The following is a 288,358-nucleotide window of genomic DNA, read 5'->3' as shown; positions in this document are numbered from 1 at the left end:
TGCCTCTCCCTGGAACAACCTCATCTTGAATAAATTCAAGATCTGAATGTAAGGAAGCCAAGTATAGTGGAAAAAAGAAAAACACCAGAGCTGCATTGATCATAAAGGTGTTAGTCCCAAGCAATTACACTTTGAATTGTGTGGAGAGAAGATCCTCAAATACCAAGAAATACAATCCAAGACCAAAAAATAAGGCTAACACCCTAATTTTGAGTGCACAGGCCTGAATAAAAGGAATTTCCAAGCACACCTGGATAGGTTGCATATGCATGCCACATCTTATGAACTCCAGAAGGAAGCTCTCTGTGGCAGAGTGTAAATACTATGGGACATGATTGAAATATTCAAGGTACTGAAGGGACTAGACTTAGTAGATAAGGACAGGTTGTTCACCCTCTCCAAGGTAGGGAGAACGAGAGGGCACTCTCTAAAACTGAAAGGCGATAGATTCCGTATGAACATAAGGAAGTTCTTCTTCACCCAGAAAACTGGACCGGAGTCTGTCGTAGGGAGAACACCCTCCAGGTATTCAAGACAGTTCCTGCTGAACCAGAGCGTATGCAGGTGGGGGCTAGTCTCAGTTAGGGTGCTGGTATTCTGCATTAATTATTTGGTCCCTTGGAAGATACAGTGTGGCCATGACCTTTCCTGCTGACTTGTGGGTCTTGAATTTCTTTCACCTTGAGAGAACCCGAGTGCTGCCAGGGGCAAGAATGGAGATGCCTGTGGAGCCCGCCTCTGCAGTTTCCGCCACCACCACCAGGCCTGCCGAAAAGGTTTCAGAAGATGAAATCGGAAATCCACCCCCGGGGAAGACCGTGGATGCAAATGCAACAAAGAGACGAAGGAATGAGGAGCACACCATGCAGCGATCCATCCCGGGAGAGAGTACCTATAATGTCCCGATGCCCTCATGGACAAAGCGCATCAAGGAAGCAACATTGTATAGGCAAATATCAGGCAGATTCAGTCAGCCCTGCCTGATGTCCAAGGAAAGGATAGCAAAGCTGATTCGAGCCATTTTGTTACGCCACAGAAAAGAAAGAAGAAGAAACCGAAAGGCTTGGGCATCTTTGTTCAGGATCCAAAGTGGGATCGTTTGAAGCGGATATAAAAGTTTCGGCAAGAGAATCATTTTGAATAACGCCGCTCTACCCCATAGAGAAAGCGGCAAATCTTTCCACTTCTCACAAAGTTGACGGATAGCCTCAATGTGATGGAGAACATTATACTTATAGAGGAGATGAGATTGGGTGCTCAAACTAGACTCCGAGATAACGCATGGGTTTTCGGACCGGGGGGATGGGAAGAGCATCATGCCACAGCTCATGCCTATGAAAAGCCAGGGGCAAGAGTTCCGATTTAGCACAATTAACCCGAAGGCCCGATATGGTCCCAAAGTCTCTGACAAGAGAGAGAGCCACCGGTAAGCGTAGAGGTGCTTTTTCCAAGTATAACAGAATATCGTCTGCAAATAGATTAATGCGGCTCACTTTGGCTTCAACTTTAATACCAAGAATGAGAGAGTCGGAGCAAATCTTAACCGCCAAAGGTTCGATAGCCAGAAGGAAAAGAAGCGGGGACAAGGGGGCACCTCTGCCTAGTACCTCGTTCAAGCGGAAATGGCGAAGTGAGGTGTCCATTAACAAGAAGCCTAGCCTGGGGCATAAAATAAACACTGCGCACCCATTCCAGAAATGCGCCCTCCAATCCAAATTGACCCATAACCCAAAAAAGATAGGACCAAGAGATGTTATCGAACGCCTTCTCCATGTCGAAGCCCACAATAGCCACCTGATTGTCGTCCCCCCCCCCCCCTACGAGAATAGATAGCCATCAGAGCCCTCGTAAGATTCATGGAGGCATATCTTCCAGGTACAAATCCCACCTGATCTTCATGAATAAGAAGGTGGAGATAGGCGTTCAGACACCTAGTGAGCAATACTGCGAGCAATTTTGCATCTTGATTGAGAAACGATATGGGTCTGTAAGAACCCACCTGAGACGGGTCCTTGCCCGGCTTGGGCAACAAAACAACGTGCGCCAGATTATAGCGGTCCACACCCTTCTGGGAATGCAAGGAGTTAAAAGCATCCGCCAAAGAGGGGGAGATGACGTCGGACAAAATCTTATAATATTCTGGCCCATAACCATCGGGCCCTGGAGATTTAGTTAATTTAAGCGCCTTAACACCCATTTCCACCTCAAGGCAATCAATGGGAGCATTCAGGGCTTGAATCTGGGACGGTTGAAGCTTTGGGAGAAGGACATCCCTAAAAAAGTCGTCCCGATCTGCGTCCATGGATGACCGACAAGCATACAGATCCTTATAATACGTCACAAATTGATGATGGATGTGTGCTTCTGTCGTATAAGTGTGACCCTGTGGATCGGTAATAGCCATGATGACTTGACGCTTGCGATAGAGACGGACTAAGCGGGCTAGCAAATGGCCAGCTCTCCCCCCCACCGATGTAAGTTATAGCGACAAAAATACAAGTCTCTCTCCGCTCGCTGGGTGAGAATCGCATCTATCTGTTGTCTAAGAGCACATATGCGGATACGATCAGCATCCTGCAAGGTCCCCAGGTGGCGCCTCCGTAACTGCTGCAGCTCGCCCGATAACAGCAACAAGTCCGCATCCAATTTCTTTTTCTTTCCAGCGACATATGCGATAATGAAACCACGCAGTACCGCCTTGGAAGCCTCCCAGAAGAGACTCGGATCAAGGTTAGAAGCATAGTTGGTACTATAATAATCCAGCCACTTTTCCCGCAGGTATCTACGAAAAGCAAGATCTTTAAATAGGTATCCTGGGAAACGCCAAGTCCGATCAGAAGAATCAGCAGTGATTTGAAGGGAGAGGACCACAGGAGAGTGGTCAGAGAGTGGAACTTCCACGATATCTACAGCATTGACGAGGGGCATCAGCGAGGGAGAGAGCAAGAAATAGTCAAGACGGGTATAAAGACTATGGGGATTGGAGTAAAACGTATAAGTGCGTTCCGTAGGGTGGAATAAGCGCCAGATATCCAGAAGCCCAAGCTGCGTGGTCATAAAATTAACTCCTTTGCCCATGTAGTCCATAGGGATGCGCTTGGCGGGAGCGCAGTCCTGAGTGGGGTCCGCCGTGATGTTAAAGTCACCGCCCAGAATGACGTGGTATCCCAGGTACTGTGCCAACCGCGACAACATCCCTGAAAAGAAACAGTGATTATAGATATTAGGGGCATATACATTACAAAGTAGGTAATGCTGTCCCCAAAGCTCGCCCAACACTAGGACATATTGGCCCTCTTTATCTTGGATAACCTTATGCAATTGAAACGGGAGTTGTTTGTGGACCAAAATAGTTACCCCCCCTTTGACGAGCGCTATAAGAGGAATAGTATACTTCACCCACCCAGTCTCTCTTGAGTTTCTCATGTTCTACCGGCGTGAGTCTCTTGTAGGAAAGCAATGTCAATACATTCCCTACAAAACCAAGAAAGTATTTTCTTCCGTTTGATTGGGGAGTGGGTCCCATTCACATTGAGGGTGGATAATTTCAAATTAACCATTGTCTACCCCTCTCGGAACAGCAGAAGCAGAAAGGGCAGTCAAATAATAGAGGTAAGAAGGCCCCCCAGCTAGGCCCTCCTCCCACATACCCCCATGGGAGTCACCCACCAACAAAATAGAAGAAGCCCGTGCTCTCGAGACTCCAGACATACTTCCCCATGCATACCCCACCCTACACACTCTCCCCCGCCCCCTCCCATCCCAACCCCCCCCTGAAACGATCCATCCACCCATTATACAGCCCACCCTGAAAACTAAGACGTAACAAATACCCCCCCCCCTCCCACAGGAAACAAAGTTCAGCGAGATATCCATGTAGTCAGCACAGGTGCAACAGGACAAACAGACTTTCTCAAGCAGTAGTGGACAGAGGAAGAATGCCCAGTAGGGATTCCGCATAAGGCGACAGGGCAAGAGAGTCAGACCCCCTGCAGGCCAGACACAGACCCGTGCCCCGCATTAAGGTCTCAGCAGAGGCAGGTAACAAGAAAGCAGCCATGGGCATGTAAATACTCAAGAGTAGGAGGCAATATCCCCCGAGGGCTACCACCTCCCAGGCAGAGTCACCAAGATGGGAAGCAAATGCAAGAAGGTCCCCCAACATGGGAAACATAGAGAAATCCGGCTACAGGCCAGGGTCGCAGGGCAGAAACCCAACCAAGAGCACCACAATCTCAGCCCCTCATTTGGCTGGCAACCCTTCCAGATAGGAACGAAGCTCCGCCGGGGTATCCATGGTGACCATACTGTTGTTATGAGTAATGCGGACTTTAGCTGGATACTGGAGGGAGAATTTAACTCCCCTGGCCTGGAGCTGGGTACAATAGGGCGCCAGAGCCCGCCGGCGCTCCGATAGCTTGATGGAGAAATCCTGGAAGAGCAAGAGCTTGGTGCCATGATAGTCCAAGGAGCGGGCATGTCGGTAAGCCTCTAGTATGCGAGCTTTAGTTGCATAATTAAGAAAATGGGCTATGACCAGGCGCGGTCGCGCTCCTTCAGCACGCGGGGCCCCAATGCGATGAACCCTCTCCACATGCACTGGGCCCAAGGAAGATGGAAGTCCCAGGGCTTGGGGCAGCCATGTGGCCACCAAATATCCCAGCTCAGAGTCACGGACAGCCTCCGGCACCCTAATTAGCCGTAAATTTTTGCGACGGCTGCGATTTTCCGCCTCTTCTGCCCTTTCCTCCAGCTGTTTGACTTGTCCCTCCAGGGCGCTAATACGGGTGACTGCCGCCACCGCCCAATCCTAGTGTGCTGAAGCCGTGCAGCATGACCCGCTATAGTGTCCTTTACCTCCTCCATAACGGTGTGTAACTTGGACAGCTTCTCATCCAGTAGCTTGGAAAGGTGGCAGACTGAGACCTGCATGTCTGCATCATGCGGGGGCGGCATGGGAGAGATCGGGCTAGAGGCGGCCATGTTTGGAGGTTTAACAGATTTTTCCTTGCCGGGCCTTGTGATCTTGATCGGCATCCCTGCTGAACGGAGCCAAGCTGCACTCCACCGGAGCTCCCGATGCGATGCTGCAGCGATCCCGACCAGGTAGGAGCAAAATCGCCGGGGGGAACTCGCTGACTACTAGCAGTTTATGGGGAATTAGATAGAGGGAGAGCGGAGCTCGAGCCAAAGACGTCTGGTCAGCTCGCTACCATCACGTGACCCCCCGTTGTGTGTCCTCTTATAATTTTGTTAACTAAGTATCTGCACCAAAGGATCATTCACAAACTTTAAAGTTCTCTTTAAAACATGGCTCTTTGAGTGAGCCTACTCTTTCTAAGCTGCCTCTGGGCTGTCACTTGATGCTCACCCATCCCCCTGCTAGTCTGACTTCTTGTAATCTTGGTATGAAAATGGTTTCTGTCCTATACTTATGTTGGAGTTCCTTTCTCTACTTAATTTTGGTTTGTAAACTGCTTATCTCTGCATGTCAGTTTTTAGTGGTATAGTAAATGCCAAATAAATGAAATTAAAGCTTTGCATCACTGGATTTTCTTTGCTCTTTTTCTCTGTGTTTTGGTTTGGTCTGAATATTTTCTTTTATCATTTCTTCATGCTGAATATTAGAGGTTGTCATAAAACTCAGTGAAAGAAACTCCTACTTTAATATACAAAATGCACAACAATATTCAGAATTTCACAAGATAGTATAAGTCAGAAGGATATTAATAGGTAATGTCCATGGGGGAAAAATGAAGTTTTAAGGGTAACCAAAAAACTTGATTGTGCCTGAAAGACATGTAGAAAGTATTCAAATGACAACTCTGTTGTTGTTATTTTTTTAACTTTCTATTTAATGCATTTTAAATTTGCATGAATGATAAACATCTTCAGATATGGAAAGCTGGAGTCAAAGAAGGCAAATAAGCAAAAATAAAAAGTTAAAAATATTAAATAAAACAACTTAACTTATCTTTTTAAGACCACAATTAACATCTCCCCCCTTCACCCAGCAATGGAAATCCTTTTTTTAAATATGAGTGTCAAGCCGCTTAAGAAATCAGCACTGCCCTTTAAAAATAAAAAAATAGTAGCTTGAAGTATGACAAGAATTTAAAATCTGAGGCAGATGTAGAAAATTACTTACCGTATGTTATAATTTTTATACAGAATGAGAGACAAATTGTGGTGAGAAGAAAACAAAACATTTACAAACATTCAAAAAATGATTTTATGAGTGTTTAAAAGGCTTCCATGGATGAATCAGTCTAGAGTAGCAGTGCTAGCAACCTGAGCTGGAATTATTTTTGCCTGATACGGACACAAATATTTATTCACTTTATTAGCTCTGGGAACATATAAATCCAGAGAAGCCAAGTTTTCCAGTTCCAGGCTGGAGGTTTTGGCATAGTCCTGGATTTCTGACCACCTTATGCTGGTGCATTATGGAACTTGCAGCACTGGTTTCAATGGACAAAATCAGGCACTATAAATCCCACATTGCTTTGGGGTATACGTCGAAAGCCAGGACTGACCATTTAATCTCTAGCCTGGAACTAACTTGGCATTGCTGTAAATCATGCAGAGTTAAGGTTACCATATGGCTCCAGAAAAAAAAAAGGACGAATTGAGACATCCAGTTTTCTCAATCCATCTTCCTTTTTTTTTTTTGGAGCCATAGGGTAAACCTATGCAGAGTTATTTTTTTTTTTTTTTTTTTTTTCAAATCTATTTTATTAAGCAAGTACAACAGCAGTAGAAAACATGGTATACAAGTTCACCCAACAACTGCAGAGGACTGGACTCTGATGTCCTCTACAATCAAAGCAACACCCCCACCCCACAGAGAGAAACCCCCACCCACCCAGAGAAACATACAACTCTCAAACAGGGAAAATCAATGGCAAATAGATGCACTGAATCAAAGGTGGAGTCTGTTCAGGATACGGTTACGACTCTCGGGGGACAAAATGTTCAAGTATGGAGTCCAAGTGTTAACAAAGTCTCTGCTCCGGCGACGAGAAGAACAGGCCAAACGGGCCTCCCAGCCCATAAGTTCGTGAAGTCGATTTCTCCAATGCCAAAAGGAGGGGGGTTCAGGAGAGAGCCAGCAACATAAGATACATTTCTTAATGCAGGTCCAAAAATGGAGTAGAAGACATTTGTGGAGTGACTACAGTGCTCTTCTGCCCCAAGCAGTAGAAAACATTTTCTCTCTCCTTTTTCTACAGACGACATTCAGTAAAACCCTGAATGTCTGCTACTTTTCACTCTCTGAATGCCAAACCTATTTACCATTTTCAAATGTGTTGGAGAAGAAAATGGCTCCCAAAAACATAGTGCTAGCCCTTTAAACAAGTAACCCTAAAGGGACTGCTATGCAGCAAACGACCTGAACCACCATACGTTCCTGTGAATGTCCTGGAGAACAAAGCCTCTTTAGAAATAACAAGTGAGAAAGATAGGAAGGAATTTGTCCAACAATCATTTTTCCACCTTTTCCGCTCTCCAGTCTTCTCTGTTCAGTCAGCTTGGGAAATCGCGTGGGTGTTGCAAGCTGCTGCAAGGTTGCCAAAGAGAATGTTGTATCAATGGCCACTGAACTCTGCTATTAAAATAATGGTTGACCATTTAAATGTGCTCATTCAATCTAGTGTGACATTAATAGGTTTAGCAAGTAAAATTGCACTCCCAGCATCTGTTTATATTGCAGGGCTCCACCTTATGATGTGCTCAGAGCAATGGGCTGGGAACCAGAGGAAGAAAATCATGGGCAAATCGCTTTACACAATTAGATTGCAAACTTCTTTAGCATGGATCTGTTGAACCTGAATTCCCCCTTAAATATTGTTTGGAAAGATAGGATATAAAAAAGTTTTCATGCTTTTCCCATTATGATTTCATTTATGTTATATTTGCATATTTATGTTATATTTGCATATTTAGTTCTTGTAGGAGTAGGATGCATAATCTGCTCTATAGAAATATTATTAATATACAAGTACAGATATACCAAAAAGGTATCCCAAGTGACCAGATAACCACTAGAGAGACAACGTAAAGAGCCCCACATACTCCCCCAGTGATCACTGACCCCTCCCCCCCCAAACCACCATAAAAATTGGGATAAAATTGTACATAATTGCCTCCAGAACATCAGCACCTGGCATTGGGAAGCCTAGTAGAGCTGCACAGAGGTTGGCTAGTGAACCATAGAGAGGAGACCTAGGCCCATAAGCCACTCTAACCACTACATTTAATGGTGAAAAATATGAGTCCACCAAAACCCTAGTGTACTGCCATATAGGTGCCACCTGCAGTCATCCAGAAATCCTGAAAATTGTTGTATACCGTTTAGGTATTTCTGGATAAATGGTATATCAAATAACGAATAAACTTGGTCTTAAGGGCTACTGTAGACAGGTGGACATAGTGGGTTTTGGGGGTGTTTTGTAGGGTCTCACCATGACCTGCAAGGGAGTTGTGGTGAGATGTTTATGTGGCACCCTTTTTGTGAAGTTCACAGTAGTGCCCTGTAAGGTGCCCCACTACTCTGTTGCTATGTCTGGGTGGCCAGAGCATCACTTTGCTGGCCCCTCCCATGTCCAATAGGTCTGATTCTAGGCGTTTGGGACTTGTACAATTTTTTTGTATGAGAAACTAGTATAAAGATAGACATACTAGCAGTCTAGACCACAGTTCTTCAACCGCCGGTCCGCGGACCGGTGCCGGTCCGCAAACAAAATCTTGCCGGTCCGTGAAGGATTTGGTCCCCGCCGCAACGAAAGGCCGGCGTCAGCTGACTTGCAACTTCCTGTTGCAGTCACTGTGCCGGGACTCCTGCCTTCCACCGCGTTTGCCTCCTGCCTTATCTCCGGCACCTCCAGACCAGCAGCGGCAGCTCTGTATGCTTTTAACTTCGGCACAGAGCTGCCCCTAATCAATAGTTTAGCGCGGTTTCATAAGGCAGCCTCGGGGCCTTTGCTAGGCCGGCCCACATTGCATCATTGAAGCGGGCCGGCTATCAAAGGCCCCGAGGCTGCCTCATGAAACCGCGCTAAACTATTGATTAGGGGCAGCTCTGTGCCGAAGATAGAAGTACACAGAGCTGCCGCTGTTGGTCTGGACTCTTGGGCCGCTGAAGGAGGGCAAAGAGCAGCTGTCCTGGAGGTTTCCCTTCCTCTCGCCTTTGCAGGTCCCTTTTTCCCACCTTTTTTTTTTTCCTTCAAACGGCAATGGGCCCCAGCATCGACATCAATCAAGTAAGTTCCACTGTTCCTTGCAAGTGGTTCTGCTCAGCCAAAGCTTCCCCTCTGACATGAGCCACCCTCAGGGGAAAGAAAGTGACCCACAAAGGTGAGGGGAAGGGGGGCAGATGATTGAAGTTGGGGGAGAGAGAGAGAAGGGGCAGATGATGGAATGGAGGAGATGAGAGAGAGAGAGAAGGGGACAGATGATAGAAGTGAGAAGAAGGGAGAGAGAGCAGAAGGCAGATGGATATCAGTTGAGAGGGGAGAGGAAGTGGGGAAAGAACACATACTGGATGGAAGGAGGAGATAAATAAAGGGGGAAGAAAATAGTAAGATAATGGAGGGGTGAGGGAAAGGGGCGACAAGCTGTGCATAGACACAGTGAAAAGAGGGAAACGGGACTAAATAGTAAGAAAGAATTTAATTTAGATGGAGGCAGAAAAGAGAGAAGGAAGACCAGAGAAGAAAAGGGAAGAGAGAGCAGAGAATGATATCAGATCTGAGTGGAGGAAATCAGAAGAGAGATATGCTAAAAACCACAGGGGGGAGGGAAGGATAGAGATGCCAGACCATGAGGGGAACAGAAGGAAGATGATGGATGCCAGACCAAATTGGGAGGGGGGGGGGCAGGAGGAGAGATGGCAGGGAAAGACAGACAGTGAATGGAAGGGGCAGATGCTGGACTGAAGAGACAGAGAAGGTTATCATGCTGCTGTACCGGGCCATGGTACGCCCTCACGTGGAGTACTGCATCCAGCACTGGTCACCGTACATGAAGAAGGACATGGTACTACTCGAAAGGGTCCAGAGAAGAGCGACTAAAATGGTTAAGGGGCTGGAGGAGTTGCCATACAGCGAAAGATTAGAGAAACTGGGCCTCTTCTCCCTTGAGCAAAGGAGATTGAGAGGGGACATGATAGAAACATTCAAGGTACTGAAGGGAATAGACTTAGTAGCTAAGGACAGGTTGTTCACCCTCTGCAAGGCAGGGAGAACGAGAGGGCACTCTCTAAAGTTGAAAGAGGATAGATTCCGTACAAACGTAAGGAAGTTCTGTGATAGAAAGCTGGAACACTCTTCCAGAGCCTGTTATAGAGGAAAACACCCTCCAAGAATTCAAGACAAAGTTAGACAAGTTCCTGCTGAACAAGAACGTGCGCTGGTAGGGCTAGTCTCCGTTAGGGTGCTGGTCTTAGACCAGAGGGCTGCCATGTGAGCGGACTGCTGGTCATGATGGACCTCTGGTCTGACCCAGCAGTGGCAATTCTTATGTTCTTAGGGCAGACACTGGCTGGAAGAGAGTGAAAAGGCAATGAAAGCAGAAACCAGAGACGACAAAAGGTAGAAAAAAATAATTTTATTTCTATCTTGTGATTCAAATATATCAGATTTGAAATATGTATCTTGCTAGACATAATTGGGGAGTGCAAAGCCCAGGCAGTGCTTCTTTAGCTTCCAGCTGGCTTAGGGCTCTCTCTGACCAGGGGGCAGTTGCCCTAGTTCCACTCCCCTAACACCATTCCTGTCATGTGTGACTGTGGTATTCTGTTACTTGATATTTGTGTAGCATTCTGTAATAATTTGGCTTATTCAGTTTTCTTGATAGTAGATGGGATATATGTGAAGGGGAGGGGAGACAGGGGTTTTGTTGATCTTTGCCCTGTATTATTTGTATTTATAAAATGACAATTGTATAGAATATTGTTTCTTTTTATACTTTAATAAAATATGTTCAATATAAAATTATAACTATTTGAGGCTTGTGCAGATGGGATCAGATGGTTTGTGGGACCGACCTCGCGGGAACGGGGCAGCGATGGTTTTTTAAAAAAAATTTCAGTCTTAGTAGTTTGCCGGTCCACGAAATAATTATTTTATTTCCGCCGGTCCATAGGTGTAAAAAGGTTGAAGAACACTGGTCTAGACGATCAAACGGCTGGATGTAGAAAAAGACAATTTAAAAAAAAAATGGGGGGACATATTTTTCAAGAATAGACTTTGGACACTGCCGACTTTGAGCAACTAGCGCCTTAGGCCTAAAACAGACTTAGACATTTGTTTTGATTATGCCCCTCGATGTCTATGAATGTTAAGAGATTACATATATTGGGTGATTTTTAATATACCTTTCAAGCCTAATATCTTTTTATAGCAGCTACTTCATTCTTGTATACAAGACAAACCCCAATCTACTATGCAGAACTGTCTTTCCACTCTGATAAGATTTGTTGCATCATCAAACCTATAAGTACATCAGTCTAGCCCTGTGTTGTTTGCAACAAATGAGGCAAAGCCGCTGACCTTAAAATAATTTTATAAACCAATCTCTAGTAAATCTTCAAATTAATACACTAAAACGTATGATAACCCACATGTCCAACATAAGCAAGTATCATTATCAGACAACCTATAAAATTTAAGGGATCCACAGTGCTTGATGTATTGCTTAAAAAAGAGATTGAGTTCTAAAAGCAGATAAGGTATGCCTGCAAACTCTAACCCAAAAGACTTTCCACAGCTCCTCAACAATACCCTCCCCTAAATCCTGTTTCCATGCCTTTTCTAGAGCAACATACAAGTTCACTCTCTTGAATTTAACCTTTCAATAAACCAATGAAGCTTTTTTTGATTGCTCTTTCAGCTCAAACCAAAAATTACATAATCCTGAATCACCAACCTTCACTCACACTATACATCATGAGCCCAACTGAAACTCCCTACTCAATTCCTGAAAGGTTTTAAAACTGTTTCCCCGAAATAACTGACTAACATACCACATTCCCTTATCCTGCCAACCTGAGCATCTAATGACCCATATCCTTGACCTTAATCTCCACATTACACCATAGTGAGACACAATCAGAAACCAGCCAAGGCAACCTCAATCTCTGAACAACAAAATTCAACTCCTCAGGCTGTAAACAAACTACACAGAGGAAACAGTGCCGCAAGTTCCCTCTACTGTATAAAAGCAACCACCTGGACACTGCTATGTTTTCTTTTAAAAGCAGGGGTGTCAAAGTCCCTCCTCTAGGGCCGCAATCTAGTCGGGTTTTCAGGATTTCCCCAATGAATATGAATTGAAAGCAGTGCATGCAAATAGATCTCATGCATATTCATTGGAGAAATCCTGAAAACCCGACTGGATTGCGGCCCTCGAGGAGGGACTTTGACACCCCTGCTCTAAAGAAAGCCAGACCACTGCCACTGCAACCAAAAAATGTATAATGGTACAATTTTAAAATCCAGGAAATTCATACCACCAAACTTCTTGAGCAATCTGAGCTTCTTCAGCAATCCTAGGAGACTTTCTTCTCCAAAGAAAATGTGAAAGACTTATAAAATTTATCTAAAATTGAAATTGGCACCATGCTCAATATATAATTAACCAAAGGCACCAGCACCATTTTTATAATCTCCAGTCTACCCTACCAAGTTAAAGTTAAAGGAGGACAATTAGTAAAAAGCTCATCTACCAGTTTAAGTCAAGTGTACTTTCCACTAAAGTCCCAAACTAAACTTTCAAATATTTTAACCTAGTGGGATTCTACTCCAATGGCTAACTAGACAAGTATTGCTTATGAACATGCACCTGCAGGGGCTCTACCCCCACCTACCTAATGATCGACTTATCTGAAACAATATAGCCAGGCTAAGAACTCAGACTCCATTCACTCACCCCCCAATCAAAGACATAAAGTGACAATTTGCGTTCAACCACTTTACAACATAACCCCCTCCCCCAATATCTCTATTCATCCTAACTGCAATAGCCTGATGTTCCAAAACCAGATTAAACAACAAGGGGGATAATGGACACCCTGTTTCGTACCTCTAAATAATGGGAAAACTTCTGACAGAACTCCATTCACTAACCCCTGAGCATATGGTAAATACTGTAATACAACAGGCCAACAGTGCATCTAACCCGAACCATTCCAATACTTTAAGCATAAAAGTCCACTCTATACTATCAAAAGTTTTTTCTACATCCAGTGACAACACCATCAGTGAATTCTGCAAACCAAGGGCAAAAGAAAGAATATTCCAAAAGATGTGAGTTATCCGTCGGATACCTCCCCCGAAGAAACCCACTCTGATCCCCATGCACCAAATGTGTCAATATATCCATACAAACAAAAAGATGGCCAGGTGTTCCACAGTCCGAAACAAAAGCAGCAGAGACTGTGGAATCCAATGATCATGACGCTGTGTTTATTGAACATACAATAAAATAAAAGCAATCTCCACTTCACAGAGTGACTGACATGTAGAGGGATACGGACCCAACAAGGTATGTGTTTCGGCTAGCTATAGCCTTCTTCAGGGATTCAAGTCAGTGTATACTCGATGGTATAGGACAGGGGTGGACAACTCTGGTCCTTGAGGGCTGGAAACGGTCAGGTTTCAGGATTTCCCCAATGAATATGCATGAGATCTATTTGCATGCACTGCTTTCAATTCATATTCATTGGGGAAATCCTGAAAACCCGACTGGATTCCGGCCCTCAAGGGCCAGAGTTGCCCACCCCTGGTATAGGAGGTGGATGCAATTATAAAATAGATTCCTTGCTCGTAGCGAGACAGGAGTTGAAAAAAAATGCATCTGCAGTGCAGGAGCTAGGGGGGAGGGGGTAAAATTTGTATGCAACCCAAATTGTTTTAATTAGCTTAAATGGTGTGGCAATTGACCTTGAAGCGCCTAGCAACGTCTAAGCCCAGGCGCCCTCTGATGCCTAAAGCTGCCTACCTGAAAAGTAGGTGTGATTAAGGATGGAGAATAGGCATGGTTGACTTAGGTATCGCTAGGCATCCCAGTTAGGCATCTAATACACTGGCGCCTACCTCTAGAATGCCTAGCGATGCCTAAATCCGCTTATGTGACCTTAGGCGTGATTCTGTAAGCAGCGCCTAGTAGCAGTGTATCTGGCCCTATGTATCTACAGGAGAAAGACCATCAAACAGACCGGCAGTTTGGATATGAAGCAATGAAGGGTGAACTGTCTTGCCAAGAGTCACAGGATGGCGAAGGGAGAAGCAGGACTTAAGAGTCTGGCTTCTCTGATTCTCAGCCCACTGCTCTAACCATAAGGGCTACTTTTCTACCCTCCTGCGCTATGCCTGAAAATGAAGGAATGACAAGAATGGCATATGTAGAGAAAATAAATTTCTCTTCATGTAGATGGTGGTTTTCCTTCATTGCCTGATAAATGCTGAAATATTTATTGTGATATTTTCCAGGAAAAACTTTATAAATAGAAGAGACTATGTTTAGAATAACAGTTTTTGAAAGTATTTACATCCTTAGACTACCCACTATAGGTGGGATACATCCAAATTCCTTTGGGCTTTTCAAGGGCAGAAAGCTATTTTTTATTTCTTATTTACGTATTTAAAAATTTATTCCCCACACTGATAAAATTATCAGATGTCTGAAGAAGTTCAGCAAAAGAAGGAAATAATAATTTCCCTATTATAAATAATAGTCGGCACAAGAGAAGTAGCCACCATAAGGTATTCATTAACAACCTTAGCCCACAAACTGATCAACACATATCCATTTACTCAAATACAATCTAGGCATCCTCGGACCCACATATATTTATTCTGCTTGGAAATGGTGTCATTCTGTTTCACACTGTTGCTGCATCTGGGTAACATTCTCCTTCCTTGTTTTTATGGTAGTGCCTTTGCCATGTTTCTAAATATTTGCAATAAAAGAAGAGAACACCTAGCTAGATTCAACCATCTTCTTTTACTCTCAATTAGACAAGTTTCATAAACCTTCCATCATTTTGCAGCACAGTTTAACATTTCCAAATATCCAATGCTGCTGCTCTTATTTTTGGCCTAACTTACCTAATATCTAATGTAAGGGCTATGCCAGCCAGAGAAATTCCCTGCTGAGCTGCCCCCTTCTTCCTCATGCTGCTGCAGTAATCCAGTAGTCGATGGGGTGCCTCCAGCCGCTGAAGCCCAGACTAATAATGCATGTTCAGTTCACACAAGAACTGAGCATGCTTGGGCAGTTCCACAGTCACTGGCTGGAGACATCCTGCCAGCTTACAGGTTACTACAGCAGCATGAGGAAGAGGGGAGCAGCTCAGCAGAGAATTTATTTGGCTGCTGGGGCATCAACATCCCTGCCAGAAAGGTATTCATTTTAATGCATGAGATGGGATGGGAATATGTTGCCCCCTCTGTCCAACTTTGGGCCCCCTCCCCCCTAAATCAGATGGCTGACAATACCTATCTTCTACCAGTATCTCCTCTGGTAGTCCAGCTACTGGATGGAACTTCTTTCTGTTTGTCTCTTTGGCTAAAGTAGAGGGAGGCTAAACCCAGCAAAAAAACATGGTATCTTATTAACACATCTGCTGCTGCCCATGGAAACGGAGAAGAAAGAGCAAGAGTGGGCATATGAATGAGGGTGTTTTGTTTTTTTGTTTTTTTCATATGCCCCCAGCTATGTCTAACACCAGCTCTGACCGATATACATTTAAAAAGCTGAAACAGATAATTGCAACAGAGTGGCAGGACATAGCAGAACAAATCCCCCACACGGCAGCCAGAGACAGGCTGTGTGGAGGGCTTCCACCACTAGTAATCTAATGTAAACTGGAGGGCCAAGGGAGAGGCAGAGAGGGTCTCTGGAGTGTGGCATTCCTCTCCTTTTAGCTGTTCTGCTTTCCTATTTAAAAAGATACAGCCACACCCCCCATATCTCCAGGTATAGAAGTTTCCCTAGCAGCTCTACTACTCCCTCCCTGGTGACTAAAGGGAAACGCTCTAGGGAGACGTGTGCTGTGGAATGCAGGCAATCCTGTGCTCTTACTCCCTCTAGAGGTTTGAACCGGAACAACCTCACACTGAACAAAATGTGGTTTGAACTGAGATGTGGCATGCACTGCTTTGGGGACACAGCTAGCAGGCATGGGCTGCCTATCACAGTATTCAGCCATGAAAACTTGATGATGTTCATCAAGTCACTAGGTCTCAAACGCGAGTTGATGGCACCTAACAGCAGTAACATAGTGCTGAAAGGCATATGTAGCACTGTACCTAAATTTAAGTGTGGATGCCCTTATTCTATAATTATGTGCATAACCTAAACGATTGCCCCTGATCCGCCTGTGACCATTCATGATCCACCCATTTCTGCACCCTCCCTTTTTTGACTCATGTATAATTTAGGTGTGGATCCTGTGCCTAAATTTACATGCATAAGTTGTAATTGATTCTAATTAGCACCAATAATTGCTAAATGCCAATCGGCACTAATTAGCTTATTATTTGATTAAATTGCATGTGCAATTTGGGTAAGTGACCAAAATTGTATGCACAATTTTTAGCACTTTTTATACAATTAGGGGGATGATGCTTTGTTTAGGCATTTGTATAAAAAAGGCTTTTTGGCCCCGATTCTATAAAGTCTGCCTAAATTTAGGCACCAATGTCGGCACCAATTCTATAAAAATTTAGGTGCTCATTATAGAATCACACTTAGCGTTGCCTAAGCGTGTTAAGGTGTCCTAACATTTAGTATATCATATTTATGCCAGAGTTTACTTTGCCTAAAGTTAGGCGCTGATATCAGAGCACAGTGGCACCTAATTGACAAAGAGATTCCTAACTCAAAAACATGCCCATGATCTGCCCCCTAACCACACCCATGTTTATTGTAGGCATTTTGGATAGGCGCTCACTTTTTACATTAATTTTCATTAAGTTTGATTAGAGCCACTTGTGAGGTGTTGAGTGCCAGTATCGGCACCGATTAGGCCTATTGATCAATTACCGTAAGTTAGAAATTGATATCAGCAACAGACGTTATACACCTTTGAACCAAACAAAAACCCCCATGTTTTTGTCTCATCTTCCACAGAACTTGGCTGATTCTTGTGAAATTTAGTGCCTCATGCCCTGAATGAAGTTAATGTGAAATGTTGTAAATATATCACAATTCATTTTCACAAGGTAGTGTTGTGGTAGTGAGTGATCATGTAAGCTATAAGGATGTATTAAATCAGCTAAAGGATGTATTAGCTAAAACTAGCTAAAGGATGTATTAAATCAGACACATGTGATGGTGCTTCTCCATATAGTCATTATATACAGCTTAAATTGGACTCTGCCCTTTCTTAGGAGCTAGTGCAATTTGAGAAAAACAGGAGTACAGGATCAAATCTGTGAAGAAAGTATATCGGCCAAGCTGCCACATTCTGAATTATTTGAAGCTGTCTAATCAAAAACTTGGTACAACCTCAGAAGACAATATTACAATAGCCCACGCTTGATGAAGTCAACGTTTGTACAAAAGCTAATAAGTCAAAACATTTTCTGATGCTTCTGCATTTTCTAAGTACCATATATACTCGAATATAAACCAAGATTTTTTGACTAAAATGTGGCCCAAAAATGGGGATCTTTGTTTATATTAGAGTCTATTACCTAAATTTTTTTAAAAAATAACCACAAATTTAAGCCTACTAGGCTGTGGGGAATGGAGTCGCGGGCCAGGGTTAGGCTCGATATAGGAGGTAGGCAGCTGACTCCTTTCGGCAGCGTCCACAAAATAGTGAAAGGAATCGACAAAATAGAGCAGGAAAAAAAAAATTATTTACAATGTCCAATTTGACACGGACAAGAGGACACAGAATGAAGCTAAAGGGGGACAAGTGCAGGACAAATATCAGGAAGTTCTGCTTCACGCAAAGAGTGGTTGACCCCTGGAATGCTCTCCCAGAAGAGGTTATAGCGGAATCGACCGTCCTAGGATTTAAAAGCAAACTAGATGCACATCTCCTTACGAGAGGCATAGAGGGATATGGGTGACTAAAAATTATGCCAGGTGTACACCTGGCTGGGCCTCCGCTTGTGCGGATCGCCGGACTTGATAGACCGAAGGTCTGATCCAGAGATGGCGCTTCTTATGTTCTCATGTTATGTTCTTTGCCGGCCTCCGGGAGGGGGGAATGAAAAATCTGTTTCGAATCCAAAGTTGTGAGTAGCCCTGCCTTTGGTCCCATCTCGGTACTGCTAAACTGGCTGGCAATAACCTTTTACCCTTTGCTTCTTCCAACAGAGTCACGGGTCAGGGGCAGAACCTGACATGCAAGGAAGGCAGCTGATTCCTCTTGGCGGTGGCCACAACAGTCCTTCTGCAAGAAGCTGTGGGAACCTTCCCTCTTCTCAAATCACTATAGGCTCTGCTGGTGTTGATCCCGCCCCCCTCTGAGGGGTGGGATCAACACTGGCAAAGCCTATAGCGATTTGACAAGAGAGAAGGCCCCTGCGGCATCTACCTTCATTATTGCCAGCTGGTTTAGCAGGACCAGAATAGGGTCAAAGGCAGAGCTGCTCACAATTTTGGATTTGCCGCTGACTTTTCACCCCCCTCCTCCTCCCGGCATCCGGCAAACAGCAGGTAGGACCGTTGTGGCTGATTCCAAGAGGAATCAGTTACCTGCCTCGCATGTGAGGTCCTGCCTCTGACCCACAAATCCTTTGGAAGAAGAAAAGGGTAAAAGTTGATGGGGAGATATCTTGGATGTAGGTGGAGGGAGAGCGAGTGAGTGAGAGAGAGAGAGAGATGAGGTAGAATAAAAAGGGGAGAGAATATGCTGGATGGAGGGGGCAAGAGAGGAGATACTGGTTAGAAGAGTGAAAATAAATGGGGAAAGAGAGAGAAAAAAAAGATGTTGGAAGAGGGGGAAAGAGGGAAGAGTTGAAATAGAAACAGATAGAGTTGCAGAAAAATAAATGGAGGAAAACTGAAAGGAAAAGGTTTAAGTCAGAGAAGGAAGTAGGAGAGGAAGTGATGACAGGAAGGAGAGAAGAGGCAGATAGACTGTAGATCCTGGAAAGAAAATTAAGAAAAGACAAAAGAAAGCAGAAACTGGGATTAACATGAATAAAATGACCAGACATCAAAGGTAGAAAAAAATAATTTTATTTTTAATTTCATGAACAGAAAATGCAGTTTTACTGTAAATTTGAATTGCTTTCTTTTTATATTCCAAAGTGCAGAGTGTTTCTCTTTCTCTGGTGTTGAACTGCATATGGCTTCTTGAGATTTGTTTGATTTTTGTCTACATTTATTTTAGATTGTGGTTGCTTGTAGTTGTGTGTTCATGTGTAGGGGCCTTGTTGTGATATAGGCATCACAGATATTTGTATTATGTTTAGTGACTTACGAGATAGCTGATAGGGAGGGTGAACAGTCTTTATAGATTGGCTCACCACGATAACCCAAATTTTTAACCTCGGTTTATATTCGAGTCAACCTTTTCCCCCTTTTTGGAGGGAAAAAAGGATACCTTGGTTTATATTTGGATCGGTTTATATTTGAGTATATATGGTAAATAGAAAGATTTATTTACAACTAAGTCCACTTGGCTCTTTATAGTAAAAGATCTATCAACCTTGAGACATCAAAGGAGACTTGATCTTTTCAAATAACAAAACTTTGGCATCTCAATGGATTGTTGCTGGAGCCTAACTATAAAAATTTAGCTTTGTCTCTATTCAATTTTAGTTTATAAGAAATCCAACTTTCTATCAAACACACACAATTTTGAATGCTAGTCTTTTGAAACTAGATATGGTACAATAATATTCTCTGCATTAAGCTTTTCCAGATCTACTCCAAGAGACTGCATCAAAAGATTGAACAATGTGGAACACCAAAAGAGGCCTGCTAAGAATCAGACAGGACACCATTCCATTTCACTCTTATCATTTGGATAAGAAATCTTGAAACCAAATCAATGCTACACCCCAGTTTCCAAAACTACTAAGAATTGTTAGCATAAGAGCATGATCCACCAAATCAAACATACTAGATAGGTTGAGCTAAATGATTGACCTTGGATTATTAAAGATTTTCCATATGCGATAAGAGAGCCTACTACAGTTTTGGTGCTAAAATTTTTCCAAAATCCTGATTGGCAAGAGGGTAAAATTGTTCAGTAACAAGACCTTCCACCATATTTGTGAATAATGGAATGGAAGACACTTTCTGTATACTGCATTTAGGATTCTTAAGGATGGGGAGTAGAATAATATCTCCTCCCATAACAGTTCACAAAACTCAAAAAGAAGTCCCTATTTTTAGGATCAGAATCATTTCCAGGTGCAAATTTATATTTCCAGTTAATAAGCAATAATCTTAATATCTACTCTTCCTCTAGTTCTGATTTCTACCATCTACCCATCTACCAGTATGACACTGGACCAAAATACTTCCCTCTTGTGAAAAATTTAGTGAGTGAAGCCTCCTCACATTGTAACAATGTCGATCATAGGCAACAGAAAAGAAGAATATGGCTTTAGCCATCTAAGGTAATATAATGTTTTACAAGCAAAACACGTGTAGTATTTGCTATAGTTTCTGCTTTTTAGTAAATCAAAGGCTAATTTGCATGGTATGTAGCACCCCCTTAGAAATGCCCCTGGGTTTGGGGCCAGACCTGGCAGGAGCCTCTTGTCCAATTCTGTCAGTCCCTTATATGTATGGGGTCTGGTGCTTCTACTTGAATTAAAAGGGTTTAAACAGGTAAAATTTCCTTCCTTTTTCATCAGGAAACAATATTAAAAAATAATTTTTCTTTAACTTATATGTATGTGAAATACGTTTGTGAGGTAGCATCAAATTCAATTCACCCAGTAAAAGTGCCACATAATAGCATAGCTTATTATACTTGGGAAAACATCCAAAATCCTTAAAGATTTTTTTTTTTAATGTAAAGAGATTTGAAAAACAGATTCCATAGAAACCACATCTAAGACTTAGGGCTCCTTTTGCTAAGGTGTGCTAGCGGTTTTAGCATGCGCTAAGCACACGCTACAATGGCGCATGCTAAACGCTGACGCCTCCATAGAGCTTGCGTTAGGGATCCTTTTACTAAGGTGCGCTAACGGTTTTAACGTGCGCTTAGCATGCGCTAAACACCAACGCCTTCATAGAGCTTGCGTTAGTATTTTTCATTTAGCACATGGTTTGCGCGTGCTAATATTTTGTACGCGCTAAAAACACTAGCTCACCTTAGTAAAAGGAGCCCTTAAAGTGGCCATGCCTCTGTCTAATAGAAGGTCATTATATATAGAGCAGTTATATTTTTTTCTGCCATATGAAAGACATACATAGCCCATACATGGCTGTACATATCGTTCAAATATGTGGCTTTCAGTAAGACAATGTACACATACATCATACTGTACCGCTTAATAAAAAAGGAAACATTATCAGAACCAAACCTCAGAGCACTTCCTGTAATGAAAACTATCCAACATGATACTTCTTGGTTTGATAATTTATTATCGTGGAACAGAAACCATGTAAACAATGGGAAAAAGGATAAGACTTTGGAACACTGATGCGTGCCTATTGATTTATTATGAAAAACTACATTCATAAAATACCGTTCATAACAATATTTTCTAGTCATATGGGAAGCAGAAATTAAGACGATATGGTCATATATTTTTGCTTTTTATGAGTGAAAAAGACAGGGCATTCATGCTCTGCTTTTCCCTAGACTGCTGAACTGGCCAAGACTGACAGATGCAACCAAGATTAACTCCTTAATATTTTGAGCAGCGATATATATATATATTTTAATGTTTATACTTATGCAGGTCGAGATTATAAGGTTTCGGCCTATGCAGATGATATTTTGCTTCATTTGAAGAATCCTGAATCTACCATCCTGCATTTACTGGAATTGATTGATTTGGCAAATTTTCTAGTTACAAAATAAATTGGAGCAAATCAGAGATTTTTCCATTAAATGTGCATTGTGTAAAAGGATTATTTGATTCATTCCCATTCCTTTGGAAGGAAGAGGGAATAAAATATTTGGGTATCATGATTCAAAGAACTTTGGAAGACACAATGACAGTAAATGAAAAATCTGTATTGCTGAAGGTCAAAGAAATGTGTGAGCATTGGAACCCACTACATCTTTCTTGGTGGGAGAGAGTCCAAACCGTCAAAATGATGATTTTACCTGTGGTTTGTTACCAAAGGCTCATTTTATCAAGGCGCGCTACAGGGGTTAGCGCGTCGGACATTTCATCATGCGCTAACCCCCGCGGCAAGCCTAAAAACTAACACATCGTCAACGGAGGCGTTAGCGACTAACGTGGCAGGCGGTTGAACACGTGGTATTCCGCGCGTTAACTGCCTACCGCACCTTGATAAAAGGAACCCCAAATGTTTATGTTACCGGTTTATTTTCAAAGTTCATTTTATAAGAAACTAAATGGGATTCTTACAAAATTTATTTGGCTGGGTAAAACTGCTAGAATAGCCGTAGTATCTTTGCAAAAACCAATTTCGGTGGGTGGGGTAAATTTTTCCAAATTTTTATAGGTATCATCAAGCCTTCATTCTGCATCAGGGTATATATTGGATCCTTCCTGAACTCATGGAGCATCTTCCGGACTGGCTAATATTAGAAAGTCAATTCATGTCCCCATTACGATTGTGCCATATTATGAGTATCAAGTTGACTAGGATTTATAAGGAAAATAGAATTTTATTTTCCACCTGGAATACATTAAAATTTATTAATAATTTAACACCTATTCTGATTCATCAATCCACGTGTCAATCTCTATGGTTAAACTCCATGATTTAAATCGGAGAGTCTAAAATCCTCTGGAAACATTGGCTGCAGGCAGGAATTCATACTTTAGATGATGTGATCTCTAATGGGAAAATGCTAAATTTATTACAACTGCAACAATCGTTTGGCATCTCAAAGTCTCAAGCTTATAAATGTTTGCAGTTGAAGCAGGCCATTCAGAAGAGGTTCCCTGATTGGCGAAATTTTAAAAATCAGTATAGCTTGCCAGGCCTATGTATCCAGACAGATTTGCAAGTGGTACAAATTAATATCTGAATATTTGAACAAAAACCCCAAAACAAGCTTAAAAGATATTTGGAGCATTGAGACAAAGCAGCAAATTTCTGCTACTCAATGACCATGGATTTGGACTTGGAGGATGAGATGTACAGCGTCAGCATCTATGAGACAAACCTGGTTCTTTTTGTTACATAGAATTTTTTTGGACCCCAATTCGTTATGAAAAGTTAGATAGTTCAAAGTCTAATAGATGCTGGCATTGTCATCTTGAAGTAGGGACACTGGATCACCTGTTGTTCTATTGTCCCTTGATACTCAACTTCTGGAAGTCTATTTGGGGGAAATTTAATAGGATACTGGAAATCTCTATCCCATTGTCATATGACATTGTTTTATTCAGGATCTTATTACAAAGTAAGAGTCCAATTAGTGCAAGTCAGAACAGATTACTTCTCGTTATGACAGGGATTGAGATGCAATTAATTACAAAAAATTGGAAAAACTGGGATAGGCTGAATTTTAATTTCTGGTGGAAAACCCTATGCCAAGTTTATAGATTTGAGTGAATGAATTCGGAACAGATGGGACACTATAAAAAAAATGTAAAGAGACTTGGGGGCCATTGGCGACATTTGTAAAAAATGATCACTAGTATAAGCTTTTAATTTCTAAAAGGAAGTTCACACACGTCCCGGGAGGGCGGGAGGGGTGAAGGGGGGGGGGAGGAATATACTTATATCATCTTTGTGAGATACAGTGCTGTTCTATTGTATCATTTGTTTATATATTATATTGCACTTTGTATTTATTTCAAAATTAATAAAGAATTACCAAAAAAAAAAGTTTATACTCCTCTTCAGTGTGCATGTTTGGAAGGATTTCATTTACAATATAACCTTGTAACTCTCTTGCTCCTGGAGGACAGGGATTATTCCTAATGGCCTTTCTGGAGGTGGGGCAGAGGGATTATTCTTGCAGCCTCTAGGAAGGAGATATAAGGATTATTAATATCATGAGTTTAGAGTAGAAACGTCTCAGTCTGGACAGTTTTTCCTTGATCATTACCCAAAGATGATCAAGCTTAAAACAAATTAAACACCCCCTCCCCCTTTTTTTTTTGTTAAGCCATGGTAGAGGTTTCTACCATGGCCCGGAGTGCTAAATTCTCTGATCGTGCTCCAACGCTCATACGAGTTCTATGAACATCAGAGCATGTAGCACTCTGGGCAGTGGTAGAAACCTCTACCGCATCATAGTAAAAGGGGGGGTTATATGAGATGCTGCCTTACAATTCCACATTTTTGGGCAGTACATCAAACCAATAAGATTAACCCCCTCTTTTACAAAGGTGAACTAAGCGTCTTAGCGCGCGCCCGCTAACTGATTTCAGTTCTATGTTCATTATAGATCTCATGCTTTCACTTAAAAGCTTGCTGAAATAACAAGACTTAAGTAACTTCCAGGAATACAAATAATTCTTTATACTGCATAGGTCCCAAGGAAGCAAGATCTACAACTGGGCACCCTCTGCATTTATTGGTAACATTTAGTATTTTGCAATTTGACAGACCATCATGGCAATTTACAAGATCCAGTATGTAATGGTCATTTTTAACAAAGCACTTTTACATAAAAACTTGCTAAAACAATAAGGTCTAGAAACTGCAAAATTTAGCACAGTTAAGCAAAATATAATTTCAAAGGAGAAACTCTCTTGCTCCAAACCTAAGCCTCAGCCACATCCCCTTTTCCCCTGCTTACAAAACATGCTTAATCGCTCATGCCTCTCCTTTTGTCACTCTACCCTGTCAAATATCTGTATGCTCCAGAGGGAAATATATTTCCTAGTAACATCCACTTCTGAACAGGGTCATGTTCTGGTTTCACACTCCCTAAAGCACTCTGCAGTACAGCTGCTTACATCTTACTGTATATAGGTACTTTGGGATTTGAAGCCAAAATTCCAGGAAGTGGAGAAAGGTCTCCTACTTACTTCAGTTCTTTTGCAGCTTTGGCTCCTTCTCCAGCCATGATTAACCAGACAGCTGGTAAAGAGTGTTCAGCGAAATGTCGAGGCTTCAGACCCACTGTGACTACTTTGCGTGTTGTGAGCCTTTTTTGGGTAGGACTAGGAAAGCACCACAATAAGGACATGCAACAGTGATTACCAAATGGAAAGAAATGTCAAAGTCTTAAAAAATAAGGATGCCCTAAGTTAGACCTGTTTCAGTCATGTCTAGGGTATAAACAGGTGGTCTGATTGAGCAGCTAACCCATGGAGAGATTAAGACATGGCACATCTTTAATTCCCAATGGGAATTAATTCTCCCTCCCTCTTCCATGAAAGGGGATACCGTACTTTATGACAACGTCAGGTATTATATGTATTCTTAACAAAGAAACAAGCAAGACTGAGGAGTAGCCTCGTGGTTAAGAATGGTGGACTGTAAACCAAGGGAGCCAGTGTTCCCTCTAGAAACACTGTGAGAAAACAGGGGTCACAATTGCATTGCTTCCAAAAAGGCAGAACAGATAGTTCTCTGAGGGTCAGATTCTCAAAACTTACCATGCCTTTATCATGCCGTGCAATTATCAGAACGGCTCACCGTAGTCTTTTCCGAGCTTCCTAGCAGCCTCCAACTCTGCCATGCAAATGTATTACAATGAGGTCATAAATATTAAAATGGTAGCAAAATGGACTTGTTACCATTTAAATGATCATTCCTAGCAATTTTCCTTCATCGCTAGGTGATTCTCCAAGTGTGACACTGACTTTTAACGACCAAAAATTACCGGTTAGTCTGGAGGTACTTGTACTGTGAAAAGTGCATCTCAGGCATGTGTTTCTGGCTGTGCCTCATTAAAAAAATTTTTAAAAATAAATAAATACACCATTCACACAAATTATAGTAGTATTGTTATAATAGTTTCAGGGGAAAAAATTATCAAAAGCACTTGTCTCGGGCATATGTACTAAAGGCGTGTCTTATGCATGCTTGTTGTGTGCTTGTTGAAAGCCAACACTCCCCCACTCTTCCTTTTCCCTCCATCCAATAGCACTGGTACACCTTTGATTGATACAACAGCCACATGTGATGCGCGTCTACGCTGCGTGCATATATTGTGCTCTAATAAGGCATGCCTAAGATTTGTGTGCCTTCAGCATAGCTTTTTCCCGACACATGTGCACATTTATGCCTCTTTCCGTGAACTATTCTGTGCATGTGCCGATGGCTAACACCAGCGACTCGTCTCATGTAAATTTGGCGACCCTCCGTGAGCCTCATTTGCATGCGCGGTTCTTCAAGAATGACTCGTCGTCTTGAAATTGTTACATGTACGGCCGTGACAGTGGCCCATTGGATTTTAACGGCGATATTAGAGAATCTGGCCCTGAGTGAGGGCTACATATGAAAATAACCCCTGTTCCCACAGTCCTATACTTTACCATCTTTTTTTCATTTCTAATTTTGCCCAAAGCATAAATCTGTTCCTCTTAGACTAGTCCATTTTACACCAAGGAACTGTTGTTTACCTTTTGAAAGGCAAAGCTGTAGGACAGCCATATTTTTACACTGTGGGGATAATTCTATAAAGCATGCTACAGATAAAGTGCCAAAAATCTGTGTGCTAAGATATGTAGTGTTTTATAATGGCATCTGGGTGTCCAGATTCCATTCCAGCGAAAAGCATAAGTCATTATTTGTGCACCAGCATTTAGGTGCTATCACTTATGCCATGTAAAAGTCAAGTGTAAATGTTAGCATCTAAATGTTGGAATTTTTGCATACAACAGGGCCGGATTTTCCTATAGGCTAACTAGGCTTCAGCCTAGGGCCTCAAGATCCGTGTCACATTTTTTATAAAGGTTACTACCAATAACAACATGTTTCATTTAACATATTGATATATATCACAGTAATAATGTATTTTATTATCTCTCATGTAATTTACAAACTTAAAAATGGGAGGTGAAAGGGCCTCATAAGTGGAATAGCCTAGGGCCTCTTTTCATCTAAATCCAGCCCTGCCTACAGTATTCTATAAGTTTTGAATGAGTGAGTGTGCAACCTCCCTATCTCCTCCCTCCCTCCCCCCCCTGCAGTTATGCTTATAGACTAGAACCTAAGTGCAGTTATGTGTGCAATTGCTGTCTAGTCCCATTTTGATGCTTAACTGGTAGTTGGGGGGGGTCTAACATTTTGTACCAAATTGAGAGAATAGTTAAGCTCTGGGACGCATTGCCAGAGGTTGTAGTAAGAGCGGATAGCGTAGCTGGTTTTAAGAAAGATTTGGACAAGTTCCTGGAGGAAAAGTCCATAGTCTGTGGTTGAGAAAGACACAGGGGAAGCTACTGCTTGCCCTGGATCGGTAGCATAGAATATTGCTACTCCTTGGGTTTTGGCCAGGTACTAGTGACCTGGATTGGCCACCGTGAGAACGGGCTACTGGGCTTGATGGACCATTGGTCTGAGCCAGTAGGCTATTCTTATGTTTTTAATACCAAGACGCAATAGTTATGTGTGGGCTATGCAAGTAAGTAAGTCAACCTAAATGTATTCCACAAGCAGGAGTCAAAGGAGAAGGAAAGCCAGTAAAGGGATGCAGGCTGAGCATCAGCAGACTCTTAAGGGGAGAGTGTGGTGCACTGGTCAAAGCTACAGCCTCAGTACCCTGAGGTGGTGGGTTCAAACCCACGCTGCTCCTTGTGACCCTGGGCAAGTCGCTTAATCCCCCCCACACACACACACATTACCTCAGGTACGTTAGATAGATTGTGAGCTCGCCGGGACAGAAAGTGAAAACTGCTTGAGTACCTGAGTAAATACATGTAAACCGTTCTGAGCTCCCCTGGGAGAATGGTATAGAAAATTAAATAAATAAAGCCAATCACTAAACAGCAAATGGAAGAGAATGCCTGATCAGAGAGACCAGAAAAGCACCAAGGACAGTGGCCTGGCAGTGACTACAAGGAAGGGTTGTGAGGCTTCTCTGCTGAACCTGAGAAGGACTAGGCCCTTGGCTCGCAGCAAACCTGTGTCTATGTTGGCATGTGATACTACGGTATATGAAACTGGATACGTAATTACAGCCTGATTCCAAGAAGGTGTTTAAACAAGGCCTTGTATAGTCGTTAGACCTACAGCCTTAGCATCCTGAGGTTATGGGTTCATATCCCAAACTGCTCCTTGTGACCTTGGTCAAGTAACACAATCCTCCATTGCTCCAGGTATGTTAGATTGATTGTGAGCCCACCAGGACAGGTAGGGAAAATGCTTGAGTACCTGATTGTAAACCGCTTAGATAACTTTGATAGGCGGAATATAAATGCCTAAAATAAAAAATAAAAATACCGTATTTGCCGGCGTATAAGATGACTTTTCAGTACCTTAAAATCCTCCCCAAAGTCGGGGGTCGTCTTATACGCCGGGTACTGTTTACGTGCCGGTCCGCAGAAAATTCCTGCCGGTCCGCACAGGACCGGCGAGATGGACCCGTTAAATTTTCTGCCCCGATGGTGTTTGCAGAAATCTTCTGTTCCTCCCAGCCTCGGGCGATCAAGACAGGCGGTCATTCCCTCTGTGAGTCTCGCCTATGCGGAAACAGGAAGTTGAAACAAAATAGGCGGGACTCAGAGAGGGAAGGTCCCGACGTTTGCAGCCTGTCTTGATCGCTGCCCCTGCTGAGTCGCCGAAGAGGGCCGCGGGGAAAGTGCAGGCAGAGAGAAGATGGTCAGCGTGTGCGGGGAGGTCAGCGTGTCGATTGGGGCCATCAGCAGCGTTTGTGGTGAGTCTGCCCACGTGCAGGATGCGGCGGGTAGGGGCCTCCGACTCGTCTTGGGTGGCTGGGCCTGCGGTGCAAAGCTGTTTTTGCCGGCTTGGGGGGGGGGTCGCGAATCGGAAGAAGGGGTAGTCTTATACTGCGAGTATATAACAAACTCTATATTTTAACTGTAAAAGTTGGGGGGTCGTCTTATACGCCCAGTCGTCATATACGCTGGCAAATACGGTAATTGTCTTTTTGAAATGTGCTCTAGGTGGTCAAAGGAAAAAAAATAGAGTGAGCAGAACGTAGGAAGCCAAAGATTGTAAGAAAAAGTTTGGATGGGAAAGAGAGGAAGAAGGAAGCTGAATCTATAGCTATGGGGGTTCATCCAACAGTAATTCTTCCTCTGATAGCAAGCAAGATAGCACAATCATGAATGAGGGAGCAGTCTATAATAGTTATCTTACAATGCGCAGGGCCAGAGTGGCTGATTAATGAGAGATGGAAGTAAGAAATTGCTCCACTGGTGTTCATGCAATAGGAAAGATAAACAGGAAGGTCTGTAAGGACAAATAGATTGATGTGTTTTCACTGCTCTTGAGAAATCGTGATAAAGCCTGGAAAAGGGGACAGGGTGATACGGTAAGAAGGGTGAGGCAGCAACAGAGACAGCATATAGCAAAACCCATTTATAAAAGGATTCTAAGATTTGATCTGTTAGCAACAATAAGTGCTGTTGGCAAGAAAAAGCATGAGCTGTTTATGAGCAAGTTGAATATTCTGATGTAATAATGTGTGTGCAGAAGATAAAGGGGGGGGGGAGGGGGTTGATCACCAAATTATAATGAAAAGTTCAGAAAAAAATAAGTAAGTGAGGCATTTCTAGGTTGGTGATTTAAAGACATAGGTCTATGGTTAAACGAGATGTCCTCAGGGCCCGAAATGGTCACGGGGGCCCGATGAAGGAGGGCATAAACATTGTTTTTTCCAAACGGCGATGGGCCCCTCCAGCATCGATCGGCAAAGCGGGCCCCACCCCAATCGGCAACGCAGCCCCCCCCCATCTACGGAAAGTAAGACAAGCAAGCAACGTGGGTAAGAAAGGCAACGGGAACTGTAATTATGCAAGCAGTGCTGCTTGCCCAAAGCTTCCCTCTGACACAGCTTCCTGTTTCCACCTGGGCACATGGTGGGGTGGGGCAGGGGGGCCCAGTGTACTTGTGTGCCTAGGGGCCTTCAACGAATTAATCCTGCCCTGGATGTCCTTTGACAGTTCCGCACTCCTTCCTAGTTGAAATGAGCCAAAGCAAGCTCAGTCGTGATATGCTGACAGTTTAGTGGCAGCAAACACATAGATTTAACCAGAAAAGTGCCAGGTATAGGGATGGAATTTCAGCTTACCTGCTTCAGCTTGGAGTAAGTGACCACATTAATGCAACCAGCATCTCTTTTATAAAATCCACTTCTCCAATATCATTTCAGACTCTAAGCATGTGGCTTAGCAGGAATCAAACTCAGGATAACTAGAACTATGAGAAGGGCAGTTTGGGGTTCAATATGGTTTATTGCAGTGTTCTTCAACCTTTTTACACCCGTGGACCGGCAGAAATAAAAGAATTATTTTGTGGAACGGCAAAATACTAGGACTAAAATTTAAAAACCCCGTTTACGCCCCATCTCCGCGAGCTCGGTCCCCGCAAACCATCTGATCCCATCTGCACAAGCCGCAATTATGATTTTATATTGAACGTATTTTATTAAAGTATAAAAAGAAACAATATTCTGAACAATTGTGATTTTATAAATACAAATATACAAAGCACGGACCAACAAAACCCCTGTCTCCCCTCCCCTTAACATATATCCCCTCTACTATCAAGAAAACTGAACAAGCCAAGTTATTATAGAATGCTACATAGAAATATCATGCTAACAGAATACTGCAGTCCCCAGTTATGTCTCTAGCAGGATATATAATTCAAATCTGATATATTCTAATGACAAAATAGAAATAAAATTATTTTTTTCTACCTTTTGTTGTCTCTGGTTTCTGCTTTCATCTTCTTTTCACTCTTTTCCTTCCAGCATCTGCCCGTTCCATCCAATGTCTGCCCTCTCCCCCTTTCATATGTATCTGACTTCTTTCTATGCCCCTCTTCCTTGTCCATCCTCCTCTCTCCTTTTTACATCATTCATTCCAGCTTCACTGCCTTCTTCATTTTTATCTCTCCTACACCAGATCTAGCATCTTTATCCCTCTCTCATTTCTCTGCTGACCCCCTTTCCAGCATCAATGTCTCTCTACTTTCTCATTCCTCTCTCTCCCCTTTCTCTCATCTGATCTCTCCATTCCACCCTGACCCCCTTCCCCTCCTGTAATCTCCCTGTCAGCTGTTTCCTTCCTTTTTTCTTTCTCCCTACCCTCCTTCCTTTTTTTCCTTCTCCCTTCCCTCCTCCCTCTATCCAACATTAACTCTCTTCCCATCCCTTTCCCTCCTCCCTCCCAGCAGCATCTCTCCTTCTTCTCCCTTCCCTCCTCCCTCTATCCAACAAAAACTATCTTCCCATCCCTTTCCCTCCTCCCTCCCAGCAGCATCTCTCCTTCTTCTCCCTTCCCTCCTCCCTCTATCCAACATTAACTCTCTTCCCATCCCTTTCCCTCCTCCCCTCCCAGCAGCATCTCTCCTTCTCCCTTCCCTCCTCCCTCTATCCAACAGTAACTCTCTTCCCATCCCTTTCCCTCCTCCCCTCCCAGCAGCATCTCTCCTTCTTCTCCCTTCCCTCCTCCCTCTATCCAACAGTAACTCTCTTCCCATCCCTTTCCCTCCTCCCCTCCCAGCAGCATCTCTCCTTCTAACTCCCTTCAAGTCAAGTAACAGCTCTCCTTTTTCCAGACCTTCCCAGCCTCCTACAGTGGCTTCCTCCCCTTCCAGCAGCTCTCGGTACTTGCCTGCAGGAAGTTGCCGGTAAATCACTGCCCTGGCAAATTGGAGAGCTGGTGGGAGGGGAGACAGCCACTGTGAAGGCTCCCCAGGATTTTGTTTGCACACGCTGACCATCTCCCTCCACCTGCACCTGAATCTGCAGCTCTCTCTGGTCTAATCGCAACTTCCCCGCGGCCCTCTTCAGCAACTCGGCAGGGGCGGCGATCAAGACACGCTGCCGACGTCGGGACCTTCAATCTCTGAGTCCCGCCTATTTTGTTTCCGAACAGGCGAGACTCACAGAGGGAAGGCCCCGACGTTGGCAGCCTATCTTGATCGCCTGAGGCTGGGAGGAACATTAATCAGCAGGAACCGCAGTCGGCAGGAAATTTAACTGCCGACTTGATCTCGCCGACCCTGCGCAGACCGGCAGAAATTTTCTGCGGACCGGCACCGGTCCGCGGACCGGCGGTTGAAGAACTGTGATTTATTGGACCTGACATATCACTTTCCCTCCACCCATTAAAGCAGAGGTTCTCAATGCAGTCCACATGATGCTTCCGGTCGGGTTTTCAGAATATCCACAATGCATACAATGGAGGCAGGGCATGCAAATTTTGCTAATGCATATTCATTGTAGATATCCTGAAAAATCTGACTGGCTAAGTGTGCCTCAAAACTGGGCTGAGAACACCTATCTTAAAGCGGTTTATAATGCAGTAAAATAAGAACATAAGCATTTCCTTACTGGGACGGACTGGAGGCCCATCAAGCCCAGTAACCTGGTCACAAGTACATGGCAGGATCCCAAAAGCGTGAAATAGATTCCATGCTGTTTATCACAGTATAAGCAGAAGATTTTCCCCAAGTCCATCTTAAAAGTGATTTATGGACTTTTAGGTACTTATCCAAAACATTTTTTTAACCCTTTTACCACATTCTCTGGTAACAAATTCCAGAGTTTAATTATACATTGACCTCCAAATTATATATATGGTGCCTAAAGCTATGCGCAAACATCAACACATTTTAGTTAATGAAAGCACATGACTTAATTAAATAATAGGCGTAATTTGTGCTAATTGTCAATTAAAACACCTCATAATTGATGTTAATATGAGTTAATTGAAAATTGTGCTCACAACTTGGTGGGCATGTAGCACCTTCATCAAAGCAAGTAGCTAAAAGTGGACATAATTAAGAGGTAGATCATGTATATTTTTTTGAGTTATGCATGCATTTTTCACATATGCGCTGATATATGTAGAACTTAGGGCTCCTTTTACTAAGGTGCACTAGCATTTTAGCGCACAATAACTACATGCTAAATGAAAAATACTAACGCAAGCTCTATGGAGGTGTTAGCGTTGAGCACATGCGGTATTGTAGCGTGCATGAAACCGCTAGCGCACCTTAGTAAAAGGAGCCCTTAGGTGCAGGCATTTAGGCCAAGAAAAAGTTGTTGTAAAAAGGGTTCATCTAATCATTGGGATGCACAGCGACCCTTAGGCAGCACTAAGTGTGATTCTATGCAATGCACATAACTTTTTATTTTTTTTTTTTGCAATTCTTTATTGATTTTCAATTTGAGCACAAAGTGCAAAAAATTTTACAAACAAGTAATATATTAAACAGCACTTAGATCCAATCAAATAATAATACAAAATATTTTGCCCCCCCCCTCCCTAGATATGTGTGAATATCAAATAGGAATTAAGGGCTTATACAATTAATCAGATTTAACAAATTCCGTTAATAGACCCCATGTTGCTTTAAATATTTTATTATGTCCCAATATTTCCAAATTGATTTTTTCATATCTATAGCACAAAGTTTCCCACCAAAAGGAAAAATTTAGCCTTTCCCAGTTTTTTCAATTCCTGGTGATCATTTGCACGGCAATCCCTGTCATAATTAGAAGAAGTCTGCTTTTATACCTGTCTAATGGATTTTTAGCTTTCAACACTGTCCCACTTATGACCACATCTTAGGAGAATGGAATCGATGTTTCCAGTATCATTTTAATTTCTCCCCATATTGATTTCCAAAATTTGAGTATCAAGGAACAATAAAACATCAAATGATCAAGTGTCCCTACTTCAAGATGACAATGCCAGCATCTATTAGACTTTGAACTGTCCAATTTTTGCAAATGAACTGGGGGTCCAAAAAATTATATGTAACAAAAAGAACCAAGTTTGTCTCATAGATGCTGATGCTGTACATCTCATCCTCCAAGTCCAAATCCGTGACCATTGAGTAGCAGAAATTTGCTGCTTTATCTCAATGCTCCAAATGTCTTTTAGGTTTTTTATTCAAATATTCGGATATTAATTTATACCACTTGGCGGCCCGATGCCCTTGTAAATTTGTCTGGAAACATAGGCCTGGCAAGCTATACTGATTTTTTTAAGTGCCAATCAGGGAACCCTTTCTGAATGGCCTGTTTCAACTGCAACCATTTATACCCTTGAGATTTTAAAATGCCAAATGATTGCAGCAGCTGTAATAAATTAACCATTTTCCCATTCTGAAACACATCATCTAAAGTTCGTATGCTTGCCTGCAACCAATGTTTCCTGAGGATTTTAGACTTGCCGATTTGTGACACAGACCATGCAAGCTTGCCCAGTACAGCTTCACAGCTGGAGTCAACATCGAAGCACCACTCAATGCATCAAACACAGATATAATCATTTAAGTTTTGTTTTTTATATCTTTCATTTCCTAAATGGAGATCCTCTGTGTTCATCACCTGCCTTTTTGAATTCCATCATTGTTTTCATCTCCACCACCTCCCTAGGACAGTCCAGGCATCAACTATTCTCTCCATGAAAAATAATTTCCTGTGTGCGTTAAAAACGCTAGCGCACCTTAGTAAAAGGAGCCCAGAGTGATGACGTGATGTTTATGGGTAAACCCTGCAATGCGCTCTTGGGGGCACAATAACTGTGAACAAAGCCAGGTGAACTCTGATAAGAGGTTTCTGTGAACTGATAAATCACCCTTAGTTAATTATTAATAATTTTCACCAAACTTAAAATTGGACACCGGGGGCTCCTTTTACTAAGATGTGCTAGCAGTTTTAGCACGCATGCTAGACGCTAATGCCAGCATTGAGCTAGTGTTAGTTCTTGGTGCACAGCGTGGGATTAGCATGTACAGCAAGGCCCAAGGCCTTGTGTGCAAATTAGAGAACTAGGAGTTGGTCTTTTAGATTGGAGTATTTGGTATTGACATAACATAACATAATATCGTACTTCTTGACTGCGTAACCATAAGTTCTATGCAGTTTACAAAAGATTATAAACTAAAGACAATTTTGACAATGACAAAAAAATTATTTGACTAAGCATTTTGAGAAAAGATGAGCTTCCAATTGGGTTCTGAAATATTTATAAGAACAGGCTCCAAGCAATATTAATCGAAATTCTGATGGCTTTATATATTCTTGGATTTCTATGAAATTCTAGCAATGTATTTCATATACAGTATGATATATTTTCAAATAACATTGAAAATTTTAAAATTTAAATATTTTTAAAAAATTAAACATTCTAAGAAATTTTATAACAGAAAATGCTGCCATCCTAATGAGAAACAAAATTGTTATACCAACCAGAATTTTTTGGGCAGTGCTCACATGTGAAGTGAGGTGCCCAAGGTTTGTCTTGATCCCCAACAGGCATGCCAAAATATGTCTTGTAAATTCTGCAATAACACAATCTAATTGTTCCACAAGGGTCCTCAGTCAAAATTATATCTCAAATGGCAGTGTATCTTTTCCACCATTAGAATACCCTTATGCATACAAAGACTTTGAGTCAATTTAAAGGATCCTCAGCGGCACCACTTGGAGCTCAATAACATTTCATTGCTCCAAGCTTTATGTGTCTACTCGTCATCGGGTCCTGTTTTTCTATCTAATTTAATCATACTATTGTACACTCTTGCATTTTATCAAAACGTTTTTAGAATTTTTAGAATTAAGATATTTTTTAATCAATGTTTAAAAGCTGTCACTTAGCTTTTTTGTGTGGTCTCTGGCAAGGGGAATGTCATACCGACATGTTTCGCTGTAAGTAGCTTTTTCAAGGAATATCCCCCCAATAGTAAACCGCCAGCACGTATAACCACTCAGTCCTTAGAGATCCTTAGAGATCTCTAAGGACTGAGTGGTTATACGTGCTGGCGGTTTAACTTAGAAAAAATGGATCTTGAAAAATGTTAAAATCTGAAAAGGTGAATAAAAAGTCTTACTGCATTATCCCCCCCCCCCTTTCCGTTTTGCTAAAATGTGGTTAAAATGTGGTAGAGGTTTCTACCGTGGCCCAGAGTGCTAAATAATAAAATGCTGCTTTGACGCTCATAGAATTCCTATGAGTGTCAGAGCAATGTTGGAGCATTTAGCGCTCCAGGCCACGGTAGAAATCTCTACCGCAGCTTGGTAAGAGTGTCTATGTTGCTATCAAGGCCGGGCAATGCCAAGCAGCATAGCTAGTTATCATCTAATTCCCCTCTCCCCTTTTTACAAAACCGTGCTAATGGCTGCCGCTTGGCAACGACTGCAAAGCCCTTTAAATTCCTATTGGATTCAGGGCAGTTACCACAGCGGCCCACCCTACATGGCTTTATAAAAGAGGCCTTAAATCCCATTGTGTAACGTGGGACTTTGGTAAAAAAATCATGTACATTAATGGCCTTAATACTCGTTAATACTATAGCTATCTCGATTCATTTTTTAACTGTAGATGCACCAAATTTGTGAATCTCTCTATTTAGTCTAGTTCCTAAGAAAAAAGTAGGATGATTCATAATCTGGCTTATCTGGTAAGGGAGGAATGAACAAGTTCTTAAAATGTTCCAGTTTTGTGCAATACGTGTCATTCAGCTGATTCATTTTATAAGGAGTTGCGGGAAGGGAGTTTTAACGGTAAAGCAGAACACAAAATTGACCTTCAGACGGCTTCCAAATAATCCTGATTTATTGGAAAAATTACATTTTTCATTTCCAGAGAAATTCTATTTTGATAAATGTTGAGCACTGTTACATGTTTATCTGAAAACATGTGATTCTTTTGTGAACTGGATCGTAGCCTAGAAGAAGAGATCTAAAAAATACCTAACTCATTATATGGAGGATTTGTACTTTGGTAATGTCTAGTCCAGAACTTAGACATTATGGAATGAGGGTTCTGGGTGGGTGTGAAAGAGGACAGACTCGGGAATAATCCAAGGAAATGTTTTATTTTCGAAATGGGCAATGGTCGCATGGAGCAGCCTCCCAATGGAAGTGGTGGAGGCAAGAATAGTTCAAGAAAGCACATGTAATGTTATCATGCTAATTGACACTTGGATGTGAATCTAAAGAGCACCGGCACTGAATGTTTAATAGGATGATCACTGAATTGTCGTAAAACAGAATGGGAAATGTAAATGGGCTTGGTGGATACTTGGAATCGGGCCGGATTAACCAATAGGCCAAGAAGGCACGTGCCTAGGGCCTGAAGTTGTCAGAGGAGCCCGATGAAACAGAGGACTCGGTTTGTTTGTTTTTTCCCTTGGCAACGCGGGCCCCCTGGGAAAGATCGGCAGCACTGGGCTCCCCTCCCCCCCCCCCCCCCCCCCGGCATCACCATCAACCAATCTGAATGAGTGGATCAGCAGATGCAAAGAGTTGCTGCAAGGTCCCGTGATGACTTCGTCTGCCGGCTCTGTTAGCGTTGACTAGCCTTGTTTGGCGAAATGCATCATGCATAGTTCTTGGGAGCAGTGGCGTACCAAGGGGAGGCAGGGGAGGTGGTGCGCCCTGGGTGCAAGCCCTGAGGGGGTGCTCCTGGCCTTGAAGCCATTGGCATCCGGTTCCCCCCCTCCGACGTCCGTTTCTCCCCCCTAGCGTCTAGCTTCCGGATTCCCCTCCCTGCCCCCCCCCCCGCACCATTTGCAGTGGAGAAGCAGCCTGCAGCGGGATCGCGATGCCAGCAATCCCTGCGCTGCTTTGGCACTGCTTCCTCTGCCACAGGGACCACGGTGGAGGAAGCAGCGCCGAAGCAGCGAAGGGATCGCTGGCATCGCAATCTTGCTGCGGTCTGCTTCTCTACCGTAGGTGGTGCGGGGAGGCCAGGGGGATGAGCGGTCCTTCTGGGTGGGGGGGGGGGGCGAACGGTCCTTTGGGGTGGGGCGGGGCATCAGGTCTTCAGGGTGGAGACGGGCTTTCATGGGAGGACAGGTCTTCAAGGGGGGGGACAGGCCTTCAAGGGGGGACAGGCAGGCAGGCCTTCAAGGGAGGGACAGGCCTTCAAGGGGGGAACAGGCCTTCAAGGGGGACAGGCAGGCAGGCCTTCAAGGAGGGGGGACAGGCCTTCAAAGGGGGGAAAGGCCTTCAAGGGGGGAACAGGCCTTCAAGGGGGACAGACAGGCAGGCCTTCAAGGGGGGGGACAGGTCTTCAAGAGGGACAGGCAGGCAGGCCTTCAAGGAGGGGGGACAGGCCTTCAAGAGGGCAGGCAGGCCTTCAAGGGAGGGATAGGCCTTCAAGGGGGAGGACAGGCCTTCGGTGGGGTGCAGGCCTTCAAGGGGGGGACAGGCCTTCAGGGGTGGGATGCAGACCTTTAACTGGGGGGGACAGGCCTTCATTAGAGGGGGGCCCTGGTTTATAAGTACATGGAAAAAAGGGGGGATTCAAAGAAACGTGCATATGCCGGACTTTGGGTGGGAAGAAATAATGGGTCTGAAAATAGAGGAGAGGGAGAGAGATGATGGATTATGGGTTTTAAGGAGGGAAGGAACAGAAAGGGAGAGAAGTTGGACACAAGGGATGGTGTGGAGGGGGGATAGAGATACTGGATAAGAGGGTAGTTGGGAAAAAAAAGGGAGAGATGGTGGACCCTGGGGTGGTGGGGAAGGAGGGAGAGATGCTGGATGAAAGGGTAGTTAAGAAAAGATGGATCTGTGGAGGGAAACAAAAAAAGGAAAAATGCCTGACCTCCTGGGGAGGGAAGGGAAACGGAAGGGGAGGACAGAGATGGCATGGTTAGCATGCAGAAAGAAGAAAAAAGGAGACCCTGGCAAGCAAGTTATCAGAAGACAACCAGAGCCTTGGACCAACAAGATTTGAAAAATAACCAGACAACAAAAGGTAGAAAAACTAATTTTATTTTCTGTTTTGTGATTACAATATGTCAGATTTGAAATGTGTATCCTGCCAGAGCTAGTGTTAGACTGCAAACATGAGCTAGGATTTAACAGAGAGAGGAAAAGTCCTTTTTGTTTCTTTATTTTATTTACACCACAGCGCCAGTGTGGTTAGGAGAAGCCAAAGGGGGGTGAAAAAAGCTATAAAATAAACCCACCAGGATATTTGAAAAAAAAAATAAAAATAAAAAACTACCCAATTGGGCAGGAAAATCAAATCGAAAAACCAATTCAATAGGCTGAATCGAATCAAATTTTTTTTTTCCCCTGAATCGGGCAGCACTATTTTGCGCTACTGTCTTAGATTTTAGGACCTGGGATTGGGGAGAGATGGCATCCTCAGTACTTTATAATGCAAGTGAAACGAGGATTTGGTCAGACTTTTGAAGGATCTGCAGAAGAAAAATATATATGCCGGGGACATGAGACAGCAGGAAATGGGAACTTTTCTTTCTTCTATTTTTGTGAATGGAAAGGCTGAGGATGTCAGAGAGTTCAGTTAAAATATGTGCTTTATAAGAAAATATAATAATGTGTTTTATAAAGTTTATAAGTATTGCTGGCCTATCCGGTGAGGTGTTCCTAGTGGTGGTGGTGGTGGCAGCGTGTCAATGTGTTGAGAGGAAGAGGTGGTCTGGGAAATTCTGCTGAGCAAACTCCGGGCCCATTTCCATTCCCCAGTTAGTCCACTCCACTCAACTGGTTCACACACTGAGTGGGTCTTTGGGTGTTGTGCCTGGGTAGTTGTTTTGGGATCTCTTCCAGTGGTTTGTATCTCCTTGTGGTCCAAGGAAAGAAACTTTGTTAACCTTAGCATTGACCTTCAGAATATGTTTGTAATAACGCTGCTTCTGTGGCATTAGGCTATGTAGTGATCGAAAGAAAAAAACAGTCCTTTGCACATTTTTGCACTATATGGTGGGTGTAAGAGGAGATTCACATTTCCTGCACAGCTAAGTCCTTGTGAAGTTACCTTGTTCTTTCTGTATTTGACATCTAGCAAGGTCTCTGTTTGGAAGGAAAGATCTAAGCTTAAAAATGAAATGGCCAGAAATTATGGTAAAAGCAGATAGCGTTGCTGGTTTTAAGAAAGGTTCGGACAAATTCCTGGAGGAAAAGTCCATAGTCTGTTATTAAGTCATGGGGGAAGTGTCTGCTTACCCTGGATCGGTAGCATGGAATGTTGCTATTCTTTGGGTTTTGACCAGGTACTAGTGACCTGGAGTGGCTACCATGAGAATGGGCTACTGGGCATGATGGACCATTGGCCTGACCCATTTAGGCTATTCTTATGTTATGTTCTCATTTGTAGGGGCCTTTATTTTCAGTTCTTATTTTAATGTATTTTTTTTCTGGGAACTTATCAGTGTTTTTTATAATGGGAACAAAAATGGAAGAGAATTAATGTGTGTGGAATGGGGGAGGGGGGTAACTAATTTCTTCAGCTAAATAATTCAATCCACCTCAACCAGACATAGGAGAACTCACGCACCATTCACACACCCTCCAACCAGAAACGTCAAAAGAAAAAAATGTTTGGCAACCTTCTAGCCATTCGAGCTGCAACACTCGACCCCTAACTCTACAACCTATTGACATCGACCGCAGACTACAAAACCTTCAAAAAAGAAATAAAAACCCTTCTATTCAAAAATCACATAAAACTGAACTAACACAATCAGAACTGTCCCAAGCATCACATGCAACTGCTCCATATGTACTTCTGATGTCATGACAATTCAGACATAATTTATGTTATGTTTGGATTAATGGTTAAATATATGAGGTTCAATAAAAGAAAATTTTCACTGCCTGTTTCTATTCTGACCATTTATTCCATTTCATGGTTATTACAAAAAATTTTTTTTACATTGGGGGGGTGTCAAAAAATGATGGGCCCTGGGTGCCACATACCCTAGGTATGCCACTGCTTGGAAGCACCTGGAATTAACCTGATTTGAATCTCCTTATTTTCTGCCAATCTTCTTTTGTTTCATGTTGGATTCTTTGGTGGACTGCTTGCCTTGTTGTTTCGTTGCAAATTAACATACATGGAGTAGAACGTACTAGAGGAGTTACAGATTTGGTTGTTTATACATACATATGGGTTATAGTTGGTTGATGTAGAGTGAGACAGTTGAGAGGCGTTGTAAACTTGGTTATTAATATAGACTTATATTTCGGATAGTATTACTGCTTTACAAATATTTGAACACTTTCATATATGCATGGAAAGGGTTCAGAGTTAAAGTCCTGGGTAAGTAGGTGGGAAGGAAAGGAAGGGGGATTTGTTCAGAGATATTTGGGGGTTGCAAAGAAGAAAAACTGTGCACTGGTATACTAATCTTTGTTTTGAATTTTAAAAAAAAGAAAAGAAATGCAAGTGGAAATAAAGAAGTAAAGAAGAAAACAGATAAATGGGGGCAGAACATGGGTGGGGTAGGGGCAGGGCAGGGCCAGGGGGGCCCAGTGTACTTGTGTGCCTAGGGGCCCTCGAAGAATTAATCCTGCCCTGCTTAGAATAATCTTTATCTGCTATCGTGGTCTTTGCTTTCTATATTTTTAAGTTTAGCTGACCTTAGGCTTTTAGAACTGAAACACCCCAGCCAGTTTTTTAAAAAAATCTCAGTGTAAACAGACCAAAGCAGGACCACATATTACTTATTACTCTAAGGGCTCCTTTTACTAAGGTAGGCTAGCGTTTTTAGTGCACGCACAAGATTAGCACACGCTAGCTGAAAAATTACCGCCTGCTTAAAAGGAGGCGGTAGCGGCTAGCGTGCATGGCATTTTAGCGCACATGCTAAAACCACTAGCACACCTTTGTAAAAGGAGCCCTAAGTCATTTAAAACTATTAGTATGATATATAAAAGCAAAAAAAAAAAAAAGAGAGATTTAAGCTCAAAATACATCTTTTCTTTATCACACAGTTCTTATTGTGAGTCACACTGGACAAACACCTAACCCTGGAGAAACACACCGACACAACAGTTAGGAAAAGCATCTCGGTGCTCTGGAAATTACGCTCCATAAAAAAATATTTCGACGACTCGTCATTCCGCCTCCTAGTGCAATCCTCCGTCCTCAGCATACTGGACTATTGTAATATCATTTACCTGAGCTCCACGAAGAAAAACACCAGAAGACTCAGAATGATCCAAAACACCGCTGTTCGCCTAATATTTGGCTTGAAAAAATGGGACCATGTCACCCCTTTCTACCACAAACTTCACTGGCTACCATTTGAATCCAGAGTCCTATTTAAATTCGCCTGTTTTTGCTACAAAACAGTTTTCGGCCTAGCCCCATACTACATTAACCCACACTTCATCCTGAATCACAGAAATAAGAACTCCCGCAGAATCCAGTTATTTGCTTTCCCCTCCCTAAAACTCTGCCATTCCAATAAATTCTTCGACAAAACCCTCGCCTTCCAGGCCACCAAGCTAAACCCATGGATAACCCAATTAATCCTCGAGGCTCCAACCTACCTCAGCTTTAGAAAACTACTCAAAACACACCTCTTCCAACGCCACGACACTTAAAGGCCCCCTCCCTAAAGAATCCCCACTACCCCCCTTCCTCTTTCTCCTCACCTTACCCCCTCCCCCCCGACCCACCTTATCCTTCTCCCCAATGTCATCTTCTCCGCTGCCTGCATCCCTGCTCATACTAACACCCAACTCTATGCAATTCTGTTCAATTATTACTTAACTGCACATAACTATGTTTAATTAATGTAACGACGTATGTAATTATATTCAATCAATGTAAATCTGTTCAACCAATTCTTAACCGCATGTAATCCTTGTTTAACTAATGTGAACCGCCTAGAACTCACTGGGTATGGCGGTATACAAGAATAAAGTTATTATTATTATTATTATTATTACTCTCAGCTTCGCTCTTGGCTTGCTTGTCTTATCCCAGCGTTTTCCCTTTCCTTTAGATCTGTCTGCTCTTCTTGTCTCTATGTTCCTACTCTATAGCTCTCTTTTTTTGTCTCTACAGCAGGTACTGCTGGCTGTGTGCAGGAGCACCTTGGACATTGCAGAGGAGGTGCAGCAGCTCTTCAATTTAGTAGCTTGTGGGTCCTGGGCTCCTTGGAGGTCTCCTTTTTACGTTCCCTTTGAGCACTGTGAGGTCATATGAAGTACAGAACACTGAGCAGACCAACTCCTCTGATGAGGTGCGAAACATGAACCATGTCGGTAGCTGGACCTGTCTATTAAGCTCAATGTTCTGCATTATTATTACTGCACTTTAAAAATGTTTTTGGACTTTTCTATTTGAGAGCTGAAGTGTAAAAATCTTATAATAATGTACGTATAGTGAAAAGTTCAGACTGATATTGTTTATGCTCACTTGATATATGTCATCTCTGATGGGCCCCCTCTCAAATATTTTTTTCAAAGAAAATCCCTTTAAAATAATCTCAATAACCTCAAACATGGCTGAGAATGTGGCTGGTATAAGCACTTATACATGATAAATGACTTAAGATTATTTGTATTGCTGGGCGCACTTAGACATGTTTTAAAAAGGTACTGGCATTGAGATGGGGTATTTTTAGTGGGTATAACTAATGAGCAGACTGGATGGACCTTTCAGGACTTTATCTGCCATCATTTACTATGTTATTATGTTGTTTATTGGTGATATTCAGCCAAATATCTAACCCCCTCTTTTACAAAAGCCGGAAGCAGCGCAGTAAATGTTCTGATGCCCATAGGAACTGAATGGGCTTTGGAGCATTTGTCGTGCGGCACTCGCTACATGGCTCTGTAAAAGGGGGCCTAACTGTCACAGTTGCTGGTTATTTATAATAGAGAATGACACGGGAAAAAGTCTGTCCCCGTCACTGCCCCGTCACCGTACCACCGTCCCCTTCACCGCCCCATCCCCGCAGCATCCACCCTTCCTTCTCACCACCTCACTGCCGTTCAGCAGCCCAAGAATCTCCCTCACCTCCCCCTTACCTTTGCGGCGTAAAGAAACCTAAGGAAGGAAGGGAAGGCGCATGGCCCCCTTCCCTCCCTCTCTACCTCTGGCCAAATCTATCTCCCTCCCTCCCTCCCCCTTACCTTCGCGGCGCTTTAAAAAAGAAACTAATGCCGGCGAAGCCTGCCTGTGCCACCCTGCAGTCGCGTGTATGTGAGCAGCTGAAAGCTAAAGAAGCACAGCCTGGACTTTACGGTCCCCAGTTATGTCTAATATCAGCTCTAGAAGGATACATATTTCAAATCTGAAATATTCTAATCACAAAATATAAATTTTTTTTTTTTTTGTTGTCTGGTAATTTTATTCTTCAAATCACATTGGTCTCAGGCTTTGGTTTTAGGTTCCTTCTGTCTTCATCGTGGCATGGCTGGCTCCTGAAGGTAAAATAGGCGCAAGAGGAGCTTGGGAGAAGATACCGAGTCTGACAAGGGCAGAACTTTTTTTACCAGAGGAGTAAGACTTTTCACCGCTCCCACGGGGCAGTGAAAGATCTTGTCCCCATTCCTGTGGATTTACTGCAGTGACCTGTGATTTACTGCAGTAAACAGTCCCCGTGTCATTGTCTAATTTATAACTTAACTTAATATTGTATTAGTATGTTTTATGTTATTGTATTCAAATTTATATTGTGAATGCTTTTTTATTTTTTTACTGCAAACCACTTAGAATTTGCAGATTTGTGATCTACAAATGCTGATATTAATAAATAAATGTAACTATAAATTTTAGACTTCTGTCACATTTACCTATATAGGGAGAGCTAGGGTTACCAGATTTTTACTTCCCAAAAAAGAGGACACATGGCCCTGCCCTGTTCAGCCCCCAGCCCGGCCACATTCCACCCCCAGCCCTGCCCCATTCTTCTCCCAACCTTGGCCCCACACAAATCTCATCTCTTCGGGACCACGTCTGGAGGGCATTCGCGCACGTGATGCGAAGACGTCTCACGCATGCGTGCATGCTTGTGGTATCATCGCATTCAGGGCCGCCATCAGGGCAGTACTACCAGTCCTGCATTCAGGGGCCCGGAGCTGACAGGGGGCCCGGGCTCCCCCAGGGTCCTAGGCCACAGTCTAGGGAGGGGGCGGGCTGCCCCAGGTGCATAGGAGAGAACTGGACGGTGAACCTGCAGAGTTCAATACATCTCGAGCCGTGAGGCTCGTCTTCTGTTCCTACCAGCCCTGCCGCTAACATATAGCCGATCGGAAGTGTTCCCCGATGTCAGAGCTGACGTCGGAGGGAGGGCTTAAGCAAACATCGGAGAATACTTCCGGTCGGCTATTTGTGCACGGCAGAGCAGGCAGGAAACAGGAGACAAGCTCTCGGCTCGAGCTCCGTTTTGCTGAGAAAGTTGCAAAGATGTGCTGGGAGGCAAACGTGGAACACAAAAGGGGGAGGGAGTGCGTTTTGGACACAGAAGGCATGGACTTGGGAGAGAGGAAGGGAGGGAAAGAGATGCTGAGGTGGGGGAGGGAATGGATTTTTGGACACAGAAGGCATGGACTAGGGAGAGAGGAAGGGAGGGAAAGAGATGCTGAGGTGGGGGAGGGAATGTGTTTTTGGACACAGAAGGCATGGACTTGGGAGAGAGGAAGGGAGGGAAAGAGATGCAGAGGTGGGGGAGGGAATGTGTTTTTGGACACAGAAGGCATGGACTTGGGAGAGAGGAAGGGAGGGAAAGAGATGCTGAGGTGGGGGAGGGAATGGGTTTTTGGACACAGAAGGCATAGACTTGGGAGAGAGGAAGGGAGGGAAAGAGATGCTGAGGTGGGGGAGGGAAAAGGATTTTGGACACAGAAGGCATGGACTTGGGAGAGAGGAAGGGAGGAAAAGAGATGCTGAGGTGGGGGATGGAATGGGTTTTTGGACATAGAAGGTATGGACTTGGGAGAGAGGAAGGGAGGGAAAGAGATGCTGAGGTGGTGGAGGGAATGGGTTTTTGGACACAGAAGGCATGGACTTGGGAGAGAGGAAGGGAGGGAAAGAGATGCTGAGGTGGGGGAGGGAATGGGTTTTTGGCACAGAAGGCATCGACTTGGGAGAGAGGAAGGGAGGGAAAGAGATGGTAGTGTACACTGGGAATAGAAGAAAGGAGAATTTTTGGTCATAGGGAGGGAGTGAGGTACAGACAGTGGCATACCAAGGTGGGGGAGGGGGGGCGATCCACCCCTCCCCCCCGGGTTTATGTCCCAAGGGGGTGCACAGCTGGCCACCCTCCAGTGTTCTCCCTAGGCCGGCAAACTGCGGTTCTTTAGCCACTTGAGTGCCACCGCTGCCATTGGGAACAGGCCGGCGCCGAGTTCTTCCTGCTTTTCCCTGTGGGGCCGATCAACTCTCGCCACTCGCGTCAATTCTGACATCAGAGAGGACGTTATGGGCCAGCCAATCGCTGCCTGGATGGCCTAGAACGTCCTCTCCGATGTTAGAATTGACGTCGGGTGGCGAGAGTTGGTCGACCCCGCGGGGAAGAGAAGCAGGACAAACTCGGCGCCAGCCTATTCCCGATGGCGGCAGAGGCAGCCTATTCCCCAGTGGCGGTGGCAGCATTTTCCCAATGGTGGTGGCATAGGGGAGGGCAGGGAGAAAGAAAGAAAGGGAGGGGGGACAGGAAGCCAGAAAGAAAGAAAGGGGGCAGGGTGAAACAAAGAAAAATGGGGCACGGAGAGAGAGAAAAAGACAGACATACAGAATGAAAGAGGGTGTGGAGAGAGAAAGAAAGAAGGGGGTAGGGTGAGAGAGAGAGAGAAAAACAGACATACAGAAAGAAAGGGGGTGTGGAGAGAGAAAGAAAGAAGGGGCAGGGTGAAACAAAGAAAAAGTTTGGGGAGGGAATGAAGTCTGGAGGAGAGGAAGCATACAGGAGGCTGAAAGAAGGGAAGAAATATTGGATGCACAGTCAGAAGAATAAAGTGCAACCAGAGACTGATGAAATTACCAAAGGTAGGAAAAATGATTTTATTTTCAATTTAGTGATGAAAATGTGTCTGCTTTGAGAATTTATATATGTTGTCTATATTTTGCACTATGGCCCCCTTTTACTAAACCGCAATAGCGTTTTTTAGCGCAGGGAGCCTATGAGCATTGAGAGCACATGGGGCATTCAGCGCAGCTCCCTGCGCTAAAAACTGCTATCGCGTTTTAGTAAAAAGGGAGGGGGAAAATTTGCCTGTTTTTGCATAGTTGTTACTGAGGTGACATTGCATAAAGTCATCTGCCTTGACCTCTTTGAAAACCCGCGGAATATAAATGATAATTAACATTTTCTCTGCGTACAGCGTGCTTTGTGTTTTTTAAATTTTATTGTTGGTAGATCATTTTGACTTGGCCACAAAGGTAAGGGGGAGGGAGGGGTGCTGCTGAAAGACATCTAGTAATCCTTGCAGGCTTGACTGTGCAGGGAAATATTTTTGTAAAATCATGTTTTGTTATGTGACTGGCATTATTTAGACTTTAATTTCTATGAATGAATAGAATGAAAATGATATAAATTACTTGCTTGTTTTTATGTGCGTGCGCTTAAGGAAAGTGGAGAGAGATTGGGCTGAGGACGCTGAAGGGAAATGGGGAAGAGAGAGTGGGGAGAAGACGCTGATTTATAAATTGACAATTGTACAGAATATTGTTTCTTTTTTATATTCATCCATAGCTGCATGTTAATGATGTGCTCATATGTACTTATTTATCATCATAACATATACATCATCATTAACATGCAGCTGTGGATGTGTAAGGACAGGCTGAGGAGGATGGATGGAAAGGAAGGAAGGTGCACATATCAACATATCATACATTTTTAACATGCATGATGCAGCTACAGGCAAGCTGAGGAGGATGGGATCATACTAATGTGTATGTTCAGATATACGCTCAGATGTGTAGTTTTTTCTGATATATTTATTAAGCTTACAGTATTTATAAAAACACATTTAATACTTGTTACAAAAAATATTGTGCAATTGTGATCTACTTCTGGCCTACAAAGGTCAAAAGAAATCCTTAACTGAGATTTTACATTCAAAAGTGAATTATAGCTACTAGCACTATTATTTATTAGTTATTTATTATGCAGATGTTTGTTAGTTTGTTATTAGTTCAGTATTAGACATATATTAGTTTAGAATAGATAGGTATAGATTAGTTTAGTTTAGGTTAGGTTAGGGCCCTGCTGAAAGAGTCTACCTTGACATGGTTGCAGGCTTACAAATCTTTTGGTCAAAGAGTGCGGCGACAGAGAAAAGTATGTGTGTTTTCGGCCCATGGAAGAAGGGGGGGGGGTCGGAGGGGGAAGGGGTGCGTGGGGGGCCCAATAGGATTGCTCAGTAAGGGGCCCAGAAATTTCTTATGGCGGCCTCCAGATGTAGGGTTACCAGATTTTGCATCTGGTAAAGAAGGACATGTGGCCCTGCCCTCGGGCCCACCCCGTTTTGCCCCTAGATCCATCCAATTGCACCCCCCGTCCCACCCTGTTCCGCCACCCAACCCCAGCCCCCCGCAAACCTTGCCTCTTCTGGCCAGGTCTGGAATACATCTGCGCAGATGTGACGTGATGATGTCGCACGCATGCACACGTGTGTGTGTGGCATCACCGCATCCCATCCGCACGTGCACAGATGCACGCCAAACTCAGCCTCGATCTTACCTGCTTTTCAAAATCCGGACAAAGTGCCGGGTTTTGAAAAGCCTCTGAAAAGAGGACATGTCCGGGTAAATCCAGCCATCTGATAACTCTATCCAGACGCAGCCCTGAGATCAACAATTATCTGGTAACCCTAGGGAGAGTTATTGAGCAAGCAGGCATGGCCCAGCCATAGAGATTATTTGGATGCAAATTGGCTGTTCGTCCTTATTAACTGGAATTTCTAAGTAGTCATAATGCTGAGGCTGTTTTAGTCTCTTTATTAGACTAGTGAAGATTTAAATTAGTTTCTCTAATCTCTCATTGTACAGCAACTCCTCCAGCCCCTTAATCATTTTAGTCGCTCTTCTCTGGACCCTTCTTCATGTACGGTCACCAGTGCTGGATGCAGTATTCTAGTTGAGGGCGTACCATGGCCCGGTACAGCGGCATGATAACCTTCTCCAATCTATTCGTGATCCCCTTCTTAATCATTCCTAGCATTCTGTAGGTCCTTTTTGCTGCCACTGCACGTTGCGCAGACGGCTTCATTGACTTGTCGCCAAGTACTCCCAAGCCCCTTTCCTGGGGGATCTCTCCAAGTACTGCACCGGACATCATGTATTTGTGTATAAGATTTTTGTTACCAACATGCATCACCTTACGCTTATCCACGTTAAACCTCATTTGCTATGTCACGACCCATTTCCCGAGCGTGTTTGTCACATTGCAGGTCTTCACAATCCTCCTGTGTCTTCACTATTCTGAATAATTTCATATCGTCTGCAAATTTAATCACCTCACTCATCGTACCAATTTCCAGGTCGTTAATAAATATGTTGAAGAGCACGGATCCAAGCATCAAACCCTGCGGCACTCCACTCGTGACGCTTTTCCAGTCCAAGTACTGTCCATTTACCCCACTCTCTGTTTCCTATCCGCCAGCCAGTTTTTAATCCACATGAGTATTTCACCCTTGATCCATGTCTCGCAGTTTTTCGAAGTAGTAGTTCTTGTGGAATCTTGTCGAATGCCTTCTGAAAATCCAGATAAATGATGTTGACCGGGTCACCCTTTTCTATCTGCCTGTTTACTCCTTCGAAGAAGTGCAGCAAGTTCGTCAAGCAAGATCTTCCTTTGCTGAAGCCATGCTGGCTGGTCCTCATCAGATTGTGTCCGTCAAGGTGATTAATGATACGGTCCTTTATCAGTGCCTCTATCACTTTTCCCGGTACCGAGGTCAGACTCACCGGTCTGTAGTTTCCCAGATTTCCCCTCAAACCTTTCTTAAAGATTGGCGTAACATTTGCCACTTTCCAGTCTTCCGGAATCCTTCCTGATTTGATCAACAGATCGGCTATTAGTTGAAGTAATTCAGTTATAGCCTCTTTCAGTTCCTTGATTACCCTCGGATGAATGCCATCCGGTCCAGGGGATTTATCGTATCTGTCTGCATATCTCTTCCAGTATATTGTGTATATCCTCTTCGGTAAATACAGCTGCAAAAAATGTGTTCAGTTTGTCGGCGATGGCTTTGTCCTCCTTTAGCACTCCATTTATTCCATGGTCATCTAATGGCCTCACCACTTCCTTTGCGGTTTGTTTCCCCTTAATATATCGAAAGAACGGCTTCAAGTTTTTTTCACTTCTTTGGCTATTTTTTCCTCATAGTTTCTTTTGGCCCCTCTTACCACCTTATGGCACCTGCTTTGTTTGTTGTTTGTGCTTTTTCCAGTTTTCATCCGTTTTTGACCTTTTCCATTCCTTAAACAAAGTCTTCTTGTCTCTGATCGCTTCCTTCACCGCTACAGTGAGCCAGGCCGGTTCCTTGTTCTTTTTCCTCTTGGATCCCTTCTAGATACACGGTATATATAGATTTTGTGCCTCAGTGATTGTGTCCTTAAAAAGGGACCATGCTTGCTCTAGCATTTTTAAAGTGCTTATCTTCTTCTTAATCTTCTTCCCCACCATGAGTCTCATCCCTTCATAATTCCCTTATTGGAAGTTCAGTGTCATGGCCATCATTCTGGATCGATGTTTTGCCCCTGTGTCCAGGTTGAAGTGGATCATATTGTGATCACTGCTTCCCAGCATCCCTTCTACTTCTACACTTTGCGTCGGTCCTCATAGTCCATTTAGAATTAAGTCCAGAATTGCATTTCCTCTCATATTTTTCTTGACAAGTTGTTCCAGGAAGCAATCGCCTACAACATCCAGGAACTTGGTCTCCCTATTGCATCCGGAGGTACCTAGGTTCCAGTCTATCCCCGGATAATTGAAGTCACGCATGATAACTGCGTTGCCTCCCTTGCAATTGGGTTTTAATCTTGCCCATCATTTCTCCATCAATTTCTTCGGACTGCACTGGGGGTCAGTAGTAGATGCCAATCTTCATTTCTGATCCATTTGTTCCTGGATTTTTGACCCATAGAGACTCTACCTTATTTTTCTTTTCCGGCGTGTTCTCTCCGGTAGACTCAATTCCCTCTTTGACGTATAGGGCAATATCCCCACCTTTTTGACCTACTCTGTCTCTGCGGTATAGCTTGTATCCTGGTAGCACAGTGTCCCAGATGTTTTCCTCATTCCACCATGTTTCCGTGATGCCGATGATGCCAAGGTTATCTTTTTGTGCCATAGCTTCCAATTCCCCCATCTTATTCCTTAGGCTCCTTGCGTTCGTGTACATACACTTGAATTTGCGGCCTGTTACTTTCTTGCATTTCCTTCCCTCTTGTGTCTTTTTCAATCTATCAGGATTTCTGTCTTGCCTATGATCCGGTGAGTCTTCCCCTTTATCTTCCTGCACGGTATCCTCTGGGTATACCAGTTCCCAAACCATCGACTCTTGGTCTACTGTCGGCTTTCCCCTTCTTCCTAGTTTAAAAACTTCTAAATTTCTCTCTTGATGTTGCTTGCAAGTAGCCTCGTTCCGTCTCCACTGAGGTGGAGTCCATCCTTCCTGAATAGCTTGCTCTTCCCCCAGAATGTCGTCCAGTTGCGCACAAAGTAAACTCATGGAAACACTAATTAAGCACAAGCTAGATACGATCCTGGACGAGGAAAATCTACAGGATCCCCGCCAACATGGATTTACCAAGGGAAGGTCCTGCCAATCCAACCTAATTAGCTTCTTCAACTGGGTAACAAGAAACCTGGATGTGGGGGAGTCCCTAGATATCGTGTACTTGGACTTTAGTAAAGCTTTTGATAGTGTCCCACACCGCCGGTTATTGAGCAAGATGAAATAGATGGGTTTGGGAGAAACATTAACTGCATGGGTCAATGATTGGCTAAACGGTAGACTTCAGAGAGTGATGGTAAATGGCACCCTTTCAAAAACGTCGGAGGTGACCAGTGGAGTGGCGCAGGGCTCGGTCTTGGGCCCGATCCTTTTCAACATATTCTTAGGAGACCTAACTCAGGGGCTTCAAGGTAAAATCACATTATTCGCTGATGACGCTAAACTATGCAACATAGTAAGTAAAGGCACCGTGTCCGACAGTATGACGCAGGACCTACTTCGATTGGAATATTGGACCTCGACTTGGCAGCTAAGCTTCAATGCTAAAAAATGTAAGGTCATGCACCTAGGCAGCAAAAATCCGTGCATAACTAGGGCAGAACTAGGGCAGAACGTGACTTGGGGGTGATCATTAGCGAAAACATGAAAACAGCCAATCAAGTGGAGAAGGCTTCATCAAAGGCAAGACAAATGATGGGTTGTATCCGTAGGAGTTTCATCAGCCGGAAGCCCGAAGTCATAATGCCGTTGTACAGATCCATGGTGAGACCTCATCTGGAATATTGTGTACAATTCTGGAGACCACATTACCAAAAAGATGTACTGAGAGTTGAGTCGGTTCAACGGATGGCCACCAGGATGGTCTCGGGGCTTAAAGATCTGCCGTATGAGGAACGGCTATAAGAATTACAGCTATACTCACTCGAGGAACGTAGAGAGAGAAGAGACATGATTGAAACGTTTAAATATATCACGGGCCATATCGAGGTAGAAGAGGATATCTTCTTTCTTAAAGGTCCCTCGGCCACAAGGCCACTGAAAATCAGGGGTGGGAAATTTCATGGCGACACCAGGAAGTATTTCTTCACTGAAAAGGTGGTTGATCATTGGAATGAACTTCCACTTCGGGTGATTGAGGCCAGCAGCGTGCCAGACTTTAAAAGGAAATGGGATATACATATGGGAAGTCTAGGGGGGTAATGTCATGGGGGGGTGGGTCATTAGAGTGGGCAGACTTGATGGGCCATGGCCCTTTTCTGCCATTATCTTCTATGTTTCTATGAAGTGAAATCCTTCTTCCTCACACCAGCGCCTCATCCATGTGTTGACTGCTTGCAGCTCCGTCTGCCTCTTCTCATCAGCCCTGGGTACCAGCAAGATCTCCGAGAACGCTACCCTAAGCATTATGGTCTTCAGCTTCCCTAGTACTTCCCTGCTGTAGTTCCTGTTGCTCACTTTTGTTGAGAGGGACCACATCCGCCCTTCTCCAGTCCTCTGGTACCACTCCCGACTCTAGAGACTAATTGAAAAGGTGAGGCAGCGGAGCTACCAGAACTTCTCCTAAGGTCCTTCAGTACCCTTGGATGTACACCATCCGGCCCCTTCGCTTTGTCTATCTTTATTTTAGCTAGCTCCTCACGAACCCAACACTCTGAAAATCGATCAGGGTTTATTACTCCTCCATCCCTATTCATGCTTGTCTTCTGCGGTCCCGCTCCCAATGCTTCAGCTGTGAACACAGAACAGAAATATTTGTTAAGCAATTTGGCCTTTTCTTTATCAGCTTCTACATATTCCTCCCCTTCACCTTTGAGTCTCACAATGCCACTTTTGCACTTCTTCCTATCACCAATATACGCATCTAAAAAATGTCTTATCTTCCCGTTTTACGTCAGCCATTTTTCTTACTTTTGCATCTTTGCTTTCCTGACTGCACGACCAGCCTCTCTTAACTTTTCCAGATATTTTTGCCTGTCTTCCTCTTTCTGCAATCTTTTGTAGTTTATGAAAGCTAACCTCTTATTTCTTACCTTCTCAGCTACTACTTTTGAGAACCAAAGCGTCCTTCTTTTCTTCTTACTTACTTGCCTCAAAAAAAGGTTTGTCGTCCTTACAATTGCTCCTTTCAGTTTTGCCCACCGCATTCCTGCCAGATGTTCCCACCCTTCCAGATGTAAACGCCCATCCGAACAAAGTTAGTTTTTTTAAAAGTCTAGAATCTTTGCTTTTAAATGAGCCCTCTCTATACTTATCTTAATATTAAAATGTACATGCAGTGATCACTGGATGCCAGATGATCACAAACTGTAACATCAGAAACACTTTTCCTGTTTGTATGCACTAAATCCAGTATGACCCCATTCCGTGTGGGTTCCATTACCAACTTCTGGAACAGTTCTCCTTGTAGAGAATCCAGGATCTCCCTACTTCTAGAAGACCCCGCAATAGGGATACCTCAGTCAACATCTGGCATGTTAAAATCGCCCATTAGCAAGACTTCCCCTTTTTTAGATATATTCTGAATGTCTACTATTATGTCTACTATTAAATCTCTATCTACTTCTTCCATCTGTGAAGGAGGCCTGTATATCACACCAATGTAAATATATCCACCATTCCCTCTTTCCAAATTGATCCACTGTGCTCTTCCTTGCCCTGCAGATCCTGAAATTGTGTGGCTTTAATATGATATTTAACATATAACGCTACTCCCCCTCCTTTTCTTCCTAACCTGTCTTTCCTGAGCAGATTATAACCCAGTATAACTACACCCCAGTCATGGTTCTCCGTGAACCAAGTCTCGCTGATCACCATTATATCCAACTGCTTTTATTCCATCACAGCTTCTAGATCCATAATCTTGTTTCCCATACTTTGAGCATTAGTATACTGTATATTGCTTTCCAGACATTGCCCCCTTTTCCCATCCATGTAGAGGTATTCAGTGATTTACTTACCTGAGGGCTTATACTCACCCGGGAGCTTTGATCACCCTGTCCCAATCAGTCCTAGTTTGCCTGCAGGCTGGCTAATCTACTGCTGGCAGGCAAAGACACTTCTTCCCTTCTTTGACAGGTGCACACCATCCCTGCTCAGCAGCCCTTGGAAAATCATCCCATGGTCCAGGAAGCCAAAACGCTCTTGACAACACCATCCATATAGCCAAGCATTCATCTCCAGGATGCCAATGACCTTCAGATCACCACAGATGTCCCACTGATGTGTTTTATAACTGATTGCATCTAATAAATTCTTCATATTCTCATAAGACTCCTTTAGATGAGCAGAATGGGCAAGTGGTATACTTGGTTTGGAATTTCCATTGTGCAGTAACACTGCCTTCAAGTTTCTCTGTGAAGAATCAATGAAGAGATGCCATTCATCAGGACAATGCACTTGTGACAAACTGTTGAATAGCCCGTTAATGTCATGAGAAAAGCACAATGAGCCATTTATAGTGAAGAATGTTGTCAAGTTATGATTCCTTCTTCTGTAATGAGTTATATTAGCATCTTTTGCAAGCAAGTGTTTTGCTTAAGTCTTGAAACAAGAAGTTCTGCTTTTTCTTTTAAAAGATTTAGATCACAAATAAGATAATTAAGCTCAGCTTGGGTAAAGGTCTCTGGTTCTGAATCTTCATCATTCACATCATCAGAATCAGATAATTCTGGATTGTGACCAGCTGCTGCATCATCATCACATTCCACATCATGTTCCAAAGAAGCAAATCCATCTTGTGGAGGTACAGGGACAGGCAGTGAGTCATCATGAGGAACAGGCCTAATAGCAGAATCCAGAGTAGGATATATAATTTTGAGCTTAGTTTTAGCTGAGAATCCACTTGTGTTCACAAGGCAAAAGTAGTGGTTCCCTCCATATCATTGGGATTGCAAATGACATCGCTGCCTTTCGTCGATTGAGCCAGTCACGAAGTCCATTGGAACAACTAGTACAGATGATATGTAGAGAGCAAGACTTATACTGGTCACCCAGTGGATAGCCAAAGTGAAATTTGCATACCTTCTTCAGATCTACGGTAACTGGGTGACGTTCTTTCGGAGTGAATGAACCACAGACGTAACAGAAACTATCTGGATGATTAGTACAATGTCTTGGCATGATAAAGACTGATATTAATCACTGTCTGTAGCATAAAAAAACAAAGACAACTGTTGTTAACCCTCCTTATACGTTTATCTTATAAATGCATGATATATCGCCCAATTAACGTTTATAATTATATATAACTAGTTGTTAAGCCCGTTACATTAACGGGTGCTAGAATATATTGTGTCTGTCTGTCTGTGTTTCTTTATCTCTCTCTCCTTGGCCGCTGTCTGTGTCCTTCTGTCTCCCCCCCCCCCCCCCCCCGAGCAAAGCTGGCTGCCTCCAGCACACCCCTCCCCCAAAGCAGCCCCCTTTCCCTCTCCCTAACTGTCTCTCCATGACCCTCTTCTGTCTTCCCCCCCCAGAGCAAAGCTGTTTGCCCTAAGTACACCCCTACCCCCAAAAGCAGCCCCCTTTCCTTCTCCCTAACTGTCTATCCATGGCCCCTTCTGTCTTCCCCCAGTGCAAAACTGTCTGTCCCCAGCACACCCCTCCCCCAAAGTATCCCCCTTTCCCTCTCCTTATCTCTCCATGGCCCCTTCTGTCTCCCCCAGCACACTCCTCCCCCAAAGCAGCCCCCTCTCCCTCTGGCCCCCTGTATTGATTCCCCTGCTTACCCTCCCTGCATCCTGGCATCTTCTGGCCTGCTCCAGGCCGCGATCGTGGTGGCCGGCCCCAGCGAACCTCACAGGCCGCTCCCCAACCCGGAAGCACGCTCCCTCCCGACGCGATCCTGTGCATCAGAGGGAACATGCCACCGAGGCCGGAAAGCGGCCCGCGAGGCCTGCCAAAGCCGGCCATGATCGCAGGCTGCCCCGAAGATAAGGATCAGTGGCAGCGGCGGCAGCAGCAGCGGTGAGCGAGGGCGGGAGGTCAGGTGCTTGCTTCCGGTTGGTGAGGAGCTTGCTTCGGATTGGTGAGTGAGGAGGGGAGTGGCCAGAGTGATCCCTGGCCGCGTTCTAAAATGGAACGCGGCCACGGATCAGAAAACACGGTGCCAGGGATCACGATTTTTCAAGAGCGCATGCGCGCTCTAGAGTTTTATTATATAGGATGAGCCTCATTACAACAATGTGATGTGCTAATGAAAAACTAAACACAGATTTGAAATCAGCACAAAAATTACTACAAAACCCACCCAACACTAACTCTGATGAAAACGATGTGTTATTAGAGCAACTGCCGATGAAAAAGAGAATCCAGTTCAAGATAGCCTGCATGGTTCACAAAGCGATCTATGGAGAAAATTCAGAGGGTCTAACTTCTAATATTAAAGTCCCACACTCTTTGTTCAATTCATACACTTCGCAATGTTACAAACTATCCTTCCCATCATCTCAACAAGTACGGCAGAAGAAGATATTTGAGGCTACCTTTGAATACCATGGACCTCTCATTTGAAATGAACTGCCAACAAACCTAAGACAACCCACCACCTACTTTGAATTCCAGAAGAAACTAAGGGCTTCTTTTACAAAGCTGTGCTAGCGGGTTTAATGCGCGTGACTTTTCATCAAGCGCTAACACCCCCCCCCCCCCTGCTGGCCTAACAACTACCGCCTGCTCAAGAGGAGGCGGTAGCGGCTAGCAATTTAGCGCACAGTATTACGCACGTTAAACCACTACCGCGCCTTCGTATAAGGAGCCCTAAAACCTTCCTTCTTAAAACCAGCTCTCCTTCTAACAATATGAAGCATAAACTTGATTTAAATCTTATTGTAAATCGCATAGATTCTGTGCAGAAATTGCAGTATATAAGACACTATATTGTATCTCTAATCAGAAAATAAGGATATACAGTGGTGCCTCACACAACGAACTTAATTGGTTCCAGGAGCAAGTTTGTTATGCGAAAAGTTCGTTATGTGAAACGCGTTTTCCCATAACAATACATGTTAAAAAAAATAATTCATTCTGTAGCATAAAATATGCTAAGATGACATAAAAAAAGATAAATTTTTTGTTATTATTTTTATTTAGATACATCTAAAAACATAATTGTTTTTTAAAACAACACACATTTTTTAAATTTAAAGACAGACTAAGTAGAGTCTAATTTTACAGTGAGAGAGGGCAGAGTCTCAGCGGCAAAAACTGGGACTTAACTGTTCATTTTTTTTTTCTTGGCTTATTTTTGGTTGGCCCGGTGGTTTTCATGTTCTGTGGTGTTAGTATTTTCTCTTTTTCGGTGCAGTAACATGGCAGCAGAGGTGGTTAAAAGTTGTTTCCGGTGTGGGAAGCGGCAAACACCATCGGGGTTATGCGCTGCAGGGTATGTGGACGCTTCGGGGGAAGATGTAGTAATGGCGCCGGTTGAGTTGGCATTTTCCCGCCCGAATGATGTGCATTCAGTTTCGCTGGCTCTCTCAGTGGATGCAGCCGCATCGGCGGTGCAGGACCCACAGCTGCTTGATACCGTGCTTCTTTCCCTGCCAACATCACTTTCTCTTCTCGGCGGGGTGTCGGCTGTAGCGCCAGTGCTTGTTTCAGCGATAAAGGCCGGTCAGAGGCGCGGAAGGATGCAGCTCGGGCGACTTCGTTGTGTGAAACGAAGTTCGTTGTGGGAAGCAAGACCTGAAGTTCGTTGTGCGCAGCATTCGCTGTGCGAGGCGTCCGTTATGCGAGGCACCACTGTATATTGAAGAACTAAGGCCAGTACTGAGCCAGCTTCTACGGTCTATGTCCTGTATGTGGCCATTCAGCGGAGGATGGGCTGGGGAGGGCTTTGATGGCTGGAGTGAGCTTTGACAGAGACTCCAGTAGCTGGAACCTAAGCACAGTAACATATCATACATATTTTTCTTCTATACCGCAAATTTTAGCTGGGATTCAATGCGGTTTACAACAAGATTAAGAACTGAGGACAATTTAATTTAAATCATGAATTTATAGAGTGTATATGGATGGCAAACTGGATTGGCCATTCAGGTCGTTCTCTGCCATCATTTATTATATATGTATTGTATTATGTACATAAAAGATCTTTTCTAGAGTTACCTCATGGGGAATATGTGTAAAATTATCTGCAGCAATGACACTGTATGACTATATGACCCACTGCGAGGATATGATGGGATATAAGATTACATATAACATAACATATAATCCCCTCCCCCACCTTTTTTAACTTAGCTGTGATAGAGGTTTCTACTGCGTCCCAGAATGCTACATGCTTGGATACTGCTCCAACCCTCATAGAATTCCTATGAGCATCAAAGCATTTAGTACTCTGGACAGTGGTAGAAACTTCTACTGCAGCTTAGTAAAAAAAGGACCAATATATATAAAGGCGTCTTTTCCCTTGTGCCCAGCACCAGATATCTCTTTGGCAAAACTATATATATATATATCTTTATTTAACCCCCTCCCCCTTTTACAAAACCATAGTACAGTTTTTAGCACCGGCCGTGGCAGTAACTGCTCCGATGCACATAGGAATTCTATAAGTGTCGATGCTGTTACGACTGTGGCCAGTGCTAAAAGGGGGGGGGGGGGATTTATTTGGTTTTATATCCTTCCTCTCAGAATGGGTTACATACTGTAGAGTATATACTGTATATATATATATATATATTCGAAAATGTTTTTTAAAAACTAGTTTTTTTTCATAGACCTAATTTTTTTTTTTTGGGGGGGGGTTTGCCCTAGGAGGTCACCATCATATACCCCATGTGCAGTAAAGGCAGGCAGAGTTTTGTAGCATATTCCATTTCATCACTGCGCTTTGTAGCAAAGGATAGGATTTCGAGAGATGATTGGCAGGAAGTGGGTGAGGTTTTCTTAAAAGAAAAAAAAAAAAGAAGTCAGAAAGAACTGAGGGAGCAAGAGAGAAAGGTCCTGCCCAGCTGTTTGTAAAGTAGAAGATTTCCTGTTTCGCCCGTAGTGCCGAAGTTAACTTTGAGTGAGTCACACAGAGCTTAGTCGGCCCCCCCGGCCCCATCGGAATGCAAAGCTACTAAGACTCTCTCTCTCTCTTTTCTCTTTATCCAGAGAGGGAGAGAGAAAGAAAAAAAAAGATTTACAAAATCTGGTTTCTGTAGAAAGCTCCTAGTCCCTCGCCCTCCGTCTGTCTTTCTTACGTGCAGCAGCCCTTTACGCTTTCATGAGAACGAGGACATACAATGAGCCCTGAGCTAAGCAAGTGCCTCTGGCTGCTTTTTTACTGCTGGAGTTTGACAGCCGCCACTCTCTCCGCTTTGCATCTTCAGTCCTTGGCGGGTAAGTTCCAGGTGCCTTCTTGGCTTTTTGCATTTTCTGGCTTGTGCCCTCTTCCTATTGAACGGGGGGAGAGAGGGGGGGGGGTGCTCAAAGTTAACTGAGCAACTTGACAGTTATTCTTGGGAGGAAACCAGAGAGGGGGGCGCTGCAGTCAGGCACTGCCTCAGATCTGCTATGGAAAGTCCTGTGACCTTCTAAAGCTAGAAAAGACTTGCGGGTTAAGCCTGGCTTTACTCTGTTTTTAGCTGGTTCCCAATATGCCTGGTTGCATCATATTAATTCTACAGGGGAAAAAAAGTTACATTTCTGCAGTCAGTTAAAAGCCGAAACCTGATTTTATGCTGCAAGCTATTCAGGATATTTTGAATTGTGATTAAGATGATTTAATGTAGCATAGTTTGCTAATATATTGCTTCCTCAAGTTTTTGATGGATACTACTAATATGTGATTGTGCTGTAATTGAAGATGTTTTTTATGTACTTTGTCCGGAACTACTGTGAATGTTTGATTGTTAACCGCTTAGGGATAGGCGGTTTGTACATTTTAGAAATAAATATATACATTGTAAAATCTTTACAGACGTCACCTTGGTTGATGTTTACCAGGGTACCAAGCTTGAACCCAACAGGCATTCAAAACCAACCCGGTTTTACAGAAAGAGAAATTGACTATAGTCGTCGTCCTAAATATTTCTGTATGTTTACGAGGTTCTTCCCCTTTATGCATCACAGCATTTGCGGATAAGTGCTAATGTGATTAGAAAAGTATTTGGGCTTAGATGACTTAAAGGGATATATGGTGATCACTTAGAAGTAAACAAAAACCAACTGCAGATGTGTACAAGATGCAGGCAGAATTTATTGTGACAAATATAAATTTATAAAAGCCTTTTTACCAAACAAGGGACCCGACACGGTCCGTGTTTCGGACAAACCTTCGTCAGGGGTCCAATATGCAAAAAGGTTTGAAAAATATGCCACAAAAAATATAGAATAAAGAATCATAAACCAAAAGGTCCAATACGCCGAGAATCGCCAACTTCTGTAAAGCGTCTCACAAAGTAAAAATTTATATTTGTCACAATAAATTCTGCCTGCATCTTGTACACATCTGCAGTTGGTTTTTGTTTGTTCCTGGTTGGTTTTTTCTGCAGACAAGGTTGGTTGGACACATCCTTCCTTTTTTGTTGCTCTGATCACTTAGAAGTGACTGTGTAGTGCAATCTTACAGTGTTTCTTTTCATGGGGTTCAAAGGGAGCAAAAAGGAAGGATGCTGGTATTTCAGGACGGATGTAGCATGCGGTCCTCCAGTGCAACAGATACTATTTTTTTTCCCTAGGGGCAGCCTCTCTAAATGGATTAGTTTTGTGCGTACCAAGACTTCATGCTTCATTTTACTTCAGCTTGTGCAATGCAAAACAATACTGAAGGCTAGAATGAAATGAAACCTGCCTTGATCGTGTGAAAGTTGTAAACAGGATAGCTCCGTCTTGGGTTTTCTCAGGAAATGCTCGCTGTGGGTGTACAGTGCTCCGGAAACTGCATGTGGTGCCTTGTGCCCAGGGATAGAAAGTTTTTTTTTTTTGTTTGTTTGTTTCCTTCTTTTGAAAGTAATACATCAAACATCCTTCTTGTTCATTGTTAAGCTTTTGTGATTTCCGCCTTGGTGGCATGATGTACATGAAATGTTGATGGCATTCTCCCTGCTGGACTCCACTTCTGTATGGGTGACAGGCCGGCTTTGTCAGAGCTGCAGGGCAGTGGCTCACACTTGCAAAAAGATGAAAAGGGAGAGAGCAAGTTAGGCTGTTTGTTTTTGGAAGCCAGCTGCAGTTGCCAATCACAATATTCTAGCGGATTTTTTAAGCATCTGCTAAAGGCCTCTGAAATTCAGGCTCCCTTATTAAAGTGGCAGCTACAGTAAATCCTATGGTGTTTAAGTGAACTGTGAAAGATCCTTAACAACAATTGACGTATGAGATAGTTATATGTGGAACGTTATTGCAAATTAAGCCCCCTCCCCCCCATGGACCGCTATAAATGCAGGCTTTTTCTAATTATGGCCGGGATAGCCATGCAAATGATTACTCGCAATTGGAAGAATTGGGATCACCTTTTTGGTGGGCGAGCTTATGTTTAACTTATAAGTATGAGAAAATGAATGCTGAAATGCTGGGGCATAATAAGATATTCAAATTAGTTTGAGATCCATTGACATCTTTTGAAGACTTGCTATAATTGTCCTTTATCTTTGTTTTTCGTTGTTTTTCACCCACACATCCAGGAGGGGTGGGAGCGGGAGGGGGGATATATCTTTTCTTTTGGTATTATTCCTGATGGTAATGATGGATGAGGAAGGGAATTTTTATCTTTTGTATAGATACTGATTGATTATAAGTGTTTGGTTGATTATCATTAGTTGTATATAAATTGCATTGCACTTTTTGTTGGCATTAAAAACTAAAGTTAAAAAAACCCCAACGATTGGTAAAATTAAAATATCATTTTAATATATTGAAACAAAGAAACACTCATTTACTGACCATAGGTTTTACTTGAGTCGAGGAATATCAGGGGGATGTTGGGGTGTCGGGGTGGAGTGTTTGGTGGGGTTTGGTGGGGCCAGCAGCAGGAGGAAGTGGGCATCCCTCCTGCCGGGGGATTGCCTCAGGGGTCACTCCCCTTTTGGTCACTCCTCCTTCTGCGGACAGTTGGGGAGCATCCCTCCTTCCAGCCAACTTTGCAGGGGGGGTGATAGGCTTCCTGTTGCGGCCACTAAACTGATCGCGGCAGGGGGATTCCCTTGCCGTGATTAGCTCAGCGGCAATGTGATTCTGTAACCAACGCCTGTGACAAGGACGCCGGTTAGACAATTGGGATGGTTATAAGGGGTTAGGTATCTGTCCATGAGGATAGACGCGATTCTATAAAGGACGCCCATGTGTGATTCTCAAAAGCCGCTTAGGCTGCTGCTGAGATCGGGGGTCCTATACATAACCAAGCCCAAAGGGTCTGATTTTGTAAGTGGCACCTAGCCGAATGGTGTGTGGAGTCCAAAATTTTTAATTGGCTTAATGGGTGAGATATGATCATGCCAGTTTTTAGCCAACTAAAAAAACAAGTTTTAATGACCAATTAAGAGCTCCGCATGGAACTCAACGTGGCCTACTGGTACCTACCCACACCTGCCTGAAAAGTAGGTGTGATTAGGGGCGAGACTAGGCGTGGTATGACTTAGGTGCTGGTAGGTACCTGTGTTAGGCACTGGTAAAGTAGGCCAGGAAATCCTGGCCTCTATTACCAGCACCTAAATCATTAGGTGCCTGTACGATTCTATAAGCAGTGCCAAGTGGTTGATTGACAAGCGCTCCTTGTGGTGCCTGAAGATTAAGCACTGTTTATAGAATTGACCCAAACTGCACATATTGTATTTTCTGAAAATGAGACACACAAAATGGGTTGGATTAGCACATTTGAAGCTACACATCTTTCATTTGCAGTCTGCAGTTAACTTAAAAAATCTGTTGTATCTGGGAAAGCATATCCCATGTTAACTTATGATCTTTGTCTTGTATATGGCGAGACAGTCAGGATGGGCTGGAGTTAGCTTTGCCAGCAACTCGAGCAGTGGGGCAGCATAGCCGATGCTGGATGGACTTCTACAGTCTGTGCCCATATGGATTAGGAGCAGCTTTGCATATTTTATACCACATTATAATAGTACCAGTTACCACTGGAATCAACTGCCCCCCCCCCACCCCCACCCCGCAGATAAGATCCCTTGAAGGACTCCTCAACTTTATGAAAGCAATAATATCTGTTCACCTAACTCCCGCAGCCAAAAGATTACAAAGGAATATGTGGGGGAGTGTGTGGTGCAGTGGTTAGAGCCACAGCCTCAGCACCTTGAGATTGTGGGTTCAGATCCCACACTGCTCATTGTTACCCTGGGCAACTCAATCCCCCCTTGCCCCAGGTACATTAGATAGAGTGTGAGCCCACCAGGACAGACAGGGAAAAATACCCGAGTATCTGAATGTCAACCACTTAGTCTATAAGTGGTATATAAATAAATAAATGGATATTGATACAAGATCCTCAGTATGTGTCACATTAGGATAAAAACTTGTACTGTAACTGTGACAAATATAGCCTGTAAACTGTATATTACAGATATTGGTATTAGATCCCTAGTATGTGTCGAGTTAGGAGAAAATCTTGTACCAGAAAAAAAACCTGTACTGTAAATGTAACCTGTTAACTGTATGTTATGTATGTTAACCTGTAACCCGTCCTGAGCTCGTTGGGGAGGACGGGATAGAAAACAAATTAAATAATAAAACTCAAAATAATAAACTTCTCTTTATAATGACAGGGGTTGCCATTCAACTCATTTTGAAGAATTGGAAGAACCTGAGATAGGTTAAATTACACTTTCTGGTGGGAATCTCTCTGTTATACGTTTAAAATGGAACGTTCGATGGCCGTCCAACAGGGACAGTATAATAAATTTATGGATGTTTGGGAACCATTGACTAAGGAGGGGCTCCTTTTGCGAAGGTGCGCTAGCGTTTTTAGCGCACGCACCGGATTAGCGCGTGCTAGCCGAAAAACTACCACCTGCTCAAGAGGAGGCGGTAGCGGCTAGTGCGTGTGGCATTTTAGTGCGCGCTATTCCGCGTGTTAAGGCCCTAGCGCGCCTTCGTAAAAGGAGCCCTAAGTTCTGTAAGGAATGATAACTGATTTTATTTTATTGATCCTTAAGCATACACAACCAGGGTGGGTGGGAGGGGGAAGGGCTTTGCACTGGAATTTCATTCGGGGAATATATGGATGGTTTCCTGTAGGTATGTACTTTTTATGATTATTTGCATTAATGTCTATAAGTTTAATGTGCATTTCGTGTAATATTATGTATGTTGAAATTGTTTGTTTGCACAATGGTAGTTTGGAAATTTAATAAAGATTAAAAATAAATAAATAAATTTGCTCAAAATTAGGTGAGTTATTGCAAATTTACTATGTTAATTTACTATACCGTGGCTCCCCTGGTTGTTGCTAATTAATTATCATCAGTAGATAGTTTTTAGGATGTGAGAATAGCAATGCACACTGCAAAGAATTCCAAGAATATTTGCAAAGGCCCTTAACAGCTGAGGGGGTTGGAATGTGTGCACTGCCCACTCTCTGAGCCCAAGCTGTTTTCAACGGGAGGAATAAGTGAGAGCTGACATTCTACAGGCTAAATAATAGTCATTTAGTAAACCTTTAAAGGGGTGACTTTAGAGGAGGCATATAATTATATATATATATATATATATTATTCTTTTGGTTAGATTAATGCTTTAAGCACATGGCTCACAGTTCTAGACTGCACTTGTATTCATTCCAGCTCAAGATCCAAGCTGAAAGTCATAAGCTGCTTGAAATGCAGTGGCTTTCCGAGGCTAGGCATGATCTACTTTCAGGGGTTTTTGTGTCCAGCTGAGAGCATTTGTAGGACATTTTGTAAAGTTTTTGCTGCATATAAACAAAGTCCTGTGAATATACTCACTTAAAAGTACCGGTGTGTACGCTTTCCCCGAGATGCAGGTTGGATAGGGCAAGAGCAGAGCTGCAGTGCACATGCATATTTTAATAAATGGGTGTGTACATGCATGGAGTATAAATAAAGTAGTGCAAAAAAACTCCACTTAAAGGTAGCTGAGAGTCTGCTTAAATCATCTAAGGGCTGGATTCTGTTTAGGACGCCCAGGCTTCTAAGGCCCCTCCTATGGACAATCAGGCCCTAGGCTCCTGTGGGTTGGGCAGAGGAGGAACGGGCCCGCCTCATTTGGACGGAGGTGGGCCTGCTTGCCGGCCAGTACAAAGCCCCATCCATCCGGCCAACTTGCTAGTAAGCCTGAAGGGGTTCTGGGGTGAGGGATTTCATTGGGGGGGGGGTCCAGGAAGGGGGTTGGGGCATTTTTGGGGGGGTCCTAAAGGAAGGGTTGAGCACCTTCCTGCCAGCAATCGTCGTGGGTGGGTGGGGGGTCTTTCGACAGGAGGGGTTGGTCACCCTCCTGCTGCAATCGTCGGAGGGGGCCTACCAGCAGGAAGGGTTGAGCATCTTCCTGCCAGCGATCATCGGGAGCAGTGGGGGTCTTTCGGCTGGAAGGATTGGGTATCCCTCCTGCCTCGTTTGTTTGAGGGGTGGGGGAGGGGGAAACTGGCAGCCATAGCCGCGCCCGCTATACTAATCACGGCAGGGAGATCCCTTGCTGTGATTAAGTATAGTGTTTGTGTCTACCTACAACTTACATTTTGCTGGCCTACATTGTAAGTTCCTCCCGCTCTACTAGGGAGATGCGTAGGGCCGTCTAGGTTTACCTAAGGCTACCACCTAGCCTTAGGATGGCTTGTGGGCCTCCTGAGGCTCCCGGAGGTGCCTTCAATATAGGCGGTCTGGGGAACATTTTTGAAGAAAACGTGCCTCCTGATTGGCTGATTGGACAGCTGTAGGACGCCTACAGCTGCCCACAATTGGGACGCAGTTTACAGAATCCGGGCCTAAATGTGCATGCAAAATTAAATAAAAAGTAGGACACTTAGAAATCATACCTTGCTATCATTGCATCCTTCCAAATGTTGCATTTATGGGTATCACTTTAAATGAATCCAGCCAAACAATTAAAATAACACTTATCTCTGCACTAACCCCCCCCCCATACACACACACACTTTTACAAAACCATAGTGCGGTTTTTAGCGTTGGCTGCGGCAGTAACAGCTCCAACGTTCATATGAAATCTATGAGCATTGGAACTGTTACCGCTGTGGCCGGCGCTAAAAACCGCTCTATGGTTTTGTGAAAAGGGGGGTTAGAGTCATGGTTTCTCATTATTTCTTTATTTATTGGGATTTATTAACAGCCTTCAAGACAAGATTCACCCAAGGTTCATCTTAACATAAGACCTTACAATTTTGTTAACAGCATAGCAGTAATAAAATGTCCAAAGGGTTTATTTTCAAAAAAGAAAAATGTCCAAAATGTGGCATAAAGGAGCAGATAAATGTTTTTCTCACCAAACCTTCCAAATTGCTATTTTTTAAACCAGGTTTGTAGATGGATTTCTATACTGTTTGTCTGCAATGTTTTTAAATCTCAAGGGAAAGTATTGCAAATGTGTTTTGGGCAGGACTTGGATGGGCTTATGATTTGGGCTTTTTTTCTGCAATAATGGGACATTGTAGAATACGTCCAGGGCACAATTTGAACGAATGAGGCAAAATCCTGTTTTAATCATGAATAATTGATTTCTATGTTTCCCTGTTATTTTAACTATGTTTCACCGCTTTGAAGCCTGTGTTCCCTCTAAGCGGGCGGGTGTTGTGAGCAAACTTTTTTCACTGTGAGCTAAAAATATCGGGCGCCAGCAAGTTATGAGCCAAATAAATATGTTGCTTTCTACCACAGAACTTCCTTACGTTTGTATGGAATCTATCCCCTTTCAACTTTAGAGAGTGCCCTCTCGTTCTCCCTGCCTTAGCTACTAAGTCTATTCCCTTCAGTACCTTGAATGTTTCTATCATGTCCCCTCTCAATCTCCTCTGCTCAAGGGAGAAGAGGCCCAGTTTCTCTAATCTTTCGCTGTACGGCAACTCCTCCAGCCCCTTAACCATTTTAGTTGCTCTTCTCTGGATCCTTTCGAGTAGTACCGTGTCCTTCTTAAAGTACCAGTGCTGGACGCAGTACTCCAGGTGAGGGCGTACCATGGCCCGGTACAGCAGCATGATAACCTTCTCTGTCTCTTCAGTCCAGCATCTGCCCCTTCCATTCACTGTCTGTCTTTCCCTGCCATCTCTCCTCCTGCCCCCCCCCCACCCCCCAATTTGGTCTAGCATCCATCATCTTCCTTCTGTTCCCCTCATGGTCTGGCATCTCTATCCTTCCCTCCCCCCTGTGGTTTTTAGCATATCTCTCTTCTCATTTCCTCCACTCAGATCTGATCATTCTCTGCTCTCTCTTCCCTTTTCTTCTCTGGTCTTCCTTCTCTATTTTCTGCCTCCATCTAAATTAAATTCTTTCTTACTATTTAGTCCCGTTTCCCTCTTTTCACTGTGTCTACACACAGCTTGTCACCCCTTTCCCTCACCCCTCCATTATCTTACTATTTTCTTCCCCCTTTATTTATCTCCTCCTTCCATCCAGTATGTGTTCTTTCCCCACTTCCATTCAGCATCTGCTCTCCCTTCTCAACTGACATCCATCTGCCTTCTGCTCTCTCTCCCTTCTTCTCACTTCCATCATCTGTCCCCTTCTCTCTCTCTCTCATCTCCTCCATTCCATCATCTGCCCCTTCTCTCTCTCTCTCCCCCCCCCCAACTTCCATCATCTGCCCCCCTTCCCCTCACCTTTGTGGGTCACTTTCTTTCCCCTGAGGGTGGCTCATGTCACAGGGGACGCTTTGGCCGAGCAGAACCGCTTGATTGACAGTGGAACTTACTTGATTGATGTCGATGCTGGGGCCCGTTGCCGTTTGAAGGAAAAAAAAAAAGGTGGAAAAAAGGAACCTGTAAAGGCGAGAGGAAGGGAAACCTCCAGGACAGCTGCTTTTTGCCCTCCTTCAGCGGCCCAAGAGTTCAGACCAGCAGCGGCAGCTCTGTATGCTTTTAACTTCGGCACAGAGCTGCCCCTAATCAATAGTTTAGCGCGGTTTCATGAGGCAGCCTCGGGGCCTTTGATAGCCGGCCCGCTTCGATGATGCGATGTGGGCCGGCCTAGCAAAGGCCCCGAGGCTGCCTTATGAAACCGCGCTAAACTATTGATTAGGGGCAGCTCTGTGCCGAAGTTAAAAGCATACACAGCTGCCACTGCTGGTCTGGAGGTGCGGAGACAAGGCAGGAGGCAAACGCGGTGGAAGGCAGGAGTCCCGGCGAAGGCAGGAGTCCCGGCACAGCGACTGCAACAGGAAGTTGCAAGTCAGCTGACGCCGGCCTTTCGTTGCGGCGGGGACCGAATCCTTCGCGGACCGGCAAGATTTTGTTTGCGGACCGGCGGTTGAAGAACTGTGCTCTACACTGTGTGCGCTGTGACGAGAAACTTGTGCGCTGCGAGGTAATATTTTGAGCGCCAGCGCACCCCAGCGCAGCTTAGCGGGAACACTGAAATTTTAAGTGCCAAGTGCCAATTTTTAAGTGAATAAGTGCCAAAAAGTTGCCCAGACTGACCAGATGTTCACTGAAGGGATAAAGACATGGCCCCGCCTTATTCCCTTTCCCGCCTTCCAAATTATTATGTAGCGTAAATGCCCATGATTTGAGTCTTTTTCATCTGGAATGAGAGGGGATAGGATGAAATTAAGAGGTGATAGACTCAGGAGTAAATACTTTTTTATACAGAAAGGATGGTAGTTGCATGGAACAGTTTTCCGGAAGAAATGGTAGAGACAGAGACTGTGTCTGAATTCAAGAAAGCCTGGGTTAGGCACGTGGGATTTCTTAGAGCAGGGGTGTCCAACCTTTTGGCTTCCCTGGGCCTCATTATCAAAAAAAATGTTTCTGGGGCCGCGCAAACGCTGCAGCAAGACAGAGGAGGGAGCCGGCAAGATGGTAAACAGCCTGGGGCAGCAGAGGAAAACACTGCATCGCCCTCGACTGGGGGCCGTACAAAATACTTCACTGGGCCGCATGCAGCCCTCGGGCCGCAGGTTGGACACCCCTGTCTTAGAGAAAAGAAGAGATAATGGTAGCTGCGGATGGGTAGACTGGATGGACCATTTGGCCTTTATCTGCCACATTTCTATGAGAATGAAACTGTGCATACCAGCCTGTATGGCAGCTTCAGATGTTATGGCCAGTCCTATTAGAGAAGCAAGACCTTGGTGGACGGTGTAGTGAACTGTAGAGATGGATACGGAGGCCCATATCCTACCCCAACTACTATTACACTAATGGTGGAATATGTGAGCCTTCCAAACCCCTGCCTAATACCATTGTACCTCCATATAGGTGACACCTGCAGAAATAAGGGCTATTGTGGTGGTGTACAGTCTTATATAGTAGGGTGTTTTTTTGTGGGGTTTTTTTGAGGGTATGGGGTTGGGTTGGAGGGCTCACCATACAATATAAAGGGGGTTATGGTGAGATGTGTACCTGGGGTACTTTATGCGAAATTCATTGCAGTGCTCCCTAAGGTGCCCAACCGCTCTGCTGGGATGTCTCTGTGGCTCCCCCTTCCCTACGTTCCAATAGCTGATATTTGTGTGTTTTTCATTTGGATGTTGTTTGGTTTTTGTTTTTCAAAAATGGTGGAACTCGGTTTGCTTGGTGGCCAAATTTGAATGCATTGCTGCGGAGAGGTTGCACTCAGTGCGGAAATTTGAACAGCTCTGGGCCCCTCTTCTGGACTTTGCCACTTCACCTTACCAATCTTTTCTTTACCTATGAATGGGTTGACTGAATGACTTTCAAACTGTTAGCATCATATTATTGCACCGCTTTGACATTGTTTTCCCAAGACCTTTACGGTTGACATCCAGGTATTACTGCTTATTTTCTATATGATAATGTATTTCTGTCTTTTGTCTTATGTTAGTTTTTCATTTCATGTTTCTTCCTTTGCTTTTCGTACTGCCCGTTGCATTGTGGCGTTACTTCTACTGTGTACATTGAACATATGTATGTGCTGGTTTACGCCCTATGTTTTGTTTATTGTGATTTTGTAAAACTCAGTAATAACTTTTTTGAACTTAAAAAAATGGTTCAAAAAGATAGACACACTGAGGAAAAAGGAATTGACCATGTTTTTAAGTATAATTGAGGTAATACGATGTTTGTAAGGAAGAGGAGAGAGGGAAATGTTTTTCTTGTTATGAGTCTGTATGTAGTGGATTATGTCTGTTTTAATGTAGGGCTCCTTTTACTAACACCAAGCTACGTGGCTAGAACTAACACCAGCTCAATGCTGGCATTAGCGTCTAGCGCACACGGTATTGTAGCGCCCGCTATTCTGCGCGTTAAAGCCCTAACGCAGCTTAGTAAAAGGAGCCCTGAGTCTTTTAAGCGGAATAGAAATTTTTAAAATAAAATTTTAAAAAATATTAAAAACAAAAAGACATTTTCCTGTTCTGAAAATGGACGTTTTTCCCCAAATGCCCCAAATTGGATTTAGACGGCATATTAAAATATAAATACAATCAATGAGGTGCACCTGGAGATGGCAAATTGAATCCTAGCGATAGGACTAACATGAAACTGTATCAGAAATCTACACATTTAGCGGCACTGCAGAATGGAGCGCTGCAAGTTTGTCTGTCTTACAGTTGTTTTAATGTTCTGCTACTACTCTTTTTCCCTTTCCTGGCCTCCTGGCCAAATGTCACTATGGGGTCCTTTTACGTAATAGCCGTTTTAGCACTTGCTAAATATTAGCGAGCACTAAATGCTAACCCGTCCATAGACTATAATGGATATGTTAGCGTTTAGCACGCGCTAAAATGTTTAGCGTTCCTTAGTAAAAGGACCCCTATTTGTTGTATGGTCTTATACAGTACTAGTCTTTAAGCCCGTTACATTAACGGGTGCTAGAATATATGTCTGTCTGTCTATCTACCTGCCCCTGTCTCTTTCTTCCTTTCTTTCTGTCTCTCTCCCTCCTGCTGTCTGTCTGTCTTTCTTTCTGTCTGTCTCTCTCCCTGTCCCTCTTTGTCTGTCTCTCTTCATGCCCCTGTGTCTTTCTTCCTTTCTTTCTGTCTGTCTCCCTCCCGCTGTCTATCTTTCTTTCTCTCTCTCTCCCTCCCACTGTCTGTCTTTCTGTCTCTCTCCCTACTCCCTGTGCAGCAGCAGCAGTGGTATTTCCCACCCCACTTCCTTTTTTTTCCCCTCCTCAATAGTTCTCTGTCCTATTACCTGCCTCCTCCGTCTCCAGCTGTCCTTTACCATTGCTTCCCCTCCCCAATTTTCCAATTAATACTCTGCAGCCGCTGACAGCCGCCGCAGCCGACATCCACCTTGGGGGATTCTCGCGCATACACACTCCTACCTGCAGTGCCCTACAGTGCACGGAAAACGAGAGCACGCAAGTGGGAGTGCGCATGCGCGCTTAGGGCTTTATTATATTAGATGTTCTGTTTTCCTTACCGTTTTGTTCACTGCTGTGAAAGAAACAAGACGGCAATATGCCATATTTTCTTAATATGGTAACATGACAGCAGATAAAGACCTGAATGGTCCAACCAGTCTGCCCAATAAATAAATAAAATAAAAATAAATATATCATACATATGGTAAATGTCAACAGAACATGAATGATACCATAATAGGCAGCATGATAAGATATAATACTCAAGTATCATTCAAATGAAACACCTTAATAGGCCCACGTTAGGGCATTTAGATAGCATAGATATGATGCTAACGCTGTTAATATAATATCCTATATAATAAAACCCTAGAGCGCGCATGCGCTCTTGAAATTTCGTGATCCCTGCCGCTGTGATTTCTGATCCGTGGCCGCGTTCCATTTTAGAACGCGGAGGCAGGGATCACTCTAGCCACTTCCCTCCTCCCGCCCTCACTTACCAACCGCTGGAGGAAGCGCAGGCAAATTTGGTCCCGATTGGTGCTGGCGGTGGCTGCCGGGAGGAGGGCTTCGTGGAGCGCCACCATACGCCAACACCTCACAGTCTCCTGAGCCGCGTCCTCGCCACCCCGATTGCCGGCGTTCAGTCTTCACGCTTCTGCAATGCAGGGTAAGGGAGCCGAGTCAGTGGGGGTTGGGCTGGGAGGGAAGAGAAGCGGTCTGCCTCAGGTTTTTCAAGGCCTGGCTTCTTCGGGCAGCAGCAGCGTTTACAATTTGCTGCTGTTGCCAGCTTCAGGCCTTCCTCTCTGGCGGGTCCTGCCTACTTTCTGTTTCAGGAAGACGACCCGACAGAGAGGAAGACCTGAAGCTGGCAACAGCAATGAATTGTGAATGCTGCTGCTGCTGTCCGATGAAGTTCAAGGAGGAAAGGGAGCAGAGGGGGAGAGAATGGCTTGGAGGGAAGAAGAGATGGCAGGGTATGGAGGGAAAGAGGAATGTATGCCAGACCAAGGGAAAAGGAAGGGGGAAAGGAAGGAGGAGATGCCATTTGGAACAGAGAGAGAGAGAGGGCGGACACTGAATGGAAAGAGAAGAGAGGGTAGTGAAAGGAAAGGGGCAAGACAGAGGGTGAACAGTAGATAGAAGGGATAGAGAGAGGGAGACAGACACTAAATGGAAGTCTGAGGGACAGGGGGAGCAGACGTTAGAAGGAAGTGGGGAAGAGAAAGAAAAAAGGGCACATGCAGGATTGAGAGAAGAGGATAGAGTTAGAAATAAAGATAGACAGGGGGCCAGGGAGAGACAGACAGAAAGAATGACAGACAGACAGCATCCAAGGAGAGAGAGACAAATAAAAAAAAAACAGACAGACATGTACTCTAGCACCCGTTAATGTAACGGGCTTAAACACTAGTAGTACAATAAAACATTTCCCCCCCCTTTCATCAAGCTGAGCTAGAGGTTTTTAGCATAGGCCGGCAAGGTAAGTACTCCAACGCTCGTAGGAATTCTATAAGCTTTGGAGCATTTACTGAGCCGGCCCGCACTAAAAAACCTCTAGCGCAGTTTGATAAAAGCTAGACTTTATGATGTAGCTGAGGGGGAAAAGTGCTATTCAAATACATTGGCTGGACAAGATGGATAGTAGAAAGCCTTCAGGGTAAACAGATGCGTGGCTAAACTAATGTATGCACAAGTGCCCCGATCTGTGTTTTCCTTTACGTTTAATCCTCATTTGGTTCCTTTATAAAATAGACATGAGAAACATCTTTTGTTTTGGAATTTTCCCAGAATACCCTATTATAAAATTAGCTCCTAAATGAAGGATATGGTGATACTCGAGAGGGTCCAGAGAAGAGCAACAAAAATGATAAAGGGCATGGAGAACCTTCCATATGCTGAGATGCTGGAGCAGCTAGGGCTCTTTTCCTGGAAAAGCGGAGACTTAGAGGGGATATGATAGAAACTTACAAGATTATGAAGGGTAGAGAGAAGGTAGAGAGGGACAGATTCTTCAGACTGGTGGGGGCAACAAAAACTAGAGGGCACTCAAAAAAATTGAAGGGAGACAGATTCAGAACAAATGCTAGGAAGTTCTTCACTCAGAGGGTGGTGGACACCTGGAACTCGCTGGAAAGGTGGTAGAGCAGAGTACGATTCTGGGTTTCAAAATGGGATTGGACGAGTTCTTGAAGGAAAAGGGGATTGAAGGATATAATTAGAGGGATACTATACAGGCAAAATGTCTTAAATAATAGATAACTTACAGGTCATTGACCTGGGGGGCCGCCGCGGGAGCGGACTGCTGGGCATGATGGACCTGTGGTCTGACTCGGCAGAGGCGATGCTTATGTTTTTAAGACAACCAAGAATATAGACACCTTTTTTTTGGACAGAGTAAGACTAAAGTTGCCTTAAAATCCAGGCTGCTAGCAAACATGACAGCGCATAAACTGTCACTGCGTTTGCTTCTGTAATTTTAGTGCTATGTAAGCAATTGTCTGTCAGTAGCAACATTTGTAATTGTCAATAGTTACTAGTGGATATGTGGTTTAGGAAAGGGATTGTGAGAGTTTCATTGATCAGCTAAAGAGGCACGGGAAACAAAAATGGTCGATAGCACCTACTTTATGCTTTGGATATCTATTCCGACTGACCTCTAGCAGAAAAAAAATGCTGCAGGTTGATTATCGAGGGGTTTACTCTGCTGCCAGTTACCCACAGGGAACTTTTAGCAGCCCTGCTCCATCAGACAAAATGGTTTGTTCCTATAAACCAATTTAACAAAGAGTTCCCAGGAGCCCCTGGTAGTTTCATCAAGCTGATCCCTGCACATTAAACCCCTCTATTTAGAGGGGAATTTATCAAGTGTCATGGCTTTAACGTGCATTATGGGAATTAGCAGATTCTAAGGCCCTGATTCTGTAAACCGCATCTGACTCCTAGGCCTCGTTCAGCACCCCTAGTGCTACCTAAGCATTCTTAGGTGGTGTCAGGCGTTAAAATCCTTAGGCACACTCCATTTAGGATGGGGGGTTGCCTTAAATGACACCTAACTTACCCCCCTTCCCCTTTTTACTAAACTGTGATAGCGGTTAATAGCGCAGGGAGCCACGCTGAATGCTCCGCGCTGCTCCCTACTCTCATAGAATTCCTAAGAGCGGCAGGAGCGGCGCAGAGCATTCAGCACGGCGCTCTGCACTAACAACTGCTATCGCGGTGTAGTAAAAGGGGGGGAGTTAATCTGCACCTGAACTCCCCCCCAATCCAACCCTAATCATACCTACTTACCATAGTAGGCGCCAGTAGTTGCCTCAGTGTAGATGCCTACCAGAAAAATTAATTTTATTTAAATTGGTTTTTAATGGCGCTTTTAATTATCGGAGCTGATGAAGCCAATTAAAAAAATCGTTAGGCGCCTATATTGGCTAGGTATGTCGATCTAGCATCAAGATCTAAATGCTAACAGAGGTCAGAATGACTTATTTTAAATTGTTCTTGGAAAGATGTGGTTTTATCTGACATAGTAGATGGAGACTGTATAAGGCTAACACTGAAGCCTCCATAGTTAAAGCTAAATAATTTATGATGCCCAGAATCATTAAAGATTTAACAAAAGAGATATGGGTGTCTCAGAGATATGGCCAAATGGTGGATGGTACTTTATCAAATACAAACAACCATAACCAGTTTTAATTTTTCTGGACTGATCTTTAGTTCATGAATCATAGGGCGTTCACAACTGGTAACTGTGAGCCATTCTAACAGCTGAAGCTCCCTTCCCCCACTAAACACTCTTCCCTTCCCCTATACTAGGGGTAGGCAATTCCGGTCCTTGAAAGCCGGAGCCAGGTCAGGTTTTCAGGATAGCCACCATGAATATGTACGAGATGGATTTGCATGCACTGCCTCCTTGAGATGCAAATCTGTCTCGTGCATATTTATTGTGGATATCCTGAAAACCTGACCTGGCTCTGGCTCTGGTTCTGGCTCTTGAGGACCGGAATTGCCTACCCCTGCCCTATACCAATCAGTCTCAATTAGAGAATAACATGGAGGGTTAATTTTTCCCTTTTCCCACAGGAACTCAATTTCCTCATCCTGTCCCCGCAAGTTTTGTCCCTGTCCCATTCCTATAAGCTCTACCTTAACCGCAGAAGCCTTGAACACTTACGATATTAAAGTGTTTGAGGCTTGTGCAGATGAGGACAGAGCTTGCAGGAATGGGGCAGGGACAGGAAAAGAATACGCTGGGACGGGAAATGAGTTCCCGTGGAGACGGGGAAAAATTTGTCCCCATGTTATTCTCTAGTCTCAATCTCATCATCCTCTTGTCCCAGTCAGTTGCTATATTACACTCCCCGATCCTTCAAGCTGGGTCTTCCACCCCCAACTAGGTTTCTTAATGTTCCCCAACCTTTCCCAGAATCTTGCTGCAGGTATTACCTTTCTCTGGCTATCTTGTTTTCTTACAGCTTCATTGTGGCTCTTGGTAAGCTTGATCTATGTTCATATCCAAACTTCTTCACAGTTTGCACAGTCTCAGAACAGTGTGGGAGTCTGAATGCTGAACAGCTCAAACTCGCTGAGAAACCACACTGTCATGAAAGAAAGCAGAGTAGTTGTTCGGAAGCTAATGCCAGCAGCAAGCCTCTGGGGGGGGGGGGGAATTTATAGTATATAAATTTATAGAGAAGAGAGTTAAGATGCCACAGCTGGGTCAGTGAAGGCCACCTCTAGCCTATGAGCTCTGCAATACCTTTTACTAAGGTGCACTAATGGATTTAGTGTATGCCAGGGGTAGGCAATTCCGATCCTCGAGAGCTGGAGCCAGGTCAGGTTTTCAGGATAGCCACAATAAATATGCATGAGATATATTTGCATCTCAAGGAGGCAGTACATGCAAATCCATCTCGTACATATTCATGGTGGATATCCTGAAAACCTGACCTGGCTCCGGCTCTCGAGGACCGGAATTGACTACCCCTGATGTATGCTAATGATTAGTGTATGCTAAATGCCATTATATTCCTATGGGCTGCACAGCGTACATACATTTATTTACTTTTTAGACCATTTATAGCCTGAGTGTTTTATATTCAGATACTCAAGTATTTCTCCCTGTCTGTCTCGGTGGGCTCACAATCTAAGGTAACTTGACTTAAAAACTTTTTTTTTCAGATGCTTATTTTAATGAATATTTTTTTTTTTGGGGGGGGGGATTGCATTTGAGAGCTTTCTGCCAGACACAAGAATTTTTAACCTAGTGCGTTTATCCTTCCATCTATTCTATAGTCAATTGTAGTTCTTCTTTTAACCTTACATGTACTGTATGTTGTATTATGATTTTATGTTATTACCAGTGTTTAAGCCCGTTACATTAACGGGTGCTAGAATAGATTAGTTTGATCCAGTATGGCTATTTGTCTTATGTCTTACCCCCCCCATATTCAGGCTCCCATTTCCCCTTTTACCTTCCCTATGTCCACCTTTTTTCACCAACTTTAACATTAACTATTTTTTCTGCAGCCCTCACAGTTAAAGTTTAACATCTTTCCTTTCTCAAAACTGACACATTTCAATCACTGTATTGAAAATAAAATCATTTTCCCTACCTTTGTTGTCGGTTGACTTTATTTTTCTGTGTTTTTAACTGTTTCCAGGGCTTCCTGCATGCTTCTCCTCTGGTCCTCCTTCCCTCCCTCCCTCCATGAGTCCAACTTTTCACTCTCTGCCTTCTCCCCCTTCTCCAGTGTAACATTTCTCCTTCCCTCCTTTCTGCCCTCCCCATCCATCTCACCCTTTCCACGTCCAACACTTTCTGCATCCTGCACACTTTCTCTCTCTGTCATTGCCTCTTCCCTCAGTGGCATCCCTCTTTCCCACCCCCCAACCCAACATGCTCTCTCCCCATGCACCATCTCACCCTCACCTCCAGTGTGTAGCACCTTTCCTTTCCCTCCCTTTCTGCCAGGTCCAGCAGCACCTCTTCTCCCTTCCTTTTACCTCCTCCCTATCCAGCACTACCCCTTCCCTACTCCCCCTGTCCAGCAGTACCCCTTCTCCCATCCAACAGCACCCCTTCTCCCTTCCTTTTACCTCCCCCCTGTCCAGCAGTACCCCTTCCCTGCTCCCCCTGTCCAGCATCCACCAGCTTTAGTTTAGCTTTAGCCGTGGTTTCATCAGACAGCCTTGGGGCTTTTGCTAGGCCAGCCCGCCTCGCATCATCGAAGTGGTATGGCCTAGCAAAGGCCCCACGGCTGCTTGATGAAACCGCGGCTAAAGCTAGCAGCAGCTGTGTGACTAAGTTAAAATCACACTGAGCTGCCGCTGCTGGTCCGGGAGTGAGAAGAAGAGGAGTCCCGGCAGCGTATAGCCGGTAGAAGGCAGGAAGTTGTTGGCGATCGGGGCAGAAGGCAGTTTCTATCAATTTCACCTTCACTGGGCCGGTCTTGTTCGCCTCTGCTCCTGGATGGTTCAGACCCCTCTGTCACTCCCAAACGGAAGCAGTCTGTTCCCTCAGAACATGACCGTCTCTCTTTACCGGTTCTCCTTCCAGACGATCATGCCCACCTTCTAACCACGGCCGTCTCTTCCTTCCTTCACCCTCGCCCTTCTCTCTCAGAAGGCACGGCGGTCTACTGCGCATGTGGAGGCACGGAAGCACACAGGCACGGAGTTTCAAGTGCGCATGCGCACTAAGGGTTTTATTATTATTGATTTTTTTTTTTTTTAGTACATCTGATTTTAGATTGTAAGTTGCCCAGAAGACTTTTACCCTTGGCACGGGATAGTAAGATATGAATAAATATGATATCTGGGGCAATTGCCCAGGATCACAAGGAGCAGTTCTGTGCTTGAACCTGCAACCTCAGGCTGCTGAGGCTGCAGCCTTAACTACTAAGCTACGCCTCCACTTAGTAAAAGGGCCCCATAGAGAGTTATAACAGTGGTTCCCAACCCTTTCCTGGAGGACCCCTAGGCCAGTCGGGTTTTCAGGATAGCCCTAATGAATATGCATAAGAGAGATCTGCATATAATGGAGGTGCCAGATATGCAAATCTGCTCCATATATATTCATTAGGGCTATCCTGAAAACCCGACTGGCCTGGGGGTTCTCCAGGACAGGGTTGAGAACCACTGAGTTATAACCTTATAGCAGGGACACATTACACTGTGTGGTTTCTTCTTTTTTTTTTTAACATGTTTATTATAAGTGGAAAGGGCCACAAAGGGCACAATACAAGGCAAAGGTGAAAACACAAAAACAATCATGTACAGCAAAGGCAAAAGCCAGGAAAAACGCCCAAAGTGGCATCCAGTTACTCCCTGAATTCCTTGGTTAGGAAAACAATCTCTACAGGTTTTATACTCCACATACAGGTAAACTAATGAGTAACAGCTTATGCTGGCATTAGCTGAGCAGAAGTATAATGCGAGCTTTATCTTGGTAAACTGCACCCGGCTGACAAAAACAAGTGACTAGCAGGCAAGGAACTAATCCGGACACACCTTGTTGAAAAGATCATATCCTCTACTTGAAAAAAATATATATACAATCCTCATTTACCTTCTGCTTTTGCAATTCCCTGAGGCAAGGGAAATTGTTTTACCTACGGAATCTGTTTCCTGGATCAAATATTTAGTTACCCTTTTGGCTGTTTTAAATAAAAGCAAACTGAAGCTACGGTATTTCCAGTTATCAGTATACATTGTGTTCCTGGATTGCTGAGTTAACTATTAAGACATGCTTTGAGGTAGAAATAGAGAGCCGTTAAGCTTTTCCAGCATTAAAAAATGAAGTGAGCTGAAACGTTATAATTTCGGATCTCTTGCACAAGTCCATACTGAGTAAATAAGCAACTGAGTCATTTTGCCCTGAAGTTTGGGCTTCAGTTTGGTGAACAGCAACCAAAAATTGGGTTTGCTCAATTATTTGCTGTCATAAAAGAAGTTATTCATCTGCTGTCTGTGTGTTTTCGTTTCGATGAGCACCAAAAGATATTTGAAAATGACAGGAGAGACAACCAGCCAATATTTTCTCTTATGAATATGTAGTCTGCCCCCACCTCCAAAAGGTTTATATATCTACCTACTTATATGAATTTTATTCACTTTTGGGTCCTTGGGATAATGTTCAAAATAAAGTTATACATTAATCGGTGGCTGGTAAATGTGTAACTTTGCTATCCAAGTTGTTCAAAAACCAATGTATATGTGATACCATAAGTGAGGGTGGGCTTGGGGCCCAGATAAAAGTATACCATGCAGCAGACTAAGGTAAACAAAATTAACATTTATTAAAGCTGATAGGAAGTGGGGTTCTGTTCGGTTCACAGGGGAGGAGAAATCAAATGCAAAACTAGACCTTGAATATAGGAATGTCATCTGTGGCCTGCTCTTGCGGGACCACTGCAAGCACCATAGACTCTTGATCAGGCAATACCTTTTCTTGGTCTGGCTTCACCACTTCACAGCCAGCCTACCTTAGGCTGGATCTACATAATATGCAAAACTACAAGGTCCCACTTAAACTGAGCCTATCTAATTGTTGCAGTTATGCTTTACCAGTATATGGAAGGCATACACATTATGCCTTTGCTCTTTTTCCCTGGGCCTCCTTAGCCTAGCTGTGCACTGAGCTTTAATACTTCCTAGTTACTATCTTCCTAGCTCCATCCCTCCTGTGTTATTTCCCCACTGGGAGGACCTATGGCCTATGGATCTTAAGGTGCCTCTGACACTGTGAAGAGGTATCCTGGAGGGAAGTAGTGTTGTCCAAAAGACTCTTTCACAGTATAGTATATTGGGTTGAAAGTTGAACTGAACAGCCCAATAATATTTGTATAATTTGAGACCAGGTTCAAACAGATTGAGGTGGGCCCAAAAATGATCTAACTAGCAGCAATATTTAGCCATTGTTCAGACTAAATGCATGTAACTTATGCATTTAGTTTAGGCCTGCCTAGTAGCCTAACTAAATATGCATTATTGGAAAGGTTAGTGACCACACTCTGGGGGCAATTCAATAATTAGTCACCTCCATTTAGGCACCCTGAGGGTGTGTAGTAGGAGCTTGTTCTATAACAGAACCCAAGTGCCTAAGGCCCTCTTTTACTAAGGTGCGCTAATCGATCAGCGCGTGCTAATTGAATTAGCACGTGCTAAATGCTAACACGTGCATGTTAGTCTATGGACGCGTTAGCGTTTAGCACACGCTAATTCAATTAGCGCACCTTAGTAAAAGAGGGGGCTAAGTTCCATTATAGAATCCTAGGACAAGTGAGTATATCAACCATAAACCAACATATACACTCACCTGAATGCAAAAAGAGATGTGCGTAATGCACAGAATTCTGTAAGTTCTGCACACAAGTAGAAATCCCATTTAAGTCCCACCCATGCTCCAGCCCTGTATATACCCTCCTCCCTTGCAAACTGGCAGCATACTAGCATATATATGTGTAAGTGTGCAAATATATGCATATGCCAGTATTCTAAAAGTTTATGTGTACAGTGGTTTATAGAACTTCCCTTTGTACCATTTAAATATCTATACAGTCATAAAGATTTTAATTTTAATAAAGTACTATTCTTGAAAAGTGGCTTTGATGGTTCCTGCCTCCCTAGAAAGGATCCGTCATATACTCATCAGTCATACCTGTGTTTGCTCTCGCCTTGTATTCCTGCATTATCCTCACATACACTCTGCACACGTCCTATCACTGGCACCACGACATGCATTGAAGAGAGAATATAGGTGCCACAGTGACAACAGCAAACTATACAGAGACAGAAATCTCATGAAAGGTCATGCAGACAAGGTAACTTTCTGCACAGTGTAGAGATATACTGCATGTGGAAATACTCACAGACTAGACCTGCAACTAGTCAGCTGCCTCTGCCTCTTGGAATCCATAAAGCAGGGAGCATCACGCTAACCCCTAGACCAGGTGCAAGGTGATAATAGGAACCAGTTAGCCTGAAAAGCACCAGAAAAAGAGACATTCAATAGATGACTCAGTCTAACAATAGGAAAACAAAGTATTAGTCTAGAACAGTGATTCTCAAATGTGTCCCGGAGGAGCCCCAACCACTCAGATTCCAGAATATCTGCAGTGAATCTACATGAGATAAATTTGTATCATTCAAATCTTTTGTATATACACGGATATTTATTGTGGCTCTCCTGTAACACCCATAAACTGGGGGATTGACAGACATGTTTGGGAACCACTGTTCTATAAAAGAGAACTAATTTTGACTCTTGCAGCACATTTTGACTCCTCATTGAAAAATGCAAGCAAATGCTGGGAGGGAGGGGGGTAGCATTTGCCATCCAAATATCACTTTTAAAGCCTGTTTCCTGATCTCAGATTAATGAATTAACCACATTGCCTTTGTCACAAGCATTTTCAAATGAATAACATTTTAACCAGGGTGGATTTGATTTAAATCAAATTGATTTTGTATATCACCAGTCAGAAAGACTTGATTTAAGTCATGCCTGTGACATTATGGATGGATTAATGGAATTCATTTACCAAAAACATTAAACATTGCAGAACTTCCATTATAGGATTTATGCTTAGTGTGCATCATCCTAACGTCTAAATTGTATCACTCTTTCTTGAACCTACCCCAAAATGATAGCACAGAAGAATCATCTGTTTAAAACTTTAAATAGGGACTCTGGTCTCCTGTGATTCTGTTGAAAGGGCCACATAAGTTGTCCCGTGCCATTAAGTCCCCATTCCTCTGGGGACACCAGGAGATGGGTAGCAGTGGCAATGTCTCTTACAGTGGCAACCCTTGTATATTTCCTTAACAACAATTTACAGACAATTATTAAGTTGTCCACGCTACTGCCCTTATTCTGTAACATGCATGTGCAAATTTGTGGGTGAGATATAGAATCTGTGGGTTAGAGTATGATCTTAAGAGAACGTGTTAAAGATTTATGATACGATAATTATCATAATGCACTGTAGCTTTGTATAATGGATCTTATGCACTAGTATCTGACTTGTCTTCCTTTGCGGTTGCAGTAGGTTTGAAACAAATCTTGAAATAAAACAGTCTTTTTTGTTTTTGTTGAGGGAATTCTCATTTCCTGTTCAACAAGATCTGCCATTAAGTGTTCAATGCTCTTTCTATAGAAATAGGAAACCATGAGGTTAACATACTGAAATTATAGCAACAGAGCAACTGGGGTATAAGCTGAGACACATGTTCATGGAAATGGCCTTCAGAATGGGACTTATAAGGTCCTGAATTATTAAAGGTTTTTCTTCTATTTTATGCTTATGGAAAAATCTTGTGATAAATGTGTTTTGGCCTCCGCTTTCTCCACTGGGAGGCTGTTCTGCATAGCCATTAATCTTTCTGTAAAGAAATATTTCCTTGTGCTATGCCTGTGCTAACTCCTTTGAGCAACAAATCATGATTCTTTGTTCTAGAACTCTTACCACCAAAAAAATAAAATACAGTTAAAATAAAAATATTCATCAATGGATGAATAACCTAGTAGTAAGGACAGCAGTCTGAGAACCAGGAAAACCAGGGTTCAAATTTACCCAACCACCTTGATAACCTTGGGCAAGTCCCTTGAACTTTCATTTGGATAAAAAACAAACAATAAAATCAAAATTATATTTGAAGTATTTTGAATGCCTTTCTCTTTTTTATGATACATACAGTAAATTCAGTTTCATAAATCATATTTCATAGAGCTTATACTGAAGGCGTCTTGGGTAGCTCTTCTCTGCAGCACTTATAATCTGTCTATATTTTTTTAGAGATGTAGACGGGCATTTTCGATATGACGTTGAGTTTGGATGTTTTGTGAAGTACATCTAAAAATCAGGTAGAGAAAATGGTCATGTCTGAAACCATGAAACGTCTTTTTTATTTTCTTCAAAAAACACGTTTCTAAACATGTTCACCCTTGGTGTGTCTATCTTTTTGACCATTTTATAAAAAAGAAATTTCCAAATGAAAACCACACAAAACTAGTCATTGGGACGTAGGAGAGGCCAGCATTTCTATTAGTCTGGCCACACAGACATAGAAATATAGAAACATGATGGCAGATAAAGACCAAATGGCCCATCTAGTCTGCCCATCCACAGTAACCATTATCTCTTCCTCTCTCTAACAGATCCCACATACTTATCCCACATTTCCTTGAATTCAGACACAGTCTTTGTCTCCACCAACTCTTCTGGGAGACTGTTCCATGCATCTACCACCCTTTCTGTAAAAAATGATTTTCTTAGATTACTCCTGAGCCTATCACATCTTAATATCATCATATGCCCTCTCATTTCAGGGTTTCCTTTCAAATGAAAGAGACTCGACTCATGCACATTTATGCCACGTAGGTATTTAAATGCCTCTATCATATCTCGCCTCTCCTGCCTTTCCTCCAAAGTATACATATTGAGATCTTTAAATCTGTCTCCATATGCCTTATGACAAACACCATGCAAGATTTTAGCAGCCTTCCTCTGGACCGACTTCATCCTTTTTATACCTTTTTGAAGGTGCGGTCTCTAGAATTGCACACAATATTCTAAATGAGGTCTTACCAGAGTCTTTCACAGGGGCACCAATACCTCCTTTTACCTAATGGCCATATCTCTCCCTATGCACCCTAGCATCCTTCTTGCTTTCACCATCACTTTTTCAACCTTCTTGGTCACCCTAAGTTCATCACATACAATCACACCCAAGTCCCGCTCTTCTGTCCTGCACATAAATTATTCACTCCATAAACTGTACCGTTCCCTCGGGCTTTTGCAGACCAAATGCATGGCCTTGCATTTCTTAGTATTATATTTTAGCTGCCAAATTTCAGTTCTTCAATCTTTGCTAGGTCTTTCTTCATCTTATACATACCATCCAGGGTGTCTACTCTATTGCAGATTTTTAGTATCACCCTCAAAGAAGTAAATCTTCCCCAACAGCCCTTCAGCAATGTTGCTTATAAATATGTTAAAAAGAACAGGCCCAAGAACAGAACCTTGAGGCACACTACTGGTAACATTCCTTTCCTCAAGCAATCTCCATTGATTACTACCCTCTGTTGATTTCCACTAAACCAGTTCCTGACCCAAGGACACTCAGTTTATTTATTAGACACCTGTGTGGAACACTGTCAAAGACTTTGCTTAAATCTAAATATACCACATCTAGTGCATTCCCTCTATCCAATTTTCTGGACACCCAGTCAAAGAAATTAATCAGATTTGTCTGACAAGACCTACTCTAGTGAATCCATGCTGCCTCCGATCCTGTAATCCACCAGATTTCAGAAACTTCACCATTCTTTGTTTTAAAAGTGTTTCCATTAATTTCCTTACCACAGAAGTCAGACTTACCAGCCTGTAATTCCCTACGTCTTTATTATTTCCACTTTTGTGGAGAGGGACCACATCCACCCTTTTCCAGTCCTCCAGTACCACTCCTGATTCTAGAGAAGCATAGAAAAGATCAGTCAGTGGAGCTACCAGAACTTCCCTAAGTTTATTCAGCACCCTCGGATATATACCATCCGGCCCCATCACTTTGCCTACCTTTAATTTAGCTAGCTCCTCATGAACACAACTCTCTGAAAATCGATCATGGTCTACCACTCCTCCATCCCTATTCTGCGGTCCTGCTCCAGGCGCTTCAGCCATGAAGACAGAACAGAAATATTTGTTAAGCAATTCAACCTTTTCTTTATCAGCTTCTACATATTTCTCCCCTTTACCTTTGAGTCTCACAATGCCACATATGCACTTCTTCCTATCACTGATATATCTAAAAAATGTCTTGTTTCCCCGTTTTATCATGTCAGCTATTTTTTTTCTTCCATTTACATCTTTGCTTTCCTGACTACTCAACTGTCCTATCTTAACTTTTCCAGATATTTTTGCTATTCTTCCTCTTTCTTCGATCTTTTGTAGTTTATGTGCACAACAGAAGAGCGGGGCTTGGGTGTGATTGTATGTAATGATCTTAAGGTGGCCAAACAGGTTGGAAAGGTGACGGCAAAAGTTAGAAGGATGCTAGGTTGCATAGGGAGAGGTATGCCCAGTAGGAAAAAGTAATATACATAGTAACATAGTAGATGACGGCAGATAAAGACCCGAATGGTCCATCCAGTCTGCCCAACCTGATTCAATATAAATTTTTCAATTTTTTCTTCTTAGCTATTTCTGGGCAAGAATCCAAAGCTCTATCCAGTACTGTGCTTGGGTTCCTTCTGCCGAAATGTCCGTTAAAACCTACTCCAGCCTACCTACACCCTCCCAGCCATTGAAACCCTCCCCAGCCCATCCTCCACCAAACGGCCATATACAGACACAGACCATGCAAGTCTGCCCAGTACTGGCCTTAGTTCAATTTTTAATATTATTTTCTGATTCTAGATCTTCTGTGTTCATCCCACGCTTCTTTGAACTCAGTCACAGTTTTACTCTCCACCACCTCTCTCGGGAGCGCATTCCAGGCATCCACCCCCCTCTCCATAAAGTAGAATTTCCTAACATTGCCTTTGAATCTACCACCCCTCAACCTCAAATTATGTCCTCTGGTTTTACCATTTTCCTTCCTCTGGAAAAGATTTTGTTCTACGTTAATACCCTTCAAGTATTTGAACGTCTGAATCATATCTCCCTTGTCTATCCTTCCCTCTGGGGCAGGAGTGTCCAAAGTCCCTCCTCGAGGGCCGAATCCAGTCCGGTTTTCGGGATTTCCCCCAATGAATATGCATGAGATCTATGTGCATGTACTGCTTTCAATGCATATTCATTGGGGAAATCCCAAAAACCTGACTGGATTCGGCCCTCGAGGAGGGACTTTGGACACCTCTGCTCTAGGGTATGCATATTCAGGGCTTCCAGTCTCTCATCATACGTTTTCTGGCGCAAGCCTCCTATCATTTTCGTCGCCCTCCTCTGGATCACTTCAAGTCTTCTTACGTCCTTCGCCAGATACGGTCTCCAAAACTGAACACAATACTCCAAGTGGGGCCTCCCCAAAGACCTGTACAGGGGCATCAACACCTCCTTCCTTCTACTGGCTACGCCTCTCTTTATACAGCCCAGCATCCTTCTGGCAGCAGCCACTGCCTTGTCAACACTGTTTTTTTGCCTTTAGATCTTTCGGACACTATCACCCCAAGGTCCCTCTCCCTGTCCGTGCATATCAGCTTCTCTCTTCCCAGCATATATGGTTCCTTAAAGAAGGTATTGATGTCTCTGTATAAGACTTTATTGAGACCTCATTTAGAATATTGTGTACCATTCTGGAGGCCGCACCTTCAAAAAGATATAAATAGGATGGAGTTGGTCCAGAGGAAGGCTACTAAAATATTATGTGGTCTTCATCATAAGGCATATGGGGACAGACTTAAAGATATCAATCTGTATACTTTGGAGTAAAGGCAGGAGAGGGGAGAATATGAAAGAGACGTTTAAATACCTATGTAATGTAAATGCGCATGAGTCGAGTCTCTTTCATTTGAAAGGAAACTGCAATGAGGGCATAGGATGAAGTTAAGAGGTGATAGGCTCCAGAGAAATCTAAGGAACTACTTTTTTACAGAAGGGTGGTAGATGCATGGATCAGTCTCACAGAAGATGTGTTGGAGACAGAGACTGTGTCTAAATTCAAAAGGGCCTGGGATAGGCAAGTGGGATCTCTTGGAGAGAGAAACAGATAATGGTTACTGCGGATAGGCAGACTAGATGGGCCATTTGGCATTTATCTGCCCTCATGTTTCTATGTTTCTAGTATATCGCTAGCAAATATGGAAGGATCACTAGGGATTGATAATGATGTTTACCTTCTCAGCTTCTACTTTTGAGAACCAAAGTGGCCTTCTTTTTCTCATACTTGCCTCACACAAAAAAGACTGTTGCCCTTACTATAATTCCTTTAAGTTTTGTCCACTGCATTTCTATTCCTGCCAGACATTCCCATCCAGACAACAATTCCTTGACGTAATCCCCCATCCAAATGTTAGTTTTTTTAAAGTCTAGAACCTTTACTTTTGAATGAGTCCTTTCTGTACCCATCTTAATATTAAAGCGTACCATGCAGTGATCACTGGATGGCAGATGATCACCCAGTGTAATATCAGAAATACTACCCGTTTGGAAGCACTAAGTCCAGTATGACCCCATCCCGTGTGGGTTTCATTACCAACTGCTGGATCAGTTCTCCTTGTAGAGAATACAGGATCCTCCTACTTCTAGAAGACCCTGCAATAGGGATACCCCAATCAACATCCATCATGTTAAAATCACTTATTAGCAAAACTGCCCCTTTTTTAGATATATTCTGAGGTCCGGATTCTGTAAACTGCATCCCGATTGTAGGCAGCTGTAGGCATCCTACAGCTGTCTAATCAGCCAATTGGGAAACATGTTTTTAAAAACAATGCTCCCCAGGCAGGCTGCCTATATTGAAGGAGGGGTCTTAGGCACCTGGGCCAATGAGGCTCTAAGCACCTGTGGGTTGGGAAGGGGAGGGGCAGGCCCGCCTCATTTGGATGGAGGCAGGCCTGCCGGCCAGCTGGTGCAAGGACCCAGCCAGCCAACTTGCTCGGTGAGTCCTGGGGGGAGGTTTCTGGGGAGGGGTGTTTTGTGGGGGGATCTGCAGAGGGGGTTTGGGCATTTTGTTGGAGGGGTTCAGGGATGGGGGTTGTTGGAGGGGTCTGGCAGGAGGGATTCGGCACCCTCCTGCTGACAATCTTCGGGAAAGAGTGGGCGGTCATCGGGCATGAGGGGTTGGTTTCCCTCCTGCCGTGATTTACGTGGAAGTGGATCGGCGGTCATCGGGCAGGAGGGATTGGGCTCCCTCCTGTCGCAATTGTACATGGGAGTGGGTGGGTGGTTATCGGGCAGGAGGAGTTGGGCTCCCCCCTACCGCGATCATATGGGAGTGGGGGAACTGGCAGCTGCGGCTGCTATACTTATCGCAGCAGAGAGATCCCTTGCTGTAATAAGTATAGCGGCTGCGTCTACAGTAACCCGGTTCTGTAACCGGCGTCTGTAACATGGACATCGGTTACAGAATCGGGTTTATTTTGGGTGGGCCTAGGCCTGATTCTGTATAGGATGCCCTTCCCGGGCGTCCTATAAAGAATCAGGGCCTGAATGTCTACTATTAAATCCCTGTCCACTTCCTCTGTGTGTGAAGGAGGTCTGTATATCACACAAATGTAAATATATTACCATTCTCTCTTTTTCCAAATTGGTCCACGGTTCCTCTTCCTTGCCCAACAGATCTGGCAAGTGTATGGCTTTAATATGATCTTTAACTTATAACGCTACTCCCCCTCCCTTTCTTCCTACTCTATCCTTCCTGTACAGATTATAACCCAGTATAATTTGTGATTAACCCTAGTCTATTTCTGGTTTTGTACCAAAGATAGGAAGGAAATTCACTAATCCCCGATGCAGGATAGCTGATCAAGTTGAAACTCAGACTACAGAATTATCTGACTACTATTTAGACAGAGAGATTGCATCAGGTGAGGAATGGCAGGAAAAGGACAGGCAGGAAAGCTTTACCCAGTTAAACCTGTCCCTGACACTGCCAGGAGATTACTAGCTTCCAAGCAGCCTGACCCTGTAAGAGCCAGGGCTAGAAAGAAACTTGTATGTAGTCAAACGGACCAAGCTAGTGTGTGGAGAGCCCTCTCCCCACCCAGGCTCAGGGGGAGTGTCTCTCCACAGCTTAAAATGAGGCAGTCCAGAGTAGGAAGGGGGGAGAGGCAAACAGGACAGAGGTAAGCTGCAGCTGACGAGAGCCAGGAAGAGAGTGAGATTCTCTCTCCCCAGACAGAGAAGGCTGGTGAAACGGATTGGCATATGGCAGAGGCAGAGATGTTTTCTCCCTCTGAAACTTGTGAGCAGGAACAAGGAGAAGCAATGGACATTCAGGAGAGTCTGGTAGGAACTGAAACTTTTCCTGTGGACATGGAAGTGTAGTGAAACGTATGTGGTTTTGTTTTCTGTCTGCAGACTTTGAACTACAAGATAAGCTGTGTTTTTCTTTGAGGAAAGTTTAGGTTCCTCTCCTAGAATTTTGAACTATGAATTTTGCCCTAAAACATTGTTTTTGATTCAAACAAACGTTTCTATGTTTTTCCCTGCTAGCAGCCAGGCTAAGCAATCACATTCCTCTCTCGCAGCTGTGGGTAGTTGCTACAGCAACGTTTCAGGAGGGAACATCCTTAGAAGCTCTGCACTAAACCAGAACAGTGGCTCTGAATTAAACTTCTCTACATGCTGGGCTGTTATAAGGTTTCCCTTACAGTACCTGCGTTTCTGAGCACTAGTTCTGCTTATAGAGAAACAGCTTATTTAAAGAAAGGTTATGCTGAAGTGAAGCCATATGATATTCTTGCCTGCTTCGCTACCCAGTTTCCTTGGAGGTTTTTTTTTTCTGTTCATTATCTGGCCAAGTACAGGCAGTGCTCCTTTTGAATAAACAGCTGAGTGAATATTGCAAGCCTGAAATATATAAATTAACTGTTCTGGTGAAGAGGACTGTGTTATATTCTACTGTTAAAGCCCAGAAGCAGGGGATTGTGTTTAAACCATTACTGACAAACTTGGACACTTTGATTTTGGTGCTTTGTTTCTGTGTGAGAAGTATATGATTTCAAGGAATGAGTGTTTGTTGAAACTGCAAGGCTGAAGCCAGTATTTTGGTTTATTTGGCCAGTGGCTGAAATAAAGCTGTTGTTTTTTTGCCATTTCTGACTAAGACTCATTACTTGCATGACCCTGCTAGGCTATTACCTAGCCAGATAAAGTCCTGAAGGGTCCCTTGGTTGTAAGGGACACGCCGGGCCAGAAGTTTTATCACGATCCCGTGGGCTCGCTGCGCATAACAGGGGCGCAGGTGTAACAAGCTACATCCCAGTCATGGGTCTCTGTGAACCACTTCTCCGTGATCACCACTATATCCAACTTCAGCTTCTAGATCCAGAATCTTGTTTCCCATACTTCGAGCATTAGTATATACTGCTTTCCAGGCATTGCCCCCTTTTCCCATCCATGCAGAGGTATTCATGTGATTTACTTACCTGAGGGCTTATGCTCACCCAGGGATTTGATCACCATGCCCCATCATTTCTAGTTGAAAGCCCTCTTCAGTAGATTAGTCAGCCTTCCGCCGAAGATACTTCTTCCCTTCTTTAATAGATGCATACCATCCCTGCTCAGCAGACTTTGGAAAATCATCCCATGGTCCAGGAAGCCAAAATGCTTTTGACAACACCATCCATGTAGCCACACATTCATCTCCAGGATGTAAGCTTCTCTGCCCTAGTCTTTACCCTCGACAGGGAGGATGAATGAGAATACCACCTGCACACCTGACTGCTTCACCTTCTCTCCCAGAGCCATAAAGTCAGTTTGATACGCGTGCAGGGGTACCTGGTAGTATAATTAGTGCCAACATGGATGAGCAACATCGGATAATAGCCATCAGGCTTGATAAGTCTCGGCAATCTCTCCGTAACATCTTGGATTTTAGCATCAGGTAGATAGCATACCTCCCGGGACATCATGTCTGGTCTACAGATGGACGCTTCTGTACCCCTCAGAAAGGAATCGCCAACCACCACTACCTTATGCCTCCTAGTGGTCATGGATACAGCAATTTGGAGGATTTCAAGCTTTGGTCCTTGCTCTCCCTGAGATGCTCTCATCTCCTCCACTTCCAGGGCAGCATACCGGTTCTTCAGTTCAAGGACGGGTGGAGCCACAGTACCAATCTTGCAGGGTTCCATAATCTGAGTCCAGCTGTCTTTCCTCAGCATAGCCTCTTCTTCCCCCTGCTAAAAGTCTTTGATTAACGTGACCATTTTTTTTTTCATCAAAATGGGACATCTATTAATATTCAGTCCCGACCCCAATCCTGCCCTAGCCCCACCCCCAATTTCTTCCATTCATTTTTCATGTACACACAATATCTTATTATTTCATAATAATAACCATAAAATAAAAAAAACAAAACACAAAAAAACCCACCTATTCCTGAAATACCTAGGCAACGAACCGGAACATCAACCCCCCCCGTAACATCATCACATACCTGATCATACCTGATCATGCGAACTGTCAGACCCAACCCCTAACCACTAACTATGAACACTCTACTCAATTTACGGAACATTTCTACTTCTGTGCAAATAGCTGGGCACTTCCTAGCCTTGCAACACACAAACTGCCATAAAAGTTACCTGTCCCCATAAAAAGCAGCAATTACTTCAGAAAGTTTTGATTTTTTTAAAGCCTTAGTTTATTTAAACCAACAATAAAATACAATCTTTTTTTTAATACCCCCTCCTCTGTATAAAAATATATTTTTAATAATAATCCATGAGTCACAAAGCAAGGGTGCACATAGGAAAAGGGAGCATCATAAACACTGCAGTGAGCATTAGAACATTAATATACCCATTGTTAAACTGAAGCCAGATTAATACAGATTGATCCTGCACAGTCAACGCTAAAAGAAAACAGTCCTTCTCATACATACAGAACACAACCTCCCTACCCCTCTTACTGGCCCACTTGCTTCCTTGTCACCATCACCACATTCTCCCTACCCCTGATCCCGTCACCATCATTTCTGTACCCCCTTTTGCTTGTTCCTGTCACCAGATTCTCTCCCTTCCCCTTCACCCCATCCAGCCTGCCACTTTACTCTCCCTACATCTCTCTCTGCTCAAGGTGGAAGGCTATCACCTTGGCTGGCCTGTCTGCCACCTTATTATTTAGCCACCTGTCATCCCATGCTCCATGTCACCATTGCCTCATTCGCTCTACCTCTCATGATGGTCGTCATCTGTCCCTTTTGCTAGTTCTCATATTAGCTATACTGTCTGCTTACTTGTTTCTGCTATCTTGTGCCCCCCCTCTCCCTGTCACCTCACTCTCTCCCTTCATGCTAGCTCTCACTCTTTCTTCTCATTACCCTGGCCTGCCTGTCACTTCCCTCTCCCTAGCTGTCTCCCCACAATCCCAAGCCCACCCCTGCTTAACCTGTGGATCAAATTGACTCTCCTCTCTTTCCTCCCCCACCTGTCACATGCAGGCCAAGTCCCAGCACTCACCATTACTTTCCCCCTCTCCCACCCCCACCCCCACTAACCTGACCTCAGCAGCACCAGCCAGCTCCTGTCAAGTGGTTTGGCAAGGGGAATAGGCCCTCTCCCAGCCAGCCCACCCCAGTGCCCAGGAGCTGCAGCCATCTTCACTACGGCAGCGGGGAGCCATGGAGGGGGAGGTGCAGGATTCTGGCCTGACCCGCCCCACCCCCAGAGGTCCTTCCCTTCTCCAGACCCAGTGCCCACACTTACCCCGTGCAACTTTGGCCAGCTCAGGTGGGGGCAGGGCAGAATGCAGCTGGGAGCCAGAGAGCCATCCTGCTCATCATTGGGCGGCTGCACAAAGGCAACGAAAAGTGAAACACCGCAGCTCCCCAGAAACAGCAACTTGGCCGTCGGCTCTCCCTCTTCTGGAGCTCATCACGTAGGCAGTAAGCTCAACACAGGCACACATTGGTTCAGCTGCAGCACAATGGGCCAATCATAAATGACCTTAGAACTCTGAGGTTGTTTGTGATTGTCAGCTCTACCTCTCATGCTCTACCAGCTCTACCAGCGCGCGCCGGATTAAGACTCAATTTCAAAGCACTCCAAGGGGGGGGAACCACCGCACTTAACTTAGTAGTGTTGGCGCTGCCCTTCGAACGGGGTATGGGGGAAACCCCCCTTCCCTACATTACAGAGGAAATGGAACTTTTTCTATAAAAAATAGGGAAAAAGCCTGTTTCCTCTATAATGGGGGGGTCCCCCCTATGCAACCCCCCCCAACGGCAGCGCCAACACTACTAAATTAAGTGTGGTGGTTCCCCCCCCTCCTTGGAGCACTTTCAAATTGAGTTTAAATGCAGCACACGCCGGCACGCTGATGTCCTTTATGCGATTGTCCTTTATGCGATTGTCCTTTATCCTTTATGCGATTGTCAGCCCAGCTATGTGTCTCGTGCGGTTTTGACTATGAATCTGTACAAAATATATTAAAAAACAAGAAACAAAAAGAACGCCATAAAAAAATAGGAAAGCAAGGAAAAGACTAAAGAAAAAAACAAAAAAGTAAAATTAATCAAAATCAATTAAATCTGTACAAAGCAAGAAATCTTAGTGTTGTCAACTGTTCTTGCTATATATTAAAATCAATAAAATCTTTGAACTAAAAAAAAAAATCAATTAAATCTAAATAATCTACAATAAAATAATCTTGTTTAAATAGTTGCCAAAAAATAGGATCCCATTTCACCAATCTTCTGATAAAAACGCTAAACCAAAAAGATGCGTCTTAACCATTGACCTGAATTTTACATAGGATAACTCAGAACGAATCGTAACTGGGAGAGAATTCCACAGACGAGGAACCGTTGCAAAAAAAGCAGACTTTGGCGTAGACGCCAAACATACCAAATGAAAAGGGCATGCTAAAGACGAAATGAAGAACACCATAAATAGAAAAAGGGAAACGGATCTAAAATCGAAATAAAACAAAGCAAAATAAATATTTTCTGCCTTATACATCTCCTGGTGCATCTCCTGGTGTAGTTTCCTGCTGGAAGGAAGGATCCCACGGAACCCTGTCATAGCAGATTGGGTTAGGTTAAGCTGAATCTGAGTGATGATTCTTCTTGGCTTTATGTGGCGTCTGTGTGCTGCTTCTCCCTTTAAGATGTGTTACCTAATCTTTTCTTTTGATTTTCATTCCATTTATCAGACATACACACTGGATGTGCTCTTTGCTGTGCTTTGATGCTCTAATACTTTCAAGGATAACTAGCTGGCACAGAAACCAATAGCTGCTTGCTGAAAGGAGCCAGACTGCAGTACTTAAGACACTGCAGAACACAGAAGGAAAGGCTCGGAGTTAAAGGTTATATTACAAGGATCAAAACAGAAGTCCTTTTCATCTTGATTCTACTTATCTTTTGGATTTCTTCATGACACTAGACATGCACGTATACTTTCTTCTCTACCCTAGCATTTGTGAGCTATGTTTCAAAAGAATAGAGTTTTTGTACATTAAAGGCAGTTATGCTCAGCTTGTTGTTGGGTTTGTTTGTTTTTTACTTAACTCAGTTTCTAAAGAAATCAAAGGAATCAATATTCAGCTAGTGGCCCTCAATGTTTTGCTGATAACTGCTGGCATTATGGCTGGAAATTCAATGCGGAGCCATGTCTGAGCTTTGGAATTGAATTTCTGAGTTTGCATAAATGGCTAAAGCATAGCAGGTTAAGTTCAATATGAAGCACTTAACTAGCTATGGGGTAACACATAAAGGTAGGACGGACTTTTAGGCGGTCCTATTTATGTGGTTACTTTGACTGGTTAAGTGCTGACTCTGCCCTTAGAACACCCCTAAAATAGCCAGTTTTGAGTTTGCCACTAACCAGATAACTGTTAAGTGTTGTGGGAAATGACTGGTTAGCCCCAAACAAGCTGTTTAACTGATTAGGAGCTATTTTTGGCTAATTAAATCATTTTGAATATTGACCTGAAAGCAGGGTGGATTTGATTTAAATTGCAATTTAAATCACTAGTCAGAAAGACTTGATTTAAATCATGGTTTTTTCATTGTATTCACTGCTACTCTGTACTACCCAAACAAAGGAATATTTGCTTGTTTCAACTCTTTTTTTCTTCATAACAAGTGAATCAAAATGACAGTAACATGCAATAATAATTAACATATATTTTTGCTCAAATATGACAATTTCTCATGGCAGTCTTTAGGAAATATGAAATATATATATATATATATTTTTTACCAACCTGAAGATCCTGCCTATACAAATTCTTCATTAAAGCACTTTTCATGCTGTTGTTTCATTCGGACCACCAAGTCTTGCATTTCTTTGTTGTAGTATTTGCATTTTGTAAACATAACATAACATTAAAACTTATTTCTATACTGCAGCACTATAAAATTCTATGCAGTTTGCAAAAGAAATTCAAGTTACAATTTAATGCCTTACCCATAGGTAGAAGAACTTCATTAAAATATTATAGCCTTTCTCCTCCAAAGACAGAATAATATGATAAACCTCAGGTTATACACATGATATACAAGAACAGATGCAGAGAAGGGCAGCCAGAATTAAGGAATGCAACAACTCTCATAGGCTAGAAAGGCATTTAAAACCCTGTGTGAAATGTTTTATCTAATTTGTTTCCTAGATATATGTGGGTGTGCACTGCTTCTGGGCATATAATTTTGGCCATGAGCAGAGCCCCTCCCTGATTTCCCTCTATTGTTTTGCCAAGGGATTGTGGAAACCTGTATCCTCTCTTCCTGGGTATCTTAAAATTTTAGTACATGCAAAATTGATTCTAAGCACATAAACCTTTAACTTAAGAAGCATATTATGAATGTGCATGCCTTCAGAAGTTCTAAGTGCACAAAAATCTTTCTTTCAAATGAAAAATAAAAAATATGTGGAACAATCTTAACACAAACCAAAAATATATAGCCAACTACCAGTTACATAATTCTTACCACTTGTATATTTCCTTTGCCTTTAGCAGAAATTAGAATGCTAGACCCTTTCATCCATTAGAATAGTGCCTGACCAAAGCCAGAAAAGACAAGGGGGATGTCTTTACAACCAAAACAAGGCTTTATTTGAAACAGTAGGTCTCAACAAGGATCCCAGTTTCGACATATAGAAGACACCTCCTTCAGGTAACACTATGGGAAGAGTTGTAACATATAGAAATAAATTAAAAACAAGTCATAAAGTATAGTACACAATGCAAATATATATATAAAACATTAAAAATATATAAAAACAAATACATAAAACAATGCATATAGACCATAAAGGCAATGGAAGCATATACAGCCAAAATGATGAAATATAACCACCAAAATGAATAAAGATAATACTCAAGTAAATAAATGCAAAAACATTGTATAACCGACACTATAAAAACGGCTCAACATAAAAAAAACAATGACCATGCCAAAAAAATATGTTAAAAGAATATATGGTTAATTCCACAAATGGTTTAAAGTATTATTTATTCTTAGAACAATAAATATGAATTTCAATATTTAGGATTCAACACCAAAAATTCCCCACTAAGAAAATACATATTGGGCGCTGGAGTGGTACATCTGAGGTTTTGAAGCATGATGTTAATAAATGAATCAAGAGATTGGACGGAATGGAATGGAATTGAATAAAATTACATATCTTAGAGTTTAATATTACAAAAAAGAATATATGGACCATATTGTTATATATGGAAAACATTTTTATAACACAGTGGTTGATACAATTAGAGCATATGGAACCAACAGCATGAATAAAACACCATAATGAATGAAAACAAAACCCAAATAGCATACATAGTCATAGAAAGGTCATCATAAATGAATCCAAACCAACTTGAAACAAAGGTGGAAAATGCATAACAAGAGAAGAGTACATTTTGTGTAAGAATAAGTTGAAATGCAGAATAAGAAGGAAAGATATAAGTACCAGAAATACCAGGTAGGAAAGATGAATAAGACACTATTATTTACCTTTGACTGAAGACCCAACCAATTGTCTCAAGGATGAAATTGATATACTTATTTCTATATGTTACAACGCTTCCCATAAGGTCCCCTGAAGAAGGTGTCTTCTATATGCCGAAACTAGGATCCTTGTTGGGACCTACTGTTTCAAATAAAGACTTGTTTTGGTTGTAAAGACATCCCCCTTGTCTTTCCATGTTGTTTTGCTTGTATCCCAAGGCAAGGGGCTCTTGTGTTTGCCTGTTTGACCAAAGCCAGAGGCATGAAATCCATCCAATATCTTAGCAGCCAAGGCAGCTCACTTTCTGGAATCAACAAATTGGTTTTCTTCAGAGTGGTAACCAAGAAACTAGAAAAATAAAATTTTAGGTCTTAGAGTCTGTGCCCTCTCTTCAGGGTTCTCCCTATAGTAAGAGATTTCACAGGGTTCCATGCCCCCTTCTTCCCTGAGTTGATGGGGAAAACCTGGCATGGATTCTTTGATTAAGGCAGACATGTCAAACTCTGGCCCGCAGGGTGATAACATTTGGCCTGCCAAACAATTCCTGCTGTCGCAGAGATTTGGCCCGCAGTTCCTTCCCTCCTTCTATCAGGTGCAGCACAGCTCCGCCAATGTGAAAAGGAGCTGCGTTGAAATTGGAGCCCTACCATTACCGTGGCAGAGGGGAACGTGCTACAGCAGCAGCAAGGCTCCGATTTCAACAGAGCTCCTTTTCACATTGGCGGAGCTGTGCTGCACCTGATGGCTGCACCTGGAGATGGTTGTGTGCGGTTGGGCCCTTGTTTGGCCTCTGGCCCTCTCCTGCCTCGGTAACTACGCGTTGTGGATGCTTCCTCCTGTCTCAGACTGCTGGGGAGATGTGCCTGTCTTCAGCTGCCGGGATGGAGGGAGGGAAGGGAAATGGAAGGGAAGAAGAAAGAAGGAGACCCTGGAAATTGAGTTATCAGAAGACAACCAGAGCCTGGTACCACAACATGATTTGAATAATGAGCAGACAACAAAAGATAAAAAAAAATATTTTATTTTCTGTTTTTTGATTACAATATGTTAGATTTGAAATGTGTATCCTGCCATAGCTGGTGTTAGACAGCAGGCGTGAACTAGGTTCCAAAAGAGAGAGGAAAAGTCTTTTTTTATTTATTTTGTTTACTACACAGAGCTGGCATGGAGCTGGAGAGATTGTAACCTTATACTTCTACTAAGACTTAAGGGGCCCTTTTATTAAGGTACATATTTAGCGCACGCTAAATCGGTTAGCATACCTTAATAAAAGGACCCCTAAATAACTTAATAAAAAATTTGGCCCACGACTTAGCCTATGTTTTACATTTCGGTCCCTTATGTGATTGAGTTTGACACCCCTAGATTAAGGGCAAGGGATTAATCTTTTTAAAGGCCAACGGCATACAGTAATTATTTTAGGTAGCAAAAGGCACAGCAGATGTGTGGTGCTCTAAAGATACTGGGTAGTTTCTGTAAATCAATTCAATGTACAGGTTCTAATGTAGTAACAATATGTATAGAACAGACCAGAGGTTAGATCCTTTCCTTGTTGTATACCTCCTTGCTTCTAGGGACACTCATTTACCCTTATTATGGACCTTGGGTTCCTTTTTACTGTCTAACTGGGCATCTTGGATTCCAAGAGCCCTTTTTGCTAGCTGATTTCTCCAAATCTTGGATTTTTCCTTAGTAGTCCTCTCCGGAAATCCTTGCAGATTTCTTGCACTAGTGATCTGGATTGGCTACTACTGGAAACAGGATACTGGGCTTGGTGGACCTTCAATCTATCCCAGGATAGCAACACTTATGTTCTTATATACATGTCACTAAGACTCAAACATTATGCTCACTTCTAGAGGGCAGCCTCCTGTGAGTGGTTCAGTCCTGAACCTACATTCAGTTGCAGTGCTGTGTGGAGAGCCACGTGTCCTTCCACGTTATTATGTTACCCATTGGAGGAATATAGGCACCTAGTAAGGGCCTGGGCACCCTTGCACTAAACTCAGTCCATTTATCACACTACATTAATGTCTTTACATGCCAACTACATCCTAAGAAACTTTTGCAAACTTCAGTTACTATGGTGGTGTACAAGTCAATCCACCTTGGCCTCTTGATATTGTCACAGGGTTGCACCTGTTCTTAGGGAGGAAGCCTTGCCAGACAAGGGAAATGGGGTTAAAACCCTTGAAAGTATTCCTAAGCCTGCTGAGGAGAGTCTGAAAGCAACCCCTTCCAGCCTTCCAGCAATGAAACCTCCTAAAGCCCTGCCTAAAGCAGGCAGATCTGGTTTAGCTTTACCTAAGCCAGTTATAAGAAAACAAGTGGTAAGACTACATCTCCCAGCAGGCATAGAGCCAGGGAAAGGAAAGAGCAGGGCTGGAATACAAGCCACTTCCAATCAGACTCAAATTGGTTTAAGCTAGGTGAGAAGCTCTCTGAGGGCAGGCTACCCTAACACACCTGCAGGGAGGACTAATCAGCTTCCTGCAGTGAAAGAAAAGGGAATAGTTTTCTCAAAGCAGGGGAGCCAGCCTCAGAGTATATACCTGCTCCCGACCCTGCAAGCCACAGACTGCAAGCCTAAAGAATCAGGAAGCCACAGTCTACCTCCTGGCTACCAGCCCAGGCAGAGGTTGGGCAAAACAATGAGATGGCTGATGAGGACCTTGCTTATAATATGGAGATAGAAGAAACAGAGTTGCCCATTATAGAAGGAATGGAAATAAGCTAATCTTTTCCTGTTAAGGAGCACTGGGATAAAAATTTAGACTGTGCACTAAATTAAGAGAAGGCTGAATTTTTACAGTTGAGACAAGTTGTTGTTTTTATTTTCTCTTTTGAGATAGTTGGGCTTGGAACTGACAATTGTTTGTGTTTTGAATGCTACAATGATATATCAGGTGATACAAACCTGAAGCCTGTTTGAAAGTTTGTTTTGATTTTGATCAATAAATTATACCAAGAAAGTGCACCTCTGTCATTGGACCTGGTTTTTTTTTTTTAATTATTCCAATACCAAGCTACCAATAGAACCTCACGTAACCACTCGGCTGAGGTTTTGTGTGCACTGGGTAAGGCCACTTGCTGAGCCCAGCTTGGTTGCACCTGGTCACAATATTCATCTCCTAGAAAAAAAAATGCATTCCTTTTTAAGTGAACTTTTAAAACCTTAATTAGCAGACTTCTAATGAACAAGAAATTTTTTTTTTAATTACACATCAAAACCTTTTAGATTGGGTTTGTGTTATTTTTCACCCTATAAACAGAATTCAAACCGAGTCAGGAAATGACTCAGATGTTTGCTAAGTGACGAGGCATCATAGTAAACCTTGTCAGGTTTTTGGCCCAGAAGATATTATAAGGACTCTTAAAAGAGGAATGTTTTAAGGAGCTAAGAGGTGTGCTGAAAAGCCCTGCAAATCCAAGTATAAATATGCAGTTTGTTGCCTGAGGAAGGAAAGGACCATAGTAATCCCAAGAACTTCCCTTTTGAAGCGTTCATTAGTGCAGTGATTTTCAACCCTGTCCTTGGGAAACACCCAGCCTGTTTGAGTTCCAGGAAATCCATAATGAATGTGCACGGAATAGATCAGGGGTAGGCAATTCCGGTCCTTGAGAGCCGGAGCCAGGCCAGATTTTCAGGATATCCACAATAAATATGCATTAAGTTGATTTGCATCACAAGGAGGCAGTGCATGCAAATCCATCTCATACATATTCATTGTGGATATCCTGAAAACCTGACCTGGCTCCGGCTCTCGAGGACCGGAATTGCCTACCCCTGGTCTAGTGAAGAGTTTCTCAAACTAGTTCTTGGGAAACACTAACCTGTCAGGTTTTCCGGATATCCAGAATGAATATGCTTGAGATAAATTTACATACCCTACCTCCACTGTTTCCATCTCTTGCATATTTACTACTACTACTACTACTACTACTACTACTATTTAACACTTTTATAGCGCTGGAGGGTGTATGCAGCACTATATATTGTAAAACTAGAAAAAACCTCCCAAACCCCAAGAGAGGAAAATGACTAGGGGAAAGAGACAAAGATCAACTGAAAACTCAATCAACTGTATTAGGAATTATTAAATAAGCGGGAGAGCCCTCAGTCACACAGCCACCACTGGGAAACCCCAGGGAAAAGCTAACGCAAAATTACACCCAGGGAATGGGATATACATTATTCTCATAGGACTAAATTTAGTAAATAGTGCCCAAATTTGGCCTCTGAACAAAACTCTATGTGGAGTGTTATTCTATAAACAGCTCCCCGAGTTGCGAATCATTTATAGAATAGTACGTAGAGCCGATTTTTGTATCAAACTGTGGGTGCGAGGATTTAAGCCAGCTGAAACCTGGTGTAAATCCTGGCGCATACGAGGAGGTGCTGAAAAGTTCTCAGCCCAACCAACCAGCTTCCTAAATTCTAGCGTTATTTTGCCACTGTGGCTGAAAAGAGTGTTATCTTATTTCGTTACGTGCCAGTTTGCAGAAACAAAATTCTGTGTGTTAGCATTGTTTCAGATCATTGATTGAACCTTATCCACATCATTCTCTTCTTGGTTGGGCTGATAACTTTTCAGCACCCCCTAGAAGTGTGAAGACTTTCAGTCTCTGGTAACCAGAGCTGAGGTTGTGATGTCATAATACCTCATTTCACCAATAAGAGCCAACCTCATCAATGACGTCACAGTGAGTTGATTGCCCTATACTTGGCTAACTTTTATTACATACAAGAGGGTGCTGTAAAGTTCTCAGCCCACCTAACCAACTTCCTAAATTCTGAGTGTTATTTTGGCACTGTAGCTGATTGAACCTTATCCATGTCATTCTCTTCTTGTTTGGGACGATCCCTGGTATTGAATAATACTGTGCCTGTCTTTAGTGAATGCCCCGATCCACTCGTATCCCTTTGAGTTGCAAACTAAAAACTTAGCATATGAATCTTTATGGAATAGCACTTAGCAAAATGCGCACAAATCCTATTTTTTGACAATGAATGCCAGTAATTAATTGTGAACACCCAATAAGTGGCTCATTTAACTAATTTAGTTGGACGCTCATCTCGCCTCCTTGCACGTATTTACTCAGTTAAGGTATTATTCCATGAAGGAAACATACTACAAAAAACACCCAACATTAATTCTGATGAAAATGATGTATTGACCTGTGAAATTTACTATACATTTTTATATGAAATCAGAGAAAAGTGTTTTGCCTTGACAGATTAGGTTTACAATTGAAAGGAAACAATAGAAGTTTAAACAATTATGAATGACACAGAAGAGGTTGATAGGAAAGTAATTTACTCTTTCTGCTAGTACTAGGATTAGTGGATGCTAAGACAGATTTAAAACGAATTCTGGAATGCATTTCGTTTGTCAGTGTGTGTAATTAAACTATGGAATTTGCTGCTAGCAGATATGGTGAAAGCTAGTAATTTATCTGAGCTTAATAAAAGGTTTGGGTAAGTTCCCAGGTGACGGGTCCATTAACCATTATATAGCTGCGTAGTCTTAGGTGTATCCACCTGCCACTATTGGAAATGAGTAACATGAAGTGGGTTTCCCTATAAGGAATATAAATAGAACTTTGAAATGTCCTGGACTGGACACTGGTTTTAAGAAAGGTTTGGAAAATTTCTTGGAGGAAAAGTCCATAGTCTGTTATTGAGACAGACATGGGGGAAGCCACTGCTTGCCCTGGATCGGTAGCATGGAATGTTGCTATTCCTTGGGTTTTGGCAAGGTACTAGTGGCCTGGACTGGCCACCGTGAGAACGGGCTACTGGGCTTGATGAACCATTGGTCTGACCCAGTAAAGCTAGTCTTATGTTCTTTATATGTGCCATGTGTATCACTGATGAGGTTGGCTCTGAGGCACTGTGGAATGAGGCGTTATGACATCACAATCTCAGCTCTGGAATGTTGCTCTCATTGGGGTTCCAGAATCTTGCTATTCTTTGAGATGCTGGAATGTTGCTTTTCCTTTGGTTTTGGCCAGGTACTATGGACCTGGATTGGCCACTGTGAGAATGGGCTACTGGGCTTGATGGACCATTGGTCTAACACAGTAAGGCTAGTCTTATGTTCTTACGTATGCCAAGTATAGGACAATCAAGCCATTGTAACATCATGGATGAGGTTGGCTCTGAGGCACTGTGGAATGAGGCATTATGACATCACAATCACAGCTCTGGAATGTTGCTCTCATTGGGGTTCCAGACTTTTTCTTTGAGATGCTGGAATGTTGCTACTCTTTGGATTTTGGCCAGGTACTAGTGATCTGGATTGTCCACTATGAGGATGGGCTACTGGGCTACATGAACCATTGGTCTGACCCAGTAAGGCTATTCTTATGATCTTTGGTCTGATTCAGCTTAATGCATTCAGCATTATAGAGCTAATTGCCAGGGAACATTAAAGTAGAAACAATAGCAAATAGTGTCTGTCTCAGATAACAAACTTTTGAGATCTGAAAGTGATCCTCTTACTCCATACAAAGAAAAGTATAAAATTACTCATAAGAAACAACAGTGGGTAAATAAACATATCTTAATCAAATGTTCTTCGTTGTTTTCTTCGCTCCTAGGGGTCAGTTTAATAAACAGCATTCAACCAGTTGTCTATAACAGCCTGTCTGCATGCCAAATTGGTTATAGAATACTGGCATAAGTACCCATTTGCGGGCCAAACTTTAGGTGCAACCACTTATGTAGCATCTATGGTTTGTATAAATGGTCATTCCTAAATGCAGCAGTTATGCTGATAAATGCAGGAATTCTATAAAGCATGCTCAAGAATAGCGGAACACCCACGCCCCTCCCACATGTTCCCTTTACAAGTTATGCACAACGCTTAAAGCGCCCAGTTACAGAATAGCACCTACGAGCACTTTCGTGCCCACTGTCATTTTGCTCCCGTTTTGGCACTTACAATTAGGTGCCTAATTGACACTTAACTTATAAGAACATAAGAACAGGGTCAGACCAGTAGTCCATCGTTTCTAGCAGTCCGCTCATGTGGCGGCCCTTAGGTCAAAGACCAGTGCCCTGTTTGAGTCTAGCCTTACCTGCATATGTTCTGTTCCAGTAGGAACTTATCCAACCTTATCTTGAATCCCTGAAGGGTGCTTTCTCCTATAACAGCCTCCATAAGAGCGTTCCAGATTTCTACCACTCTCTGGGTGAAAAAGAACTTCCTTACGTTTGTACGGAATCTTTTCCCTTCTAACTTTAGTTCTCTCGTTCTGTTCACCTTGGAGAGGGTGAACAATATCTCTTTCTCTACTAAGTCAGTTCCCTTCAATATCTTGACTGTTTCGATCATGTCCCCTCTCAGTCTTCTCTTTTCAAGGGAGAAGAGGCCCAGTTTCTCTTGCCTCTTGTTGTACGGCAACTTCCCCAGTCCCTTAACCATTTTTGTTGCTCTTCTCTGGACCCTTTCGAGTAGTATTCTATCCTTTTTCATGTATGGTGACCAGTGTTGGACACTGTGTAGAATTTTCCCCATAGTACTTCTGAATATCAACTTGTAAATATTTGACTCTAGCAGGACATAGATAACCAGCTGCCCTACCTTTTGTTTCACATATGCCACACTGAGCTGCTTGTCTTTAAATTTTTTTATTTTTTTTTTTTGCAAATATGGTATATAAATTAAATGATATTAAAATTACTGACTGTTTCAGGAACAGTAAAAATGGATTTGCCTGCATGCAAAAAGGTTTTCTCCTCCAGCTGTCATGATGTCTTAAAATCCAAAGCCTGCCATCCTCTGTTTCCATACCAATGCAGCTTTGGCAGAGGTTAATGGCTCAGAAGGAAAACAGATGTGAAATACCGTAATATCCCTGTCTTCTGGCATGCCTGATTGAATCTGCCATATTTGTGTACACTTTCTCAAATATGCAGCAATAAAAGAAAATGCATACACACACACATTGCAAATGTCAGGACATATCCTTCAGCCATTCGAGAAGTCATTCAGAAATTAGGCTTGTTTTCCACAGTCTGAGACGATCATTCTAAGTGATGGAAGCATCCAAACCCAGAGAGCAGACAGGAAGAACAAGCAGAGCTCTGTATGGCTTCCAAGAGTTTTAACGCAGCAGGTGGATTTTACATTCTTGCGATTACAAATAAGCTCTTCATGAGCAGAGCAAGATTTTTCCAAGAACTTTGGCATGATGCAGTTAAAAGAATTTCACAGATACTATGTTTGCACATTAAAATGGTTTGATATTTGCAGCTTTCCAGTCTGCATTCCTATTCACTAACTATTTTGAATATGATCTGAAAATTATTATAAACTTTATGCTTGCCATAGTTAGTTAATAATTCTTCCTTAGACAGTCCCTCATGCATCTCTCTCTCCCTTCTGTATGCCAGTCATGGTGGTGCTCTTTTCGGTGGGATTTTCATAGATCTATTTGTTGACTGGCAGTATAATTTTATAACTGAGTACATTCATGAATAGTAAACTAAACTAAGCCTTAAGTTTATATACCGCATCATCTCCACGGAAGTGGAGCTTGACACGGTTTACAAAGCATTAAAAATATAAGAAGAGAGAGGAGAAAGATTTACAAGAGCGTATGGATAGAGGGGATGTAAACAGGAGAAGAAATGTTATATGTTAGAGAAAAGCCAGGTTTTCAGTTGTTTTCGGAATAGTTGGAGGGAGTCCAGGTTCCGCAGGGGGATAGTGAGATCGTTCCAAAGGCCCGTGATTTTGAAGAGGAGGGATTTTCCCAGTTTGCCTGCGTGGAGGATGCCGTGTAGAGAGGGAAAGGATAGTTTATGTCTGTGGGCGGATCTGGTGGTAGCAGGCGTCGAGGCGATGAAGGATAGAGGGATTAGGGGCGGAAGGATGCCGTGAATGATCTTGAAAGCCAGGCAGGAGCATTTGAAATGAATTCTGGAAAGTACTGGGAGCCAGTGAAGATTGGTAAGTAGTGGGGAGACGTGATCAAATTTTCGTTTTGCAAAAATCAGCTTGGCTGCAGTATTCTGGATAAGCTGGAGTCTGCGAAGACTTTTTTTTGTTAGGCATAAATAAATGGCATTACAGTAATCGAGTTTGGATAGGATGATGGATTGTACAAGGACGGTGAAATGTTTTTGGTGAAAGTAGGATCTTACTTTCCTCAGCATGTGGAGGCTGAAAAAACATGATTTTGCCAAGGAATTCAGGTGATCGTTGAGGGAGAGGGAAGAATCGATGATGATGCCGAGGACCTTGCTTGAGAACTCAAGGTGCAGAGCAGGGCCTGTGGGTAGTGTGAAGAGGGTGGGCAGGTGTACTAATTTTGGGCCGAGCCAGAGTAATTTTGTTTTTGATTCATTTAATTTCATCTTTACAGAGAGGGACCAGGTGTGAAGTCTCATTATGCATGAAGTGGAGTCTCTTGGAGGTTTGTGAGGTTCTGGTCTGTTTCGAGGAGGATAAGGATATCGTCGGCGTATGTGTATATTGTTTCAAGGGGGGATAGTTTGAGGAGCTTCAGGGAGGTCATATACATGTTGAAGAGAATAGGGGATAGGGGAGAACCCTGTGGGACACCGCAAGATGGTGTCCACGGAGCGGATTTGGAGCCGTTAGTGTTGACAATGTAGGAACGAGAGCGAAGGAAGTTTGAGAACCACTTTAGGACAGAGGAGTCTATTCCTATCTCAGAAAGTTGGTAAATTAGTATGTCATGGTGCACGACGTCGAAAGCCGCAGAGAGATCGAACTGTAGAAGAACAGCAAATTTGTTTTGAGCGTGTAGTTGTTGCACCTTTGAAATTAAGGAAACTAGGAGGGATTCTGCTGAAATTGGGGCTAAATCCGTATTGGTAGTGTTGGAGAATGGAGAATTTCTCTAGATAAGAGGAGAGCTGAGTAGCGACTATGGTCTCTAGAAGTTTTGTTAAAAGAGGGATGTTTGCTATGGGGCGGTAGTTCGATGGTAAGGAAGGGTCGAGATCGGCTTTTTTCAGAAGAGGGGATAAGGCAATGTGTCCCATTTCTGAGGAGAACAGGCCCGATAGTAAAACTTTATTTATAAGGCTAGTAAGGGAAGAGATGGCCTGCACAGGAATGTTTTCGTAAAGGTAGGATGGGAAAGGATCTAGGATGCATTTGCAGGATTTAAGTTTGAGGCAAAGATTAGAGATCTGGGATTCAGATACGAGTACATACATATTTTCACCTACTGGCAAATTTTCAAAGCAAAAATATATGCTTCCTTCCATTTTGAAAACTAGCCCAAGGAATTTCCAGAGAATATGAACACTATTCCAAATAGTTGTAGAAGACACACATTTGAAGACTTCCAAAGTATAGATCATTTCCCAGTAGCTGGTGAATGTTCAGTATAAGTCTGCTGTGGATTTTAATTTATAACATTTTATTGAAGAAATGAAATAAATATATATATAATATAATATAGTAAAAATAGTCATTACATTTAAATTTACCATATTAACTTCTAATATACATTTATCATTCCTTCAAAATAAATTTTTCAAATTACCTATTGCATCTCTCAATATATTCCCTCAATTTCCGACCCCCCTTACCCTCTTCCCCTCTTTATTTCTTCCCCCATTGTTTTAATATTATTACAACATTATAATTAATGAATTAAACAAAATACAATTAAAGTAATTAAACACATATTAATATCATCCCTTCTATTTCCCCCCTGCCCTAGAATGAAAGGTGACATGAAATACCAAGATTTTAAGCCACTAAACCAGGGATCTCAAAGTCCCTCCTTGAGTGCCGCAATCCAGTCAGGTTTTCAGGATTTCCCCAATGAATATGCATTGAAAGCAGTGCAATCACATAAATCTCATGCATATTCATTGGGGAAATCTTGAAAACCCGACTGGATTGCGGCCCTCAAGGAGGACTTTGAGACCCCTGCACTAAACCGATAGGGTTGAGCTGAAAATCCTTCTAACCAGCCTAAACAAATGTATAGCTGTAGCAATTGTGATCTTACAATACATATATCTGCTACCACTAACTAAGGTTACCAAATGGCTCCAGAAAAAGAAGGACGGATTAAGACATCCAGGATTTACTTCCATTGCTTACTTCCGGGTTTTACTTCCATTCCTTACTTCTAGTGAAAGCAATGAAAATGAAACCTAGATGTCTCAATCCATCCTCCTTTTTTTCTGGAGCCATATGGTAACCCTACCACTAACTGTTATGCATAGTGGCACCAAATACATGTATTCAATTAAAGCAGGGGTAGGGAACTCCGGTCCTCGAGATCCGTACTCCGGTCCTCGAGATCCGTATTCCAGTCGGGTTTTCAGGATTTCCCCAATGAATATGCATTGAAAGCAGTGCATGCAAATAGATCTCATGCATATTCATTGGGAAATCCTGAAAACCTGACTGGAATACGGCTTTCGAGGACTGATTCATTGTATTGTATGAATAATGTCAGCATCATATGTAAGTTATTTGAATGTTTTAATGTGTGCCTATTAAGGTATTTGTACTGTGGTGATATCGTGAGATGTCTATTATGGATATGGCAGTATTTGTGTTCTGCTGACATTTATCATATTTCTGTTATGTGGCTGCTTCATGTTAGTCATATACCCCCTCCTTTTTAGCAGCGGTAACAGCTCGGATGCCCATAAGAATTCTAGGAGCATCAGAGCTGTTAACGTGGCAGCCGGCGCTAAAAATGCAAGCGCAGCTTTGTAAAGGAGGGGGATAATTAGATTTCAATTTGCTGTTTCCAAGTTTACCTCATGAATTGTATTTATTCTTATATTTGGTTACTCTACTATTGTTATGCTGTTAACAAAATTGTAAGTTTTATGTTAAACTCTAGCTGTAGTATACTGCCTTTGGTGAATCTCTACATAAAAATGGTTAATAAATCTGGGTTTAGGTGTGGAAACATATCTATCTAGGGAAAGGGGATGGGACTTGATATACTGCCTTTCTATGGTTACAATCAAAGCAGTTTACATATTATATACAAGTACTTATTTTGTACTTGAGGCAATGGAGGGTTGAGTGCCTTTGCCTTGAGTCCCAAGGAGCTGCAGTGGGAATTGAACCCAGTTCCCCAGGTTCTCAGGCCATTGCATTAGACACTAAGCTATTCCTCCACTCTATTCAGAGCAATAAAGGACCAGAGGAGATAACAAAACTGACTTCTGTTAATGGCTGAGTTTGTATGGATGCATTTTTTGTTAGTGACATGGACATCAGAACATGGCTCCCCCAAAATTATCCCCACATCCCGTTATTGCTGCTGATGTTTCAGCAGTTACAAAACAATGATAAAGGTGTTGTGGGGCTACTCTCTTCATCCTCCCTGTTACTGACTTTGCCCCGGAACTGAAAGTGATGTCAGATGGGGGCATAGTCAGCAGCCATGAGGATGAATAGAGCAGTCATGCTGGATGGAAGGGGAGGGAGGGGGGTCAGGCAGTGGATGGAAAAGGGGAGAGAGGAAGTCAAGCACTGGATGGAAGGAGAGGGGTTAGGCACTGGATGGAAGGGGAGAAGAAGCAGACTCTGAATGGAAGAGAGGAGAGGGGGCAAATGTTGGATGGAAGGGAGGAAGTCAGGTGCTAGATGGAAGGGGGAGAGAGAGAAGAGAGCAAATTCTGTATGATAAGAGAAGAAAGAGGATAGAGTTAGTGAGAGACTAGGAAATAAGAGGCAGTGAAATAGGAGAGCCAGAGTGAGGGAAAGAGATGGCAAGCTGTAGGTAGACAAGCTGAGTTGCCAAATATATATATATATATATATATATATATATATATATATATATATATATATATATATGGTGGTGGTGGTGGGGGAACTGCATCACTACTGTGTTTCTGCTATCTCTGGATGTTATAGTCTTAATGCCAAAGCGGAGCAGCATTGCAGAGAAATTTAGACCAGACTTGGAGCTGTGGAAGCAGCATATTCTGAGAGTAAGGAATGCAAAGCAGTAGTATAGTTAAAGATATGGTGAGGATTCAGCATAAATTAGAGGCCTTTGAAAATGTTTCCATTAGACTTAATTGATGTTTTTGAACTTTCTGAGGTCTGGTGCTGCACCCTCTTTAGATATGCTGAAAAACTGTTATATGGAAGTCCTTTAAGTTTCTCCAGAGGGTAAACTTCCAGTTACCAAAGCTTTCTATTTGGCAACTCAGCCTGTTGGTGCTGGATGGAGGTCACTAATGGAAGCCTAGATGTATCTGCCTTGCTAGAAGACTCTTTGTTTGATATCAGGGATAGACAGACACTTTTAATTACTTGAGCTCTGAAACTTGACAAAATATTGAAGGTATGACAAGATATTGAAGTTTTCAGTCTGTGGCCTTTCAAGGATCTAAAATATTTCCTTGATTTCAGGCAAATAATAATTTTCTTCATTGCTACTTTTACGTTTAGATTTCCTTGCCTTTATGTGGTCAAGCCTAAGGGCTTGAAATACATATTTTATGATCTAGATCAGTGTTTCTTAATTTCTTCAAGCCAAGTACCCCCTAAGTCTAACAAATATCGACCAAGAAGGCTTGTGGGTCATCCATGTACAGTGGTTGCCCCCGTCGCTGCAACAAGTATCACTGAAGGCAGAAAGGAGCAGCAGCCCACCTGCAAGGATCCTTCGCTGACTCAGAAGGCTTCCCTCTAATGTCAGCTCTGACATCGTAGGGAAGCCTTCCAGGATGGCTTCGGTGGAGGGGAGCAGGCAGGAAGGAGGGCATGGATCCCCAGCGGTGGTGGCGGCAGCTTCGGTGGAGGCCGGCAGGCAGGAAAGAGGGCATGGGGTCCCCAGCGGCAATTAAGCAGGAAGAGGGAGGCAGGAGACTCACACAGTCATACCCCAACAAGCGGCTTGCGTACCCCTAAGGGTATGTTGAGAACCTCTGATCTAGATCAGCTACACAAATTTCTTAATAGATAGGTTTTGCGGTGATGCTTCTTTGACTATAGCAGTGTTGGGTGGGAATTGCTTTTGCCCACTCTTTGGGCAGATTAACACTAACAGGTGTCAGTGAGGGAGTTCATTCATGAGAGAGGGCTTGATCATCCTGACTTATTTCTCTTTATTGGTTGCCTTTTTGTGATTTTGCGTATCTTTTGTTCCTTCCTTTTGTGATCTTTATTCAATATGTAACAATTATATTATTGCATTATTTTGTTATTGTAATCTGTATTTCTTTCTGTTTGAAATTTGGATTCTCTATAACAAAGCGTTACTCAAAAAAAATTGGAAGCTGCAGGTTTCCATGCATATCTGCTTTGATAACTGTTTTTTTAAAATCATATTTTCAGCACAGTTGCTAGACAGAAGAAATGACAGAAGATGTTCAGGATGTGTTCTGCTCAACCCTGTTGTCATCAGGCAACAGAATGGTCAAAATCTAACCTTTTCTGCTACGCTTCTTACATTATCACCTACATAAAGATCACAGCAGGTGTTCTGTCTTCCGCTTGCACTTTATAGCATCTCAGTATCTTCAAAGGGATTCATTCATAACTAGGAAGAAAAGAGAATCTCAGCAGCATGTAACTGGAGAACACAATGGCTTCATTTTCACTCAATTTTATTTCACGGGGAATGCTTGAAAATTCTGTGTTGAAACATTTTATTGAAGAAATCAATCAAATATACAATTATACAATATATGCTCATTACAATTAAATTCAAAGCTCAAATATTACATAAATAATTTTATAATTTTTCCAAAATATATTTTCTATATTACCTATTCATAATACCATATATACCCCCATACCTTTCCCACCCACCCTTTTCCCTCCCTTCACATCCTCCCAAATTTTTAAAATATAACAATGTAATAAATTAATTATATAAATATACAATTCAAGAAATTCCAACTATTATTATCATCAAACAAATTCCCTCCCTACCTCCATAATGAAAGATGACACATATTACAAAGTGTTAAGTAGTAATGAAAGTTTCTTATTCCTCAATATAAAACATTAAGAATCATACTACGAGCTCTATGGGAAAGATTTTGAATATATGGATTCCAAATTTTCAAGAAATACCTAGTTCTAGGAAATTTACGAACCTCCCAGACCTCAAATAAAATTAACCGATGGAATTGGTTCCACCAATGCCAAAAACTAGGAGGATCTTTCTGTAACCAATATTGTAGAATACACTTATGACCAATCATGCATGCCTTCTGAAATAAAATATTTCTTTCTAATCCAAAAACCCCACAAGCAGCAGCTTTACCAAATATTATCCCCCTTACAGATTCCACTAATTGAATATTCCATAAAGCACCTAAAAATAATAAGATGGCAGACCAAAATGATTTAATAAGAGGACATTGCCACAATGCATGAGATAAAGTATTTGGGTCTTTCTCACATTTGATACAAATAGGAGAATTTACTAGACCTGCATGAAATGCTTGTACTTGTGAGAAATAAGCCCTATGCAACACTCTATATGTACATTCTTTCCATATATAACCTTTAACAATTTTAGATATATGATAAATAGCTTGAATAAAATCTTGTAGAGAAATCTGTATCCCCAATTCATCACACCATTTTTGTATAATAGTATCATATTACCAAAACTGGTAATGTTCCCTGGAAAAGTCCATAGTCTATTATTGAGATAGACATGGGGGGAAGCCTTGAATTGGTAGCATGGAATGTTGCTACTATTTTGGTTTTTGCCAGGCAGTGGCATAGTAAGGGTGAGTGGCAACAGAGGTGGTGGCACCCCTCCCCCACCACATTTGTGCTCTCTTTCTTTACCCCATACCTTTTTAATTTCTCTGACGTGAGCAGCATGCCCACATCGGTGTTGGCTCTCCCTTTGACACCACTTCCTAGGCATGGGTCCTGGAAGTGACATCAGAGATGGCGTTGATGCCGAAACAGGCGCCAGCCTTGAGCCGGGGAAGTAAAAAAGATATGGGGGAAGGTAAGGGGTGCATGTGGCAAGGAGAGGAAGAAGGCACCCAGGGTGGACTGCCCCTTTCCTTACTATGCCACTGTTGCCAGGTGCTAGAAGCCTGGATTGGCCACCATGAAGACAGGCTACTGTGCTAGATGGACCATTAGTCTGACCCAATAAGGCTATTCTAATGTTCTCTTCATTTGGAAATACATTATACTACTCTTCTTTTTCATGGGTTTTCCTTTTGTTGGAATTCTTGACTACTGTATGGACTACATTACCAACTGGCTAGCGGAAGAAAGGGATTGGGATTTGTATCCCACCTTTTTGTGGTTATTCAACCACACTCAAAGTGATATGCGGATACTTCAAGCATTTTACCTTACAATCTAATATACCTTGGGCAGTGGAAAATAAAGTGATTTGCCCAGGGTCACAGGGAGCAGCACAGGGCTTGAATCCATAACCTCAGGGTGCTGAGGCTGTAACTCTAACCATTACGCCACCTCTCCTTATCCCGTGCACCAGGTATTAAATTCCACTAAGAAGTAGATAGATGTAAAGTAGCTCCTCCTTGCATTGAATTCAGAATTAACTGCTTCCGTAGTTGCACATACCCTGAATCAGTATAGATTCAGATTTTGGTAGTTGGTATGGGTAGATAGGCTAGATAGAATGTGTTTCTGTCTTTTGTATAAAAGAACCAAATACGATCATGGTAATCCATCCATGTGTGTTTTCTTGGAACTTTAGCACCTATATAGCCAAGCTGAAGTGTATATAAAGCACTTAATTGTTTAAGTGCCTAACCTAGGGCTCCTTTTACAAAGGTGCGCTAGCGTTTTTAACGCACGTACCAGATTAGCACGTGCTACAGTGCGCGCTAGCCAAAAGTCTACCACCTGCTCAAAAGGAGGCGGTAACGGCTAGCGCGCGTGGCCATTCAGTATGCTATTCTGCGCATTAAGGCCCTAGCGCGGTTTTGTAAAAGGAGCCCTTAATTTTTAAAAAACTTAATTGGTGCCATTATCAAGCTTAATTGGCTTAAATTAAAATTAATTGGTCAGTAGGTGCCTATAACTTTCAGGTATAATAATAATAATAATAATAATTTATTTTTTTTGTTTACCGCCCAACCAATAGTTCTGGGCGGTTCACATCAAGAGAACTGAAACATTTCAGTGAAGACACAAATTCTGTAAAATACAATAAAATAAATTATCGTACAAATTTATCAAACAGGTAAGTTTTCATCGACTTTCTAAATGCATAGTAAGATTGTGAGTGAGCAATCAAGGAGCACTTCCAAGAAAAGTGCAAAGTAATGCATTTAAGCAGTAAGAACAAGGAATACGAGTATAGAATGTCAGGTGCAACTCTGGGTAAGAGCGAACAAGAACAGGACCTGGGTGTACTGATAGATAGGACCATGAAACCATCGGCACAATGCGCGGCGGCGGCAAAGAAAGCAAATAGAATGTTAGTCATGATAAAGAAAGGAATCATGAGTAGATCGGAGAAAGTTATAATGCCGCTTTATAGGGCAATGGTCAGACCACACTTGGAATACTGTGTCCAACATTGGTCTCCCAACCTAAAGAAGGATATAAAACTGCTGGAGAGGGTGCAGAGATGAGCAACAAAGCTAATAAATGGTATGGAGAACTTGGAATATGAGGAACGACTTAAGAAAATGGGACTGTTCTCCCTTGAAAAGAGGAGACTGCGAGGGGACATGATAGAGACTTTCAAAATACTGAAAGGCATCGACAAAATAGAGCAGGGAAATAAATTATTTACAATGTCTAATGTGACACCGACAAGAGGACATGGACTGAAGCTAAGGGGGGACAAGTCCAGGACAAATGTCAGCAAGTTCTGCTTCACGCAGCGAGTGGTGGACACCTGGAATGCTCTCCCAGAGGAGGTTATTGCGGAATCCACCGTTCTAGGATTCAAAAACAAATTAGATGCACATCTCCTTACGAGAGGCATAGAGGGATATGGGTGACTAAAACTACATCAGGTGTACACCTGACTGGGCCTCCGCGTGTGCGGATCACCAGACTCGATGGACCGTAGGTCTGATCCAGAGATGGCAGTTCTTATGTTAATTCATTTTTCCAGCTTGAAAAGCCAGTGTCTTATCCAAGAAACTTTAAAAATGGCAGGCTTTTGGGGTAGGGTACATAAACATCTAGGAACCTAGTCCAAGGTGCTTACCAGATAGTGGGCATGGTTGTAGATGAGTCATGGTTAGATCTTGGGCGTGTTTTCAATGTAGGCACCTAAAATGAATGATCTACTGGAAAATCCGGTGGCATTATCATATGACACTGTGTTATTTGGTACTTCCATGAGAGCAAAGAGTCAAATCTCTTCTAATAATAATAAACTTTTGCTCATCATGACCAGAGTTGCCATACAACAAATTATGAAAAACTGGAAAAATTGGAATTGACTGAATTATAATTTTTGGTGGAATCTGTTATGCCAAATCTTTAAAATGGAGAGGGCAATAGCCATACAGCAGGGGCATTTTAAGAAATTTAGTGATGTTTGGGAGCCATTAACAAACTATTGTACAGTATGAATATTATTTTTCCCTTTGTTCATACACGTCCAGTGGGGGGGGGGGAAGGGGATGGGAATATTTTATGATTTCATATGCTTAGGAATAATTGTTGGGTATAAGGGAGGGGGATATTTGATGTGAGTTAGAATTTGATGGTATATTAAGTGATGTTAAAGTATAAAATAATTGTATCTTATGTTACACTTATTGAAAGTTTTAAAAATGAATAAAGATTATTATTTTTTAAAAAAAGAACATAGCTGCTGGTATTTAGGCCAAGAAAACCTTGGCATAAATAGTGGGCGCCTAAGGGTTTGATGCCTACTGGCACCTACGTCTAATTTAGGTGCCACTAAGCACAATTCTACAAATGTTACCTAATTCATGATTGATATGTGCCGCGTTCCTTAGCGCCTATGTTTTAGGTGCTGTTTTTAGAATTGGGGCCTTTGTGTCCAGGTGTGGAGGCATCTTGGGTACTAAAAATTATTCTTTCTTAAACAAACAAAAAATTAGTTTTAGCACAATAGATATTTCAGTAGATATCTAAATTCAAAAGGGCACGCCTACTTTTCAGCCTCCCAATTTTCAGCTGATTTTCAAACACAATGTGCATGTTGTCTTTGAGGATTGACCTGTGATGCCATTAAGGGTGAGCTCATAAGAGGTGTTGAGTGATGGTGTAAGGTATGCAAGTCAATGGCAATCCTGCTATGTGTGTTGAAAATAAAATACATATGTTTAGTTTCCAACCATACTCTGAATCTTCTTCATTCCAAAAAGTATGTTTTCCTCTTTTCTATATAATTAAAGCTATAAATGTTGTGAAAGTACCAGTTTTCACTTTTAGAAACAGAAAATTCACCTACATAGATTCAACTGATCTATGAGTACCTATGCTTATGTAATGCTTAGTTACAGTTTCAAGGGAGGTTCTGACTAAACCTTTTAAAAAGGGCCCCAGAGTACACACTTGATTAACACTGTATTCAAGGGGGGAAAGTTTTGTTTAAGTAGTAGATTTAAAACAAACTGGAGAAAATATTTCTTCACACAATGTGTAATTAAATTTTGGAATTCGTTGCCGGAGAATGTGGTGAAATCAGTTATCTTAGCAGGATTTTAAAAAGATTTGGATAATTTCATAAAAGAGAAGTTCATAGGCCATTATTGAGATGATTTGGGGAAAATCCACTGCTTATTCTTAGGATAAGCAGCATAGAATCTGTTTTACTACTTGGGATCTAGCTAGGTACTTGGAACCTGTTAGAAACAGGATACTGGGCTTGATGGATCCCAAAGAAAATGATTGACTTAATTTTATAATTTTTTTAATGCATAAATATAATTCTACATGCATAAAATTACTCCATGCATACAAGTGTGCATTATCACAGTAGGTTTGTACTTGTGCATGACCTGAGTTAAATAGAGTATTTTGTTGGAGTGACAAAGTACTGTGTAGAGTGGGATCTCAAAGTCCCTTCTTGAGGGCCGCAATCCAGTCAGGTTTTCAGGATTTCCCCAATGAATATGCATTGAAAGTAGTGCATGCACATAGATCTCATGCATATTCATTGGGGAAATCCTGAAAACCCGACTGGATTGTGGCCCTCAAGGAGGGACTTTGAGACCCCTAGATGATGGAATAAGCACTTACACATACAGTATACTTCATTTATCTAAATTTACATTCACTCTTGATCTGGTATAAATGTATATGGCTGCATTGTAGCTATGATATCAGATTTTGTGCTGATACTTTATAAGTAAAGGGTAAAAGGTCATCAATTTGATATAGTGCATATATTGGACTTCGTATCTAATTTACATGTTATAAAATTACCCTCTTAAAGCAATGTCTTTCCATGTTTAGGCATTTCAGCCATGTTTTGGGCTTACCTGCAGCATCTCGATTCAAAGAGAAATAAATTAAAAACCTGTATTTCTGAGCCAGGATGAGGAGCTCTAAGTAATATAAATATGAGGGCTGTTCAAAAAGTATCAGACCTTAATTTTTCTTGTGTAAACGAATAAAGCTAGGGAGACGGGTTTGCTGCACGTATGGAGGTGACCCTAATGCGCATGCTTGAATATTTTCCCACTTACAGAAGCTGTCAGACCGCCGATGAGTGAGGAAGTGTAAGTGAGCGCCATCCAATTTTCATTTTTGACAAAATGACAGAAAAAGTTGAACAACGCTAGTGCATTAAATTTTGTTTAAAGCTTGGTGATTCCCAAGTGGAAATGATCTGCAAAATTCAACAGGCCTTCGGGGATGAAGCAATGGGAACCATACAGATAAAGGAGTGGTACAACCGCTTCAGAGATGGCCGCACATCAGTGGAGAATGAAGCAAGTTCAGGTAGGCCCTCAACATCAAGAAATGCGATCGTCATAGCCCAAGTGAGGACCCTGGTGATACAGGATCGACAAATTATGATCAGAGAACTTGCAGACGCAGCGAGCATCAGCGTTGGATCTGTTCATTCCATTTTGACTGAGGATTTGGGCTTCAGGAGAATTTCAGCGAAGTTCGTGCCAAAGCCGCTAACGATCGAGTAGAAGCAACTCCGTTTGGATATTGCACAAGACATGCTGGAGACTGAACAGTGATTCCAACTTCCTCAGCACAGTGATCACTGGAATTGAGTCCCTGAAAGGGACCAGATTTCGGTGTCCAGTCAACAGCGCACAAGACAATTGCACGCGGACAAACCCGCCCAGACAATTGCACGCAGGACGTCAGCATGCTAGAGTTCAACACTATTCTAAAGTGCTTCAAGGGTGTGTGTGTGGGTAAACCCCCCATTTTACTTAGAAATGTTGGCGCTCCCATTGGAGGGTGGGGGGTGTTGGAGGGAACCCCTCCATTACAGAGGAAACAATAATTTTTCTCTAAAAAACAGGGAAAAAGGCCTCTCTAATGAGGGGAAGGGGGATTCCTCCCCACACCCCCCCCAACGGGAGCGCCAACATTTCTAACTAAAGTGGGCGTTCCCCCACACACACCCCTTCACAGCGCTTTAAAATACTGTTGAAAACCAGTGTGCTGATGTCCTATGTGCGATTGTCTGGGCGGGTTTGTCCATGCGCAATTGTCTCGAACGGTTTCGTCTATGAGCCCCAGATATCAGTCAAGAGAAGACATACAGGATGCGATGGACCAGCTGCGAGCAATCTCAAAAGAAGCATTCCAGCGCTGCTTCTGACAGTGGTAGAACCGTTGGAAGAAGTGTGTGGCAGCCCAAGGGGACTACTTTGAAGGAGATTAGTATAAGATTGTTGTATCTGAATGTGAGTATTTTTTATGAATAAAGGTCTGATACTTTTTGAACAGCCCTTGTTTAAAGCAACAACATGCAAACTCTGTGTAGACAGATGCTGGGTGTGTCGGTGGCAGCTACTTGGACAGTCTAATTATAGATTACATTTGCACAGGCAACTATAGTATATTTATCTGGTTTCATTGCCTAGAAGTCATTTTGCTGCAGGAGTCTCGCCTACAAATCAAAACCATGGAGTAGATTTAAGTATGTGTTTTGTTATTTTTTTTTTCCACTAGGAAGAGGGGGAGTGAAATTGGCTGGAATAAGTCAGAGTTGCAGAGATGGACCCAAGAATTCCCCAGGTTTTGATTTCAGACAGTCCCAAAACAGATCTGTAGATCTAGATCCTTGCACCTTATTTTGTTGCAGTACAGAATTTTGGAAAATGGTCTCATTATTACCATGCACTGTTAATATCACAAAATACAGGATAGCGAGATGAAATCACTTTGTAAAGCATGTTTTCTTTGTTTCATACCTCTACTAACTCAGTGGTTGGCAGGGAAGTTCCTCCTCATACTCTTTATCTCAGTGTACCATTTGATGTAGTTGACCAAATTATTTTACTCGACCGCCTCCAAGAAATAGTTATAGTAGGGACAACAATCGATTGGTTCAAATCATATATTCATAACAGAACTTCATGACTTTATAACAGCAGTTCCAATAAGAGAGAATGATTTATACATAGTCTCTTCAGGAGCATCGTTTTGAAAAGAAAGCAAAGTATCGTTCTATATTGTTTAAAACGACATATTTTCAGTTTGAACTGCATGGTTTTTTTTACGTTTATATACCCACACCAAGCTTTCTACTGATAACTTATGAAAGTCATGTCATGAGAGATTTAGGGCTCCTTTTACTAAGCTGCGTTAGGGCATTAATGCATGGAATAGCTTGCGCTGAATTGCCGCGTGCACTAGACCTTAACACCAGCATTGAGCTGGCATTAGTTCTAGCCAAGTAGCACGCGGTAATATCCTGCATGCGCTAAAAACGCTAATGCACCTTAGTTGAAGGAGCCCTTATTGTTGTGAACTTGAATGCTACAAACAGTTCGGCAAGCTGAAGTTGAAGATTGAATTAACTTTAATCTTTATGCAAAGTGGAGTTTTTTTTACAAGTTTCAAGTTTAATTCATATTTGATAAAATCACTTTTTTTGTGGATTAGAAAGTGATGAACAATTAAAAAAAATAATATGGGGGACAGACATATATTCCATAAGAGGGAGCTCGGGGAGGAACTACAGTTATGTATAGGAAAGAGAACAAAAAAAGGTAAAACAATAGGAGTTATATTAGATCGGTACTTGCCTACTTCAAATGAACTACAAAGGCAAATTAATTAAAGGCGTCCCTATTTACAATAGCTTTTTAATTTTGATTTAAACTTTTCGAAGGTCTTTTCTTCTCTTATCCGAGCTGGTAATAAGTTCCAAGTTTGGGGGGCGGTGACAGAGAAAAGTGTGTTACGTCTAGTGTTTATAACTTGTAAAGATGGAATAGTAAGTACGTTTTTGTCCTCAGATCTTAAGGAATGGGAAGGAGTATATGGGATAATGGCTCAGTCTAGAAATAGCAGAGCTTTGAATTGTAGAACTTTAAATGTGATGAGCGCCTATTTTTAAGTTATTCTATGGTTGATAGGGAGCCAATGCCTGTTCCTTAATAACGGTGTGATGTGATCAAATTTTCTTTTATCTGTGATAATTTTTACTGCGGTATTTTGTATTATTTGTAATCTTCTAATTTCCTTTTGTGCGATGCCTTTATAAAGTGAGTTGCAATAGTCCAATTTTGAAATTATTAATGAATGAATTAAAGGGCTCCTTTTACAAAGGTGCGTTAGGGCCTTAACACACGTAATAGCGCACGCTAGCCGCTACCGCCTTCTCTTGAGCAGGTGGTAGTTTTTCAGGTAGCGCGCGCTAATCCAGGGCGTGCGCTAAAAACGCCAGCGCACCTTTGTAAAAGGAACCCAAAGTGTTCAGTGGGGGAGCATTCAAAAAATTGGCTAGGGATCTGATCATAAGCAGCCTATGAAAACAACTTTTCACAACGGAGTTAATTTGGTTGTGATAGTTTAGTTTATTATCTAAGAAAACTCCGAGGATTTTTATCTTGTCAACGGACTGAATTAAAAAATTATTGATACAGATTGATGGTGGACTCCTGAGGCCTTCTTTCCACAGAAAGAAAACAGTTTTACTTTTTGATAGGTTTAGTGACCTATGATGATATGAGCTCTAAATTATTTCTTATGAATTAAGGAGCTTAGTATATTGAGGTCTGTTTTGCTCCACTTATTATTGTTTTTTGTCCAGTCTATATACCTTTGGATGCATGCTGGCCTAACAATATCTCAAACAGTATGTTAAGTCTTGAGAAGTAACATTTGATTATTTAAAACATCTGTGTCTGGTGTTATTTGGTGTGAGGACATTTAAAGTAGAGAATGACACAGTGACAAAATTCATCACCGTTCCCGTCCACGCAGATAACCGCGGGAAACCATCTTCATGTCATTCTTTAAGGAGAGAGGGAAGAATCAAAGTATAATTGGGCACAACCACTGACCCGCAAGCTTTGCTTTGAAGAATGCTGGTGTAGAAGGACTGAGGTTGAAATAGACACTAGAAAATGACATGGGATTATTTCCCGCGGTTATCCGCGGGGACGGGAACGGTGATGAATTTTGTCACCGTGTCATTCTCTAATTTAAAGTGTCATGGTTAGATACTTTCTCACCTCTCCGTGATTTTACAGGTGGTGTTCCCATAGACTCCTCTTGGGACCCATCCTTTTTAATGTATTTTTCTCACCACTGCAAACACTTAATATTACATTTTTTTTTTATATATTCTGACGATGCCCAACTATTTTTCCCCTGGGAAATTAGAGGTTCTTCCATGATTGCAGATATTTCTTAAAAACTTACCAAGATTGCTGATTAGGATTCATCTCATCACCCAAATTTGAACCCATCAAAGAATGTTGCCATGCTTTTCCCTTTGATGGATTCCACAAATCTAATATCTGAACCCTCCATCTCTGGGATACCGATCCCAATTAGGGATGAAGCCTGGATTTGTGGAGTCACTGTTGACAATTGGCTAATACCTGAGAATCATATTTATGACATAGTCAAAAAAATCCTTCTTCATTCTAAGACAAATTTGCTTGGCGTGATTTCTTTGACAAACCTTCTCTCTGTTTTCTTGTGCTCTCTCTTATAATCTCCCATCTGGATTACTGCAATTCTTTTCTACAGTTTTACTTAGTGTCAACTATGTTGCCTAAAAATTATTCAAAATACCTCTGTCAAGCTCATATGTGGGGACAAACATTTCTCTGCTGTCACCCCATTACTGTACGCTAAACACCGGCTGCTTATTCATCGTCTAATTAGCAATATAATACTTAACCATACTTTTTAAATTCTCCACTCTGGCATTCCTCTTTTCCTTTTCCAACATCTCATACCTCATACTCCCAGGTATTCTTTACAATCCCTAGATCAACACCTCCTTGCCATCCCAATGCAGCTCCAAGTATATGTTTCAAGTTTATTAAAAATTTGATTAATCGCTTATAATGGATTCTAGGCGATGTACATTAAAACAAATATGACAAATTACAAGGTCAAGGACAGACTTACTATTAAACAAAAGGGAATAAATTTTTACTCATAATGACAGGGGTTGCCATTCAACATATTATGAGAAATTGGAAAAATTATGATAGACTCTCACTACTCTTGTTTAATATTTTTTTAGCTCCTCTTATGACTCTCTGCCAATCCATCGGGTTTAATACATTCGTTTATGCTGACGACATTCAGCTTTTGCGCTCCATAGATTCAGAGAACAAATCTACCAATGGCTAGACATCAACAGACTGGCTCTCAATGTCATGAAATCAAAGGTAATGTTTTTCCCCTGGAAGGACAGACTTAAACTCCATTCTCCTATTACACTCAAGGGGGATACATTCCAGGTAGTTAATACCATCAAGATTCTAGGGGTTACATTCGATCAGAAGTTAACATACCATGAACACATCAGTAGTGTAGTTAAGTCCACTTTCTTCAGATTACGACAAATACGCTCTGTCTCAAAATTTTTGGAGCCTAAATCAATCAATATTTTGATACACTCATTGGTTATTTCAAAAATTGATTATTGCAATGCCCTATTCAAGGGCATTACTCAAAAAGAAATAAGACGCTTACAAATCATCCAAAATGTCTCTATTAAGCTTATCATGAATGCTAAGAAATATGACCATGTCTCGCATCTTCTCAAAAAAGCACATTGGCTTCCGGTAGCTCATCGCATTACTTATAAAATATGTCTGTTAACTTTGAAATCTCTTCTTTTTTTTTTTTTTAAATCTTTATTCATTTTAAAAACTCACAATAAGTGTAATATAAGATACAATCATTTTATACTTTAACCTCACTTAATATATCATCAAATTCTAATTCGTATAAAATATCCCCCCTCCCTTATACCCAACAATTATTCATAAGCATAAGAAATCATAAAATATTCCCACCCTCACCCCACCCTGGATGTGTATGAACAAAAGGGAAAAAATTAATATTTATTCTATGCAGTAATTTGTTAATTGCTCCCAAACATCATTTCTTAAAATGCCCCTGCTGTAAGGCTATTGCCCGCTCCATTTTAAAGATTTAGCATAATGAATTCCACCAAAAATTATAATTCAATCGAAAAGCTCCAGCGTTTATCGATAGACTCTTGGTTCCCTATGCTCCTGCCAGAACGCTCAGATCTAGTGATCAACATTTATTGACAGATCCTTCTCTTAAAATCATTAGTACACATCGACAGTATATTTTTTCTGTCACAGCACCACAAACCTGGAATTCCTTGCCCATTTAGCTAAGAGAACATCTTATAAACAGATTTAAGAGCAAGTTAAAGTGCTTTCTTTTTAAAGATGCCGTTGACTGATTTAATTTAATTTTTTTTTAATTTAGGCTGCCCTGTTGAATTTTATACTCCATTGTTTTTATTTACCCCCTCCTGATGTTTAACCCCTTATTTCTTTCTTTTCTATTAAATATTGTATTTCTTACCCTATTTCCCTTTTTGTAATGTATGTCTTGTTTGTTGAGTACTGTTTATATCAGGGGTGTCCAACCTGTGGCCCCCTGAAGTATTTTGTGCGACCCCGGTTGAGGGTGATGCAGTGCTTTCCTCTGCTGCCCCCGGGTGTTTACCGTCTTGCCAGCTCCCTCCTCTGTCTTGCTGCAGCGTTTGCGCATTTGTGCGGCCCCAGAAACATTTTTTTCAGCCAGTGCGGCCCAGGGAAGTCAAAAGGCTGGACCTCCCTGGTTTATGTGTTTGTTCCCCCTGAAAACTGTAAGGTTGTTTTTTTTTTTAACTATGTTTATCGCTTTGAAGTATGATTAAGCGATTAATCAAATGTTAAATAAATCTTGAATCTGCTTCTCCAGTTCGGTCTAGCATCTCTCAGTGCATTTTCAAAACATAGGCTCAGTATTTCTGTCTTCTTACCCCTTGCCCTAATGACAGTCCAAGTGCCCTATTGAGTGAGGAGACCTATCCTGAGGGGAGAGCCCCTGAAACTGGAGTCCGCAACTGAGAAGAACCCTTCCAAGGATATAATCCATGAGCCAGGGCTCAGCCCTAAGGAAGTACGTCATCTCACTAGCAAGGACTCTTTAAGACTGGGCCCAGTCTGCATTATCCTATGTGGTAAGCACCTCGTGTGCTTGCCAATTTGTAAACGTGCTGTGCAGGCTACCTTGCAGCAACTATACAAAAATATAGTGCATTATCCATTAAGAGACATTTTTGCTTGCACGCTGAAACTTTATTAGCCCACCCAGTGAAACCTTTATAGCATTCATTTTAGTGTATAGGCCCATTTATATGGCTGTGCAACATGTACCAAAATTGTCATGCCAACAAGGTTTCTTGAATCTGAATCTCAGAACTGGTGGAACACAGTTACTGTATGAGAGCTTTAAAAAAAAAGAGGGCTGTAGCTTGGACAGCTTCAAAATGATACTGTACTTGTGAAAGGCAGATTCTTTTTCATTTCTGTGGAGTGTACCAGAATAAAGTAATCACAGGGCCTGACTATAATCAGAAACCAAATCTAATTCATCATGTCTTTTTCTCAGGGCACCGATTCAGCAGCTCAGTAATGCTCAGCCTTGTCTTTCCATCCGTCACCTTAGCACTACAGCTATTGCTCTTGATTTCCTAAAGCAGCTGTGCTCTGAAGGTACCATGCAGACTGCTAATAGCATTCATTTTAATACAGAGGCTAATCATTAGAGCACTGGGCTGAAAACCAGGGAAACCCAGTTCTAATCCCACTGCTGTTTCTTGTGACCTTCGGCGAATCACTTAAACCTCCGCTGTCTCTGGTACAAGCTTATGTTGTAAGACTGCCAGAGACAGGGAAAATACCTTCCATGCCTGAATGTAACTCGCTTTGAGCTACTACTAAAAAAAAAAAAAAAAGATGTGAGCTACATCTGGATAAATAAATTATAGTATGCAAACATGTGGAAGTAGCACCATAGCTTTACATGGAATCAGTCAAAGAGTTCCCCTAGAAATCTGAATTTTTTATTAACTCTCAGTACTTGAAGTAAAAAACCAGAGAGACCAAGGTCCAGATTGGTGAAAGAAACTACTTTGGGGGGAAGGAGGTGGGAAGGGGTCAGTGACAACTGGAGGATTAGAGGGGGGTCACTTTTTTGTGACTTAGGCCCTGATGTTCTAAAATTACCATGCCTTTAATGATCGATGCTAAACCAGTTCTAACCGGTTTAGTGTTGAAGTAACAGGCACAGACTTCCCAAAAATTTTGTTCACCTTTTTAGAACATTAATATTGTATTAAACCAATTCACTTATCTTATCTTCCCCCCCCCCCTTTTTTTTTTACAAAACCATGCAAGAGATGCTGCATGCTCTGTGCTGCTCTGAAGCGTTGGAGCAGTGCAGAGTTTTCTGTGCGCCGGTTGTAAAAGGGGAGGGGGGTTAGTGTCTTCAAATCATATTTCAACAAATGTTCTCTTCATTTCAAGTTCTGTGCGGCTCCAATTCCCAACAGGGGTCCTCCTGTTTCGTCTTCAAATGACTGCATCAGGGGAAGCTATTCAAATATTTTCATTCAGCTTTTCAGCAATATCTCATTGCTTCATTACTGCTTTCAAAATGGCTGTGGCTCTGGAAACAATGCCGATCTTTACAGGACGCCAGATATTGAGTCATCAAATTATGATCTCATCAAACTGTAGCTGCATATTGCAGAGTCATTGAAAACATAATTTGTTATTGAAAGAAAGGCTGCTGTTCCATTACAGTTTCAGACCATATAACTGCAGTGTCTTTAAACGGAAAATCCACCGTCTTAAAAGATTGGCGTTGGTTCTGGAGCCACGGCTATTTTGAAAGCAGTAATGAAGCAATGGGCTAACGCTGAAAAGCTGAATGAAAATATTTGAATGTCTTCCCCTGACACAGCCGTTTGAAGGCACTAAGAAAAGTGAATTGGTTTAATACAATATTAATGTTCTGAAAAGAGTGATTATTATTTATGTTGTGGAGTTGTTTGACATACCTATGATGAAAATAGCTCCATTTGAATTCTTTGGAGATCAATGAGCCAAATAAGTGAGGACCGCTTTTCTCCACGTTGTGGTCTTTTTATGATTTCATTTCATTGTATTTTGAATGAAAGTGTGTCCCTGCAATAACTTCATAAGCTGTACATTATTAGTAAGGTATCTATACGTCTGTGTCCACAAAGATATAGAGAAACATAGAAACATAGAGTTTGATGGCAGAAAAGGGCCGGCGGCCCAACAAGTCTGCCCACACAACAACCCTCCCTCCCTGAAGTATCCAACTTTTAAGCAAAACCCTATGGTACCCACACCCGTTGGTCCCATCGATGCTTGAAGTCAAGCACGCTACTGGCCTCGACCACCTGGCGAGGAAGACTATTCCATCGATTGATCACCCATTCGTTGAAGAAGTATTTCCTGGTGTCGCCATGAAATCTTCCCCCCTTAAGTTTTAATGGATGCCCTCGTGTCGCTGTGGGACCCTTTAGAAAAAAAGATTTCTTCCTCCATTTCAATGCGACCCGTGATGTATTTGAATGTTTCTATCATGTCCCCCCTTTCTCTGCGCTCCTTGAGAGAATATAAGCGCAGTCTGGTCAGACGTTCTTCATATGGAATGTCTTTAAGTCCTGAGACCATCCTAGTGGCCATTTTTTGGATCGACTCCATTCTCTTCACATCCTTTTGGTAATGTGGCCTCCAAAACTGGACACACCAGGTCTCACCAGGGATCTGTATAATGGTAGTATGACTTCAGGCTTTCGGCTGATGAAGCTCCTTCTGATGCAACCCAGCATTTGTCTAGCCTTTGCTGAAGCTTTCTCCACCTGATTGGCAGCTTTCATATCTTCTCGGATGCGAACTCCCAAGTCCCTTTCTGCAGTAGTTCTTATTAAGGTTTCACCGTTCAGGGTGTATGTTCTGCATGGATTTCCGCTACCGAGGTGCATTACTTTACATTTTTTGGCATTAAAGTTTAGTTGCCAAGTGCTGGACCATTGTTCCAATAGAAGTAGATCCTGCTCCATAGCGCTTGGCCTGGTTGTGCTGTCGGGTTCTTTTGCCCTGCCCACGATGTTGCATAGTTTAGCGTCATCGGTAAATAATGTGATTTTGCCTTGAAGTCCCTGAGTCAGGTCCCCTATAAAGATATTAAATAGCATCGGACCCAAGACCCCTGTGGCACTCCACTGGTCACCTTCGATGTTTTCGAGGGAATACCGTTTACCATTACTCTTTGAAGTCTGCCACTAAGCCAGTCTTGTACCCAAGCTGTTAGTGTATCTCCTAGTCCTAGCGAGTTCATCTTGTTCAAGAACCTACGGTGTGGAACACTGTCGAAAGCCTTACTAAAGTCTAAATATACTATGTCCAGGGACTCACCCCCATCCAGTTTTTTTGTTACCCAGTCAAAGAAGCTTATCAGATTGGATTGACAGGACCTTCCCTTTGTAAAGCCATGCTGGTGGGGGTTCCTTAATCTTTCATCATCGAGAAACGTGTCCAATTTGTTCTTAATCAACTTTTCCATGAGTTTACTCACTAGTGATGTGAGACTCACCGGTCTATAGTTTTCGGCCTCTGACCTACATCCCTTTTTGTGGAGCGGGATAACGTTGGCAGTTTTCCTTGCTTAAGGAAAGATTGAAGAGCCCAGCTAAAGGTTCTGCTAGGACATCACTCAATTCAAGAAGTACTCTAGGGTGTAGATTGTCCAGGCCCATAGCTTTGTTTACTTTTAATTTTGATAGCTCCTGGTAGACTTCGCTCGCAGTAAATTCCATGTCCCAGAAAGGGTCCTCTGAACTGTCCTTTGTCTGTAGCTGAGGACAGGATCCTGGTGCTTCACAGGAGCAGAAGTAGTTATTGAGTATTTCAGCTTTGTCTGCGTCCGAGTCCGTAAAGTTGCCGTCAGGTTTCTTTAGGCGCCCAATACCGCTTGTGTTCTTCTTCCTGTCGCTAACGTATTTAAAAAAGGATTTCTCCCCTTTCTTTACCTGCCTAGCTATGTTTTCTTCCATCCGGAGTTTGGCTTCTCTGACTATCGTTTTAACTTTTCTGGATTTATTCATATAGGTTTCTTTAGCTTCCGGTCGTTGTGATTGTTTGTAGGTAACGAAGGCCTTTTTTTTAATTTTACTAGTTCAGAGATCTCCGCGGAGAACCACTGTGATCTGTTGTGTCTGCGTCTTTTGCTCACGGTTTTTATGTATATGTTGGTTGCTTCATTGAGGGTGGACTTTAGAGTCGTCCTTAGTTCTTCTACATTGTCTGTCGTGCTTTGGTTTTGCAGCACTTTGTAGACGTGGTCCCCCCATGCCTTGAAAGTTAGTGCCTATAAAATTTAGGACCTTGGTCGATGTATTAGACCTAGTGGTTCCTTTCTTGAGGTGGAACCAAACTATGTTGTGGTCGCTGGATGCCAAGGTGTCTCCCACCGATACTTCTGTGACACTGTCTCCGTTGGTGAGCAACAGGTCCAGGATTGTCTGGTTTCTGGTGGGTTCCAGTACCATCTGCTTGAGGCATGCTCCATGCATGGAGGCTAGTAGCCTCTTGCTGCCACTGGTTGTAGCGGGGGGTTTGTTCCAGTCCACATCAGGCATATTAAAGTCTCCCACCAGCACTGTATCTCCACGCAGCGTGATGGTCTCAATGTCTTCCATTAGTTCATCGTCTGCCTCCTCTTTTTGTCTTGGAGGTCTGTATACAACACCAAGATACAGACATTTGTTATTTCCCCTGGCAAGGATCACCCAGAGGGATTCTCCCGAGTACTTGATGTCTATGATTTTAGTAACTTTGATGTTGTCTCTAATGTACAGAGCTTCTCCTCCTCCTGATTTACCTTCTCTGTCTCGACGAAGTAAGTTATATCCCAGTATGACCATATCCCATCTGTGGGACTCTAAGAACCATGTTTCTGATATTGCCACTACATCAATGTCGGCGTTTCTCATTTCTGTTTCCAGTTCCACTATTTTGTTGCCTAAACTATGGGCATTAGCATACATGGCTGTCCATTCTTTCTGTTTGCGTGGAGTGTTTTCTATCTGAGATGGTTTGTCCCTTTCGGTTTTGCCTTTGTCCCCTTCAATCTTGCCTTTGTCACCCTTACTATTGCCTCTGTCTCCTTTAGTGTCCACACAATTTCTCCCCCCTGCCCCCTTGTCTATGCGATTTTTTTCCCCCCTGACCACAAGATGGAGTCTCCATCTCTCCCTCTGTCCCACACTCTACCGGCTTGATTACTTACCTCAGATATTAAGTCTCTGTCTCTTGCTCTACCTCCCTCCGACCCAATGTCCCCTTTAGTATTCGCGCGATTCCTTACCTTCAAGTTACTTACCCAGCTTGTGTGAGAGTGGATCCCCACCCCCGACTCACCTAGTTTAAAGCCTTCCGGAGTAAGTGAGCCAGGCATCATCCCAGGACGTTCTTCCCTCTTCTGGTTAATTGCAGCCCATCTGGTCCCTGCAGTCCTTGAAGTGCCTCTCCGTGGTCCAGGAAGCCAAAGTTCATCTCCTTACACCATCCTCTTAGCCACTCGTTAGTCCTCTTGATCCGGTCTTCTCTGGCTTTTCCTTTGTCTCTTACCGGTAGGATGGAGGAGAAGACCACCTGCGCTTCCAGTTGCTTTCCTAGGGCCTCAAAGTCTTCCTGAATCATTTCCAGTGAGTTCCTGGCAGTGTCATTTGTTCCAACGTGGATGAGAAGCATTGGGTAGTGGTCTTGGGGCTTGATTATTTTTCCAATACAGGTAGTCACGTCATCCTACCAAATACTCATATAATGTAGCAGGGTTTAAAAAATGTTCTCTTACATAAGAACAAAAGAGTTGCCATACTGGGATAGACCAAAAGTCTATGCATATTCTAAACTATGGTGGAAAGTGCATAATAAAATTTTTACAAATTAGCTGCTTAAATACTTCAAAAACAGATGTTTTTAGATGTCTCCTAAATTCCCAATAAGTGTCTGTAAGCAAAAGCAATTGTTCTAAATCCTTACCCCCATAACGCTGCTTGATATGAAAAAAGATTTTGATGATTTTTTTTTTAAGTTTACATCCTCTAACAGGCGGAAAAAAACAAAATTCTGATGTGAGTTTATTTTATGTCTGTTGGTTGCAAAAGAGAAAAAGCTCAATTATATATATTTGTGAGCTAAACTGATACCTTTCTCTTTTATTCAGATGACCAGCCTTTTTATCGGATGTACTTCTCTGAAATCTCAACCAGGAAGTGCAGGCATTGTGAGGAAAAACCAAGCTCCTGCACCAACCAGGGCACTTGCAAGAGCAACTGTGGCACCACCGCTCCCTGCAAAAGGCCTGAGGAAGAATGTGCTGCGATATGGTAAGGCAGCATTTCTATGCGTTCTACGAGCTGAGCTACCCAGTCTTGCCCGGGAAGTCTGGTATGTAATGGTCAAAGTCAAATAAACTTTAGGAAGAGCTACGAAAATGATAAATGGTATGGAGGACTGTTCATACGCTGACAGGCTGGACAAGCTGGGGCTCTTCTCCCTGGAAAAGAGGAGGCTTAGGGGGGACATGATAGAAACTTTCAAGATCATTAAGGGCATGGAGAAGGTAGACAAGGATAGATTCTTCAAACTACGGGGAACCACAGGCACAAGAGGGAACTCAGAGAAACTGGAAGGGGAGAAGTTTAGAACAAATGCCAGGAGGTTCTTCTTCACACAGAGGGTTGTGGACACATGGAACGCGCTCCCGGAGGAAGTGGTCGGGCAGAGTACGCTACGGGGAGTCAAAGAGGGATTGGATGGATTCCTGAAGGATAGGGGGATTGAGGGATACAGATAAGGGTAGATAAGAGTATGGAAAGAGTATAGATAAAAACAAGGGGGCTATAGGGCTAAATCAAGATAACATGACAGGTCATGGACCTGATGGGCTGCCGCGGGTGCGGACTGCTGGGCACGATGGACCTCTGGTCTGACCCAGCGGAGGCAAATTCTTATGTTCTTATGAAAGTGCCTATATTAAATCTAACTTTTACTGAAAATATTTTGAATACACAATCCTATTGATATTCAGCCTGTGGTGCTTTAATAGACACTGACAACCGTGGGCCGAATACCACCTGAATATTCCGTGCTGAGCCTAATCCAGACACCAGCATTGAATATATGGGCTACGAAAAGCTGCTGACAGTTACACTGTTGAAACTGGTGCCAGCATAAAGACAGTCAATAAGTGGACTGAAAATTTCCGCTAATGAACGTAAGTCCTTGTTCCATCCTAATTCTCCCCCAGACTATCCTGATACTAACTGGGAAGTACTAAGGCACTCACAGCTGATATTCGGTGGCACTGTCCAGTTAAGCTCTCCTGCTCAGCTAAGTAGTTTTGAATATCTAACCCAGTGTGTTTTTTTAAATTTTAGCGTCAGTTGTCCATAAGAAAAGCAAAGGGTCGCTGCTTTAATAAGTGACTCTCATTGAGTGTTATTGATGGAGAACAGAGCTGCTACGAGGACAGTGGGTGCTCCAGGGAACACTTCTGCCCGGTGGCATAGTAAGGGTGAGTGGTGCCCCTCGCCCCTGCAACACACGCGCCTCCTTCCCTTTCCCCGAACCTTTCTAGCTTCTCCGGTGTGAGCAGCATCCCCACATCAGTGGCGGCTCGCTCTTTGACATCACTCCTAGATGCGAGTCTCGGACGTGACGTCGGAAAGTACGCCATTGCTGACGTAGGCAGCGACCTCACGCCGGGGAAGTAAAAAAGGGATGGGGGAAAGTCAAGGGGCGCGCGCATACATGCACGTGCGTGGTGAGAAGAGGCGGGCGGAGAAGAGGTGTGGCAAGAAGAGGGGGCAGAGGAGGAGGAGGAATGCTGCACTTGGGGTGGACTGCCCCTCCCACCCACACTTACTATGCCACCACTTCTGCCTGACACCTCCCTCCCAATTGACTTTCACACCCTTAGCCCGGAGCAAGATTTTGGAAATTGAACTCAACTATCGTGATCATCACACAGAAGTCCTGTACAAATGCAGGTTAAAGTATATGCTGAGGCTTCTTTGAATTTGTGGACCTGTCAGGGCATGCTCTCTTGCTTACACTGCTTCTGCTCTTTGCTGCCTCAAGAAGCCGCTGCTCATAGTCAACCGCCTGGTCTTGCTTAATGGTTGGATTGGCCCTGATGGAGGATCAAAGACAAAGCGAGTGTGTATCTTTCTCACACACGGAGAAAGAGGGAGACTGCCTCGGAGAAAGGGAACTGAAGAAAAGTAAGTGCTGTTGGCCCTCTTTTATCAAGCCGTGTTAACGTTTTTTATCGCTGGCTGCTGCTGTGACATAAGTTATGACGCTCATAAGAATTCTATGAGTGTCGGAGCTTTTATCGCAGTGGACGGAAATAAAAAACCTTAACGCGGCTTGATAAAAGGGGGCCTTTGTTTGTTAGTCAGAAAGAGAGTGTGCCTGTGTTTCTTGCAGTATGTATGTGTTTGTTATAGACAGACAATTCACATTTCTCAGAGAGAATGATTGTATGTGTATTTCTCAGACAGAGAGAAGATGTGTATATTTCTCAGAGGGGAAGAGTGTGTATGTATTCCTTAGAGAGGAGTTTCAGTTTGAAACCTATAACTTGTAGAAGACTATTGATATGATAGCATATTCTTTGGCGGTAGGTGTGTACAGTGGCAGAATTTAGGCAATGTCACAAATGGTGTTTCTCAAGGTTCTGTTCTTGGGCCTATTCTTTTTAATATTTTTATAAGTGATATTGCTATAGGGCTGTCAGGTAAGATTTGCCTCTTTGCAGATGATACCAAAATCTGCAATTAGAGTAGACATACCTGATGATGTAAATAAAATGAGGAAAGACCTTGCGAAACTTGAAGAATTGTCTGAAATTTGGCAGCTAAAATTTAATGCTAAGAAATGCAAGGTCATGCATTTGGGCTGCAAAAACCTGAGGGAACGGAACAGTTTAGGGCAGGGGTGTCAAAGTCCCTCCTCGAGGGCCGCAATCCAGTTGGGTTTTCAGGATTTCCCCAATGAATATGCATGAGATCTATTTGCATGCACTGCTTTCATTGTATGCTAATAGATCTCATACATATTCATTGGGGAAATCCTGAAAACCCGACTGGATTGCGGCCCTCGAGGACCGACATTGGACACCCCTGGTTTAGGGGATGAAGAACTTATGTGCATGTCAGAAGAGCGGGACTTGGGTGTGATTGTATATGATGATCTTAAGGTGGAAAAACAGGTTGAAAAGGTGACAGCAAAAGCTAAAAGGATGCTAGGGTGCTTAGGGAGAAATATGGCCAGTAGGAAATAGGAGGTATAAGATTCTGCTGAGACCTCATTTTGAATATTGTGTACAATTCTGGAGACCACATCTTCAAAAAAGATATAAAAAGGATGGAGTCATTCTAGAAGAAGGCTACTAAAATGGTGTGTGGTCTTCGTCATAAGGTATATGGGGACAGATTTAAAGATCTCAATATGTATACTTTAGAGAAAAGGCGGGAGAGGGAAGATATGATAGAGATGTTTAAATACCTATGTGGCATAAATGCACATGAGCTGAGTCTCTTTCATTTGAAAGGAAGCTCTGAAACGAGAGGGCATAGGATGAAGTTAAGAGGTGACAGGTTCAGGAGTAATCTAAGGAAATACTTTTTTACAGAAAGGGTGGTAGATGCGTGGAACAGTCTTCCGGAAGAAGTGGTAGAGGCAGAAACTGTGTCTGAATTCAAGAAGGCATGGGATAGGCACGTGGGATCTCTAAGAGAAAGGAAGAGATAATGGTTACTGTGGATAGGGAGTCAAGATGAGCCATTTAGCTTTTATCTGCTATCATGTTTCTATGTTTCTATTCATAGAAACATAGAAAGATGACGGCAGAAAAGGGCTATAGCCCATCAAGTCTGCCCACTCTACTGTCCCACCCCATTAAGTCAGAGTGCTGCTCGACCCACGTAGAGATCCTACGTGGATGTCCCATTTATTCTTAAAGTCGAGCACGCTAGTGGCCTTGATCACCTGCACCAGTAGTTTGTTCCAGTGATCCACCACCCTTTCTGTAAAGAAATACTTCCTGGTGTCACCACCAAATCTCCCTCCTCTGAGTTTGAGCGGGTGCCCCCTTGTGACTGAAGGTCCCTTAGGAAAGAATATTCAGTGCGAGATAGCTGGTTAGCAGGTAAAAGTTAACTGGCTATATCATGAAATAACTTGCAATTTACAGCACTGACCGGCCAAGTTTAGTACCAAATTGGGCTAAGTACAAAGCAGTCCTAGCTTTGGCCACAATGAACTTAACCTGGCTAGTACTGAATATTGACTTAGCCAGTTAAGTTTATGCCTGCCAAAAATAATCCAGATACATCAGAAACAGCAAAATTGCGAGCCCTTCAGGGATAAGAAAATACCTATTCTACCTGAATGTAACTCATCTTGAGCTACAACAGAAAAAGGTGTGAGCCAAATCCAAGTCCATAAATATCTGCGGTCACTGTCAATCACAGGAATTAGCCAGCCTGCCTCCCACAGTCTGAATGTCGGCTGGCAAATGCCTCCTTACAAAATTGCCCTCTTTGGGTCAGAGGTAACTTGTGACTTTCCTCTGGTTAGACAGATATCCTGTACCAAGTTTGATTGCAGTTACTTGAATGATGTCCAAATTCATAAAGAACAATCAAATAAATGTTTAAAAATATATACACTGTGAACCGAAAAAAGCCCACACCGAAATGTTTTTTGTTGTATCTTCCATGGAACTTGACCAATTCTTATAAAAATTAGTGTATCGTGTCCTGAATGAAGTTGATGTAAAATGTAAATTTTTCCCACTGCACCACAACACTACCTTGTGAAAATGAATTGTGAACTGAATAAAAACATATCTAAAAGTTTTATGGCATACATTGTAGAAAAATTAAAGTAAAAAAATAATGATGCAGTTAAGCAGATGTTCTAAGTATGCTCCCTTTACACGAAGGCACACTCTCAGCTTTGGCAGCCACTAATTTATGGACTTGTCAACGACGCTCTGGTAGTCAACTGGGTTTAGTTCTGGTGAATTTGCAGTCCAGATGTCTGGACCAATTAAGTCTGGGGTCCTGATGCAACAGTTCTACAATGTCTTTTGCCCAATGTGCTGAGGTATTGTCCTGTTGAAAGATAAAATAGTCTTCTGACATTGGACGGATCACTGGCAACAGCTTCTGCATCAAGAGAATATCCCGATAGCATGCACTGTTGATCTTAACCCCAAGATCGATTAAGAACAGATCTGTGAATCTGAGCTTTGAGATTACGACCAAGACCATGACTGATTGGCTGAAAGTCGGACAAGCCCATAGTAGATGTTTGGCATCAACCCCACATTTCAGTGTTGTTAAAGGCACGTACAGGTGCTCATTAATCAGTAGAACTACTATAAATATCTTTTCATCTGTGAACCAGATGAAGCTGACACTGTGCTCCGGGTACTTGATCAAAAGCTGCTTGCACCATTTCAGGCGTGTGTCTATGTTGTGTAAAAGTTAACTCTTGGGAATGATGTTTTTTAAGACACTTTAATTTCAGATTGTCATGAATTATCCTAACCACAGTTGTCTGGCTTATTCCTGCTTCTCATGCTATTTGGCGAGTTGTTCGGTGTGTTTGCAGTGTGTCCTCCTGGTTCAGTAGAAGACTACATACAACGTTGATGTGATCTTATGTGCAAATTGAACATGGTTGTCCACTGCCTGGCTTATGATCCGCAGTGCCGTTGCTTGGATCTTGCGTAGCAGCACATCAATGTCATTTTGGTTCCAGCTGTTCTGTAGGATCTCTTTCAACATCAACTTCTAGTCTGCATAACTTTGAAAATCGATGTGGTTTACAAAAGATTACACTAACTTACAGCTGAGAGATCATAACGGAATTTAATTACCCAAAAATCTGGAGAATAAGTAAATTTTCAAATGCCTTCTAAATTCCAGAATTTGGTCATAGAAACATGGTGGCAGATAAAGGCTAAATGGTCCATCCAGTCTGCCCATCTACAACATCCTCCTCTACCTAAGAGATCCCACATGCCTGTCCCATGCTATCTTGAATTCAGATACAGTCTTCATTTCCATCAACTCCACTGGAAGACTATTCAATGCATCTACCACCCTTTCTGTAAAGAAGTATTGTCTTACATTACTCCTGAGCCTATCAACTCTTAAACTTTATCCTATGCCCTCTGGAGTTTTCCTTCATTTCAAAAAGACTCACCTCCAATACAGTACATTAACGCCACTGAAAACCAAGTTCTGTGGAAGATATGACAAAAAACATTTTTTCCGGTTATCTTTCGGTTATTCTTACACAATTATCTTTCGGGGGTGGGGGGGGAGTAGTTATCTTTATCATTTATTTTGAGTTTACTATATTACATAACAAAGTATATAATTAAAAGAGAAATCTAATAAAAAGTCAACTAATAATGCATACCATGCCCAGGGCAGAGGAACTAATTTATAAGCAAAACAATCAGTCATAATTGATTGAAAAAAATCCATGGCTGTTATGAGAAAACCAAACAGAATCAGTACCAATGAAGGGATCAGCTGAGATCGAGCAGGCAATGGTCTTGTCAGAACTGAGCACAAGCTGATGGAATGCAACCAAACTGCCATCTTATCAAGACTTGCTGCAGTGGGGTAAGATCAAATTTATCGTCACCATTACAGATTGGTCACAGTACCATAGGATCACCTCAATCATATACAGTTTGGGGCTTAAAATTGAAATGGAAATACATCTAAAAACCCGCCCAAGTCACACATGGACGACCTAAAAGACAGGTTGTCCAAGTGTCAAATAATTGAAACAGCTTTTTAGATGTATTCAGGGACATTTTAGGTCTCTAAATGCCGCTGTGCACCCAGAGCTGAAAGGGGTGATTTTGGAGGAGTATCGAGGGCGGGATTTGAGTTGGACATGGGCCGGCCTAGACTTAGTACTGCAGGGATAATCCAAACTTTTACGAGGCTGCCTGGATAGAACTTTTACGTTGTGACTTAGGCGATCTAAAACCAGGTCTAAGTGCCCAGAAGGTATCCAAAGTGACCAGATAATCAATGCAGACACAAAGTACAGACCCCTCCTTCACTCCCCCAGTGATCACTGACCCCCCTCACACCGCCATAAAAATCGGAATAAAAACGTACATACCCGTCTCCGGAACATCAGCACCTGCTATACGAAAGTCTAGAAGAGCTGCATAGAGGTCTCTTAAGTAGCCTGAGGGGCAGGCTAGTGAATCATAGAGAGGAGAACCCAGGCCCACTACATTCATGGTGGAAAATGTGAGCCCCCCAACCCCCCCCAATCTTACTTTACTGCCATATAGGTGCCATCTACAGCCATAAGGGCTATTAGGGTTGTAGACAGGTGAGTATAGTAGGTTTGGGGGGGCTCAATATTATTTATATGGGAGTTCTGGTGAGATGTTTATGTGGCACCCTTTTTGTGAAGTTCACAGCAGTGCCCTGCAAGGTGCCCCACTGCTCTGTTGCCATGTCTGGGTGGCCAGTCCATCATGTTGCTGGCCCCCTCCCACATCCAAAAGGTCTTGTTCTGGGTGTTTGGGACTTGGACGAATATTTGAACGAGAATGTGGTATTAAGATAGATGTAGTGGCGGTCTGGACGATCAAACGCCTGGATGTATAGACGGATGATTTTTTTTTTTAAAGTATATTTTAGATGCATTTTTCAAGAATAGACATTTGTGCCCTGCTGAATTTGGGCGACTTGCGCCCCAGGTCTAAATCAGACTTAGACGTATGTTTTGATTATGCCCTTCCATGTCTTTAGTCTGAGAATAAGAAAAAGAAAAGTAAATGTTACCAGAGCAGAAGGTGATTGTAAACCATGCCAATGGCATCTAATCAACTCGTATTGTATGGACAGTTTTTCTATCCCTTTGTGCTTCTGCAGCTTGTCAAGTTTTCCCTCTTTTTTATGAGTTGTTTGACCTTGTAAAAACAGAGCTACATCATGCTGGATTTACAGTCCAGCTGGTCTGTATTGTACACCATGTCTGTTTCTTTTTTTCTTTTTGGTCACTGGGGAACAGAAAAGGAGAGTTCTCCGTTTAGATGATTGATTATACGCTGACATGTGAAGTGATATCAGGCTTTTATTTCTTCCTTTGATTTATGTATTGCCTTTGAAATCAGCCCTTTTTATACCATTTGCAGGGCAATCTTGAAAGCCATTTCTGTGGTAGAATGCCATTTCCATTTTTACCTACAGAAATTGATTATTGATTTATTGATTTGTTTATTTTGAAAAATGCTCACCTTCTCTGTAGGGAAACATGTTTACTTTTACCAAGACAGAATGGAAGTATTCCCTAAAGCGGGGATATGTAGGGGAGGCAACAACATACGTAATTTTGACTGGAAAAGTAACTGCAGAAAATGCAGTCACAAATCACTTTGGACTCTTTTTTTTTTTTTTCCTGGGGGAGCAATCAAAGTTGCCTAGAGAAAATTTAAGCACCTCTCTACCTTCCTAGGGATGATGAGCGTTAAGCAAGGATTGTATAATGCTGTATTAGATGCCATTGATTTGCGTTCAAGTCCTAGTGACTTGATGAATTACAGGTCTAAAAAGAAATCAGTTTTATACTAATCCGGTAAGTTCCTCCAATGTCATCCCCATGGTTGTTTTCAGTATGCCCAGCCATCTGATAGCAGGTTGCCCTCTTCACTTGGTTTCTTTGATCTTCCTAAACATGATGTCCTCCTCCAATGATCTTTCTGTTCTGACGGTTTGACTTAAATAGGACAGTCATAACTTCAGCATTTGAGCTTCGAGTGACATAGCTGGTTTGATCTCTTCCAAAATCGTAGTCCATAGTAGAGAGTTGCGTGGGGACAGAAATCCCACCCATCCCCGCCCGCTCCCGCCAGGATCCTCTCTGTCCCCACCCGTCCCCGTCAGAATCCTCTCCGTCCCTACCCATCCCCGCAAGGAATTACCTCCATCCCCGCCCGTCCCCATAAAAAGCAGCAATTACTTCTGACAGGATCATCAATTCCACAGTTTCTTTTGTGTTTGCGCTGCTGTTTTCCTTGTGGAATCTCTTTGGTGGAACCCTTTTTTTTTGTTTTCTGTTCAGACCCCCTCTTTTACTAAGGCTGACGTGTCCATTAATGGACAAACCCTGCTTCCAAAACCTTCCATCCCCGTGGGAGTCCCGTTGGCCAGAGGGGGGTCCCCGTAGGAGTCCTTTGGGCCAGAGGTGGGTCCCCGTGGGAGTCCTGTGGGTTAGGGGGATTCCCACGGGACCCGCGGGATTCCCGCGATCCCCGTTCCCGTGCAGACCCCTAGTCCATAGCACACATAAAAACCTTTTCCAGCACCAAAGCTCAAATGAGTCAGTCTCCTTTCTATCTTGTTTCTGTAGTGTTCAGCTTTCATATCTATAATTAAGCTCTGAGAAAATGACTGTGTGGACAAGTCTGATCTTCATTTGGAGTGTTATTTTCTTGCCTTTGAATACTTTGTCAAGAGCCTTCATTGAAGAGTGATCTAATGCTATTCTGCGGAGTATTTCTTCCCTTCTATTTGCTTCTTTGTTTACGAAAGAGCCCAGGAGATTGAAATCCTTCAAGCTACAAAAAATGTTAGTTATTCTAATTTTTCTTAGTGTGTGCACACCATTACAGCACAGTTTCTTCACACTTATGTTTAATTAGAAATGAGTGCCCAATGACTTATGGCATGTGACTAGCGCATTGGAAAGTATGTCAGTAATTTATATGCATTCTTTGAGATAGATATATATATATACAGTGATACCTTGGAATACGAACACCCCAGTACTCGAACAAGTTAGAATCCAAACTAAAAATCTGAGTAAATTTTGCCCTGGAATCTGAACACCCGGCACATTGTACGTTTGTGCTTGTGCATACGTTTCCTCAGCACTCGGGCCACTCATACATCGTTTAATTCATTGTCAGAAGCTGTAATGAAAGCATCTCGTGTGATTTTGGCCTTTGTGTAGTGTAGTGAGGAAAATACTGTACTATTATTATTTGTTAATATTTTACCTTAAAATCCAGTGTTTTTACTGTTAAAATTTGAGTCAGTGGGACCCAGGAACAGATTAATCCAGTTTCTATTTTTTTAAATGGGAAAAATTGTCTTGGAACTCGAATGATTTGGAACTCGAATGGGGTTCTGGAATGGATTAAGTTTGGATTCTGTATCACTGTATGTATATTAATGTTTTCATTATGGACTTCTTTTACAAAGCTGTGGTAGTGATTCTCGGTGCAACAAAGCCCATATGAATTGAATGGGTTTTGTTGCATTTACCACACTACCATGGCTTTGTAAAAGGAGCCCTATATTTTAGAGTCCACAGTTTGCTTCTTTCTAATTAAACTAATCTTTTCTTCCTCTCATTGGAATGTACTTAACAAAATGAAACAACAAAAAGATTTGGTTTTGACTCAAGACTAAGCAGACTGTTATGAACTCCGGAGGGAAGCTCTCTTTGGCACAATGCAAGTCCTACAGCTAATGTTAGCAGTAAGTTTGAGAGACTGAGATCATACTCCACATGTCCTGGCGTAGGCGTGAGGTTCATTCCTGTCATGAGTAAGCACAAAACTAACTAATTTGGAGAAATTGCTCCCTAGGCAGAATACCCTTCCCCCTAAATAAATGCCTTTCAGTGGAAGGCCGTCCTTCCTATACGACTATTTTTTAGTATGATTTAAAAACTAACACATTAGAAGGAGCTGAAGTTCAGGGCAGTACCGAGATGGAATCACACTTTGTGCAACACCCCCCTCCCTCCGGTGCCCCCCGCCCCTCTCACTATGGTGGCCAAAAAGAAGAAACAATGGACCGGGAGCCCTTTTGGTGCTCCCGCTTCCTTTGCATCCTGTGCGGCCATATCGCTTGCACAGCCCTCATTACGGCCCGGCTACAGTTTCAGCGATGGATAGCTATAACCTTGATTCCTGCGATTCTGGCATGCTCATTGCATGAAGAGATCCAGACATTGAGCAAACAATGAAAGCGGAAGGAATGCAAGTATACATATATATTGTTTATTTATTTGTATTTAGCTCACACCTTTCCACTTGTAGCTCAAGTCAAGTTACATTTATGTACAGTAGGTATTTCCCTGTCTTAGTTATTTCTTTCATTTTCTATCCCGTTCTCCCCAAAGAACTCAGGTTACAGTTTAACATACATAGTTATAGTACAAGGTTTTCCAATGCAAGTTATTATCCTAACTTGATACATACTAGGGGACATATACTAAGAGACCATTTTACAAAGCCGCAGTAAGCATTAATGCATTCTTACCGCAGCAAAAAAAATAGAATACCACAGGGTGCATTAAGGCACCCCACGGTAATTTCAGAAAGTGCACATAAATAAAATTTATTTCTTTTCCAGTGGAGGGCAAATCTGGGAGCAGAGAATGGGCATGTTCTGTGCTAATCAATTAGTGTAGCTTTAATTACTGTGCAACAACCAATTATGACTTCCTTTGTGCATGAGCCGTTACCGTCTACATAATGAGTGGCAGAAAGGGCTTACATGCTAATCTATTTAATGGATCTGCGCTGATGGCAGAATTAGCACATTATACAACTAACAAAAAAGGAGGTGAACTACATATATAAAAAACTTTTAACCGTAGTGGTGCTCAGAACCTTGAATAGGTGGTGAAATCACAAACTGGGGACAAACCCCTGTAAGTGTTTCAGTGCTCTATCATTGCACCATCTTTATCGGTAGAAAGAATTGTAGAGAAAAACTTGTGAAATTATATTGACTGTGATACAAAAAAACTCTATAATCAATAATATCTTCAACTTTTTAAGTATTTGAGAAGATTGAACTTAACTTGCAAGGGTGTTTAGGAAGTGGTCTCACTCCAGCGGGCTCTAACGCGTTTCGCCGTTGGCTTCTTCAGAGAGCCCTCGTAAGCTGGATCAATAACAGAGTAAAACTTCTTCCTTCCTCTTCACCTGTGATTACATCACTTCCTGGTACAATTCTTTCTACAGATAAAGATGGTGCAATGATAGAACATTGAAACACCTACAGGGGTTTGTTCCCAGTTTGTGATTTCACCACCTATTCAAGGTTCCGAGCACCACTACGGTTGAAAGGTTTTTTTATATATGTAGTTCACCTCCTTTTTTGTTAGTTGTATGGTTCTACACTTTGGGGGATTTCTCTCGATATAGTTTCACCCAGTAGTTTTGATTGAGAATTAGCACATTGCCATTAATGCAAAAAAAAAAAAAAAGAAATTTGGCTATTTTACTCCAATGGTAAAAAAATGGCATTAGTGCACAGGAGAGACCTGTGTAAGGAAACACTAAGGCCATTTTATTTTTATTGCTGTTTGATAAAAGGGCCCCTGCTGCATTTGTACGGGAGGCAATGCAGGGTTCAATGATTTGCCCAAGGCGACACAGACTTTCCAGGCTGCCATCCCAGCATGCTCACGTGCTAACCACGTCAGGCATCAGGAAACAGAAGACCATGGGTATTCTCCAATATGTTAGGGGTTTGTAAAAGTAAATTAAAAGACTTTCTGCAATGATAGGTATAACTGGAAAACCAAATAAGGGGATTTAAGGGCTTAATAGGAAATTATTGAAACTTTAATTTCTAAGTCCAGCTGAATGAAATGCTGTTTCCGGGCTAAAAGGCTTCATGACAGATGAGTCCTAGAATGATCTCACAAAGGAAATAAATAGATTTTGCATGATAATTTGCCAAAAGTACGAGTTTGTAGCATTTTATGACAAGGCAAAAAAATGGAAGGAAAATCATAAACATTGTTTATTTTTTTCCGACTCTCTCATTTCCTTTAGCTCTAACCATGACAAATACATTTTACTTGATATTAAGAGATATTAAAAAGAGCCAGTTGGATATTACCTGCAGTAATCAGCTAGTCAGCTGTGACAGTTATTTCTTAAATATATCTTGTTCTTCTCAATATTGCATTTACAGTAAGAACCACTGGTGGTAAAATATAGAAAAAGAAAGATAAGGACATGGGAAGGACCATTTTATAGTAAATTGTCTAGGTGAGAAATCCAAATACACACCTGTTCTGGAGCTATTACCTGCAGTAAGCCATTTTTGCTGCAGTAAAAATGCATTAGTGCTTACTTCAGCTTAGTAAAAGGCCACCTTTAACCTGCAGAAAAAAAAGGTCAGGGTTAAATCAAGGGCTCCATGCATATTTTCCATGCATACATTTCAACCTGCTTCAAAACAGATGAAAATATATGTTATTGGGCTCATTTTCAAAAAAGATAGATGTCCAAAAGGCAGTATAAACAGCACTTGGACGTCTTACGAGTCAAAACGTCCAAGTGGGCATTCTCAAAACAGACTTTCTAGATGTCTTTCTGGTTACTTTGCCTCCAGTGCATCCAGATCTTAAGGGGGCATGTTAAAGGTGTGTTTTGGGCGGGCTTAGGACTTGGACGCTCCTCGGGCATAATCAAACCTTTAACAAAAGGTCTTGGGGTTGTTTTTTTTTTTTTTTTAAGACTTTTGGAGCTAGACCTGTTTTAAAAGCATCTAAATGCTAAAAAGGTGTCCAAACTGACCAGATGACCACTGGAGGGATTAAAGCATGACCCCCCCTTTACTCCCCCCAAGTGGTCACCAACCCTCCTCCCACCACCCAAAGATGTTTCACCCAAAGCACATTCTAGCCTGCATTACGAGGGGGGTGCTGAAAAGTTTTCAGCCCAAGCAGCTTCAGATGTTAACACAGGCATTTGAGCCCAGAAAGCAAAGAGGCACTCTAAGGGCTCCTTTTACTAAGGTGTGCTAGTGGTTTGAGTGTGCGCTTAGCGCGCGCTACAATGCCGCGCACGCTAAACGTTAATGCCTCCATAGAACTTGCGTTAGTATTTTTCATTTAGGGCGTGATTTGCACGCGCTAAAAACACTAGCATACCTTAGTAAAAGGAGCCCTAAGAATTGCTGCAGTGAATTTCACATTAAAAGTTCCAGATACAGATGTCACTTTATCTATTCTTCTATTGTATGGTACTTATAGGGCCGGATTCTATAAACGGTACTCAAAATTAGGTATTGGAAAAAATCAGCACTAAGTGCTATTCTGTAAAGGGTGCACACCCTTCGTAGAATAATGGTTAAGCATGTATAGTATCATGCACCTAACTTTGGACATCAGAATTACACTTGCTGAAATCTGGTGTAAATGCTGGAGTCCAAGTTAGGCACACTGACCCTATATTCTAGTGGTCTTCGCCTAGGAGTAACTTTAGATGGACACTTATCCCTATCTGCCCACATATCCCAAGTAATCTCCACCTCCTTCTACTACCTCCGCCAACTGAAAAGGATCAAACCCTACATCTCCACACCTGACCTCGCCCAACTCCTCTACGCATATGTCCTCTCCAGAATGGATTACTGTAACTCCCTATTTAATGGACTAACCAAAAATAATCTCAAACGCCTCCAACGTGTCCAAAATGCAGCTATCCGCCTCCTACACAACCTCAACTACCATGATCCCGTCTCCCCAGCACTCCGCGCTGAACACTGGCTCCCAATTAGCCAGCGCTGTGCTTTCAAGGCCCTAGCAGTAGCCCACAAGAGAATTTATGCCACCACCCCCTCCTACATAAAATCTAAGCTTCCCATCTACACCCCCACTCGCTCCCTCCGCTCAAAATCGGAAATACGCCTATGCATTCCCCCTGGAAGGTCCCTCCTCTCAGAAACTGCCCGCAAACGATCCTACAGCCACTTCATCCCACATCTCTGGAATAAACTCCCCCCCCAACTCAGGCAACAGAACTCTTTATTGACATTCCGTAAAATGGTAAAGACCCTCCTCTTCAACTAAAGATCTCCCTCAGTCTACACCCCCCTTAAACCCCACCTCACTCTTCTCTCCCCTATTTAACTTCTCCTAAATTTCAGTATAGTCCTCTCTTAGTCTGTACTCTGATAAATTGTCTGTACTCTGAAAAATTGTTTGTACCCTGATAAATACTGCACAATTTTGTATGTCCAAACACCTAAACCTATTGTACATCTTATTTGCCTAATTACTTCTACTGTGTATGTTTACTTGTAGACCGTTCTGAGCTACTGGGAGAACGGGATATAAATCTAAATAAATAAATAAAAATAAATAAATAAATAAATAAATAATTTTTAAGTGAGGGCGCTTTTGCGTCCAAAAGGGCTGCAGGAGAGCTGACAAGTATCTTCCTACTTGAGACCATGATCCCCATAGTGCTTCACAACATTTGTTCCTACTAGAACACCTGGCCTTGGTCACACAAGTAGAACACAGATAAACCATATGCAAGTGCAGAACCACAAACTAAAAATTCTGATATACACAGACGAAACCCTAAGATACCAGACTCTGCATGCAATACAACACCAGAGAAATAGAAAAAATGCATTTGTTCCTGAACAATGCAAAATACAGACAGCAATATGGAAATTCTCAGAACTGACATATTTCAATCACTAAATTGAAAATAAAATCATTTTCGTACCTTTGTTGTTTGGTGATTTTATTTTTCTAATCATCTTTTCCCAGTCTTTGCACTTCCTTCTGTCTGTGCTCTTAACTGTTTCGAGTGACTTCTTTAACCATTTGTTTTTTTCTCAAATCTACTTTTCCATCCTTCCTTTCTCATCTAACCATGTGCATTATTTCTTCCCTCCCCCTCTATCCATGTGTGCAATCTCCTCCCTCTTTCTTCTCCCCTATTCCCATCTATCCATAAACAACATTTTTCCATCTTTCTTCCATTCCCCACCCTTCCCATCCCCTCCCTTTCTATCCCTCTCCCATGGTCTGACATCTGTCTTCCCAGTTTTCCCTTTCTATAGTCTGGGATCTTTCTCCTCTCCTTCACCACAGTCTGACATTTCCCTTCCCCTACCTTAGTCTGGAATCTCTCCCTCCTCCTTCCCTTCCCTTCCCTGGTATTGCTTTATCCTTCCCTTCCCTTCCCCCATCCAATAGTCTGACATCTCTCTGCTTCCCTTTATCCCTTTCTGTGGTCTGACATCTATCTTCACTCCTTCCCTTTCATTCCCTTGTCTGGCAACTCTCTCTGCTTCCCTTACCCTCCTCCTACCATGGTCTGGCATCTCTATCCATCCCTTCCCTTTCTTCTCCTGGAACTCTGGCACCTCTCTTTCCCTTTCTTCCCCATCCCTGCATTCCAGCATCTCTCTATTACCCTACTCGTAACTTTCTCACCTTCTTCTCTTTCATCCCCTTGTTTGTCATCTCTTTCTCGTTCCTTCCCACCTCCTGTGATCTGGAATCTCTATTTTCTTCCGTTCCCTTTCTTCCCCTGAAGGTCTGGCATCTTTCTTTCCCTTTCCTCCCCATCCTTGCAGTCCAGCATCTCTCTATTACCCTCCATGTATTTTGCTCCCCTCCTTCCCTTGCTTCACCTTGTCTCACACCTCTCTCTCCTTCTCTCCCCCTCCCATGGTCTGGCATCGCTATCTTCCCCTTCCCTTTCTTCCCCTGGAGGTCAGGCATCTTTCTCTTTCCGCCTCATCCTTCTGTCCAGCATCTCTCTATTATCCTTGCCATGCAATTCCTCCTACCCATCCCCACCCGCAGGATCCGGTGCATGTTCCCAGCAGCACTGCTCTTACTCTTAAGGCCGCCAGCAGCATGAGTGAAGTAAACACACTTGGCAGCCCAGAAGTTTTCTCTCAGCATGTTTACTTTACTCATGCTGCTGATGGCCTGAAGAGCAAGAGCAGCGCTGCTGGAGACTATTACAGTGAGCAAGCACCGGAACTCGCTGGAGGACATTCTGGATAGGTGTGCGGGTGGCTCAGAAGGTCTTCACAGGCCGCCATTGGCACAAGCTCGCACCACCCGCGCTATAGAACGATTCAGCTCCAGTTCAGATAATGTATAACACACCCGGAGCCGCCCTCACAATTTGCGGCCATATCGAGAGCCACACAGTTACATTTACCCACGGGTCGTGGCAGTATCAAGAAACAATGTCCCAGAAACTACCAACCCCACAGCACAAGCGCTAGGGTAAGAAGCGCTCCTTAGTTATGCGCAGGAATACAGAGGCCACCTACCACTGCAATGTAATTTTGCTAATTTTTAAGTGGGAGCCGCTTTGAATCCATATGAATTGAAAGAGAGTCTTCCTATGTGAGGCCATGACACTGTTTACTAGAAAGTGGCAATGACACATATCCCTTCAAGCCTACTTTTGAACTTTTCTTTGGGGGTATCCTCAAGGAGGCAGATATTTCCTTCCCTTGCATTAAAGACCTGATCTAGCCCATTATCCTGCTTTCCATCAGTGGTCAATCCAGGTAAAAAGTATCTGGCAGAAACCCAAATAGTAGAAACATTCCATGCTATCAATCCCAGGGCAAGCATTGGCTCCACCCATGTCTAGGTCTATAGCAGACTATGAACTTTTCCTCCAGGAACTTGTCCAAACCTTTTTTAAACCCAGATATGCTAACCATTGTTACTATGTTCTCTGGCATTGAGATCCAGAACTTAACTATTCATTGAATGAAAAATTATTTCCTCCTATTCAGTATTTCAAAGTACATCAAGTATTACTCAGTCATTTAAATAACAATAGCACAGTATTCTACTTTGATAAGATCAAATATATTAATTCCAAGGGCCTGTTGATACACTTCTTTAGAGTCATTGCCTGTCCACAACTTTCATTTTTCAGGTCTTCTCTTTCCAGTTTCTGAGCCTTCTTAACAACATGCGTAGTTTAATGTGTTTACCGTATTTTCGCGGATATAACGCGCACCTGTGTAAAACGCGCACAGGGGTATAGCGCGCAGAAATCACGATGATATGTACCAAAACTTTTCTATACCGCGCTCAGGCATATAACGCGCATGATGCCCGACGCTCCTTTCGCCCGCCCTGACTTTCCGTGCGCTGTCCCGACGCCCCTGACTTCCGTGCACTGCCCTGACTTTCCGTGCGCTGTCCCGACTCTCCGTTCACCCCCCCTGACTTTCCGTGCACTGTCCCCCCTTGAAGTCCTGTCCCCCCTTGAAGGTCTGTCCCCATCCTGAAAGCCTGATGCCCCCCCTCCGACGTCCGATACATCCTCCCCCCCCGGCAGGACCACTCGCACCCTCACCCCGAAGGACCGCCGACTCCCCAACAATATCGGGCCAGGAGGGAGCCCAAACCCTCCTGGCCACGGCGACCCCCTAACCCCACCCCGCACTACATTACGGGCAGGAGGGATCCCAGGCCCTCCTGCCCTCGACGCAAACCCCCTCCCCCCAACGACCGCCCCCCCCAAGAACCTCCGCCCGTCCCCCAGCCGACCCGCGACCCCCCTGGCCGACCCCCACGATACCCCCACCCGCCTTCCCCGTACCTTTGTGTAGTTGGGCCAGAAGGGAGCCCAAACCCTCCTGGCCACGGCGACCCCCTAACCCCACCCCGCACTACATTACGGGCAGGAGGGATCCCAGGCCCTCCTGCCCTCGACGCAAACCCCCCTCCCTCCAACGACCGCCCCCCCCAAGAACCTCCGCCCGTCCCCCAGCCGACCCGCGACCCCCCTGGCCGACCCCCACGACCCCCCCACCCCCCTTCCCCGTACCTTTGGAAGTTGGCCGGACAGACGGGAGCCAAACCCGCCTGTCCGGCAGGCAGCCAACGAAGAAATGAGGCCGGATTGGCCCATCCGTCCTAAAGCTCCGCCTACTGGTGGGGCCTAAGGCGCGTGGGCCAATCAGAATAGGCCCTGGAGCCTTAGGTCCCACCTGGGGGCGCGGCCTGAGACACATGGTCGGGTTTGGCCCATGTGCCTCAGGCCGCGCCCCCAGGTGGGACCTAAGGCTCCAGGGCCTATTCTGATTGGCCCACGCGCCTTAGGCCCCACCAGTAGGCGGAGCTTTAGGACGGATGGGCCAATCCGGCCTCATTTCTTCGTTGGCTGCCTGCCGGACAGGCGGGTTTGGCTCCCGTCTGTCCGGCCAACTTCCAAAGGTACGGGGAAGGGGGGTGGGGGGGTCGTGGGGGTCGGCCAGGGGGGTCGCGGGTCGGCTGGGGGACGGGCGGAGGTTCTTGGGGGGGGCGGTCGTTGGAGGGAGGGGGGTTTGCGTCGAGGGCAGGAGGGCCTGGGATCCCTCCTGCCCGTAATGTAGTGCGGGGTGGGGTTAGGGGGTCGCCGTGGCCAGGAGGGTTTGGGCTCCCTTCTGGCCCAACTACACAAAGGTACGGGGAAGGCGGGTGGGGGTGTCGTGGGGGTCGGCCAGGGGGGTCGCGGGTCGGCTGGGGGACGGGCGGAGGTTCTTGGGGGGGGGCGGTCGTTGGAGGGAGGGGGGTTTGCGTCGAGGGCAGGAGGGCCTGGGATCCCTCCTGCCCGTAATGTAGTGCGGGGTGGGGGTAGGGGGTCGCCGTGGCCAGGAGGGTTTGGGCTCCCTCCTGGCCCGATATTGTCGGGAAGTCGGCGGTCCTTCGGGGTGGGGGTGCGAGTGGTCCTGCCGGGGGGGGGGATGTATCGGACGTCGGGGAGTCGGCCGGGCAAGAGGGCTTGGGCTCCCTCTTGCTCCGATCGTGGATGCGGGTGCGGGTGGGAGCGCGTGCGAGCGGTCGTTCGGGGTGGGGGTGCGAGCGGTCCTGCTGGGGGGGTGAATCGGGCGTCGGGCGGGGTGGGAACTATGTTTAAAAACTTTTCTATACCGCGCTCAGGCATATAACGCGCGAGGGGTATGCGCGGTACGTAAAATCACGTATAACGCGCGCGTTATATCCGCGAAAATACGGTATACTAGTGTCTTTCAGACCCATTTAGTGAGTAAATTTCAGATATGTAACCCTTCATATAAAATTAGTTCATGCCTAAAAGTGAGCATATGTACTTGTAGAATAGGTGCACTCAGGGGAGGACTGTGGACACACTAACATTTAGGCAAGCAGGAATAAATTTCAGAGCCCATAATCAGGTTGTGAGCTATATTTTATTTAAAAAATGCATAGGTGCCTAAGGGCCCCTTTTAGAAAGCCACAGTAGCGATGCTGCTACGGTAAATACACCAAATCCTATTAAATTCCTATGGGCATTGGTGCATTTACCATGGCTTTGTAAAAAGGGCCTTATGATAGATTGTGTATAGGAGATTTTTGTGTGATTTTGTGTATTTTTATTTTTAAAATTTTGTTCATTAAGGTAAAATAAGCACTTTCATGCCCATTTAACTAGGCAGTACCCTGATAGAAAATGTTCTTCCATATCTACATGTTAAGTCCTTCTTCTTACTCCCCTTATTTTCAGCCTGCAATAGAGGGTCATAATGTGCACATTAAAGTTTATTGCATAGGTCCCTGTAAGGTTCTCAGAAATGCAAAAGGAAACATATAAAAGAAAGTCTGATTAATCACATCTCTGACAATTTTGTTCTATGTTTGTTTTTTCATATAACTTTTAGGCGAAAGAGAGGTGAAAATGTGACTGTGGAAACAAAATGTCATGATCCCAATCAGGAGCATCATGTCTTCTCTAAGTGTGTGATGCAGAAAAAGCTTGATGACACAACATACATGTGCTCTTGCACAGAAAAGGATTGCAATGATATCCTCTATTTTGCCTCTGGTAAGTCATCTAGACTGTCAAATTAAAAATCTCTCCGCCTGATATTCAGCGGTATTTAGCACGCTGCTGGCTAAGTATCGCTAAGCCGGCTAACTGCTGATATTCAGTAGGAGATTCAGAAGCTATCTCCTGCTGAATATCCAGGTCAGTGGACTGGCAGGTCTATCTTTAGCCTGAAGTCCTTAGCTTACCAGTCAATGAATATTGACTTGGCCAGCTAAGTCCGTGGCACCCAAACTTAACCCAGAAATTCAATGCTGGTGACCATCCCCTACCCTAAGTGTAGGTTGGAGTAGATGTTCTCAATCAAGTTCTCAGGACAGCTAGTCAAGATGGCTGACAATTAATATGAGATAAAGTATTACTCGAAAGGGTCCAGATAAACGGTTAAGGGGCTGGAGGAGTTGCCGTACAGTGAGAGATTGGAGAAACTGGGCCTCGTCTCCCTTGAAAAGAGGAGACTGAGAGGGAGCATGATTGAAACGTTCAAGATAATGAAGGGAATAGACTTAGTAGATAAAGAAAGATTGTTCACCCTCTCCAAGGTAGGGAGAATGAGAGGGCACTCTCTAAAGTTGAAAGGGGATAGATTCCGTACAAACGTAAGGAAGTTCTTCTTCACCCAGAGAGTGGTAGAAAACTGGAATTCTCTTCCGGAGTCTGTCTTAGGGGAGAATACCCTCCAGGGATTCAAGACAAAGTTGGACAAGTTCCTGCTAAACTGGAACGTACGCAGGTGAGGCTGGACTCATTTAGAGCACTGTTTTTTTACCTGGGGGCACGATGGACCACTGGTCTGACCCAGTCGCGGCAGTTCTTATGTTCCTGTACTCGGATCTAACCCATAACATATTCATTGTGGGAATCCTGAAAACCTGACTGGTCAATGGATTATGCTTGTGTTTATGTTTATTTGATGAATCACCTTTTTTGACAAACAAATCAAAGTGATATAAAATAAAAACAACTAAAATAATTGCAGAGACATACTCTACTGGAAAAGAAGCCCATTACAAGAATAGACAGTCAAGCACACAGAGTAAACAGTCACTCAAAATATCAATGTACACAGTATTTATAGACTACTAATAGTCACCTGGAGCAGACATACAGCGCAATTCATTAGAAAATGCCCATGATGCATGATAGCAATCCCACAGGAGACTGTAAATTTATATCGGTAAACACTGAAGCATCAATAGATAGAATGAAAAAAAAATTATTTGTCAACTATGATCCTCAAAGTCGCAGCTTTAAAGTTTCTTGATTTCATTCATCACTCTATTGATCTTATATCCTAGGCTTTTGTTTTTCAGTTCTACAGTATTTCATTTTGGTAATTTGGGGGTCCTTTGCATTTTTTTTTTTTTTTTTAAATAAATGGGTCGATATACAAAGTAATTTAAACAGACAGAAATGGCTCCTGGCCGTATAAATCACTTGTCCATGGCTAACTGGGTATATTCAATGGCACTTGAGGGGTGGGCGGGATTTAACAAAGGGGTCTAAGCCATAGGGGTATAATGGGTGTCTTTAGTGGTTTGCGTGCGCTAATACGCTTAGCGCCCTTTGTTGAATCCTCTCCCATTTTTAACCAGATGGTGCCACTGAAAATGCCTGATTAGTATTCAAGCCAAAACTGGCCCCTTTATGAGCATTCCATGGGTGGGATGGCACCTAGCCAGTGAAGTGCCAATATTCAGCACTTAACCAGCTAAGACAACCCAGAAATGGGACCACTTAAACATAACATAAGAACATAAGAAATGGCTTCGCCAGATCAGACCCTAGGTCCATCCAGTCCGGCGACCCGCACCCGCGGAGGCCAAGCCAGGTGTTCCCTGTTGAGAAACCTTGTTTACTCGTATCCCTCAATGTGATTTGTGAGAAGGTGTGCATCCAACTTGCCCTTGAATCCCGGAATGGTGGTCTCCATCACGACCTCCTCCGGGAGTGCGTTCCAAGCGTCCACCACTCGTTGTGCGAAGCAGAATTTCCTGATATTTGTCCTGGGCCTGGTGCCCCTCAGCTTCAGTCCATGACCTCTTGTCCGAGTCACATTGGACAATGTGAATAACGATGTTTCTTGCTCTAGCGCTATCTTTATGCGGCTCATCGTAGACAGTTAAATGCTGAATATCGGACTTAACCAGCTAGGTTTTATCCGTCTGAGATTTCCCACAAATTTAGTGCTGGCGCCGGGTCGTGCCATGACGTTGAATATCCAGGAAAAAAGCCATCAGTGGTCAGCCAAATACTGACAACCACTGGCTGAATATAAGGCCCAAAATGTTTTATTACAGCCATACATATCTTTATAAAAATTAAACTCCTTGCTTAATGTCTGTCTTCAGTTGGTTATCCTACACACCAGAGTCCAAAGTTAGGGTTTCCTGCAAGGCTTTTATTTTAACTTTAATACAGTGTTTTTTTATTTATTTGTGTGTTTGTGGTATTGGAGGGGGGGTTAGTAGATTTTTTTTTGTTAGTATGATATGATATTAAAAGGACCCCCAAAATTGAATACAAAGGCGTGCTAACCAATTTAGCACATGCTAAATGTTAACACGCCCATTATATTCTATGGGCGCGTTAGTATTTAGCACGTGCTAATCTTTAGCGTATGCTAAATTTGTTAGTGCACCTTAGTAAAAGGACCCCTTTGTGTTTGTTTTAATTTTATTATGCATGTTTTGTGGTAACCCGCATGTCATGGGATATAAGCTTTTTAAATAAATAAATATTATAAATAAGGCATATGAAAATCACAATAAAGTTCTGGAACTATGGTCTTGCTCTTCACATAACTTAATTTTCCTCTGCTAAAATGTTAAAAGTATTTGCAACAAGGTGGACAAAAGCCTCAGCTAACTTAAACTATAAGAATATATGATTGTGCCTGCCACTTTTGACACGACCATTTTGTGCTGATATTCAGCGGCACTGTCTAGTTAAATGCCACTGAATATCCGTGGTTAGGCAGCCACAGGTGATTTAAGTGGGCAGAAGCCAAATAGGTATGTATCTATCACATGTGCAATAAATAGTAAGAAAAAACACCAGCCCCTTCCCTTTTTCACGAGGAAAAGCGTTAACTGTAAGTACAAAACATTTCACTTTCATTTAGCCTGCAGAGACTTCTCACTGAGTGGCTAAATTATCATTTTGAGATGGTTTGGTATTTACAAGCCCCTTCTGCAGCAACGGTCACACTTATTTTTTGCAAAGAAGCATACTTATTTAAGGTGAGTCATCTAGAAGTGGAATTCATTGGGGGGAAAAAAACTGGCTTGCTTTCCCTGAACCATTCACACCACCATGGAAAGCAACACATTAAAAATATTTGTGGGGGGAAAAAGAGCTTCTGCTGTGTTTAGCACGCAGGCGCCCCCTCCCCCCCCCGAAAAAAAAATATATATATTTGTGGGAATTCAGTCAAAACAACCTGGGAAATAGCTCACGTTAATGTAGATTATTTGTTGCCCTTCCTGTTGGAAGCATTTATTGATTTTGCAATAAACACAGCAGTAACACAAAGTGGGACCACATGTGACATATCACCATAGAGCATCCAATTTTCTTTAACTTGAACAGAGCATAATATTGTGCTGTATTTCATGAGCAGCTATATACAAACTAGGAGAAGAAGAAAAGCCAAAGAATAAAACCTCCATTTTTTGGATTTGTGCTTCCACTCAGCTGGCATGAAATGTAACAAACTGAAATTGTTGCCCACATATGCTTTTGCTTCAGTTTGGTACTGTAGGCTCCAGTGCCTGGAAAGTTCAAATTCCCGTGGTCACCTGTTCCATCAGGTTTCCAGAATATTCCTAAAGTACAAAAAGGTACATCAGAGAGATTTTCATACAACTGAAGCAGCGTGAGCAGAGATATTTCTTACATAGTAACATAGTAACATAGTAACATATAGTAACATAGTAACATAGTAGATGACGGCAGACAAAGACCCGAATGGTCCATCCAGTCTGCCCAACCTGATTCAATTTGAATTTTTATTTATTTTTTTTTTTCTTAGCTATTTCTGGGCGAGAATCCAAAGCTTTTCCCGGTACTGTGCTTGGGTTCCAACTGCCAAAATCTCTGTTAAGACTTACTCCAGCCCATCTACACCCTCCCAGCCATTGAAGCCTTCCCCTGCCCATCCTCCTCCAAACGGCCATGCACAGACACAGACCGTACAAGTCTGCCCAGTAACTGGCCTAGTTCAATCTTTAATATTATTTTCTGATTCTAAATCTTCTGTGTTCATCCCACGCTTCTTTGAACTCAGTCACAGTTTTACTCTCCACCACCTCTCTCGGGAGCGCATTCCAGGCATCCACCACCCTCTCCGTAAAGTAGAATTTCCTAACATTTCCCCTGAATCTACCACCCCTCAACCTCAAATTATGTCCTCTGGTTTTACCATTTTCCTTTCTCTGGAAAAGATTTTGTTCTACGTTAATACCCTTTAAGTATTTGAACGTCTGAATCATATCTCCCCTGTCTCTCCTTTCCTCTAGGGTATACATATTCAGGGCTTCCAGTCTCTCCTCATACGTCTTCTGGCGCAAGCCTCCTATCATTTTCGTCGCCCTCCTCTGGACCGCCTCAAGTCTTCTTACGTCTTTCGCCAGATATGGTCTCCAAAACTGAACACAATACTCCAAGTGGGGCCTCACCAATGACCTGTACAGGGGCATCAACACCTTCTTCCTTCTATATATATATATATATATATATTCATTAAAGATATCCTAAAAACCCAAGCAAATTGATGACCACTCAGACTTGAAGTGGCTTACCTATAGTAGGTCCGGAGAAGCATCAGAACCTAAGAACATAAGATTTGTTATACTGGGACTGACCAAAGGTCCATCAAGCCCAGCATCTTGTTTTCAACAGTGGCCAACCAAGATCTCAAAGGGTAAAACAAATTTTATGTTGCTTATCCTAGGAATAAGCAGTGGATTTTCCCAAGTCCTTCTCTGGCAACGAATTCCATAATTTAATTACACACTGAGTGAAGAAACATGTTCTCTAGTTTATTTTAAATCTACTACTTAGTAGCTTCATTGCATGCCTGCTAGTTAGGGCTACCAGATTCCTCTTGAAAAAAAGAATATACTTTCCCACACTTCATTCTGCCCCGCCCTGTTATACCCCCCCACCCCACCCTGTACCACCCCCTCAGCCCCGCTCCTTTCCACCCCTGGTCCCGCCCCCACATGAACCTTGTGTTTCCTTCCCCAAGCTCCAGGCCGCGTCTAGAGGGCTTCCACGCACGCTTGGTTGACATGCTCATGCGCATCACATCGATATCCACACTTGCCCAGAGGCTCTCCAAACACAGCCCTGAGCTTGGGGGCCTTCCAAAACCCAGACAAAGCTGCCAACAAATTTCTTCCTACTTGGGGGCCATGACACCAATAACGCTTCACGGCATTTATTCCTACCAGAACACCTGGCCTTTTTCACACGTGCAGAATACAGATAAACCCTATGAGGTTCATACTCAAAATGAAAATATGTCTAAAAACCTGCCAAAATCAGTACTTGGATGACCTAAGAGGCAGGTCATCCAAGTGCCGATAATCAAAACAGGTTTTAGACGTATCTAGAGGCATCTTAGGCCTTTTGACTGCTGCTGTGCATCCAGAGTGAAAAGGGGTGTTTTTCGAGAAGTGGTTAAGGCGGGAGGTGGACTGGCCAAACTTAGTCGTCCTGCAGCGATAAACAAAAGTTTGACGAGGTTGCCTAGACGGAACTTATACATTGTGACTTAGGTGATCCAAAAACAGGTGTAAGTGGCCAAAAAGTATCCAAAGTGACCAGATAACCACTGCAGGGACAAAGTACAGACCCCCACACACTCCCCCAGTGATAACTGCCCCCCCACACACACACACACTGCCATAAAAATCAGAATAAAAACGTACTTACCTGTATCCAGAACATCAGCACCTGGCATAGGAAAGCCTAGTAGAGCTGCACAGAGGTGGCTTAAGTAGTATGGGGAGTGGACTAGTGAACCATATGGAAAATATGAGCCCACCAACCCCCCTCTCCCCCAAACTCTACTATACTACCATATAGTTGGACCTGCAGCCATAAGGGCTATTGGGGTTGTAGACAGGTTCATATAGTGTTTTGGGGGTGTTTTGGGGGGCTCACCATGACCTGCAAGGGAGTTAGGTGAGATATTTATGTGGCACCCTTTTTGTGAAGTTCACAGCAGTGCCCTGTAAAGTGCAACAGTACTCTGTTGCCATGTCTGGGTGCCAAAACAAAGAAAAATCCAATAAGGAGCCACAAATTAGATGTAAACATGCAAACAAAAATCGAAATGGAAACTACAGAAAGAAAAACCCTGAACAGAAAAACACTGAAAAAAGAGGAACAAGAAATGTATTTCCTCCTGAACTATGCAAAGTACAAAAATTAGAAGCAAACAAAAACTGATATGGAAACTGCAGAAAGAAAGACCCTGAACAGAAAAATACTGGAAAAAAGAGGAACAGAAATGTATTTCCTCCTGAATTTTGCAAAGTACAAAAATATATGAGATGCACATTTCCAACAGCAGACACATTCCAATCCATAAAAACTGCCACTTTACACAATTAATACTTAAAACAATCATTTTCTTCCCCCCTAGAGGGGGTCTGGGGGGAGGGAAATGTATTTTGATTATTAAAATTACTTAATTATAATATTGTAATCACATAATATGTATTCTTGTATTAATAATTGAGAGGAGGGGGAGAAAATGATTGTTTTAAGTATTAATTGTGTATTTAATAGTGCGTTTTATACAGTGTTTATGTTCAATTAATTATATTGCACTGTCAAAGTTTAAAAATCAATAAAAAATTTTAAAAAAATTGCCTCTTTAAACACAGTGGGGTTCATAATAAAAAAAAAAATGTCTAAAAAGTGTCCTAAATGGCTACTTGGACGATCAAAAAGCCTAATCGTCCAAGTACCCATAACCAAAGCTGGTTTTTAGACGTATCTAAAACCAGCTTAGGCCTTTCCCCTGGCACTAAACGCACAGAGAGAAAAGAGGCATGTTTAGAAGAGGGGAAAGGGCGGGCGGTGGGCGGGAGGTGGGCAGACCTACACCTAGTCATGCAGCAGCTATAACCAAAACCATAGGCAGGTTGCCTAGTCGGCACTTAGACCTTTGTGACTTAGACGAAGTCAAACCAGGTCTAAGTGCCGAAAAAGGGGCCGCTGAGCTTTTGGCTACTGGCGCGATCAGTTCAGCGGCCCGGCAACCTACCCACCCACCCACCACAACCATCGCGGCAGGAGAGATGCCTCATAACCCCTACCGCAATGCCATCACTCCTCTACCAGAACTGCCGCGACCCACGGCAGGAGAGATGCCCTATCTCTCCTGCCGCGGGTCGCGGCAGTTCGGGTAGAGGAGTGATGGCATCGCGGTAGGGGAGATGAGGCATCTCTCCTGCCATGATACACCACCCCCCCCACACACACACACACAACATCGGGGCAAGATGGAGCCCAAGCTCTCCTACCCCGGGCAACCACGGCACCCCCCGACAACATTGTGGCAAGAGGGAGCCCAAGCCATCTTGCCCCGCGGCAGCCACGGCACCCCCGATGATATCGGGGCAAGAGGGAGCCCATGCCCTCTTGCCCCAGCAATCATGCCCCCCGCCCGTGCTACACGACTAGAACTAATGCCAGCTCAATGCTGGTGTTAGCATCTAGCGTGCGCTATTCCACACGTTAAAGCCCTAACGCAGCTTAGTAAAAGGAGTCCTTGGTTTTCAAATTAGGTTGGTCCCAGTCTGTTCCACTTTTCTTGTGTTAGTCTTCTCTTATATTCTTTCCAGGTTTTCCTTTTTATTTATTTCCTTTATTCAATCTCTCTGAACAAGACAAGTGGGATGCATGCAGAATCTGGGCCCTATCTCCTTCTATACTAGGTTTCAAGCAGATAATCTTACTGCTTTCGGGTACCAATCCTTCGCCCCATGCTGGGTGTGAAATTAGCTGCTGCTTGACTCTCCCTTTCTTTTTTGAATGAAATGCTTTCCAATGATCCCTCCTTTCTCTTCCTCTTCTATGGCATGTGCCTCAGGATTCAGATGTTGCTTAGAATTCAAACCACTCAGTCTCTCTTTAGTCCTTTTTTGTGAACCTCACTCGTGGCATTTCCCTTCTTCTCTCCTCCCCTTAGTCTAAGGCAGGGGTGGGCAACTCCGGTCCTTGAGGGCCAGAATCTAGTCAGGTTTTCAAGATGTCCCCAAGGAATATGCATTGAAAGAACTGCATGCAAATGGATCTCATGCATATTCATTGGGGAAATCCTGAAAAACCGACTGGATTCCGGCCCTCGCAGACCGGAGTTGCCCACCCCTGGTCTAAGGCAGGGGTAGGCAATTCCGGTCCTCGAGAGCCGGAGCCAGGTCAAGTTTTCAGGATATCCATAATAAATATGCATGAGATAGATTTGCATCTCAAGGAGGCAGTGCATGCAGATCCATCTCATACATATTCATTGTGGATATCCTGAATACCTGACCTGGCTCCGGCTCTCGAGGACCGGAATTGTCCACCCCTGGTCTAAGGCAGTGGTTCCCAACCCTGTCCTGGAGGAACACCAGGCCAATTGGGTTTTCAGGCTAGCCCTAATGAATATGCATGAAGCAAATTTGCATGCCTATCACTTCCATCATATGCAAATCTCTCTCATGCATATTCATTAGGGCTAGCCTGAAAACCCAATTGGCCTGGTGTTCCTCCAGGACAGGGTTGGGAATCACTGGTCTAAGGGATCCATTTACTAAGTGCACTTTCCATGCACTTATTGGAACTTACAATACCTTACTGCGCAGGACATGATTTAGTGCACAAACCATGCACTAAAAAATATTTTTTGTCTTATTGAGGAGGGGATGTGTCGGGGGAGGGAGGGAGCATTTCTTCATGATCAGTCATTGCAGCTACATTTCTGAGCATCAACTAATTAGTGCAGGATTAACACGTAAGCCCTCACTGCCTACCAAATAGGCGTCGGAAAGTACTTTTGTGCTCATTTTTTTTAATGGTCACGTGGTTATGACAACATTGGCATATGGAAGTCCAAAACCCAGGTATAAAAATCTGTATCAGTGCTGATGTAGAGACAAAAAGCGGATCCCAGATACCATCAAAGTTAGATGCTTTATTAAAAGCCTTTTAGAAGCGTTCGTAGGATGAAGAGGCAACATCGCACACAGGCTTCTTCCCACTGAGTCCCTCCTTCCAATGTAACTTCCTGCAAGGCCTACAGATGTAGATCTTCCCGTAATAATAGGTTCCAGTAGAAAAGCAACTCATTTGCTCTAAGGAACAATTCAGGGAAGACTACTAATAAAGATACTGACCACATTGCACACAGAGGGTACAAAAAAATTACATGACTGACAAGTTACTTTATTTGTTCCTTTCCCTTTTTCCAAATTTTGAAGTACCTCCAAATAAGAAGAGGGATGAGAATGGGAAATTACTTATTCCAGAACTGTGCAAGTTTTGTGATGAGAAGTTGTCAACCTGCAACAACCAAGACATGTGCCAGAGCAACTGTGAGCAAACGTCTATCTGTGAACAACCTGGTGAAGTCTGTGCAGCAGTGTGGTAGGTCACCCTGGTTTATGCTTGTACGAAGTAGTAGATCAGTGTTTCTCAATTCTGCCCTGGAGTACCCTCTTGCCAGTCAGGTTTTCAGGATACCCACAATGAATATACAAGTTTCCAAGTTTCCAAGTTTATTAATTTTTAATATCCCGACCATAAACCAAATATCTGGCCGGTTAACAATATAGTTTTTTTAAAAAAAAGGGGGTATAAGGGAAGAATGGATAAAATATTTAAGTGGGACATGAATGACAAAACAAGACAGACTTGACTGTGAGGATAGTAAGGGTGGAGGGGAAAAAGTTACATTTTATAAGAAGAAAAGGGAAGAATGGGTAGGGAAAAAACGTGAAGGTAAGGGCATATTGTAGTGATAATTGCTTGCAAGAGGAGAGAGAATAGAAATAAAAGAGAAGAGAGAGAAAATGGATAGAAGAAAATCTAGGTTCGGTTATAAGCGTCATGAAATAAGAAAGTCTTTAGACAAGATTTAAATTTAACAAGTTGTTGTTCGTCGCGGAGGTATTGTGGCAAGGAGTTCCATAATGTAGGAGCAGTTACGGCAAAATTTGTTTTACGAGTATAATAGAAATCTTTTAGAGGGGGGATGAAAAGAAGTTTTTGATCAGAGGATCTTAGAGTGCGGGAGGAGCATTGAGGTATCAGGAGTTTGTCGAGGAATGAAGGTTGATGAGATTGTTTAATTTTAAAGCAGAGTAAGATGATTTTATAGGTGATACGGTGGGTGATAGGGAGCCAGTGAGCTTCTTTTAAGAGTGGAGTAACATGATCAAATCGGCCTTTTTTATAAATAAGTTTTATTGCTGTATTTTGTAATAATTGAAGGCGACGTAATTCTTTTTGGGGAAGGCCATTGAGAAGGGAGTTACAATAATCTAGGTGGGAGATTACTAAAGAATGAGTCAATACTGTAATAGAATCAGTGTCCAAGATAGAAAGTAGGGATCGAATAATGCGCATTTTGAAGAAGCAGACTTTAACAATTGAACTGATATGATCATGGTAAGAGAGGTCTCTATCAATAATAACCCCTAAAAGTTTAATTTTACTTTCCATGGGAAGTGGAATAGATTTAATAGAGATAGTTCCTAATAGAGTTTCAGAAGTTTTAATTGGAAGAAGAAGACCACAGGATTTCTCGATGTTGAGAGAGAGCTTGTGTGTATAGAGCCAATCATATATGTTATCTAATTTATTGTTTATATCTATTATTTCTGAAATGTTGGTGGTGTTGATTGGATGAAGGAGTTGTATATCGTCTGCGTATGCAAAAATGGTAAATCCTATTGATTGGGCTAAAGTAAGAAGGGGGGAAAGAAAAATATTAAATAGCAGAGGGGATAGAATTGACCCTTGAGGGATTCCGAAAGTTTGTGGTAGGTTTGGCGAAGTTTCGTTTTTAAGGTGGACTTTAGAGCAGCGATTGTGAAAGTAAGATATAAACCAAGAGAGTGCAGAGCCGGTAATGCCGCAGTCTGCAAGTCTTGTGATAAGAAGAGGGTGGTCAATAGTATCAAAGGCTGCGGATAAGTCAAGAGAAACTAGAATAGCTGATTTTTGATGATCATGGTAGTATTGTATAGTGGAAGTTAGGCCTAATAATGATAGTTCTGTAGAGTGTAAAGATCGAAACCCTGTTTGGCAGGGATGTAAAGCATGAGTTTTTTCGAGAAATTCTGTCAGTTGAGAGTGAATGATTTTTTCTGTAAGTTTGGAGATTAGAGGTAAATTAGAAATAGGACGATAGTTTTTGGGGAGAGTAGGGTCTAGGTTATGTTGTTTGAGCTTTGGAACAATTAGAGCTGTTTTCCAAGAGGATGGTACTAAGTTATCAGAAAAAGAAATTTGCATATAATGGAGGCAGTGTATGCAAATCAAGTTTATGCATATTCATTGTGGATATCCTGAAAACCTGACGGGCAAGAGGGAACTCCAGGACAGAGTTGAGAAACACTGCTGTAGAGTGCTTTGGAAGAGAAAAGAAGCAGCATATCATTAGATATCAAAAAAGAGTGAATGAAATGCAAAGTTATGTTCGCTTGTACCTGCTTTAAAAATGGTGACGGGACTAAATCGCGCGAGACAACGGCGCGTCGACAACTGAGCGCAGACAACTGAGCGCCAGATTGACGGCGCGCCGAAGAAAAGCACTATTTTAAAGGGTTCTGATGGGGGGTGTGGGGGGAACCCCCCCTCACTTTACTTAACAGACATTGCGCTGCCGTTGTGGGGGGTTTGGGGGTTTGTAACCCCCCATTATATTTAAAACTGAACTTTTTCCCTAAAATACAGGCAAAAAGTTTGGTTTCAAGTATAATGAGGGGGTTACAACCCCCCAAACCCCCCACAACGCCAGCGCGATGTCTGTTAAGTAAAATAGGGGGGTTCCCCACCAACACACCCCCGTCGGAACCCTTTAAAATAGTGCTTTTCTTTGGCGCGCCGTCAACCTTGCGCTCAGTTGTCAGCGCTCAGTTGTCGGCGCGCTGTTGTCTCGCGCGATTTTGTCTATGAACCTTTAAAACTACACCGCCTGATATTGAAAGTGATTTAAGCCGATATGAGAGACCCATCTAAATCACTTGGGCTGTCCTGTTTCCAGTGATTAGCAGCACTTAAAAGTGCAGTGCCACTGAATACTGGCTCTGACTGTCCAACAAAAATTCCATTGACATATTAAGCCCCCCACAGACCGCTATAAATGCCGGCTTTTCCTTATTATGACCGGGATAGCCATGCGAATGATTACTCGCAATTGGAAGAATTGTTTTCTTTTTTAGTGGGCGAGCTTATGTTTAACTTATAAATAAAAGAAAACGAATGCTGACATGCTGGGGCATAATAAGATATTCAAATTAGTTTGGGGGTCCATTGACGTCTTTTGTAGATTTGCTATAGTTGTCCTTTATCTTTCTCTTTATTTTTATTGTTTTTTTCACCTACACATTCCGGGGGGGGGGGGGGGAGCAGAAGGGTATATATCTTTTGTTTTGGTATTATTCCTGATGGTAATGATAGATGGGGAAGGGAATTTTTATCTTTTGTGTAGATACTGATTGATTATAAGTGCTTGGTTGATTATCATTATTTGTATATAAATTGTATTGCACTTTTTGTTGGCAGTAAAAACTAAATAAAGTTCTTGCCCCCCCCCCAAAAAAATGTAGGTAGGTCAGGAGTGATTCTCAAAGTGGAGTTGGGGAGGAACCAGTAGATATGCAGTTGCCAACAATATTCAGTAGAGGTACAAGATCCTTTATCCAAAATCATTGGGACCAAGCATATTTCGGTTTTCAGAGCTTTTCAGTTTATAGAATGGATCTTGTACTTGTACCATATATGCTTCCTCCATCCCTCTTCCCCCACCCCAAGGACTGATGACCCACCCTACTCCCAGACCCAGCGGCAGGACTCACAGGCCATGCTTCCTTGGTGTTCTAGCGGGATGTTGGGGCAGGAGCAATTCTTATTCGTTCCTGCCTGTGCTCTCTTGGTGCTGAAAATGGCTGCCAAGACTTCCTACAGCAGTTTCGTGAGGGGGTGGGGTGGGGGTCATCAGTCTTCAGGGGTAGGGGAAAAGGGAAAGAAAAGAGGGGCGCGCTGATGGGGAAATTGATGGGTTGAGGGGGGCCTTAAGGCAGGTGAACTGCTGGTTCTGGGTGGGGAAGGACTAACAGTGGCAACGGAGAAGAGATGCTCCTGGGAGCAACACATGCACTAGCATTGGTTTCAGTGTGTGTCATGTCGGGGAAGTTGATTACTTCCAGTTTGCATCAAATTTCGTTTTGGGGGAGTTTTTCAGTTTCAGAATTTCAGATAAAGGATCTTGTATCTGTGCTGGCACCCACTTAGCTACGTGGAAGAATTTAGAACTGCTCAAAAACTGTCCCATATTCACCTCCTTAGCTATCTAGGCCCCAGCACTGAATATTGTAAGGGACCTGCATAACAGCAAAATCCTTAGAAGGCCCTCTGATCCTTTCCCACACCTGACAGAAGGGGCCCTAATCCCCCACCCCTAGTGGGTCAGGATGACCATCATGGAATGGCAGCCACTAAGGGCAGGAGTGAGTGGGCTTCATTCCTGCCCCCACCACCAGGGATATACAGTTAGATCTAAGGGGGCCTAACCTGCATGTTAGAAGGATGGGTGGGATCAGGTGCTCCCATATTGGAGAGGGGGACAGACGAATCAGAGGTAGGGTTATCAGATGTCCGGATTTCCCTGGAAGTGGCCTCCTTTCGAGGATATGTCTGGGGGTCCAGACCGTTTTTCAAAACCCGGCACTTTGTCCAGGTTTCAAAAAGCTTCCAACTAGCAGCGACATTGGGATAGCATCTGTGCGTGCTTGGCTGCGACACGATGATATCCCGTGCGTGCGCACATGGGTGTGATTTAATCATATCACACCGAGCGCATGTGCAGGTGCCCTCCCGACAAGCGACCGGGTTGATGGGGCAGAGTTGTGGGCAGAAAGGGGCACGGCTCGGGTAGAATGGGGCGGGCCTGGGGGCAGGGCCACGGGTCTTGATTTTTGTTCCCGAAAATCTGGTAATCCTAATCAGAGGCTTTCATGTTGCGGAGGGAAGGGGAATCAGAGGGCCTTCTAAAAGTTTTACAGTTATATGTGACCCGGCCGATATTCAACCAGGCCCACATAAACTCAGTTGGTCAGTCACACTGAACTTGGCACCGGATATTCAATATGGGTGCTCGCATTTGGCTTGGCACTAAATATCTAATTTAGCCAGCCATGGTTGGAATTTAAAAAATTGCTGACCGCCTCCAGTTGAATCTCTACCCCATAGAATTCTCTTGTTTTGAGTACCTCTACCTAAATCTCAAGTTCAGTTGTGGAGTAAAGTTTATGTTCCTGCAGTTCCTAGGTAAAGAGGATTGGGTGCACTATTTAAAACTCATTTCAAGGGGAGTGGGCTTCTTTCAGAGATCCAGTCACAGAGAGGGGTCCATTAATATACAGGTTTAACCCTGTTTGAGGCTACCTTAATTTTTAGATGGAAAATAGCCGGTTATACCCCACTGAGCAACTCGGGTATTTGCGGGTAGGAGAGGGTGGACATCCCTCCTGCTGTTATTTTGGGGGGAACAGGCGAGTGCCTTTGGGGGCAGGAGGGAGTGGTCATTCCTCCTGCCTTTTTCTTTGGGAGGTCATTCATGGCAGGAGGGGGGAGGTCCTTCATGGCAAGAGGGGGTGGGCATCCCTTCTGCCATCTTTTTGGTGTTCGGGGGGGTCAGTGTTTCAGGAGTGCTAGATCAGTGAGGGACTTTTTTAGGCAGAAGCCCTGCCAGCAGTGACAGGAGACTGCTTCCCCTGTCACTACTGTTAGGGTTCTGTATTGTGTCAATCTCTCACTGAGCGATTGAGTCAGTAGGTTTGCATGCACCTCCGTGCAAGTCATTTGCATGCATACTTAATAGTGAATCAATCGTTGTTGCAAAATCGGCCAACAGTGATTGAGTCTCTATTGTTAGGGAATCTAGCCCTATGATCTAGTTAAGTGCACTGAATTTCTATGGTTAGCTCTGGACAAGCAATTTTAGTGGCCAGAAGCTGTTTCTAGCCATTTAAATTGCTTTTAATACCAACCTTTTAAGTGTTTAGGATCAAGAAATACAAAGGAATTCCCTTTATGGGAAACTTAAAAAAAAAAAAAAAGGAGGCCCCAATTGCAATTACCAAAGCTTCTAACCCCAGAAATGTCTTCCACATTGGGGCCTCAATGATCTGTGAGACATCAGGAAATATCCAAACACAAAAACTACAAAACAAAGCATCTTTGGATCCCAAAGTAAGATTTTAAAACCAAAATTATATCTAATTGTTTCTGTGTCTTATCTAAGAGAAACTGTGTCTCCTATCTGTCTTTTGTCAGTCTTGTTTAAGCCTCCTTGTGCGATTCTTTGTCAGAGAGTGGAACCGATTCCTCTTTCTCCCCAAGCTCCTCCCAGAGAGACCATTTTGTTTTCTTCAAACTGTTTTTCTTTCTGCCAACTTTATTAGCTCATTATCTATTGTGTCCCTGGGAAAATATTATCAAAGTTAGTAACTGGTATTCCCTGTTTGCTCCATTACAGGCATGTGATTAATATCCATGTATGTGTATTTTCATTTTTCTTTTGCTGTTCTTGTAGCAAAGTGAAGACAGAGTCTCAGAGAAATCCATGTTTTTCTTTTAAAAAAACCTGTTTTCCCACCAATATTTGCAGGACAAAGAATGATAAGAACACAACCTTAGAAACAAAATGTCACGATCCAAAAATGAGTCTCTATGGCATCATGTTGGAAGAACATACCCCAGGCAAATGTCTGATGAAAGAAAGAAAGGTGCCTGGTAAAACTGTGTACATGTGCTCCTGCACAGGAGAAGAGTGCAATGATGTCGTCATATTCTCAGAAGGTACGTGCAGATCCTCCTCTTCAGAAGAAAAGAGAGAGAGAGAGAGTCAATTACTAAATGAAATCCAGCGCCAGAAACTAGCTGGGTACAAATTTTCATTTAGGCCCTCTTTTACTAAGCTGTGGTAGAGGTTTCTATCACGGTCCGAAGCACTAAATGCTCCGACACTGCTCCAGCGCTCATAGAAATACGTCAGTGCATATAGCGCTCCAGGCCACGGTAGAAACCTCTACTGCAGTTTAGTAAAAGGTTGGGGGGGGAGACGGGGGTTAGTTTTTGAGTAAGATATACTGTATGCATTTACTTCACCATCTAAGAGATGGCTGGCTTGACTTCTTTCCTATTTTTTCAAAATAGCAGTCTCAGATTATAATATAAGATGTTTTGACTCGGATTTGTACAGCTTGTCAGGTACAGGGTGTAGGATGACTTTTATAGTCTTAGCAGTTTTTCCTCTTAAATGACCTTTTTTTGGCAGGATTATTTTAAGGCGTACAAAACCTCTCTTGTCATAGTTTGTGTGTTGAGATATTCAACTGCCATAAGTTAAAGCATGGAATCTACGTACTGTAAGGCCACAGTGTGGCACTGTCCTATTTAAGGGATTTATATAAAAAAGACAATGTTTCTCTTGTTGCCTCTCCTTTCAGTTGTATGTTAGTTGTGGTTTGTTAATTACTGTGTATAAGTCACTGTTCTCATTGAATATTTCACTCAGGAAATGCTACTCATTCCTTAGCTTGAGCTCTGTACAGTTAAAAAAAAAAAAAAAAAAATTATGTTTCAGATTCCTGCTGCATCTTGTTTTTGAATATTTTGGAACATGTTCAGTCTGTAACACAATGAATCACCTCAGGGCTGATATAGATCAAAAATTGCAAACCTCACCCATGTCCCAATATATCGTTGTTAACTCTAAACTAACTTACCCATTCTTTATATCTAACACCATGGTGGTGATAATGAGTATGGGTGTCCAACTCCCCCCCCCCCCAACACCTGCAGTGATGCATGTTAGTGTTACCAATGCATTCATTTGCGTCAGAAGGCTTGTCCTGCATTCGTGTATGTTTTAGCATCCAAGGAGGGGCATTTTCAATAGTCTGACTTTGGACTTTTCTGCAAAGACATCCAAAACTTGGATCGAGAAAACGAGTATTTTTGAAACCGCATGACGTCTATCTTTTTTTTTTTTTTTCTTCAAAAATGGCTTGTCTAGACGTTCTGACCCTTAGGATATATTTCTTTTTTGGTTATTGCCAAAATGTCCAAAACAAGCCCATTTTGACATAGGAGAGGCCAGCATTTTAATGAACTGGCTAAACAGACATGCAAGCAGAGCAGTGGGGCACCTTAGAGGGCACTGCTATGAACTTCACATCAAGGGCGCCAGGTACACATTTCACCACAACCCTATGGTGAACCCTCCAAAACCCACTTGTCTACCACCCTAATAGCCCTCATGGCTGCAAGTGTCACCTATTTGTCAGTACAGTAGGTTTTGGGTGAGTTTTGGTGGAGGGCCTGAATCCCCCTCTCTAAGGTTCACTACACTGCCTGCCAGGCTATGCCAGACACCTGCTTACTGCTCTACCAGAATTTCCCATAATAACTGCAACTATCATAGACACTAGTATATACTGTTTCTTTCACATCTTTGAGGGGTTGGAGAGGTTCAATGACCACTGGGGGAATGTGTGTGGAGGGGGTGGGGGTCATGCTTAAATCTGTTCAGTGGTAATCTGATCAATTTGGGTATCTTTTTGACCCTTATGCACTTTTAAAACAGGTCTAATTCCAAACATCTAATGACACCCTGGATATATTCAGAGATTTCATTATCCCTGCAATACGTTCAAGTCTTAAGGCCATCTTAATCTTACCCAAAACACACCTCTAACATGCCCCCTTAAAATTTAGAAGTGCTAGAGGGAAATTGACCTTCAAGACGTATAAAAGGTCAGTTGTGAAAATCGACACTTGGACGTTTTGGCGATTAAAATGTCTAAGTGCCACTTTATGCTGTTTTTTTGGATGACGTTCTGTTTTGAAAATGAGCCCCTTATTGTATTTACACTACTTTAAGAGTGCTTTTGGATTGGTTTTACTGAAGTGATTGTTTTAAGACCATTCAAGCCATATTGAAGGGAGCCATATGATTTTTGTGTGATGCTTATTTCAGAAGATCGCCTATACAGGTATATGGGGTTTTTAAATGTAAATATGTGGCATTTATATGTAGACTCCTGATGCAGGCCTGGTGGCCGAATCATGGCCATGTTGAGTCTGATTGATGTTCTTCAATATAATGATTACATCTTCCAGATATGCCATTGTCCTTTCTGTTCATCTCCACTGTGCGAGACATGTCACCAATGCAGCCACATGCATCTCTCACCTGTTCAGGCAGCGCTACTTGGATGTTGTATTGCTCTTCCAGACAGCTGTATTCAGGGCTTAATTTCTGGGAGGATGTCCTGGGATGTGCTGCTTCTTTTCAGACTCCAGAGTAACAGAGGTGTTCTGCTCCAGCCTATCCTTTCTAGGCAGCAGTAAAATGGAGGAGAGGAGGTGAGTTTGGAGCAGACCAGAAAGTAAACAGTCACTCTACTCCCTAATCCAGACCCTCTAATCATGTTGTTCATGTCCCTAGCTTGTCCACCACCCACACCAGTTCCACCATTCCACTTGCTTCCTGTCTAAAAATTAAGCCCTGGCTGTATTGATTATTGAGGCATATTTCAGGTTTTCAGATACTGATTTTGAATATAATACTGTGCATGTTGTGTTAGTCCACAAGTTCAAGCAAAAAGTTGTAGGTGATGTCCTTTAATTGAACTAACAATATGTGATTAGTTTTGTGAGTTTTGCTCCCTTCTTTGGTCCAATGCTATGTTCTTTTCTTTCTCTGACCTGTGCCCTCACCCCTTTGCGATCCAAGATCTTGTGATATCATGAAAGGAAGCTAGCTTCTATCTGGGGTAATGTAAGAACATAAGAACTGCCATCTCCGGATCAGACCCATGGTCCATCGAGTCCAGCGATCCGCACATGCGGAGGCCCAGTCAGGTATACACCTGATGTAGTTTTAGTCACCCATATCCCTCTATGCCTCTCGTAAGGAGATGTGCATCTAATTTGCCTTTGAATCCTAGCACAGTGGATTCCTTAATAACCTCCTTTGGGAGAGCATTCCAGGCGTCTACCACTCGCTGTGTAAAGCAGAACTTCCTGGCATTTGTCCTGGACTTGTCCCCCCTTAGCTTCAAACCATGTCCTCTTGTCCGTGTCGCGTTGGACAATGTAAATAATTTATTTTCCTGCTCTATTTTATCGATGCCTTTCAGCATTTTGAACGTCTCGATCATGTCCCCTCGCAGCCTCCTCTTCTCAAGAGAGAACAGTCCCAGTTTCTTGAGTCGTTCCTCATATTCCAAGTTCTCCATACCTCTTATTAGCTTCGTTGCTCGTCTCTGCACCCTCTCCAGCAGTTTTATATCCTTCTTTAGGTTGGGAGACCAATGTTGGACACAGTATTCCAAGTGTGGTCTGACCATTGCTCTATAAAGCGGCATTATGACTTTCTCCGATCTACTCGTGATTCCTTTCTTTATCATGCCTAACATTCTGTTTGCTTTCTTTGCCCCTGCCGCGCATTGTGCCGACGGCTTCAGGGTCCTATCTATCAGTACACCCAGGTCCTTTTCTTGTTCGCTCTTACCCAGAGTTGCGCCTGACATTCTATACTCGTGTTCCTTATTCTTACTACCTAAATGCATTACTTTGCATTTCTCCACGTTGAACTTCATCTGCCATTGCTCTGCCCATTTCTCTAACTGATACAAGTCGCTCTGGAGTTCCTCGCTATCCTCCTGCGATCTGATTGCCCGGCATAGCTTTGTGTCGTCTGCAAATTTAATGATCTCACTCCTTCTTCCAGGTCATTGATGTAAATATTAAATAGGATCGGCCCAAGAACCGAGCCCTGGGGCACACCACTAGTCACTTTCTCCCAGTCTGAGAACTTCCCATTTATGCCCACTCTCTGCTTTCTGTTTTCCAGCCATTTGCCTATCCACCTGTGTATATCTCTCTCTATTCCATGGCTTTGTAGTTTCCTGAGAAGTCTTTCATGTGGAACTTTGTCGAATGCCTTCTGGAAGTCCAAATATATTATGTCCACCGGCATTCCACTATCAATTTGCTTGTTCACGGTCTCAAAAAATTGAAGTAAATTCGTTAAACATGATTTCCCTTTCCTGAACCCATGTTGGGTTTCATCAAGTCGTGTGTATCTAGGTGCCGGACTATGCTATCCTTGATCAGTGCTTCAACCATCTTTCCAGGGACAGATGTAAGGCTCACAGGTCTGTAGTTGCCCGGTTCCCCTCTCGATCCTTTTTTTAAAATTGGCGTGACGTTCGCTATCTTCCAGTCTTCTGGTATCTGTCCAGTTCTGATTGTCAGATTGGCAAGTTTTTGCAATAGCTCTCCGATTTCAACCTTCAATTCCTTTAAAACTCTCGGGTGAATTCCATCCGGTCCAGGGGATTTGTCACTTTTAAGTTTGTCGATCTGGTAGTATATCTGGTCCAACTCCACTTCAACTGTGGTGAGGCTGTCTTCTATTACTCCACTAAACACTTTCACTGCTTCTGGTATTTTTGCGGTATCCTCCTCCGTAAAGACGATCGCAAAGAAGGAATTTAGTTTGTCTGCAATTTGTTTATCCTCTTTGATGTACCCTTTTCTTCCCTGGTCGTCCAGGGGTCCCACCGCCTCTTTTGTGGGTTTTTTCCCTTTCACGTATCTAAAGAAGGGTTTGAAGTTTTTGGCCTCTTGCGCTATTTTTTCCTCATAGTCCTTTTTGGCATCCCTCACCACCTTGTGACATTTCTTCTGATCATCTTTATGTTTTTTCCATGCTTCGGTTGTTTTCATGTGTTTCCATTTTTTGAAAGAATCCTTCTTTTCTTTTATGGCTTCCCTCACCTGTCTGGTAAGCCATGCCGGTTCTCCCTTACCTTTTGTTCTCCCCTCTTTGGAGATCCTCGGAATGTGGAGATTTTGTGCTTCTGTGATAGTATTTTTCAGTAGGGACCATGCCTGGTCTACCGTTTCAAGTTTGTCCACCTTTTTCTTGAGTCGTTTTTTCACCATGGCTCTCATGTGATCGTATTTGCCCTTTTTAAAGTTTAAGGTTTTGGTTAAGGTTTTGGCATGTTTTCTATTCCCGATGTCAAGCTTAAAGCTGATCACATTGTGATCGCTCGTCCCCAGCGGTACCGTAACTTCTACTTCTTTTGTCGGACCCGTGAGACCATTTAGTACCAAGTCCAGGGTGGCGTTGCCTGTTGTCGGCTCTTTTACCATTTGTTCCAGGAAGCAATCACCTAGCGCCTCCAGGAACTTGGCCTCCTTGCCGCAGTTGGAGGTTCCTAGTTTCCAGTCTATCCTCGGGAAATTGAAGTCTCCCAATATTATTACATTGCCCGTCTTGCATTCTTGTTTGATTTCCTCTATCATTTCTGAGTCAGTTTCCTCCGCCTGTCCTGGGGGACGATAGTAAAGGCCAATTTTTGTGTCTGCACTGTTTTGGCCAAGAATCTTGATCCAGAGGGACTCTAGCTTCTCTTTCATTTCCGTCGTAGCCACTTCAACAGATTCTACTCCTTCCTGAACATATAGGGCAATACCTCCACCTTTTTGCCCTACTCGATCTCTTCTATATAGTTTGTATCCCAGTAGCACTGTGTCCCATTTGTTTTCTTCATTCCACCATGTTTCTGTTATGCAAATGATTTCCAACTTATCATGTCTTGCTATTGCCTCTAGTTCCCCCATTTTGTTTCCTAGACTTCTAGCATTCGTATACATACATTTGAGTTCTATTCGTGTTACCTTTTTGGACTTCCTACTCTTTAGTGTTTGCAATAAAGAAGATCTCTAATTGTTTTATGTTCTTAGGTTTTTTATATTGTATTTTTGTATGGTTTTATGTCTGTAATGAACATAAGAACATAAGCAATGCCTCCGCTGGGTCAGACCTGAGGCCATCGTGCCCAGCAGTCCGCTCACGCGGCGGCCCAACAGGTCCAGGACCTGTGCAGTAATCCTCTATCTATACCCCTCTATCCCCTTTTCCAGCAGGAAATTATCCAATCCTTTCTTAAACCCCAGTACCGTACTCTACCCTATTACGCTCTCTGGAAGCACATTCCAGGTGTCCACCACATGTTGGGTAAAGAAGAACTTCCTAGCATTCGTTTTGAATCTGTCCCCTTTCAACTTTTCTGAATGCCTTCTTGTTCTTTTATTATTCGAAAGTTTGAAGAATCTGTCCCTCTCTACTCTCTCTATGCCCTTCATGATCTTGTACGTCTCTAAGTCTCCTCTAAGACTCTCCTCTATCCCCTCTAAGTCTCCTCTTCTCCAGGGAAAAGAGACCCAGTTTCTCCAATCTCTCAGTGTATGAAAGGTTTTCCATCCCCTTTATCAGACGCATCGCTCTACTCTGAACCCTCTCGAGTATCGCCATGTCCTTCTTAAGGTACGGCGACCAATATTGGACACAGTACTCCAGATGCGGACGCACCATCGCCCGATACAACGGTAGGATAACTTCTTTCATTCTGATTGTAATACCCTTCTTGATTATACCTAGCATTCTATTCGCTCTCTTAGTGGCCGCTGCGCACTGTGCCATCGGCTTCATTGTCATGTCCACCATTACCCCCAAGTCCCTTTCTTGGGTACTCTCATTCAATAACATCCCTCCCATCGTATAGTTGTACCTTGGGTTTCTGCTTCCCACATGTAATACTTTACATTTCTCAATGTTGAACTTCATCTGCCATCTAGTCGCCCATTCCCCTTTCAAATCCCTTTACAATTCTTCGCAGTCCTCCTTAGTCCGAGCTCCACTAAATAGTTTGGTGTTGTCCGCAAATTTTATTATCTCACACTTCGTCCCTATTTCTAGATCATTTATGAATATATTAAATAGCAGCGGCCCGAGCACTGAGCCCTGCGGGACACCACTCGTGACCCTCCTCCAGTCCGAGTAGTGGCCCTTTACTCCTACCCTCTGTTTCCTGCCTGCCAACCAGTTTCTGATCCATTTATGTAAGTCACCTTCCACCCCATGGTTCTTCAGTTTCTGAAGTAGGCATTCATGGGGTACCTTGTCAAAGGCTTTTTGGAAATCTAGATATATGATGTCTATGGGGTCTCCTCTGTCCATCCATTTGTTAATTCCTTCGAAGAAGTGCAATAAGTTTGTTAGGCACGATCTCCCCTTGCAAAAACCATGTTGGCTGGTTATCAGAAGCTCGTTTCTTTCAAGATGTTCATCAATGTTTTCTTTTATCAGTGCTTCCGCCATTTTCCCTAGAACAGAGGTCAGACTCACCGGTCTGTAGTTTCCCGGGTCACCTCTTGATCCCTTTTTAAAGATGGGTGTAATGTTGGCTATCTTCCATTCCTCCGGGATCACGCCTGTTTTCAGGGATAGATTGTAAATTTGCTGCAGTAGTTCCACTATTTCCTCTTTTAGTTCCTTCAGAACCCTTGGATGGATTCCATCCGGACCCGGGGATTTGTCAGTTTTTAATTTTTCTATCTGCCTGCGTACGTCTTCAAGGCTCACTTCCATGGATGTTAATTTTTCTGCTTGATTTCCATTGAAGATTTGCTCTGGTTCCGGTATGTTGGTTGTGTCTTCATTTGTAAATACAGATGAAAAGAACATGTTAAGTCTTTCTGCCACTTCTTTCTCCTCCTTCACCACTCCCTTCTTGTCTCCGTCGTCCAGCAGTCCCACCTCCTCCCTAGCCGGCTGCTTCCCTTTAACATATCTAAAGAACGGTTTGAAATTCCGTACTTCCCTAGCTAACCTCTCTTCATACTCTCTTTTGGCTTTTCTAACAACACGGTGACATTCTTTTTGATACTTCCTGTGCTCTTTCCAGTTCCCCTCAGTTTTGTCCTTTTTCCATTTCCTGAATGAACTTTTCTTATTACCTATCGCTTCTTTCACTATTTTAGTTATCCTCGCCGGGTCTTTTGTTCGACTCTTTTTGCACCCCTTTCTGAATCTGGGGATATACAGATTTTGCGCCTCGCTCACCGTGTCCCTGAAAAAAGACCAGGCATGTTCTACCAGGCATGTTCTTTTTCTAGAAATGTTCTTAAGTTTCTTCTTTACCATTTCCCTCATTGCTTCGTAGTTTCCTTTCCTGAAGTTAAAAGTTGTTGCTATGGTTCTCTTTCCTTTCAGTATTCCAACCTCACCTTGAACTTGATCATATTATGATCGCTATTTCCCAACGGTCCCACTACTTCTACTTCCTTTGCAGGTCCTCTTAACCCATTTAGGATTAGATCCAGAGTGGCATTTATTATGTTTGTTGATTTGTACTTCTCTTTGTATAAGGCAAATAATAAATAAACATACAATACAATACAGTCAGAAGATTAGTTCCATGGGCCTTGTATATTCCTAATTAAGATAACAAGACAAAAAACTTTGGCAGTGCCCTGTATTTAACTCTCAGAGAACATTCACTGGCTTTGAGAGAAAGATAAAGAAGTCTGGAGCTCTGTCGAGCCAAGACAGTCATTTGTTGGGATTCAGATAAGTCTAATGAATGGACTGTGATCTGTGATTATTATGTTTTGGACTCATACGTGAATTTTGAATTAAATATTTTTCTTATATGTTTTTAGAATATTTTGCACTTTAGCACTCTGCACTTTTGATATATTTTTGAAAGTATTCAAAGGGTGAGGCTTTTTGAGCTGTTTTTTGGTCCCTTTATCTTCCTCTCAAAGCCTTTCACTGAGCGTTTATTCACATTAATTATTTATGATTATTGAGACCAAATGATGTATGAGGCAGAACTTACTTAGGTTTTCTAAAACCTGGTGCTGGTCACCTATGAGTTTTCTGTCCGGGGCCATGAAAAGTTATTAATGTCTCAAACTTAGGCCCGTACTGAGTTGTCTCACGTTTTTTTATTATTACTTTTTTATTCATTAATGGGCAGTGAATGTTCTCTGAGAGTTAAATACAGGGCACTGCCAATGCTTTTTTGTCTTGTTATATTATAATTTTGGCAGATTTTTCAGAGTTTTTTGATTGCCTAAATAAGATAGGCACCAAGTTAGCCCCAACAGTTCAAAAATGTTGATGCACTTGTTTGTGCTTGTTCCAGAACTGGTGCAAATATGTACATGTGTGTGCATATTTTATGAAGTACTTCCATATCTCTCCCCATCCAGAAACAGCTGCACACGCCCCCCCCCCCCCCCAGCGGATTATTTATGTTGCCCAAACCTGCAGGCCCAAATGTAGGCATGCTGTCAAAATGTGTGCAAATAAATTGATCAATGAGCACTGAACCATCAATAAATGGGTGCAAACAACTAATTATTGAAGTTAATTGGCACTTATTAAAATGTGCACAAACAAATGGCTACGTGTTGTACCATAAGGCATGGCACCTACTGTATATACTCGAATATGTCGATCCAAGTATAAGATGAGGTACCCTTTTTCCCCCCATAAGGAAGAAGAATGGTTGACTCGAATATAAGACGGGAGGTTAATATTCATGTGCCCTGCCAGGATCTGTGCCCTGCCCCCTACCTCCTCTCTCTCCCGATGTCCGGCAGGCCTCCACTGAATCTGCTGTATGACCTGGTGGTCCGGTGGTAGGCCGGGACAGGAGGGATCCCTCCCTGTCTTCTGTCCTGGCAGACTCTGTCAATTTTGTTACCTCCCTCCTGCCTCCCCCCACGCCCCTTTTTGAATCCCTGGTGGTCCAGTGGTATATCGGGCAGGAGCAAGCTTTCTGTACTCCTGAATGGCTGCCTCAAGTTCTCGAGGCCCAGTGGTGTACTGGGCAGGAGTGAGCTTTTTGTACTCTTGCCCAGCTCTGAGCCACTCCATGAATGGCTGCCGCCAGCTCTCGCGGCCAATCTAGTCTGCCCATCCGCAGTAAACATTATCTCTTTCTTTCTCTAAGAGATCACACATGCCTATCCCACACCTTCTTGAATTCAGACACAGTCTCTGTCTCCACCATTTCTTCCGGGAGACTGTTCCACGCATTGTGTGGTCCAAATAACTGCATGAACATTCTATATGCCCACTCAGTTCTTATCTCTATCTCCGGAGAAGGTAAAGAAAAAACTACCAGACACAAAAGTGTAGTTTAAACGTTCAAGGCTTTGGGAGTTTTTATGGCATCCTACTAACTGGTAGGACAACATCCAAAAAGTCTCCCCCAATTACAATTGACTGGCCATTTTATTTGGATTATAACATCATCAATTAATTCATTATTAAATACACATAGTTGGTACATCTTTCAATTAGATTACAATTGCTTCACTAGGATCCAATTACACACTGCATACTTCAGCAATATTCTATTGGTTCTATTCAAGTCACATGGTTTCTGGTTCATCATATTTCATAGTAATTTTCCTTAGCAACAATAATGACTTAAATTATCATATGCTATTGAATCTCAACACATCCCAGCAGATTGATGCAATACTGGGGATCTCAAGTTAATCATCTAAGTTTTGCTTCCCACGCACATGCCAAGGGAACAGTGCGAAATATGTTAGTTCTTATAAAGTGAAAAATATTATTAGGTCAGTGTGACCCCTAGTCTATGTCTTCTTTTATTCATAAGTTGTGTTATGTTAATTGTTATGTTATGACTGTCACACACTTTGTACTGTATCAGATATTTTCTCTGTGACAGGAAAACATGTACTCTGCATGCTGTGTCTATACTATGCTGTGTCAAAAATCTCTGAAGCATTTCTATTATTCAGCTTCATCTTACATATATATATATATATATATATATATATATTGTGGCCGGGCCCGTCTCCGAGTACGTGGGAAAACTAGGCTCAGACCACAGGTAAGATTTTGTTGCGCCTTTTATGTGGTTGGTTGAAAGGAAAACCTGGATATGGGTTTTTGGAATAAAACTCCACCAGGTTTAATGATGCAAAAAACCAGAAACTTTCAAACTGAGTTAATAGGACACTCTGCTGTCACTAATACAAGTTCCTGTACTTCAGTCCAGGAAACCCACTTGGGCTTTGGTTCAGTCCTTATTAACAAAAAGACTTAATCAAAAAGAAAACCCCAGGTTTCTTCAGTTCATTTACTGTTCCACATTCCTGATAGCACAGCTGAGCACGGTCAGTGCCAGCTATTTTAGTCCTCACACATCTCTTCAATAAGCATAGAACCAAAACTTATATCTTTTCCTTTTCCTATTTTCTTCTAGGTCACGCTGTCCTCTTAAAGGACACTCACAGCCCTGCCTGACAGCCTGTGCGGGGCAAACCTCCCTTTTCTTAAGATCTTCAGACCCTCCCAATTATGCCCCTATCTTCTCTCATCTCCAGCCCTTATGGAGTCTTGACAAAAAGGTTGTTTAAAGAAGCCCTATCTCTCCTGCCGCTGGTTGCGGCAGTTCGGGTAGAGGAGTGATGGCATCGCGGTAGGGGAGATGAGGCATCTCTCCTGCCACGATACCCCCCCCCCACACACACACACACACACAACATCGGGGCAAGATGGAGCCCAAGCCCTCCTACCCCGGGCAACCGCGGCACCCCCCGACGACATTGTGGCAAGAGGGAGCCCAAGCCATCTTGCCCCGCGGCAGCCACAGCACCCCCGATGATATCGGGGCAAGAGGGAGCCCATGCCCTCTTGCCCCAGCAATCATGCCCCCCCGCCCATGCTACACGACTAGAACTAATGCCAGCTCAATGCTGGCGTTAGCATCTAGCGTGCGCTATTCCGCGCGTTAAAGCCCTAACGCAGCTTAGTAAAAGGAGTCCTTGGTTTTCAAATTAGGTTGGTCCCAGTCTGTTCCACTTTTCTTGTGTTAGTCTTCTCTTATATTCTTTCCAGGTTTTCCTTTTTATTTATTTCCTTTATTCAATCTCTCTGAACAAGACAAGTGGGATGCATGCAGAATCTGTGCCCTATCTCCTTCTATACTAGGTTTCAAGCAGATAATCTTACTGCTTTCGGGTACCAATCCTTCGCCCCATGCTGGGTGTGAAATTAGCTGCTGCTTGACTCTCCCTTTCTTTTTTGAATGAAATGCTTTCCAATGATCCCTCCTTTCTCTTCCTCTTCTATGGCATGTGCCTCAGGATTCAGATGTTGCTTAGAATTCAAACCACTCAGTCTCTCTTTAGTCCTTTTTTGTGAACCTCACTCATGGCATTTCCCTTCTTCTCTCCTCCCCTTAGTCTAAGGCAGGGGTGGGCAACTCCGGTCCTTGAGGGCCAGAATCTAGTCAGGTTTTCAAGATGTCCCCAAGGAATATGCATTGAAAGCACTGCATGCAAATGGATCTCATGCATATTCATTGGGGAAATCCTGAAAAACCGACTGGATTCCGGCCCTCGCGGACCGGAGTTGCCCACCCCTGGTCTAAGGCAAGGGTAGGCAATTCCGGTCCTCGAGAGCCGGAGCCAGGTCAAGTTTTCAGGATATCCATAATAAATATGCATGAGATAGATTTGCATCTCAAGGAGGCAGTGCATGCAGATCCATCTCATACATATTCATTGTGGATATCCTGAATACCTGACCTGGCTCCGGCTCTCGAGGACCGGAATTGTCCACCCCTGGTCTAAGGCAGTGGTTCCCAACCCTGTCCTGGAGGAACACCAGGCCAATTGGGTTTTCAGGCTAGCCCTAATGAATATGCATGAAGCAAATTTGCATGCCTATCACTTCCATCATATGCAAATCTCTCTCATGCATATTCATTAGGGCTAGCCTGAAAACCCGATTGGCCTGGTGTTCCTCCAGGACAGGGTTGGGAATCACTGGTCTAAGGGATCCATTTACTAAGTGCACTTTCCATGCACTTATTGGAACTTACAATACCTTACTGCGCAGGACATGATTTAGTGCACAAACCATGCACTAAAAAATATTTTTTGTCTTATTGAGGAGGGGATGTGTCGGGGGAGGGAGGGAGCATTTCTTCATGATCAGTCATTGCAGCTACATTTCTGAGCATCAACTAATTAGTGCAGGATTAACACGTAAGCCCTCACTGCCTACCAAATAGGCGTCGGAAAGTACTTTTGTGCTCATTTTTTTTAATGGTCACGTGGTTATGACAACATTGGCATATGGAAGTCCAAAACCCAGGTATAAAAATCTGTATCAGTGCTGATGTAGAGACAAAAAGCGGATCCCAGATACCATCAAAGTTAGATGCTTTATTAAAAGCCTTTTAGAAGCGTTCGTAGGATGAAGAGGCAACATCGCACACAGGCTTCTTCCCACTGAGTCCCTCCTTCCAATGTAACTTCCTGCAAGGCCTACAGATGTAGATCTTCCCGTAATAATAGGTTCCAGATGGTAGAAAAGCAACTCATTTGCTCTAAGGAACAATTCAGGGAAGACTACTAATAAAGATACTGACCACATTGCCCACAGAGGGTACAAAAAAATTACATGACTGACAAGTTACTTTATTTGTTCCTTTCCCTTTTTCCAGATTTTGAAGTACCTCCAAATAAGAAGATGGATGAGAATGGGAAATTACTTATTCCAGAACTGTGCAAGTTTTGTGATGAGAAGTTGTCAACCTGCAACAACCAAGACATGTGCCAGAGCAACTGTGAGCAAACGTCTATCTGTGAACAACCTGGTGAAGTCTGTGCAGCAGTGTGGTAGGTCACCCTGGTTTATGCTTGTACGAAGTAGTAGATCAATTCTGCCCTGGAGTACCCTCTTGCCAGTCAGGTTTTCAGGATACCCACAATGAATATACATGAAGAAATTTGCATATAATGGAGGCAGTGTATGCAAATCAAGTTTATGCATATTCATTGTGGATATCCTGAAAACCTGACGGGCAAGAGGGAACTCCAGGACAGAGTTGAGAAACACTGCTGTAGAGTGCTTTGGAAGAGAAAAGAAGCAGCATATCATTAGATATCAAAAAAGAGTGAATGAAATGCAAAGTTATGTTCGCTTGTACCTGCTTTAAAAATGGTGACGGGACTAAATCGCGCGAGACAACGGCGCGCCGACAACTGAGCGCAAGATTGACGGCGCGCCGAAGAAAAGCACTATTTTAAAGGGTTCCGACGGGGTGTGTGGGGGGAACCCCCCCTCACTTTACTTAACAGACATTGCGCTGCCGTTGTGGGGGGTTTGGGGGTTTGTAACCCCCCATTATATTTAAAACTGAACTTTTTCCCTAAAATACAGGCAAAAAGTTTGGTTTCAAGTATAATGAGGGGGTTACAACCCCCCAAACCCCCCACAACGCCAGCGCGATGTCTGTTAAGTAAAATAGGGGGGTTCCCCACCAACACTCCCCCGTCGGAACCCTTTAAAATAGTGCTTTTCTTCGGCGCGCCGTCAACCTTGCGCTCAGTTGTCGGCGCTCAGTTGTCGGCGCGCTGTTGTCTCGCGCGATTTTGTCTATGAACCTTTAAAACTACACCGCCTGATATTGAAAGTGATTTAAGCCGATATGAGAGACCCATCTAAATCACTTGGGCTGTCCTGTTTCCAGTGATTAGCAGCACTTAAAAGTGCAGTGCCACTGAATACTGGCTCTGACTGTCCAACAAAAATTCCATTGACATATTAAGCCCCCCACAGACCGCTATAAATGCCGGCTTTTCCTTATTATGACCGGGATAGCCATGCGAATGATTACTCGCAATTGGAAGAATTGTTTTCTTTTTTAGTGGGCGAGCTTATGTTTAACTTATAAATAAAAGAAAACGAATGCTGACATGCTGGGGCATAATAAGATATTCAAATTAGTTTGGGGGTCCATTGACGTCTTTTGTAGATTTGCTATAGTTGTCCTTTATCTTTCTCTTTATTTTTATTGTTTTTTTCACTTACACATTCCGGGGGGGGGGAGCAGAAGGGGGGTATATCTTTTGTTTTGATATTATTCCTGATGGTAATGATAGATGGGGAAGGGAATTTTTATCTTTTGTGTAGATACTGATTGATTATAAGTGCTTGGTTGATTATCATTATTTGTATATAAATTGTATTGCACTTTTTGTTGGCAGTAAAAACTAAATAAAGTTCCTGTCCCCCCAAAAAAAAAAAAAAATGTAGGTAGGTCAGGAGTGGTTCTCAAAGTGGAGTTGGGGAGGAACCAGTAGATATGCAGTTGCCAACAATATTCAGTAGAGGTACAAGATCCTTTATCCAAAATCATTGGGACCAAGCATATTTCGGTTTTCAGAGCTTTTCAGTTTATAGAATGGATCTTGTACTTGTACCATATATGCTTCCTCCATCCCTCTTCCCTCACCCCAAGGACTGATGACCCACCCTACTCCCAGACCCAGCGGCAGGACTCACAGGCCATGCTTCCTTGGTGTTCTAGCGGGATGTTGGGGCAGGAGCAATTCTTATTCGTTCCTGCCTGTGCTCTCTTGGTGCTGAAAATGGCTGCCAAGACTTCCTACAGCAGTTTTGTGAGGGGGTGGGGTGGGGGTCGTCAGTCTTCAGGGGTAGGGGAAAAGGGAAAGAAAAGAGGGGCGCGCTGATGGGGAAATTGATGGGTTGAGGGGGGCCTTAAGGCAGGTGAACTGCTGGTTCTGGGTGGGGAAGGACTAACAGTGGCAACGGAGAAGAGATGCTCCTGGGAGCAACACATGCACTAGCATTGGTTTCAGTGTTTGTCATGTCGGGGAATTTGACTACTTCCAGTTTGCATCAAATTTCGTTTTGGGGGAGATTTTCAGTTTCAGAATTTCAGATAAAGGATCTTGTATCTGTGCTGGCACCCACTTAGCTACGTGGAAGAATTTAGAACTGCTCAAAAACTGTCCCATATTCACCTCCTTAGCTATCTAGGCCCCAGCACTGAATATTGTAAGGGACCTGCATAACAGCAAAATCCTTAGAAGGCCCTCTGATCCTTTCCCACACCTGACAAAGGGTCCCTAATCCCCCACCCTTAGTGGGTCAGGATGACCATCATGGAATGGCAGCCACTAAGGGCAGGAGTGAGTGGGCTTCATTCCTGCCCCCACCACCAGGGATATACAGTTAGATCTAAGGGGGCCTAACCTGCATGTTAGAAGAATGGGTGGGATCAGGTGCTCCCATATTGGAGAGGGGGACAGACGAATCAGAGGTAGGGTTATCAGATGTCCGGATTTCCCTGGAAGTGGCCTCCTTTCGAGGATATGTCTGGGAGTCCAGACCGTTTTTCAAAACCCGGCACTTTGTCCAGGTTTCAAAAAGCTTCCAGCTAGCAGCGACATTGGGATAGCATCTGTGCGTGCGTGGCTGCGACACGATGATATCCCGTGCGTGCGCACATGGGTGTGATTTAATCATATCACACCGAGCGCATGTGCAGGTGCCCTCCCGACAAGCGACCGGGTTGATGGGGCAGAGTTGTGGGCAGAAAGGGGCACGGCTCGGGTAGAACGGGGCGGGCCTGGGGGCAGGGCCACGGGTCCTGATTTTTGTTCCCGAAAATCTGGTAATCCTAATCAGAGGCTTTCATGTTGCGGAGGGAAGGGGAATCAGAGGGCCTTCTAAAAGTTTTACAGTTATATGTGACCCGGCCGATATTCAACCAGGCCCACATAAGCTCAGTTGGTCAGTCACACTGAACTTGGCACCGGATATTCAATATGGGTGCTCGCATTTGGCTTGGCACTAAATATCTAATTTAGCCAGCCATGGTTGGAATTTAAAAAATTGCTGACCGCCTCCAGTTGAATCTCTACCCCATAGAATTCTCTTGTTTTGAGTACCTCTACCTAAATCTCAAGTTCAGTTGTGGAGTAAAGTTTATGTTCCTGCAGTTCCTAGGTAAAGAGGATTGGGTGCACTATTTAAAACTCATTTCAAGGGGAGTGGGCTTCTTTCAGAGATCCAGTCACAGAGAGGGGTCCATTAATATACAGGTTTAACCCTGTTTGAGGCTACCTTAATTTTTAGATGGAAAATAGCCGGTTATACCCCACTGAGCAACTCGGGTATTTGCGGGTAGGAGAGGGTGGACATCCCTCCTGCTGTTATTTTGGGGGGAACAGGCGGGTGCCTTTGGGGGCAGGAGGGAGTGGTCATTCCTCCTACCTTTTTCTTTGGGAGGTCATTCATGGCAGGAGGGGGGAGGTCCTTCATGGCAAGAGGGGGTGGGCATCCCTTCTGCCATCTTTTTGGTGTTCGGGGGGGGTCAGTGTTTCAGGAGTGCTAGATCAGTGAGGGACTTTTTTAGGCAGAAGCCCTGCCAGCAGTGACAGGAGACTGCTTCCCCTGTCACTACTGTTAGGGTTCTGTATTGTGTCAATCTCTAACTGAGCGATTGAGTCAGTGGGTTTGCATGCACCTCCGTGCAAGTCATTTGCATGCATACTTAATAGTGAATCAATCGTTGTTGCAAAATCGGCCAACAGTGATTGAGTCTCTATTGTTAGGGAATCTAGCCCTATGATTTGCAATTACCGTATTTTCACATAGATAACGCGCACCCGTGTAAAACGCACACACGGGTATAGCGCGTGAAAAACACAACTTTATGTACAGAAATTTTTATATACAGCGCACACACGTATACTGCGCATGCTGCCCAACTCTCCTTTCACCCGCCCCGACTCTCCTCTGGCACCCCGACTCTCCTTTCGCCCGCCCCGACTCTCCTCTCCCCCTTGAAGTCCTGTCCCCACCCTGAAATCCTGATGCTCCCCCCCGACGTTCGATTCACCACCCCCCCCTCGCAGGACCGCTCGCACCCCCACTCCGAAGGACCGCCGACTCCCCGACAATATCGGGCCAGAAGGGAGCCCAAACCCTCCTGGCCACGGCGACCCCCTACCCCCACCCCGCACTACATTACGGGCAGGAGGGATCCCAGGCCCTCCTGCCCTCAACGCAAACCCCCCTCCCTCCAACGACCGCCCCCCCCAAGAACCTCCGACCGCCCCCCCAGCCGACCCGCGACTCCCCTGGCCGACCCCCACGACACCCCCACCCCCCTTCCCCGTACCTTTGGAAGTTGGCCGGACAGACGGGAGCCAAACCCGCCTGTCCGGCAGGCAGCCAACGACGGAATGAGGCCGGATTGGCCCATCCGTCCCAAAGCTCCGCCTACTGGTGGGGCCTAAGGCGCATGGGCCAATCAGAATAGGCCCTGGAGCCTTAGGTCCCACCTGGGGGCGAGGCCTGTGGCACATGGGCCCAAACCATGGGGGTCGCGGGTCGGCTGGGGGGGCGGTCGGAGGTTCTTGGGGGGGGGCGGTTGTTGGAGGGAGGGGGGTTTGCGTCGAGGGCAGGAGGGCCTGGGATCCCTCCTGCCCGTAATGTAGTGCGGGGTGGGGGTAGGGGGTCGCCGTGGCCAGGAGGGTTTGGGCTCCCTCCTGGCCCGATATTGTCGGGGAGTTGGGGAGTCGGCCGGGCAAGAGGGCTTGGGCTCCCTCTTGCTCCGATCGTGGATGCGGGTGCGGGTGGGAGCGCGTGCGAGCGGTCGTTCGGGGTGGGGGTGCGAGCGGTCCTGATGGGGGGGGTGAATCGGGCGTCGGGCGGGGTGGGAACTATGTAGAAAAACTTTTGTATACCGCGCTCACACGTATAACGCGCGAGGGGTATGCGCGGTAGGTAATAACGCGTATAACGCGCCCGTTATATGCGTGAAAATACGGTACTGTAATTTTTGCTAATTGTTTATCACCTCAAGGTTAATAGCGATAAGGTAGAAAATCAAATTAAAATAAATAAGAACAGAACCACAATAACATTTCATCCTGTAGCTGAAAGGGCTAGTTATAGTACAGTTTTTTTTAATACCAAATGTTATGTACTTAGATTAATTTATAATTGCATGATCCAATTGGAAGGTGGCAATCATGGCATAGTAAGGGGGTGGGGCGGGGGTGGATTTCCATGAGTGCCATATTGGTGGGGGCGCCGGTGACTATCTGCCTCTCCACCCTCCCCACGTACCTCATGAAATTTTTGCCAGTGCGGCGGCGGCGAAAAGGGCGAACAGAGTGCTAGGAATGATTAAGAAGGGGATCACGAACAGATCGGAAAAGGTTATCATGCCGCTGTACCGGGCCATGGTATGCCCCCCACCTGGAATACTGCATCCAGCACTGGTCGCCATGCATAAAGAAGGACACAGTACTACTTGTTAGGGTCCAGAGAAGAGCGACTAAAATGGTTAAGGGGCTGGAGGAGTTGCCGTACAGTGAGAGATTAGAGAAACTGGGCCTCTTCTCCCTTGAAAAGAGGAGACTGAGAAGGGACATGATCGAAACATTCAAGATAATGAAGAGAATAGATTTAGTAGATAAGGACAGGTTGTTCACCCTCTCCAAGGTAGGGAGAACGAGAGGGCACTCTCTAAAGTTCAAAGGGGATAGATTCCGTACAAACATAAGGAAGTTCTTCTTCACCCAGAGAGTGGTAGAAAACTGGAACGCTCTTCCGGAGGCTGTAATAGGAGAAAACACCTTCCAGGGATTCAAGACAAAGTTAGACAAGTTCCTGCTGAACCAGAATATACGCAGGAAAGGCTAGACTCAGGGCTCCTTTTACAAAGGTGCGCCAGCGGTTTCAGCGCATGCACAAGATTAGCGCGCACTATAGCGGGCAGTATGCGCTAGACGAAAAATTACCACCTGCTTAAAAGGAGGCAGTAGTGGCTAGCACACACAGCATTTTAGAGCGCGCTAAGCGTGCACTAAAACCGCTAGTGCACCTTTGTAAAAGGAGCCCCCAGTTAGGGCACAGGTCTTTGACCTAAGGACCACTGTGTGAGCGAACTGCTGGGCACAATGGACCACTTTTCTGACCCAGCAGCGGCAATTCTTATGTTCTTATGTTATTATCTCCTGCTTGTGCCAGCCTTGGCTCCCTTATGACGTCACATGCTGGTCGCAGGACCAGGGCATGATGTCAGAAGGGAGTCAAGACCAGCGCAAGCAGGATGTTGAAGATGCTGCTCACGCCGGTGAACTTTTCAAGAGGTATGCAGAGGAGGGGTGCTCAAGCGGCGGGGAAAAGTAGGGGGGGGGGGCGTGCGAGTTGGCAATGCCGGGCTAGGGTTACCATATGGCTCCAGAAAAAGGAGGACAAATTGAGACATCCGGGTTTTACTTCCACTGAAAGCAATGGAAGTAAAACCCGGATGTCTCAATACGTCTTCCTTTTTCTGGAACCATTTAGTAACCCTATTCGTGGTGCCACCACCCCAGGCGCCTTCTTCCCTCTCTCACTACACCACTGGATGGCATGCAGGAATATTAGACTATTTATTTTATTAGCTTTACAAACTGCTTAGCTGAAAAACACCCAAAGTGAGGAACAACAGATTTGCGAGGACATGATACGTAACAGTGACACATCGAGCAGTGTGTCACTGGTTATACATTAGTATGACACTTGAGGGAACTCCAGAGAGTGCAGGAGAGCTCTGCAAACAAGTGAGCTCATGGGAATTGCTAAGAGAGTCATGAGCTGACATTACGTGAGTTCATATTGGAGACAAGCTGTCTGGAAGATGGAGTGAGAAAGCAGCAGGAGCACCAAATCCAGGTGAACATATTGAGTACCTGAAGTTAATTGGAAGAATGCCGGTGAGAGGTGTTGTAAAGCCAAGACTATCCACGGAGAAAAATAATGAAGATCAGCAACATGTTTCAGGAGAGAAAAACACACAGATGGGAAATATTGGAGGCTTAGCTGTCAGAGTCTGAAATGAGGTCAGAATTTGAATACTGCAACAGCTTTTTGGATTAAGGAATTAAGAAACTGTCAGGGTTTGGGGAAGCTGACAGAAGATCAAATGTGTTTGTTCCGGGAAGGGTTCTGATTAGAAGTCGTAGAGAAGAACTCACCTAGCACTTAAGGAGATACTATTATAAATATTCTTCTGCATGTACAAGCCTGTTGAACACACAGAAAAGGGCTTTTATAAAATTGCCTTCAAACATAAAGGATTAAATTCTATGTATGGCTCTGATAAAAATTAGCACCTCAAAATGTAGCTCGGGGGTGGGGAGGGCATCATACAAATATTTGTCAGGTCATAGGATCTCTTAAAATACGGAGTTATTCTAAATCTCAGTCTTGAGAATAGTTAGTGTAATCATCTGTCCAACCCCACTTCTAGAAATATTTTTTTTTTAAATTTAACTAAACTGCGAAAGATTTCAAGTTTTATTTAAAATTGGTTATACCACCTATCAAACTTCTAGGCGAAGTACGTAGTTAAAAATCCGGGTCTAGACATACTCAGTGATACAGACTGATGAACAAAAACAGGTAAGGATAGGGGGGGTGAACTCTAAAAATAAATAGGATAGAGAGAACAAATATGGTTAAGGCAAGGAAGAGACTTATACATCAAAGGCATCTTTAAAAAGGAATGTCTTTAGCTTGGACTTGAATCAATCTAATGATGTATCAGAACTGTAAATTCAAAAACTCAGTACAATGTAATAGAACAGCATCGACAACACTTAGGGCTCCTTTTACTAAGGTGCGCTAGCGGTTTTAGCACGCACTAAGTGCATGCTGCAATGCCGTGCACGCTAAATGCTAATGCCTCCATAGAGCTTGCATTAGTATTTTTCATTTAGCGCGTGATTAGCGCGCGCTAAAAACGCTAGCGCACCTTAGTAAAAGGAGCCCTTAGCGTCAAGGAGCAACTTTTCCAGTTTGGAATAACTACGTGTTAAAAGAGACCCTATGATCTGACAAAAATGTATATGATGCCCTCCCCTCCCCCCCCCCCCCCCGAGGTGTATTTACACTATTGTTCAAAAAGTGATTTGCTTTTCCCCCTACATTTTGAGGTGATGATTGTGTTGGCAACCATTTTGTCAATACCTGTCTGTGCTCCGTGACCGATAAAAATTAACAACAGCCGCTTTTATATAAACAGCTCTCAGAGTGCCATTTATAGAAGAGCACTTAGTGCCAGGCCGTTTTGGGCATGAGGCTTCACACTAACTGAAACTTGGTGGTAAATTCTTATGCCTAAGTTAGGCATGGATCTCCCTTATTCTCTAACACTGCATGCATATTCCAGGAATGCCCCTGTTTCACCTATGCCCCTTCCATGGCCATGCCCCCTTTTCAGATTTTACATGTGGATCTGGCTCCTAAAGGTGCACGTGTATATTTAAAGTAATGCCAATTAATGCTGATAATTGATTATTAGCTCCCAAATGTCGTATTTGGGAATTAAATTACCCAAGCACATTTGGCACACACCATTTGCCCTTGCCAGTTTTAGCCCTATATATAGAATTAGGGTGAAAAGGTTTGCACAGAGAAATTGTGCATCGAGGAAGTGATGTAATTTGGTGAACGGCGGCTTAGAGAGCGAACTCCTCCGATCCCCATGATAATGAGCAATTATCTGCCCGGCTCCAGGTTTTAAATTGTCAGCAAACGAAGTGGGAATGCCTGGACTTTGCATAGCATGTATGGATGAGCACTAAAACGAATATCCAGGGGATAAAGCCAGGTGGCACTGGGCATCAGCATTGAATATCTGGGCATGCGCGGCTGGATAAAAGTTATCCAGTTAAATGCAATATTCAGCACTTAATTGGCGAAAGCGAGCTGCATAAAGATAGGACTGTGTTTTATGCATCTTGTTTATGCGGTTACCCTGTCTGATTATGCATTAAGGCTCTGATTAAATAAACAGTCCTTGAGACATAGGCCGTTCAGGTGCCGTTTATAGAATTGTACCTAGCGACACCTAAAGTGGACGTAGGTGCCCCCTATTTATGCCAAGATTTTCTTGGCTTAACCCGGCACTTAAGTTAGGGGCCTACTGGAGCTTGAGTCCACTTTAGGCACCTACATGCAAAACACACCCAAGATCTGCCCACAGTCTACCCCCTAGCCACATCTACTTTCTGGTAGGCACCTAGGGCTAGGCACCTACCCAAAAGTGGTAGGCATCTACTGAGCCAAGGTGCCTACTATCCAATTCATTTTAATTTAAGCTAATTATGAATTGCTTGTTATCAGTGCTGTTTAAGCTTTTTAAATAATTAAGTGAGGCACCTAGATCGGCTAGGTGGGCTGATCGAGGCACCTACATTAACTTTAGATATCTTTTATAGAATCAGGGCCTAAATATTTGTACTTAACTGCATAAGTGCTGACTCCACCCCCAGACCATCCACAAAATAGTTGCTTACATACAGCTTAGGCACTAACCAGGTATATTCAGCGACACTATCTAGTTAAGTGCACTGAATTTCTATGGTTAGCTCTGGACAAGCAATTTTAATGGCCAGAAGCTGTTTCTAGCCATTTAAATTGTTTTGAATACCAACCTTTTAAGTGTTCAGGGTCAAGAAATACAAAGGAATTCCCTTTATGGGAAACTTAAAAAAAAAAAAAAAAGGAGGCCCCAATTGCAATTACCAAAGCTTCTAACCCCAGAAATGTCTTCCAGTTGGGGCCTCAATGATCTGTGAGACATCAGGAAATATCCAAACACAAAAACTACAAAACAAAGCATCTTTGGATCCCAAAGTAAGATTTTAAAACCAAAATTATATCTAATTGTTTCTGTGTCTTATCTAAGAGAAACTGTGTCTCCTATCTGTCTTTTTGTCAGTCTTGTTTAAGCCTCCTTGGGCGATTCTTTGTCAGAGAGTGGAACCGATTCCTCTTTCTCCCCAAGCTCCTCCCAGAGAGACCATTTTGTTTTCTTCAAACTGTTTTTCTTTCTGCCAACTTTATTAGCTCATTATCTATTGTGTCCCTGGGAAAATATTATCAAAGTTAGTAACTGGTATTCCCTGTTTGCTCCATTACAGGCATGTGATTAATATCCATGTATGTGTATTTTCATTTTTCTTTTGCTGTTCTTGTAGCAAAGTGAAGACAGAGTCTCAGAGGAATCCATGTTTTTCTTTTAAAAAAACCTGTTTTCCCACCAATATTTGCAGGACAAAGAATGATAAGAACACAACCTTAGAAACAAAATGTCACGATCCAAAAATGAGTCTCTATGGCATCATGTTGGAAGAACATACCCCAGACAAATGTCTGATGAAAGAAAGAAAGGTGCCTGGTAAAACTGTGTACATGTGCTCCTGCACAGGAGAAGAGTGCAATGATGTCGTCATATTCTCAGAAGGTACGTGCAGATCCGCCTCTTCAGAAGAAAAGAGAGAGAGAGAGAGTCAATTACTAAATGAAATCCAGCGCCAGAAACTAGCTGGGTACAAATTTTCATTTAGGCCCTCTTTTACTAAGCTGTGGTAGAGGTTTCTATCACGGTCCGAAGCACTAAATGCTCCGACACTGCTCCAGCGCTCATAGAAATACGTCAGTGCATATAGCACTCCAGGCCACGGTAGAAACCTCTACTGCAGTTTAGTAAAAGGTTGGGGGGGGAGACGGGGGTTAGTTTTTGAGTAAGATATACTGTATGCATTTACTTCACCATCTAAGAGATGGCTGGCTTGACTTCTTTCCTATTTTTCAAAATAGCAGTCTCAGATTATAATATAAGATGTTTTGACTCGGATTTGTACAGCTTGTCAGGTACAGGGTGTAGGATGACTTTTATAGTCTTAGCAGTTTTTCCTCTTAAATGACCTTTTTTTGGCAGGATTATTCAACTGCCATAAGTTAAAGCATGGAATCTACGTACTGTAAGGCCACAGTGTGGCACTGTCCTATTTAAGGGATTTATATAAAAAAGACAATGTTTCTCTTGTTGCCTCTCCTTTCAGTTGTGTGTTAGTTGTGGTTTGTTAATTACTGTGTATAAGTCACTGTTCTCATTGAATATTTCACTCAGGAAATGCTACTCATTCCTTAGCTTGAGCTCTGTACAGTTAAAAAAAAAAAATTATGTTTCAGATTCCTGCTGCATCTTGTTTTTGAATATTTTGGAACATGTTCAGTCTGTAACACAATGAATCACCTCAGGGCTGATATAGATCAAAAATTGCCTGCCAACCAGTTTCTGATCCATTTATGTACATCACCTTCCACCCCATGGTTCTTCAGTTTCTGAAGTAGGCATTCATGGGGTACCTTGTCAAAGGCTTTTTGGAAATCTAGATATATGATGTCTATGGGGTCTCCTCTGTCCATCCATTTGTTAATTCCTTCGAAGAAGTGCAATAAGTTTGTTAGGCACGATCTCCCCTTTCAAAAACCATGTTGGCTGGTTATCAGAAGCTCGTTTCTTTCAAGATGTTCATCAATGTTTTCTTTTATCAGTGCTTCCGCCATTTTCCCTAGAACAGAGGTCAGACTCACCGGTCTGTAGTTTCCCGGGTCACCTCTTGATCCCTTTTTAAAGATGGGTGTAATGTTGGCTATCTTCCATTCCTCCGGGATCACGCCTGTTTTCAGGGATAGATTGTAAATTTGCTGCAGTAGTTCCACTATTTCCTCTTTTAGTTCCTTCAGAACCCTTGGATGGATTCCATCCGGACCCGGGGATTTGTCAGTTTTTAATTTTTCTATCTGCCTGCGTACGTCTTCAAGGCTCACTTCCATGGATGTTAATTTTTCTGCTTGATTTCCATTGAAGATTTGCTCAGGTTCCGGTATGTTGGTTGTGTCTTCATTTGTAAATACAGATGAAAAGAACATGTTAAGTCTTTCTGCCACTTCTTTCTCCTCCTTCACCACTCCCTTCTTGTCTCCGTCGTCCAGCAGTCCCACCTCCTCCCTAGCCGGCTGCTTCCCTTTAACATATCTAAAGAACGGTTTGAAATTCCGTACTTCCCTAGCTAACCTCTCTTCATACTCTCTTTTGGCTTTTCTAACAACACGGTGACATTCTTTTTGATACTTCCTGTGCTCTATCCAGTTCCCCTCAGTTTTGTCCTTTTTCCATTTCCTGAATGAACTTTTCTTATTACCTATCGCTTCTTTCACTATTTTAGTTATCCTCGCCGGGTCTTTTGTTCGACTCTTTTTGCACCCCTTTCTGAATCTGGGGATATACAGATTTTGCGCCTCGCTCACCGTGTCCCTGAAAAAAGACCAGGCATGTTCTACCAGGCATGTTCTTTTTCTAGAAATGTTCTTAAGTTTCTTCTTTACCATTTCCCTCATTGCTTCGTAGTTTCCTTTCCTGAAGTTAAAAGTTGTCGCTATGGTTCTCTTTCCTTTCGGTATTCCAACCTCACCTTGAACTTGATCATATTATGATCGCTATTTCCTAACGGTCCCACTACTTCTACTTCCTTTGCAGGTCCTCTTAACCCATTTAGGATTAGATCCAGAGTGGCATTTATTATGTTTGTTGATTTGTACTTCTCTTTGTATAAGGCAAATAATAAATAAACATACAATACAATACAGTCAGAAGATTAGTTCCATGGGCCTTGTATGTTCCTAATTAAGATAACAAGACAAAAAAGCTTTGGCAGTGCCCTGTATTTAACTCTCAGAGAACATTTACTGGCTTTGAGAGAAAGATAAAGAAGTCTGGAGCTCTGTCGAGCCAAGACAGTCATTTGTTGGGATTCAGATAAGTCTTATGAATGGACTGTGATCTGTGATTATTATGTTTTGGACTCATACGTGAATTTTGAATTGAATATTTTTCTTATATGTTTTTAGAATATTTTGCACTTTAGCACTCTGCACTTTTGATATATTTTTGAAAGTATTCAAAGGGTGAGGCTTTTTGAGCTGTTTTTTGGTCCCTTTATCTTCCTCTCAAAGCCTTTCACTGAGCGTTTATTCACATTAATTATTTATGATTATTGAGACCAAATGATGTATGGGGCAGAACTTACTTAGGTTTTCTAAAACCTGGTGCTGGTCACCTATGAGTTTTCTGTCCGGGGCCATGAAAAGTTATTAATGTCTCAAACTTAGGCCCGTACTGAGGTGTCTCACGTTTTTTTATTATTACTTTTTTATTCATTTATAGGCAGTGAATGTTCTCTGAGAGTTAAATACAAGGCACTGCCATTGCTTTTTTGTCTTCTTGTATTATAATTTTGGCAGTTTTTTCAGAGTTTTTTGATTGCCTAAATAAGATAGGCACCAAGTTAGCCCCAACAGTTCAAAAATGTTGATGCACTTGTTTGTGCTTGTTCCAGAACTGGTGCAAATATGTACATGTGTGTGCATATTTTATGAAGTACTTCCATATCTCTCCCCATCCAGAAACAGCTGCACACGCCCCCCCCCCCCCCCCCCCCAGCGGATTATTTATGTTGCCCAAACCTGCAGGCCCAAATGTAGGCATGCTGTCAAAATGTGTGCAAATAAATTGATCAATGAGCACTGAACCATCAATAAATGGGTGCAAACAACTAATTATTGAAGTTAATTGGAACTTATTAAAATGTGCACAAACAAATGGCTACGTGTTGTACCATAAGGCATGGCACCTACTGTATATATTCGAATATGTTGATCCAAGTATAAGATGAGGTACCCTTTTTCCCCCCATAAGGAGGAAGAATGGTTGACTCGAATATAAGACGGGGGGGTTAATATTCATGTGCCCTGCCAGGATCTGTGCCCTGCCCCCTACCTCCTCTCTCTCCCGATGTCCGGCAGGCCTCCACTGAATCTGCTGTATGACCTGGTGGTCCGGTGGTAGGCCGGGACAGGAGGGATCCCTCCCTGTCTTCTGTCCTGGCAGACTCTGTCAATTTTGTTACCTCCTTCCTGCCTCCCCCCATGCCCCTTTTTGAATCCCTGGTGGTCCAGTGGTGTATCGGGCAGGAGCGAGCTTTCTGTGCTCCTGAATGGCTGCCTCAAGTTCTCGAGGCCCAGTGGTGTACTGGGCAGGAGTGAGCTTTTTGTACTCTTGCCCAGCTCTGAGCCACTCCATGAATGGCTGCCTCCAGTTCTCGCGGCCAATCTAGTCTGCCCATCCGCAGTAAACATTATCTCTTTCTTTCTCTAAGAAATCACACATGCCTATCACACCTTCTTGAATTCAGACACAGTCTCTGTCTCCACCATTTCTTCCGGGAGACTGTTCCACGCATTGTGTGGTCCAAATAACTGCATGAACATTCTATATGCCCACTCAGTTCTTATCTCTATCTCCGGAGAAGGTAAAGAAAAAACTACCAGACACAAAAGTGTAGTTTAAACGTTCAAAGCTTTGGGAGTTTTTATGGCATCCTACTAACTGGTAGGACAACATCCAAAAAGTCTCCCCCAATTACAATTGACTGGCCATTTTATTTGGATTATAACATCATCAATTAATTCATTATTAAACACACATAGTTGGTACATCTTTCAATTAGATTACAATTGCTTCACTAGGATCCAATTACACACTGCATACTTCAGCAATATTCTATTGGTTTTATTCAAGTCACATGGTTTCTGGTTCATCATATTTCATAGTAATTTTCCTTAGCAACAATAATGACTTAAATTATCATATGCTATTGAATCTCAACACATCCCAGCAGATTGATGCAATACTGGAGATCTCAAGTTAATCATCTAAGTTTTGCTTCCCACGCATATGCCAAGGGAACAGTGTGAAATATGTTAGTTCTTATAAAGTGAAAAATATTATTAGGTCAGTGTGACCCCTAGTCTATGTCTTCTTTTATTCATAAGTTGTGTTATGTTAATTGTTATGTTATGACTGTCACACACTTTGTACTGTATCAGATATTTTCTCTGTGACAGGAAAACATGTACTCTGCATGCTGTGTCTATACTATGCTGTGTCAAAAATCTCTGAAGCATTTCTATTATTCAGCTTCATCTTACATATATATATATATATTGTGGCCGGGCCCGTCTCCGAGTACGTGGGAAAACTAGGCTCGGACCACAGGTAAGATTTTGTTGCGCCTTTTATGTGGTTGGTTGAAAGGAAAACCTGGATACGGGTTTTTGGAATAAAACTCCACCAGGTTTAATGATGCAAAAAACCAGAAACTTTCAAACTGAGTTAATAGGACACTCTGCTGTCACTAATACAAGTTCCTGTACTTCAGTCCAGGAAACCCACTTGGGCTTTGGTTCAGTCCTTATTAACAAAAAGACTTAATCAAAAAGAGAACCCCAGGTTTCTTCAGTTCATTTACTGTTCCACATTCCTGATAGCACAGCTGAGCACGGTCAGTGCCAGCTATTTTAGTCCTCACACATCTCTTCAATAAGCGTAGAACCAAAACTTATATCTTTTCCTTTTCCTATTTTCTTCTAGGTCACGCTGTCCTCTTAAAGGACACTCACAGCCCTGCCTGACAGGCTGTGCGGGGCAAGCCTCCCTTTTCTTAAGATCTTCAGACCCTCCCAATTATGCCCCTATCTTCTCTCATCTCCAGCCCTTATGGAGTCTTGACAAAAAGGTTGTTTAAAGAAGCATTTCTCCTTAATTAAGCAGTGCTGCCTCAGCAGTGCTTATAGCTCTTCTCTGGTTCAAGTTTAAAGAAAAATAACTGGACTGTTTCTATACAGGACAGGACGGAACCCTTACACACTGTTCCCTCCCAAGTCCATGTCCTCATCACACATACTTTCCTCAGGGTCACTACACATTTCCCATTCAGCGTTTTGGGAACCAGAGCTTTCCATCCACACATTCCTTTCAGGCTTTTCCTCCCATCCCCCTCTCTGTATGCCTGCCAGCTCTCCTGAAACTTTTTCATTAGGGTCTCCTCCCAGCCCTTCCCTCCAAGGCTTAATAGGCAAGGCACTATACCTCCCGGGGGTTAAACTTCCTCTCCTTATGGCCTGGCATTCTGCAAATCTTCCTTGCTGGAGATTAAGAGCAGTGTGGAAGCTACGATCTCTGCGTGTGGCTTGGCTCTCCCAATCAGAGCCAGCTGAGCTTCCCTGATTCCTCTGCCGATTTCCTATTTGAGGCTTCTCAGCTTGCAAGCTACGGTGGTTGACTCCACCTCTTTCTAAGTTGGTTTCAGGTTTCTCCCTAACTCTGGGAAAGGAGTAATAGGGGAGATTTTCTGTTTTCAGTGCCCTCCTTGCCTGATTTCTGGGCTGTTTCACAACTTGTCCTTTTCCCTTTCTTTCTGTCTGTGCCAGACTACGGCTGTCAGCAGGGTGTTTTTGCTTTATCCTAGTGCCTGCGGGTTTGGGAACTTCACTCTGGGCTGGTCTAGGAGCTTCCCTGTCACTATATATATATATATATATATATATATATATATATATATATATATATATATATACACACACACACACACTAATATGAATGGGTATATATATATATATACACTAATATGTATGTGTATATATATATATGTATATATATACAGTGGTGCCTCGCATAACGAACGCCTCACACAGCGAACGCTGCACACAACGAACTTCATGTTTTGATTCATACAACGAACTTCGTTTCACACAACGAAGTCGCCCGAGCTGCCGATGTATTGCATCCTTCCGCACAGGCACTGCAGGCAGTCGTTAGTCACTGCGCTTAACTGCCCTCTCTCACAGCCCTTCGCCTGGCTCCCTGTGCAGTGGCGGACCGTCGGCTCGCCTCCTTTTATGGAGGGGCCCGGCGCCTACTGCTGATGCGTTGGGGGGGGGCGGAGCTACTCTCGCCGCTTCCCCGATGCTAGAAAAAAAAAAAAAGAAAAGTTAAGTCCCAGTTTTTGCCGCTGAGACTCTGCCCTCTCTCACTGTATACAGTCGTCCTTTTAAGATAAACTCAATATTTTTTATATATCATGGCTTCTAAAAAAAGCAGGAAGGTGATTTCTGTTGAAATGAAACGGGAAATAATTAGAAGGAGTGAATGTGGGGTAAAACAGTGTGACCTCGTCAAAGAGTTTGGCCTCAGCAAGACCACCATTTTCACCATTTTGACAAATTTATCTTTTTTTATGTCATCTTAGCATATTTTATGCTGCAGAACGAATAATTTTTTTTAACATGTATTGTTATGGGAAAACGCGTTTCACATAACGAACTTTTTGCATAACAAACTTGCTCCTGGAACGAATTAAGTTCGTTGTGTGAGGCACCACTGTATATGTGTGTATATATATATATATATATATATATGTGTGTGTGTGTGTGTGTGTGTGTGTGTGTGTGTGTATATATATATATATATATATATATATATATATATATATATATATATATTAGTGTTTTTTAGATTCCCAGGCAAGGGATGCCTCATACACATGGGATTATGTCCCCCTTTATATTCTGCTTAATACAATTATCGCCATCAGCATCTACCACCCTTTCTGTAAAAAAGTATTTCCTTAGTTTGCTCCTGAGCCTATCACCTCTTAACGTCAACCTTTGCCCTATCATTCCAGAGCTTCCTTTCAAATGAAAGAGACTTGATATGCACATTTATGCCACCTAGTTATTTAAACGTCTCTCAAGAATTAAATTGTTGATAACAAAAATATCTTTTATAACTACAAATATGTTATCAGCCAGCGGTGGAAGCACGCGTAAGAAACATTCATTTAATCAAAATGGTGGAGAAAAAAGCCTCAAGATTAATAATTAAATAGGCAATCCGCAACGGATTTTTTTGCCATTTATAGTCTTATCATAGGCACAAAAATACTCCACCTCTACAAAATGCAACTTTCTAACTAGGAACAAAATCCACCACTGTGAGAGAACAACATTCACAATAAGAATCATATAGAACTGCACAGAGTAACAAAACAGAAGAGAGGAGTATGCCAGCATACTGAGCTAAGTAGCTACTGTATTTTTTCTTTCCCTGTGCACAGTGGTGAATTTTGTTCTCAGTTAGAAAGTTGTATTTTTAGAGGTGGAGGTTTTTTGTGCCTATGACCAGTTCTTCACCCCCTAAACCAGGAGTGTCAAAGTCCCTCAAGGGCCGCAATCCAGTCGGGTTTTCAGGATTTCCCCAAAGAATATGCATGAGATCTACTTGCATGCACTGCTTTCATTGTATGCTAATAGATCTCATGCATATTCATTGGGGAAATCCTGAAAACCCGACTGGACTGCAGCCCTTGAGGAGGGACTTTGACATTCCAGCACTAAACTGTACTGTTCCTTTTAGTTTTTCAGCCCAAATGTACCTTACATTCCTTAGCATTAAATTTTAGCTGCCAAATTTCACACCAAGCTTTACTAAGTCTTTCTTTGTGTTATTCACACCATCCGGGGGGGGGGGGGGTCTACTCTATTGCAGATTTTGGTATCATCCGCAAAGAAGAAAATCTTACCTGATAACCCTTCAGCAATATCACTTATAAAAATGTTAAAAAGAACAGGCCCAAGAACAGAACCTTGCGGCACACCACTGCTAACATCCTTTTCCTCAGAGTGATCTCCACTGACAACTACCCTCTGTCGTCTTCCACTCAACCAGTTTCTGACCCAGCCCATAAATTTGGGGCCCATCCCGAGGGCACTCAGTTTATTTATTAGACGCCTGTGTGGAACACTGTCAAAAGCTTTGCTAAAACTTAAATACACCACATCTAGCGGACTCCCTCTGTCCAATTCTCTGATCTCCCAGTCCAAAAAATTGATCAGATTTGTCTGAGAAGATCTACCTCTAGTGAATCCATGTTGCCTTCAGTCCTGTAATCCACCGGATTCCAGAAACTTCACCATACTATGTTTTAAAAGTGTTTCCATTAATTTGCTTACCACAGAAGTCAGACTTACTGGCCTGTAATTCCCTACTTCTTCCTTACTTCCACTTTTGTAGAGAGGGACCACATCCGCCCTTCTCCAGTTCTACAGTACCACTCCCGACTCTAGAGAAGCATTGAAAAGGAGCCACCAGAATTTCCTTCAGCACCCTTGGATGTACACCATCTGGCCCTATTGCCTTGTCTACCTTTAATTTAGCTAGCTCCTCATGAACACAATCCTCTGAAAATTGATCAGAATCTATCACTACTCCATCCCTATTCATGTTTGTCTTCTGCGCTCCGCTCCCTGCACTTCAGCCGTGGAAACAAAACAGAAATATTTGTTAAGCAATTCAGCCTTTTCTTTATCAGCTTTTACATATTTTTCCCTTCACTTTTGAGTCTCAAAATGCCACTTTTGTACTTCTTCCTATCACTGAAATATCTAAAAAAGTTTTGTCTCCCCGTTTTACCATATCAGCTATTTTTTTGTTATATTTGTATCTTTGATTTCCTGACTACTCAACCAGCCTCTCTTAACTTTTCTAGATATCTTTGCCTGTCTTCCTCTTTCTGCGATCTTTCATAGTTTATGAAAGCTAACCTCTTATCCCTTAGCTTCTCAGCTACTATTTTTGAGAAGTAAAGCGGCCTTCTTTTCCTCTTACTTTTATTTACTTGCCTCACAAAAAGGTCTGCCACCCTTACAATAACTCCATTCAGTTTTGCCCACTGCATTTCTACTTCCAGATGTTCCCATCCAGAAAACAATTCATTGACGTAATCCCCCATCTGAACAAAGTTCATTTTTTTAAAGTCTAAAACCTTTACTTTGAATGAGCCCTCTCTATACCCATCTCAATATTAAACCGTACCATGCAGTGATCACTGGATACCAGATGATCACCCACAGTAACATCACAAACACTTTCCCCATTTGTAAGCATTAAGTCCAATAATATAAGAACATAAGAATAGCCTTACTGGGTCAGACCAATGGTCCATCAAGCCAGTAGCCCATTCTCATGATGGACAATCCAGGTCACTAGTACCTGGCCAAAACCTAAGGTGTAGCATTATTCCATGCTACCAATACATGGCAAGCAGTGGCTTCCCCCATGTCTTTCTCAATCGCAGACTATGGACTTTTCCTCCAGAAACTTGTCCAAACATTTCTTAAAACCAGCTACGCTATCCACTCTTACCACAATTTCTGCCAATGCGTTCCAGAGCTTAACTATTCTCTGAGTGAAAAAAAATTTACTCCTATTGGTTTAAAAAATATTTCCATATAACTTCATCGAGTGTCCCCTAGTCTTTGTAATTTTTGACGGAGCAAAATATTGATCTACTTGTATTCATTCTACTCCACTCAGGATTTTGTAGACTTCAATCATATCTCCCCTCAGCCCTAACCGTTTTAGTCTTTCCTCATACGAGAGGAATTCCATCCCCTTTACCATCTTGGTTGCTCTTCTTTGAACCTTTTCTAGCGCCACTATATCTTTCTTGAGATAAAGAGACCAGAACTGATCGCAATACTCCAAATGAGGTCGCACCATGGAGCGATACAGGGGCATTATGACATTCTTAGTCTTGTTAACCATCCCTTTTTTAATAATTCCCAGCATCCTGTTTGCTTTTTTGGCCTCTACCGCACATTGGGCGGAAGGTTTCATCATATTGTCTACAATGACACCCAGATCCTTTTCTTGGGCACTAACCCCCAAAGTGGACCCTAGCATCCGGTAACTGTGATACAGGTTATTCTTCCCAATGTGCATCACTTTGCATTTGTTCACATTAAATTTAATCTGCCACTTGGACACCCAGTCTTCCAATTTCCTAAGGTCTGCCTGCAATGTTTCACAATCCGCATGCGTTTTAACAATTTGAACAGTTTAGTGTCATCTGCAAATTTAATCACCTCACTCGTCGTTCCAATTTCCAGATCATTTATAAATAAGTTAAATAGCACCATTCCATCCCACTTGGGTTCTCCTTGTCAAAATTAGCATCAACAAGACACTCTGCATTCTTTTCCATAGTTCCCACACTTTGAAACTCCTTACCAATGGAAACACGCGCTGAGCTTTCATATAAGAAATTTATGTAGAGTAGTACTGAAAGCATATTTATTTCAACAAACATTCTCCCTGAGCCGCTGAATGTGGGACATGTCAGTACTGGTATCTGAAAATTAGTTATAACTTTGTAATTTTTCTCCTCTCTTCCATAATTAATTTGTACTTCCTTTTCCTTTTCGGATTTAGCGTAAACTGCTTTGATGATTTGACCAAGGATGGATTATAATAAGCCTCTATTAAATGTTAAACATATGCACATAACTTATAGAATACTATAAGTTACACATGTTGCATTCCACATTGAGGCATGCCCATTTTCACCTGCCATTGACCTAGTGTATATGGGTACACCTACATTTCGGCACAGCAGTGTGAATTTATGCTACTATTCAATGCAGAAGTCATTGTACAATAGGAAAGGAAATCATCATGTACTCTCTGCTCTCAAGCAGTAAAGTCTACCACTACTACTTATCACTTATATAGCACTGAAAGGCGTACGCAGTGCTGTACATTTTGACATTTATAGACGGTCCCTGCTTGGAAGAGCTTACAATCTAACTTGAACGGACAAGACATGACATAGAGGGTAGGGGATGCAGAACCCAAGGTGAGAGGAGTTAGGAGTTGAACGCACTCTCAAAGAGGTGGGCTTTTAAATGGGCCTTGAACACTGCCAGAGACGGAGCCCGCCTTAGGGATTTGGGCAGCTTGTTCCAAGCATATGGTGCAGCAAGACAGAAGGGACAGAGTCTGTAGTTGGCAATTGAAGAGAAGGGCACAGATAGGAGGGACTTACCAGCCGAGCGGAGGTCACGGGTGGGATCACAGGGGGGAGACAAGTGAAGAGAGATAGTGAGGGGCAGTTGAGTGAATGCATCTGTGGGTCAGCAAGAGGAGTTTGAATTGTATTCGGAAACAGATGGAAAGCCAATGAAGTGACTCTAGGAGATGAGCAACGTGAGCAAAGCAACTGTCCCAGAATATGAGTCGTGCAGCCGAATTCTAGACGGTTTGGAGGGGAACGAGATGGTTGAGTGGAAGACCTGAGAGTAGCGAGTTGTAGTAGTTCCTGCCAAGAGATATATCACTTACGAATCTTAAAGGTGCAGTACTTTTTCTGTTCAAGGACCATTCCTATGGAATGCTCTTCCAACCCACATATGCTTTGAAACCCCCTTAGAAAAATTCAAGTTTGCACTCAAAATACATCTGTTTAAAGATGATTTCTTTTTTAAAATCTTTATTGATTTTCATATATCAACAGTGCAATACAGAAGTATATCTATAATAATAATTTGCTAGCCGCGCATGCACACTTGCTCCGCGTGTTCCCTGATCCCTTTTCTGTCGGGAAGTGGTGAGCACGAGTGCGCATGCGCGCTTTTTACATCACACATGGCAACTGGCTCACTCAGGAAAAGCGAAGAACAGCAGCAGCCCCCGAAGCTCCTCAGCAGTCCAATCCCTCTCCAACATCACTGACGACGAAGAAGCTGCAGCTGGGGCACTCGGGGCCTCCCCCGCCGCGCACAACTCGCTCCCTCTCCTGCAGCTCAGGCACCACAGAAGCTGCGAAATCTACTGAGCGTGAAAGCGCGCAACCCGGTCCCCGTGTCTGCCTACCCTTCCCCCCAACACAGCGCATTTGCCCCCCCTCTCCAGAACGAATCGAGAAATGGAGCCAGGCCGCCCTCCGCAACAGACCAGAGGAGTCCTTTGCCGCTCACCCCCCTTCCCTTGCCGCTGACCCGACTACCTACCCGGCGATTCAAGCAACCTGTGCAGCAGTCTTCACACGCTGCTTCAGGCCCTTCTACTGCCCTGATTTGCTCTGCCATGTCTCTGATGATGTCATCAGGGACGTGCCAGAGTAAATCAGGGCAGTAGAAGAACCCGAAGCAGCGTGTGAAGACTGCTGCACAGGCTGCTTGAATCGCCGAATTCGTAATCGGGTATGCGGAAAGGGAAGTGGGGGGCGGCAAGGACTCTATCTGAGTAAATAAAAAACTCTGGGGAGAACGGCAGAGACTGGCCCTGTACTAACTCCCGTGGACAGGAGGAGCAGGAAGAGGTGATGATGGACAGGGGGGGGAAAAGAAGGGAGGCCTATTGTTGGACAGGGGGAGCAGGAAGAGATGCTGATGGACAGGGGGGGGAAATGAAGGGAGGCCTACTGCTGGACAGGGGGAGCAGGAAGAGGTGCTGATGGACAGGGGGGGGAAATGAAGGGAGGCCTACTGCTGGACAGGGGGAGCAGGAAGAGGTGCTGATGGACAGGGGGGAGGTAAAACAAAGGGAGGAGGGCTGCTACTGGATAAGGGGAGCAGTGAAGGGGTGGTGGTGGACACAGGGGAGGTAAAAAGAAGGGAGAATGGACAGGAAAAAGTGGCTAAGGAGACAGAGAGAGAAAGAAATAAAGACAGACACACACATATATTCTAGCACCCGTTAATGTAACGGGCTATAAAGCTAGTAAACATATAATAAATCAAGAAAAGTGCATTCATCTTACAGACATACATGAGCATTTAAACCCACCCACCCACCCAATAACTAGTCAACAAAAACATAAATACATATGATTCTTTCAATAATCTTTCCCTATTTAAAGTAGTAACGTAGTCCCACTCTCCTCCCACCCACCTGGATGTATGTATTCAAAGGGCTAAAATTAAAAGTATCCCTCCCCCCCTTCACCCTTCCCGGGATGTGTATGGAAATAAACAAAAATTAAAGACAAAAGACAACTATAATGAAGAAATAAAAGATGTCAATGGTCCCCAAACCAATTTAAATAAATTGCTATGCCCCAACATGTCAGCATTCATTTTCTCATATCTATAGCTTGAACATAAATTCACCCACCAAAAAGGAAAATTGAGGCAATCATGACACGCAGCTCCTGATTGGTGAGGCCCAACTTTAGTACAGGAAGAGGCGTTTGGTGTATACCGCAAGCAATTTCTTTCACTCGCCGGCGCTCCGGCTGCCCTCTCCTGTCTCCCCTGCTAAAAAAACGTATTCGCGGTTTTTCAACATTTGCGGGGGTTCCTGGAACAAAACCCCCGCGAATATCGGGGGAGTACTGTACATCCCTCTTAATCCCTTATTCCTTAAAATGTAATTTGGTTTGACACCATTCATCGACTAAAATAATAATAATCATAAAGAATAAAGAAATGAGCATACTCAAGGTTCAATCATTCACCTTTTTTATTTTTGCAAATTAGTGTTTCTCTTAAGTGAAAACAGCACGTTTGAGTTACTTGCCTGGATAGCACTGGCGGGAAGACAAATGATCTTTACAGCCTCAGACATGTGGTTTCCTGTCTGTTATTTAACTCTGAGCAGAACATCACAGCCAGCTGGTCCACAGCCCCTTCAGACAACCAGATAATAGGCAATAATAATTTTCTCTTGGACTAGCCATCATCCTAATTCATTTCATACATTTCTGGAATACCCTGCATTCCTTTTTTTTTTCTTTCTTTCATGTAATAGATCATTCAGTAGCTATGAATATTTTAGGCTCTTTGTCTCTATCTTTATTACCTACCGTAACAAGAATCTCTATAGATCTAGCCCTTTGGTGAAGCTTGAAAGCAGCCAAAAAAGCTCTTTTTGTGGCAATTTACTAGTCAGCTATGTATTTATTGTCAGTAGTGTTTATTTACTGCAGTAAATAGAAGGAGCCCCCAAGCAGGCATTTCTATTTTTTTATGTAAGAATTTTGGAAGAAGGCCATGGAAAGTATATGACAGCATTGTTTTGTGAAGTCAGGTTTTTGTCCTGTGCACAGGAAAAGGAGGAGGAATAAGGGAGAAAATGGAGCATCTGCTGCAGGTTCTCATTGCTCAGGGTATTTAGGAGCTTAGAGTGATACGGTGAGATGGATGACAAGTGCTGCTTCTATAATAATACTTGGTGTGAGGATAAGTAGTTTCATTTGCAGGAGCCACAACCCTGAGAAGTTATATATTAGTCTGAGAACTACTGTAGTTGCAAAAAAAAAAAAAATAAATAAATAAAAAAAAGAATCTTCTTTCCATTCTGATAAAGGTTTTTACAAGCTGATATTCAAACCGATTTAACCCGGCCTGGAGAGTTAACCAAGCACTGGTCTGAATATCAACTGGTGCTAAATTAACTTCCTGGTCACTGGACACACCCATATATTCAATGCCAGAAGCCATGCATGCCCCCGCATTGGATATCCAAGGTTAGGTCATCTCTCTCCTGGAAGCAGTTTACAAGATGCTTACTTCCGCAGGCTGGATGTTACACTGATGGTGTCTTTCAGCCAAAATCAAATCTAACAATGTACATCCAAAAGAATCACCACATGGAGGCTTCAGATTTGGATTCCTTGAGGACCTATCTCATACTTTTCCTTAGTCCACATGTGTCATTGTAGATTAACAATTGGGACTTCTTCCCAGTTGTAGGCACTAGACTGCTTCCTGCACAAACCTGGCTGAACCAAGCTTGGAAAGTACAGTACTCTCGGTTTTCTGCTTGGTATTTTAGCGCACGACCATTGGTTCAGTCATGTATTCATGTATTCCTTCATTTATTTTTCTATAGGCTTATGTAATTGGTTGAATAAACACCATAAATAAGATGCCACAGTAAATTAACTTCAATAGTCTGGCTTTTATCACTACCATCTGATATCTGTCTGGAATAAAACGAATCTGGTCCTACAAACTTTGGCTTCCAGATGTTTAAACTAAACAGGACACAATGATATAAGCAGGGTATGCCCTAGGGCATTACAGGCAATATGGTTCCCTAGCCTCCACATCTAAGAACAGAATAAGCTTAAATTTAAAATTATGAATTAAAGAGCACCCTCAGTGTGAGCTTCAAAGCTCTTAGAGCGGCTCAGCAGAGCCGCTCTGATGCTTAAAAAAGCAGAGCCGGCAAACACAGAGCTGGCAATGCTACTCCCGCCCGCCGCACACCATCATTTAGGTGTTCCTGTGTGCTTAATAAGTACAAATTCAGTGCAAACTTGTGCCCAATCAATCAATAAATATGTGAAATGCCAATAAGAAGGCACGGAATCAACTGTCCTGTAATGCCCCGAATGCCTGAGCCCGCTGACCCAAAGACAGGATATGTAAAATAAATCTCAATCATGTGTCCCTCCAGATACTTAGCTGAATATGCAGTCCTGTAGTCAAGTAGTACCGAAGGTAGCCCAAGTCCGTTCTGAGTTCAAGGCCCAAGTTAAAGTGCAGTCCTGTTTCACCACAGCTCAAGCCAGCGGGGTTTCAGGGCCAAAGCCCCTTCCTCAGGAACCAAGCAGGAAAACTGCAGCTGTAGATCAGAGTTGATCTTGGCAGGCAAGGCAAAGGGGCATTTTTTAAACTAAACAGGAGACATAGGAAACACCCAAGATATGAGAGAGGCATTTTTGTGCATATATAACAGCATATGCATGTAGAATGACTCTTATGAAATTATATTTTGTGTAAAAGTATGTGTACACTTTTACATGCCCTGGGTGCAGACGTTTTCCAAGGCAAATTTGGGGAAGGCACAGGCAGAATCACATTTGACTTGTACTTTACATGTGAATATTTATACCTGCTTCTGAGCAGGTGTACGTGTCCATGGCTTCACTTTAGTCTGCTTCATTCAGGATTTATACTGATATTTTATAAAGATATATAGATTTTGCTTATGCATCTCTTTGAAATAGGCTTCAAATAGGCACCTCCTGGCCTTCCCAATCTAGGGGGCCCTTTTTTAAAATGCAGTAAAATCTAGGCTTAATGTTGGATTTTCTTCTGTGCTAAGCCCAAATTTGACATAGCACCTAAACTAACCATACAAATATGTGGACAAAAATTAGATGGAAATCCCAAGAAGCCAGATTCTGCATGCATTATACCTAATGTGACCATACATCCTGTTTTGAATGGGACTGGCCATTTTTAGATCCCCTGTCCTGTCCCCATGTACAGCTTCGGGACGCCGAAATGTCCCGTTTTCAGAGACAGCATCCTGAAGCTGTGCGTGGGGACAAGACAGGCGATCGCTTCCCCTCCTTCCCTGCTGCGCCAAAGCCAGCCTGCCTGTCTGCCTCCCTCCCTCCGAAACCTGCTACCGCCGATTCAACCCTCCTTCCCCCCAATTCGGTCCACCGCCACTGCCACACGCTGCTGCTTGCGGCCCGCTGCAACTGAAGAAAAGGAAGGTCCAGGCGCTGGTCCACAAACCTTCTTCCCGATGTCAATTCTGATGTAGGAGAGGAAGTTCTGGGCCAGCCAATCCAAATCTCTTCCCTTCTATGCCATAGAGCAGTGTTCTTGAGCCTTGAGTGATGTGAGGGCTACTGCTATGGTGTTATAAGATATTTACTGTCACTTCTGGGGATTTTGTCCTGTTCCATGTCTGGGTGGCAGCCATGATGAGAAGCTTAAGTTTAGCGAAATGCTGACCATTCTCGGAGTGTGGTGCTTTGACTCCAGTTAAGTACGCCTTCAGTGATCTAGTTATTCATGGTGGCTTTATTTTGAAATCAGTTGGATAAGATGTACAGTGTCAGCATCTATGAGACAAACATGGTTCTTTTTGTTGCATAGAAGTTTTTGGACCCCTGTTAAATTACAAATATGAAATAGTTCTAAGTCAAATAGATGCTGGCGCTATCATCTCGATATAGGGACACTGGATCATCTGCTCTTCTTTTGTCCCTTGATACTTAAATTTTGGCGATCCATTTGGGGTCAAATCAATATAATACTGGAAGTTCCATTGGCATTAACATATGATACAGTGCTGTTTGTACGTTATTGATGGCCAAGAGTCCCATAACTTCACATAACAATAGACTGCTTCTCATCATGACGGGAGTTGCATGCAGCTTATTTTGAAAAATTGGAAAAATTGGGATAGGTTAAACTATAATTTTTGGTGGAAATCCTTGTGCCAAACTTATAAATTTGAACGTATACGTGCAATACAGTTGGGACACTATAAGAAATTCAAGGATGTTTGGGATCCATTAACTAAATTTTGTAAAGATTGATTATTAGTTTGCCCTTTGATTATACACATCCAGGATGGGTGGGTGGGAGGGGGGATATGTATTTAATTTATTATGTGATTGTAATTTTGTTCATCTTGCTCACTTCTATTATTCTTGAGTGTTAGTACGCTTTCAGAAAGGGTGGGTGGAGGCTATGGACTTACTATATTAATTGATAGAATTGAGTGCTCTCTATTTTTGTTAAATCTTTGATAATATGTTGCACTTTATGCTGGTTTTTACCAGCTTTGACATGCAGCTCATGATTGGTGAGACCCAACTTTAGTACAGGAAGAGACGGTCGGAGCATACCTCGAGTGATTTCCTTCACTCGCCGGCGCTCCAGCTGCCCTCTCCTGCCTCTCCGGCTACCCTCTCCTGCCCGGTCATTCGCGGTCGGAAAATACCGTGAATGGCCGGGACCGCGAATCGCGGGCCGCAAATTTGCGAGGGAGCACAGTATATGATTTCAGTGCACAAACAAGCTCACGCTGAATGCAGCAATGCCATCTTCTTGAGATAGTTAAGCAGCAGTGAGCATATTAAGGAGCCATCATTTGAAATGGATTACATGAGCACTCTGCACTGATGAAACCATTATAGAAACTGAACTGAAAGAAATGAACAGATGCACTGCGTTGAGACCAGTCAGATTTCTAGACCATAGCTGCAAAGTTGTGTCAGAATTAATCTCTAATTGTTGCACTGATGTATTAAAACTTTTTAATTTTTTCGAATAACTAAATGACTCTTTCACTAAAGAGCATTAAAATCTGTGCTAAGCACGTCTAAACACAGGACTTTCCCATGAGCTAAACCCAGATTCAATGTGGCACAATTTAAGGCATATATGAATAATTTTTGCATTAGCACATGTTACTTGTAAAAAGTTAATTTGTGAGCACTTAGGGGAAAATTCTATTAATGGTGCTCTACTGGTACATAAGAGAGAAATGCCATTTGAAATGCAGCTTAAGGAGCAAATTCAAAGCGCCTACCAGCGTCGGAATCGCACCTCTGGAGGTGACTAGTAGCTCCGTCGGAATCGCACCTCTGGAGGTGCCTAGTAGCTCCTAATGCCACTAAAGGTATGGCTAACATTGGAAGTGTCATTAGACACCATAAAGCGCTTATATAGGCACGAGTCACATCAAAGACAGGCGCTTGAAATGTAGGTTTTGAAAACCCTGACCTACATTTCTAGCACCTGTCTTTGCCAGAGGTGCGATTCTCTATATGGCATTGTAGTGTGATTGGCAAGGGAGGCATCTATTCAGCCACAAAATAGTCTTTGTTTAAAAGTATGGTCCCAACAAGGATCTTAGTTTCGGCGAATAAGCAACGCCTTCCTCAAGGGACACTAGACAGGTATACAAAACAGAAGTAAAATACATGTAAAATATAGAACACAAAATGTAAAATATAAACAATATAAACAAGGTATATATATACGGTGTACGGTATATATCATGATGACATGCATTTGTGAAATATAAAGTTAGAAATTTAGGCATTTAATTCTTTAATTGTATTAGAACTCTTAAATACCACACACATAATTCATCAATCCCCCAATATTCATTCAAGTTGTTTTAAGGATCTTCGGAAGCTAGTGCAGTAATTCCTCATTAATATTCTTTATGAAGAACTGCTAAAATCGTCATCAGTCCTTAATAGTATATTTCATTATTTTAATTATTTTTACTTTTTGTTTATATAAATAAATTTGATAATTTAATGAAATTTAAGATTTTAAGCTGAGACACTTATCTTTTTCAGCTTCAGCTCTGTCGGCTGGGGACTTCCGCCGACATGTTTCGCCGTGTTGGCTGTATCAAGGCTGTCCCCTTTACCTAAATGGCTGTCTTAACCTAAAAGATAGAATGGGGAAGATGCGAAGGTGCATTGGTAAACGGGGACAGCCTTGATACAGCCAACACGGCGAAACATGTCGGCGGAAGTCCCCAGCCGACAGAGCTGAAGCTGAAAAAGATAAGTGTCTCAGCTTAAAATCCTTAAAACAACTTGAATGAATATTGGGGGATTGATGAATTATGTGTGTTGTATGTGAAATATAAAGCATTACATAACATAAACGTAATATAAAATCAACTTATAGACCGCATAACCGTGAGGATCTATGCGGTTTACAAAAGATTAACCTATATCACAAATGAAACTCTTAAAGAAATTAGTTACCCAGAAATCTGGAAAACAAATAAGTCTTTAGATACCTTCTGAAATCCAAGTATGAAATAGATGCAGAGAATAGTTGCTTAAAATCTTTATCCTAAAAAGAGGCTTGAGATGACATTGTGCATTCATAGCAATTAAAATCAAAATCACATGGAAATAATAAGCATGCAAATGTAAAATCAAAAGCATTTAACATATATAGAAATTGAAATCAAAATCACAAAGGAATATAAGAATGCAAATGTATATATGCTGGAGCAAAACATGAAAGAACCTCTTTGAACATAAGAATTGCCGCTGCTGGGTCAGACCAGTGGTCCATTATGCCCAGCTCATGCGGTGGCCCTCTAGTCAAAGACCAGCACCCTAACTGAGATTAGCCCTACCAGTGTACTTCCTTGTTCACCAGGAACTTGTCTAACTTTGTCTTGAATCCTTGGAGGGTGTTTTCCCCTATGACAGACTCCAGAAGAGCGTTCCAGTTTTCTACCACTCTCTGGGTGAAGAAGAACTTCCTTATGTTTGTAAGGGATCTATCCCCTTTCAACTTTAGAAAGTGCCCTCTCATTCTCCCTACTTTGGAGAGGGTGAACAACCTGTCCTTATCTACTAAGCCTATCCCCTTCAGTACCTTGAATGTTTCGATCATGGTCCCTCTCAATCTCCTCTGTTTGAGGGAGAAGAGGCCGAGTTTCTTTAATCTTTCGCTGTACTGCAGCTCCTCCAACCCCTTAACCATCTTAGTCGCTCTTCTCTGGACCCTTTCGAGCAGTACCATGTCCTTCTTCATGTACGGCGACCAGTGCTCTACGCAGTACTCCAGGTGAGGGCACACCATTGCCCGGTACAACGGCATGATAACCTTCTCCGATCTATTCGTGATCCCCTTCTTTATCATTGCTAGCATTCTGTTTGCTCTTTTTGCCGCCACCGCACATTGTGTGGACGACTTCATCGACTTGTCGATCAGAACTCCCAAGTCCCTTTCCTGGGAGGTTTCTCCAAGTACCGCCCCAGACATCCTATATTCGTGCATGAGATTTTTGTTACCTACATGCATCACTTTACATTTATCCACGTTGAACCTCATCTGCCATGTCGATGCCCATTCCTCGAGCCTGATTATGTCATGTTGCAGATCTTCGCAATCCCCCTGCGTCTTAACTACTCTGAATAGCTTTGTATCGTCCGCAAATTTAATCACCTCGCTCGTTGTCCTTGCCTTTTGCGGATGAATAGACGCCTCCCTTGCCTTTCTGTTGTATTGTTGATATCCCGAGGCGAGGTGTTCTTCTTTTACCTGTCTGGTCTATCATAGCGTGATTGACACGCGATCGGCAGCTGCTTTTAAGGCGGCCACCAACAACGGCACCAGTTAGAGAATCTGGGCCTTACTGCCTCCTTTTTAGGTGGTGCTAAGGGCCCTTTTCTATAGATCTCATCTGAAAAATCAGCACCAACTAGTGCGGCGTTAAGCACGATTCTATAGAAGTTAGGTACACTGTACAGAATCATGCTTAGTGCCACCTCAGTGGCGTTAGGCATTGCTATGCTTACTAGCATTTAGGCGCATCCTCTTTATGCCAGGGCTGGGGGTTTTGGGGGGGCCTAAATGCCTGCACCTACTTTGTGTGCATATTGGCTCATATTCTAGAAATGTGCGCATAACTAAAAAAAAAATGGCCACCATCTGCCTCTAACCATGCCAACTTTTAGATAGGCGCTTTGGACAAAGCCTATGAAGTTGTGCACCTAACATTCAATTAACTTCAATTATGAGTTGTTAAGTGCCAATTATCAGTGCCAATGTAGCCCTACTAATTAAGTTAGAGACATACATCGGCTAGGCGCACCAATGTAGGCGCCTAACTTTGGGCTAACTTTATAAATTTGGGAGTAAGGTCTCCCCTGTTAACTCAGTTTTAAGTGGTTAGCATGCGATAATATGAACACACTAGCTGGTTGATGCTTCCATGCACATGAGACACACCTCTCCAAATAACATTTTTTTTAAAAATAGCTAACGCATGAGTTAATGCTTCCTAACAGGCAAAATACTGAAAGGTCACTTGGACACACAAAGTCAGAGGCGTGAAGAAAGTACAAGAGATTTATTCACAGCATGCATGCTGGACCCCTGAGCTCCAAGCTGGCTCAGAAGTGCCGAAACCAGGAAGTTACAGAGATATTTATTCATTTTTCTGGCTATACAACTGAATTCTCGAAAAAACTTTTCACGTGTTACTTTTCTTAACACTCATTGGTTCTAAGCTCACACTAGCAGGTCACTAGCAGGACACTTATCTAACTCTTACAGTTAAATGTACAGAAGGGCAGGGTACATCATGGCTCAAACTCTTATCTATTTAGCTTACAATGTGTTAAGGTAGGGACATACATTTTAGGCAGATGAAGTCAATAGATTGTAAACTTTCTTCAGCTATGTAGACCAGAGCAATATTTTAAACAACAGTTAACCATTTCATGACCCTACAATACCACAAAATGCTTTAATGCTAAGCATGTGTTCGGACTTAATGCCCTTTTGTAAAAGAGCCCCAGGAGTTTCCAATATGTCTCAATGTCATGTCAGTAGGTATCTGATTCATTGCTGCTCTACTCTTTGTTATTTTAGAAAATAAGATACTTTTTTTCAGTTATTTAGTTTATTTTCTGCCTGCCTGCAGAGGTTTAAAGTGGATTACAGATGCTCAGATCAACATGTTAAAGATTTACACATGAAACCAAACTCAATAGTACATTTCTTTGAACATAAATAATCATTAAAAAGTATAAAAAAAAATCATACCATAACATTATGGTGGGTAATGTTTGGCAGAACACATGTGCTTAATTAAAAGACAGATTAAAAATCCATATTTGACACTACTTTGGAAAACAGAGAAAATTTCCCATCAAATATAATACCTTCCGGATGGAATTCCATAGATCAGACTCAACACATGTAAAGACTTCTTAAGTTTCACATTGCTTAAAAATGCAGCCGATGGCAATCAGAATTTTTTTTTTTTTTGGGGGGGAGGGGTTGTTACTGCTGATCTCTACTTCCAAAACTATGCCCAGCTAGTCAGTGCTGGCCCATGTCAGGGTGCTGGCATTACATGTCCAGATTGTATAGATAGCTGGCACTTAACTGGATAAAGTATTCAGCCTTTAACCAGTTTAGTTAAACCAACCAAAGACAATACTGTTATTTTTGTGAGTCTGTTTGGCCAATTAACGTATTGCTTATTGTTTATTGAAAGCTTCTATATCGCCACTAATGACTAGGAAGTCACTTCAGAGTGGGTTACATGAGGTTCTGTGATGATGTTACAATCCTTGAGCTTATGTAATGGTGTTACAATACAGAGTTAGAGTGTTTCTGTGATGGTTTCCCATACATGAGCTTCTGTAGTGTTGTTATAATACATTTACATATTTTTTACATTTAGTATATTTTGACTGTGTGTACAGTATTTACACTATGGGCCTGATTCTCTTTTGGACGCTGACATTGGCAGCTACCTAAGAAGCTGCTGCCAATCGCATGTCAATCATGCATTTGCATACAAAAGAGAATCGTGTCTACAGTCCTGGTCAGACGGCCGAAATGTAGGCCAGCATTTTGAAGGCCTACATTTAAGGTGTCTGCCTCATATCTATGTAGATGCATAGCAATGCTTAAGTACGCCTGAGGCCACTTACGGGTGAAGCCATGCCCTTGTCCCACCATGGGCGTGCATAAGCGTCGCTATGCTTCTCTGTAGACGCAATCTGGAGGCCTACAATGTGGGCTTCCTGCCTCGGAGAGTTGGGGAGTCTTAACCTGCACCCCATTTGCCTGCCAGACAGCAGTACGATGCCTACCGCCACCTGCCATTGGGACATAAGTTTTTGAGAATCAGGCCCTATATCTTCACCTTATATATACACTTGAGTAAACTATATTTACCCTATATATACCTGATCTTACGCATACTATAATACACTCATCCTACTTATGTCACACATAATACTAGTATCATGTATTTACACAAATCCTGGAAAATCAAAGATTCCTGTACATTATTTAATCCTATCCTCAGCTTTCTGGGTATATCTATTGTGTTCACCCTATCGGGTTCCTAGTGGGGAGTAGACAGCTATTTCCTCTATGATGCTAATCCTCCTCTTTGTTGCATTATTTAAGGGCTGAATATTGACGCTTATGTGCCAATGCTTAAATGCCGACTCTACCACTAGGCTGCCCACAGAGTAGCTGGGTTTGGCTTCAGTGGTTAAAGGGACATTCAGTAGCACCGTCGGCTGCCACTACTACTACTACTTATTATTATTTCTATAGAGCTGAAAGGCGTACGCAGCATTATACATTTAACATTTAATAGACGGTCGCTGCTCAGACAAGTTTACAATCTAATTGGATAGATTGTACATCTCAGGGCTGGGGAGTTTCTGGGTAAGTGGCACTGAATATTCCCTTAGGACCCGGTCGATGTGAGTTAACTGAATAAGAGCCTCTCTTAACCAACTAATTCACTTTAATTGACCCTGGAGTAGACCGAAAAAAAACCTTCCTTAGAGAAACAAAGAGCTCTAATGCAACGTTCTAATGGTCATTAAGATGAAGTGGCTCATTCTAGTAAAATCCAAAGAACTAGTGCTAACACATTAAACCACTGGCAGCCAGTGAAGGGCTTCTACGGCTGGTCATGTGGTCCTGTGGGTTTTAACTCTAGTAAAATACAAACTTTCCTGTTTTAAATAAACTGTAATCTTTGCAGCTGCAGCTTCGGAAATCCTACACAAAACATTGCAAAATCTATGCCGGTGGTGACTAACGCATGAGTAACAGTCGCCAAATCCTTATTTTCCAAAGCCTTTGAATTTCTAATTAAGCATAGTTGTAGAAAAGATTATTGAAATCCCAGTAATTGCTTGAGGGGAAGGTGTATATACAGAAGTGTGCCATACCCATAAAACATCTATTTTCAAGGCATTTAGAGCAAGATTCACTAACCTTCCCGATCTTGTCCGGTCCGTGGGTGATCCATGGCATGCCGATTGATCCACAAATGGGGGTGATTCAAATAAGGGCGATCGGAGGCACGCCTCCCACCGACTGCACGGATCGCTGGAGAGCAATCCTGACGCATGCGCAGACCATCTTCTTTGCCTGTAGATGGTCTGCCGTGGTTTTAACCCATGGGTTTAAAGCGGGGCTGCACTGCGGCGTGTTCTGGAACTTAACAGAACACACCATAGTGCAGCCCGCTTTAACCAGTGAGTTAAAACCACGGGGCAGCGCGCGGCAGCTTCAATCATTTTAGGCTTTCCCTACGCCAAGAGCAATTTGCTCTTTCTTGTAAGCTTTGATTTCCAGAGTAGTAGTTTGTCTCTTGTTTTATTGCTCAGATGTTACTTTTTGGTTACTAATGAGAAAGCTTTGATAACAGGAACTTGTCTGCTGGCAGCGATAACTGGGCTGCCTCGCGTAGCACTTCCCTTTTTCTGTTTTGTCTAGTTGCATGTTATCAGAAGTAACTTGAACCGTTTGGTTTAAAGACAGCCATGGCAAACACAAGTGCGAAGGCTGACAGAAGATGCCCGCAGTTGGTTTAAGATGGGGCAAGCGTTTGGGGGGGTTTCGTTCTCTCTTTATTTATTTTTGTCAAGCGCATCCTGGAGTAACTGTGTCTCACGGAGTTAAAGGACTCAGGGTGGCAAGAGCTGGAGAGTCACGGCAGAGAGCAGGGCGGCAAGCAGGAGAGAGCAAGGTTTTTGCACAAGTGACTGGTCTTCAGAAGTCACTTGCCTTTGGATCGGCCAGCCCAGTCGGTGTTCCTGGTTTCTTTTAGTGACTCGCTGCCTTCCTACATTTGCATGCCATTCCCCCTCATTTGCATGCATGGATCGGATCAGGCGCGGATCGGATCATGAGTGAGGTTAGTGGATCAGGTTGGGGTCGCAAAGTGGTCGGGATACGATCGGTGTCCTTAGTGAATCTAGCCCTTAGTGATCCTTTTTACTAAAGTGCTTTAAGATTTCTAGTTAATGTGGAGGGCTCCTTTTACAAAGCCGCGCTAGCAGTTTTAACAAACGCACCGGATTAGCGCACTCTAGCCGAAAATCTACCGCCTGCTCAAAAGGAGGCGGCAGCGGCTATCGTGCACGGCAATTTAGCGTGCACTATTCCGCGCGTTAAGGCCCTAGCGTGGTTTTGTAAAAGGAGCCCTAAATGCAGATCTAAGGTAGCAATTTATAACATTTTTATTTCATTTTATTTTGCATTAATGTTATTGTTAGTGTGTGGTACCTGCCTAGCGTTAAGGTGGGAGCACTTGCTGTCTCCTATTAAGATGCATTAACCCCCAAATTCTATAAAGGTCACCCAAATTTGTGCACTTTGGGTGTAAATCACAGATCAGCACCCAAAATAGTAAATGATTGAATAATTGGAGTTAATTATGATGTGGGCACCAATCTGGTAACCATGGGAGCCATTGAAATCTTATAGCCATGCGCCTATTAAACCATAATGATCTGTTTGATTAAGGTGTACATCCATACTGTCCTTTTTATTTTTTTCTTTACATATTTATGAAAGTTTTAATTATCATTAATAATTTTAAATGTTAATCTACTGTTTGTTTTGGTTGTTCTTATCTTTAGTTAATACATATGATCTATATTGTATTGTAAAAAAAAAAAAAATTGAAAGTCCATCTCCTGATCCTTCATGGCAGGGGTGTCAAAGTCCCTCCTCGAGGGCCGCAATCCAGTCGGGTTTTCAGGATTTCCCCAATGAATATGCATTGAAAGCAGTGCATGCAAATAGATCTCATGCATATTCTTTGGGGAAATCCTGAAAACCCGGCTGGATTGCGGCCCTCGAGGAGGGACTTTGACACCCCTGCTTTATGGCATGGAGGTATTTAAATGTCTCTATCTTATCTCCTACCTTTAAGTCTGTCCCTATATACTTTCTAATGATGACCACTGACCATTTTAGCCATCCTCTGAACTGACTCCATCCTGTTTATATCTTTTTGAATGTGAAGTCTCCAGAACTGTACACAGTACTCTAAGGGGCTCAAAAGAGAAAAATGTCCCAAAATTGGCATAAAGTGCCATGTGGATGTTTTTTTGCTAAAACATCCAAATTGCCATTTTCAAAACACTTTTTAGATGGTTTTCGATGCTGTTTCTCTGTAGTGCATCTAAATCTCAAGGGGGAGTGCTATGGGAGGGATTAGGGCGGACTTATGATTTGCAGAAAACATGCAGAGTAAAACTTGGACGTTTGAGGCTAGACCTGATTTGGTAATGAATAAATGCCAAAAAAGCTGGCCAAACTGACCTGATGACTACTGGAGGCATGAAGGCACGAACCCCCTTACTCCCTGAGTGGTTTGCTAACCCCTTCTTACCCTCCAAAGATATGAATGAAACAGTACATACTAGCCAGTAGGACAGCTTCAGATGTTATGGCCAATCCTATTAAAGTAGTAAGCAGGTCTTCGGATTGGATTGGAGTTATTCATTTTGATATATCGCTATTGACATAAGTATTAAGCCTGCTGCTTGGTGCAGTGGACTTCAAAGGAGGGGGACAAAGAGGTATATAGTTGAACATAGTAGGTTGTGGGTGAGGTTTGGAGAGCTCACCAAAGGGGATTATGGTAAGATATGTACCTGGGACCTATTTTTGAAGTTCACTGCAGTGCCCCCTAGGATGCCCCACTGTTCTTCTGGGATATCTGTGTGGCCAGTCTGCTAAGAATGCTGGCTCCTTCTGGTTGTTTTTTGTGTGTTTTTAATTTGTGTGTGTGTTTTGTTTTTAAATGGTTGTTTTTAATTTGTGTGTGTTCTGTTTTGTTTTTAAATGATTTGAAAAGGGTCATTTTCTTTACTGGATTTTTGGAAAAATTTCCCAAAACATCCAAAATCAGATGTAGACATCATATTGAAAATGCCCTTCTAAATGAAGTCTCGTCAGAGACCTATTCAGAGTCACTAGTACCTCCTTTTTCCTGTTGGCAGTTCTTCTCCCTTTGCATCCAAGCGTCCTTCTAGTTTCTTAATTCACCTTTTCTACCTGTTTGGTCACCTTAGATTTATAAGATATGATCACCCCCAGTTCCTGTTCCTCTTTCATGCACAGAAGTACTTCCCCAACTGTATTATTCCCTTGGATCTTGGAAGCCCAAATGTATGACATTGCATTTTTGGCATTCAATCTTAGCTCCAATTTATAAGTTCACAATGAGCAACCTAGAAGAAAGGGGCTCCATTATTTATATTTTACAAGATAAAGATATGAATACCTAGGGCAGGGGTCCAGTCGGGTTTTCAGGATTTCCTCAATGAATATGCATGAGATCTATCAGCATACAATGAAAGCAATGCATGCAAATAGATCTCATGCATATTCAACGGGGAAATCTTGAAATCCCGACTAGATTGCGGCCCTCGAAGTATTTTGACACCTCTGACCTAGGGCCAATAGGAGCACCCTGCCTTATTGCACAATACCAGTCTGAACAGGATGGACTTCTCCCACTAAACTTTCTTTTTAATATTCTTAAAAGAATGCATCAGTGGGCTACAAGACAAAAGCAAACATGTGAAAAAAAAGGGAAAGAAAAATTTTCCATCAAATAAATTAATATAGTCTTAGCCATAATTTATGATCATTCTTATGTGCCTCTGGGCTGGCCCTGCCACCAGGTGAACTAGTTGTCTCTGGCAATGTTTAGGAGGTAGTGGTGTGACAGGGGGTAGTGGCGTGGACTAACAAATACTTTAGACCTGTTGAGGATAGGTTAGGAAGAGGAATGAGACATGAGATCCGGGATCTGGGAGGGAGGGGAGAGAGGTGAAAAGTAGATTCCAGCAACATAGAAAATGCTGCACTATGAGGGGGGTAGGGCCTTGAGTCCACTTCTGAGCATGTGTGTGGAGGATGGATAGCAGTGCATGGCTGAAGATTTGCCTAGGGTATCACATACCTTTGGGCTGTCCCTATGTGCCCTCTCATAGGGTTACCATATATCTGGACATAGCTTCTTTTTAGACAGTTTTCTAAACCCGGCAGTTTGTCTGGGTTTTGGACTCTCTGAGTCCAGCCTAATATTTTTATTTTTTACTTTTTTACCTTTGAGCGGGCATTGAGGGGGGTCGCCCACAGGTGGGAGCTGCATCAATTGCTGTCCTGCCATGGATACCAGTGGTCCAAGGGCAAGAACTCCTTTTGTGAGCCACTGGAGGCTTGATTGGTGCTGGCTGTAAGTGGCATAAAAGGCCCCGGCTTTGCCTGAGCTTGGGGCTGCATCTAGAGGTTGTTCACACATACCCACGGCATCCTTGCTCGGAGGCCCATCAGACGTGGCTTTGAGCTCAGGCAGAACCGGGGCCTTTTCTGCCACCTCCAACTGGCGCCAAATGGGTCTACAGCGGCTCACAACAGGAGCTCCTGGGCCACCAGAACCCATAGCGGGACCATGATTAATGCATCTCCCACCCGCGGACGTCACCCACTGCCACAAGAGAGGTGCCTCCCGCTGGAGGGCAAGGAGAGGGAGGAAAGGAGAGGAGATGAGGTCTGTGTGGGGGCAGAGCAACATGTCTTTTTAAAAAAAATTTAAGAAATATGGTAATCCTACCCTCTCAGTGCCACACAAAGGTGTGTATGAAGCGGCAGGCCTCTAGCCTGCCTCATGGCAGCCTGAAGACGAATCCCTGCTCTGGACCGGTCTTTTTAAAAAGACCTGTAACCGCAGCATGGACCATGTGAATGATGTCATGCGCTTGGGGTGAGGTCTCATTGACAGGCAGGCAGGTCGAGAGCATCATCGAAGCAAGAAGTTCAGTCTTACCCCCCAGTGTGGCTGACACACAAAAGTTTGAATTAGATCAAGGATTGCTAACCGGCACTACTGTTTTCAAATGGCATGCTTGTACTTGTTCAGCCCTATTATTTTGTTTTTATTGCATTTTTGTTTGCCATTTGGTCTGATTTTGTATGTGGTATTGTTCCCCGCCTAGATTTGTAAATAAATTATAAATAATTTTAAATAAATAAAATATTGGTATGCTTGTTACCAAATGTGTCTGTCTTTTCTTTAATGGTTTATAGTAATTTTTCAGGCATAATTTGTATCTCACATTCAAAGAGAAATTACTGTGTTAGGTGCTGTTTGACCACATAACACATGAGTGCTGAATGCACCCAGGTGCTTCGTGCCTCTTGTTTTTGTGGGTGGCTGAGGGGAAGTGAAACACTATGGGTACTTATAAGAAGTCTTAGGTGCCTGTTCTGTTTTGTTCTTTTGATTAAAATAACTCCCTTTCCATCCATCTCCCCACATCCTCTCCCCCCTCCCTCCCCACCCCCCGAACACCTCTTTCACTCTGGATAAACACACTTGCTGTAAGGAAACTAGCACATACTTTTATCTGCTCCAAGAAGGGCAATTTTTAAATATATCAATTTAGCCAGATAAACTGTTATTGTCCTCTCTATATGTACTGGGCCTATTGCTAGCCCAAGTCAATGGCTAGTGATCATTAACTGAATTGTCTCATATTGGATTCAGTGGTCACTTTCTAAATCCTGTAGATAACTGAGTAGATAAGAATGATTTCTGGCTATCATTATCTCATATAATCCACTACAGTGAAGCTGTTTTCCTTTTGTTTTATTCAGAAAGCAACGAGTGGCCAGAGATGATTCCAAAGGTAATGCTAATAAGCCTTCTTCCTCCAATTGGGATCGCTGTGTTGGTCATAACTGGCTTCTATTGCTATCGTGTTCACAGAAGAAGAAAACTCAACAAGGAATGGGAAAAAGATGTTAAATCCATGAAGCACCCAAACAGGGACTGCAGTGATGCTCATGCCATTATGATAGATGACGACCGCTCTGATATCAGCTCTACGTGTGCCAACAACCTGAACCACAATACAGAACTGCTTCCAATCGAACTTGATACGTTGGTTGGAAAGGGCCGGTTCGCTGAAGTCTACAAGGCCAAACTGAAACAAAACACATCTGAGCAATTTGAAACTGTGGCTGTCAAGATCTTCCCTTACGAGGAGTATGCTTCTTGGAAAACAGAGAAAGACGTTTTTTCGGATGTCAATCTGAAGCATGAGAATATTCTCCAATTCCTGACAGCAGAGGAGAGAAAGACAGACCTTGGGAAACAGTACTGGCTAATCACGGCCTTCCAGTCCAAAGGAAACTTACAAGAGTACCTCACAAAACATATTATTAGCTGGGAGGACCTCTGGACACTAGGAAGGTCCTTGGCGCAAGGAATTGCTCACTTGCACAGTGACCACACACCCTGTGGCCGACCCAAAACACCTATCGTGCACAGAGACTTAAAAAGCTCCAATATCCTAGTAAAAAGTGAGCTCACGTGTTGTCTTTGTGACTTTGGATTATCCCTGAGACTTGATCCTACGCTTTCAGTGGATGATTTGGCCAACAGCGGGCAGGTAAATCAAAGTACCTTTGTGAACTAAAATTCTGCAGGGCACAAGTGGGTGACTAATTTGTGAATCACTCTTGGGAAGAGAAAAACAAGAGTGCTGGCAATTTGTCAAGGTTCTGACAATAACTCTAAAATAATATGAGTGTTTATATATAAAGTGACTTTAACCCTTTAATTGGCAAATGGTGAAACAGCTGCTTTGTGTAACTCGTTGTTGACTGAGAGCAACAGGTGCCAAGGTAACAGGCATTTGGAGACGCAGATCTCCCATAAGAACCATAGAAACACACGTTGTTTCTGAGTAGCAACATCAAATAAAGGGTTAAACTTAAAAAAGAGCATGAAGAGATCATACTGTCAGATGGCAAAGGCTTGTCACAGTGAGTCACCCAGACCAATTCAGACAGGAAGCATATGGTGATCATGAACTGTAAATTTATAGGGCTCCTTTTACGAAGCCGCGTTAGCGGTTTAACGCACGTAATAGCGCGCACTAACCTGCCGGACGCGCTAGCCGCTACCGCCTCCTCTTGAGCAGGCAGTAGTTTTTCAGCTAGCACGGGGGTTAGCGCGCGATTAAAATTCACGTGCGCTAAATCCGCTAACGCAGCTTTGTAAAAGGAGCCCATAGTGTTCCCCAAAACACGGGAAGGATAAATCTTAGATTGGCACACTTCCAAAGGTAGCAAATGCAAAGCAAAACGCAGAAATGGCCCTATAAAATGCAATATAGGTGATCCAACATAACTGTTTTTGCATCTTTTTTTGTGTTCATAGGTAAAGTTTTCAGACTCCGGGACAAATGTCTGAAGGGGTCACCTCTAATCAAGAATAAGCTCCTATCCCGTTAAGAAGGAGCTCGGCCAAATCAGCCGAAGCCGTTGCCCGGGGGGGGGGGGGGGGGGGCAAGAGGAAGGGCTAGAGCAGAGAGGGCCGAGATAGGGATAGGGGAGGGCCAACGAAGAAGGCCAATCAGGGAAGAGCAGGGGCAAGGAAGTGGAGAGAGCTTAGCCGGGGCGGAAGGGAGGTCGTCCCCTTTTCGAATCGGCAAGTGGAGGAGGCGTACATGACTTACCCCATATTCCTGCAACCCGCGGCAGCCATCCTTTCTCCCTTACTTTGAGCGCCCTTGCGATCCCAAGACCAAGACATATTCGGCAGCTGCGACCAGCGTGCACTGCTTGGAGTGCAGCGTCGGGGCGTCCTGAACTCGACTAAGCCGTGCCTGGTCTGAGCCATCTTTACCGGAGGGCAGCGGGTAGGTATATCGTGGCGGAGCTGCTTCGGACTAACACAATCCAGTTGCTAGTTACTGCCGCTATTTGCTGGGAGCGCGGCGCAGGTATCACGGTCGGGAAGATCGCAGCCGGGCACTCACAGGGACAACCTCAGGCAGTCGGCAATTCCGACTGTGGGACCTCGTGGTCCGACCGCGATGGTCCGCCCCGTTGTCGAGTGAAGGGAGGGCAGGCGAGCGAGATGGTTACAGCGCAGCGTTTTGGCCCCTTGCAGTCCCAGGTGCAGGTAACTGACGTCTGCCCTAAAACGGTGGCAGCCACATGCGGTAAGCTTATTATAGCTCCATTAGTGAAAATATATATGTGGTAACTTAAATCATTTGTGATAGAATTCTAAGAAATCACTGGCTGTGTGCGAAGGGTCACAATTGAGCGTTGCTGTATGGGTTTCTTTGATACAGCTCCAGCGAAACGCATTAGAACCCAAAACGTGTTTCTGAACCCTTTTATAAGCACTGTTAAGATAAGTTTACACTTTTTTTTTTCTATCACGAATGATTTAAGTTACCACATATATATTTTCACAGTGCTATGATTAGAGGTGACCCCTTCAGACGTTCATCTGTGCGGGCTTTAACCAAAGTCTGAAAACTTTATCTATGAGCACAAAAAAATGATGCAAAAAATGTTATGTTGAATTTTATAGGGCCGTTTCTGCGTTTTGCTTTGCAATTTATAATATTCTGCACCCTCTGGTTAAACAGTTACAGCTACAGTATCTAATAGAATAGAAAGAAAGATTAAAGTACTCTGTTACTTGTCTCATTTTTACAGGCTAGGGTTTTGTTTTGTCTTATTTGCAAGCAGTTATTCTCAGCTGCCTCTTTTCCTCAGAATGAAAGTATACGCTGCAAAATACATAAAGCACAGCAGAGTAACTGCAGCAGGCAATAAGCAGAGCAAGTCTGTTCATTCCCCAAGGTAAATAGGTACTGTAACTCCTGCCAACAGAGGCTAAGAAGTTCAAGTTTGGCAATTCCATGGCATGCAAGATACACATTATGAGAACATAAGAATTGCCACTGTTGGGTCAGACCACTGGTCCATCGTGCCCACCAGTTCACTCACATGGCGGCCCTTAGATCAAAGACCAGTGCCCTAAGACTAGCCTTGCCTGCATACATTCTGATTCAGCAGGAACTTGTCTAACTTTGTCTTGAATCCCTGGAGGGTGTTTTCCCCTATAACAGCCTCTGGAAGAGCATTCCAATTTTCTACCACTCTCTGGGTGAAGAAGAACTTCCTTACATTTGTACGGAATCTATCCCCTTTCAACTTTAGAGAGTGCCCTCTCGTTCTCGCTACCTTGGAGAGGGTGAACAACATGTCTTTATCTACTAAGTCTATTCCCTTCATTATCGTGAACGTTTCAATCATGTCCCCTCTTAGTCTCTTCTTTTCAAGGGAGAAGAGGCCCAGTGTCTCTAATCTCTCACTGTGCAACAACTCCTCCAGTCCCTTAACCATTTTAGTTGCTCTTCTCTGCACCCTTTCGAGTAGTACTATGTAGTTCATGTAAGGTGACCAGTGCTGGACGCAGTATTCCAGGTGGGGGTGTACCATGGCCCGGTATAACGGCATGATAACCTTTTCAGATCTGTTTGTGATCCCCTTCTTAATCATTCCTAGCATTCTGTTTGCCCTTTTCGCTGCCGCCGCACATTGCACGGACGGCTTCATTGACTTGTCAACCAGTATTCCCAAATCTCTTTCCTGGGGGGTCTCTCCAAGTACTGTCTCTACATCATGCACAGTACCTGACACAACTTAAGGGGAGAGCATCAGAATTCCTGTGTGTATTGTTAGTGGGGGGAGGGTAAAGTAGCTATGGCGGGGATAATACTGTGCAAAGTCATAGAAGTGGTCTAGACTGAACCACAAACGTAATCTAATATTGGATTGTACTTCTGTTCGGAGAGCTGGTTGATGCACTCAGGATACTGAGATTGCCAACACAGAGAATTATAAAACATTCCGGGAATGATTATAAAACGTTAGCAATAAGATTTAAATGCCAATCAGTGATGTAGTAAAGGGGGTGTGGGGGGGCACGGTTTTCCTAAAGGCGCAGCAGCTCTCCTCCTCTCCGCCCCCAGCTCCTCTCCTTGTTGCTTGCTCATGCACACACCCCTTGCCTTCCCCGTACCTTTATTTACTTCCCCGGCGTGAGGTTGCTGTTGGCATCGGTGCCTAGGAAGTGGCATCAAAGGGCGAGCCGACCCCGCATGGGCATGCTGCTCACACTATAGAAGTTAAAAAGGTACGGGGAAAGGGAAGGGGATGTATGCGCAGCAGTGGGGGTGGGGAAGAGGATGGGGGAGGGGTGCCACTCACCCTTACTATGCCAATTTTGCAAAAAAAAAAAAAAAAATTAAAATAATGGCATATATGCATACATTTACACACATGTGTATTGGGGGGGGGGGGGGGGGTGCTGCTGAAAAGTTCTCAGTCCAGCCAACCAATTTCCTAAATTCTGAGCATTAGTTAGCCACTGTAGCTAAAAAGAGTGTTGTCTTATTTCGTTAAAGTGCCAATTTCCAGAAACCAAATCCTACGTTTTGACAGGGTTTCAGAGCATTGATGGAACCATATTCATGTCATTCTCTTCTTGGTTGGGCTGAGAGCCTTTCAGCACCCCCCTCATATGTGCATACAAACGCACGCACGCAGAAATGTCAAACAAGTGCCTAAGCGCTATTTTATAAATATGCACAAATCTTTACCTAACACATATTTTACAGGTAGGCATGAGCAGGACATGGCCAGAAACTCAAACTTACATGTGTATCTTATAAAATGCTACTACCCTGTTTCCCCAAGAATAAGACTTATCCTGAAAATAAGGCCTGGCATGATTTTTAAAGATGCTCCTAAGCCCTATCTCCAAAATAAGCCCTAGTTAAGATCGACCCCCCAAAGCCCCCCCCCCAAATGTACCTGGCACTTACTGACTCCATCCCTGACACTAGTGCTGCCTGATTTGCTGAAAAAAATCGGACTCATCGATTCAGCAATCAACACCCTTGCTGCTTTAGGAAGCCTTGGAGCGGAGATATGTCAGTCTCATAGTGGGAGGGTTGATGGGGTTCTGCTGCATAGGGGGATGGGAGGGGTAGAAAGATGCTGCACAAGGGAATGGGTGAGGGGGGGGGGAAAGATGCTGCACATGGGGGGGAGAGAAAGGAAAGAAGAAGAATCGGGGTGGAGGAGAGGAAGGGAGAGATCATTGTTGTACATGAAAAAAATAAGACATTCCCGAAAGTAAGCCCTAGCGGATTTTTTGGACCAAAAATTAATATAAGACACTGTCTTATTTTCAGGGAAACATGGTAGTTAAGTGCTTATCTCAGGCATTTAGGTATGAGCACTTACATCGCCTCTAGTGCTTGCACCAGAGGCTATACAGGCAAAGGAGCCACAAAGGGAGAAAGAAAGATGGGTGTAACAGTCACTACTCATCTGTTGTCTCCCCTGTGGGGATGCAGCTCAGTGGGTTAGGCTGGGATGCTAGGGGACATGTCACAAGGGGTATGATTCCAGCTCGGGATGTTTCTGCGCACATCTAAGTGCATATTTGCTTATACAGTATACACAGTTACAGTGGCATAGTAAGTGGGGAGCAGGAGGGGTGACGGTCTGCCCTGGGCACTGTCTTGGTGAGGGTGCAGGAACCCGTCCTCCTCTCTGCCTCCCCCGTCCGTTCCCCCCTGTTGTTCGTGCGTGCCGCATCCCATCCCCTGCACCTCTGTAACGTTCCTGGTGCAAGCAGCAACCCCCAACCTGCTGTCATGCCAGTGTTGGCTCTTCCTCTGACGTCACATCCTGGACCCGAACCGGGAAGTGACATCAGAGGAAGAGCTTGTGGATTGCCGCTCTTGCCAGGAACATTATGGAGGTGCTGGGTAAGGGAAGTGGTGAGTGCATAACAGGAGGAGGCAGGGAAGGAGCATGTGAAGGTAGGGGGCGCGGAGAATTGAGTGGGAGAGGGGTTCCACCGCCCCGAGCACCTCTCACCCTCGCCACGCTATTGCCCAGTTACACTAGTATTATGCAAAGGAACATGAATGCCTGTTTCCTGTATAGAATAGACTTTTGTCCAACTTATATAAGGGCAGACAGTCATAGAGTTGTCCTCTGCATGGTGTCTGAACTAGATTGGCGTGCCTAGCCGATCTGGGTGCCTGACTTAATTTTAAATTAGCTTAATTGGCGCCTTTAATGACCTCATAATTGGCAAAAATAAAAATTAATTGGGTGGTAGGCGTCTAACTCGGCAAGTGCCTACCACGTTTGGGTAGGCGCCTAACCCAAGGTGCCTACCAGAAAATGGGCATGGTTATGGGCGGATCTTGGGTATGTTTTGCGGCTAGGCACCTAAATTGCACTTAAGCGCAAGTATTTAGGCCAACATAGTAACATAGTAACATAGTAGATGACGGCAGATAAAGACCCGAATGGTCCATCCAGTCTGCCCAACCAGAATCAATTTAAAATTTTTTTTTTTTTTTTTTTTCTTCTTAGCTATTTCTGGGCGAGAATCCAAAGCTTTACCCTGTACTGTGCTTGGGTTCCAACTGCCGAAATCTCTGTTAAGACTTACTCCAGCCCATCTACACCCTCCCAGCCATTGAAGCCCTCCCCTGCCCATCCTCCTCCAAACGGCCATACACAGACACAGACCGTACAAGTCTGCCCAGTAACTGGCCTAGTTCAATCTTTAATATTATTTTCTGATTCTAAATCTTCTGTGTTCATCCCACGCTTCTTTGAACTCAGTCACAGTTTTACTCTCCACCACCTCTCTCGGGAGCGCATTCCAGGCATCCACCACCCTCTCCGTAAAGTAGAATTTCCTAACATTGCCCCTGAATCTACCACCCCTCAACCTCAAATTATGTCCTCTGGTTTTACCATTTTCCTTTCTCTGGAAAAGATTTTGTTCTACGTTAATACCCTTTAAGTATTTGAACGTCTGAATCATATCTCCCCTGTCTCTCCTTTCCTCTAGGGTATACATATTCAGGGCTTCCAGTCTCTCCTCATATGTCTTCTGGTGCAAGCCTCCTATCATTTTCGTCGCCCTCCTCTGAACCGCCTCAAGTCTTCTTACGTCTTTCGCCAGATACGGTCTCCAAAACTGAACACAATACTCCAAGTGGGGCCTCACCAATGACCTGTACAGGGGCATCAACACCTTCTTTCTTCTACTGACTACGCCTCTCTTTATACAGCCCAGAATCCTTCTGGCAGCAGCCACTGCCTTGTCACACTGTTTTTTCGCCTTTAGATCTTCGGACACTATCACCCCAAGATCCCTCTCCCCGTCCGTGCATATCAGCTTCTCTCCTCCCAGCATATACGGTTCCTTCCTATTATTAATCCCCAAATGCATTACTCTGCATTTCTTTGCATTGAATTTTAGTTGCCAGGCATTAGACCATTCCTCTAACTTTTGCAGATCCTTTTTCATATTTTCCACTCCCTCTTCGGTGTCTACTCTGTTACAAATCTTGGTATCATCTGCAAAAAGGCACACTTTTCCTTCTAACCCTTCAGCAATGTCACTTACATACATATTGAACAGGATTGGCCCCAGCACCGAACCCTGAGGGACTCCACTAGTCACCTTTCCTTCCTTCGAGCGACTTCCATTAACCACCACCCTCTGGCGTCTGTCCGACAGCCAGTTTCTGACCCAGTTCACCACTTTGGGTCCTAACTTCAGCCCTTCAAGTTTGTTCAACAGCCTCCTATGAGGAACTGTATCAAAGGCTTTGCTGAAATCCAAATAAATTACATCTAGCATATGTCCTCGATCCAGCTCTCTGGTCACCCAATCAAAAAATTCAATCAGGTTCGTTTGGCACGATTTACCTTTTGTAAAGCCATGTTGCCTCGGATCCTGTAACCCATTAGATTCAAGGAAATACACTATCCTTTCTTTCAGCAACACTTCCATTATTTTTCCAACAACTGAAGTGAGGCTCACCGGCCTGTAGTTTCCTGCTTCATCCCTGTGATCACTTTTATGAATAAGGACCATATCCGCTCTCCTCCAATCCCCAGGAATCACTCCCGTCTCCAGAGATTTGTTGAACAAGTCTTTAATAGGACTCGCCAGAACCTCTCTGAGTTCCCTTAGTATCCTGGGATGGATCCCGTCTGGTCCCATCGCTTTGTCCACCTTCAGTTTTTCAAGTTGCTCATAAACACCCTCCTCCGTGAACGGCGCAGAATCTACTCCATTTTCTCGTGTAACTTTGCCGGACAATCTCGGTCCTTCTCCAGGATTTTCTTCTGTGAACACAGAACAGAAGTATTTGTTTAGCACATTTGCTTTCTCCTCATCACTCTCCACATATTTGTTCCCAGCATCTTTTAGCCTAGCAATTCCATTTTTTATCTTCCTCCTTTCACTAATATATCTTCCCTATAGATATATATATATATATATATATATATATATATATATATATATATATATATATATATATATTCCCTGTTTATGCCAAGAAAACCCTGGCATAAACAGGGAATATCTAAGATTTTGACTCATACCAGCACCTTAGTCCAATTTAGGTACCACTAGGCGCGATTCTATAAATGGTGCCTGACTGAAGGTTGACAGCCTCTAGGCACCATGTTCTTCGGCATCTATTTTTCAGGCACCGTTTATACTAGTAGAATTGGGGCTTTTATGCTAATGGACACATTATATTGAAGGACAGGCATACTATATAAAGCATATCCTCCCCCCCCCCTTTTTTTTATAAAACCGTAGTGCGGTTTTTAGTGCCGGCCGCGGTCTTAACAGCTCTAACGCTCATAAAATTCCTATAACCATCGGCACTGTTTCCGCCGCAACCAGTGCTAAAAACTGTGCTATGGTTTTGTAAAGGGGGGGGGGATAGTGCAGCCCAAAAGGTTTTTTTGTTCTAATTTTGATAAATATGTCACTAATACTGCTGACGTCTGTGAACTGAAGGCCTTGAAAAGTGTACTATTTACCAACCTTCTTTCAATGTTTATAGCTCACCCAAGTTAAAAAAAAAATTTTTTAAAAATCAAAAACTGCATCTGCAAGTTTCAAACAATAACCATGCCACAGTTAGACAGGGCCGGATAGAGCACTGCGAGAAGGGTGTTATACCAGGCACTGCAGTTTTTAAGGCATTGCTGACAGCGGGGAGGGCTACCATGCCATTGCAGTTCATGCACTGATGTCGCAGACACTGCTACAGTCAAACCTGTAGCAGAGAAGCAATAAAAATTCATATGCTGCGTTTACTTTCCTTACGAAGATGTTTGTCTTATAGGTTGGCACGGCGAGGTATATGGCTCCAGAAGTCCTTGAATCGAGAATTAACTTAGATAACGTGGAATCATTCAAACAGACTGATGTGTACTCCATGGCCTTAGTACTATGGGAAATTACATCGCGTTGTCATGCTATTGGAGGTATGTCCACTTTGGTTTAAAAATATGCCCCCTAACTGATGTTGAGGTAAACTATGGGTCAGTAATTAAATCAAAATATCACCAAAAGGCATTCCCTCTCTAAAGCCTCAATCTGAAGTAAATTAAGGCAGGGTCCTAATACGAAGAAAAGACCTCAGTGTTCCCTAAGAATGAACGTGGGAAACTACTATGACAAATACTAAGTTGTCATAGAGAGCACATCCTCGGTCATAGAAAAACTCTGTAAAAGTACAATAAATTTTAATTATGTTTTAGCAAAAAACTTTTAAGGCACAAAAGTGCTAATAGCAAAAGAAGAACCCCGCACTTTTTGTGCCTTAAAAGTTTTTTGCTAAAACATGTTATATTTATTGTGCTTTTATAGAGTTTTTCTATGACCGAGGATGTGCTCTCTATAACAACTTAGTATTTGTCATAGTAGTTTCCCAAGTTCATTCTTAGGGAACACTGAGGTCTTTTCTCCGTATTAGGACCCTGCCTTAATTTACTTTAGATTGAGGCTTTAGAGAGTGAATGCCTTTTGGTGATATTTTGTTTGTTTTGGTATTCTGTTTGTATTATTATATTTTTGTCAGTAATTAAATCACCATTTAATTACTCATCTGTGTGGTGTTAAGTCAGTTAAATAATATGGGGCTCATTTTCAAATGAACATATGCCTCCATGCGTGTCATTTAAAATTGCTCTACACCTTTGAGCAGGAGATTCTATCGATTGCATTTTTCTGCACTGAACTGGGGTCTTCCTGGATTTGATCTGAAGTCTCCAGATTTACTGATCTGTCACTTGCTTTCCAGAAGTCTCTAGAGCAGGGGTGCACAATTCCAGCCCTTGAGGGCCAAATCCAGTCAGGTTTTCAGGATTTCCCCAGTGAATTTGCATGATATCTATTTGCCTGCACTGCTTCCGTTGTATGCATATTGATCTTATGCATATTCATTTGGGAAATCCTGAAAACCTGGCCTGGCGAGTGCCGAAGTTGTGCATCCCTGCTCTAGAGGGTGTTTTGGCCAATGGTGTTTATTCCACTGGCTGCCTGGAAACTAGTAGAAAGAAACAGGATGAGTTTGGCAGCAGGAGTTGAGAGCACTTCCAGGTCAGAGTTGAAGGTGGCTTAGAGTCAAAGTTACAGGTTTTATTAGTATGAATGTGGTATGCTTGTGTGTTGGTTTAAGGATTGACTATGGGCTTTTGGAATGGACTTTCCTTTTTATGATGGAGTTCTTTTTGTTTTTATTGCATTTTTATTGAAAATCACTTTATTTGCTTTTAGTGAATTAGTGATATATCAAATAAATAAAACCTGTAACCTGTAAAGCAGAGGAAGAAATGAGAATAGAGCAGGGCTTTATTTCAGGAAGGCCACCATGCACATAGTTATGAAAAGTAAAGATGAAGAGACCCAATGGAGAATAAAACAAGACATGGAGGATGAGGGATTCAGAGGGGTTCTCAATGATGTGCTCAGACCCAGAACCAAAATGCCACAGAACAGGCAAGGGTTAGCACACCAAAAACAGTGAAACTCGAGTACGGGGAGTCCCTGAGTTTGTGTGTTACATGTTAAAAAAAAAATGTTAATGTTCAGGTGGCAAAGCAAGCCGTGAAGTGGAAGAACTGCCAGTCACACTATAAAAATAAGTACATTAAGGGGCTCATAATCGAAACGTAAACATGTCTAAAAACCCACCCAATCGGTACTTGGACGACTTAAAAGACAAGTCATACAAGTGCCGATAATCAAACCGACTTTCTGGACATATCCAGGGACCTTTTAAGCCTCTGAATGCCACTATGCATCGAGAGTTAAAAGGGGTATATCTAGAGGAGTGGTTAGGGCGGTGTTTGGGCGGGATGTGGGCCAACCTGCAGGGATAATCAAATGTTTCACGAGATTTCCTGGACGAAACTTATACGTTTTGAGTTAGACGATGTAAAAGCAGGGATAAGTGCCAAAAAGGTATCCAAAGTAACCATATATTCACTGCAGAGACAATGTAAAGACTCCTACACACTCCCCCAGTGATCATTGATCCCTCACACTGCCACAAATATCAGAATAAAAATGTACATACCTGTCTCTGGAACATCAGCACCTGCTATAGGAAAGCCTAGTAGAGCTGCAAACAAGTATCTTAAGTAGCCTGGGGGATGGGCTAGTGAACCATAGAGAGGAGGACCCAGGCCCATAAGCCGCTCTAACCACTACATTCATGGTGGAAAATGTGAGCCCACCAAAAATCCCCAAAACCTTACTGTACTGCCATATAAGTGCCACCTGCAGTCATAAAGGCTATAGGTGGATATAGTGTGTTTTGGAGGAGACTCACCATATCAGGAGTTCTGGTGAAATGTTTATGTGGCACCCTTTTTGTGATATTCAAAGCAGTGTTCTGTAAGGTGCCCCACTGCTCTGTTACCATGTCTGGTTGGCCAGTCCATCACAATGCTGGCCCCTCTTACATCCAAATGGTCTTGCTCTGGGCATTTGGGACTTAGACAAATTATTGGCTGAAAATGTTGGACTTAGACAAATTATTGGCTGAAAATGTTGTATAAAGGTAGACATACTGGCGATCTGGACGATCAATGGCCTGGACATCTATTTAGATGATTTTCAGGAAAAAAAAAATCTAGACGTATTTTTTGAGAATGAATATTTTACCACTGCCTTCTTTGGGCGTAAAGTATGACAAGGTTGGGACATTGATGTAGCTTTGCCTATCTTCTGGCATTTTGGGTATGGGTCTGAGCACATCATATTTTTAATTTATTTTTTTTTTTCAAAATATCATTTTGAATAAGGATTTATTTCAGCGTGAACTTGTGGTTTTTGGGGGGGTGGAATGTACATTCATTGTGGATATCTTGAAAACTAGAGTGGTTTGGTATGCCCTGAGGACTCAGTTAAAAACCCCTGAGATAGAGTAATATGGGAGAAGACAAGTACAGTTGGGAGAGTGAGAGGGAAATAAATATGGTTAAAAAAATATTAAAGAAAAGGCAGGTAAAGTGATGGGTAAAGAATAGGAAAGCAGGAAGTAGAGAGTGACATAGGTGCATATGAACAGAAAAAAAAGTAGAGTGCTAAATAAAGGAGAAGAGAAAAATGTATGAAATCTAGAAGACAGTAATAGCCAAAGGAAGAAAGTCCTGGTACAGGGTAATGGAGAGTATGCCATGGAGCACTAGGGCATATACACTAACAATACTAAAAGATCTCCATGTGTAAATAGCAGCTTTCTGAATCATTACATTACATTACATTACATTACAGATTTCTATTCCGCTTGTGCCTTGCGGTTCTAGGCGGATTACAATATAGAAAATATCTGGGACATTCCAGTAGAATTACATTTCAGGATAGGAGTAAGTTACAGGAACAGTGAAGAGTTATGATATTACAATTTCACAGAAGATATTACTTATTACAGAAGATAATACATATAGCAGAAGATAATGCATTTTGCAGAGGTAATACATGTCAACTCGATCAGTTAAGTCGGGTGTAGTGTAGAAGAGTTACAGTACATTCTTGATCACAGACAAAGAGATAATATGGATGAGTGATTCCGAAGTCGTTGAATGGGAACTCATTGGGCGGTGGTTAGAGTGATGGGAGATATTTTTTGAACAGTAGTGTTTTTATTTCTTTGCGGAACTCTTTTATGTCTGTTGTTTTTAGAGATGTCAGAGTCTATTTTGGCTGCCTGTGTCCCCAGGAGGTTGTCATAGAGTTTCTTACGACAGGTACCGTTGAGTGGTGGATAGGTGAAGAGGTTCTGTGTTCTCCTTTTTCTTGGTGGGTGGTAGTAGTGAAAACGGTTATTTAGGTAACTGGGTGCCATGCCATGGGTTACTTTGAAAATGAGACAGTAGAGTTTGAATTGTGTTCTTGCTTTTATTGGTAGCCAGTGGGATTCTAGGTATGCATTGGTAATGTGGTCGTATTTGCTGAGTGAATATATGAGTCTGAGGGCTGTGTTCTGGATGGTCTGTAGTTTTTTTATTGTGTTGGTCGGGCAGGGTAAGTAGAGGCTGTTGCAATAGTCGACGATACTTAGTACCATGGATTGGACAATGATCCTGAATTGGTCTTTTTTAAAGAATTTTCTGATTTTTCTTAAATTTCGCATTGTGAAGAATGCTTTTTGGGTGATTTTTTGGATTTGTGTTTGCATTGTACAGCATCTGTCTAAGTGTATTCCAAGGATTTTGAGGGAGTTCTGTATAGGGTACTTGATTGAGTTTACTTCCAGTTCTGTTAGGGATGGTTTTTTGTCTTTCTCTAGTAATAAGAATTTGGTTTTGTCAGAGTTCAGCTTCAACTTGTGATCTATCATCCATTTATCCACTGTTTCCAATGTAGTTTTCAGGTGTTCTGTGGAGATTGGGTTATGTATGTCGAATGGAAGGAGGATGGTAATGTCGTCCGCGTAGCTGAGAGAAGTAATATTTTGGGCGTCTAGGATGGTGCCTAGGGAGGATATGAATAGGTTGAAAAGTGTGGGAGAGAGGGGAGAGCCTTGTGGTACTCCACATGGATTGGACCATGGTTCAGATAGAATGTCTTTAGATTTGACTCTGTATGTTCTGTTTTTGAGGAAGCCTTCGAACCAGTTATGAACTTTACCTGAAATTCCTATTGCGTCTAGTATTTGGAGGAGTATGTCGTGGTCCACTAGATCGAATGCAGCTGATAAATCAAATTGGATGATTAGCAGTTTGTTTCCTTGGCTGAGGTGACTTCGAGCTATGTCTAGTAGAGATACCAGTAGAGTTTCGGTACTGTAGTTGGTTCTGAATCCGGATTGGGATGGGTGTAAGATATTGTGGGATTCAAGGTACGTGGACAGTTGTTGTGCGACTAGTCCTTCTATTATTTTGACGTATGTTGGGATAGAAGCGATTGGTCTGTAGTTTGATGGGCTGTTTGTTAGACCTTTGGGATCTTTCAGTATTGGCGTGATTATAATTTCTCCGAGGTCTGGTGGGAACTGGCCTTCCCTGAGTGTGGTTTGCAGCCATAATGTGTAGCAAGCTTTGAAGTTGGTGGAAGCTGTTGCTAGTAGGTATGGTGGGCAGTTATTCAGATCACATGCTGATTTGCAATATTTTTTTTTGTATAGCCTGTCCAATTCGGTCCATTGGGTTTTAGGGAAGTCGGTCCAGAACCTGTCTGCTGATATTGCTTCGGCTGTTGTGGGAATCACCACTTCTGTATGTATGATGGATCTTCAGAAAGTTTCTGCACTTTTATTTTTTTTATTTTTAAACACTATTTATTAAATATCTCAAAAGCAAATTGCATCACTACCTGCAAAGTGAACCGGCTTGACTTTCTGACTAGTCACATGACCCTCTATGACACACTCTCGTACCACTTCTCCCACCCCAATCATTTCCCATGAAAGGGTGTAAACGTTTTGAAGAGCCCTAGTATATGTGAGTGTTTCTAAAACAATCCTCTTTGTAGCTTATTGCAAGTCTCAGGTTTGTTTTCCCTTTCTTTTCAGACATTCAAATGTTTATTAAATGTTGTAAAGCTTGGTTTAAGAAGCTTCCATGTGCTAAAGTGCGCTAACATTGGCCAATAATGCAGGTTAATATGTTTGTGTTAAATGACCTGTAAATGAGTTTTTCATTGACTCACTAGTGTTAAAATTAACATGATATTACTATAGATATTTTTCAGGTTTGGGCCCCTGTAGCGTTAAGCCAAATGTAGCTGCAATATTTTGATGACACATAACTGTAATACCAGCAAGACCTGGGTTTTATAGTCAGGCTTTAAAGAAATACACAACAAACAGGCAAAATTGAGGACTTATACCACTATAATGGACTATAATGCCTGTTTGTTATGTTCATTAAGAGGACTTAGTCCATTATAGTGTTTAAAGAAATACAACCTAGACTGCATTTACCTCATCACTGGTTTAGGACAAGGCTTTATAGCCAGAAATTCTAGTCCAGAGTCTAGGTACACAGGAATTCCACATGGATGTTTCTGGGTCCAAAACAAAGTATATAAACCTTTAGTTTTCTGGAACCACTTTGATATCCCCAGAATTCTTTTTTAAGACCCTGATCTGAGGACCAATAAAATTAATCTTGAGTGGAAACAATTTGCAAAGCAACAGGCTCTATACCAAAGTCATTAGAACAAATTTTCCTTAAATGGATAGAAAAATGCCTGACTCCTAGAGGTCTTGGCAGCTATTTTGTCGTCCCCCCCCCTCCCTTTTTTACAAAACTGCAAAAGCGGTTTTCAGCGCCGGCCAGTGCGCTGAATGCTGTGCACTGCTCTGGCGCTGACCTCTATGAGCGTCAGAGCACTGCACAACTTTCAGCGCACCAGCCTGCGCTAAAAACCGTTTTTACGGTTTTGTAAAAGGGGGAGTTTGTTAGCAGGAGGCCACAAGATAGGAGCAAGTAGGCATCGCTCATGCCCCATAACCGCTAGGGACCCCTCAGTAGGTCTGGAGACTGGGTCAAGGGGGTGGGTTCTTACACCCAGCAGGGCTCTTTTGAGGGTCTTGGGCTTTGGGGGGAAGGGAGTTCTTGGGGATGCTTATGCCCACATTGGGGGGGGGGGGCTGGCCTTATCCATCTGGTGAGTCCAGGGGCTTCTCTGTTGGTGAGGGGGTGGTATGACTGGCAGGGGGGTCAACTTGCGTATGGAAGGATTGGGAGGAGTTTGGCAGAGGAGTTCTGGTGTACAGTGAGAGGATAGTAGCACTGATATTGTGGGAACTCAGACTTTGGAATAAAGCTGCCTTTAAAACAGGCACTTAGTTGTGCCGAGCAACAGGTCTAAATTCCAACATTTGGGATTTCCTCTACAGACATGGATTCCCTAAGTGAAATATAGAATGTGCATCTGGATTGTGGTCCTGCTCAGACCACATCCTCTCCTTGCCCTCCCCCAGCTCCTTGCCATCTGGATGCACTTAGCTTTCCAATGTCTGAAAGGGGCCCCTGTCTAAAATGGCTCTCCAGATGTGTAAATGGTACCATTTAGACATTGAGAAGCTTCTAAAATAAAGGCCTCTGTTTACTTAAACAACTATGTCTCCAGATACAAAATACCAATGTCCCGTTCAAGGTCAGCATGCATCTTTTATGGCCTAATAATATTATCATAAAAACAACTACAGTGGAACCTCGGTTTGCGAGTAACCCGGTTTGCGAGTGTTTTGCAAGACAAGCAAAACACTCAGCAAACCGAGCATGTCCGATATGCGAGCATCTTCCCCCGCTCTAACCGGCATCGCACCCCCCGAACCGGCATCGCAACCCCCCCCTGAGAACGCCCCCCCCCCCCCGCGAGAACTGCATCGCACCTCTGTGCTGAAAGCGCCATCTGCCCGCTCTTCCTCTCAAACATGCTCCTTACCCCTTCTGCTGGTTGTGAGAGTGAAAGCAAGCTCCCGCCTCTTGCCTGGGCCGGGCCTTGAGCATCTGCGCATGCTCAAGGCCTTCTGGCTCTCGTTCTCTCCAGAGCAGCACCGGTAGCCTCGGGTGGGGGGGGGGGAGTTGGTGGAACGAATCAAAGCGAGTTTCCATTCATTCCTATGGGGAAACTCGCTTTGATATACGAGTAACTTTATTTACAAGCATGCTTCTGGAACGAATTATGCTCGTAAACCAAGGTTCCACTGTACTCCTTTCTAAGTTACAATTACACTTCTTTGCATTATGAGGTCTGTGTTCATTTTCACACATTTTAAAGTGGGTTATTTTTCTGCGTGCTTTACATAAATTAATTATTTTGGCTCTCATTAGTTCACTAACATTGGCTTGCATTAAAATTTCCAAAAGCCAATTAATGCACATGGAAAAGAACATAGACCAGGATACACATGATAGACAACACTTCTAACATGTATTTTAACTCATCCCTTGCAAAACATTAATGCGCTTTGAAGCACTTGACTCTTTATGAGTTAACATAAAAGACAGCACTAAGGGGTCCCTTTAATAAAGGAGTTTAACATAACATAACATAACTTTATTCTTCTATACCGCCATAATCAAACAATTTCTAGGCAGTTTACACGGAAGGCTGGACAGTCAGCGAAATACAGATGTAATTAAAATACAACAAGTTTCTTAAATATGTTCAATGTAAAATTTAGTTAACAGTAATATCCACATTTAGGAAATTAATTTATCAAACAACGCTGATTAATTACTTTTTGAAATGCACCATAAGACAGCATAACTCCACCAATACAATTACCCCACTAGGACTGCTGCTTACTTGCTTGAAATGCAAGAGTCCTATCCAAAAAAGTCTTGTATCTGCAGCCAGTAATTTTTGGAAAAGCAAATAGATTGGAATTTAATGCTTGGCTAAGACAAAAAATGCTAAAACATTTTGCATCATTTTGCCTGTTGCATGCTAACTGATTTTTAAAAAAATATTTTTTGGAGTGGGCATGTCATGGATGGAGAGTGGGCATGGACAAAAATCCAAAACAGTTTTAAGGCAGGCATACTTAGGGCCTGATTCTATAAAGGGTACCTAAAACGTAGGCGCCGAGTGGCGTGGTACTTAGGTGTGATTCTATAAAAGCCATACTTTATAGAATTGCACCTAGCAGTGCCTATAGTAAGAACATAAGCCCGGCCTCTGCCGAGTCAGACCATGGGTCCATCATGCCCAGCAGTCCGCTCCCGCGGCGGCCCCCCCCCAGGTTCACAACCTGTAAGTGATCTTATACCTAAAACATTCTATTCCCTAATCATTTAATATCCTGTAGGTAACCCTCTAACTATACCCTTCAATCCCCTTTTCCTTCAGGAAATCATCCAATCCCATTTTGAAACCCAAAATCGTACTCTGCCCTACCACCTCCTCTGGAAGCGCATTCCAGGTGTCCACCACGCTCTGAGTGAAGAAGAGCTTCCTAGCATTTGTTTTGAATCTGTCTCCTTTCAATTTTTGCAAATGCCCTCTTGTTTTTGTTTCCCCCGCTAGTCTGAAGAATCTGTTCCTCTCTACCTTCTCCATACCCTTCATGATCTTATAAGTTTCTATCATGTCCCCTCTAAGTCTCCGCTTTTCAAGGGAAAAGAGCCCCAGCTTCTCTAGCCTTTCAGCATATGAAAGGTTTTCCATGCTTTTTATCATCCTTGTTGCTCTTCTCTGGACCCTCTCGAGTATCGCCATATCCTTATTAAGGTACGGCAACCAGTATTGAACGCAGTACTCCAGATGTGGGCGCACCATCGCCCGATACAGTGGCATGATAACTTCCTTCATTCTGGTAGTGATACCTTTTTTGATAATGCCCAGCATTCTATTCACCTTCTTTAAGGCCGCTTCGCATTGTGCCGCCGCCTTCATTGTGTTATCTACTAAAACCCCCAAGTCTTTTTCCAATTTGCCTTCTCCCAGCACCATCCCCCCCATCGTGTTTCCTTTCCCTATGTGCAAGACTTTACATTTCTCTACATTGAAACTCATCTGCCATTTGTTTGCCCACTCACTCAGTTTGTTCAGGTCCCTTTGTAGTTCTTTGCATTCCTCCACAGTTTTAACCCTACTGGAGAGTTTCGTGTTGTCCGCGAATTTTATAACTTCACACTTCGTCCCTGACTCCAGGTCATTTATGAATATATTGAACAGCAGCGGTCCCAGTACTGACCCCTGCGGGACGCCACTCGTGACCTCTTTCCAGCCGGAGTAGTGTCCCTTTACTCCTACCCTCTGCTTCCTGTCTGCCAGCCAAGTTTTGATCCATCTGTGCACTTCCCCTTCCACTCCGTGGTTCCACAGTTTCCTTATGGGGTACCTTGTCATGGGGTACCTTGTCAAAGGCTTTCTGGAAGTCCAGATATATGATGTCTATGGTGTCACCTTTGTCCAATTGTTCGCTTACCCCCTCAAAGAAGTGCAGTAGGTTCGTTTGGCATGATCTTCCTTTACAGAAACCATGCTGGCATGTTCTCATCAGATTATTTCTCTCTATATGTTCACTGATACTGTCTTTGATCAATGATTCGGCCATCTTCCCCGGAACTGAGGTTAAGCTCACCGGTCTGTAGTTCCCCGAGTCGCCTCTTGATCCTTTTTTAAAGATAGGTGTAACATTCGCTATCCTCCAGTCCTCCGGAATTACCTCTGTTTTCAAGGATAGGTTGCAAATCTGCTGCAGCAACTCCGCCGTTTCATCTCTGAGCTCTTTCAGTATTCTCGAGTGGATTCCGTCTGGGCCCGGGGATTTGTCAGTTTTTAATCTATCTATCTGTTTGAGTACATCATCAAAGCTTACCTCCATGCTTGATAATTTTTCCTCCTGATCCCCCTTGAAGATTTTTTCCAGTTCCGGCACATTGGATGTGTCCTCCTTTGTGAAGACCGACGAAAAGAACATGTTTATTCTGTCTGCCACCTCTTCTTCCTCCTTCACCACTCCCCTCCTGTCTCCCTCATACAGCGGTCCCACCTCCTCCCTTGCCGGCTGTTTTCCTTTCACATATTGGAAGAATGGTTTAAAATTCCATGCTTCCCTGGCAAGTCTCTCTTCATACTCTTTTTTTTGCTTTTCTGACCACGCGATGACATTCTTTTTGATGCTTTCTGTGCTCTTTCCAATTTTCCTCAGTTTTATCCTTTTTCCACTTCCGGAATGATGTTTTCTTGTCCCCTATCACCTTCTTGACTTCATTGGTTATCCATGCCGAGTCTTTTGCTTAATTCTTTTTGCACCCTTTTCTAAATCTGGGTATATATAGGTTTTGCGCTTCATTTACTGTGTCTTTGAATAAGGACCAGGCTTGCTCCACCATCTGTGCTTTCCTGGAGCTGTAACTGAGTTTCTTCTTCACCATTTGTCTCATGGCATCATAGTTCCCTTTCTTGAAGTTAAACGTTGTTGCAATGGTTCTTTTCCCCTTGGGCCCTCCTATTTCCACTTTGAACTGGATTGTGTTGTGATCACTGTGTTTCCTAATGGTCCCACTACTTCCACTTCCTTGGCAGGTCCATTCAACCCATTGAGGATTAGGTCCAGAATGGCCGTCCCTCTCGTTGGTTCCCTGACAAGCTGTTCCAAGAAGAAGTCCCGTACAGCCTCTAGGAACTCCGTTTCCTTTGTACATTTGGAAACTCCAAAACTCCAGTCTATCCCGGGATAGTTGAAGTCTCCCATAACTACGGTGTTTACGTTTTTGCATTCCTGCCTCAACTCGGCTCCCATTTCTGTGTCCATTGCTTCAGTTTGCCCTGGTGGGCGGTAGTACAACCCCATCTTTATCTCGTCTCCCTTTCTTCCTGGTATTTTGACCCATAGTGATTCCAGTTGGTCATTTGTCGTTGCTGCATCCACTCCGGTTGACTTAGGCATCCTAACCATATTTATGCTAGGGGTTTCTTGGACTAAATGACTTCGTCTAAGTCCACAACAGGCACCTACATGACAAACACATTTAACTTTAGGCATCATTTATAGAATCTGGGTCTTAGTGCCTCCTAACTGGGAGGTGTGCGAGGGGGGTGCTGAAAAGTTCTCAGTCTGACCAAGAAAGAAATGATGTTGAGTCATGAAACTTACAAGTTATTCCACATATTCATCTCTAATTTCAACACACTTGGCACATCGTGTGTAAAGTTTCTGTAATCCTTTCAAAAAATACTCTGATGTCTGATCACTGAAATACTGCTCCCCTACTGCAATCTAATCATTAGTCTTATATACCGGGTCATTCCCAAAGGGACTCGAACCAGTTAACAATCACCACTGAATCACTCGAAAATTGTCACCCTTTCAAACTCTTTTTAAGGTTTGGAATCAGAAAATAGTCAGATGGAGCAAGATCTGGTGAGTAGGGTAGATGTTCTATGCGTCAAAACATCCATCGTTTTTCCAGCCTTGTGAGAAGGTTCATTGTCTTGCAAAAGGAGAACTCTTTTCTGCAGTTATCCTCTCCTTTTTATTTGAATGCCTCCTTTAATCGGCACAGCAAGTTTCAATAGTATTATGCATTAAATGTTTGGAAGATAGTCAGTCATTACAACACCTTCCTGATCCTAAAACACTTTGGCCATATAACCTTTCCTGCTGACTTTGGGGTCTTGAATTTCCTTGGCCTTGGAGAACCTGAGTGCAGCCATTGCATTGACTGTTGTTTTTTCTCAGAATCATAGTGGTGTAACCATGTTTCATCAACAGTAACTAGTCCAAAACATTGTCACCCAGCTTGCTGAAAATGCAGCAAAATCAACTTGGAAGTTTCCATTCAATGTAATTTCTCATCAACATTCAAACATTTGGGCACCCACTTGGTTGACAGTTTCTGCATACCCAGATACTCCTGGATTATACACCCAACACATCTGTACTCTGTAGTGTTTCAGCAATTGTTTTAGGCAATATTTGCCAGTCTTCCAAAATCAGGTCATGAACATGGTCAACAATTTCACTGTTTGAGGCCTCCCAGATATTGTAACATCTTTGGTCTCGAAATCTGCATGCTGAAAGTTTGCACACTATTTCTTCACTGTGGCGTATGATGGGCATTTGTCACTCAATGTTTGCATCATACATTCATGGATTTCCTTTAGAGTTTTCTTCTGCAGGAATAAGAACTTTATGATAGCTCGGAGTTCCACAGTTGAAAATTCCACACTTTTTGTTGACATGGTGCAATCAATGATCTGAAACAATGTCAAAACATAGCATTATGATTCTGCAAATTGGCACTGCAAAATAAAATAACATTCTTTTCAACTACAGTAGCAAAATAACACTCAGAATTTAGGAAGTTGGCTGGGCTCCCGGGATAACTCTATGTAGGTACCACAGGCTAATGATAATATTAGTGCATATTCTACAATAAAATATATTTTTTAAATCCCCTAAAAGTGCTGCGGTAATGCATTACCACACAATGGGCCCCTAAATTTCTGTAATTCTTTGTCCATTTAAATCTTTGTTAAGAATTCATTTTAACAAAATGCAACAGAAGCAACATCTACAACCATATCCAATTACTGAGAACAAAAAGAACAGCTGAATAGAACTCCCCCTAAACTTCCATCCTTCTCCCAGCTGCCCCCCCCCCCCCCCCCCCCATAATTCTCCCAATTGGACTATTCTTCCTAAATTTCTGTGATTGGCCATTTATATCCTCACAGTAATTTGTTTACTGCTCTGTTTAAAAAGTTGTCTACAGCCTTCTACAGTAGCTAAAAATATCTTTACAGAATTGCATGTCTGTATATGTTCTGCCAGGAGTATGATGTTGCCTATAAAGATAGCATACAGCTTTACTTTTTTGTTTTGTTTCATTTAATTTTTGAGTTAGTTGCCCTGAACTCACAGGAAATAAAATTGGAAATAGCAAACAGTTTTCTCAGCGCGATTCCACCATGAAACATAATGTAAGACATATTTGCTGCAGTATTGCTATCATCCTACAGTAGCTGTGAGGTAAATGTGAATTCTTATAATTTTCTAAACAATGAGCTCTTTTCACACTATCTTATGAAAATTTGTTGCAGCATTTTAAGCCTGTAGTCATCACCATGGTAGACAGTAAATTATATGTGCCCTAAATTCCTGCTGCTGTCTGTATACACTTGTAGAAGCAAGTTTGTAATAGACACCTTTATAATAAATGAGTGTATCCAGAGCTGAACTTTCCATGCCCCTCATAATTAGAGCCTGGAGAGAAAAGATGAATCATATTCAGGTTATGAATATCCAGACCTTCCATCCTTTGCAGAACAGAGGTTGACACGTTTTCTGGGAGTTAAATACTTCAAGTTATGATAATCTCTTTTTGAAAGACCGCTCTCCTGTTTGACTTGATATGTTTAAAGGTCATTTTGACTTTCATCGTTATTTTTGTAGTTGGTTACGAGAACATTGGTGAAATATTTGCTCTTTAACCTACACAAGTTAATTGTGTTTGGCATCTCACATCGTTAAAGATATCTCAGATATTTCCTCTAGATTTGTTCACTGCTGTTGATAGTTTGAAAATGGAGCTGCCACAAATCTTGCCGCAAGACCAATGACTTGAGGATATTGTAAAGGAAATTTGAAATGGAAAGTCAATAGTTTGCTGAGAAACTGGCGATTAATCTCCCTATAACTTAAAATCCTAAAGACTCTCCCCACTCTATGAAGTATTAATCAGTCTTAAAATCTGTTCAGCAGAGACTGTGCCCTTGTTATTAATGATCATTTAGTTCATTAGTAGACTTAAAAATATTTAACATGCATTACCTTAATTTAATGCACTTTACTCTTTGAATTAACACACACCATGTGCATAAGTATATAAACCCAGTAGAACCCAGTATCCTGTTTTCAACCCAGGTCACAAGTACCTGACAAGATCCCAAGGAGTAAAACAGATTTTATGCTGTTTATCCTAGGAATAAGCAGTGGATTTCCCCAAACCATCTCAATAATGGTATATAGACTTTTGTTTTAGGAAATTACCCAAACTTTTTTAAAACTCTGCTAAGCTAACTTTTTTTCACCATGTTCTCCGGCAACGAATTCCAGAGTTTAATTACATGTTAAGTGAAGAAATATTTTCTCCGGTTTGTTTCAAATCTGCTACTTAGTACCTTCATCACATGTCTCCTAGTCCTAGTATTTTTTTGGAAAGAGTAAATAAGCGATTCACATCTACACTTTCCACTCCACTCTGTATTTTATAGACCTCTATCATATCTCCCCTGAGCCATCTCTTCTCCAAGCTGAAGATCCCAAGACACTTTAGTCTTTCCTCATAGGGAAGTCATCTCATCCCTTTTATCATTTTGTGTTGCCCTTCTCTGTACCTTTTCTAACTCCATTATATCTTTTTTGAGACACAGGGGCTCATAATAAAAAAAAACAAAGGTCTAAAAAGTGGCCTAAATGGGTACTTAGATGATCAAAAAGCCTGATCGTCCAAGTACCCATAATCAAAGCTGGTTTTAGACGTATCTAAAACCAGCTAAGTCCTTTCCCCTGCCTCTAAACGCATAGAGCGAAAAGAGGCGTTTTTAGAGGAAGGGAAAGGGCGGGCGGTGGGCCGACCTACACCTAGGCGTATAGCAGGTATAAACAAACGTTTTGACAGGTTGCCTAGTCGGCACTTATACATTTTGACTTAGATCAAGTCAAAACAGGTATAAGTGCCAAAAAAGGGGCCGCTAAGCTGATGGTGGCTGGCGTGATCAGCTCAGCGGCCCGGCAACCTACCCACCCCCCACTGCAATCATTGGGGCAGGAGAGATGCCCCATCTACCCTGCCGCAATAGCCTAATGCTACTGGGCCTATTCCAGTTGGCCCAGGCGACTCAGGCCCCACCTGTGGGCGGAGTTTGAGCAGCCTGGGCCAATCAGGCCCTAAGGCCAGCCATTCAGCGGATGGCTGCCCTGCCGGCCGGCAGGGCTTGGCATCCGTCCGTCCGGTCAACTAATTTAAGGTACGTGGAGGGGGATTGGGGATGGGGGGTCAAAGGGGTCGGCAGGGTCTTGCGGGTCTGTGGGAGGGGGCCGATCGGGGGTTCAGGGGGAGTGAGCATGAGATCCCTCCTGCATGTATTTTGGTGGGGGTGGTGGGGTAGGTGGTTCGCCTGGGCAGGAGGAGTTGGGCTCCCTCCTGGCCCGATCGTTATCAGTGGGGGGAGGGTTCCAGGATCGCCGGGGCAAAAGGGTTTGGGCTCCCTTTTGCCCTGATCATAGTTGGGGGTTCGGGGGCACGCAGGGCAAGAGGGCTTGGGCTCCCTCTTGCCCCCTTGAATTGGGGAAGATTAGGGTGCCACGGGGCAAGAGGGCTTGGGCTCCCTCTTGCCCCGATCGTACTCGGAGGGGCCAGGAGGGCTTGGGCTCTCTCCTGGCCCGATCGTGGGGGGGGGGGGGTAATTCTGTAACCAGTGTTGTTTTTGACAGACACCGGTTACAGAATCCAGCTTTTAGGCGAAGGACTGGCTCCTCCTTCACCTAAAAGCTCTTGTTTTGGGCGTTTGGGAGTTAGTCTTTTTTTAGGTTGATTATATGATGTTAGTGTAGATATAGTGGTGGTCTGGGCTTTAACGGCTGAACTTAGAGGCAGGCCATTATCAAAAAAAAACCTCCTTTGGACTTTTTTTGGGGATAATGGACATTTTCCCTGCTTCTACTTTCAACATTTAAGGCCTTAGGCCAAAAAGGGACTTAGATGTTTGTTTTTTTATTATGCCCCTCACAGCGACCAGAATTGCACTCAGTATTTGAGTTGAAGCCATACTATAGAACGATACAAAGACATTATAACATTTTCTTCTTTGTTTTCCATTCCTTTCCTGATTATTCCTAACATTCTAATTGATTTCTTAACTGTCGCTGCACATTGAGCTGAGGGTTTTAATGTATCCGCAACAATGACACCTACAGTAGATCCTTTTCCTGGGCAGTGACTCCTATCGTAGAACCCAACATCATGTAGCTATAGTTCGGGTTCCTCTTTCCCATATGCACTTGCTCACATTAAACGTCATCTGGAAACGTCAATCGCTCCTCCTAAACTTACTTGCTCCACTTCATCACTGACGCTGAAACCGTGGATTGAAGACAAAGTTTTATTTTATTTTTCTTTCCAGCTTATGATTTATCTTTAATCTTATCTATTGTTTTGCCTTTTGTCTTTGTTTTGTTCTATTTCTATCATTTAAATTTCTCCAGAATTCTACTGTTCAACGGCTCCCCCTTCTGCTTCTATTCCTTTCTCTCCTCTCTTCTACCTTCCAAAGTAATTAGATCAATGCTGTCTTGTTAAAATGTTTATTTTATTTTTATTTTTCCTCTAACTCTACTTTTCACTTCTCTATTACCCTCCAGGTACTTTAGTTAGATTGTGAGCCTTCGGGACAGTAAGGGAATTTTTCAAGTACCTTTCTTATTTCTAATCTTAATGTATATTTTCTGTAAACCGCTTAGAACCTAACGGATGTAGCGGTATATAAGAAATAAATTACATTACATTACATTACATTACATCTGCCATTTTGATGCCCAGTCTCATAAGGCCCTCTTGCAATTTTTCACAATCCTCTTACGATTGAACAACTTTGTGTCATCAGCAAATTTAATTATTTCACTAGTTTCTAGATCATTGATAAATATGTTCTAATGTTCAGATATGCATTAAAAATCATGCCAAACTAAACATTTAGTACAAATCAAATAGGAAAAAATTTAAAAGTGATCCATAAAATGTTTTCTATTCTCATCCCTAATTTGAACCTCTTCATTATTGTTAAGAGATAAGAGGAATAATTTTACTTAACCCTCCAGCTAAATTGTATAACTGAAGCTGAATATTTAGAAACATATGTAGAATTTCATTAAAATTCCATCTATGTTGTGTAAGCCATTCATTTTTTTTTTCTGTTTACTATAAATTTATAGTTTGTTCAGAAATTCCTGTACTTCAGCTACCATTATGCAATAGCGAAGTTGAACAAGAAATTCCCATAGAAATGTCATAAATCATTAGCCCATTTTTTGAGGGTCTTGGGAGATTTTTCTCCTTGTGCATAAATCATTTTCCTGCATAATTTTAAAATAACATGATTTGCCCGAGGTATAAATTTGATGTCAGACAACAATTTATATAAACCCCATCTTTCTAACCCTCCCCCAGATATGTAGGTGTTGCACTGTTCCTTCTTTTTTTTTTTAGTTCAATATTTTTTATTGAGTTTTTTGAAAAAATATAAGAAACAGTTCAAGTACAGGGTATCAAAAAATAAAACAAAACATTTAGTATAACAAATATTCAGTTACATTGTGCAATGTAGAATTGAATCGTTTTAAAAGATCTAAAGTACTAGGACTGTTCATGAAATAATAATAAAAGCACTGTTCTTTCTAAACCAGAGGTCTCAAACTTGCGGCCCACCAGGTACTATTTTGAGGCTTTCGGTATGTTTATCACAATCACAAAAGTAAAATAAAACAGTTTCTTGATCATATGTCTCTTTAGCTATAAATTACCATATTATTATTAAGACTTAGCCAAAAGGAAAGATTTATAAACTTTAAAGAGTTTTACCTCATGGACATTAACTATTTTTTTCCTTAGGCCCTCCAAGTACCTTCAAGTCCAAAATGTGGCCCTGCAAAGGGTTTGAGTTTGAGATCATTGCTCTAAACTACATTGCTGCCAGTAGGGGGTGATGATTCAATGTTGTGTTTTTAGTTACTAAAGAGACAGGAAGGTTCCCGGGAACCTTGCAGAGCTTGCTGGCCCCTCACTATCAAACATGTGATAGTGAAACTGTGCCCTCCACTGTCAGGGTTGTAGGTGGAGGACCCCTGTTCAGCTTAGCCCGCTGATTAACCGTTCCCTTTAACTGTATCCATGACATCCTGTTTGTCTGTCTTACCTGTTTAGATTGTAAGCTCTTTTGAGAAGGGACTGTTTTCTTACTTGTTGTGATTCTGCGCAGCGCTATGTGCGTCTGGTGGCGCAGTAGAAATATTTAATACTAGCAGTAGTCGTCTCGCAAACTTTGTGAAGCCATGGCACACTAAACTGGTGGCCGCGGCTCGAGGGTATCCGGAAATGTGCGGACATCAACACAATGACATCACGTCAACGTCTATGCATGCGCGAAGGCCCTCCAGATGGGACCCTGAGCCGCCAGTGGGGGGTGCTGGAAGGGAAGAGGCACGGGGGAGGAGGATAGGCGCTGGCGTTGGCTGATTGCCTACAGGATGTGCCTCTCGCCGTGAGAAGCATGTCTTTTAGGCAATGAGCTTGCGCCTCTCCTCCCCGACGGCTCACGGCACGCCTGGAATCTTGGCCGGCACACTAGTATGCCGTGGCGCACAATTTGAGATACACTGGCTTAGAGGGAACAGTGACATGTAATACTATAAAACTATATCAGTCTCACAGGAGACAATTCTACAAGGTTAGAATTATCAGATTTCCTCTTACGTTATCAGATTATCAGATTTTCCCCTTACATTTACTTGGTTGCACACCTATGAGTATGTTATAGAATGGCACTCAGCATGTCTGTAACATTTACATGCATAAGAGCTAGTATTCTGTAACTTACACATACAAATTGGCAACTTGAAGGAGAGGGATAGTGTAAAACAGCAAACTAAGGGGAGTTTGTGAAGCTCTGTTAAGCACTACTGCAGCGCTGTACAGAGTCACGATGAAGACAGTCACTGCTTCCATGAGCTTACAATCCAAACTGACAAAACAAACAGGATGCCATGGATACAGTTAAGGGGAATGGTTAATCTGCTGGTTATGTTAATGGGCAGTGGGGGGAGTAGGGTTATGGGTTGAAGGTTATATCAAAAAGGTGGGTTTTCAGTCTGCTTTTAAACAAGGGAAGGGGAAGGGCATGGCGGGCAAACTCAGGTAGTTTATTCTAGGCATAGGTGGCAGCTAGATGAAAGGGACGAAGTCTGGAATTGGCAGTGCAGGAGACTGGTACAGCTAAGAGGAATGGAGTTTTCTGGGAGGTGTACAAGGAGAGAGAAGAGAGGAGACATATTGGGGGGCAGCATAGTGCCATTTGAGATGAGAGGGGGGAGCATCCACTGATTTACAGCACTGCCTTAATATTTCAATCGGCAGAGCCATGGCGCAGCACATTCTCAACTACATAAGAGCAAAATGTTTCCCCAGAGAAGACAAATTTACAGAGTGAAGTGGTTAGGTGGAAGAAAAGGGCACATGTTACTGCCCTGCTATTCTTCTGCAAAGAGATTGCAAGCTCCTGGGTCCAGAAGGAAAGCTGCAAGCAAGCCTTTCGTGTATTGAGGAGAGGCACAGACTTTCAGACAGCTTAGGAGGTGGGGGGGGAGGGGTTGTGGCAAATGATTCAAACTGCTTCTGCCAGAGAAGAGCTGACAATACTGGCTGATGGTTTAGCACTTAACAGCACAGCCCTGGGATGCCAAGCAGAAGCCCTATTTCTCACTTTAAGCATTCATACCCTTTCTCAGGTCAACTGAGGCCAGGAACACTGCAGGAACATCATTGCTGGCATTCACTGTGAGGAGGAGAATGAGGGTGCAGTGTGAAGGTGTTGTCTGAATTACAGATTCCGGTTTTTTTCCTTATTTAATTTTTGGTCCAGAAGTTTCTTCATACTTTTTTGGGCTCCCAGTTTAATCACAGTCAACCTCTGTTAGGCTACAGCACCATGACCCATCATCAGCAACTACCTAGGGTTGAGGACCCCCTCCCTCCCCCAAACTAGTCCATTCTAATACCACAGCTCCTTGTGATTCTGGATGAGTCATTTAACCCTCTCAATGCACGGAAGTGGTGAAAAGTGCAAACAATGCTAGGAGTGATTACGAAGGAGATCACAAACAGATCTGAGAAGGTTATCATGCCGCTGTACTGGGCCATGGTGCGTCCCCACCTGGAGTACTGCGTCCGACACTGGTCACTGTACATGAAAAAGGACATAGTACTACTCGAAAGGGTCCAGAGAAGAGCGACAAAAATGGTTAAGGGACTGGGGGAGTTGCCGTACAATGAGAGGCTAGAGAAACTGGGCCTCTTCTCCCTTGAAAAGAGGAGACTGAGAGGGGACATGATCAAAACATTCAAGATATTGAAGGGAATCGGCTTAGTAGAGAAAGAGAGATTGTTCACCCTCTCCAAGATGGAGAGAACGAGAGGGCACTCACTAAAGTTAAAAGGGGATAGATTCCGTATAAGCGTAAGGAAGTTCTTCTTCACCCAGAGAGTGGTAGAAATCTGGAATGTTCTTCCGGAGGCTGTTATAGGGGAAAGCACCCTTCAGGGATTCAAGACAAGGTTAGATAAGTTCTTGCTGGACCAGAACATACGCAGGTAAGGCTAGACTCAAAAAGGGTGCTGGTCTTTGACCTAAGGGCCGTCGTGTGAGCAGACTGCTGGGCACGATGGACTACTGGTCTGACCCAGCAGCGGCAATTTGACCACATCACCAACGCCTTCCTAGACTCACACTGGCTTCCAATACAAGCCCGCATCCAATTCAAACTATACTGTATTTTATTCAAAACCTTAAACGGAACGGCACCCACCCACCTAAACAACCGTCTAAACAGGAACCTCTCAACCAGACAGAGGAGAACCCAATCCCCTTTCTCCTTCCCCCCTTTTAAAGGAACTAAACGCAAAAAGATGTATGACAACTTACTTGCAACACATGCAGCTAAATTGGACCCCTCCATCACCAACCTACTGACAGCATCAACTGACCTCAAGGCTTTCCGCAAAGAAATCAAGACCCTACTATTCAAGAAATTCACCCAAACGTCCTAATCCCTTCCTTTTCCCCTCTCTCCCCCTCTTAGAATCTACTCATCAAAATTGCTTTAGACCTTACGCCTTAATTGTAATTTGTATTTCTCTTCCTGGAAATGTCCAGTTATCGTTCTGATGTAATCTGCTTAGAACTGAAAGGTACAGGCGGAATATAAGCCAGTAATGTAATGTAATGTAATGTAATTCTTATGTTCTTATGCACAAATTCAGCTTGTGAGCCCTCCATTGACAGAAAAATACCATGCACTTCTTCAGTAGCTGTTGGGCTTCATGCAGTATATAAGAAATGAAATGATATCCTTGGACAGGAGTTACAGAATACAGCTCCCTCTGTAACCTGCTATACTTGCTCCTTGAGTCTGGCCACTAGGTATCACTATTGAGCAATAACTGAGACACCCTTTCTTCTGGGGCACTTTTTGTTGAAGGTGTGGAGTTATCTGGATGGAAATTTAGAAAATAGATCCATCTTCCGCTGCAGGGATTTTAACATCTACTCACTTGGAGCAAGTGCAGATTACCATGAGAGTAGAAGAAGGCAGTGCAACTTCTTCCACACTTGGAACCATAGGAAAAGGTGTCTGTGTGCCACTGCAGATCCACAAGGAAAAAAGTAAGACAAACAATAGAACTGCAAAGATGGAAGGAAAGAGGATAGGCAGAAAGATACAGAAATAGAGGAAAAGGGAAGAAGAGCAAGGGGGCTGCAGGATGTTGGAGGTACAAATGTGGCAGGGGAAGGGAGAAGAGAGAGCTATGATGATGGAGAGGGGAAGAGGAAAGTATCAGGACACAGAAGAGGGGAAGGGAGAAGAGAGAGCTATGATGATGGAGAGGGGAATAGGAAAGTATCAGGACACAGAAGATAAAGGAGAAGGGAGGATGGTGAGAGAGAAAGGAGAAGGAAAGGAGAGATGACTGTTGAAGGAGTGGAGGGTTAGGGTTAGGGTGAGAGAAAAAGATGTGGGAGGAACATGAACGAGCAGAGTGAAAGGGCTGTGAAAACAGTGGAGTGCAGAAAAGAGCATCTGCAACTCATATTTTAAGTTGCTTTAGATGTCCTGCCGTAGCAGGCGATTTCGAAACCTCTAGGGGATTTTCTGAATGCATCTGCTAGTCCCTACTGCAGAATGAAATCCCTAAACGGAAACCCACAAGAAAGCAAAAAGAAGTCATAAGTACTGTACTTGATACACAGAAATTCTGCTCTATAATGGAATTAACATCTTGTCATTTGCTTGCGCGTAAACAGATATGTAGATACATTTTCTGCTGCTTGCCAGAAGTGTTTATAGCTCTGGACACCCAGAAGGAAATTTGGTAATCAGTCCTGGGGGGGTTGTTTTTTTTTTTATTATGGGGATTTTTTTCTTTTGTACTTTTTTTTTTTCCTACTTGTTTGTATCAGAGTAGCATGACTTCCTGTTGTCTGCTCTTTTCTGCAAGTTTTAGGTTATGCTTTACTGACCTTGGTTGCCATGAATTTCGTCTCCTGGGGTCCTTTTATTAAGGCATGCGCTAAATGCTAAGGCATCCATTATATTCTATGGGCGCCTTAGCATTTACCGCGCGCTAAATCGGTTAGCGCACCTTAATAAAAGGACCCCATAATACTATTAAACAATTTTGAGATTTTTTTTTTTTTTTTTTTTACTAAGCTGCAGTAAGTACTAGTGCATGCTAACTGCAGTTGAAAAGTGTTTACCGCAAGATGCACTGGGGTGTACAGCACTAATTTTTCAGTGTGCGTGTGTGCATGCTGCACGCTAAAAAAAATTTTTATTTTTTTACAGGGGGGAAGCATATCTGGGAGCAGAGAGTGAGCATTTCTGCACTAATCAGTTAGTGTGTCTGCATTCCTGCATATTAACTGATTAGCATATGAGTCCTTACCGCCTACAGAATAGATGGCAGGAAGGGTTAACATGCTACCGTATTTTCACCCATATACCGCGCACTCATGTAAAACACGCACACGGGTATAGCGCGCGGGGAACACAAATTTCTGTAAAAAAAATTTAATATAGCGCACACACACGCGTATACCGCGCATGCTAAAACCTCCTCCCGCCTACTCTGAACCGGCATCCTCCCCCCCGCTCGCTTACCCGAGAGAGCATTTTTTTTTTCATTCGAATCCGGCATTCCCCCTGCGAACCGGCATACTCCCCCCCCGAATGTGTCACCCCCCCTCCCCCGCGATCCTACATCCCCCTCAGCACCGCAAAACATCTCTTACCCGATTGGGCACCGGCGCCAGCACCAATGCACAGGATGTGCCAGTGCCAGGGCCCGAAGATCCTCCCTCGTTGGGTTGGGCTGGGCTGGGCGGTGCGGTGCGAGAGAGATCCTCCTTCTTCCTGCGCCGGGCTGGACTAGGCTTTGAGCATTTGAGCATGCTCAAAGCCTTCTGGTCTCGCTCTCTCCGAGATAATCTTGTTGCCCTTAATTCTGAAAATAGAGAACAGACCATTTTCCAGCTGCACTAAAAATGGCCTTAGCACGTGAGAAAGACCTGCGTAAGGGCACACAAAGGTCTCTTTTTAGTACAGTTTTGTGAAAGGACCCCTTTATGCATGTAGCTTTTCATTTTATATATGTATCATAACTGAATAAAATCAGGGCACTGTAATGATTTTTTTTTTTTATTTAGCCCCCTGCTCTATCCAAATAAGGGTGAAAGAAATACTAATGCTGTATGTCTGCGTTGCAGTTTACATGGCTGTGTGCATGTCCCCCTTCATAATTCGGGTAGAAGTTAGTTTCTTTTAGTGAAGATTGTAGGCATATACCTAACATGTGTCACTTCTCTGTGCTCCTTTTCCGACCTGGGCCGTTTCACCCCTCCTTAGACAACCTGGTGATCCTGAGCTCCCTCGGGATCACCATATTGATGCCAAACTTAGCACGGACACCCGATCGGCATAGCACACTGCAGTCCAGAACTTCTGGATTCAAGCGTTCCGCCAGCCTCAGCCTCCCTAGTAGCTGGAATTACAGGCACGCGCCACCTCACCCGGCCTACTATTTCTAATTATCACCATATAGATGCCTGTAATCTCAGCTGCTAGGGAGGTGTCAGGTCAAAAGCGCGCCGGGACAAAGGCGTGCCCAATTGAGTGCAGCGCGCGCCGCCGCGCTGCTCTAAATTACTGTTTTTAGGGCTCCGACGGGGGGCGTGGGGGGGAACCCCCCCACTTTACTTAATAGACATTGCGCCGCGTTGTGGGGGGGGTTGTAACCCCCCACATTTTACTGAAAACTGAACTTTTTCCCTGTTTTTAGGGAAAAAGTTCAGTTTATAGTAAAATGTGGAGGGTTACAACCCCCCAAACCCCCCCATAACGCCGGCGCGATGTCTATTAAGTAAACTGGGGGGGGGGTTCCCCAACAAAACCCCCCATCGGAGCCCCTAAAAACTAATTTAGAGCGGTGCGGCAGCGCGCACTGCGCTCAATTGTCGGCGCGCGCTTTTGTCTTTCGCGCCGTTGTCTATGAACCGCTAGAGAGGCTGAGGCTGGCGGAACGCTTGAGTCCAGGAGTTCTGGACTGCAATGTGCTATGCCGATCGGGTGTCCGTGCTAAGTTCGGCATCAATATGGTGATCCCGAGGGAGCTTAGGATCACCAGGTTGTCTAAGGAGGGGTGAACCGGCCCAGGTCAGAAATGGAGCACTTCACAACATGAAATAAATAATTATTCCCAAATGGATTATAATTTGCAAGGGCAGATATCGTTTCAGGTGTAAAGTAAAGAGAGAGAAAAAAAAAACATAGAAACATAGAAATAGACGGCAGATAAGGGCCCACGGCCCATCTAGTCTGCCCACCTTAATGTCCCTCCCCTACCTTTGCCCTGTGAAGAGATCCCATGTGCCGATCCCATTTGGCCTTAAAATCAGGCACGCTGCTGGCCTCAATCACCTGTAGTGGAAGACTATTCCAGCGATCAACCACTCTTTCAGTGAAAAAGAATTTCCTGGTGCAAGAAGGCTCAGGTTTCTTTGTTTGCACCATTTTAGAACAGAGCATCTTTTGTTCAAGGTGGAACGGTCTTGCAGGCTGAGATCCAGGGTTCAAATTACACTTTCCCTGCTGATGTTTCCTTGGGGCCTTGAATGAGTTGTTTTGTTTTTGAGGGGGAAATTGCAAAGTGCAGTGAAAGGCGGCTTTTATTGTACCATGATTTACAACAGGAGTCACTAACCTGAGCTATTGCAGCATGGCAGGTGCTAATTCCCATGACAATTGAATGATGCTGTTTACAAGCTACCCTACCTCAGAAGCAGTGTTTTTCTTTGGGCCCTGTAGCATCGAGCTGCCAAGCTGGGGGCCCAATGCTCCCAGGCCATATGTTAAAGGAATCAGCATCCATCAATAAGAGAGGTGGCTAGAGCCATCCCCCCATGGTAAAAGTCCCTCTTGCTTCCCCCAAATCAAGTTACCCGGTTGCAATTCAATCAAATTCCCTCCAATTTAAGAGCCCTCACTAGTGGCCAATCCCTCAACTGCAAATGACCCCTCACCCAACTGAAGTCCCACTTCAAGGTAATAATCTCTCCCTCAGCCCTAGTTCAAGGCAGTAACCCCATTCTCCTGAAGTACCCCTCCCCCAACCAGATTTACCATAGTCTATATCTCTGGTGTACAGAGGTGTGGGCAGGTGTGATGTCCAGTTGCTTCGGTTCTGACACTAGGAGGGATCCTTTGGATTGGGGGGGTCTGGCTGGGGCACCACAAAGGGGGGATCCTAGATTAGGGGAGCCCCAAAAGGGGCTTATAGCCTGGGGATGAGGAGCTCTGGCCACTGCTATTTAAGAAGGGTGCTGGCTCCCTTTAAGAGATGGCCCAGAAGTATCAGGATGCAGTTTGGTGGTCCAATACTCCCAAGTGGCAATATAACCCCGTCTTTTAGCTGGGATTATTTTACCGACTATAATGAAGCATGCATTGTGCATCCAGTGCACACCACAAATCATGGTGCAGTACTGACATAATAATGATCTGCTTTACATACATCTGCATGTTTTGCATCTCATTACCATGTAACATGGGTGACCCAAATATTGCTGTATTGGGACACGGCAACCAACATAAGAGCTCTTTAACACATGTGTCAGTTGCCATCGACTCGTGTTTGAGTCCTAGCGACTTGATGAATTACAGATCTAAAAAGAAATTGGTTTTGTGCTAGTCCAGTAAGATACTCCAGCATTATCCCCATGGCTGTTTACAATGTGTCCAGCCATCAGATTGCACGTTATTTACCAACGGGTTAGGTTAGCACCCTAAAACAGCTTGATTACTACCCCACTTTATCTGTTATTGCCTCAAGTATCCACTTTTCGGGGCATGATTTTATTATACCTTGGAACTAATAGTGCTCTTGAGCATTATTTGGAAAGGTAATTTAAATATCTTTATTTATTTAAGCATTTATATACCACTTATAGTCTAAGTGGTTTACATTCAGGTACTCAAGCATTTTCCCCTATCTGTCCTGGCATGCTCACACTCTATCTCAGGGGTCTCAAAGTCCCTCCTTGAGAGCCGCAATCCAGTCAGGTGTTCAGGATTTCCCCAATGAATATGCATGAGATCTATATGCATGCACTGCTTTCAATGCATATTCATTGGGGAAATCCTGAAAACCCGACTAGATTGCAGCCCTCAAGGAGGGACTTTGAGATCCCTGCTCTATCTAATGTACCTAGGACAGGGGTGTCAAAGTCCCTCCTCGAGGGCCGGAATCCAGTCAGGTTTTCAGGATTTCCCCAATGAATATGCATGAGATCTATTAGCATTGAATGAAAGCAGTGCATGCAAATAGATCTCATGCATATTCATTGGGGAAATCCTGAAAACCTGACTGGATTGCGGCCCTTGAGGAGAGACTTTGAGACCCCTGACGTAGGGCAATGGGGGGATTAAGTGACTTGCCCAGGGTCACAAGGAGCAGTGTGGGATTTGAACCCACAACCTCAGGGCGCCGAGGCTGTGGCTCTAACAAATGTATAGTATAAATGTTAGTGGAAAAGACGCAGCCTCTGTGATTCAGTCACTTCATGTGTGCCCTGACTCCCGCAGACTGCTTTACTCCCGCAGTGATGTTGTCTGGCCATCAGGCTGCCCTAATTTCCTGCTGCACCAATAGGATGCACAGAACTTCAGCTTCACTCGGAGCAGCTCGGCAACCTACTACTAGCCACACCACACACTGGCCCTGGCACCATACACTATCTGTAGACCCACTTGCAACCATCCCAGTGCAGATAAGTGGCAGAGAGGTGAACAGAGCATAATGTTGCCAGGAAGTGCTGTCCACCCACCCATTTTCACCTCACTTAAAATGAACAAATATGCTGAGAACAATGTCAATAAAAAATCTTTACAGGAAAAATTATCAGTCTAATGCTTCTGTGGAAACCAGTGTGGGACTTTTCCCCAAAATTCATGCAGAAGTCCCACCATACATTTTGCAGAAGTTGTTGCTTGCACATTTTTTTCCTGCCAGAAATTATGGAAAATTACGTAGTTGATTATGTGAAAACATGCGTTGGTTCAAATTGTATAAGCAAACTTGACTTTCAGACCTTTTGTATTTTTCCAGGCACTTTTGTGCAAAATTTAATGTACATATTTGAATATGATCCGAGGTAACCTTTTTTTCTCTGTAAAAAGAGGGAAAATGTTGACTCAGGTATAAACCAAGGGTATTGGTGGTCCAGTGATGAGCCGGGACGGGATCAATTCCTCCTTGTCCTTTCCCAGCAGGCTCTGTTCCCACCCCCACCCTTTCCCTGACCTGTTGCAGGCCTCCCCCGGGCTTGCCTTGAGCTCTGGTGGTCCAGCAATGAGCTGGGATAGGATCAACCCCTCCCGTGTCCTGTCTTGGCCGGCTCCACACCAATCCACCTCCCTCCCACCTCCTGCACCTGAAAAGCCCTACCTTGCATGCCCTGGTGGTCCAGCGGTGAACTGGGGCAGGAGCAATCCTCTTATGCTTCTGCTCCATATAGAGCCGCTAAAGGAAATGGCTGCCATAAGTTTCCATGGTCTTGTGATGTTTCTGAAGGAAGTCATAGCAGCCATTTCCTTTAGCGGCTCTGCACAGGGCAGGAGCATAGGAGGTTCACTCCTGACCCAATTCATCGCTGAACCACCAGGGCATGCAAAGTAGGTCTTTTCAGTTGTGGAAGGTGGAAGGGAGGTGGGGTGGTGCAAGCCAACTGGGACAGGACACTGGAAAGGTCGCTCCTGTCCCGGCTCAAGGCAGGCCCAGGGAAGGCCTGCAATGGGTCCAAGAGGAAGGCATGGGAAGTGCACAGCTGGATGATTCAAATATAAACCGAGACCCCCAACTTTGGGCCTTCTTTTATTGGGGCCAAAAATCTTGTTTTATATTCGAGTATATACAGTAAATCTGAGTCATAATAGTTCCATTGCACTAGAACAATATTGCCTTCCAGTACTCATTATGTAAGAAAGTAGCACCAGCCCCCATTCTCTGGTCTATACTGAATGGTGTGTGTCATCCCCACTAGAGATAGATTTTGTCCTACATATCAGATAAAGAAAAGTAAAGTACGCAACCAGATGAGAGACAGTGTACTTCTCACACAAAGGGCATGTGTGCTCTTTGTGCAGGGTTGAGCTACAGATTTTTGTTGCTGGCTGGAGTTATCTTATAGACACAAACATCTGGTAGAACATGCTAATATTAGTGATCGCTTGTCCTCTCTCCATGAATTATGTTCCAGTCTCGGGAAACTTCTGGGAACAGGAGTAAGTTTTCCATCTGTTCACCAAACCAACAGCATTCTCTAGACAGTGCTAATCCTACTGTACTGTTTGCAGAAGTAACAGGAAATTTTTCCATGGAACCAGATGTTGACATGTCTCTTGGCCGTGTTTTGTCTTTTTTTTTTTTTTTTTCTACCTCATCTCATATCTGTCTCTCTGTATTTCCCTCTTATATACTCTCTCTTTTCTTCAACTGAGTCACTTTAATTTTGTGCCTTTGCTGTTTAGAATACTCACCAGAAACCCATTTTACTTTCAAAGGTTGTGAGTTAGTTTCTCACTGCAGTTCCTTGTGACTCTGGGCAAGTCACTTTATAGGCAAATCTTGCTTATGCATATTAGAGATGTCTTGAAAACTCAACTGGCTGAGGGACCCCCGGGACAGGATTAAGAACCACTGACGTAGAGTTGATATTGACTTGACAGCATGTTGCAATAGCCACAACCTATCTTACGTAGAGTCCCTTTAATCTGGATTATTCTTCTATAGGCCAAAATATCTGTTCTCTTTCAGAGCTGAAAGATTGTCTTGTGCCTTTCTATAATTTTTCCCAAAAGAAATAATAATTATGGTGTACTATAACTGCTGCTTCTAAAAGTATTTTTTCATTTCTCCTTTCTGATCAGAAAAGGCAGGAAACACTTCATAGTTTCAAATAAACAAATTAATATAGAGACAAGTAACACCTGGAAAAGTATTTAACCGTATATGGCTTTACACCTCTCCACATTTCTTGGCAGTGTGCTTGTGTCTGTTGCGTAATGTGTTGCATAGAGTGTATTACTGTGAAATTCCATATAAGCGTAAGGGGAGACTGAGCAGGGCCGCATTAACCTATGGACCAGGTAAGGCTCTTACCCAGGGTGCCTTTGCTAAAGAGAGCCAAACACCCAGGGCCGTGATGCCAACAGCCCATAAGTTAAGCTATCCTGCAACTTGGACACTTCTCCCCTCCTCCTCCTTCCTGTTCTAACACTACTGCCCAGTCCTGGCAAGGTCCAACTGCTGCAAGGGGGTAGGGACAGTATCAGAGGAGGGAAGTGCAGCACTTTCCTTCTCTGACACTACTGTTTGATACTGATGCTGGCCAATGAAGCTATATTCTGCTAGTACTGGGTGGTAGCATTAGAAGAGACTGCTTTTGAGACGTAATTATAGGCACTTAAATGTGTCTTACTAAAATAGACCCAAAATAAGTACCTAATTGCCCTCCCATCCTAGCCACATGCCTCCTTCCCCAAGCTCGGGGACATGTCTGGATATCCTCTGCACATGTGTGGACATCAACGCGATGACATCATATGCATGCAGGCATGCGTGTGATGTCATCACATCAACGTCCGCGCATGCATAGAGGACATCCAGACACAATCCCGAGCTTGGGACCTTCCAAAAACAGGACAATCTGTCGAGTTTTGGAAATTCTTCCAGGCATGTCTGGGTTTTCCTAGTCTCACAATAATCTTGCATGGAATGTTGCTACACCTTGGGTTTTGGCCAGGTACTAGGGACCTAGATTGACCACCATGAGAACGGGCCACTGGGCTTGATGGGCCATTGGTCTGATCCAGTAAGGCTAGTCATATATTATTATGTGTGCCAAGTATAGGACATTCAAGCCATTGTGACATCACTGATGAGGTTGGCTCTGAGACACTGTGGAATGAGGCATTATGACATCACAATCTCAGCTCTGGAATGTTGCTCTCATTGGGGTTCCAGAATCTTGCTATTCTTTGAGATGCTGGAATGTTGCTACTCCTTTGGTTTTGGCCAGGTACTATGGACCTGGATTGGCCACCGTAAGAACGGGCTACTGGGTTTGATGGACCATTGGTCTGACCCAGTAAGGCTATTCTTATGTTCTTGCCATGTGTGCACGCTACCCACACGCTGAAAAATACAATTTATTTTTGGGTGCAGAGTGGGCTTATTCTGTGATTAGTGCATGAGCCCTTACCACATACATAATGGGTGGCAGTAGGAGCTCACACGCTTATCTGCTTTAATGTTCATGCACTAATGGCAAAATTACCACATGACCATTAATCTAAAAAATAGGAATTGGGGACATTTTAGCCCAGTGGTAAAAATAGACTTAATGCACAAGAATGACCTGTGTAAGTGCACACTAAGGTCACTTTTTACCGCTGTTTGGTAAAATGGCCCCTTTATTTGCTCCACTTTTAAGGATCTTATTATCATGATCTGTGATCTTAATATGATCATATGAAAATATTTGGACTATTGGTGAGGTTTCTAAAGACCCTGTTTCACCAGTCTTTTATCTTGCTTTAAGAAATAAAGGAACTTAGGCAGAAATGAAACATGAATTGCCTATTGGCATTGAGCCTTCTTTCTTAACTGTTTATTCAGTTTTAATTATAGCATGCACTGTGCAGATGAATGTGAAAAAATAAATTAGAATGATAGCAAAAGCTAATACAATATACATTTGGGGCCTGAGTATATAATAGAAGATTTATTTGAAAAATCCAAAACGGTGCCTATTCTAAGCCTGGTTTATAGAGGCATCATAGGTGCTGAAAAGTTCTTGGTCCAACTAACTTCCTAAATCTGGGGTTCCTTTTACTAAGCCGCGTTAGGGCTTTAACACGCGGAATAGCGTGTGTTAAATTGCCATGCACGCCAGACCTTAACACCAGCATTGAGCTGGTGTTAGTTCTAGCCGCGTAGCGGCTCCCTCTGGAAACTTCGCACCATTAAACGCCACTTTGACCACCTCTCCTTCCGACTTCTGGTCCAGTCACTAATCTTAAGCATACTGGACTATTGTAACATCATATACCTGGGATCCTATAAAAACACCATCAAACGTTTAAGAATAGTTCAAAATGCTGCTGTCCGCCTCATCTTCGGCCTCAAAAAATATGACCACGTTATCTCCTATTACATTAAACTCCACTGGCTGCCAGTGGAGGCAAGAATCATCTTTAAATTCGCCTGCCTCTGCTACAAAACCTTAGCAGGCTCTTCACCTGTCTGATCACCTTGAAATTGCAGGCCCCTCTCGTACACGAAACACCTACCTGTTTTCCTATCCTTCCCTGAAGGGCTGCCTCTACAAGAAATTTCTTGACAGATCCCTAGCATTCCAAGCGGGCAAATGGAACAAATGCCTCACAGCCCTCATCTCCAATTCCCCCCCCCCCCCCCTACCAAATGTTCAGGAAGTCAATCAAAACCTACCTGTTTGACAAATTCCTCTAACTTCTCCCCACCTCTTCCTTGACCTCCTCCTCTGACCTCGACTTCCCTCCAGACTCTCCGACTCCTCCAATCTTGTCAGCCACTAAATGGCTTAACAAAATGGATCACTCTATCCAACTAATTACCCTGTCTTCGTTACTCCCCATACTAAATGCCTCTGCTTTGCCTTATCGCACACCGCAGTATGTATCTACGCCGTAGGTAACTCTGCTGTATGTAACACCGCTCTATGTAACTTACAGCAAATGTAACTTCTCTGCAAATGTAACCTAGCTGTAAAATAACTTCACCGCAAATGTAACATCGCCAAAAATGTAAACGTAGCATTGCCGAAAATGTAACTTCGCTGTAAATGTACAGTCTCTTCATCGTTAAACCGCATAGAACTTCCATGGTAATGCGGTATACAAGAATAAAATTATTATTATTATTATTATGCTAAAATGCTGCGTGCGCTAAAAACGTTAACGCAGCTTAGTAAAAGGAGCCCCTGATGTTATTTTGCCACTGTCGCTGAAAAGAGTGTTATTTTAGTTTTTAATAATTAAATAAATTAAAATAACACTCTTTTCAGCGACAGTGGCAAAATAACATCAGATTTAGGGTCGAGAACTTTTCAGCACCCCCCTCATATCTTTATAAAACAGGCTGCCAAAACTAGCTCCTATAACATAAGAATTTCTACTGCTTCTAGCAATAATTAGCGCAAAGCAGTTTAGAAAGGTATGAGTATACTATAAGTGTTCACTTTCATAATATAACCAAACAAGTGCAAGAAAGTAATCCTCATAAAATTGTAGAAATTTTCAGAATCAAACAAAAATTGTTTTTAAAAGCCTCCTCTTGAGCAACTTCCGAGAAGTCTGATAATTAATCTCATTATACAAATCTATGAGTACGAAAATCCACGAATTAGGTTTTGCAACCTAATAAACAGACATTTAAAAAGCCTAACTTTCTTAAAGTGTCTGGTGATAAATACTGCAGCAAATTTGTATAGACTTGTTATATAGCGGTGGTGTCAAACTTGCGGCCCGCCAGGTACTATTTTGAGGCCCTCGGTATGTTTATCATAATCACAAAAGTAAAATAAAACAGTTTCTTGATCATATCTTTTTATCTATAAATTACAATATTATTATTAAAACTTAGCCAAAAGGAAAGATTTATAAACTATAAAGAGTTTTACCTCATGCAAAATTGCCATTTCTTTAATAAGACATTAACTATTTTTTTCTGCGGCCCTCCAAGTACTGACAAATCCAAAATATGGCCCTGCAAAGGGTTTGAGTTTGAGACCACTGTTATATAGATACATCTGTGAACAAAGAAGTAAGAGGCCAGAAAGATATGAAGAACATAATCCATATACAATCTTAAAACCTAGATAGATACAGCAATTTTAAATTCAACATGTGCTCTAATGAGCGTAAAGTAAAAAGTTGAGGTGTTGCATGTAGAGTTATCATATCTACTTTTATATATTTTGATGTAGTTGAACCCTATCTATCAATTTATTTTGCGAACCCTATCTATCAATTTATTTTGCAAACCCAAATAAAGGCTGTTATAATAATCAAATTTAGAAATAATAATTGTAAAAATAGTCAAAAATTAGTCTCAGTGATTTCAGTTTACAAAGCATCCTCTATAATAAAACCCTAAGCGCACATGCGTACTTAGGAGGCCATGATCCCTGACAGCGTGGTGTCTGCTTCCGTGGCCATATTCTATTTGCGGCGCATGCGGCAGCTTGAGATGCATCGGATGGCTTGTGACAGCTTGCGGCGTGTGCAGCGATTTCAGTGGCAATGGCGGTTTGATTCCTGCGCTGCCACTGCCAGGACACCTCTTCTCACTCCCCGGACCAGCAAACATAGCAGCCACGGGGCATATGTTAGGCCGGCCCACTTCAATACTGCGAGGTGGGCCGGCCTAGCAAAAGTCCCGAGGCTGCCCGGGCTAGCAGATGCTGGACAGGGGGAGAAGAGGCACTACTGGACAGGGGGAGCAGGGAAGAGGTGCTACTAGACAGGGGGGAGGTAAAACGAAGAGAGAAGGGCTGCTGCTGGACAGGGGGAGCAGGGAAGGGATGCTGTTGGACAGGGGGGGAGATAAAAGGAAGGGAGAAGGCCTACTGCTGGACAGGAAGAGCAGGGAAGAGGTTCTGCTGGACAGGGAGAAAGCCTACTGCTGGACAGGGGGAGCAGGGAAGAGATGCTGCTGAACTGGGGGGAGATAAAATGAAGGGAGAAGGGCTGCTGCTGGACAGGGGGAACAGGGAAGGGGTGCTGCGGGGCACGGGGGAGGTAAAAGGAAGGGAGAAGGGCTATTGCTGGACAGGGGGAGCAGGCAAGGGGTGGTAGTGGACAGCCTAGGAAAGAGAGAGACAGAAAGAAAGAAAGTAAGAAAGACAGACGGCAGCCAAGAAGAGAGAGAGACAGAAAGAAAGAAAGACAGACATACAGAAAGCGGCCAAGGAGAGAGAGAAAAAGAAAGAAAGACAGACACACATCTATTTTAGCACCCGCTAATGTAACAGGCTTAAAGACTAGTAATTTCATAATCTGATTAATTTGGTGTTCTAGTGTTAAGGATAAATTAATCTGTATTCCTAAACTATGGCTAATCATTTGTAGAGGTATTTCTTTTCCCTTAATAGGTGGTCCCTTCAGAGGAATAGAATGATCCTTTCCTGACACCCATAAAATTGTTGCCTTATCAGCATTCAGTTTTAAACAACACATTTTCATCCAAACCATTATTTTATCAAAATAGACATAAAAAATCATATATCTGTGTTAAAGATCACTGTATTGGATAAATCAGGTCTTCCACATACTTAAAATATGAAAGTTCCATAGTGTGCAATAATCTACCTAAGAGCTCGAGTAGACATTAGATAATACAGGCAACTATGGAGAACCCTAACCCTTGGGAGACTTCACAGTCTAGAGACCAATTTTCAGAAATCTCATTTTGTCAAACTCTATAGCATCTGCTTTTAAAAAAAGATGAAAACTATAATACTACATTTTTTATGATCTCAATAGAACTAAACTGAAATAAAATATCATGAGACACCAAATCAAATGCCAAACTCAAGTCCTGCTGCAGCAATAGAGCCATCCCTTCAGTATCGAGAATCATCCTGAATTCAGTAATTAATGCAAATAGAGCATATCATAAGAATAGCCTTACCGGGTCAGACGAATGGTTCATCTAGCCCAATGGTCTCAAACCTGCGGCTCAGGGGCCAAATGCGGCCCGCCAGGTACTATTTTGAGGCCCTCAGTATGTTTACCATAATCACAAAGGTAAAATAAAACCGTTTCTTGATCATATGTCTCTTTAGCTATAAATTACAATATTATTAAGATTTAGCCAAAAGGAAAGATTTATAAACTATAAAGAGTTTTACCTCATGCAAAATTGTCATTTCTTTAATAAGACATTAACTCTTTTTTTCTGAGGCTTTCCAAATACCTACAAATCCCAAATGTGGCCCTGCAAAGGGTTTGAGTTTGAGACCACTGATCTAGCCCATTAGCCCATCCTCACAGTGGCTAATCCAGATCACTATTCCCTGGCAAAACCCCATAAAGTAGCAATATTCCATGCTACTGACCCTAGTAGCTTATCCTCTGTGCCCAAATCCTTCCTAAAAGCTGACTACATATCATCCAAAATCTTAAAGTCCCATAAATACTTAATATGTTGTTCAGCTACTTCTGCCTCAAGTATTTCAGCCAGAAGTTATGCGCTGGTTACTCGATGATAATTTGAGCATTATTTCTCCTCCTCTTTTACAAAACTGCGATAGCAGTTTCTAGCGCGGGGAGCCGTGCTGAATGGCCCACGCTGCTCCCAACGCTCATTGAGATTCTATGAATGTCGGGAGCAGCGCAGCTCCCCACACTAGAAACTGCTATCGCCGTTTCGTAAAAGAGGGGGTTCGAATAATAGAGCCTAAAGATTCTAGAAAAAGTCCTTGTTCAAGGCTCCGGAGTAATCTAAGGAAATACTTTTTTACAGAAAGGGTGGTAGATAAATGGAACAGTCTCCCGGAAGAGGTGGTGGAGACAGAGACTGTGTCTGAATTCAAAAGGGCCTCTCGGAGAGAGAAAGAGATAATGGTTGCTGCGGATGGGCAGATTAGGTGGGCCATTTGGCCTTTATCTGCCATCATGTTTCTATGTTTCTAAGTGTAGAATGAACATCTTCGAGGAGGGTTTTCCTTTGTAATAGAAAATGTATAAAAGAGAAAGGAATGGCTAATAAATTTTTAGTTTATCTTTTCTCCACTAGCTTGAAAACCCCTTCTAAATATTCTGTTTACATTCTCTCTTGGCAGAGGTAAAAGACTATGAACCACCTTTTGGCTCCAAAGTACGAGAACACCCTTGTGTGGAAAGCATGAAAGACAGTGTCCTGAGAGACAGAGGGCGACCTGAGATCTCCAACGGCTGGCTCAATCACCAGGTGAGAATTTAGAACTGGCTATGTATTATTGTTAAGTTAGAGCACAGTGCAATGTAAGGATTCCATATATTGAAGGTGAGTTTAGAATTAGCCGTGTAAGTGGCTATCAGGCTCATAATAAAAAAAAACCTAGACACCCAAAAAGCATCCTAAATCGGCACTTGGGCACATAAAAGTCAGTTCAATCTTTGTGGTTCGTCATAGCCGGTTAAGTCTGAATATTGCACACAACCGGCTATGTTTTTGTCAACTCCAAAAACCTGGAAGTTCATTGCCGGAGCCTAGAAAAGGCCCAGCATTGAATTTCCAGGCATAACGCCAGCAGCGGGCAGCAAAACGCTGATCGCTGCCAGCTGAATATTAGGCCTATGCTTTATGAAAATGTGATACATGTAACACATGATGCAGGAAATCTGTGTAATTCAAAATAGGAGGTATAAATTGCCCCAGGATCATTAGATCGATTGTGAGCCCACCAGAACATACAGGGAAAAATACTTGAGTACATGAATAAATTGATGTAAACTGTTCTGAGCTCCCCTCGGAGAATGGTATAGAAAAATGAATGAATGAAAGAATAAATAAATAAATGTGCATGTGCGTTTTTCTGTTGGCCGATTTTCACATGAAATGGACGAATGTGCTTTCCCTTTGAAAATCAGCATAATTTACGTGGCTGATTAAGTGCTGAATATCGGCATTTAACAAGCCAGGGGCTGACTCCACTCCCGGAATGCCCCCCGAACAGATGGTTTCATATTAGGCACTTACTAGGAAATTTTATATTTGGCGCCTAGTGTTATGAAATCTTTCGTTACAGAAAAATGTTACAAGCAAGGTATCAAAATGACCCACAGATGGTATATTGGCATGGAAGTATACTTATGCACCCCGTTATAGATAGTGCCTAACCCCCTCTTCTACGAAACTGCGCTAGCAATTTTTAGCTCAGAGAGAGCACAGAGAGCCAATCTGAATGGCCCGCACTGCTCCCGATGGTCATTGAGTTCCTATGAGCGTTGGGAGCAGCGCAGGCCATTCAGCGCGGCTCCCCGCGCTACAAACTGCTAGCGCAGTTTCGTAGAAGAGGGGGGGGTAAGTGTTTCTTTGTGGCTCTGAAAAGGGGGCATAACAAAGGGAGGAATATGAGCAGGTCAGGGGCGTTCCCTTAAAATGCATGCAGGGTTATAGAATTTGGGGGATTTGTGGCCAACTTGTGTGCCAAGATTTTCATCTGGTTTCAGTGGGTGTAAATCTTTGCACCCAAAATGGGCACGGACCCCATCACTAAGCACTATTCTATGAATAGCACCCAACTCGGAGTGTCATTTATGGTACAGAGCTTAGCATTTGTTTATTTCAGCGTCCAAATTTAGTTATTAAAAAAATATACCCCGCCTAAATAACTAATTCTAAGTGGATATTTTCAGTGCCACTATCCAGTTAAGTGTTATGTTTTGTTAATCAGGTTTTCTATTCCACCTCTACCTATTCTGTTCAAGATCAGATTGCATTACAAGAGGATGGGTCAGTTACCCAGGAATTTACAATGGACACATTGGCATGGACATTCAATAGAGTTGCTAGTACAGGTAGATCAGTAGTTATTAATACAGTTAGGTCATAGTTATAAATACAGAGTTACAAGTTCAAGTAGGTCATCATTATGTCCCAGGAGTTGCATTAGACCAGGAGTCTCAAAGTCTCTCCTTGAGGCCCGCAATCCAGTCGGGTTTTCAGGATTTCCCCAATGAATATACATGAGATCTATGTGCATGCACTGCTTTCAATGCATATTCATTGGTGAAATCCTGAAAACCCAACTGGATTGCGGCCCTCAAGGAGGGGCTTTGAGATCCCTGCATTAGACAGTTTTGAAGTGGGATTTTACAATTACCATATCAGTTACTTCAGAGTTGGCTCCCTGTCTTGGTGCAGAAATGCTTTTAAAAGTTTTCTGAACCTGAGATAGTGGTCACAAGATCATAGTGTAAGTGATAGTTGATATTGGATGGATAAGTTAATTTGCCTGGTAGACTTTATATTGTTGCATGCTGGGAATTTTAAGTGGAAAAGATTTCTGGTGGAACACATGTTGGAGGTGCCCTGGAGTAGAATGATCAACTCTCTTAGGCAGTTGGGGGCATTATCTGTCAGGATCTTGAAGGCAGTGATACCTAATTTATACTTGATCCTTGCAGTTATTAGGGCAGCCAATGTAGTTTCCTATAGTAGGTCTATAGGTGTTCCGATTTCCAGTCTATATATGAGTCTTACTGCTGCATTTTGAACTAGTTGTAGATGCAATAGCAACATGCCACTGATTATGACCAGTTGGCCTCAAACAACAAATTTAAATGGCCAGGAGCCATTTCTGGACAGTTAAATCACTTTGAATATTGATCTCTATGTAAATATGCTCAAATAATTCCCCAGTTCGACCTGTTTGAATACTTCATTGTGTAGACGTGGATAGAGAGAGTATGTACATAAATTTTTTTAAAACGTGCCCTAGGCAATTTTTTTTAATTCTTTATTGATTTTCCAAACTTCAATAGTACAATATACAGATATATAACATATAAGTCAATAAAAGCACATTCAGCTTACAAATATAGATAACCAACCATTTTCTCCCACCCACCCATCTAATGATATTCAATAAAACACAAAAACATATTATATTCCCACCCTCCCCCCACCCCAAGTGTAAATACTGCCTGTTTATGGGCATAGAGAGAGTAATTCTATAAGGAGCTGTATAAGATTTAGGGGACAGATAACACAAGTAAATGTTCTATTCAGTCAGGTATTTGTACAAATTATTCTAGTCAGGTATTTGTACAAATGACAACAATCTGGCAATGCGCTCTTCTTTACGTGAGCACATATTTTTGATAATGTGTTCTTTACAGAAGGGTAGAGTCTGGGCGGAGCATGGCACAAACTTACATTTGTAACTTATAAAATGCTATGTTATGTCTGTATGTCCCAAACATTTATACTGTGGCTGGGTTAAGTGATCACATGTATGCACATATGTACCTGGTTATATGAGTATTCTGTCAAGGAAAGTCTGCACCTATCTTCCTATATAGAATAGGCTCCAATTTAGATTCATCAATATAGAGGGCCATTTTTGATAGGACATCTAAGTCCAACTCTGGACATCTTCCGTAAGATGTCCAAAAATGGGGGCGGCAAAGCAAACATTTTCGAAACTACAGGACATCCAACTGTATTTTTTTTTTTTGGGGGGGGGGGGTTTATGACCCTTCTAGACATCTTGGCCCCTTAGAACGTCTATCTTTTTCAGCTATTTTCAAAAAACAAAACATCCAAATGCAAAACTTTCATAACAAGCCCATCTGGACATGGGAGGGGCGAGCATTTTAATGTACTGGCCACACAGACATGCCAATAGAACACCTTAGGGGACAGTGCTGTGAAATTTACATAAAGGGTGCCAGGTACACATGTCACCATAACCCCCTTATAGTGTATGGTGATCCCTCCAAAACATCACCAAAACCTGCTATACCCACCTGTCAATCACCCCAATGGCCTTTATGGCTCCAGGTGTCACCTATATATTGTAGCAGTACAGTAGGGTTTGGGTGGATTTTGGTGGGCTCACACTTTCCACCATAAATGTAGCAGGTAACATGGGATATGGGCCAGGATCTCCCTTGCAATGATTCACTACACTTCCCACCAGGCTGCTCCAGACACCTGCTAGCTGCTCTACTAGGATGTCCCATAATATCTGCAGCTGTCATAAAGGCTGGTATGTACTGTTTCTCTCACATCTTTGTGAAGTGGGAAGGTTTCATCTGGTTAGTATGGGTACCTTATTGGCCCATAAAAGCTTTGTAAACAGGTTTATCTCCGGACATCTAAATGGGGTCCTGGATATCTTGGGAAATGTTTAATTATCCCTGCAAGGTGTCCAACTGCTAAAATTGCCCAAATCCCGACCAACATATGCCTCTAATATGCCCTCTTAACAATTAGATGCCCTGGATGTTCTGCATGACATCAAAATACTTACCCCCCTCTTCTGTTAAACTGCGCTAGCAGTTTTTAGCACAGATAGCCATGGTGAATGGCCCACACTGCTCCCAATGCTCATAGGAACTCTATGAGTGTTGGGAGCAGCGCGGGCCATTCAGCACAGCTCTATGCGCTAAAAACTGCTACTGCAGTTTAATAGAAGAGGGGTTAGTTTTGAAAATTGGCTCCTGGACATTTTTGATGATTAAAACATCCAAATGCTGGTTTATGCTGTGTTTTGGATGCCTGTCTTTCCTGAAAATGAGTTCCATAGGTGCCTTTTTATAGAATTGCTCTCAAAAAGCTGATTTACCCAGAGAAATGCTGTTTAAAATACCCAGATAGTCTCTTTCAAAATCAGTGTACAGTGTGTGTGCTGTGTCTGTACACAGAAAGTTATAATGCACATTAAAAAAAATAAATTATTCAAACAAATATATGAAACAAACTGTAGAAAGCCTAAAATTATCCCAGGACAAGCAGGCAGCATATTCTTAACACATGGGTGACGTCACCGACGGAGCCCTCGGTACGGACCTTTTTAACTAGAAGTTTCTAGTTGGCCGCACCGCGCGTGCGCGAGTGCCTTCCCGCCCGACGGAGGAGTGCGTGGTCCCCAGTTTCTTCGTTTCCGCGGAGCGAAGAAGACGCGTGTGTTTTTTCAACGGCCGTTGAAACCACTTTTTTGCCTTCCCGCTCGCGCTTTTTTCCATATTTTTTCTTCTTTTGCCTTCGGGTTTCTTTTTCCTTTGCTTTGTAAAAAAAAAAAAAAAAAAAAACTTTGCTTTTTTTCCCCTTTTTTCGATTTTGCCCCGGCGGGGCCTGTTGCCATTATACAGGCCTCGGGGTTCGATTTTGCGGAGGCTGTTTTCCCCTTCATGCCCCCGCAGGTCGGTTTTAAAAAGTGCCAGCGGTGTGCACGCCCGATCTCCATCACTGACCCACACAATTGGTGTTTGCAGTGTTTGGGTCCGGAGCATTGGGCGGACTCCTGCACCCGCTGTGCCACTCTTCAAAAGAGAACCCTTAAAAACCGAAGAATTCAACAAACTCTTCTCTTCGGCACCGGGTCGGCGATGGACTCCTCGACATCGACAGCGGTACCACAAAAATCGGCACCGTCTACTTCGACACCGCCCGACCCCACATCGGCGTCTCTGGCGCCAGGTAAGCCGGCTAAGAAGCCTTCCTCTTCCCTCGAGCGCCCTCCAACTACGGCGGCGACGCCGACCTTGCCGGCATCGCACCGGTCCCGCAAGCGCTCCGCCCCGATCTCGGTGAGTGCCTCGTCATCGGCCTCCTCATCGCCGGGGCGTGGAGCGGCATCTAAGGAACCGAAGAAAAAGAAAGCGGTTCCGATGCCACCCCTAGATGACCGTATCTCGGCCATCTTAAAAGTTCAACTCCAGGAACAGTTACAGCAACAACTCGAGCACCTGTTGCCCACTATCCTGGCACCGCTCCTTCCGGTACCAGACCGGCCCGAGCCCCGTACCGAACCCCCGGTATCCACCCCTTCGGTACCTATCAACACCTCCATGCCGATTCTTTCGGCTGAGCAGCTTCATACCCATCCAGTGGTTCACTCCCATACCACATCGGATCCTCCTCGGCACCAAGCAGTGCGTCATTCTTCCCGGGACCGGGATCGACGCCGGTCTTCCTCTCCTGGTACCGTTTCGATGCGTTCTGGGAAATCTTTATCCAAGACCCGCCATACCGCACCTTCCACCCCGGTGTCTCGACATGCACCAGAGGTCCGGGACCCTGACTTATGGGAGGAATCCCCTCTCGGTACCGAGGAGGATCCCTCCTCATCTGATGAGGACCCGTCGGCACCCGATGCCACCTCCAAACCGGAGCAGTCCTCATTTTCTAAATTTCTGAGGGAGATGTCTGCAGCCCTGTCCCTTCCTTTAGAATCTGACTCAAAGAAATCTCAAGCCTTCCTGGAGGCTTTAGATTTCGAACAACCTCCTAAAGAGTTCCTCAAGCTTCCCGTGCATGACATCCTACGGGAGACTTTTTACAGAAACTGGGAGAATCCCCTTACGGTACCGGGGGCCCCCCGTAAACTGGACAACCTCTATCGAGTCATCCCTATCCCAGGGTTCGACAAGTCTCAATTGCCCCATGAGTCCCTTCTTGTTGAATCCACCTTGAAAAAGACTCAGGGCTCCAGTGTCTATGCCTCTACCCCTCCTGGCAGAGAGGGTAAGACCATGGACAAGTTTGGCAAAAGGCTCTACCAGAATGCCATGCTGGCCAACAGGGCGAACAACTATTCTTTCCATTTTTCTTTCTATATGAAACATTTGGTCCAACAACTGTCTGCCCTCCAAAAGTACCTGCCGGAGCGCAAGGTCCCACTGTTCCAGCAGCACATCTCTGGCCTTCTTCAGTTGCGCAAGTTTATGGTCCGCTCGATATACGACTCATTCGAGCTCACCTCCCGTGCCTCTGCCATGGCCGTAGCCATGCGCCGCTTGGCCTGGCTGAGAGTCTCCGACCTGGACATCAACCACCAAGATCGTCTAGCCAATGCCCCCTGTCTCGTGGATGAACTTTTTGGAGAGTCACTGGATTCCACCACCCAGAAACTCTCCGCCCATGAAACAAGGTGGGACACCCTGATCAAACCAAAAAAGAAGGCTCCGCCTGCCCGACCTTATCGACCTCAGTCATCTTATCAGCGCAGGTTCTCAGCTAGGCCACTCAATCCGCCTCCTCAACAACCTCGGCGGCCCCGTCAACAGCAGCATCATGCCCAGGCTCGTTCTCAGGCCACTCAACCCTCCAAGCCTCTCCAGCCTGCTAAGCAATCCCAGCCCTTTTGACTCTTCTCTCCAGGGCATAGCCAGTCATCCACCCTCGCTACCTCTTCCACAACCAATCGGAGGTCGTCTCACCATATTCTCCAGCCGTTGGGAAGTCATCACATCGGACCAGTGGGTCCTCAACATCATCCGCCACGGCTACTCTCTCAACTTCCAGACTCTTCCATCGGACAACCCTCCCGTAGAGTCTGCTTCACACTCATCTCAAACCCCCCTCCTCCTGAGGGAGGTTCAATCCCTCCTCCTTCTCAATGCCATCGAAGAAGTACCTCAAGATCAAAGGGGTCAGGGATTCTACTCCCGATACTTCCTGGTTCCCAAAAAGACGGGAGACCTCCGTCCCATTCTCGATCTCAGGGACCTCAACAAGTGTCTGGTCAAGGAGAAGTTCAGAATGCTCTCCCTTGCCACGCTCTACCCTCTTCTTTCTCAACACGACTGGCTATGTTCCCTGGACCTCAAAGAGGCCTACACTCACATCTCCATCAATCAGAATTCTCGCCGCTACCTGCGGTTCCAGGTGCTGCACCACCACTATCAGTACAAGGTGCTACCGTTCGGCCTCGCTTCCTCACCCAGGGTCTTCACCAAGTGCCTTATAGTGGTAGCGGCCTTCCTCAGGTCTCACAACCTCCAGGTGTTCCCCTACTTGGACGATTGGTTGGTGAAAGCACCTTCATCTCAACTTGTGCTACAGGCTACTCATCACACCATCTCTCTCCTCCACCTCCTGGGGTTCGAGATCAACTACCCCAAGTCGCATCTGCTTCCCACCCAGCGACTTCAATTCATTGGAGCAGTTCTGGACACCACACTAATGAGGGCTTTTCTCCCCTCCGATCGTCAGCGGACCCTGCTCCACCTCTGTCGTCAGGTGCTCATGCATCCCTCCATTCCTGCCCGACAGATGATGGTCCTCCTGGGTCACATGGCCTCGACGGTGCATGTCCTTCCTCTGGCACGTCTCCACCTTCGCACGCCTCAGTGGACTCTCGCCAACCAATGGTCACAGACTACGGATCTTCTTTCTCATCCCATCTCTGTGACATCATCTCTTCAGCAATCTCTCCAATGGTGGTTGAACTCCTCAAATCTTTCCAGGGGTCTACTTTTTCATCTACCCCCTCACTCTATGATCATCACCACGGATGCATCCCCCTATGCGTGGGGAGCTCACCTAGGAGATCTACGCACCCAGGGACTTTGGACCCCACAGGAGCGTCGTCATCACATCAATTTCCTGGAACTCAGAGCCATGTTCTACGCCCTCAAGGCTTTCCAACATCTCCTCTGTCCTCAAGTCCTCCTCCTGTGCACAGACAATCAAGTCGCCATGTACTACATAAACAAGCAAGGCGGCACCGGATCTTGCCCCCTTTGTTTGGAGGCTCTGCGCATCTGGACCTGGGCCACGGACCGCAATCTCTTTCTCAGGGCGGTCTATATCCAGGGCGAACAGAACTCCCTGGCCGACAATCCCAGCCGCATCCTTCAACCTCACGAGTGGACGTTGGACCCTCCGACTCTGCTCTCCATCTTTGCTCGATGGGGCACTCCGCAGGTGGACCTCTTTGCAGCACCTCACAATCATCAACTGCCCCTCTTCTGTTCCAGACTCTTCTCTCCTCACCGTCTGGCCCCGGATGCATTCCTGCTCGATTGGAGGGATCGGTTCCTGTATGCCTTCCCTCCACTTCCTCTGATGTTGCGGACCTTGTCCAAACTCCGCAAGGACAACGCCACCATGATTCTCATCGCCCCTCGGTGGCCTCGCCAACACTGGTTCTCCCTCCTGCTCCAACTCAGCTCCAGGGAGCCCATTCCTCTTCCTGTGTTTCCTACTCTACTTACGCAGCGGCATCAGTCTCTACTGCATCCCAATCTGTCTTCGCTCCACCTGACAGCTTGGTTTCTCTCGGGCTGACCTCTCCAGAGAATCTATCTCAGCCGGTCCGCCTCATCTTGGACGCCTCCAGGAAACCGGCCACCCTCCAATGTTACCATCAGAAATGGACCAGATTCTCCTCGTGGTGTCTCCGGCATCATCAGGAACCCACCTCCTTAGCGGTGGAAACTGTATTGGAATATTTGCTCTCGCTGTCCAATGCTGGCCTCAAAACTACCTCCATCAGAGTCCACCTCAGTGCCATCACTGCGTTTCATGAGCCTATTCTCGGAAAACCCCTCACGGCTCATCCTCTGGTTTCCAGATTTATGAGAGGGCTCTTCAATATCAAACCGCCTCTCAAGCCTCCTCCTGTCGTCTGGGACCTGAATGTGGTTCTCTCAGCACTCATGAAACCTCCATTTGAGCCTCTTGCCACAACTTCGCTCCGGCTCCTTACCTGGAAGGTGCTTTTCCTAATTGCCATCACCTCTGCCAGGAGGGTTAGCGAACTGCATGCACTGGTTGCCGACCCACCGTTCACTGTTTTTCACCATGACAAGGTTGTTCTGCGTACCCACCCTAAATTCCTTCCCAAGGTGGTCTCGGCTTTTCACCTCAACCAGTCCATTGTGCTGCCCGTCTTCTTCCCTAAGCCTCACTCGCACCCTGGAGAACAGGCGTTGCACACGCTGGACTGTAAGCGTGCCCTTGCTTACTACCTTGATCGTACCAGAGCTCACCGTACATCCCCTCAGCTATTTTTGTCTTTCGATCCCAACCGTTTGGGTCGTCCTGTCTCCAAACGGACACTTTCAAATTGGCTTGCTGCCTGTATTGCATTTTGCTATGCTCGGGCCGGTCTCTCACTGGAAGGTGCTGTCACGGCCCACAGAGTCCGAGCTATGGCTGCTTCTGTAGCTTTCCTCCGTTCCACGCCCATCGAGGAAATCTGCAAGGCTGCCACTTGGTCCTCAGTTCACACGTTCACTACTCACTACTGTCTGGATGCCTTTTCCAGACGGGATGGTCACTTCGGCCAATCGGTGTTACAGAATTTATTTTCATGATGGCCAACCATCCCCCCTCCCTCTTTGTTAGCTTGGAGGTCACCCATGTGTTAAGAATATGCTGCCTGCTTGTCCTGGGATAAAGCACAGTTACTTACCGTAACAGGTGTTATCCAGGGACAGCAGGCAGATATTCTTACGTCCTCCCCGGGTTGGCTTCTTAGCTGGCTTATCCTAACTGGGGACCACGCACTCCTCCGTCGGGCGGGAAGGCACTCGCGCACGCGCGGTGCGGCCAACTAGAAACTTCTAGTTAAAAAGGTCCGTACCGAGGGCTCCGTCGGTAACGTCACCCATGTGTTAAGAATATCTGCCTGCTGTCCCTGGATAACACCTGTTACGGTAAGTAACTGTGCTATTTGGAAGAAAGCCTACTCAAACTGAAAACACATGGAAAATGCTTGCCTTGTCCCAGATCATCGAGCAGGCACCAGACAAGACCATCCTCGAGTCACCCAAACCGACCAAACCTACAGCCTTAGAACCAACAATTGGGGTACAAGAAGAGGCTAGAGACGCTGACTCCTGGCAGCTGGTAATCTCCTCCACAGGCAAACACTGAAGACCTTCCTCTTTTTCTGTCTCTTTTTCTTGCAAACAGGGCAGTTTTACATCGACCCCACAAATCACCTTGAAGAACAGATTCCAGCTGTTACAGGAAGGAACTGCCAATGAGATACAGGAAGTTGTCCAGCAGATGGCTCCGGTCCTGGGGACAACAGATCAGCTCCCCCCAAAGAAGCGCAGAGTGGTAGTCATTGGGGACTCCCTGCTGAGGGGCACCGAGGGACCAATTTGCAGACCAGATATGCAATCAAGAGAGGTTTGTTGTCTACCAGGAGCCAGGATCCGAGATGTAACCACCTGCCTAGAAAGACTTATCAAGCCCCAAGACCACTTCCCTATGCTTCTCATCCACGTCGGAATAAACGACACTACCAGCAAAACCCCGGAGAATATAACTGAAGACTTTGGAGCCCTAGGTGAGAAGCTGAGGCGGATGGAAGCGCAGGTGGTCTTCTCCTCGATCCTCCCAGTGAGGGGTAGGGGAAGAGCCAGGGAGGATCGTATCCAGAGGACAAACGAGTGGCTACACGGATGGTGCAAGGAGATGAACTTCGGATTCCTGAACTATGGAGAGGCACTGCAAAGACTACAGGGCCCAGACGGGCTCCACCTGACCAGAAGGGGAAAGAATGTCTTTGGACACCAACTAGTCCGCCTGCTTCATAGGGCTTTAAACTAGGTAAGATGGGGGAAGGTACCCGCTCACATACTGGCGTGGTAAGTAACCATCCTGGCAAGGTAAGTTGCCACTCCATTTCTGAGTGTGAGGTAAGTAAACACATTGCAAACAGTACTATAGGAGTCAAACTAACTCAGGCGGGAAAATCTCCACAGAGACCTAGCAAACATAAGGTATGGAGGGCTATGTACGTTAATGCCCACAGTTTAGGCAATAAAATTCTGGAATTGGAGACGGAAATGAGGAACGCCGACTTAGATGTGGTGGCGATATCCGAGACTTGGTTCACGGGCTCCCATGGGTGGGATATGGCTATACCGGGATACAACTTACTTCGTCAAGACAAAGAGGGCAAAATAGGAGGAGGGGTAGCACTATACACTAAAGAGGACATCAAAGTTACCAGAATCGCAGATGTCAAGTACACCGGGGAATCCCTCTGGGTGAACTTGGCCAGGGGGAATGACAAATGCCTGTATCTTGGTGTAGTATACAGACCTCCAAGACAACAGGAAGACATGGATATAGAATTAATTGAAGACATAGAGAACATCACTTTGCGTGGAGACACAGTATTGTTAGGGGATTTCAATATGCCTGATGCAGATTAGAACAAACTTTCCACTACGACTTTCCACTACGACCTCCATAAAGGGAGCACGACTCAAACAAATGGTATCAGAGCCCACTAGGGATCAGGCGATACTGGACCTGATACTCACCAGCGGAGAAAGTGTCACAGAGGTTTCGGTAGGTGATACGTTGGCCTCCAGTGACCACAACATGGTATGGTTCAACCTCAGGAAAAGTTTCACTAGATCAAACACATCAACAATGGTCCTCAATTTTAAGGGCACTAACTTCAAAAGCATGGGAGATTTCGTCCATTGGGCGCTGCAAAACCAAGTCGAAACAGATTATGTAGAGGTAATGTGGTCAACTCTGAAATCAACCCTACACGAAGCAACCAACCGCTATATAAAAACAGTAAGTAAATGGCGAAAAACAATAAACCTCAGTGGTTCTCTGCAGAGATCTCAGACCTCATAAAAAAAGAAGAAAAGAGCATTTATCTCCTGCAAACAATCAGGAGAATGGGAGACTAAGGAAGACTATCTGGCCAAGTCTAAGGCTGTCAAAACAGCAGTCAAGGAGGCCAAACTCCAAATGGGAGAGAATCTAGCAAAGAACATTAAGAAGGGCGATAAATCCTTCTTCAGGTATATTAGTGACAGAAAAAGAAACACAGATGGGATAGTACGCTTTAGGAAACCAGACGGAAATTATGTAGAATCGGACTCCGATAAAGCCGAACTATTAAATGAGTACTTCTGCTCAGTCTTCACCTGCGAGGCCCCGGGATCCGGCCCACAGTTGCAGACAAGGGTAAGCTCAGAATACCCGTTTTGAAATTTCGAGTTTATGCCCAGCAATGTCTACTTTGAGCAATCAAGACTCAAAGTGAAAAAACCCATGGGACCTGACAAACTACAACCCAGGGTGCTTAGGGAGTTGAGTGACGTACTGGCAGAACCGTTATCCGTGCTTTTCAATCTTTCCCCAAGTACAGGAAGAGTCCCGTTGGACTAGAAAATGGCTAACGTTATTCCACTCCACAAAAAGGGATGCTGCAAATTACAGACCGGTGAATCTCACATTGATAGTGAGTAAACTCATGGAAATGCTAATCAAACACAAATTGGATACGATCCTGAATGAGGAGAATCTAAGAGATCCCCACCAAGATGGATTTACAAAGGGAAGATCCTGCCAATCCAATCTAATCAGCTTCTTTGACTGGGTAACAAGAAAGCTGGATATGGGGGAGTCCCTGGACGTCGTGTGCTTGGACTTCAGTAAAGCGTTTGATAGCGTCCCACACCACAGATTATTGAGCAAGATGAGTTTGATGGGATTAGGTGAAAAATCAACTGCATGGGTTAAGGACTGGCTTGGAGGTAGACTTCAGAGGGTGGTAGTGAATGGTACTCTCTCTGAAACGTCGGAGGTGATCAGTGGAGTGCCGCAGGGCTCGGTCTTGGGCCTAATCCTATTTAACATCTTTGTAAGAGACTTGGCTGAGGGGCTTCGAGGTAAAATTACATTATTCGCCAATGACGCCAAACTATGCAACATAGTAGGCATAAGCACAGTGCCCGACAGTATGACACAGGACCTACTCTTACTGGAACATTGGTCAAAAACTTGGCAACTAAGTTTCAATGCCAAAATATGTAAGGTCATGCACCTTGGCAGCAGAAATCCATGCAGAATTTACACCCTAAATGGTGAGACCTTAGCAAGGACTGCAACAGAACAAGACTTGGGAGTGATCATTAGTGAAGACATGAAGGCTGCCAATCAAGTGGAGAAAGCTTCATCCAAGGCTAGACAAATCATGGGTTGTATCCATAGAAGTTTTGTCAGCCGAAAGCCCGAAGTCATAATGCCGTTGTACAGATCCATGGTGAGACCTCATCTGGAATATTGTGCACAATTCTGGAGGCCTCATTACCAAAAAGATGTGCTGAGAGTTGAGTCGGTTCAGCGAATGACCACCAGGATGGTCTCAGGACTCAAGGATCTTCCGTATGAGGAACAACTGGGTAAGTTGCAGCTATACTCACTCGAGGAACGCAGAGAGAGGGGAGACATGATTGAAACGTTCAAATACGTCACGGGCCGTATCGAGGTAGAAGAAGATATCTTTTCTCTTATAGGACCCACTGCAACAAGAGGGCATCCATTGAAAATCAGGGGTGGGAAATTTCATGACAACACCAGGAAGTACTTCTTCACCGAAAGGGTAGTTGATCACTGGAATAATCTTCCACTACAGGTAATTGAGGCCATCAGCGTGCCATATTTTAAGAAAAAATGGGATAGGCATGTGGGATCTCTTCATGGGGGAAGTTAGGGGGTGGGTCATTAGAGTGGGCAGACTTGATGGGCCATGCCCTTTTCTGCCGTCATTTTCTATGTTTCTATTCTTAGTAGATCCCGCAGAAGTAGACTTTGAGTTCTTGAGTGCAGGTCTGCAGGCTTTGGAGCAGACTGGGGGCTCCTTTTACTAAGGTGCGCTAGCGTTTTTAGGATGCGCTGAAGATTAGCGCATGCAAACCCCACGCTAAATGAAAAATATGTGCGGCATTGTAGTGTGCGCTAAAACCGCTAGCGCCAGGGCAGGATTAACCAATAGGCCTAGTAGGCATGTGCCTAGGGCTCGAAATGGTCAGGGGGGCCCGATAAAGAAGGGCATCAACATTGTTTTTTCCAAACGGCGATTGGCCCCTCCAGCATCGATCAGCAACGCAAACTCCCCCCGATTGGCAACGTTGGCTCCCCCGATCGGCAACGCGAGCCCCCCCCCCGCCCTCGATCAGCAACGTGGCTCCCCCTCATCAACGGAAAGTAAGACAAGCAAGCAACGCGGGTATGAAAGGCAACGGGAACTGTAATTTTGCAAGCGGTGCTGCTTGACCAAAGCTTCCCTCTGACACAGCTTCCTGTTTCCGCCTGGGCGCATGGTGGGGTGGGGAGGGAGCAGGGGGCCCAGTGTACTTGTGTGCCTAGGGGCCCTCAACGAATTAATCCTGCCCTGGCTAGCGCACCTTAGTAAAAGGAGCCCTGGGATTGTGCTTTTTGAAGTGAAATCCTCCCCCCCCCCACGCTACCTACTACCAGTAACCAGTGTTCATCATTGTCATAAATCTGATGGGTCTTTAATCTAGGCAAGTCACAAATATAATGGTAGCGCAGTCATGCAGTCATTTTGACTCATTGTAGGCATTTTGGTTTGTCTGAACAATTTGCTATTTGTTTGTATGGTTTTTTTTAAAGAGTCAGGACATCTTCATCCAATTTGCATATCACCCATTTGGTGTATAGCGAATTAGACTCCTAAGGCAGGTCCATAGGTCTGACATGATTCGTGTTTGAGTCGTTGAGAATTGCTGTTCTGCACCAATAAAGTTCCTGCTGTCGTGAATATCCATCGAGTACTTTGATCCTTTATCTTCTCCAGTGTTGTGTATCTTCTCCTATTGTGAACATAACCATGGAGAAAAACACAAATACCACACCCCTCCCCCTGCTACATCTCTGCCATATATCAGAAATTGCAATGGAGGATACCGTTTTGAAGATGGCTGTCCCCTGGGCAGGAGAAACTTTGGATCATTCTTGCCACAAGACATTTTTTTATTTAACTATTTTCTTTTTTTTAGGTTTTATTGTTTATTCTTTTGTATTCTGCTTTGTTTAACATGTATTATGGTGCTACTGATTATATTTGTTATGCTATATTTTACTTCCTTTCCTCAATTGTCTGTTTAATGCTTTTTTTTCTTCCCTTGTCTAAGTATTGTTTTGTTCCATTTCATTTTAAAGTCTATTGCGGGGGTGTCAAAGTCCCTCCTCGAGGGCCGCAATCCAGTTGGGTTTTCAAGATTTCCCCAATGAATATGCATGAGATCTATTTGCATGCACTGCTTTCATTGTATGCTAATAGATCTTATGCATATTCATTGGGGAAATTCTGAAAACCTGACTGGATTGAGGTCCTCAAGGAGGGACTTTGACACCCCTGGTCTATTGTAAACCACACAAATTTTTTTGTGACCCTTCAATATACCAAATTATACTAATTAATTAATTAATTTGCATTAATTGCCCAGGAGTATTTAATAAATGACTGCCCACGCACAATCACGCTACAGATTTATACACAGAATGATATTTCACAAGCTTTTATGGGGCCTTTGGCCATTTGCAGTGACAATGAGTTAGAAGGTTTCAGCACTGAGCTTCTGTTGCAAGAAAGGCGGGAAGTGTGATCTGAATTCTTACCTACTTGCCTTCTGAAAAAGTTATTTCTTAAAAAAAAAACCTCCTTTACTCACTCTAAGTGAGGTGCATTCTGCCAAGGGAAATATCTTTAGCCATCATAAACTAAGCAAAATCAAGACATCCCTTTGTATATTGCATTTGTATTGTAAGGCAGCTTCTAAAGCCAGGATGATTTGTCATTAGGATTGCAGTAAATCCAAGATGTTTTATTGATTTTAATATCACGCTTCTTCAGTGTTCATTTTCTTCCATCTTGTTGTTATTAGCTTAAGTAAAACATTCTGCACAGTGTTGAACCTCCAGCGCAAGTTTGCTTTAAAACACAAGTAATAATCGTTTCTTTCTAATGGAATTTGTTGCACTGCTGATTTTAAATGAATCTTTGGCTATTTAAGCTTTATTTACTGCCTATAAATTTTGATCTGAGAATTTTACAAGGAAATGCTGCCACTAGTAATGCTTGCATTGCTCTAAAAGAGACGTCAGACAAGTAGGTAATTAGTGGAGCTCACTAGACTCATCCCATTAGCACAGGGATAGGCAACTACGGTCCTTGAGTGCCACAAACAGGTCAGGTTTTTGGAATATCCACAAATGAATAGGCATGAGAACTTTGCATGCACTGTTTCCGATGCATGCAAATCTATCTCAGGCATACTCATTATGGATGTCTTGAAAACGTGACCTACCTCTAGCACAGAAATGCCCATTCTCCGCCCACAGGCATGCCCCCTCTGCAAAAAAAATAGTTTTTAGCATGCAGCTTGTGCATGCTGATTTGACATTTATGACAGGGTGCCCTTTTAAGCTGATGTAAATGTGCACTAGCATTTATTGTAGCTTAGTAAAAGGACCCTTTAGTTATTTATTATTTTTTTTTTTTTACAGGGTATCCGACTTGTATGTGAAACTATCACCGAATGTTGGGACCATGATCCGGAGGCTCGACTCACTGCACAGTGCGTGGCTGAGCGCTTTGATGAGATGGAGCTCTTAGACGGGCTGTCTGGAAGAAGCTGCTCTGAAGAGAAAATTCCAGAAGACTGTTCTGTCAATACTAAGTAGCGGTCAAAGCAGGGTTTGCTTGTGAACTTTAACAGTGTTTGTTTGAGGAAGCAGTGCCAACAGACTGGTTCATCTGTTTCCTACAGAGCTAAGAAAACTGCCTTCACTCCTGTAGTGCTACAACAGCCAAAGAGGAATGAGGTTGTGGGACAGGAGTTCGAAAATCAAGAGTATAGGTGACATGTCATTTGAGAGCATCAGCCTTTAGTCATAGGATAAGCTGGGTTAGCAGTTCCTCAGGAAATGAAATTCACAAATAGCCATTAACAATTGCACTTTATAAAAACTTGTATATATCTAAGGAATAAGTATATTTTTATATACAGTCATAATCAGGAAGGAACAGTTTCCAGGAAAATGCAGATGGAAAGAAACGCCCAATTTTAGGAAAAGATAGCACAGGGCAGGTGCAACATACCAACATCTGTAATATGGCCGACAGATGATGTCATAAGTAGAGCTGTGTCACCTGCTTTTAATTAGTCCGTCACTACATTTGCCACCGATTGCTCTCAGCTATTTTCACAACATTGAAAAGGGATATAAGGTCTAAAACCCAGATCTGTTTAGACACAGAGGAGGGGGAGGGTGGGCAATTTTCAAAATAGTTCATATAGCTACAAGGTCTGTGTCAGCCTAGCTATCGCTACCATTCAGCATTTTTAGTTGGCATTACTTATGTCAGCGAGGCCTATGGGAAATTATATCAATCTGACTCTGGCATAGGAATGCAGATAGACCCTGAGGGCAGGAAGACGGTTTTTAAGTAGCCCTGATTGATATGTTTTAAGTATCCCTGATAGCCCTGATTGAATCATGACTAGCTAAAAGGTGTTAATGTCTGATTAAGAGGGTGCTTAGGACAATGGGTCCAGGTGCACAGATCAGGGACAAGGGACCAGCGTTTGTCAGTACGCCTTTCACTTAACCCCTACCACCATACATTGGGGGGGCCACTAACAAAACTTACAGTCTGCAGGTATTTGAACCCCTGGATTCTACACAGGTTCTCAAATGGAAGGTACAGGCGTGTTTTACCCTTTGAAACTTGCTTAGGCAAAAAAGAACCTGCTTTTTCTGTGAGTACTTTATTCCCTCAAAGTAAGATGCATAGCTTTCGGAATGACAGACTAGAGCTGATATTCAGATCGCAGGAGGCAGCCTGGTTGCCCTTCCGCAGTTGGCAGCGAACCTGGAAGTTCTATGCTGGAGCCATATCCGACCACTGGCATTGATTTTCCAGTCTAAGCTCAGACATGGTAGGGCTAGCTGGTGACCGAGATATTCGGCAGGAGATAGCTGGCTATCTCCTTCTGAATATTGACAGTTAACCGGCCTAGCACTATTTAGCCAATCAGGAGCTGTTCCCAGCTGGCTAAATAGTGCTGAATATCAGGTGGTATATATTTCAGTTGAACTCTGACCTAACCCCACCTCTGAGCCTGTCTACTTTTTCCACCGATGAACTTATGCACATTTTTAAACACTTACAGTCATGGAAAAACTAGACAACTTTGAGATAGCTGAATTACCTGAGTAAATCCCAATTTGCCCAGATAAATGGCTTTCTGAACATTGTCCACCCTTTGCGTAATTAAACATATGCACTTCCCCCGGATTCTATATACGCAGATATGTGCACACTGGCAATTTGCATGTGAACCTTAATTAGTTACCAAGCCAGCCCACATTTCATAATTGCCATTCCATAGAGTTGTGCCAGAGACGGGGCATGGGCGGGTTGTGGGTATTCCTAAAAGTTAGGCGCACTGTTTTAGAATACACCCAAATTGTGCACAATTTAGGCATAGGCATTTATGCCTAACTCCGGATGCGGTTTATAGTTTACCACTAAGCACATTTTTTGTTGGTGCTGATTTTTTTTTTTTTAGGCGACATAAATAGAATCTGGCCCCTATGTTCCACTTTTAGGTGCGGTGTGTGGCAATCTTCTTGTGGACAGGGATTTGGTATCAATTCTATAAAGTAAATGTAAGAGCAACAACGAAGCAAGCTTAGGGCTCCTTTTACGAAGGTGCGCTAGCGTTTTTAGCGCACGCACCGGATTAGCGTGCGCTATAGCGCTCGCTAGCCGAAAAACTACCGCCTAATCAAGAGGAGGCGGTAGTAGCTAGCGCATGTGGCATTGTAGCATGTATCTATTCCGCGCATTAAAGCCCTAACGCGCCTTCGTAAAAGGAGCCCTTAGTGACAGTTTTATAACAGCATTAAGGCGTGCCTAACCTGTTATAGAATAGTAGTGCAAAGCTGCTTTGGCGTTCCGAAACTTAGGCATGATAGCTTATGCCAGGTCAATGGCAGGCATAATCTGGCACACCTAACTGTGCCTTGCAGTGCGCACGTCTGATACTGTTCCCTATGGTGCACAACGTTGCTAGAAGGAAC

The 288,358-nt window shown here is 43.3% G+C and overlaps 1 protein-coding gene across 2 annotated transcripts; it reads left to right on the top strand.

Annotated features, from left to right (window-relative positions):
- The first annotated feature begins 59,635 nt into the window (after positions 1-59,635).
- On the top strand, positions 59,636-286,703 carry TGFBR2 (transforming growth factor beta receptor 2). Of its 2 annotated transcripts, none has more exons than XM_033930135.1 (11): positions 59,636-59,971; positions 131,332-131,494; positions 151,652-151,815; positions 161,301-161,466; positions 167,717-167,907; positions 181,476-181,650; positions 191,902-192,092; positions 222,566-223,362; positions 231,976-232,117; positions 268,821-268,948; positions 285,776-286,703. In XM_033930135.1, exons 1-11 carry the CDS (start codon positions 59,875-59,877, stop codon positions 285,950-285,952), a joined length of 2,391 nt encoding a protein of 796 aa, XP_033786026.1. In that variant the 5' UTR covers positions 59,636-59,874; the 3' UTR covers positions 285,953-286,703. The 2 variants fall into 2 exon arrangements, with proteins under 2 accessions (XP_033786026.1, XP_033786027.1); XM_033930136.1 differs by lacking the exon at positions 59,636-59,971 and adding an exon at positions 89,867-89,981.
- The last annotated feature ends 1,655 nt before the right edge of the window (positions 286,704-288,358 follow it).

The sequence above is a fragment of the Geotrypetes seraphini genome, chromosome 2, assembly GCF_902459505.1.
Source record: "Geotrypetes seraphini chromosome 2, aGeoSer1.1, whole genome shotgun sequence".
Taxonomy (NCBI): Eukaryota; Metazoa; Chordata; class Amphibia; order Gymnophiona; family Dermophiidae; genus Geotrypetes; species Geotrypetes seraphini.
Note: the sequence above shows the minus strand (reverse complement) of the source record. Positions and strands in the feature narration are given on the sequence as shown.

Bases quoted from the DNA above. Each gene is read 5' to 3' on its own strand.
- TGFBR2 (XM_033930135.1), top strand. From the start codon at position 59,875: ATGAGCCCTGAGCTAAGCAAGTGCCTCTGGCTGCTTTTTTACTGCTGG. The intron at 131,495-151,651 runs GTAAGGCAGCAT...TATAACTTTTAG, and splicing joins GAAGAATGTGCTGCGATATG to GCGAAAGAGAGGTGAAAATG. The intron at 232,118-268,820 runs GTATGTCCACTT...CTCTCTTGGCAG, and splicing joins GCGTTGTCATGCTATTGGAG to AGGTAAAAGACTATGAACCA.